General features: G+C 42.1%; 2 protein-coding genes and 1 long non-coding RNA gene across 3 annotated transcripts in view; 1 reads left to right on the top strand and 2 right to left on the bottom strand.

Moving 5' to 3' along the window:
- Positions 1-43360: 43360 nt before the first annotated feature.
- LOC144930538 (uncharacterized) lies at positions 43361-192331 on the bottom strand. The gene is made up of 3 exons (XR_013635745.1): positions 192249-192331; positions 116477-116609; positions 43361-43434 (listed from the first exon to the last, which is right to left on the bottom strand). It is a non-coding gene; the product is annotated as an uncharacterized LOC144930538 (long non-coding RNA).
- LOC144930575 (uncharacterized) lies at positions 54041-92261 on the top strand. The gene is made up of 3 exons (XM_078852997.1): positions 54041-54510; positions 55093-55198; positions 92141-92261. The coding sequence occupies exons 1-3, from the start codon at positions 54105-54107 to the stop codon at positions 92259-92261; spliced, it is 633 nt and encodes a 210-aa protein (XP_078709123.1). The 5' UTR covers positions 54041-54104.
- Positions 192332-247165: 54834 nt separating the features above from the next.
- CTXN3 (cortexin 3) overlaps positions 247166-251461 on the bottom strand; it is a 16129-nt gene continuing 11833 nt past the window's right edge. The window contains exon 2 of the mRNA XM_073346227.1: positions 247166-247527. Within this exon, the coding sequence (XP_073202328.1) occupies positions 247186-247479 (294 nt within the window). The 5' untranslated portion in view covers positions 247480-247527 and the 3' untranslated portion in view covers positions 247166-247185. The remainder of the gene's footprint in view (positions 247528-251461) is intronic.

The raw sequence follows: 251461 nt of genomic DNA, 5'->3' as shown, positions 1-251461 counted from the left end.
GGGCCCGGCTCCGCTTCTCCTTCCCGGGGCGGGGGCGCCGCCTGTCTCGGAGGCTCCTCCTGCACCGTCCCGCCGGCCGCGTTGCGGCAGCAGGAGACAGCCCGTTCTGGGGCGGATGCTAGCGCCGCGACGGCTGCATCCGCCGCCGCCGCCTCGGAGGGAGGAGGGAGGCACAGGCTGCGATCGTGCGGCCCAAGCAGCCTCATCCAGCCCCGCCCGGTGGCGCCTGGTGCCGGTCCCGGCCCGCCCCCGGCCTAGCCTCCCGCTCGCCTGCTCCCCCGGTTTGAAAGTTATCAGCCCGCCGGCTGTGAATGTGCAGGCTGCGGCGCGGTGGGAGATCTCGCGAGAAGAGGCAGAGGCGAAGCTCTTGGGGTGACGGGGAGGTATGGGCTACCCGAGGCGGGCGGGCGGGCGGCGGCTGCAGACCGCTTAAAGTAGGAAGTGTCGGGGGTAGGTCAGGGGGATGCTAAGCAGCAGGAACCTGGGGGTTTGCGGTAATTACAGCCGTTTTCCATGTCCACGGCACCCTTCTTCTGTCTGTGGTGCGGGACGAGTCCTCCCCGACGGGAGTGCTTCCACCCACTTCAGCGGGGCAGTGTGGGGGGCTGAGAGCCCAGGCTCTCACCTCCCTGCACAGCTCCCTGCTCAGTGGTGCTGGAACACTTTTTATAGGGGGGTTGCTAAAAGGCAGCTAACCAAACATAAAGCAGTGGTGCCTGAACTTTTTACCTCACACACCCCCACCCCTTCTCTGTCCCCCCAAGACCTGGGTCTGGGAGCAGGGCCGTGGCTCGGGGCGGGGGAGACACGGACAGAGATAAGGGGGCTGGCAGCTGGAACCCCAGGTCGGGGGGGGGGGGGGAGGTGGTCAGTGGTTGGGACTCTGGGCACAGGCTGGGGATACTGCAGCACCCCCTGTATGCCTATGTCCCCACTAAGAGCTCAGCTACCCCCTGGGCTCTCAGCTCTGTGCTTCTGGGAGCTGGGCTACTGCTCAGGCTCCCCACTGTCACTCAGGCTCAGAGCTGGGCTGCCCCCCCATCCTCCAAGGCTCTTGGCTTCCTGCTTATAAATTGTCTGCCCTCTATAACACTGAGAGAGAGAGATGCACAGCTGTTTGCTCCCCCAGGTATTAATTACTTTGTGTTAATTAATAAGCACTTTTATTAAGTATAAAAAGTAGGATTTAAGTGGTTCCACGTAATAACAGACAGGACAAAGTAAGTTTTTTTTCTGAAGCAGAATAAAACAAAACATGCTAGTCTAAGCCTAATACAATAGGAAACTGAATGTACACCCTCAGAGATGTCCCAATAAGCTTCTTTCACAAACTAGACTCCTTCCTAGTCTGGGACAAATGCTTTTCAGCCCAATGTTGTAGTTTATGATCTGGGTCCAGCAATCACTCACACCCCTGTAGTTACTATCCTTTGTTCCAGTTTCTTTCAGGCATCTCTTTGGGGTGGAGAGGCCATCTCTTGAGCCATCTGAAGACAAAATGGAGGGGATTTCAGGGCCTTATGTTCTCTCTCTTGGGCAGAAACCCCTTTGTTCTTCTGTGCAAAATCACAGCAACAAGATGGTGTAGCCACCTAGCAAGTCACATGTCCATGAATGATTCAGCTTTTTGGAGGCTGCCATTGTTTACCATTGCCATTGGAGGCTGCCATTTGGAGGACGCCATTGTTTACGTGTTAGTTTGAACATTCCCAGGAAAGCTCAGATGTGGATTGGCATCTCCCAAAGTCCATTGTCAGTTAAGTGTTTCTTGATTGGGCAGTTACTCAGAATAGTCCTTTCTCAAGAAGCTGCCAAATGCTTCACTGATGTTACTTAGAATCAAACACATTGAGATACAAGTACATAGCCAATATTCAAAACTTCAAATACAAAAATGATACACACATACAGACATCATCATCATAACCAGCAAATTACAACCTTTCCATAAACACCTTACTTGACCTCCTTTGTACAAGATTTGGTGCAGCTATAGGACCTTGGTTGCAATAATGATCTATACAGTCACAGTTCATGTCAGTAACGTCACAGAAGGGATGAAACAGGACCAACTGGCAACACCTTCTATACTCAGACTTGGAGGGGAGACAACAGGATGTCCCACCACCACAGTCACTAACTACCACTTACGCAGTGGAGGAGAGACAGAGGGGTAAATTAATTTTTTTCTACTTCTGTATTATCAAAAAATAAAACTAGATAATGAAGGTTTTCATTATTTTTATTTTCCTTTACAAACTCTCACTAATGCAAATTTGAAATCTAGTGGCTTCTTTGGGTTGAAGATACCGGTTGTCATTGATACATAGTTTTGCTGAATTTAAATGTCAATACCGTAACCTTAAACGTCACCTGGAAACTCACAGCCAGCCAGTGCAGAGCATGGAACACAGGTTGAATAGGCTCACATTCAGATACTCCATTTATCAAACAGGCTGCCACATGTTTCATCAGCTTTGGTTTCTGGATGGTTGTAAGGTGCAATCCCCAAGTAGAGTGCACTGCTATTATATTATTATAAAAAAGAATTCCCAGTAGAGGATACCCTGTAATCTCTGTCATATAGGACAACATTCAAACACAGTAGATATTTTTTGCAAGTTGGCAAAAAATGATTTAGGTGCTTCAATACTACAGTGATGAGAGCTGTTTAAAAACCTGAATGCATAGATGGTCTTTTTTTCTGTTTGTATTTGGGTTGATAGACCCAAAAGAAAGAGGTGTGAATTATGACAATAGCCACACAAAAAAAATCTTAGTTGTTTTTAAAATGTCAGTCTAACACCTGTTTAGGACACTTTCTTGATAACTGATCATGGCAAAATGTACTATTCCTACATCTGAAAACTATTTTCAAGATAGGACTGATTGCAGCTTCTCACAGGCAGTCTGAACTGAGTAATTTGAAGAAGAGGGTAGGAAATAACATCTTTGGCCAGTTCTGAAGCTCCTGGAAAATGGCTTGACACAACATTCAATCTGTGACATTGTAAATGCAAAATGTTCTTTAAAGGGCAATGAGAAATAGGACTGCTACTGTTTATTTTATTCAGTTTTTCAAGATGTATAACTTGTTGCTATTATTTTAAAATAATAATAATAAAAGGCCCAGACGCAGCAATGAGTTGTGCATGAATGAAAATGTCTGCCTATATGTAATTCATTGAAAAATCAAGGCCTTCATTTCCAGAGTATGATAGTCCAAACCTCCTACCCAATTATGAGGAGAAAGCCTGAGAGACAACAATGGATTCAAAAGATGGGGATACTGGTCTTTTCTTAATTCCTGTCCATCAGAGGACTTTGCTGGAGGTGAATCTAAACATAGTTTGAGTTTAGTCCACAAAGCTTGTCTGTAGTCCATAAACATATTTTAGGCTTAATCCACATAGCTTGGTTTACATCACATATCTTCGGCTTCGTCTATAAATTTGTTGATGGTCTCCAGTACTTCTTGAAAGGAACAGATAATAAAAGACAGAATGCAGAAGATTTCTTCCAAAATCCATGGGGTGAACATAACAGAGTAATTGAGCTGAAAAATATAGTAAGCTATGGTGAAATTCTGACTTTGTTCAATGGATAAGAGTTTGAGAAACACAGTGGATGATGCAGAGAACAATGTCAGTATAAAGAATCTCAGGCTAGGTCTGGGAGAAACCACAGGAGCAGTGTCTAGTTTTTTTCTCAGCAATGTTGACTTAAGTTGTTCAAGCCAATAGCATGACATTCCCTTTTAGTAGCAAGGATCTCATTCACACATACACACACAAAATCCCTGCACCATGCATATTGTATAAACAGGCATAAATATCACATGATCACCTCCAAATAACTTAAGGCATTTGTAAGCTATTTCAATTTGGAAATTATGATTATCACTAGCTTAATGCCTATTTCTGGTTTTAAAAAGCAAATGTTTTCATGTATATATAAAAAGGGGGTAACCCTTCAAGTCATATTATAGTCATGATACAGAACTGTTCATGAACCCTGCAATATATTAATTCATCATTAATCAATTTTTCATGTGTTAGAAATCAAACAGTTTTCATAGTACTTATTTAATAAGCTACTACAAATAAATATTACCATACATCATTTTTCATTTACAGTATTTTTATAGTAGCTTAATTCTTTCTAAAGCACTTAATACACTTTATACACTGCATGGAATATACAGCAAGGATTTAATTATGGATGAAATGCAGCTACCTCTTGGGGTGAATTCAGCAGTTATGTAACAGTGCACACAGAAACACTGCACAATAATTCAGAGAAGAAAGTGGTATATCCAGTTGAAATAGTTAATTAAATGTTTCCTAATACTGTTCCACTTACATTATTACTATAATGTACTGCAGGTATCGCTGGTGAACAAAGCATAATATAACACCCTAACATCTCAATGAAATCAAAATGGCATAATGCATGATTAAAGTTTAGAAAAGATTATTATTTTATCACAGTATTACATATAAAATATTTCTTCAAAGTGTGACACAGTGCTAAACATTTGTAGTGGTGTCACTTCAAATCCTGTCAAAGATTATAAAAACAGAACTAGTGAAAAATCCAACTTTGGTTGGAAAGTTGGAAAAGAAAGGAATGAACCAAAAATATGCACACATGGAAAAATAATAGGACATGATTGGATTCTTATTACCAGACATATTTTGTTTTACCGTTGGCAAGAATCAGAAATACACTCAAAGTTAAAGTGGCTCTCATTATTAGCAGAAGACATGAAGAAGGAAATGAGGTTTCACATGCCAGACTATAAACTAATGAGCATGTAGAGGGAAATATGTGGTTTCTATGTTTGAAGTAGTTCAAAGATGCAGAAACTGCCTTCAGGAATGGCTATCTCTGTTACTGGACTAAATGTCAAGGTTTAATACCAATATCCATTATTTGAGGCATGTAACTAAATGAGCAGCTAAGTTTCTTAAGCATTTTTTATTTAAAAAGTTATAATATTCAAGGAAATAATATTCCACTTTCTTTATTATAATTAAACCGTAAGATCTAATACATAAATATATCCAGTTACATTATTTTATATGGTCCTGATCCTCCATCCCTGCATCAGTTTTATGTTGGTGTGACTCCATTCACCACAATGGAGTCACACCAGTGTAAGACTGGTGTAACAAAATGGAGACTGAGGCCCATATATATTTCAGCCACATCTGATATCCTGAACTTGAGGATGTTGAGTATGGAGCACAGGTGTTTATCCCTGCATTCACCCCTTCTCCTCTCCCTTCCATTCCACTACAAAGGTAGGCACACATAGTATTCTGCTACTGTGTTCTTTATTTTGTACTTTACATCTGTTGCAGACGTCTGTCCAAATGAATGCATTCAAAAATACTTTATTTCTCTTCCCAGATTACTGGATGAATTCCTGAGCAATTATCACATAGTCATGTGGCAACTTACCTGTATTTGTATTAAACTAATCCTAGCCACCAGAAAAAATATTAATTATAGCACCACACTTCTGAAAGATTGCCAGACAAATCCCATGATTAAGGCCCTCTGGACTGAAAAACTTTGGGAAAGCTGTATTACCAGCCAGCTGTAAAGGTACAGCAATTTATTTCAGGGTACTTGCTTGTTCTCTATAAGCTTTCTGATGTATCCTTGTATACATTCAGGCTTCCATTACCCCAGCTTGTACTCTTCTACATATACTCTGTTTTAGCCATTTTTTGCAAGCAGGCTGCTTTCAGGGGTGCCATTAAAAAGAATCTAGATATTATCAAAATTCATCTTCTATGTTTCAATGTTATCCTTTAAGGGAGATTAGCAATGTCCTCTCCCAGGAATTTCTTTTGATAATACTATAATAGCAGTACAATCTACTTAGGGGCTTTACGTGACATCCGTCAGGAAACCAAAGCTGATGCAAGATGTGGCTGCATGTTTGGTAAATGGAGTATCTGACTGGGAGCATATTCAACCTGTGTTCCATGCTCTGCACTGGCTGGCTGAGAGTTTCCACGTGAAAAGGTTCTGGTTTCTTTATAGTCAAACTGACTTAGCACCCAAAAGACCATCTCTCTCCCCCTACTATACCACCACAGTTGAGATCGACAAAGGTCTCCATGTATAATGTGGAGCCCCATGGTATAAAAGGCAGGGGGCTGCTGGCAGGGCACTGACTCAAGGGCCCTACAGCTATGAAATTTGTGCCCCTCCCTTGGTCTGCAATAGGATTCCTGCAAGGTTCAGAATTTTTCCCAGGCATTTGAAAATAGGGGGTGAACTGTTCAAATTAAGTTAAACACAAGGGACAAGCAACACACACTGCTTTTATTAGTCACTAAAATACATGGAATTTTGGATTTATTTTTTTTTGAGGACGCCCTGCACGTGATTTCTTTGGGGATGGAGGACCCTGGGTGTTGTGGGACTTGGGCAGTTGTATTGTGGGGGGGGGGGGCGGCGAGGGAGTGTCAAGATTCTGAGATTCCATTCAGGGAGTCTAGACCCCTTGCACACCATTGAATACAGGTCCACAGGGATGCTATGCCCCAGCATGGATAAATGTGGGGGAGGACGGACATGAAGCAGGACTGGTGAAGCTTTGCACAACTCTGGCAGCACAAAATAGTTGTAAAGCTTCCTGCAGCAAAGAATCTCTGGGTAATGTAGAAGAGTCACCATACTCTCCTACGCCACCATGCCTTCCAGCAGCTGATATAGAGGGCATGGCCAATGAAAAGGGGGTATGGTCAGGACTCTTTTACAGCCCAGTGAATTCCAGCTGCAGGAACTATTCCTTTGGATGAAATGAAATGTGAACAATTTCATCATAAAAGGAAAAAATAACATTACAAGCAATTGAAAGCAGAATTATAATGCAAATCTATACCTACACTGATCTCAGCCCCACAAAGCAAGGACAATGAGCTTTTACTTTACATAATAATGAGTGAGAGAAAACAGCTTGAGTTGAAATTCTTGTGTGTAATTATAGATGGACATTTTAAAACATACAATAGCCTCACAGTTTTCAGTTTTACACTTGTGTTCCTCCCACAGACTTACCCTGGACATTACTAACACCAAAGGCAATCAAATCCATTATAATCTTATAAGTAGTAGAAGCTGAAGGTATAAGTTTGTACTAATGCATTTGTTTCTCCTTGCTTGCAGTCCTTATCTTGGGAATACAGATTGTATTACCAGTATTAATTGTACGTCTTTTGTGTGACTTCTCAAGATAAGTTGGCAGGATAAGATGCTATGTAAATTATTGAATCCTTGAACAATGCTAAGTATTATAGTTGAGCTTTTTATTTAACGAGTTCTTGAAGGATGTTAGTGCTTAGGTAGTGACTCACCTGTATCTTTTCAAATAATTGGACACTACGCTACTGAAATCACTGGCAAATCATTCCAAACTAGAGAAGCCCAGTAACATCCACTGCATAAGGTATGCAGCCATTTTCCTTCCATTCATGAAAAGTTTCATTGAACTTTTCTAGGATAAATTCAGGATTATCAGAGGGACCTAACAAAGCTAGGTGAACGGTCAACATGATGGCAGATGAAATTCAGAGTTCACAAATGCATATTGTAAGGAATAATTTGAACTACACATACACATTACTGCATTCTAAGTTAACTGTCACCACTCAAGAAAAAAGACCTGACTGTTCACTGAGCACAGCTTAATGAAAACCTCTGCTCAATGTGCAGCAATGGTTAAAAGAGAAAACACATGTAGGGTGCATAAGGAATGGGATAGGAAATAATACTGAAAATATTATAATGGCATTAAATTAAGGAACCCTTACCTGGAATTCTACACTGAGTTCTGGTTACCCTGCCTCAAAAGGAAATATCAGAAGTAGAGAAGGGTTTCAAGTAATAGGTGACTAAAATAAATAGAGGCATGTAAAGGAGAGGTTGAGAAGATTGCGGTTCTTTAATTTAGAGGAGAGAAATCAGAGAGGACATAAAAGGTATAAACAAAATAATGAAGGGATGGAGAAGATAAAATGGGCAACTCCTATTTATCCTTTCTCATAATATAAGAATGGGGCATTTGATGGAATTGAAAGGCAGAAAATTTAAAATTGATAAAAGAAAACGTTTTTCACATCATGCATAATTAACCTGTGGATCTTATTACCATAAGATCAAGCAAAAAAGTATTAGACATTTAAATGGAAAATGAAAATGTCAAGAGTTACATTACATGAAAATGTCAAGAGTTACATTAGGGATATAAACCTTTATGCTTCAGGATATAAACCAATTTCTAAGTGACATGGATTAGGAAAAAGAAAAGGAGTACTTGTGGCACCTTAGAGACTAACCAATTTATTAGAGCATAAGCTTTCGTGAGCTACAGCTCACTTCATCAGATGCATATCGTGGAAACTGCAGCAGACTTTATATATACACAGAGAATATGAAACAATACCTCCTCCCACCCCACTGTCCTGCTGGTAATAGCTTATCTAAAGTGATCATCAGGTGGGCCATTTCCAGCACAAATCCAGGTTTTCTCACCCTCCACCCCCCCACACAAATTCACTCTCCTGCTGGTGATAGCCCATCCAAAGTGACAACTCTTTACACAATGTGCATGACAATCAAGTTGGGCTATTTCCTGCACAAATCCAGGTTTTCTCACATCCCCCCCACCCCCATACACACACAAACTCACTCTCCTGCTGGTAATAGCTCATCCAAACTGACCACTCTTCAAGTTTAAATCCAAGTTAAACCAGAACATCTGGGGGGGAGGTAGGAAAAAACAAGAGGAAACAGGCTACCTTGCATAATGACTTAGCCACTCCCAGTCTCTATTTAAGCCTAAATTAATAGTATCCAATTTGCAAATGAATTCCAATTCAGCAGTTTCTCGCTGGAGTCTGGATTTGAAGTTTTTTTGTTTTAAGATAGCGACCTTCATGTCTGTGATTGTGTGACCAGAGAGATTGAAGTGTTCTCCGACTGGTTTATGAATGTTATAATTCTTGACAGCAATGCCCCTCTGCCATGTACATTGGTCAAACTGGACAGTCTCTACGTAAAAGAATAAATGGACACAAATCAGAGGTCTAAATTTTTCCCCTTGTTGAAAGCTGGGTAGATAATTGACTAAATATACGCCAACTTGCTCTTTATTCCCATTGACCTTTCTTTCATCTATTAGCTGCTTCATGTGAGTCATAGTTCAAGGATACCTTCACAACATATACTGTAAACAGTTTGTTTAGACCACTAGGTAGAAAATTACTATAACTGCAACTCTTCTTTATCTCATATATCAAGCCATAAAGCTTAGGTTTTATCCAGTTTCACAAATAGACACTTCAATTGTGTCTGAAAAACCATATGGCAAACGTATCCTCCTCACTTTGCTGTCTATTGTTATCATCCATCTGTGCCAAAAGGAATAAATATTATAGGCACTCCTTAATTTTCTTAGACATAGGCTGGAAGGAAATGTGTAAGAAATACTTCCCTACAGCTGTCTCTGGACATCCTCCGATTGTTAATCCTGGTTATCTTTCTCAGCTAACACATCAAAATTAGCAAACCTAAGAACTTTTCTTTTTCCACAGCAAAGCATTTTCTTGCTGCTCTCTCTTTGGATGTCAACAGCGTCTGCCAACAAGAATAGGTTTCCTCTTGTCTCTGTGTAGATATCTCCAGGAAGAGTATCTGAAGTTTTGTTTGTTTGTTTTTTGCATTGGAAATGACAATTGATTTTAACTTTTTTGGCACTATTAATTGACACTATAATGACAAATGTTACAATGTCATTCTTTGCCTAGCTGTCTGTCGCACATTAAAAGGATGCAGCCTTCTTTTTACAACCAAGTTTACCACCATTCCATTTCATTGTTATGGTCCTTCATTTGCATGATAAATTCTGAATCCCAAACTGTGATAATAAGAAGGTTATTTATTCTAAAACAGTTAACAAGTTACATTTCCTGCATTCTTATTTTGATTGTGTCTGTCATTTTAGGCCTTTATTCTAGAATGTTCCTGCAACTTGGGTCTTGACAGATTGAAAGGTAGTGATTCTCACAATATGATCATCAATATTGCTCTGTATAATGCTCTTTATTGTCCTACTCGGAGTTGGGTGAAATCTTGTGGATAGTGGGCATAACTTCATTCACCATAGATATGGAAAAAACAATTAATCTCCTTTATGGAATACATAGCTAAAATTATAGGAGCCACTATCCAAAATTCAGGCAACATGATGAAATCTGAATTATGTGCGTGAAGGGGTTTCACTAAGGAGTAGGTATTGTTGGATAATCTGCGTGTATGAGTGGAACAGAAGCAGCAGAAACACCAGAGAAGTTGAGAAAGAAGGGAACAAAAAGCTTAGGATAGAGAAGGAATCTAGTATGATCTTGAGAAAAAAGCTAAGGGAGAGAGCTTTTAGGTAAAGAGCTGGCTGGAAAGAGGCTTGGAACTGTGAGCAAAGAAACAATTCTTACTCTGCCAGGGAAACAGGACTTTATGTACATTCTTTGTAAATAAACTGGATTGTATCATAGAAATACCTGACTCCATCGTCATTTTTTCCTCCTAATGGAAACAACCCATAGGACCTCAAATTTTGGATAACTGCTAATGTCAAAGGTGTAACAGTATTAAAATAAATTGGTACGTAAGAGATGGTGTATTCAAATCTAGGCCCAATTCAGCAAAACGTTTACATATATGCTTAACTCCACCCCTATCTCACATGTGCTTAACTTTAAACACATTCATAAAACCCATTGGAGTCTAGCAAATGCTTAAGTGCTTTGCTGAATGGGGGTGGATTGATGAACAGGGGCCCTGGTGAGCACTGTATTTTACAATTTGGTACACTTCTTAATGTGGTGCAAAGGAGGAAGGTATTAAATGAGCAGGTATAGGTTAAGTGTTATACTATATAAAAGACATTTTAGAAGTTATCAGACAATGCTTTCATTGTTTCATTGAGGTTAAATTTTTAAGTAAATATGCATTAAATTCAACCAGGAAGTTGCAATCAGCAGGGATATACAAGCTGACATTCCCTAGATTTTTATGTCCAGGGGGTGGGCTCAGAATGCTCCAGTGTTGATGACTCAACAGTGGAATTCACTTCTCCTCTTGCTCTGACACAGCCCAAGTTTGTTAACCTTCAGGTACATTACAAAACTGATTTTTTCTACTCAGGTTGTTCCTGAATGGATAGTTTGAGAAGTGGATCTAAGGGAATCTTAAACTTGGATTTTTTTAACCATTAGTTATATTGATTCAATGAACACACACATGTGATTTTTATAGTTATTTATTTTATAATGTCCAAGAAAGACATATTATGACATTTTTATAAATTGAAAAATAAATCAATAGACATTTTACTATGTTACTGGACGATTTAATTTAATACTTGAATTGCATTTCATTGATGGAGTTCTGCTACTGATAACACACTGCTTTAGGCTATAGTTGGTTTGTACTATGCTTTTATTGTTTAAATATTATAAAGCTTATTTTAAAAGAACAGGAGTTCAGGGCTCCATGAAACTGCATCCCCAGTTTCTACATACAATTACCATGATTGCCTAGACAGTCAGAAATTATAATCAAGGTCCTTCATTTTTGGTTTTTATTTTGTTTAAGACTTCCTGGGAATCTATCAGTGTTTATTAAAAATTTAAAAATGGTAAAAATTGGTGCAAAAATTAACATAACAGTTTTCTGGGAACATTGGTAAAAGTTGAATTCTAATGACAGCTACTGCATATGATTACACCATGGTGACTTAAATATATGAACACCTATCCAAGATTGCTTTTTCATTAAAATATCATTTTGAGAATATTGCAGCAAGCAAAAAATAAAAATAGAAATTTAAAAACGGCATATTAGCTAAGAGATTGATTCACCATTTTTTCTCAGTTTGCAAATTGTTTATATTTAGGTATAATATTGATATGCCAATGACTGTGTTACAAGATAACAGGTGTTTTCTTTTCTTACAATATCACATGAGTTAATGCATTTGTTAACCATTTTTGGAAGGTAACACATCACTCCGCTCTTTCTTTGGCACTTTGTCAATAAGTTGATGAGGTGACAAGTCTGGTATTTGTCAACTATGTACTAAATTAGTGGTCTTATCAATTCATGAAAGGTTACACTGTCATCTTCACAAATGGAACAAGAGCATAGGCAGTATTAAATGTGTAATGAATATTAAAAGAAATTGCTACAAGCATGACCCCATAATGGGGTTGTCTGAAACCTGACCTGACTCATGCTGTGTGAAATTCACAACATTTGTTTCCACAAATACTTTTGTTTCAGAATATTAACATTTTTGATAGTTTTTCACCTTTTTTCAATCCAGTTATTGCTTCATTCAGGTCTATGATGACTTCTTTGTTTTGTTTTTAATACAATAGTCACCTTTCCTCCAAAATTGGGTCCATATTCACTAGGAAATGGGGCAAATTTTGTTTGAAATATGTACTGTGATGACATTTCCATTAAAAATGATTGTTGAATTTCTAATTAAATTTAATAAAATCTTTCAAGCTGTTTTGCATTTTAATAATGCAAAATTTTACAAATATTTTAACATCTTTAATCTATACCTTTGTGAACAAAGTGACCTTCCTAATGAACAAAGAAAGTCTTTTTATGTATCAAAGCTCATTTAAGTTAGCTTTTGCTTGTAAACCCAAATATGATTTGTTGAGAGTTCTACAGTACAAACCATGCTTTATCTTCGATGCTTGTGCAATATGCACAGGAAGGAAAGCTTAGGGCCAATGGCAGAAAGTTAAGAAGTCCATGAAGAAAATTCATGGTTCAAAGGGTTTTTTTGGAGTTTTGCAGCTGCTGTTTATATAATAGCCAGCTGTACCAAAATTCACATTTTTATCTGGCAAATGTCAGATTGTACATTAAACATTTCATACACCATTGGGAACACTGTCTTGATATCATCACCTGCATTTTAACTTGGAGATGGGTCAAAGTTGTGGGCTATTTTTATTAATCAAGCCGTGCTCTAGATATTAGGAAGAGAACAGTATAAAGAGAAGAAAATGCCTCAGACTGCTGATTTTTCTATCGTTCCATCTTTAATCTCATTTAGTTTTAACCAATATTGCAATTTGTCAGGGTGCTGCTTTAATCATCTTGTGGATGTAAATTGATCAATGCTAAATTCCCTAATTAATTTATCAAGTAAGACCTAGATGTGATTGTTTTATCTATTGCTGATCTTTTTTCTCCAGCTCTACATATGAAATATTACAACTATTCAAATGTTCTTCAGATATATAGACTTACTTGTTAGTAGACATTCTTGTATCTCATTCTGAATCTGAATAGCACATTTACATAAGTCTACAGCTTTGCGTACATCTTGTGTTCATAAGACTTGTCTCTAAACTTGAATAAACTTTTTTCACACCAACAAGTTTGCAGATACCCATTGCAACGTTCACCTAAATATAGCAAACAAAACACATACAGGTACTGAATAGACAATACTGTTAAAAAGGGGAAAGAAAGCACAAGTACTTTTGCATTAAAAATCTCCCTATGAAATATGAACTTTAAGGGCCTTTTTTTGGAAGGGAGAGAGTTATTGATTTTCTCTCCTCTAAACTGTTTCCCCCTTAAAGACACCACAGCAGAGTGACCATCCTGCCAGTCACAGATGGCTGGAGTCAATATAAAGGACAATTTGAATGTTTGGTTTTTATGACTAACAGACTGGAACACTGAAAGAAAATGAGGATTTCTTAGCTAAATATTATTAGAAATGACTCATTTCTTAATTATATATATATTGTAATATTGATTTGGGCAGTACTGTACTGGAAAACTACCACAGTGTATGCCATTGGTATACTTCTTTGCAGAAAGTTATAACCAGTTTGGTAAGTAGCAGTCAGTCTTGTGTTGCCTTTTGAACTTCACTCAGGAAGCTGTGTTTGGTATTTCTATCTACACTAAGAAAAAGTTAAATTGTCCTACACCTCAAAAGATCACAAAAGATTCTGGAGTACTTAAATCAAGTGATGTGAATAGTATTAACCTTTACAGCACTGAGTGTTAGGGCCAGGCCATGGGTGGCCTGTGGGCATGGAATTAACCTCTCGGTATTGGTGCCAAAGATCAGAGATCACTCTGTGGCCAGACTAGGTCAAAACCACAAAGTCAGAGTCCATTACCAAACTGACAGAATGAGGCCAGAATTGGGGTCAGGCCTGTCCAGGATCTTTCACCGATGGTCTTAAGCTGGAGACAGTAAACCAGGATCAGAGTCACCAGAGTTGAGTCTAGATTAAGAACTGGGAGTCTGCGATCAAGGCGAGTCTCAGTGAATAGTAGCAACCAGGGTCTAAAGAAAAAGTACACCAGAGGTGTGCATTGCTCAAACAACCCCCAGCAATGGCTTCCTGGTTTATATGGGGACTGCCAGCCAATCAAGGAATCACAGAAAGCTGTCACTCATGCCTACTAGGATGGGACTTCTTGGAGGGTTCAGCCTCCCAGTTCCTCTTGGTGGCAACTGAACCCTGGTTGTGATAAGGAAGCAGTGCTTCCCTTGAACCCCACAGACTTTGGTTCTAGACCCATGGGCTCTTTCACTGAGGACAAATAGACCCCTGCTTTTGACTGAGGAACAGATTCAGAGACAACTCTTCTAGTCCCTCTTTCCTCCTCTCCCTGTCAGGATGAACCCTGCTTCCACCCCTCCTCTTACTTTCTCCCCCTCCTTCTTCTTAAATCAACAGAAGCCATTTTTTCCTTTTTGCCCACACACTAAGCCACTTGCACAAACACACTTCAAGCAGGCAGAGAGCAGTATTCTCTGCACACATACTTCTCTGCACCAATCTGCTGCTGGTTCCATGGTGATTCTTCCTTAACTATGGACTCATCTCATGATGTAACCTGCTTCCCAGCTTCAGGATCCTGCCTGAGGAAGTGGTCTGAAATCTGTAACTAGGAATGTGACATGGACATGGACATGTCTGTACTGCATCCTGGAGAAGGAGTAGAAGCTTGTGGGGTCCAAGCAGCAGGTGGCACATCAGGTCACAACAGACTCCAATCGAGAATCCTGATCTGATCCTACCTCCCCATACTAATAGCTTAGATACCCTTCTTCCTGCATAGAGCCCTCTCCCACTCTATTAGCTGCAATTATAACTACCCTATCCCAAGGAGGTAAAATACCTGGATTAGCCAAACTAGTTAAAAGCTAACTCAAAGAGTACTTTAGTTTTATTGCTCCTCTTTCTTTCAAGAAGCTGCACCAGTTTACTAAAGTCTTTGTCTACTATCACTCTCTTAATTATCTGTGTGCCCTCTAATAAAGGAGCTCAGCATTACTATACTGGGATGTGGAGACCATCAGAGAGGGGAGGTTTGGAGCAGCCCATACTTCCCTGCATGTTAGAATAGAGAGGTGATTTAGACAGGGGTCCACCACAAAAATGGGAGTTTTGATACTGACTTCAGTGGGACCAGGATTTCACCCTTATTCTTTCCCTTTCTTGAGGAAATGCACCAGAGTTACTCTGGCTCTAAACTTGCATGGACTGTATAAACCCTAGAAAGGCAAAATGGTCAGAAGAGCTCTGGAAATGGAGAGCTCTTTTGAATAAGTATTCTCCATCCTCCTCACTCCCACATTGTATACTCCACAAGTCCTCATGGCAAAGTTTTGCTTTTAGTGTTTGTTCTGCCTTTTCATGTCTAGCTAATCATTCACTCAGACAGGTCAGGTGTTGTCTGAGCTTATCTATCCCCAAAAGTGATAGGTGCGTTTTGCTGGATCAGGCCCTATATTCTTATCAAGCTCACAGATATGTGCGTAATACGTTTTTACAGATTTTTTATATCTGTACTTATGAACCAGGAGTTTTTCCCTTGTAAATATTTGCCTCTGCACTTAACAAACACTTTTCAAGGACATTCTTGAAACGAAGGATAAAACACCTCAAGAGGCTATTTCCTGGTTAAACAATAAAAAAGACAGTGTTTTCCAATACCACTAGCTTCCAAATACTATCACCTTTTGTATTGTGTTTCTTAATTTTGTCATGGCAACACAGCATCTCTTAAAGAGTCATCCAATAGCACAAGTTATCATCACAGTTCTTGAAGTAACTGATCCTTTTGTTGCCTCCACTTAGGTCTCAGGCCTCTTGCCATCATCTTGCTTGGGCAGAGTCTTACATCGCTCTTTCTAGACACGGGAATTTAGGCTGCAATTCCTCTTGCAATTCACTGTAATCACATTAGCAAATCTGACTTTAGTTTAGCACCTACAGTCCTGTTTTCCCAGAAGCAATGACAAGGGTAGCCAGTGACCAACTAGCCATCAAAAACACAAAGTATTATTTATTCAGAACAAAAGCATTTCAGAGAAAGCATATCTTAAAAACAATCAACAGCTTACATGCAGGTTTAGCTTTTTAGGCAATCATCCATGTTCCACATGGAGATCCTGATAGGAACAAGTACTTCAGATCCTGTCCACAGAGTTTGTCCCCTTGGTCAATTCTTGGATCAATTGGGAGTGATGTTAGTCTAGATCCACAAAAGTACTGAGGCACCTAACTCTGGGGTTGAAGTGTCTAAGTCCCTGTATTAGGCTCCACTGTGATCCACAAAACTCCTTCCTAACTCTGTAGATATCTAGATTCACTCAGTGCCTAAGTCTCTAGGGTACAAGTTCCTTAGGCACCTATGTTTCTGCCTCTGGGTATGCGCACTGTTTCCTCCCTCTAGGCATCCAGATGGCTATCTCCCATCTAAGCCCCAAAGTGATCCAGGAACCAGGGGAAAAATAGATGTTCACTAACCTATCTTGTGTGCAGGGTCCAATCTGGTAAGCATGCTTAGAAGCTGCCTACCAGATTGGGTCCCATTCAAAAATATCTCTGCTGGAGGAGGAGAAGGTAGTGGAGCTGATGTCTACCTTGTCCACTGGTTTGAGCACTCACCTGAGACATGGTAAACTCAGGTTCAAGTTGCCCCTTTTACTGACAGAAAAAAGATTTAGACAGGAATCTCCCACCTCTCAGGAGAGTGTTTTAACCATCGAGCTATGTGATATTCTGAGCAAGGGCTCCCTGACTCTGTCCTGTTGAAGCAGTTCCCGTTACAAGGTGGGCACCACTTCCTCCTCCTCTGGCCACTTTGTGTGGAATGAGGCAGGCACCAGGACTTAGGCACTTAACCCCCAGGCAATGACTTAGGTGTTAAGGGTATATTTACAGTGCAGAAAAGACCCTTGGCAGCAAGCCTCAGAATCCGGGTCAACTGACTTGGGTTTGCAGAACTTACACTACAGGACTAAAACTAGTGTGTAGAGATGCAGGTTTGGGATGGAGCTGCACTCCTAGACCCCCACCCCCTTGGTTTTCAGACCCTGGGCTCCAGGCTGAGCCTGAACCTCTACACTGGTATTTTTAGCCCCATAAAAATAAAAATTGGTTTGTGTTCTTAGACATCTTGTTTTTGCAGTGTAGATATTTCCACAGCCATCTGACTCCAGAAGAGGGGCTCCCTACTCTGGATTGCTATCAGAGAAAGGTGCCTATCTCCACAAGATGAGTGGGGCTTAGAGACACTCCCCCCTCCTGTGTCTATGGTATTTCCCACTGATTAGTTAAAGTGGTTTCCCATTTGGCATGTTGGCTTTAGTGGATTGTGTTCTTAGCACCTATCTCTCCCCATTCATCGTAGAGGAGCCTAGGCACCTATCTCAGGCTTTGTGGATCCCAGGCTTGTTCCTGTGATTTTCTAGGCACCTAAAAGTTAGGCATTGTGATGCACAGCATTGCAACACCTAAGTCCCTTTATGTCAGGGTGGCCACTTTTAGTTTCTTAAATCAGTGCAAACTAGTCTATCCAATTTCACCCTCAGTGGGTGGGGAGAGGCTCCTCCAGACTTGTTAGCTGCTGAGGGATTTGTAGTGACCTTAATCCCTGCAGGAAACCTCTGTAACTCCCCAAGGAGCCAGAATACAATTCCTACATTTATAAAGTTGATACAATAGTCTTTGAATATTCCATGTGTCCATAATATCTGTCACAGTTATATCATGTATTTTTCTTATTTTCTTACATATTCAATTTATATTTTCTATTGGAAGCAGGGGTAGTCCCCACTCTGCTCTGAACAAAATGTACACACACTAGGCTAGACCCTCAGTTGTGCCCCCCATCAGATGCAGGCGGTATGGAGTGGGCATAGCAGGGTAGCAGAAAGAACTGCTACAGTTTGTGTAACTTAGAGGAGCCCTTAGGCATTAAGTGTTCCAATGACTAGAGCCATCTTACCCATAACCCACACCTTCCTTAGCTGCAATGAGTTGGGTGAACTTGTAGGAGTAAAATAAAAGCTGACCCAAACTTTCATCCAGAACCCTTTTTGAAATGCAAAATACTTTGGTTAATCCTTTCAAACTCATTGTTTCAGTTTTCATGACTGCCCATTCAGGTTCTGAATCAGAACTTGGCTACTCTTTTTTGACTCACCAGAAACAGGAATTTGTAGAAATCTTGCAAGAAACCCTGTTATAATATTTACAGCCTACTCTTTCAATCTTAAGAAGTTATGGTAATTCAGATAAGCATCTGTTGATTTCCACTGCGAAAAAAACCCTTTGATATACCACTATCACTAATTCAAGCTTCTTTTCATTCTAAATGACCATTTCCTCAATAAAATCCCAATTCAGCTTCTTAGTTATGCCCAGAGCACTCTACAGTTAGTGTCAGGGAGCTTTCCAGGATTGGCACATGTTAATGTGAACCCTCTCTTTCCTTTTGCAAGTTGGAAAAAATCCCTTTAATGATGCTCCTGGAACACACAAATGGAGAAACAAGTTCCAAGGTAAGTACCAAAGTGGGATTTACATATGATACGGTGTTGGATTATCAATGAGCCAGTGAAACAGCTTGATTTTTTTTTAACTGTAACAAAAATGAAAATTGTAGTTTCCAAGTCCCAAATTCTACCCTCAGCTGCTTCAGCATAACTATCAGTAGCATCAATGGACTTGAGTATATTTATGTAATGGCAGAAAGTTTCACCAAGAAAAGACAAGAAATTCACATTTTAAAAACTTTTTTAGGTTGGGTAAGAATTATTTCAAAATATTTATGAAGCACTGTATAACAGTGAAGTCCAGGAGAAGAGTAGAATACAACACTCGTCTAGAATGGCAACCAGAATAGTCAGGATTTAGCATGTTTCTTTCACACTCAGAAGAGGCTTGACAAAAAATATTAGTATTCCAAATATGCCAACGGAGTGAGCCAATTTCATGGATTCAGAGTGTATAAGGCCAGAAGGAGCCACTGTGATCATCTAGTCTGACCTCTTGTATAACACAGGCCATACAACTTTTCTAAATTAATTCCTATTTGAACTAGATCACATCCTTTAGAAAAATATCCAATCTTAATTTAAAAATTGCCAGTGGCAGTGCAGTTAGACTTGCAGATCAAAAGAGCCAGGTTTAATATCATACATATTAGAGATGGTAAACAGGACAGGGTTTTGATATTACCCAAGATAGGCATCCATAAATACAAGTCAGAGCCTAAAATACTCCTTTGGTGTAGCCGTCGGCAATTCAGAACTGTAATTATCATAAATAGCCAGCGGATGTCATTTGCTTTGTAAGCCAATACAGCTGAAGGCATATGTCTCTGGCACTGAAACACTTTGATTATTAGCACATTGGGGACAGGATTTTCTTACAGCTAGGAATACATTTCTAGGAATGTACAGGAATTAGATAAAAACCCAATTATATTATTGAAAATTGGAGCTCTGCACCTAATTTCCCCATGCACCATATGGAACATTTACTCTTTAGCTGTAGTGCAATATTTGTGAGTGCTTAGCAACGTTAGTAAGCTACTTGAAAATGATTGTTAAAGTCAAAGAGGCGCACACGGCTTGAGTTCTATTACAAACTTGGATGGAGGATCTAATTCCTGCTCCCACTAGCTGTCAATGCTATTGACTCCAATGGAAGCAGAATGAGTCCCCGAAGCGCTGTAGAATAAGGCATTTAAAAATAAGTAGTCAGTGCTAAAATGATCTATTAATAAAACTATTACAGCGAAATAAGACACACATTTCCTTCTACAAGATGCAGTTTCAATTCAGGGGTGTTAAAATTCAGTGTTAAACCAAGAAACCCGATTCAGCAAAGCACTTAAACACATGCTTAAGTACCACTGAAATTAAACATGTGCTTAAGAGCTTTGCTGAATCAACATCTAAATGGCTAAATACTGCAATACCTGTTTTCACAACTACCAATACGGATGCCATGCTCTCCTTCCCACACATACTTATACCTGTAAATAAACACCTCTAAATTTGCTGTCTTGAATTTGTACCCTCTGGGTTTTCGGTTCTATTTGGTTTATTTTCCATGTGTAAGGAATAGGACAAACCATCACAAATGCAGAAGAAGCTAGTTACAAATAGCTCTTTCAGGCAGAACTTTCAGTATTTTAAACTTCTGCTGGTTTCTGAACCATGAGTTAGTTTAACCCTATTGCTATGACTCAAATGTGAACAACTAGTTTATATATCCTTTCTTTCTATACTGAGGGCATTCTTATATAACCATCTTTAACAGTAGAATTCATATCACACTCTACAAGAAAATCCTTATCTTAAATAGCTTCATGAGTTTGTAGATTCTACAGGGGAGGAATACATTTTCTGCGCCCAATTTCTTATATAAAGCTGTAGCCTGTCTGGACTTTATTAGACATGATGTTTGGAGCTTCTCTTTTAAATAGATGATATAGCTCTCTTAACATATGTTATCATACTGTGACAACATTACTAAATTATACCTTTATTACCAGACACTGAAGACAAATTATGAAAATTGTGGAGAATCTTACAGATCCTTGTGAAGGGTGCTTTATATGCTGTACAATGATTTCCTAACAAACTGTTACTTAACTTTTGCTTCTTTTCTAACAGTGTAGACACTGTGTGATCGCACAGTGAAAAAATCTGCAAGTGTGAGCACTGAAAGCCGCTGCTGGAAAAACAAATGGAAATCATAATGAGTGCTGGAATCATCACTCAGAAACAGAACAATTCTGGGAGAAGGTAAAAGAACCTACGTTAGCTTTGGGTCTAGGATGTTATGTCCAGAGCAATACTGGGGGCATTAGCCACCCAAAGCAGGTCAGATAGTGATAGAGCCTGAGAGACAGGAACACATGCTTGGCATCCTTTTATTTTTGCTTAACGGGAAAGTCACCTAGAACTGAAGCGCATAGGAGCCACACACTGTCAGAAGTATTAGCAAGCACTCAGCAAGGTTGATTGATCAGGAATGAGAAAACTTTTAGTTCCTGTTGAGGGAGCTATCTCAGAAAGGTCAATTAGATGTGTCTGGACTTAATCCAGATGACATGGATCTATAGGGACACTTTAATACCATGGGGTTCTGTGCACTTTCAAACAGCTGCTTTGATTCACCCTACATGTGACCAGGTAGAATGATCCCACACTTTAGAGTCTGTTGGTCTCATTCTCCATCATATTTATAACAGTTTTTCACAGGTGTGGTTCCACTTATTTCAACAGGGTGGAAAATCAGGCCCAGTTTTATATATTTGTAAAGTGCTTTAGGATCCTCTAAGATTAAAGGTGCAATGTAAATATAAGATAGATAAGCATGGTGATTCTGAGCAGTACCTACTGGTTGCTCAATTTGTTGCCTGTGCTGTCCCAGCACTGAAATGATTTATCTGAGAATGCTTTGCAATAAATTCAGGATGAAAGCACTATAAAAAAATCACATTTTATGCTAAACATGTAATAATTTATATAACTATTAAACAGCAAAGTTCTTATTGCTAAAGTACAATAATGTAGCTTTTTTAATTGTATCAATTATTTTGATAAAATGTTATCATGACTTCACAATTATCAGCCACTATTTTATAGTGCCATCAAAATTTGCAATAGAATTATTTAGATTGTAAGCTGTTACACAGGGACTTTCTACTACTACTGTATATGTACAGGGCTCTGTTCTTGTCTGATCTTTAGGCACTTTAATAAACATTATGATGATTGTGATTATTAATAATAAGATGCTGAAAATGGGATGGCATGCAAATTATAATAGAAATTACACATTCCATTTTCAACCACAAACACTAAACTACTTTAGTTTGAACCATATTACTAGAATATAGAAAAGAGATTAATTTAATTTAACCTATTAGAAAGAGCTGTTTTAATGTTTGTGGCTAAGATTTTCCAAATAGGAGCCTAAAGCAAGGATCCTAAATCCATATTTAAACACCTAAATTAGTGGCCTGCTTTTCCTCAGTGGGAATTGTGGAGTACTTGGCACTTCTGAAAATCATCTTAAGGAGCAGTGCATTGCTGTGCTGTCCCCAGTCAGCTTGGGAAGAAGACTGAGAGTCAGGGACTTGCTTGCCCACTATTCCAAAGAGGGAGTAAAATGTGCTCTATCTATACCTGGAGCAACCAATGCTCTCTGATGTATTGCACAGTTATGCTGCTGAACATGTTATCAAGGTTCTTCCCTTTCCCGACCCCTGCCAACCACCTGTGAGGAGGAGGAGAAGCAGCAGATAACTCCATCATTTGTGGAGCTTCCTTCTCCTCTTGCTGCCCATGATATGAGTCTATGTGAGAGCCTTGTACCCCCTTATACCTTTTTGCTGCTGCACTAGCAAGGCCATGATTTGGCCCTTAGGCTTTTGCACTGACCAGCTGGATGCTGTTTTCTTTCAACATGGATAAGGAATTAAGTCTTTCAAATCGGCATGTATGAGAGAAAGACTACTGAACTATGGTGGCATATAGAGTCACAGACTGCTTTTGATCCATACATAGAGCTCCCATTGACATCTTTGGGAGTTCCCAGTGTGCAGCAAGGGAGATATATGGCCAACATTTATCAAGGAACAAGGTGGTGATGATAAAGTGAAGTACTTTGTAATTATGATAGTTACAGTTATATGGCAGAATGGTATTTCTAGGAACCAGGGGGGGAAAAGAAGTTAGAACAGGGGACTGCGATGGGAATGAGGACTCCTGGGCTCAATTCCCATATCTGCCACTGTCTGACCTTGAGCAAATCACTTGTGCCAAAACTTTCAAAAGTGTCCACTAACCTAGCAAGCCCATTTTGAGACACCTAGGCTCTTGTTATAAGATGGGAAAAATTCACAACTCTCATCCACTTCAAGAAGAGTTTCACGACTCTGCACCTCTGCGAGTCAGATGCCAGGCATCTTAAGCAGAGCACCTAAAAGTTCAGTCACCCAAATTTAATGTACACTTTTGACAATGTTAGCATCATCATCTCTATACCTCAGTACATGTGTCTGCAAAATGCTCCTGATACTTCAGAGAGATGTTATGAAGCTTAATTAGTGTTTGTTAAACACTTTGCACTTGTCTGATTTTCTTCTAAAGATCTACAAAGTATGTTATCATAAGCATATTTGGAAAGTGGTGCTTAGCAAAGACGTTTTTTACAGAGATGTTTTGAAACACAGCACAAGTTACCCATTTATACAGGTTTCAGAGTAACAGCCGTGCTCAGGCATTGGCACCCTGACAGCAGGATTGTCTGGCTATGTAGACTCCCTCCTCAGGCCCTATGCTACCAGCACTCCCAGCTACCTTCAAGACACCACTGACTTCCTGAGGAAACTACAATCCATTGGTAATCTTAATCGCAAGAACTCCCCTTGGGTGGAAGGTTGGAGGACTGCTTCTGCCAGAATCCATGTTAGGGTTGGGGTTAATTCTGTATGCATCCGATGAAGGGAGCTGTAGCTCACAAAAGCTTATGCTCAAATAAATTGGTTAGTCTCTAAGGTGCCACAAGTACTCCTTTTCCATTTACACAGTAATTCTAGTGTTAATTGCTTGGTAACTTGATATTACTATAACATAAGATATTGATATTTATAAATCAGGTCAGCTTGTATTTACTGGAGTTAATTTTATGAATCTGAGCCTATTCGTTTTAAGTTTCATTTGTATAACTTCACTTGTCAGTGGATTTTATTTTATAAGATTAAAATTTAAAACTTGTGCTTTTGATGTGTGTACAAGAATTTATGACATCCCTGAAGACTGACGCTCAGCTTGTACATAGAATAAATAAGTTAGAGTCACAAGTTTAAGGCCAGAAGGACTATCAAATCATCTATTCTGACCTCCTGTATATCACAGGCCAATAACCACCACATAATCACCCCTGTACCAAGCCCAACAACCAGAATTAGACCAAAATATTACAGCCTACAGCAGTGTTTCCCAAACTTTTTTGGCCATGGAACACTTTTAGCCTATTATGGAACACTTATAATATTATTTTGTAGTGGTCTGGTTTTCAAATAAAAAATTGCATTATTTATGCTCAAATATATTTTATTTATAAAACCAAGCAAAAATACAAATTTAAAATAACTTGAACTAACAATTTCTAACTGGAAAGTGCGTATGAAGTAGTACAAAAATCAAGTGCAAGAGTCAAAATTTAAAACAGTGTTCTACTTTTAAAAAACTGTTTTTATATATACACAAACACCAAATTAGATTTTTACTATGAAAATCTATTTTTATAAACAGAAATACAAATTTCGATTTAATGGGATTGGTGTTTCTGCATTTTTCTATCACAAATTTGCTTAATATTAGGAATAATGCTGGAAAGTTGAATCCTCATGTGAGGCGCAGCATCAAGTCTATTCCTATATTTGGTTTTTGTTGCAGTATAATATGAAAATCCCATCTCACACAAATAAGTTGTAGCAAAAGAAAGGAGCACTCAAACTACACGTTTAGCCACATTAGGGTACTTTTCTATTAGGCTGCTCCAAAAATTATTCAGCAGAAGATCCTTAAACTTTTGTTTCCAATCAGAATCAGAAATTAAGTCAATTAGGCTTTCATAATCGTGTGCAGTAAAGCCTACTGGTTTGGCTGTAATTACAAATGGATTTTGAACCCAAGCATTATCATCAGTAGTTGTAGGAAAATATTCTAATAAAGAGGCCTGCAAGTCACATAAGTGCTGTAAAATGGTGCTGGAAACTTCTTCATGGACTGTAGAATTTATTTCAGTCAGAAATTCATGTAGTGTAGGGAAGCAGTCCAAGTTATTCCGTTCTACAGAAGATGCCCAGAATTCCAGTTTCCTTTTTAATGACGAAATTTTATCATTGTAGTAAAAATGGTCACAATCTTTCCTTGCAGCAACAGATTAATTTCATTTAATTTTGCAAAAATATCTGCAAGATACGCAAGTCTCATTAGCCACAAGGAATTTGTCAGACAGTCATTAAATTTTCATTCTGAATTATCTGAAGTGAAGAATACCAGTAGTTCACTACGAAGCTCAAAAAGCCTCACAAGCACTTTTCCTCTGGATAGCCACCTCACTTCGTATGTAAAAGAAGTGTTTTGTGCTGACTACCCATTTCCTTGCACAAAATTTTAAATAACCTGGATTGAAGTGGTCGAGATTTGACAAAATTGATAATTTGTACTGCTTCATTGAGCACAATTTTCAGATATGCTGGTATTTTTTTAACTGCAAGTGCTTGTCTGTGTAGAACACAATGGCTCTTAGTGCTTTCTGGTGCCACACTTATGATTCGCGTTACAGCTCCCTTAATCTTCCCAATCATTGCCTGAGCACCATCAGTACATACATCAATACATTTTCCCCAACTAGTTTCATGCTTTCTGATCAAATTGTTGATGCAGTTGAATATTTCTTCTCCAGTCGTGTAGCTTTGCAGAGATTCTCATAAGAGCAGGTCCTCTTCAATAATATTATTAAATCTATATCTATATGTATAGTAGCACAGCAAGTCCTGAAATGTCAGTGGACTCATCTAGCTGCCATGAATACTCATGGCAAATTTTCAGTCGGCAAACTAGCTCTTTTTCTATGTCATCGGCAAGATCTTTAATACGGCATGCAACAGTATTATTTGACAACTGTACAGCATCAATTTTTTTACCAGACTGCTCGCTCAACATGCACATTACAATATCTTTCGCACAAGGCTTGATAAGCATTTCTCCAATACTGTGAGCTTCTCTGGCAAGCGCTATATGGTAACTTACTAGATAAGATGCCTCTGTTGCACTTTCATTTTTTGTTTTAGCAATTTTAATCATTGAAAGTTTACAATTTCCAAGTGAGTCACGCTGCCTCTTGAAAAAACTTATATCTTTGTCTTTGTATTCAGCATGCTTGGTTTCCAAATGCCTATGAAGTTTAGCAGGAGCCAATGAACTATTTTCTAGTATTTTGTTGCACATGATGCACTGCGCATCAGGAACATCTTTATTTCCAACACACGTAAAACCGAAAGACAAATAACTTTCATCATACTTTCGTTTTGGTCTTTTAACACCTGCTTCTTCTTGTTTTTTGATATACTTCGGTGGAAATTCTTTCACCTTGGATAACGCACTAGTACTAACAGATTTTTCAGCAACAAAAGACTGCAATTGTTGATTCTCACTTTGAAGTGTCAGAATATTTTGCTCATTTATTTCGGCCACAGTTGGAGTACCAGAAGAACTTGCTTTTCCTTTCAAAGTTCCTTCTTTAAGCCACAAATCCATGGTGATTAGGTTTAGTAATAATATTTAGAAATACTGATTTTTGTCAAATTTTGTTTGTCACAAATATTTATATTGTTTCGAGTGAAGCTAGTTTAGTTGTGCTTATTGCACACACGGTAAAGACCCACTGGTTTGAACGTGTTGAGTGAATATGTTATATTCAATATGGCGTAAAGAGAATGGTGTGTGCATATCGCTGCAGTTCGCGCAGCCTCAAGCAGAAGGGGTACTACGTCACTAACTGAAACGTGCCCGAAAGGGGTAGACGTCAACATGCTTGCGTGCCACGTTTTCTTTACACCATGATATTCACGGAACACCTATTCACATTGTGTGGAACACCAGTGTTCCGTGGAACACAGTTTGGGAAACGCTGGCCTACACGAAACTAGACTATTATGTGCCACAGGCAGAGAACAAGGGAAGCCAAGATGCACCAATTCCTGAGGCCTTTGCAACGTCAGGGAATTAATTTAGTGAGATATACTCTGATGATCCTAGCAAGTGATCAGCACCCCATGCTGCAGCGTTAGGTGAAAAAAAAACCCATGTCTCTGTCCAGCTGGTTTTGGGGAAAATTCCATCTCAACTAAATATGGTGATCAGTTAGACCCCAAGCATGTGAGCAAGACTCACCAGCCAAGCATCTTAGAAAGAGAATTCTCACTACTACCTGGGGTGACCAGACAGCAAATGTAAAAAATTGGGACAGGGGGAGCCTATATAAGAAAAAGACCCCCAAATTGGGACTCTACCTATAAAATCGGGACATCTAGTCATCCTACTAGCACCTCAGAGCACCACTCCACCCTGTCCAGTGTCCAACCATAAGCATCACTGATACTTCAGAGGCAGAAGACAAAAAAACCTCCAGAATACACAATTCCCTTCCCAACGCCTACAGGAGACCAACTGAAGCCCTAAAATATGAGATTTTAGGAACACAAGCCATGAATCAGAAGGTTGTGTCTTTTGCTTTTTACCCAGCAACAAGAACATGAAGAAACCATGCAGGCACAGCTGGGTTCCAAATACCAATATTTACTAACTATACACAAACATGCAGGGCCTACCTATTTACATAGTGCCGCTCTGACTAGTTTCTGCACTCTTCTAAAATACACAGTGCCTTGAGCACCACTCATAAAATAGGACTCACAAACTATTTAAAGGTAAATAACTATTCCTATAGACTACAATGTATATCTCAGTCAGTTGCAGTGGAAGATCACCCACAGTTTGGCAATTTTAAAAAGTATGGAGTTCTCCAAAGTTGAAACACCTATTCACACTTTTGGGTGTGTAAATAAAGAAATAATAATCTGGACTATGCTTGCAAAAAGCCACAATTATATATTTATAATTACAATATATATATTTGCGTGCTCATAATGGATATTTGCATAAAAAAATAGGTAAGTGCATACTCAAGAAGCTATTTTTTATCTCTGAGCAGGCATAACTTAAGTGCCTATTGTTTTAAAACATTGGGCTTTCTGTAATCTAACAGAAGTCTGGGTTAAGATTGTTAGGAATTCAATCTACAGAACAATTCTCTCAACTGTTGTTGGGCTTGAAGGGATTTTTCTATGCTACTAGAGATTGACCAAGACCAAGATCAAGCCTCCTGTATATCATGAGTACCACTACAGCCTTCCAGGAACCAAAAATGTAGATTACTTTTGGTATCCACACCAATATATTCACATCAAATTGAGGGGGTTGGTGGGGGTGTGGAGGTGTCAGACTATGTGGCTAAAATCAAGTGAGTGCCAGGAGCTGGGAGTACTGGTGCCACGCATAAAGACCTCAGACCATTCTGTGATGGGTTGGATCACAGAAAACCCCTTGGGAACTGCGAAGTGATATGCTGGGACTACCTCTAAGCTGTTTTCTGTGCCAACTTGGGACCCCAGAACCTTGCCTGCTTGAGCCAGACATGCTAGCCTGCTAAAAACCCAGACCCAGGTCTGAACAATGTTCCCCAAAAGCTGCAGGCTTAACTGAAAACAGCTTAAGAAGTGTTCCTGTCTCCAACACTCAGATGCCCAGCTCTCAATGGAGTCCAAACCCCAAATAAATCTGTTTTAGCCTGTATAAAGCTTATAAAGGGTAAACTCATAAATTGTTCGCCCTTTATAACACTGATAGAGAGATATGCACAGCTGTTTGCCCCCACCCGCCAGGTATTAATAAATACTCTGGGTTAATTAATAAGTAAAGAGTGATTTTATTAACTACAAAAAGTAGGATTTAAGTGATTCCAAGTAATAACAGACAGAACAAAGTAAATTACCAGACAAAATAAAATAAAACATGTTGCACAGGCAGAGCGGCACCAACATTCCTCAAATGGGTGATCTGTGCGAAGTTGCTGTGATCACTCACGCCTTCCTCCTTCTGATGTGCCCTGACGCCATGGTGAGGAACATCGCGGACAGCACTCTGCAGGATGCCATCAAGAAGTGAATTGCCAGGATCCCCTCCAACCAAGATGTCGCCACCTACCTGAGTGGCTCGCTGGAAGGTGAATTTGGAAGAGACAGGGGAGACTTTGCTTCACTCTGGACTCGTGCCTGCAATGCTAAGCAACAACTGGAGAAGCATATTGGCTGGGAGTCCTGGTGCCACAGGTGAAGAATAGAGATCACACTATCATCACTCTGAGAGCTAGAACCATGCTGGAGAGGACCCTGAAGGATGACATCCGCTGCCAATAGGTGGAAAACCTGAAACGGAAGCTGGACCAGGGCAAGGCATTCGAAGTGCAAGTGGGACGCCAGCAACCATTTCTTCCTGGGGGCAGTTTCACCCGATTTTCTGACTGGAGGTTCATCCACAGGGCCCAGTTCAACTGTATCCCACTGAACAGAGCTGTCCGCCATGGGAATCGGGACAAGCGATGCAGGAAGTGCAGCTACTCCAACGAAACGCTACCCCACGTCCTGTGTAGCTGCAAACCCCATTTGAGAGCTTGGCAGCTGCAACACAATGCCATCCAAGATCACCTGGCCAGAGCCATCCAGCCATCCATTGGGAAAGTTGCCGTAAACGCTGTCATCCCCAGAACCGAGAGCCAACTGTGTCTGGACATCATCATCACGAACAAGGACCGGCAGAAGATCATCCTGGTGGACGTAACAGTCCCGTTCAAGGACAGGACCCTGGCCTTCCATGATGCCCGAACTTGAAAGGTAGAGATATATGCCCCTCTGGCTGAAAGCTAAGGGTTACCATGTCCAGACACACAAACTGATTGTTGGAACCTTAGGTGCATGGGACCCCAGTAACGAGCGAGTGCTGAGAGAATGCAGAATCGGTCAACGGTACGCTCGGCTGATGCAGCAACTCATGGTGTCAGAGGGACATCTACACAGAACACATCACTGGACATTGGCAATACCAGGAGGGATGAGCTGGAGTGCCAATGAGAAGTGCAGTCAAGAAAGTAACTCAAATACTTTCCTCACAGATTGTATTTTCTAAATGGACAACCAACCTAATTCTCAATTACTGAGGAACAATCTCCACTCAATGATATATTTTGCTTTCCACAACCAAATCTCCGTACAACTTTTCATGAGTGATGTACCTGAGTATTTGGATTCTAGTATCTAAACACTATTGTTAAATCTATTCACCTAAATGTGGGTTATTCCTGATTATGTACTCTATGTATCATATGAATTTTAAAAACAAACTTTGTATTTGTGGATAATCTAAGCATTATACCCAGATGTACAGACACTCTTTTCTCAATCTGAGTATTATATAATTTTTTTAACGTTAGCTTTAATAAAAATTTTAAATCTGTTCTTATCAGTTTAATTACTGAGGCAGAAACTGCACCTTCTAGAAGACTCAACTTGCTATCCTGAGGAAGACTACAGCTTTGAAGATGGATTCTACTGCCTCTGCTTTGGAGACTCCAGGACAGACTGAGAAGACGATCACTCCCTTGCCAATTCCAAAGAAACATTCAACAGCTGCTCGGACCGCTGCTGCTCCATGGAGTGCCCATCTGGGAACACCCTCAGAAGAACACGCTCTAAGAAGACCCTCAGCACTTCCAGGACATTGCAGATGAGCAGCATCAATGGGAAAGCAGCGCCTCCTTGAAAAAAACTTGTGGAGACACTACTGCAGGGAGATCTTGCACCTCAAGGATGGCCTTCCAGGACATCACAGCCTGGAGAAACATCATCATCTCACCTGCTTCTCAGGAGAAGGATGCTATAAGGAGAACTTCTCCCACTTCCTTCACTGCCCAGGATCCTAATGCTGGTCATTGTTCTGCTGTGCTGAAAGGTACCCCAACCGGTGAAAACAGCCTCTCCTCAGAGACCAGCCTCTCCTCAGAAACCACCCAGTGGGACCTCAACACCTCACTAGATACCTGCCCAGCTGAACCTCTCCATACTACTCTCCCAGATCAAGAAGAACCATCTAGCGAGTCCACTGATACAAGTGAAGCCCATCCAACAGAGGGAGAAGAAAGGGAGAATAATTGCATCTATCTCCAGTATCCCATCTCTACGGACACACTCCTCTGCCCCTTCTGCTATCTGATCCAAGGATACATTAGTGGTCTCAGCAGAGACCTCAAGAAAATCCATAGCAAGCAAATCGCCTTCCAGTGTGTCCTCTGCGACCTGCCTTTTGAGACACAGAAGAAATGTAAGTTACATCAAGTCACGTGCAAAGGACATCTCACATCAGAAGAGTCAAACTCTACCAGTCTATGTTGCCGACACCCCATCTCTGCTCTGAATGCAGAAACATACCATATGCTCCAGCTCCGGCTTCTGACTGCCCACATACTTCGGCTACTGCATCCCAGCCAACTCCCCCCCAGAGCCAGAGCATGAAAAGGTGGTCCAACTATCTACTGAGAGAAGGACAACCCCTGTCCTGGGGACCACCAAGCAAGATACTACCACTGAAAGAGTAAGTGCTGCCTCAAAAATCCCTAAATTGGACCCCGCCAAGAGTAGGATTGGCGCTTCCTTGCAGCTTACGCAAGGCAATGCCATCTCCAAATGGCTTAGTGCTTTCTCACAGAACGTCCAGCACGATGCCGTTATCGGAAGGGTCAGCGCTTCCGCACATGTAACTTCACCGGACCCTGTCCTCGGGAGAGCTAGCATCACCGCACAGGCTACCCAGTGAGACCCAGCCAGTGGAGGAGCTATCTCCGCTGCTAGGACCACGCAAGGGGACCTCACCCCTAGGCGGACACTGCATCAAAACCCCCCCCAGAGCAAACTCACCCACAGAAGGATCAGCATCACTCCAGAAACTCCCAAGCAAGATTGCAGCCCTAAAAGGGCCAGTACAGCTGCTTCCAAAACTGTCCTTCCTAAAAGGGCAAGGGCTGACCTAAAATCTGTAAGGGAAGACACTGCCCTCATTCCAGAGATCACACCTCAAGATCCGACCAAACGGAGTACTCAACACAGGGAGGAAAACAGGCAACAGGCTAATCCCACAGCAATTTTCCAGCCTGAGTCCAGGGCCATCCTTAGGCATACGCGGCTGCGTAGGGCACCCAAAAATTTGAGGTACCACTGGGACAGCAGGTAAGAGCAAGTCGGCTCCCATACACCCAGCATGCGCTGCAGTCTCCTTAGGCAGAGGCCATATTCACAGAGCCGAATGCGCCAGTGCCATGCATTCTGTGTGAGGGAAAGGATACGGGGGTCTCTGCAGGGAACTGTGACTCTCCGCCGCTATGAGGTGGGCCAGGTGGTTCAGTATTGTTTGCTGCCTCGTCCCTCCCTACCTGCCCTGGGCTGCGATCCCGGGCTGCTACAGTGTTTGCTGCATACAAAGCCCAGTGTATGTCAGCAATGGGAAGGAGGGGTGTTCTTCTGGAGGGTCTGTGGGTGGGGGTGGTGGCTGTGCCCCAAGTCAGGCATGGGGCACCAGTTTAATAGTACTGCTTAGAGCCCCATAAATCCTAAGGATGGCCCTGCCTGAGCCTGTGGAGATTGAGCAGCCAGAGGAGCACCAGCCGTTGGGAAGGGCTGCCACAACATGGCAAGCCGTTTGGATAGAGAAGTTGGCAAGGACAGCCTCCTTCGATGACTCTGACCTCCTTGAAGACAGACTCACTAAAGACTTGTCTGCAGAAAGCATATCTGAGGGAAGGGAACTCAGGAGAACACACCGATTGCTCACAGAACTCCTGCATGGAGACATAACACCCACCACCACCACAGGAGAGAGGCCAGGAAAAGGAACATCAGTCGCCACTATGACCCAGCAGCAGCATCAGATCCAGAAGCTCTACCGGTCAAACTGCCCTAAGGCTATGAGAGATCCTCAATGGGCCCTCATCTTACTTCGCAATCCCCTCAGAGATACTATTCTCATACTTCAAGGGTGTATTTGACCTTGTAGCTCAAAACGACGTGCAGCGTCCAGAGTGCCTTCATCCTTTACCTCGGGTTGACTGTGCAGGGGCCCTGGAACAAGACTTTACATTGTTATACCAATAAAATAAAAACCAGCAGGATCTTATTTTCCAGTCCCTGGAAAAATCATGGAGCAGGTCCTCAAGGAATCAATTCTGAAGCACTTAGAGGAGTGGAAAGTGATCAGGAACAGTCAGCATGGATTCACCAAGGGCAAGTCATGCCTGACTAATCTAATTGCCTTCTATGATGAGATAACTGGTTCTGTGGATGAAGGGAAAGCAGTGGACGTGGTGTTCCTTGACTTTAGCAAAGCTTTTGACACGGTCTCCCACAGTATTCTTGCCAGCAAGTTAAAGAAGTATGGGCTAGATGAATGGACTATAAGGTGGATAGAAAGCTGGCTAGATTGTCAGGCTCAACGGGTAGTGATCAAATGGCTCCATGTCTATTTGGCAGCCAGTATCAAGTGGAGTGCCCCAAGGGTTGGTCCTGGGGCCGGTTTTGTTCAATATCTTCATAAGTGATCTGGAGGATGGTATGGATTGCACCCTCAGCAAGTTTGCAGATGACACTAAACTGGGAGGAGAGGTAGATACACTGGAGGGGAGGGATAGGATACAGAGGGACCTAGACAAATTGGAGGATTGGGCCAAAAGAAATCTGATGAGGTTCAACAAGGACAAGTGCAGAGTCCTGCACTTAGGACGGAAGAATCCAGTGCACCGCTACAGACTAGGGACCGAATGGTGAGGCAGCAGTTCTGCAGAAAAGGACCTAGGGGTGACAGTGGACGAGAAGCTGGATATGAGTCAACAGTGTGCCCTTGTTGCCAAGAAGGCCAATGGCATTTTGAGATGTATAAGTAGGGGCATTGCCAGCGGATAGAGGGACGTGATTGTTCCCCTCTATTCGACACTGGTGAGGCCTCATCTGGAGTACTGTGTCCAGTTTTGGGCCCCACACTACAAGAAGGATGTGGAAAAATTGGAAAGAGTCCAGCGGAGGGCAACAAAAATGATTAGGGGACTGGAACACATGATTTATGAGGAGAGGCTGAGGGAACTGGGGATGTTTAGTCTACGGAAGAGAAGAATGAGGGGGGATTTGATAGCTGCTTTCAACTACCTGAAAGGGGGTTCCAAAGAGGATGGCTCTAGACTGTTCTCAGTGGTTGCAGATGACAGAACAAGGAGTAATGGTCTCAAGTTGCAGTGGGGAAGATTTAAGTTGGACATTAGGAAAAACTTTTTCACTAGGAGGGTGGTGAAACACTGGAATGCGTTACCTAGGGAGGTGGTGGAATCTCCTTCCTTAGAAGTTTTTAAGGTCAGGCTTGACAGAGCCCTGGCTGGGATGATTTAATTGGGGATTGGTCCTGCTTTGAGCAGGGGGTTGGACTAGACGACCTCCTGAGGTCCCTTCCAACGCTGATATTCTATGATTCTATGAAAGGTGAAAAGGCAAAATGCCACATTTATTGTGAATACAGAAAGACTCATAGTAAGCAGTTAGTTATAGCTATAACATTCCATTCAATTTCATATTTATTCACATATTCATTCATACAAACACACACACACAGGTTCTGCAAGGTTGTTATCATAGTTACCAGCCTTAGAGTTGCTCATGCCAAGCCACTGGCCAGGTGGCCTGGACATGAGAAGGGAGCAGGGCCTTGTCAGATGCTCATCTGATGCTCCTGGAAGTTGGTTTGCAGAATCAGACCCCAAAGTTCTCAGTTTCTAGAGTCCATTTTTATAGGAGTTTCTTCCTATGCCAGTCTATGGGAATTGCTTCATCATGCTGTTGCTGAATCAATCAGCAGATAGCACATTCCTGACGGCTCCGTGCTGCCAGGTGTTATCTTGTTCTTTGGTTCTCCCATCGTTGAGGCTGTTGGGTGGATTCCAGTCTGCCCTCCGGGGGTCCTCTGGTTATTTCCACTTGATGCCTTCTTCAGCCGATGGACACTGGATTCTTAGGCTGGCACCTCCCTGATCATTCAGTTATTATCCACACCAAGCATCCACCCACATACATCCTCTATCTCTATTTTAATCACAATTGTTAACAAAGCGAGATGAATACAACAAAAGGGCGGGGAGTCTCTGGGTGCTGTTTCTGTTGTTACAGAGTATTGTTTTGAGTCTCTCTCTGCGTGAGTAGTTGTTGTTACAAAGAATTGCTTTGAGAACAGACTCTGTCTTAGAATGTACTAACACAATTTGCAGCTTGCAAGTTTCACACACAGAGGGAGAGAAACAGTACCAAAAACTAAGAGACCTCTTAATTAGTAATACCCTGGAATTTAAACTATGGGGAATCAAACTCATTGTGATTTTAATACAGAACTTCTTTAATATGATCCAACAACATTATGGGAAGTAGAGACCAGACTTACAAAGACGAAAAACACAGCCCCAGAAAAAGATGGCATTTACTATGACATCCTGAAAAAACAGCTGCCTGGTATTAACTGCACTTTTCAACAAATGCAAACAGTTCCACTGTACTCCCAGCTCCTGGAAGAAGTCTATGATGGTGCTCATCTACAAGAAGGGCCAGCAAGACGACCCCTGCAACTGGAGATCCATCTCTCTCTGCTCCATCATGTACAAACTGTATGCCAGCTGCCTCGCGGCTAGGATCACAGACTGGTCGGTGAATGGAGGAGCCATCAGCTCCACCCAGAAAGGCTTCATGTCATGAGAAGGCTGATCTGAACACAACTTTGTCCTTCAGACTGACATCCACATGGCCAGGAGGACACGGAGGCAATGTGCCAAAGCATGGCTTGACCTGGCTAATGCTTTTGGATCGATGCCCCACCAGCACATTTTTGCCACGCTGCGAGAGTTTGGGATGTCTGAAAACTTTCTCCAACTGATCCGGGAACTTTATGAAGGCTGCACCACCACCACCCACTCCATGGAAGGAGAGACACCTGAAATTCCTATCCATAGTGGTGTGAAGCAAGGTTGTCCCCTCAGTCCCATCATTTTCAACTTAGCCATGGAGCCCCTCATTTGAGCAATCTCCAGCAGTCTTGGCTTTTTTGACCTGTATGGCAACGGCGTGAATATCCTGGCCTACACAGATGATCTGGTCCTAATCGCAGCCACCCCGAGTGTTCCCAACAAATGCTCGACATCACCAGCCAGGCTGCCAACTGGATGGGACTCCGCTTCAAAGCTGGGAAGTTCGCATCCCTGCATATCAATGGCAGTAGAAGGGACTCAGTCCAGGTGACGTCTTTTCAGATCCAGAGTGAAGCTATGATCTTCCTCGAGGACAGGCAAGCGTATCAACATATCAGCATGCCCCCGGGTTTCTGCATCCAGCAGACACCTGAGGATACCATCACAGAGATCCTACGAGATGTGGCCAGGATCGACTCCTCCCTCCTGGCACCGTGGGAGAAGATCAATGCCTTGAACACCTTCCTGATCTCCCATATCTCATTTGTCCTGAGGGAATCTGCCATGGTGAAGGTTCCTCTGAACAAGGCAGACAACACCATCCGGCAGCTGGTGAAGAAGTGGTTGTTTCTTCCCCAGAGGGCCAGCAATGAACTGGTATACATCTTGCATAGGCAGGGCAGCAGAAGAGAAGCGATGAGAAACACAGTAAGGAAAGTAAATGAAATACTTCCCTGATAGACTGTATTTTCTAAATGGACAACCTACCCTAATTCTCAATTATTGAGGGACAATCTCCACTCATTGATCTATTTTGCTTTCCACAGCCAAATCTCTGTACAATTTCTCATGAGTGATGTACCCGAATACTTGGATGCTAATATCTAAACTATTCTTAAATGTATTCACCTAAATTTGGGTTATTGCTGATTATGTACTCTATATATCATATGATTTTTAAAAACAAACTCTGGATTTGTGGATAATCTAAGCACTATATCCGGATGTACAGACACTCTTTTCTCAACCTATGTATTACATAATTTTTTTTAACGTTAGCTTTAATAAAATTTTTAACTTTTAGAAAGATTCCTGATCTATGCCTCTGTCTAGGAAAAGGAAGGCCCTTTTCAAATGAGTGTGAAGCCAGGGTGATACATTTTATTTAAGTTATTATCACAGGTAATATGAAATGATGCACTCCAGAACAGGAAAACTATAGTAGGCTTCAGTGGGGGTATAGGAAAATCAGCATCACCTAATAATAGCACTACCAAACTAAAGCAATGGCTCTATCAAAGACTTTCCGAGAATACTTCAGAGGATTGGAGGGCAATTAAATCTGAAAAATTGTTTTCTCTGCTCAGCTGCTGGCCCACATTTGCTGACTTGCAGCAAGGTGTTGGACAGAGCCATGATTCAACACCCTCTTTCCTCTTTGCTCTATCTGTGTTTGCTGGGCGACAGTTTGTTATGAGATTTTTAGTATATTTGCTCATGGTTTGACTTTTACAGATTTTTCCCATTCTTGGCTACCATTTTTAAGCAGGTCATATGGCATAGTTCACTCAGCTGCTCTGAATAGCTTGCTATGAACTTCTGTCTTGCTTGGAACAATGGTCTACACAGCCTATCATGGGAGGACAGTGCTGGAAGAGGGGTGCAGAGAGGGCTGACAAACCTTGCAGTGTCCAGAGGGACCAAAGAGGGGTTGGGAAGCAGCCACTTGTGCTGTGGTGGCAGAGCTGGAGGGGAAAGTGACCTCTGCCATCGTGTGATGAGTCATCTCTTCATTTCACAACCAAAATGGTAGTGTTCATAAAAATTCAGAAAGCTTTTTCCTCAGCTTCTGAGAATACTAAACCAGCCATTGGCTGGTAAAGGTAACAAAAAGCAATATGCATTGGGAAGAATTCTTCTTTTCTCCCTCCTTCTGCATCTTCTCAGTTGAAATTCCAGAGTCAGAGACTTGTTGCAGAGGTTTTGGGATCCTGACAAAGCCTCCAGGTTCCTAGTCCCCATCTCTGGCTTGCACAAGGCCACTGAGGCAGTATTCTTCTCCCTTCCTGCTAGTTTTAGATTAATAGATATTTAGGTCAGAAGGGACCATTATGATCATCTAGTCTGACCTCCTGCACAACGCAGGCCACAGAATTTCACCCACCACTCCTACAAAAAAAACCTCACACCTATATCTGTGCAATTGAAGTCCTCAAATCGTAGTTTAAAGACTTCAAGGAGCAGAGAATCCTCCAGCAAGTGACCCGTGCCCCATGCTACTAGCCCCTTGCTAGTTCTTCAGCAACCTGGTGCCAGGTACCTTGGTGCTGTCCAAAGTATCTTGGTTCTGTCCAAAAGAATCCACCTATCTGTGCTGGAGCAGATATTGGCACCGTGGTTCTTTTTATGGGCATCTACAACCCATTCATTTCCTCCCAGAACTGATTTTCCAAATGAATGATAGCCTGTTCGGCAAAACATTTGGACACCTCATTTAAAAGTACAGAGTTCAGCTGGGACTGCATCACCTCTTTGCTTCAGATATGCACAGCTGCCCAGATGTCTGCCAAGACGCAGCTGGCAGCATGCTCATACAATAGCTTCTTCTGAGACATGCTGCAAAAGTGGTTTTGCTAACGATCATAAAGAAATGGATACCAGTGAGAAATAGCACACTACGAGATCTCTGCTACTTGTACAAGTAAAGAGCTTAAGAAAAGTGTGACCTTCTTGGGCCAGAAGAGCATAAAACCTGTCCCCTAAGCAGTGTGTATTTGTGCTCTGGTATGAAGAGCACTGTGGGGACAGTACTAATTGCACTACCTGCGCTATTATGCAAGCACTTGTCGTCTGCAATGGTGCTGTCATGCTGGAGGTAAATGATGTGGTGGTTAACCTAGGTTGGTGTAAGTGCCGTCCAAATGGTGGAGTGAACACCTGTGCAATATTGGGACCCATATTGTCTATAACACTTGGTGTATTTCAGACTAGAGCTGTTTGCAAATTTTTTGACAATTTTTTTTAAATCAGAAAGATTTCTCAGGTCCAGGATGGAATTTTGAGAAAGACACCCTGGAATAGCCAATAACCCCATTGTTATGGCACTCACCTGGGAGGTGGGAGATCCAGGTTAAGTCTCTATTCCAATTCAGGCAGAGTAAGGACATGACCCTGGGCCTCACACATTTCAAGGGAGTGCCTTAACCACTGGAGTGGATCCAGCTCTGTTTTTTCATCCATTTCAAAAGGCCTAGTTTTTCTTTGCATAAAACAAATTCATTTCAGATAATCACCTAAATGTTTAGGTGTTTATATATTTTCAATCTGCAATGTTAGGTTGAAAATCTAATTCTGAGCATCTTTAAATCATGGTTATTGTAAGACCCCAGTACTTAAAGCCAGCAGCAGCTTTCATTTCTAGTCTCTCTCCTTATCAGCATCTCTTTGCAGATGACATAAGTATAAAGAAGAGAACAGCTGTATTTTTAAGAGAGGGAAAAGATGGTTTTGTGGCTAAACTACAGGGAGATATAGGTTTGACTCCATCATGGACTTCGTATTTTACCTTTGACAAGTCACTCAGCATGTCTCTGCCTTATCTGTAAAATGGGGATAATAATATTTCTCTTGGGAGGCTTAATTAATACATATTTTGAAAATACTTGGAAATTCTTGGATGGAAGATACTGCAGAAGTGTCAAGTGTTATATTACAAAGCAGTTTTTCAACAAACTAATGTAATTTACTGATCATAGCTGAGTTTTAAGCTCTTTCCATCCTCCCTCAACTTCAATTCTTAGCCTTCAAACTCAGTTCTGCTTTGACTTGAGATTATGCATGCAGAGGAGCACACTAATGCCATTATTACATAATACTTCAGAAATGCTCATATCTCTCAACAAAGATACAGCTCATTCACACACCTTATGCAAACAATTGCTACACAGGTGAGAACATGTACTGCTATGTTTGAAAAGGCTGTTTGGATGAAGTCGTCATGGCCCTTCCCAGGCCAATACAATCAAACCCTCCCCCCCATAAACTGTTTTCTTCTGTTCCTCGGGTTGGCAAGATGCTGCTACTTCACTGCTTGTGGGAAAGATCTGCACAATGAAAAACAATACCTTGTTCATGTTCAAGGTTGTGTTGACCCCTATTGCATACACCAGTTGCAGCAGATATTATGACTGATTAATAGTTTCTAAATAGCTAATCCAAATGATGTAGATTATGAGAATCTAGATTTGAATTAATATGTAATCTTGTAAATCTTTGCACACCCCACCATCTTCATCACAATCTGCATCTGGTTGCAAGAAAAATATCCCAGAGATCTTTCTTTTTGGATTACCACCCATGCAAAGAGAACAGACAAATTTGTTTTCACAAACCTTCACACATGGAAAGATTTAATTTTTATATTTAATTACAGCCTGACAAGCACTATTCTGCAGGAAAGAGCAAAGGTGACCAAAACTGTTCGTTTATCAGTGGCAGGGCAACAACAAAGATTGGGGGGGAGGGATATCTCAGTGGTTTGAGCATTGGCCTGCTAAACCCAGGGTTGTGAGTTCAATCCTTGAGGCGGCCATTTAGGGATCTGGGGCAAAAATTGGGGATTGGTCCTCCTTTGAGCAGGGGGTTGGACTAGATGATCTCCTGAGGTCCCTTCCAACCCTGATATTCTATGGCACTTATGAAAATGAGCTCAGATCTGGATTCCTTGTGCTTAATACATACTAAAGAATCAGAAAATGTCTTTGTCAGAATGTTGCCAAATTCATAGTTACATGGAAGGCTTCTACCTGCAGCACAAGAGACTCGACCTCGTAATAATTTAAAATTAAGACAATTTCCTTAGATGTCTATATTGTAAAACAGAAGAGATATTCCAATGAAAGAGTGAGAAACAAATATAACAGCTGAAATACTGGAAGCATTTCTCTATTCCTCTACTGTTCTCTGCTCCTTCTCCATTTCCAGCACCGGTACTTTTCCTGTAACGCTGCTCATTGGCAGCACAGCTTTGGAGTGTTTTGGCATGGAGTAGTCTGTTTATTCTCCCTGGAGACTGTACATAGATCATAAGTCCTTGCTAGCATTCTTAACCCTTAAATGTAACTCACAGTGTTCACTTTCTGAGTTACTATGCCACAGCAGCTGCAGTGCTGGAACGTGGGGAGAAGGAAAACATTTTCAAGTTGTCATGTGGGGAGTCATACACTTTTCTAATCCCATAATTCTTTCATGGGATTTGCACACACAGCTCTAAATCATCCCCAGTACTTTAAAAATGTTCAGTTTAGTGGACATCAATGTCATCATCGCTATTTACAAAAGAAGCAGGCCACTGCCCTCACTTCTATTAAGGAATGCCTTGTTCAGCTCAGATTAGTGACAGCTGCCACAAGTTTCCTTAAATCCAGATTTCTGTTGTTTCTCTGTGTTTGCTTCTTGGGAGAGTTGGTGTCTACTTCATATTTTATTCTGCTACGGTATGTAATGAACTGGCTCACCCCCTCAATATTACAGCATGATGCAATCTAAATGCTGATGATTTTATGGTAAGTGCTAGATTATAGATTTTTTGGAAGTGGTTTAACTATACTAACTACTGTACTAATGACGTTTCTCACTTTTACAACACTTTCCTTGTCTAGATGTCAAAGCACTTTTTAAAGATGAGTAAGCATTATTATTCCTATTTTACAGGAGAGACTTGCCCAAAATAACACATCATTCATAACACATATGGGAAGAAAACTCATGTGTCATGTTTCCTTGTTACACACTCAGTCCACTAGATCAAGATACCCCTTTATGCAGGAACCATTCATGGATGATACAGTAATGCTGAAATGTTACTTGGAGTTTATCTGCAATTTTAGAATGTCTGGCATTTATTTTTGACTGAGTATATTTTTCTTGTATAAAATAGGACATTGACTTTTTTTGCTTACAATTCCTCTTTTTGTCTCCTTTTCTTTTACCCTAATACTGCTTTTACACTACTGATGGCTTAAGGCAGGTGCTTAAAAGATGAAACAAAGAGTAGGAATAAATGGTCAGTTTTCACAACTGAGAGAGGTAAATAGTGGGGCCCCCAGTACTAGGACCAGTGCTGTTCAACATAGTCATAAATTATCTTGAAAAAGGGGTACACAGTGAGGTGGCAAAGTTTTCAGAAAATAAAAAATTATTCAAGATAGTTAAGACCAAAACAGACTGTGAAGAGTTACAAAACTGGGTGACTGGGCAACAAAATGGCAGATGAAATTCAGTGTTGATAAATGCAAAATAATGCACATTGAAAAACATAATCCCAGCTATACATACAAAATGATGAGGTCTAAATTAGCTGTTGCCATTCAAGAAAGAGATCTTGAGTCACTGTGGATAGTTCTCTGAAAACATCCGCTCACTATGCAGCGGCAGTCAAAAAAGCTAATAGAATGTTGGAAACCATTAGGAAAGGGATAGATAATAGGACAGTAAATATCATAATGCCACTATTTAAATCCATTGTATGCCCACACTATGAGTACTGTGTGCAGTTCTGCTCACCCCATCTCAAAAAAGATATATTAGAATTGGAAAAAGTACAGAGAAGGGCAACAAAAATTATTAGGGGTATGGAACAGGTTCCATATGAGAGTTTAAAAAAGACTGACTTTTCAGTTTGGAAAAGAGATGACTAAGAGGGGATATGATAGAAGTCTATAAGATCATGAATGCTGTGGAGAAAGTGAATAAGAAAGTGTTATTTACTCCTTCGCATAACGCAAGAACCAGGGGTCACCCAACGAAATTAACAGGCACCAGGCTTAAAATAAACAAAAGGAAGTACTTCTTCACACAGTGTGGAACTTGTTGCCAGGAGATGTTTTGAAGGCCAAAACTATTACTGTGTTCAGAAAATAATTAGATACGTACATGGAGGATAGGTCGAGCCAAGATGGTCAGGGATGCAATCTCATGCTCTGGATGTTCTTAAGCCTTTGGCTGCCAGAAGCTGGGACTGTTCTTTTCATTCTGCATCTGGCATTGGCCACTGTTCGAAGACAGGATACTAGGTTAGAAGGACCACTGATCTGAACCAGTATGGCTGTTCTTATGTTCTCTGGAGATGTGTTTGATTGTATTCAGTTTATTAGAGACACGTTTTGCAATTCTGTGTGAAAATCCAATAAATATACAGTAATTAAAAAGGAGATTATGAGATTCTAGAAACCCATTTGCCAGCCTGTTAATGAAAGGACACTTTACATACTTAAATATTTGCCAATATAATCTCTAAAAGGTTGTGGCAGTTCTTAAGCTCATCTACTGCGATGTTCCATTGTCAGTTAGATCCAGCGTCACCCCGCTTATTCAGAACCTGAAATACAGAACGTGGAACTTGGTACATAGTGCTGACAATAAAGAAACAGCTTTTGTTACTAATCTGACAAACATTTTACCAAGCCCTGGATTCGTGGCTTAAACACATTATTTCCGCTAGTTACCAGTGAAACCACTTTTAAACTCCGATAATTTTGATGATAGACTGCATTGTGTAATTGACAGCAGTTGGAAATCCTTCAAGTTTTCTTCAATGAGAGATTACTACTTAGTGCTTATATAGAGCTTTACATTTTAAAACACTGTACAAGCTAATTATCCCTGAAAACACCACTTCTGAGGATATTTTTCACATTTTGCACAGGAGGACACTGAGCTACAGATAGGTTAATCACCTTTCCCTGGTCCCACTGAAGTCAATGGAGGACAGAGTTTTAAACTACTTGCCCAGAGTCATACAGCAAATACGTGGCAGAGCCACATGAGTGCTTGGCTGGCTCCCAGTCCCATGCTCAGTCAGCTAGGCCATCTTCCCTCTCTCACTTACATTGCAGTATGTGATTCAACTATAGATTTATTTTGCCTTCTGCTTTTAAATGGAATGAATGTAACATTCATGAAAGTGAGTCAGGCACTGTATAGGATTCCCCACTCAGTTACACTAGTGCATCCAGGCTCAGGAATTACATACAGTTTTGGGAATCACTGACAGGAAGCTGCCAAGCATCCCCAATTGTATCTGAGCAGTTGATCTGTGATGTACATAGCTAGCGACTAATATGAGATCATTAAACTCTTGTTCACAGCAGATTAAAATTATAGTTTGAACTCAAGTCTACTGAGATATGATGTTCGTGTATTAGGTAACAAAACTCTGGGCTTTCTATAAATTTCTTGATGTCTACATCAATACCAGGCCATTTTATAAAACAACTTCTATTGTGGCTGTACAAACATTAATTTAACACTAAAATAGGCAAAATTACAGGGATTAGTTGATAAGAATGTTATATGAAGTTTAACTAATTTGGCAATCCAGCATTTTTCTCTATATCTGGAGTATACTGGGCCACTTACATACTGTAAATTATGTGACTACTACATATTTTAAGGCTTGTAGGCTAATAATGTTGCAAGGCTGATATGAGAAAACCTGGATGTTATATATTATTTACCTTGCATAATTAGGCTCTGGATGACAAAGAATACCTTTTAGGTAAATGAATAAAAGGTGGAGGTTATAATACATGTATATTCCATAAGAGATGATCTTTTTCAGGTTGTGTGTGGGAGATTCTGGCTATTATCCAGGATGACTCAGCTGTTGTATGGCTTTTGTGAGTCAGTGACAACTTAAGTGACGTAAATATAAATTACAATCATAACAAGCAAATACTTCTCTTGAGACTTCTACTGTTCCTTGTGACCCTTGCTGTTACTTTGCCCTAAATTATACAAATGTTCTGAAGACAATACCTTTTATTCTATTATTATTTAAGTAACTTACATTAGGACTCTCTTTCGGTTAGTGTGTCTCATGTATTGATGCAGCAACAATGATTTAACTGATCAGCTGCTTCCCTTTTCACATTGTTTTGCAGAAAATTGTCTCCAGATTAACAATAACCATAGTAAAGATGTGACTATATCTCATCACCCTATTCACCATGAGTCCAATTTTCAGCCATCAGTACCTACAATATAAAATGAGGTTCCTTGAATTAAAATTTAGAAGTGGGATTTTTAAAAAGCTGCTAACATAGTTCGATGCCCAACTCCCACTTCAAAGTCCCATAAGTGTTTTTGAAAATCCTATCCTAGGTACCTAAGACTGAAAATTGGGACCCTTAATGATAATAAGCTCCAAGGGTTAAATTGGACCACTTAAATAGTCCATCAAAGGGACTGTCTATACTATCAACACTACCTTTAATAACCCAGTACTCCCCAGCTGATAAGAAAATAGTTTGATCTTGTTTGAGTAGATGGTAAAAACCTCTGTTAAAACCCATACCATGCTGCAGAAGTATATTGCCCCTCTGATTTATAACAAACAGCTGGAGTTAAGATACATTTTAAAGCACAGAAATCAACCTCAGCCTTCTTCCCTCTATTATCAAGGATGGACCCTTTGTTTCAAAGTGGGACTTTTTCTGGAATATTCCATAGGCTAGAAGGAAACGGTAGGTTGTACTTGGAATTTATGCCTTGGAATTTTCCCGTTTCTTTTCCAGTTTCTCCTCCTTTGATTTATAAGATCAAAAAGCAAACTAATATTTTGCAGGTTTCAGCGTAACAGCCGTGTTAGTCTGTATTCGCAAAAAGAAAAGGAGTACTTGTGGCACCTTAGAGACTAACCAATTTATTTGAGCATAAGCTTTCATGAGCTACAGCTCTAAGGTGCCACAAGTACTCCTTTTCTTTAGCTCACGAAAGCTTATGCTCAAATAAATTGGTTAGTCTCTAAGGTGCCACAAGTACTCCTTTTCTTTTTGCTAATATTTTGCAGTAAGCACAGCAATTAAGTTAATGGCCTGATACTTTGTTTTCAGTTCTGATATACTTCACAGGCAGTGGCATATGCATGGTAATGTAGCTTGTCCTTTGACAGACTGCCGAGGTGGTACGTCAACACGCAGGTGTATGTGATATGCCTTTCACTTCACTGATATGCTGTGACAGAATTTTTGGTGTCTTCACCACGGTGAGTCGACTGCTGCTGCTCCCCCGTCCACTCTGCTTGTGCCTCTCGCGGCGCTGGAGTACAGGAGTCGACGGGAGAGCGCTTAGGGGTCGATTTATCGCGTCTAGACTAGACGTGATAAATCAATCCCCGCCAGATTGACTGCTGCCCGCTGATCTGGTGGGTAGTGAAGACATACCCTTACTTTTCAGCACAGCTCTTATCTGTTTCTCCCTACAACCTATATTTAAAAAAATAAAAACAAAACAGCCTGTCATACTGCAGTCTCAGTTTTGCACCCCAGTTAAGTACAGCTTCAATGTCCAAGGTCAGACTTAGACTCAGTTAAGAATCAGGGCCAATGAGTGTGACCTTCTTGCCTTTTCTGTAGTCAACCTTACTAAAAGGCCAGCTTCTCCTTGAAGGATTATATATTTATTCTAAGGGAATAGCTTCCTGGACATATTTTGCTCTGCCATATGCACTCTGTTGTGTTCCCTGTAATAAATATTTAGAAAGCTGATATTTAGAAAGTTGATATGGTAGAATAGCGAAGCCATTTATTCTCATCCAAGAAGTTACTCAACAAGACAAATTCTCTTCAAATGTGACGTGTTCATGAATTAATTAATGCATTTCAAGAGTCTTCTGTGTTAGAAATGTGCCTTGTTCTTTACAACCTGTGACCAAACACTTTCAACCTGACCAGATGATTTGCTCTGTTGACCTAGGGCAGGTTTAACTCAGTGCACAAGCACTAAAAAAAAATGTTCTTTTAATAACTTCCTTTGTAGGGGGTCAGAAGGAATCTAACATTTTCTCTTTTAAGTCAAGAACATCTTAATTTCAAAAGGACAATGTCATCTCTCTGTGTGGACTCTGTGCTCCTGGAAGGTGAAAAAGTCACAATAAAGCATGAAGCAGCAGACTTTTGTAAACCATGTAGTGTATTTGTTTTGGTGCCCTCATTTTGCGGGAAATACATGTAATCAGGTTTATTTTTTCCTGAAATGGACTCCAAGCCAGAGAGAGACCTGGGGAGCTGCAGTTAGTTTCTATATCTTTATAATTTTATAAGCGTGCACAGATTTTTCTGGACCATTTGGAATGAGGAAAATAGCTGCCATCTTGAGGCTGAGCTGCCGTAGTTATGTGGAACTAACTATTGAAGCATTGGTTTATTCATGGAAATTGTTGATCCACTTTAGGGAAGATGTTAACACAGGTGACATATCACTAGTTCATACCTTGATGTGTGTGAGATGAATTGGCCCAAAAGTACATGTATCTCTACTATAAGACTATATTGACATCATAAGTTATAACAGCCCTTAATATGACCATGTTAGATATCTGCAGAGATATTGTGTCTGTTACTTTAGAGAAATATCTTAAAATGTTCCTTTTTAATTCAACACATGATGTACAGCTCTAGTAGATCCAAATGCAGATGCACCAGACAGCAGCACAAAAGGAGCAGATGTGGAGTAGAATGGCAGGGTAAATGTAAAGTTTTTAGGCAGCAATATTGAATGTTTGGAGTGAAATCAGTTCTTGATTTCCCCATGACTGCTCCCTGTGAATGGCTGTTGGTCGTTTGGAAGGACCAGCATTGTTCTCACCTCACACTAGTTAGCCCTGCGGTCGTCTAGCTGCATAAGTCTTCTTCCTTCAGGCAAGTACTATCTCCCTCACAACTTCCATAGCAATGCTCCTTACAGGAAACAGCAAGATGTTTCTCTGTGACAGCAGCAGCAGAGAGGAAGATGTTTTTGCAACCAGTCAGAAAAGGAGTAGAGACCCCACAATAAAAGTAAAATAAAATCCTTTAAAAATAAATCAATGAGCTCTCACTCTCTCTCTCTCTCATTGTGACTCTCAATTATGAAAAATTAGTACAGCCACTTTCTAAAAATTAGCGAAAGAGGCAGTCTAAGTGTAACCAGAGTACCTTCTTAATCATTATAATTATTATTAAATAGATGTATCACAAAAGAACCTAGAGGCACTAATCAAGATCCGGGCTTCATTGTACAACCATATAGTAAAAGACAGCCCTTGCTTACAAGAGCTTACAATCTAAATAGACAAGACAGATGAAAGGTAGGAGAAAGGAATTATAATTTCCATTTTAGAGATGGGGAACAGGAGGCAGAGAAAGATTAAGTGACTTGGGTCTGGGTCGCACAGGAAATCTACCGCAAAGCTAGGAACTGAATGCAGATCTTATGAGTCTTGGTTCAGTTCCTTAGCAAGGCTATTTTTCTTTTTGATTATTATTTATAACAGATAAGGGATCATCTTTCTGTTCTGTTTGTACAATGCCTAGCACAATGGGGCCCTAGTCCATGACTGGAGTTCTTAGCTCATCTTAATTAATTAGCCTCTTAGAGTTGGTATGGCAACTTCCACCTTTTCATGTTCTCTGTATGTATATATATCTTCTTATTATATGTTCCATTCTATGTATCTGATGAAGTAGGCTGTAGCCCACGAAAGCTTATGCTCAAATAAATTTGTTAGTCTCTAAGGTGCCACAAATACTCCAGTTCTTTTTATGGATACAGACTAACAGGGCTGCTACTCTGAAACCTGTACAAATAATGATAATAATGACATAATAGACTCAGACCTGGACACCTTTCTTTACATGAGTAGTCCTTACTCACCTGCAAAAGTCAAGGGCACTGTTTGCATGCATAAGCACTACTCACACGGAAACAAGTATTTCAGGACTGATACAGACCCCTATATCAGTCATAAAAATATAACAAGAGATAACAAATCAAGGGAGAACAGAAGTGTCCAAGATAAGAGAAGCATGAGGATTATAAAAGTAAGATTGGCACCTTAGAGACTAACCAATTTATTTGAGCATGAGCTTTCGTGAGCTACAGCTCACTTCATCAGATGATGAACATCTGATGAAGTGAGCTGTAGCTCACGAAAGCTCATGCTCAAATAAATTGGTTAGTCTCTAAGGTGCCACAAGTACTCCTTTTCTTTTTGCGAATACAGACTAACACGGCTGTTCCTCTGAAAAAAGTAAGATTGAGATAAGATTGCATATGTAAAATCTCAGGGTTTAAAAGAACTTTAAGGTAGAAGAGTAAAAAAAAGTAGCTAGTGAACTCCATCTCTTCATTCTAGAATTAAAAATGATGTAGAAGGAAGATAGATATGCACTGAATTAACAACCTGACTGCCAAATTTCAGACAGATGTGAATTCAGATGGCAAAGTAACCTCTGAGGAATAAGAGTTATAACAACAACTGACCCTTAAAATGAAAGCTGTACCCATAGTTCTCAGCCTAGTAGTCTGAAAGTTCTGGCGATAAGCACTTCTTTTTGTGATTAAACTCTGAAATATATCTGTAAATAAAGTGACTTCCCTTTTTTTTTGTTTTGATTTTAAAATTAAAGCTAACTTTTCTGGGCCTATTGCTGCAGTGGCCACCATGCTGAAGACAACATAATGTTATTTTAATATTAGCTGTAGAATATTTGAATTAAAATAGCAAACATTACACAAATACTAGTGCTCTGATTCAATTCAAAGACACATGAGACTTTTGATATTCATGAATTCACATATTTTAGAAATAGGTCTGCATGATTTGGTTGAATATGGGCATTCTAGCTCAAATATCCTATATCAACATCATTTGCCAATCCATAGGCAGTCATTTATTTGCTTGTTATAATCCAATAATGAAAAAGTTAACAAATAATGAGACTGGTTTGTGAATGTTGCCCAAAACCTAAAGATGCCAAAATGTACATTAATCAAATATTACTTTTAATACTTGCTAATATATATATTACATGATTACATACTATGTTTTACCACAGGAGCTTTGCCTCATTCTATGAACAGGGAATGAATCAAGGATGTGTAGTCACTGAAACTACTGTCATGCAGAAGTTCAAAGGTGTGTAGTGAATGAAGCAGGGAAATACACAAAGAAAAATGATGGTCTCAGGGTTAAGGCAGTTGAAAGCCACCCTGCCTCATTGGATCTTATCCCTGCCTCGGCCACAGAGTTCCTATGTGATGCTGGGCAAGTCAGTGTAAACAAACTGTTTACAGGTGGCTGCTATAGGTTCCTCATTTTCTGGGTGCCCAACTTGGGTCTGATTTGATTAAGGTCTGAGCACTCAGCTGCAAGTGAGGGCACTGGAAGCTGTGCTTTGAATGTATAATGTGCTATAAAATGCAAAATACTTTGAAAAATCAAGTCCTAGGCTTCTCAAATTAGGCACCCAAAATGCTTTAACCTCTGCCTCAGTTCCCGATATGTAAAATGGGGATAATAATAGCACCTCACCTCATGAGGTGTTGTGAAGATAAATTCATTAATGCTTGTAAAGAACTAAAGGCCAAACTTTTAAAGGTATTTAGGCATGTAAAGATGTAGATAGGTGCCCAGTGGGATTTTCAAAATCAGTGTGAAATCAAAGTTAGGCAGCTAGGAGCTTTTGAAAATCCCACTGGGCACCTATCTGCATCTTTACGTGCCTAAATAACTTTAAAACTCTGTCCCCAGGGCACTACAATGACAGTGCCACAGAAAAAGCCCATGGAGAAATGAGTAATTCTGTATTCAGTGCAGGGTTTGGATGGTGTGCAGTAAATAGTGCACAAGCCACACATTAAATGATAAGGATAAAAATATTAAATAGCAACCCATTGAATGAATACCTTTCATCCTGTGCACTGAATGAGGCAAGGGTCTGGGGGGGTAGGGGGCGGGGAGGGTGCAGGGAAGAAGAGCATGTGATCAGATAATTAGAGACTATATCGTAATGCACAAGCACTAAGGGGTTGAATTAAAATTGCACAGGCTATATTCATTCTGGCATTTCTTAACTTTTGAGTGGTTGACTCTGAAACTGAAACATTCATTTAATGTACTTTTTAAGCATGTGTGTGTATGCTTTAAAATATGTTTCAAAATTGTTACGTTACATGTATATATATATTATTTTAGTTTTTGAAAAAAGATCCGTAAAATATGAATAGAAAAATAGAACACAGAATATTTATCATGAAGTTAATTTTTTGTTTGCTAATTTGCCTATCCTCTGAAATCATCTAATGCAAGAAGTGTGAAATTTTAAGCATACAATCATCCTGATTTAGTTTAAGAGAAGAACTGTTACTTATATATGTGTGTTTCAGAGTAGCAGCCTGTATTTGCAAAAAGAAAAGGAGAACTTGTGGCACCTTAGAGACTAACAAATTTATTTGAGCATAAGCTTTCGTGAGCTACAGCTCACTTCATCGGATGCATTCAGTGTGTGATCCAGTTACTGACTTTGGGTTTAGGGACAGCATCATATAAAATCTTAAACAAAAGGTGAAAGTACAGTGTTGACCTATATCACAAAAAGCCTTATTTAGGCATGATCATGTTTGTGTTTTTGGTATAAAGGCATGCATTGTTCTTTACAGTGGCCTTTAGAAAGGCCTTTGAGCTGACTGCTTTTACTGCTGATGTTTGCACACCCAGGCTACAATGAAAATGAGTTATTGGTGCACAAGGGAAGGAGGCCTTCTGCAAATACAAACCTTAGGATTAATGTGCTCTACCCTTTCTGAGCATCCGTCAAACTACTCATAAATACTCAGACTAAACTTACTTCCTGGTCAACCAGCTTCTTCCCCTCTTCTCCTTCCCACCCCCAAGAATATTATATGCAAGAAAACAATTCATTTTTCAAACAGCTTGCTGTGTTAAGGGTAGGGTTTTAGGACTGTGAGTGTGGGTGCGTCCTCTGGGCCTGATGGGCCTTATCTATACTAGGAAAAAAAGTCTTTTTCCATTGAGCTTTGGTTTAACTTGAGTGAAACTCCATCTTAACATCAGTACAGACAGGCTGTAATTTGCGCTGCTAAAATTGAGCTAAAGGTGTTATAAACTGTGTCTACTTTGATTATCATACACATTGTAAGGAGAGTGGTCATGTTAGATAAGCTATTACCAGCAGGAGAGTGAGTTTGTGGGGGGGGATGGGGGGAAGAAAACCTGGATTTGTGCTGGAAATGGCCCAACTTGATTATCATACACATTGTAAGGAGAGTGATCACTTTAGATAAGCTATTACCAGCAGGAGAGTGGGGTGGGAGGAGGTATTTTTTCATGCTTTGTGTGTATATAATAAGATCTTCTACACTTTCCACAGTATGCATCAGATGAAGTGAGCTGTAGCTCACAAAAGCTTATGCTCAAATAAATTGGTTAGTCTCTAAGGTGACACAAGTACTCCTTTTCTTTTTGCGAATACAGACTAACACAGCTATTACTCTGAAATGTGTCTACATAGGTGTTAAGTGGGGTTTGCAAGAGAGTTAAGCTAGCTCAGGTGAGGTAACTCAACTGAATTCTCTGACACACCTTTTTTCCTAATGAAGACAAGGCCTTAAAACTGCTGTCTGCTTCTTAGGGTTTGTCTACATGGGGAAATTGACTGGCATTATAGTGGAACAATTATTCTGTTGTAGTTATACTGGCATAACTCTCCCGTGTGGATACGCTATTCCAGAATGAAGTAGAACAATTGCTCTGCTTTTGAAGCTAGACAAGCTCTTAACCTACAATATCCCTGCTGCCCACACAGAAAGAAATGCAAACCTACCTCCCCTCCCAAAAAAACAAACACAACAATTTTCTTGTTCACTTTGTTCATTTGTAAGCAGTAAATCACATTTACAAAGATATCTTCGGATTTCATCTTCCCCCACAGGATGTTCCTGACCAGGAACCAGAGTGTTGCCTTCTTGACCTTATTATTATCATAGTGCCCAGGAGCCCTTTGTGTTAGGAGCTGTACAAACAACAAAAAGACAGTCCCTCCCTCCAAAGTGCTTATAATCTAAGTAGAAACAGCATGAGAGTTCACTAGAGGTAAAACTCAGACACTAATGAGATGGCAGCAAACAAGAACCTAGATGGACATCAGTCTCAATACCGACACATGAGACTGTTAAGTCATGCCAAGAGAAAATAGATGCTGAAGATATTTGGACCCTATATTTTCCAGAACTGTGAAAATACTTTATTTAAAATATCTACATCCAAACAATGTCTCCACTATCAGTATTTTTGTCCCTCCGAGGCCATCCTAGCTTAGTGAATGGGAGAAATAAGAGGTAAGTAATTACAAGTTTTGCTGGTTCTTAAGCTTGCTTATGCTTTACTTGGGCTTGGTCTACACAAGCAACTTATGTCAGTGTAACTGCATTGTTCAGGGGTGCGGATTTTCCATACCCCTGAGTGATGCAGTTATACTGACCGAAGTCCTGGTGCAGACAGTGCTATGTCAACGGGAGAGCTTCTCCCATCAACATAGCTAAAACCTCTTGGGGAGGTTTAATACCTGTAATGATGAGAGAATCCCTCCCATCAGTGTAGGTAGCATCTTCAGTGAAGTATTACAGCTTGGTGCAGCTCTGCCACTGCAGCATTTCAAATGTAGACAAGCCCTTAGCCCTGGTCTACACTAGGACTTTAGGTCGAATTTAGCAGCATTAAATCGATGTAAACCTGCACCTGTCCACACGATGAAGCCCTTTATTTCGACTGAAAGGGCTCTTAAAATCGATTTCCTTACTCCACCCCTGACAAGTGGATTAGCACTTAAATCGACCTTGCCGGCTCGAATTTGGGGTACTGTGGACACAATTTGATGGTATTGGCCTCCGGGAGCTATCCCAGAGTGCTCCACTGTGACCGCTCTGGACAGCACTCTCAACTCAGATGCACTGGCCAGGTAGACAGGAAAAGAACCGCGAACTTTTGAATCTCATTTCCTGTTTGGCCAGCGTGGCAAGCTGCAGGTGACCATGCAGAGCTCATCAGCACAGGTGACCATGATGGAGTCCCAGAATCGCAAAAGAGCTCCAGCATGGACCGAACGGGAGGTACGGGATCTGATCACTGTTTGGGGAGAGGAATCCGTGCTATCAGAACTCCGTTCCAGTTTTCGAAATGCCAAAACCTTTGTCAAAATCTCCCAGGGCATGAAGGACAGAGGCCATAACAGGGACCAGAAGCAGTGCCGCGTGAAACTGAAGGAGCTGAGGCAAGCCTACCAGAAAACCAGAGAGGCGAACGGCCGCTCCGGGTCAGAGCCCCAAACATGCCGCTTCTATGATGAGCTGCATGCCATTTTAGGGGGTTCAGCCACTACTACCCCAGCCGTGTTGTTTGACTCCTTCAATGGAGATGGAGGCAATATGGAAGCAGGTTTTGGGGACGAAGAAGATGATGATGATGATGAGGTTGTAGATAGCTCACAGCAAGCAAGCAGAGAAACCGGTTTTCCCGACAGCCAGGAACTGTTTCTCACCCTGGACCTGGAGCCAGTACCCCCCGAACCCACCCAAGGCTGCCTCCTGGACCCAGCAGGCGGAGAAGGGACCTCTGGTGAGTGTACCTTTTAAAAATACTATACATGGTTTAAAAGCAAGCATGTGAAAGGATTACTTTGCCCTGGCATTCGCGGTTCTCCTAGATGTACTCCTAAAGCCTTTGCAAAAGGTTTCTGGGGAGGGCAGCCTTATTGCGTCCTTCATGGTAGGACACTTTACCACTCCAGGCCAGTAACACGTACTAGGGAATCATTGTAGAACAAAGCATTGCAGTGTATGTTTGTTGGCATTCAAACAACATCCGTTCTTTATCTCTCTGTGTTATCCTCAGGAGAGTGAGATATAATTCATGGTCACCTGGTTGAAATAGAGTGCTTTTCTTCAGGGGACACTCAGAGGAGCCCATTCCTGCTGGGCTGTTTGCCTGTGGCTAAACAGAAATGTTCCCCGCTGTTAGCCACAGGGAGGGGGGAAGGTTGAGGGGGTAGCCACGCGGTGGGGGGAGGCAAAATGCGACCTTGTAATGAAAGCATATGTGCTATGTATGTAATGTTAACAGCAAGGTTTACCCTGAAAGAGTGTAGCCACTGTTTTATAAAATGTGTCTTTTTAAATACCCTTTTTTTTTCTCCACCAGCTGCATGTGTTTCAATGATCACAAGATCTTCTCCTTCCCAGAGGCTAGTGAAGCTTAGAAAGAAAAAAAAACGCACTTGCAATGAAATGTTCTCCGAGCTCATGCTGTCCTCCCACACTGACAGAGCACAGACGAATGCGTGGAGGCAAATAATGTCAGAGTGCAGAAAAGCACAAAATGACCGGGAGGAGAGGTGGCGGGCTGAAGAGAGTAAGTGGCGGGCTGAAGAGAGTAAGTGGCGGGCTGAAGAGAGGGCTGAAGCTCAAATGTGGCGGCAGCGTGATGAGAGGAGGCAGGATTCAATGCTGAGGCTGCTGCAGGACCAAACCAGTATGCTCCAGTGCATGGTTGAGCTGCAGCAAAGGCAGCTGGAGCACAGACTGCCACTGCAGCCCCTGTGTAACCAACCGCCCTCCTCCCCAAGTTCCATAGCCTCCACACCCAGACGCCCAAGGATGCGGTGTGGGGGCCTCCGGCCAACCAGCCACTCCACCACAGAGGATTGCCCAAAAAAAAGAAGGCTGTCATTCAATAAATTTTAAAGTTGTAAATTTTTAAAGTGCTTTGCTTAAAGTGCTGTGTGGCATTTTCCTTCCCTCCTCCACCACCCCTCCTGGGCTACCTTGGTAGTCATCCCCCTATTTGTGTAGTGAATGAATAAAGAATGCATGAATGTGAAGCAACAATGACTTTATTGCCTCTGCAAGCGGTGATTGAAGGGAGGAGGGGCGGGTGGTTAGCTTACAGGGAAGTAGAGTGAACCAAAGGGCGGGGGGGGGGTTCATCAAGGAGAAACAAACAGAACTTTCACACCGTAGCCTGGCCAGTCATGAAACTGGTTTTCAAAGCTTCTCTGATGCGTACCGTGCCCTCCTGTGCTCTTCTAACCGCCCTGGTGTCTGGCTGCACGTAACCAGCAGCCAGGCGATTTGCCTCAATCTCCGACCCCGCCATAAACGTCTCCCCCTTACTCTCACAGATATTGTGGAGCACACAGCAAGCAGTAATAACAGTGGGAATATTGGTTTCGCTGAGGTCTGAGCGAGTCAGTAAACTGCACCAGCGCGCCTTTAAACGTCCAAATGCACATTCTACCACCATTCTGCACTTGCTCAGCCTGTAGTTGAACAGCTCCTGACTACTGTCCAGGCTGCCTGTGTACGGCTTCATGAGCCATGGCATTAAGGGGTAGGCTGGGTCCCCAAGGATACATATAGGCATTTCAACATCCCCAACAGTTATTTTCTGGTCTGGGAATAAAGTCCCTTCCTGCAGCTTTTGAAACAGACCAGAGTTCCTGAAGATGCAAGCGTCATGTACCTTTCCCGGCCATCCCACGTTGATGTTGGTGAAACGTCCCTTGTGATCCACCAGAGCTTGCAGCACTATCGAAAAGTACCCCTTGCGGTTTATGTACTCGGCGGCTTGGTGCTCCGGTGCCAAGATAGGGATATGGGTTCCGTCTTTGGCCCCACCACAGTTAGGGAATCCCATTGCAGCAAAGCCATCCACTATGACCTGCACATTTCCCAGGGTCACTACCCTTGATATCAGCAGATCTTTGATTGCGTGGACTACTTGCATCACAGCAGCCCCCACAGTAGATTTGCCCACTCCAAATTGATTCCCAACTGACCAGTAGCTGTCTGGCGTTGCAAGCTTCCACAGGACTATCGCCACTCGCTTCTCAACTGCGAGGGCTGCTCTCACTTTGGTATTCATGCGCCTCAGGGCAGGGGAAAGCAAGTCACAAAGTTCCATGAAAGTGCCCTTACGCATGCGAAAGTTTCGCAGCCACTGGGAATTGTCCCAGACCTGCAACACTATGCGGTCCCACCAGTCTGTGCTTGTTTCCCAAGCCCAGAATCGGCGTTTCACAGCATGAACCTGCCCCATTAGCACCATGATGCATGCATTGGCAGGGCCCATGCTTTCAGAGAAATCTGTGTCCATGTCCTGATCACTCACGTGACCACGCTGACGTCGCCTCCTCGTCCGGTATCGCTTTGCCAGGTTCTGGTGCTGCATATACTGCTGGATAATGCGTGTGGTGTTTAATGTGCTCCTAATTGCCAAAGTGAGCTGAGCGGCCTCCAAGCTTGCCTTGGTATGGGGTCCGCACAGAAAAAAGGCGCAGAATGATTGTCTGCTGTTGCTCTGACGAAGGGAGGGGCTTCTGACGACACAGCTTACAGGGTTGGCTTCAGGGAGCTAAAATCAACAAAGGGGGTGTCTTTACATGAAGGAGTATTTCAGGCAGGACTTCACGGAGGGTTCCAATAAGAAATGGTGCACCGAAGTTATTGTTCTTATTGGAACAAGGAGGTTAGCCTGGCCTCAGGTTGATACATGGCTAGATTTACCTCACTGCACCTTCTCTGTGAGTGACTGCAGTGTGATCTAGAGGAATGAGTCCCCTAGACAGGGGAGGAGGCAAATGAGTACAAAACAAATCTGGTCTATTTCTTGTTTTGATCCACTCCATCTATCTTTTACATCTTTGGCTGGCAGCAGACGGTGCAGAAGGACTGCATGCTATCCACATCTCATGGCTGCTCGGCAGAAGATGGTACAATATGACTGCTAGCAATCCTCATCTCTTGCCTGCCCGGCTGAAGATGGTACAGTACGACTGCTAACAATCCATATCGCCTGCCTGCTCAGCATAAGATGGTTCAATAGGACTGACTGCAGGACTAAAGAGAATGACCTGGTCAAGTCACTCCAAATTTAGTCCCTGGGCCGATGTCTGCCCAGGCGCTCCCAGCCGACGTGGCCAGGAGCACCTCGGACACGACGAGGACGACTACCAGTCATACTGCACCGTCTGCTGCCAGAAGGCAATGGGTTGCTGATACTGTGTAGCAAAGCCGTACCGCATCTGCCAGCACCCGGGAGTCATAGGGTGACGGTTACCTGAGCGGGCTCCATGCTTGCCGTGTATGGCGTCTGCACAGGTAACTCAGGAAAAAAGGCGCAAAACGATTGTCTGCCCTTGCTTTCACGGAGGGAGGGAGGGAACGGGGGCCTGACGATACGTACCCAGAACCACCTGCGACAATGTTTTAGCCCCATCAGAGTGCTCCATCGTGACTGCTCTGGACAGCACTCTCAGATGCACAATTGTTTGCCGTTGATCTGATGCAGGGAGGGGCGACTGAGGACACGGCTTACAGGGTTGGCTTCAGGGAGCTAAAATCAACAAAGGGGGTGTTTATACATGAAGGAGTATTTCAGGCAGGACTTCACGGAGGGTTCCAATAAGAAATGGTGCACCGAAGTTATTGTTCTTATTGGAACAAGAAGGTTAGCCTGGCCTCTGATTGATACATGGCTAGATTTACCTCGCTGCACCTTCTCTGTGAGTGACTGCAGTGTGACCTAGAAGAATGAGTCCCCTAGACCGGGGAGGGGGAGAAGCAAATGAATACAGAACAAATCTGGTCTATTTCTTGTTTTGATCCACTCCATCTATCTTTTACATCTTTGGCTGGCAGCAGACGGTGCAGAAGGACTGCATGCCATCCACATCTCATGGCTGCTCGGCAGAAGATGGTACAGTACGACTGCTAGCCATCCTCATCTCTTGCCTGCCCGGCAGAAGATGGTACAGTACGACTGCTAGCAATCCGTATCGCCTGCCTGCTCACCATAAGACGATTCAATAGGACTGACTGCAGGACTAAAGAGAGTGACCTGGTCCAGTCACTCCAAATTTAGTCCCTGCGCCCATGTTTGTCCAGGCGCTCCCAGCCGACGTGGCCAGGAGCACCTCGGACATGACGATGACGGCTACCAGTCGTACTGTACCGTCTGCTGCCACAAGGCAAGGGGTTGCTGCTACTGTGTAGCAATGCCGTACCGCATCTGCCAGCACCCAGGAGACATAGGGTGACGGTTACCTGAGTGGGCTCCATGCTTGCCGTGGTATGGCGTCTGCACAGGTAACTCAGGAAAAAAGGCGCAAAACGATTGTCTGCCCTTGCTTTCACGGAGGGAGGGAGGGAATGGGGGCCTGACGATATGTATCCAGAACCACCTGTGACAATGTTTTAGCCCCATCAGGCATTGGGATCTCAACCCAGAATTCCAATGGGCAGCGGACACTGCGGGAACTGTGGGATAGCTATCCACAGTGCAACGCTCCGGAAGTCGACTCTAGCCTCGGTACTGTGGAAGCGCTCCGCCGAGTTAATGCACTTAGAGCATTTTCTGTGGGGACACACACACTCGAATATATAAAACCGATTTCTAAAAAACCGACTTCTATAAATTCGACCTTATGCCGTAGTGTAGACATACCCTAAGTGTCTGAGTTGTTGTTCTCTCCCCCTCCCCCGTTTTTCTGCATTTTATTTAGTGAGGCTAACTGCAGAAACAAGTAATTGTTATCAGTAGAAATACAGTCGCTGTATGTATCTGTATATGAAAAGCTGCTGTGGCTGCACTCAGCGTTCCTACTGGTGCAGAATCCAGTGCTATTGATGTTTTCACACCAGAGACAGAGCAAATTGTTTATTCACGTTCCATTCAGTGTCTGGTCCTCCAGGAATCTTTACTCCATTTAGGAAAGCTAAACAGACCTCTTGTGTCCCCTGCCTTTCCCTTCAGTGCTGAGTATAAGAAAGGATTGCTTGCTACACAAGCAAGAGCGATGTAAAGAATTTATATTACTTGTCCCTCCCACTGACAAATTCCCTGTTTCTTTGTCTGTCCGAAACTGAAAAAACTGGGACAACGGGTAAGATGCCTGGAAGATGACTGTTTTTTTCTGAGATTTTTTGACTCATTTTCCATCTTCCTGTGAGCAATTTTTTCAAAGAATTTGAAGTATTCATCCCACTAACTGATTGATATTGTTGAAGGGAAATCATGGAGTGCAATGGCTCAGAGCCAAAATTGATTCATACCCAGAAAACCATTTGGAATTACAAGTATTCTACTCCACTCATTTCCAAAACCAACATGATAATATGGTCCTGGAAAAATGATACGCTAAATAAACCTTTCAACTATATATCAAGATAGGTATTCTCCCTCTTCTTGTTTGGCTCACTGTCAATGCAAATTACAGAGAATAAAAGAAGTGTCTGATTTCTAAGGTTTAAGTAAGGTCATGGGAGCATTTAAGAACATCTATGAAGTGATTATCCGTGTGACTCAGTGGTTACACATATTTTTACTGATATGTGCCTAATTGTTTTTACAAGGAGAGGTTTAGAACTTAATGATATTAAATACATGCTGAAGCTTAATATGACTGTGTAAATTGCAAAGGTAAAAACAGTTTTCAAAATCTCTGAAGAGCATAATGCAGGAGTATTATTTAAATCTCTCTGCAGCAGATTGCACATGTGCTGGCAATATTTCTTATTTACAGGAACTCCTGATCATGCTGGCAGAGGTATGCGATCATAATGGATTTCAGGAGGCTACATCTGACAAGCAGTTTCCAAAAATAGATAGTAAATAAAATACATAATAATTAAGACTTTGCAGTTACATAGAACTTTTTTATTCATGTAGCTCAAACTTGAAAGAAAAGTGGGTAAATGTTATTAGCTCCATATCACAGATAGAGAAAGAGGTGACGTGAGGATGGGGATGGGGGCTTTGTGCTTCTGTGATCCTAAGCTAGCAGAAATGCCTCTAGGGGGCTTTTGCAGTTGCTATATATTAGAAGCTGAGGCCGCTTTAACTTATATTGTGAGCTTCACTGGCCCTGGGATGTTCCAGGATGGGGCATGGAATGCAGAAAAATGGCATAAATCCACCTGTGCCACCCTTTTGGGTAGTGTGCTAAAGCTCAGTGACACCTAAGGATCTGGGCTTTGGTTTTGAAGCTACATTTAAAATACACAAGAAATACTTTCTAACATAAATATCTTTGGGAGCATCTTTCTGTTCTTATTAGGAAATTTCAACAGAAATGACACACAAAATTCACACACAAAATTAGCCAAGTAAATTCTATAATAAAGGTGAGAAGAGTAATTATATATGCCACATACTTCCTGCTGATGTTACACTGGAAACTGTATGCTGATGTTTGACAGCCGTTCAATCCAGAATGAGTCTAATAAATTCAGAGACTGACATTACTTAGATAAATCACAGGCACAGACTGCCTGCAATAATGTCATTAGTTTTAGAAAATATATCTCTACAACAAGGCAAAAAATTAGCAATTGCACACACTTAAATTATTCCGATAGCCACCAGTTCATTCCAATTATTAATATCCCGTTAAATTGACATGAAAGAATTAAAGGAATTACTGTGAATTTACATCAGTGTAATAATGGAGATCAGAGATTGGTCCATAGACAAGACTGAAGTATCTGTGTACCAGGCTGAGATACCACTTTTTGGCATGATGCACCTGAATTAATATAAGCCTATACTTTGTCTGCCACAAACATAATTTAGTTTCACTGATATGCAGCAGCTGTCAGTTTCAAAAAACAGGCTTAGTACAGCCACAATCATAACAAAACATGACCTTGGCTTACATACAGTAGCCATGGTAGCAACAAAAAGGACACTTCCCACAATGAGTTAGGGGGAGGGCTTTTCTCTCAGTTTCCCATGATTAGGTGACTCAGTTATATAGCAAGTCTGAGAGAAAGTGTCCTGCAATCAAATAAGGTTACTCTGAGACAAGCAGTTTTGTGATGGGATGAGAGGAACTTTGCTTGTCTCATATCTCTAGGGAAGGTCCTTAGCTTAGAAGTTACGATTAAAGCCACTTTTAGCATCAGGAAATTGCATCACTTCATTCATTTACCAAAACAGCAGGGTAGTCTGATTAGCTGAAATTTTTTCTATATTTCCTGTGGGTCAGAGCAGGGGATTGGGAGTCAGGTCTCCTGGGTTTTGTTCTCAGTTCTGCCACTGACTTGCTATGTGGTCTTGGAAAAGTCTTTCTGTCCCTTTATACTTTTCTCATGTGTAAAACAGAGATAATGCTACTTACTTCCCTCCCACAGATGTTGTGAGGCTTAATTAATTTTCCTCGTAAAATGTTTAGAGATGCCTTTCTGGGGTTACCTCTAGAGGGTGCAATAAATGGCTCCCTTTTCCAGTTTAAATTACTTGGCTCTTTTGTATACTCTTGGGAGATCCAGAAAGCACGCGGGAATGAGAAACAAAACCAGGATGTGATCAAACAATTTGACTGCCCTCTCACTGGGTGAGAAGGGATATACATGAAGAAAAAAAATAGTGACCTCTGAGGGAGTGTATATACAGTGGCACACACTACTTCACAGCAGTCCCTTAAAGCCCAAGTAGGTGAAGAAACATGGACTGAATTCCACCCTCTCCCCCAAACCTACAGTCAGGCCACAGTACAGCAGTCTTCACAGGCTAAGCCCTGGTCTACACTAGGACCTTAGGTCGAATTTAGCAGCGTTAAATCGATGTAAACCTGCACCCGTCCACACGATGAAGCCCTGTTTTTCGACTTAAAGGGCTCTTAAAATCGATTTCCTTACTCCACCCCTGACAAGTGGATTAGCGCTTAAATCGGCCTTCCTGGGTCGAATTTGGGATACTGTGGACACAATTCAGCAGTATTGGCCTCTGAGAGCTATCCCAGAGTGCTCCATTGTGACCGCTCTGGACAGCAGTCTCAACTCAGATGCACTGGCCAGGTAGACAGGAAAAGCAATGCAGTACCACGTCTGCCAGCACCCAGGAGACATATGGTGACGGTTACCTGAGCGGGCTCCATGCTTGCAGTGGTATGGCGTCTGCACAGGTAACTCAAGAAAAAAGGCGCGAAACAATTGTCTGCTGCTGCTTTCACAGAGGGAGGGAGGGAACGGGGGCCTGACGATATGTACCCAGAACCACCCGTGACAATGTTTTAGCCCCATCAGGCATTGGGATCTCAACCCAGAATTCCAATGGGCAGCGGACACTGCGGGAACTGTGGGATAGCTACCCACAGTGCAACACTCCGGAAGTCGACGCTTGCCTCGGTACTGTGGAAGCACTCCGCCGAGTTAATGCACTTAAAGCATTTTCTGTGGGGACACACACACTTGAATATATAAAAACGATTTCTAAAAAAACGACTTCTATAAATTCGACCTAATTTCGTAGTGTAGACATTCCCTAAGAATAACAGTCACTGCTCGTCCATACAAGGTGTTTGGTCACTGGATCTGTGTAGTTATGAAGCTCCTGGCGCCACCTCCAAATCGGCACAGAGCTTCGTTTAGCAGCACACGGCGCAGAAATCCCCCGGCCTACCTATTTTCATGTGATTCAGGCTTATGTTTAGGCTCAGCTCGGCAGTCAGCTTGAAGCAGCTCCAACAACAGGCGGCATGTTCTGCTTACAGTTTGGCCCGAGAGAGTCACAACCCTATCCTTGCAACTAGAGCTGGATGAATAATGGGTTTTTTGATTAACTGGCAATTCCAAAACAATGGGAAAAAATTGTGTTGGGTTGAACTGAAAATGAAAGAATTTTTAAGTTAAATCAAAAAGTCAGAAACAATATTATTTAGGATCCAGTAAAGTAGTGTTTGATTTTGACCATTTTTAAATTGTTTTTGATTTTTAAAAAATAAAATTAAAGGAAATTTTGAATGAAAAGTCATTACAACCCAGAAGTGAAATGTTTCCTTTTTAAAAAATATCAAAATGAAACTTTTTTTTTTTAACCAAAACATTTTGGCAAAATCAACATGAATTTGCAAAACATTTTGGTGTCATGGAGTATACACTGCTGAAAAAAGTTTAAGTCAAAAATTTTCACCCAGCACTACTTAGAGCCCACTTAAAAGTCTATTCAGTTACAGAACTAATCATCAGGGCCATAGCTAATGAGGAATTTCAAGATCAACTGGTCTGTATTCCTTCATTGCATCTTTTTTTGGAGCGATGATCCTGCTAGCAATTCCCCCTCTCATTGGAGGAGCAAGGGAGTTGCTAGCTGGAAGTGAGGAGATGAACCTTTGGCTGATTTCTGTCTACCGAGGCTGTTACACTCCCCGCACGTAATCTGACTCCAAGGACGTCAGAAGTCACTGACTTGGGACCCTTTAAACATCCCTTAGATATTAAGTATCAGAGGAGTAACTGTGTTAGTCTGGATCTGTAAAAGGAGGTGCTGTTGTCATTTTATATTTTTTTCTCGTGTTAGTCTATAAGGTGCCACAGGACTCTTACGTATTAAGTGTCCAGTTAAGAGCAGCCCCTTTTAGCTCTGACCTAGTTGCTATGTAAACAAGGACCTTCCAGTAATTCATTCTAACACGGCAAGCAATCAGGGACATTGTGTGACAGTGTGGAGGAGGCCCTCTGTGATGATAATTTCTGTCTGTGAGATATTCCCCGAAGGGTGACTTGGTGGTACCAGGTCACTGTGGTGATTTGTGCAAATATTTTCAGGTACATCTACTGATCAGGGCTTATGGACTCTTTCAGGCAATATGCTTTTCCTTCACTAGCAGTTCTGCAGAGTCAAAGCAAACAGCACATTCATCAGCTAAAGGTCAAAGCATTTGGCCCCATTCCTTATAGGAAAAGGCACAATGGTTATGTATTAATTGTCATCACTTGCGGGTGGGAGGTTTCCTGCGAATGGAAGCTACATGGAATTTTCTATGTTTTGGTGACTGCAGGAAAAAAGCTCAAAAACATGAATCCTGAAGGCCAAAAACCAGAAGGCAAATAAAAAGAATATATATATATATATATATATATATATATATATAGTTTTTTAAATAGCATCATTTCAAAACCAATCATCTGACTTTTTAGCTTCTGACTCATGATTTTTGACTGCTTGGAGCTGGCAATAGTGGGTACTGCAAAGCAAGAGGAGCTGATAGTAACACATGGGGACTTTTTGGTCTCAGCCCTAGCTTGAAATCCAACCTAGACTAGTAGTGGCCAAAAGTTAATACTACCAGTTATCCAGATCACACGTGCATTTATTGGCTCCTTTGTCCGCAGTCACTGAAGACGGGACATATGCCGTATATGTATGCAGAATGAACTACCTGACCTCAAGGAATTAAAAAATAAATAGACACACTCTTCTTATGCCATAGTCACTAGACTCCTCTTCTGGCCCTTTCCCTTGGCGGCTGTAGAGGACCATGCTCTTCTGCACTGTGAATCCAGTGACTGTCATAAGTAATTACATTAACTTGAAAAAAATTAAAAGAGTTGTCGTTCTCTCCCCTAGCACTAGTAAGCGTTAACATATCCTACTGCATTCTGACATAAACAAATGAGATCACTGTTTCATCTTGTTACAACGAAAATGTTTTATTTTCTCTATCTGTTTAATGAGAGAAAAATAAAAGCAAAGTGATTTAATTGTGAACAAGCATGTAGCATTCTAATTTGTTTGACTTGGAGTGCATTAAGCTTCATGGTGGCCATGCTCGGATGGAGCAAGAAGAAGTTCAGACTCTGCTTAACTTGCTTGTTGTTTCAGCAGTGTATACAAATTTCAATTTCCAGCTAAGTCACACATCTGTGCTAGCTTGCTATTTGACTGGAAAGTTAAATTCACGTACCATCATCAGGTGAAGGCACAATGCCCAAGACCTAAACCCTTGATAGGTCACCTACAGAAAGAAATTTTGCTCTCATTTAACACATAGTAATGAGTCAACCGCTGATCTACACTTGGAAGAAAATATTGTGACAATATCAAGTGTGACTAAATGTTTTCTCTTATGGGTTCTTTAGCTTTGTTTGCCAAGTGTCACTTTCAAAACAGGGATCTTGCCAATAAAGTATGTAGGCTGAAGGGATTATTTTAATCTACGCTTTTCTTTCATAGGAAGTAGCCTTTGTTTGCCATAGGTTCTAAAGGGTATCATGAGTTTACCATTACTTGCTCGTATATCCTCTATGAGCTGGATCCAACGTCCACTGAAGTAAAAGGAAAGAGCCTGTAAATTGACTTCAGTGGTCAGGGCCGGATTAACTCCCTTGTGGGCCCAGGGCTATTAGATTTTGTGGGACCCCTGTATACAAGTCTTTTCCCTGGGAGGGAGTTTGGTGCAGGAGGGGGCTAGGGCAGGGGATTGGGGTGGAGGAGAGGGTGCGAGGTGCAGGGTCCGGCCAGGAGGCGCTTACCACAGGTGGCTCCCAGCTAGTGGCACTGGCCTCACGCTGCTGCTGGAAGCGGCTGGCTGCTAGCACATCTCTGCAGCCCCTGAGGGGAAGGGGACAGCGTGTCTCCGTGCGCTGCCTGCGCCCACAAGTGCCGCCCCCATAACTCCCATTGGCAGGGAACTAGCCAACGGGAGCTGCAGAGACGGTGCTGGGGGCGAGGGCAATGCACAGAGCTGCCTCTCCCCTCTCCCTCACTCCCCGCTAGGGGCCACAGAGACGTGCTAGCAGCCGGTTGCTTCCGGGAGCAGAGTGGGGCCATGGCATGCAGGCAGCCTGCCTGAGCACCCCGCTGCACCGCGGGACTTTTAGAGACCCAGAGTTGGATATCGCTGCCTGTGATTTATTTCTGCGGGGCCCCCCTTGAGCCAAGGCCCTAGGCTGCAGCCTCTAAAGTCCCTGCCTTAATCCGGCCCTGTCAGTGGGCACTGCATCAAGCCCCAGTTCCTTTAATAAAAATAATTATTTTAAACTGAATTGCTAATACCCAGCTCTTAGTGCTTTTCACCAGTATCTCTCAAAGCACTTTACAAAGTCAGCATCGTTCTCCTCATTTTTCAAATGGGAAAAATGAGGCACAGAAAGGGGAGGTAACTTGCCCAAGGTCACCCAGCACGCTACCAAAACTGGGCTGACTATAGCTGAGCACTTTCACACTTAGTGCATGTAATACACATCTAGAAGCCTAGCTGACCTGACTGCCTATCTTTTGCACAAGGCCAAACCAACCTTAAGCAATAGCCAAATGTCCTGTCCGAAAAGAGTCAGTGAAGAGATAAGGCCTTCCAGGGACTACACCAACCCAGCAGGGAGCAAGGGGGTGGAGGTGGGTGGAAGTTCTTAGCCTCTCTTTCAAATGGACCTACCAGCCTCAGTAAAAATGAGGCCATGCGATTGCTGTATATTCCTCAGGAAATGGATTTCAGGGCACTGAAGCACTACAGGGAGGGGTGTCAATGTAAAACCCTGGGGCAGACAGAAGGAAGGTGTTTGTAAGGGAGCATTCTGTCAGGTTGTCCTTTTCTGTATAAAGAACATTGGATCTGACCTAGGTCCATCCTGCCCAACAGCCTGATCCCAGCAGTAGCCAGCACCAGCTGCTTCAGAAGGAAGGTGCAGGCAGCTCTGAGCTAAGCTCCAGTCAGGGAGAGTCTTTAGCTCAGTCTCTGCAGTCAGAGGCTGGTTCATCCCCTGAGGCAGGACAGGTTAGAGCCCTTCAAACACCACAGGAGCTTTTAAAATATTAAGTTTAATTGGACAGCCTTGTTATCCATCTCAATGTCTAATCCCTCTTAACTCCAGTAAAGTATTTGTCCTCAGTGATATCTTGTAGCAGCAAGTTCCACAGGCCACTTGTGAATTGTGTGAAAAAGCATTTCCTCTGCACAGTTTTAAATATGCTCCCTGTCTTGCTTGTGTCTCATGAGACAGGGAGAATAGCAGCACCCGGCCCACCATTGCATACTTTTTCTTGGGCCCTCTCCTCACTAAGGGAACCTTCACAGAAATGTGGCAGTTCCTAACCAGGCAGGAGAGCTGTTCCTCTGAGGAATGCAGTGCCATCTGGCATGCTCCAAGAGGCGGCATGCACTGACCTGTGATGAAGTGTAATGTACTAGCTCAGAGGAAGAAGTGATGTGTAGAGTGAACACCTTGGTGGGTGGGTCTCTGCCTGCAGCCTCACTGGATAGTAATAGCTTTAATTTGTGCAAGAAACCTCAGCTGAGGTACAGAGTTTATTTGTGGTATTGGAAGTAAACAGGCAATATTTGAGACAGCGCTCCTTGGAGCATTCTTCCTGGGGGCTGTGTATGGGAGGGACAGCCTGACTGAGAGTTAAAGGTGATCTGTAAAAGGGAAAGAAATACTGGGCTTCTGTCCCTTTTTACTTCTTTCCAACAGAGAGAGACTGGAAGGGGATAAAAATAAAGAATTATTGCTCATTTCTTACATTAGAAATTCAGTTCGTCTCCCCTGAAGGACTATGGTAACTGGAGAACTAGTGACGTGACAAGAGATTGAAAGCCAAGCCATTGTTATGGTACAATAGTCCAGCCCAACATGACACAAGAAGTTTGTGGTACTGCCAGGAATATAATAAATTCTCCTGGGTTCCAGTCCAGTGCCCCAGCCCCAAGAGAACGCCTTGTTCCTCTTACAACTCCCTTCCCCTCTCACTATCCATCTGGTGACTGAGTGAAGCAAGGGGCCTAGAGAAAAAGCAGTATGTGCTCATGTAATTTAAAGACTACCATCGTGTATGCATACAAGGAAGCAGAGTTAAGATTGTAGAGGCACCCTTAATACAGGCATTTCCTAACTTATGAGTGCTTGACTCTGCAACCTGAACAGTTAAAACCATTACACTCAATAAACAGTGTTACCCATAAATCCCACTAATCTGAATTTCGTATTTTACACAGGTCAGAGTGGAGAACTGGGAAACTATTCACTTTGTTTTTCTTTGTGTGTGTTGTTTCTTACAGTTGACCTATGGTCATGATGTTTATTTCTTTAAAAGGAACCAAAATATAGCAAAGTTAGTTCAAGGTCATCAGCACCCTAATATAAACATCTCCTTCCGACGACATAATCTTCACAAAAGAGAAATTTATTTATTCACTGCTTAGTAAAAGCTTAATCATTTACTTTCTCTACAGTCTTTCCATATATCTGCCACGCTTTAATACTTGATAATTCCTTCTAATACTCTCATTTTTCAGTTCTGATAACAGCTTAAGTTTCTGGGAGTTGTAATTTTTAATTTCATGCTCCCTTGCTTGTGTGTTTTAGCTGTTTTTCCCACTACACACCCGAAGTGTATTGTTTACTGACCTGCCTCTTTGAGAAATGAAGCTTATTATTTTTAATGCACCTGAAACATTCATCCATGCAACTCTAATTTATTTCCTGGTTCACTGTTCATTCTCATCCACTTGTATCCAAAGTGGAATAAAACTGAAGTGAGGAAACATCCTGGTAATAAGCCAAGTGCTGCAGGAAAGCAAGGTACCCCTCACCCCTACAGAATCTATTCCTAGTTATATTGCTCTAATTAAAGACCAAATGCAAAAACTCCTTTGTGTTTGTGCAGTGTTTTCACCTCTGATTTGCTTTCCTCCAGTGCTGAAACTAATTATTAGCAAGTCTGCACATACTGGGTGACCTCATCTCGCAATGTAAGTCTCTGAAGCAACAACAATATAAAAATGGAACTAAGTGATAAAGGCTGGTGTTAAATCAGCAGAATTATTTGTCCTAAATATATAGAGAGAGGCACCAAGAGCACATATCAACTGTTAATGTAAATGAAATAAAGAGTGGTTCCAGTACTTTTATACCTGTACAGCACTGTATATGTGTTTTTTAAATAGTGTACTGTGACAGGGTCAGGCCAGATGGGGACAGGAGAGTAATAGAAGGCAGATATATTAGCCCCAGGCTAACTAGGTCCCTTTTCCCTGGGTAAGGTAACAGGGAAGGTTTCAGAACAATCAGGAACCTTCTGGAGACAATTAAGACAGGCTGATTAGAACACCTGCAGCCAATCAAGAAGCTGCTAGAATCAATTAAGGCAGGCTAATCAGGGCACCTAAGTTTTAAAAAGGAGCTCACTTCAGTTTGTGGTGTGTGTGTGTGAGGAGCTGGGAGCAAGAGGCACTAGGAGCTGAGAGTGAGAATGCATACTGTTGGAGGGCTGAGGAGTACAAGCATCACCAGACACCAGGAGGAAGGTCCTATGGTGAGGATAAAGAAGGTGTTGGGAGGAGGCCATGGGGAAGTAGCCCAGGGAGTTGTAGCTGTCGCACAGCTGTTCCAGGAGGCACTCTAGACAGCTGCATACCACACGGCCCTGGGCTGGAACCTGGAGTAGAGGGCGGGCCTGGGTTCCTCCCAAACCTCCCCACTCCTGGTCAGACACAGGAGGAGTTGTCCTGGACTGTGGGTTCATGAAAATGGCCAAACTGAGGACTGCTGTGAAGCTCCAAGGCGAGCAAATCCGCCAATAAGCGCAAGACCCACCACGGTAGAGGAGGAACTTTGTCACAATACGTTTGATTAAACATTTAGCTTATCCTGTTAAATTTTTCTCAGACTTTACAAAATGACACTAGTTTCCATCTCAAGAGCAATAAGTTTCCTCTTCTTACACAGAATCTTGTAACCTGATTTTATAATACTGTGAGAAATTTCATAGTAAAGTACAAGATTTAATTTTTTTAAAAGCAAGGTGTTTCTACCAGGCCTTATCCTTTAAGGTGCTGAGCGCCTGAGAAGAGTTCATGTCCTTTAGCTCCAAATGAAGAATGATACTTCGGGGTACTTCGCCCCTTGCAGGACCAAACCATCGAGTGTATTGCACCATTTACATGGGATACTGATTGATGAATACCGCAGTATGAGTACAGCTTTGGATCAGTATTATGAACTCTTTGAATAAATGACGTGCTTCTCTGTGTTATTGGCTAACTCTATACTCAGGGCCAGCTCTAGGTTTTTCTGCTGCCCCAAGCAAAACATTTTCTGGCTGCCCCCCCCCCTTTTTTTTTTTTTAGCTTTTACACGTTTGCACTTCGCAATGTTTTTGTTTTGTTTTGTTTTTTGACTGTTTAAAATTTAAAAAAATGAAAACAGAGAATTTGTAGTTAGTGAAATAAAACAATTTCCTACGAGTGTGCTCATTTACTCACCGGGCCAGCCATGGAGTGAGCTGTGAGCTGTGTCTGCCTGGGCAGAGCTAGGGCTGCCCCTGTGCCGGAGGCCTTGGCATAGGCAGGACGTCAGTGCCGACCCTAGGGCTCACGTGGGCTGCGCGGGTCAGACCAAGTCATGCTGCTGGCGGGGTGCCCAGCCTGGCTGTCGCTGCCGAGTAATCAGAAGGGCCTGGAGCTGCGTGCGAGGCACCGAACAGCTCTGCCTCCTGTCTCTCCTTCCCCGCGAACCCGCCCGGGGACTTGGCGCTGCCCTCTGGAGCTGGGTGTCGCAGCCCTGTGCTGGCAGGAGCAAGCAGCAGGCATGGGGTGGGGGAGGCTGCCTGGTCCCTCCAGCCAGGGCACAATCACCTTCGCTCCCCCGGCACCAATCCCAGTCTTGCTATGACGTGGGGCCATGGGCAAGGCTGCTACAGCCATTTCAGACTGGGATTGGCGCCGGGGGAGCGGTGGTGATTGTGCCCTGGCTGGAGGGACTGGGAAGCACCACCCCCCCCAACGCCCGCTGCTTCCTCCTGCCAGCATGCGGGCGTGCTCGCGGGGAAGGAGGCGAGACTGGCTCTAGGCACCAGCAAAGCAAGCATGTGCTTGGGATGGCCGGAACGCCGCCCCTGGAAATGTGTCGCCCCAAGCACATGCTTGCTTTGCTGGTGCCTAGAGCCGGTCCTGTCTATACTTATAGAAACCTTTCTGTTATGCACTATTGGAGTGTTTAGTATGTGAGTAGATGATCTAACCAGCCCTTACCCTGTTTCCGATCCAGAAACCCATTTAAAGAAAAGGGTAGGAGAAAGGAGTAAACGTATGAGAAAAGTTTCTGATTCAAAGCCTGTTGAAGTGCTTTGCTTGATCAACGTGTAGGTGATGACTGGCCATCTCTTGATAATTCAGTATTTTTTATAGTTTGAGATGACAGACTTAGGTTTTGTACAAATGTACACAAACAGCATCTATCCCTGATGACTGCTCAACCTTGCCATTATTAGTCAGCTGATTTCCTGGAGTTGTTGTGGCAGAAGTGGGTTTTCAGGAGAAATTTGAGTGCACGTTAGGAGAGCTGGGGGCTGTGACTGACTTGCTGTGCAACCTTGGGCAAGTCATGCAACCCCTACGAACCACATCTGCAAAATGGAAATATGACTACTGTGCTATCTTTGTAAAGCACTTAGGGTTCCTGGGATGAACACTATTATTTGCAGGATATGAGAACCAGATTTGATGTGGAGTATCCTACTAGACCATATGCTCATTTCGGAGGACAAACACTTACATGTCCCAAGAAAACCAACAAATGTTTCTTTTATTTAAAGAAAAACAGGACTGAAGTTGAGGAGAATTTAGATGCTTCAAATATATACAGATTGTAAGAAAGAAAGACTTTATACCTAACAGGAGGGCTGCGGAGATTATTTAGTTAAAGGACCTGATCCTACACCAACTGAAGTCCACTGGAGTAGGACTTTGGTCCCAATGTCTGCAATGCTTTGAAAAGGTATGTAAAGCAGGGATAGGAGAAGCATGGGCCAAATCCTGACTGCCAGACACTTTTAAATGGACCATGAAATCTTTTTACTTATCATTATTTTTGAATTATTTTCTCTAGAGTCTGGACCTTGACTATATTTGACCACGAAATTTGGACCTTGACCAAAAATAGTTGATTGCCCCGATGTAAGTGTTACTGCTACTTAGTTGTACTGAAATTTTCCTTTTCTGGAGCACTCTTTTGAAGAGTATTAACTCTGACTCTGTTTATTTTTCTGCTGGTATGTTTTTAGACCAGTTAAGATTGATTTGCTCAAAGGCTTTTTGTTCACAATGGGCCCGATCCTGGTGCCTTCCTATGTCAGAACTTCAGTGAAATTGATGGAAGTTCTGACTGAATAAGGCAGGCAGGATTCAGTTGTTCATTAGTAAGAGCATGTGCATGTAACTTTGCATATAAGCTGTGGTATTCTAATTAAAACTTTGACAGGGGCTTTGAAGATGCTCCAACTGTACCCTGCTGGAGGGGGGTGGGCGGGAAGGGGGAAAGCATTAACTTGCTGGCTCTGCCCTTGCTTTTGGTTTATGGTAATTACTTTATTATACTCTGGCATGAATATCTGACATATCATCTGTGAGTCACAAAATACAGTAACTTGCTGTTTTACAAGACTTTAAAAGTCATTCGAATGGTCAGCCAGAGACTACAGATTGCACCCAATGGCAGTGACACTGCAAGGTAGTGAGCAGCCTCAACTCCCCTAGAAGACAGTAGGAGTTGCGGACGCTCAGCACCTCACTGGAGTGTTCAGCATCTTACAGGATTGAGCCCCATGTGAATGGCGCCCCGTTAATGGTCTGATTCCCTCTGTGTTTTCTGATGTAGCCTTGTACATGCACAATAATATGAGGGCCTTGGCAAATACTCACTGTGCTGACATAACTCTTCATGTTGCTGTAGTCAAGCAGGGAATATGTTACAGCTCACCAATTAGTGGCTGGAGGTGAATTCATGTGTTATTATGAACGGCAGCTGATACAGATTCTTCTATGGTTCAAATGGTAGACCTGGTGTCCTTGTAAGCAGGGGGTCTTGCTTCAAGTCTTAGGAAGAATGGATTTGTCCTCTGTGCAGAAATGAATTACCTTCATGGACTACATTATATGAGTGTGGCCTTGTATCTTAATATGTTCTAGGTTGTGCTATTAAGGCACAAGCCTGCGCTAATGGCATTGTACCATATTAGAGGATCAACTCCTCCCAGAGCTCCTCAGCATGTAGGGAGAGTGCTCTTTTAGCGAGGTTTGGCATACATTCTTCTCTGTGGCTGGCCAGCTCTGTGGGTTGATGGGAATGGTATTATGGCCACTGCTGTGCTCTGTTTGGCATGGCTTGCTTGCCCAGGAAACAGTGCTTGTGCTCCAGGAAAGTGCTTGGACTAAAACTGTGACTACACCACATACAGCTTTCCACACCCCTTCAGCATTCTCACGATCCTCTTATGAATTTGAGCAAAGGGCAACCACAATATGGTCCTAAATTGGTAACCATTTCTCTTTGTACAATTTCTTTTTCCTCATCCAATTATTTTCATCATCTTGTCTGTCCAAGGTGGAGCATTAATGGATCTTTCCATTTCCTTTTTGACTCAGCCCCAGCTGTGAAAGAGTAAGGACCTTGCTTTTTCCCATGGATTGCTGTCTTAACGTCCATGGGGAATTTTTCTTGTTTAACTGTGACTATCCCACAGTGGCTTGTCTAGATTGTTTGCCTTTTTTATTGCTGTAAACTTTACTAAACATTAATAAAATTTATGCCAGAAAGAAACTTGAGAGGACATAAAAAGAAAGGGCCCACACTTATTTATTGATTAACAATAGTCCCGCAGACTTCTGAAGTAACCTGCTAGCACTCCCTGATTAGAATTCCCACAGTGCCTGACATTTTTTTCTTTCAAAATGCAGCTGCTTAGTTACAGGCCTGTAATATTTTTCCTCTTTATTTTGCAGCTTTTTCTCTGGCATTCTTTCACTGCTTAACTGAGCCTGCCTGCCTCCCTCACCCATAGTTTACAACATGGAGTGAACTTTCTTTGTCACGGAATCTATCCAGTTTCTCAGCAGCCTTTATCTTGACATTATGGGCATTTGGTACTTCTGTTAAATACTTTTGAGGGATTTTAGCAACCAAAATAGATTAGGACTTAAGTTGTGCTACCAGCTGCTGTATCTTTATTTCACTGTGCTCTAAAGCTTGTTCCAGTTGCTTTATCTTTTCATGCTACAGTGAAATTTGAGTAGGCAATTCCAGAATCAAACAAAGCTGACAGACTCCCTCTCCCACTGGTGTGAGATCACTAAAGAGCTCCTCTGTAGAGCCCTCTTCCAAAATAAGCAGAAAAGAAAAAAGAGAGGGTCTTATCAATTTTAATTTGACTTGGCATAGCTGAGAAGTTTCCTTTATATCAAATCACCACATTTCTCACATTCTTAAAAAAGGTGAAAAATGGGTTAGTTACAGCTGGCTCTGACAGTTGCAGAATCTTTCTGGCACGCTGCTGCAGTTAAACTTACACCAAACTATTTCTACTGAAGTTTATTTGAATTATTTACCACTGAATGTTTTGGCAGTGAGTACGTGAAGACATCATTACCATTATTGCATGCTGCTAACCCCCAAAATGATGCTGAAAGGAAGGCATTTGTAATTGAGCTTGAACAATCCCTAATGTGTACAGTAGAATGAAATTTGATCATTCTAGGATTTGTCAATTTCTCTAATGGACATAAAGGGGGAGATCTGCAAAGGCATGTGTGGGAGAGAGGCACCTTTTCATAAAGAATATCAATAAATTATACTTGATAAATACATTAATATATAGTTAAATATAATGGTTTGAGCTACTGTATTATTAATGATTACATTAATATAATGTATGTAAAAAGTGAGAGATTTTTGGTTTTGGGCTTGTGTGTGTGTGTAAAATATCTTAAATGGATATTCCAGGAGAATAATATTCTATTTATAGTTTGGCAAGCAAAGTGTATAGCCATCCATTTGTGGCAGCGCTTGTATGTGGACTTCCAGTTGAGTCAGATCAATGCATGTCATTAATGCGCACACACATTATGTTTCTTTTTCAAAAGGGTTTCTGGTTTTGAAAGACCATCATGTATTTTGGTCAGAGTTAAGGCTGTGATACTGTGATGAAATATAGATTTATTTGTACTTGGTAAGATTAATGGCCAACATTTTCAAACTTGGGTGCCTGAAGTTAAGCTTTTAAGTAAATGTGTCTTGATTTTCAAAGATCTTGAGAACCTCCCGTTCTCACAGACTACAGTGGGATTTGTAGATACTCAGCAAGTCCGAAAAGAATAACTTAGGCCTTTACTTAGGTGCCTTGATATGGATCTGAAAGCCTAACTTTGAACGTTTTGGCACCGTCCTTATCTTATGTGGGAAATTTAAAACCGATTAACTCCTTGACTATTCATTTCCTTGTGCTTAAGTTCATAAGTGATACGATAGGCAAGTACACCATCATCGCCAAGGGACAGATTTTAAAGGTATTTAGGCACCTAAATTAATGGCAGTTAGGCATCTAGCTGCTTTTGTAAATGCCACTAGGTGCCTATCTGCATCCTTAGCTGTCTAAATACCTTTAAAAATCTAGCCGTTAGAGAACATAGCTAGTTTTTTAAACAAAGTGTTGTGATTTCAGAATTTCTGAAGTTTGTATTTACTTATTTTTTTTTAAAACAACCTTCTGGGAGTGTGTGTTGGGGGCTAGGGGGAGAATAGGTAAATGAAGAAACATTTTCTAGCCCTTTACGGCAGCTTTGCACTGGTATCTGGGTACACAGAAGGTGTAAGGTTGGTGGAACTGGATAGTGCCATGGTAGCACCTTTTACAGCCCATAACTCCCATTGACATCAATGGGAACAGGACTGGGCCCAAAACTGTCACCAAAAATTGTTAATACTTTGTCCTAATCATAGGTTTTCCCCAATCTCCAAGTATAATGGGCACAGAAATATTCAAGGAAATGTAAATATATGCAAAATATGAAGGGATAGTAATCAGCTATCTTAAGCAAGATGGAGTCAAAGAAATATAAGATTTTTTTTTTAAATGATCTATAACTCAGCAGTTTGTTTCTGCAAAGTCTGAAGAAAATTCCTTTGCCTTCAGAGTAAGTCCGGTAAGTTTCAGGCTAAGTTAATTTTCTAAACCAAAATGATAGAAGAGCAAATATAGGGAAGCTGGCTGCAACCTAAACTATGAAGAGGTAAGAATATTATGGAGGTGGGCATACTGTGGACACCTCTGGCACCAATACTGTACTTGTATAGATACAGCCTTCCTAGCTGTGAGGAACTTTAATGGCAGAGTATGACAGTCACGGATTGTACAATATGAAAAGGGGGGAAATCTTTTAATGACCTAAAGGAAAGTAACTCATCAGCTGTTGCAGTTTAATAGTTTCTGGGCCCTTGATCTTTTCCCTGTTTTTGAAGCCAATTAGTAAATAATTTGTATGGCTATTTATTTTTGTATTGAAGTTGTACCTAGGAACCCCAGTCCTGGACCAGGACCTCATTGTGGTAGGTGCTGAACAGACACAGAACAAAAAGGCAGTCCCTGCCCCAAAGAGCTGGCAACTGAAGTGAACAGAATAAATGGAACTCTCCCTGATGATGTGATTGAATCAATGGTTAACTCCACAACAGCATCCCAGAAACATTGTTTATCCTCTAAGCAGTACTGGTCTAGGTGTCTCTGACGGTGGTTGGGGAGACAGGAGGAAGGAATCCTCCCAATGAGCCATGGATTAATATTTCTAAAATACTCCTCCACTATAACAACAATCTATTTCTGCTGCCAGTCTACACCTCTTCTCTGCACCTTGCCCTGGACTCTGCCTTGCAGGGAGCCTTGCAAAACTAGTAGTTAGTGACTCAAAGGCTCACACATCCCTGCACAGCCCAACCAGTCTAGTTTGTCTTGTGCAGTGTAGAAGCACACCAATACTGTTGAAAGGGACAGCTCTGCAGCTGCAAATACATGGGCTAGATTTGCATTAAATAATCATGTAACTTCCTATAACATATTGTACTTCTGCAGAAAAACAATGGACTTGAAACATGACCCTTGCACGTCTGTTATTGGTGAGACTGTTGTGTATGATGTTTCATAATGCTACTGAGGATATTAGGCAAGGTCTTGTTTAATCTTTCATCACAGCTTTCTTGATAAGAGAGAGATCAGCACATGCAGTGGTCATTCTCATTTCTTGTAGCAAACCTCCTGCCCAACCCCACAGTACTTCCATACCAAATTTATAATGAGCACGTGAAAATTTCAGTACTACAGGCTGCCTGAAATAAATTACTCAAATACACATCTCACCTTCTTAAAATGAGATTAGCCCTTGAGGCTCAGTCTTCCTGCTGTTTTCTTTTGAAAAAGTTACTTATTTCCATGGTGCAAAATTACTGGTTTCAGAGGCATTAAGCTTTTCTGCAGATCACATTGTGAGCCCCATAACTATATGCTATTTGCTAGGTGATTACACTGAAATGTATTGGTGTGCATTACTCAAAGGTATACTTAATACTTTCCATAGTACTGCCTTATAAAAGCAACACAGTCTGCTCCAAAAATTTCAAGGGCCTCAATAGGGCCTTTATCTGTGTGAGCACTTTTATATAAACCTTATGAACACTATCTACAAATGCAAACCCCATTTGTCCAAATGGGGACATGCATTTGTGCAGGCGTTAGTGTGTGTACAGGTATTTGCATACTCTAAGTTGCAAATGGAAGCCACTGTATGAAATCACGTGGTGAGGGTGCACCCCAGAAGGCTGTATGGAAATATGTTTATCAATGTATATATGACATAACTGGAATATGTTTTAGGCTACATATGCCATTTAACATATCTCTGTAAAGGTTATGATCTACTGTATCTATTCATCCTATTTGTATGCATTGTCATTATCGTATTTGAAATTCTGAATATTGGCTGTATACTTTTTTGATTTTAAATAACCTTAAAAAGGCATTTGGTCAGCTTCTTTAAAAAGGAGTTTGCAAGTTAAGTGCCCAATCAAGAAGCACTTATCGCACAATGGATCTTGGAAGGCTCCAATCCACATAAGAAGCATACATGAGGACGTTCAAGGTAACGTGGACAATGGCTGCTGCCTGTAAAAACTGAGTCATGCATAGACATGTGACTTGCCCATGTGACTCCAAAACTCCATCTTGGAGCTGGACTTTGCATAGGAGAGAGGAGGGGGTATCCACCCACAAGAGAAAGTCTATTTAAACCCCTGGGAGGCCCCTCCATTTTGTCTTCAGCAGGCTAGAGATATAGCCTCTCCACTCCCAAAGATACCTGAAAGAAACTGGAACAAAGGACAGTAACTACAGAGGGTGTGAGTGATTGCTGGACCCAGACTAGAAGGAGACTAGTCTGTAAAAGGAAGCTTACTGGAATTCCTCTGAGGGTGAGGTTTTTATCTGTATTCAGTTTTCTTACTGTATTAGACATAGACTTGCGTGTTCTATTTTATTTTGCTTGGTAATTCACTTTGTTCTGCCTGTTACTACTTGGAATCACTTAAATCCTACTTTCTGTATTTAATAAAACCACTTTTTACTTATTAATTAACCCAGAGTATGTATTAATACTGGGGGTGGAGGGCAAAAGACTGTGCATATCTCTCAGTGTTATAGAGGGTGAACAATTTATGAGTTTACCTTGTATAAGCTTTACACAGGGTAAAACGGACCCCACTGGGAGTTGGGCATCTGAGTGTTAAAGACAGGAACACTTCTTAAGCTGCTTTCAGTTTAAGCCTGCAGCTGTTAGGGGATGTAGGTCAGACCTGGGTCTGGCTCTGCAGCAGGCTAGTGGGTCTGGCTCAAACCAGGCAGGGCACTGAAGTCCCAAGCTAGGAAGGCAGGGAAAGCAGGGGCAGAAGTAGTCTTGGCACATCAGTTGGCAGCCCCAAGGGGGTTTTGTGATCCAACCTGTCACACACGCCCTGCATTTCTACTTGAATCTTCAGTCACAGTCTGTTGCTTAATCAGTTAATTTCTATAAATGAAGCTTCTAATTACTAAAAAAAAAAAATCCTGATCACATCTTACAAAATATTTGAGTTTTATAAACTATTCAATGTCTCAATAGACATACCACATACTGCAACATCAGGGGTATCTGAAGGAATGCGGCAGGGCCACATTGTCTAGAAATCCAACCGATTTTAATGTAGCCAGAGTTCTAACAGAGCAACGGCTGACTCCCGCAGAGCTGTAAGCAAGCAGCACCAGCCACCAAAATAACACTTTTTGTTTCAGTCCTTTCCCCCCCAGCCTCTCTCAAACCACACCTGCCTGCAATCCAGCTAATGGCCTACTACAATACCTTTTTAATACAGTATTTATACTTAGTACTTTATCATACTGGTATTGAAATATCCCCATAGCATATTTTCCCCTTAGCCAATTATCCTTATATATAAATTATTTCTTGTCCTTTTACGCCTTCATGCGAACTGCCTCAATATTCTACTCTACATCGGGAAAAAACTCTCCAAAACAAAGATGGATCAATAAGCACAGATCTGAACCAGCTTTGAAAAAGTGTTGACTTCATCTTGTGTAGCCATGTGAAATGAAAACTGCAACAGAATGTGAAATGTTTTCTAATGTCTACATCTAATTAGAAAGCGTAGATCTTTAATATATATTAAGTGTCTTATAGACAATAAAATGCTTAATTAACAATGCAACAAGAAGGAATTATCTTGACATTCTGTCAATGTTGCTTGAGACACATCATATTCAGTACAGCATATAGGTGTGTGAGTGATACATTATGACCTGGAGGCCATGAAACCAGGAGTCTAGTGGACCGTCAAAGAGAAACGATTCCAGAGAAGTCCAGGTGAGAAAACCACACTAACAGCAGCCTAAAGAGTTAAATTCCAAGAGCTGCAGCATTTCAGCAGATTACAGCTCCTGTTACAGAAAGGCAGGAAGGCAGGCATCCATATTCCAGTACATCCAGGACTTTAAAGACCCTGGGTTCATTCCAGTTTTAGGATGGTGACTAGACTAGAATCACACTAGTGCAAAGCTGGAAAAAAAAGAGTGGTGAATCAGCCCTTTGGCTATGCTACAACTTCAACTGTGTCAAAGGACCCAGTCAACTCCGTACACAGCTACAACATGGTTCCACTACTAATGTGGATGGGATATTAACTGTTTCCCTGAACTCTGCTAAAGCCTTGGACACATCCAAGTCTTTAGCAGAGGTCAGGAGAATATCCCTGGTTCGATCCCATCTGCATTACAAAGTGGAACAATGTTGTATCCAGGTAGGATTTAACATGCTTTGGGGAAACAGTTAAAATACACCATTTCATAAACACTCCAGAATAAAAATCATTTTTAGGGGGAGATATCACTGATATAACTGGTCACCATACTATGGTTGAAATTGTCGTGTATATGAGGCCAAAAATTGACACTACCACCTTGAATTGCACCTATATGTCACAAGCATTGGGCATATGTGCTCAGAACAGCTCTTCCCATTATAAGGCAAACTACTACATTCTGCACTTGATGTAGTTTCATGCTATTTTCAAGGGTGGCCCCAAGTAAATGTGTGCATATCAGGCCATTTTAAGATTAGAGCACAACAATGTAAAACTCTCCTGGTTCAGAATTCTTTTTGCAAAGTTCTAGAGCTAAACTCCATTAATTTTAAATAATGTAATTTCACTTACATATTGTGCACTTGTATATTAGTATATTTCATTAGCACCACAGCACTCTTGTTTAAGGCATAACAAAGCTTACTGTTCATAATAAGGACTTCCTTTTGACATGACTCACACCCTTGGAAGCTCCTTTGAATTGAGTGGTGTTGCATGGGGTATAAATTTAGGAAATTTGGGCCCAATTCTCTCCTTTGTTGTGGCCCATTTATACCACTCAGGTGGCAGAGAGGGGCTGAAAGATTATGTAAGTGACACTGGGGGAAGACATTCTACATAAGAGGCAGCCGCGTAGCCCGGTGGAGGGAACAGGGGGAGCGATAAAAAAAAAAGGCCCCACCCACTGCGGCGCTTTTACTCACCCTGCGGCGCTCTGGCAGCAGGCCCTCACTCACTCTAGGCGTCTTCGGCACTGAAGGTCCTGCCGCCGAAGACCTGGAGCGAGTGAAGTTCCTGCCGCTGAGGTGCCGCCGAAGACCCGGAAAGGTCTGCCAGGTGATTGAAAGCACGGCAGCAAGTGGCGCCTTTTTTTTTGGATGACTCCCCTTGTTCCCTCAACAGGGGAAAATGTAAAAGGCGCCAAGACATTGACAAGGCACCACTTGTGCTTAGTGGGGGAGCAGCTGCTGGCCCACTCCCCCCCTAACTACGTCACTGATAAGAGGGGATTCCCAGTCAGTGTACAGCAGCCACTGTAGCCAGAGACTGAAGCTGTGGTTCTAACTTATGCCAGGGGTTGGGCAGGTACCTTACTGCCCTGAGAATAACTCCATTAATATTTACATCCTATTACATATTTCACTACATGATACATTGTCACAGTTATTCTATACAAATGGTAATACACAGAATCATTAAATAAAGAAGTACAAAATACTCCTATATTAAAATAACCTGGATACAAATCACACAAAACACCCACAAAAGCATGCAAGTTCTTAATTAAGAGATTCTCAGAACCTTTAATACACCTTGTAGCAAGTAATATTGCAGCATAATACTATATGTAAACTCCTCCACTAGCCAGAGATCACTGATAAAAAGAGGCAATCCCTGTGCACAATGACAGTGTAACTTTCAAAAATGACTTTGACAGGACACCTACACTACCTTGTATTTATAACAACACTAGGGCCAGATCCCATTCCCATTGAAGTCAATGTGAGCTTTTCCATTAAGTCCAATAGAGCTGGATTTGGACCCACGTGTATTATACGTTGGCTGAACTGTTCAATTTACATCTCTTCTAGATTACAGGCTCCTCAGGCCAGGAACTATGTCTACTTTTATAACTATACAGCACTAAGGACGGTCAGTGCTCAGTTAATAATTTATAGCACCACCACCAATTTAAGGATGTTGGACCATATTCCCAGGGATAACTGAAGCAGATGGAATTACATTGGAGTTGAATTTGGACTCTTCATCAGCCTTAAATCCTTGCTATTATGGCTTTGAGTTCCAACCTTACTTGTGTCCCAATGTAATTTTTTGTAGATATTAATTAAAAAGGCTTGACCCAGCTCACAAAATGACTGATGAGCAATCTGAAGTAGGATGAAGCAACATGCTTATAGGACCAGATCTTCAGCTGCTTGATTCTTGGCCCAGCCCTGAGGTTGGTTACAGCAGCCTAAGGGTTACTCTAACAGATACCAGCTCACAACAGTTTCCAAGGGACCATCTGATATGTTATAGCCATACCTTCTCCTCTCCCTTGTCCTCTGGGGACTCCTCCACAAGGGCTAGGGAAGATGAACCAGTAGCACCACAGGAATAGAGTGGGCTTAAATTTTGGCCTAAAGTTTCTCATTTTAATTCACCTTCACACTCAGTTAAAAGGTTTACTTAATACACAAAGAACCCCATTTGCTATATATAAGCCCCATGGCCTGAAGCTCTAGAGGATAAGGAGCTCTTTATTCCCATATATTGGTGAACCAGTGAAGAATGGCCACAGAGCTGCTTCATCTGCATACCCAGAATTCCAGATGGACAGAATTTCAGATGGGAAGGAACTCTCTGCCCCAATCTATTGGTCAATGGGAGATGGTACTGCTACAGCAAGAGTTTCCTTTATATAAGTTTTCTACTCAGCATCCCTCCAGTGACACTCTGGGAACCACCATAACAGTCCACAAACTCAAAATGGGGTAGCTGAACTAAATAGAGGAGGAAATTATAATATTTGGACCCAGAAGTGAAGGAGATACACAGAGGGGAAGCTGATTGAAACACAGTTATCTGCTGTTGCCAGAACAATAAAGTCACTACAAACAGGAACAAATGGAAGCGAGGCTTTACACTGAGTACAGATGCTCAACCATTTAAAAGGGGCAGAACATCACATTCCACCATCTTACTTTAAAATACTTCCAAATATATATGCACATTAGGGCTTACATGGCTAATATAAGGTTTCAGAGTAACAGCCGTGTTAGTCTGTATTCGCAAAAAGAAAAGGAGTACTTGTGGCACTTTAGAGACTAACCAATTTATTCGAGCATAAGCTTTCGTGAGCTATGGCTCACTTCATCGGATGCATACTGTGGAAAATAAAGAAGATGTTTTTATGGTCTGTGTATATAAAAACATCTTCTGTATTTTCCATAGTATGCATCCGATGAAGTGAGCTGTAGCTCACAAAAGCTTATGCTCGAATAAATTGGTTAGTCTCTAAGTGCCACAAGTACTCCTTTTCTTATGGAAAATATAAAACCACTATACAACCTAACTAAAAGTTTCAGGTGACTTTCAAGTTTTAATTATTATGCCATGGAATAGCAACTCACTAGCTAAACAATTTATAAGTTCTGGTGCACCATTGGTTTTGCACTCTCAAGAGAACGTGGTGATGGTGCGTAAGCATTGTCCTGTACAATGGGAACAGTCAGTGATAAGGAATCAACTGGATCAGATAGCAAAATTTCTCCCAACAAGTCATTGAAAGTAAGAGTTCTGACAGGAGGGGATTTGACTGGAGGAACAGAAAATCCCACTGAAACATCCCCAGATTCTGGTACTTGTCAAGGCTGCAACTAGTTCATATGTCATTTACAGAAAGTACCATCAGATAATGATAAATCTCATGGTGTTGAGCATAGCTTGGGATTTGGCTACATGTTAGGCAACATCAGGACAGAGCAGGTCCAAACATGTACACAAAGTTTGCTTTGATAAGAAGAGTTTCAGCTGACTCCTAGACAGTAACAAGCGCTGTGCTCCTGTAGATAAGCAAGAAATTGTCCAAGTTCTGCTGATGATTCAAAACAGATTTGTTAGCCTTTAAGGCATATTTAATTGTCTGTAGAAAGCATTCCACTGGTCCATTTGTAGCAGGATGATATGGAGCAGATCATATTTTACTTAATTCCATTTGAAGCTAGGAACCTCTGAAATTCTTTGATAGACCAAACTGGCTAAACAAGATATGAAGATGTCCAATGGTCTTGGTAAGCTAGAATGGAAGTCATTCTGAAAACTTCTGGCCATTTTGAATGGGCATGCATGATGAACAAAAACTGCCTGGTCCTCTCCTGAGCCTCCACCACTGGACCCAGCAAAAGTAGAAGGGGCCTCACCAGAGTACACTGAGCTCTGCTGCTGTCCTCTTCAGCGTCAACAACGAGCCTTCTGCATTGACTCCACATTCAATACAAAATTTCATGAGTGAAATCTTGGCCTCATTAAAGTTAAGAACATAAGAATGGCCCTACTGGGTCAGATCAAGGTCCATCTAGCCTAGTATCCTGCCTACCGACAGTGGCCAGTGCCAGCTGCCCAGAGGGAATGAACAGAACAAGTGATCCATCTCCTGTCGCTCATTCCCAGCTTCTGGCAAACAGAGACTAGGGACACCATTCCTGCCCATCCTGGCTAATAGCCATTGATGGACTTATCCTCCATGAATTTATCTAATTCTTTTTTGAACCTTGTTATGGTCTTTGCCTTCACAACTTCCCTTGGCAAAGAGTTCCACTGAGTGACTGTGTGTTGTGTGAAGAAATACTTCCTTTTATTTGTTTTAAACCTGCTGCCTATTAATTTAATTTGGTGACCCCTAGTTCTTGTGTTATGAGAAGTAGCAAACAACACTTCCTTATCTACTTTTTCTACATCAGTCATGATTTTATAGACCTCAATCATATCTCCCCTTAGCCATCTCTTTTCCAAGCTGGAAAGTCCCAGTCTTATTAATCTCTCCTCATACGGAAGCCGTTCTGTACACCTAATCATTTGTGTTGCCCTTTTGTGAACCTTTTCCAATTAATGGGAGTTTTGTCCTATATGCCCCTTTCTGTCTTTCACTCTCTCTGAGCCTGATCTGGTGAGTAGCTTAGTGTTTTCAATTTCTACTTTCTTCAGTGAGAGTAGAAGCCACTCAGCACTTTGCAGGATCAGGCCATAGATATAGATGTATAGCCAATGTATATGTACATAGGGTACAACACACATCGGTTTCCTATACTGCAATTAAGAAAACCAAAATATTGCAATGTCAAGCAACACAAAATATACACATCTCTCTTAACAACAGGAGCAGTCCTTACACCAGGACTGTACTTGATAAGGGCCAAATTTCAGAAGTGTTAAGCGCTCACAAATCCCAGTTAAAAAAAAAAAGACTGAAGAAATTCAGGTGCTAAGCACTTTTCAGTGTTTACCCTACTGTCCCAGTCCAGTTCCCTGGAAGTCAGTGAAAGAGATGCCTAGAGGCTTCAATACGAGTTAGAGCAGGCCCCAAGAGAGCACATAGTGATTGTTATCTCATCTTAATAAGTTTTCAGGACAGCCTGAGGTATATACAGTCAGTTATCAGTTATTAAATAATAACCATGGAAGCTAGATTTGGTCAATGGCTTCAAGTCACATACTTTTTATTCCTAAGGAAAAGGCAAGAAATTGTAGGATTATGCAGTTCCTACAAATCAAAACTAAAATGATGGCTGCTTCACCTATAAACCAACCTACTGGTCATACAAGTCTGCCTTCCACCAAGTACCTCAACCAGCATCCAGAAAGCAGATCAGATACAACATACTGGATCACCAGTATCATGTAAAGTAAATTTCCCTCAAAGTAAAAAATGAAATCATGCACCATACATCCTAAAATTCTCCTTGCTTTACATACGCCAGAAGTGTAACATAACTAATGATCCACTAAAGCAAAGACTCATGGCACTTAAATGTCAGAGAGGCATAGAGACAAAACCACCACGAAAGGAACACAATAGACCTTTCTGAGAGAGTCAAAATAATATAACCTATAACTTCATGGAGGGAAAAAAAGAGTTACAGGGTGAAACTGTGTAAGAATTTAATAAACTGTAACCAGTCCACTCAAGTAGTCCTCCAGAACTGCGAGCAACTCAAATACTTCTATACCAGGTCTCAGCATCAGAGAAATCCTTCCCTTTTTCTGGATCCTCCCTCTCAGGGTTCTCAGATACTATAACTGTGGCCGTAAGTTTTTCTGATTAATCTAGTTACTAACAAATATAAGAGTGTGCTCCAAAGCAAGCTCTCAGCCATGCTGATATTGGAATGCATAATCTAAATCCAACTCCTGTGGTTGCCCACAAACTCACTCTGCAGTCAGGAAATAAAGAAATTCTGGACTTGCCAAATGTAATAACTCCTTTCTGCCTTGCAGCCTTATTCCTTGTTCTAAGTCAACTGAAGGTTTTGAGAACTGTCCAGCTTGTAGGCATTTCAGCTTACTTCCTCTGGAGAAGCTGCAGGCAGATTCCAGTTTAATAGATCTATTGTTATTCCCTATCCCTGGGGGTCTCAGCAGCTTTTAAAAGATAATATTTTAACATTTATATGGCAACTTTCATCCCAATGTACTTTTAAAACCTACAAACAGCACCATTGAAATGCAGTTACTTTTGGGGTCAGCAGCTATACCCAACACAACAGCAGCGGAGGGAAAATTTTGGCATGGGTACTAGGACAAATCCCTTCTCTTATGATAAATGCCATGATATCTTTAATATCCAAGCTGAGCAAACTGAACCTTGGTTTTTAAGGTTTTGCCTGAAGGCCCTATACACACTGAAAATGGGTGGAATGTATTAGGCTAGATCCTGGGCTGCCTTACTGTTCCCATGCCAATAAAGCTGCCTTAAAGCTGGTACATACAGCCATCAAACCCCAGAATAACTGGGTGGAGTAGAGCTGCCATAATGGCTCCTACACCATCACTTCTTCCTGTGGCCAGGAAAGTGGACATAGCCAGGGTGTCCCTACCCCCAGGAAGCCATGGTTGCTGTATAGGCCCCTTGGAGCTATAGACAGCTGGTGCAACTTAGAATGCCTTTGGACAGCTTTAAATTATGTTTAGGGCATTGGACTGGGGCCAGGGAAATGCAAAGAAGAACTGAAGCCACCTTCATGTACCCTCCAACTGCCACCCCCCATCTCCATCCAAAGCAATACCAAATGCTTCTCAGATGCAACTCAAGATCTGAGTCATTTTACCTATCTCAGATGGATGAACAACTGAGTCAGTCCTGTTGGAATTTGAACCTAAGACCCCTGGCTGTCCAGATAATACAAACCAGGGCTAGCCTGAGGTCATATGGGATCCTGGATGACCTTTAAAACCATCCACAAAAGTGGAAAACTCCACCACTGTAAATCCTACCTCAATTTTAGGGGCCTCTGGGAAATAAAAGCCCAGCTCCATACTGTAGGGATTCTCAGCACCCTAGGAAGTTGATCCTCTGATTATTTTCCATGTCATCTAATTGGTAGCTATGCCTTCTCTGATCAGCTCACAAAACTACAGGATCTTATTTCTCAAGCCTAACTCGGTCATTTCTGATTCATGAACAAAACTGTCCCTTCAAAAAGTTTTGGTGTCTGAATGATCTCTTGGTTGCTGTACATAATTAATTCCTTTACTCCTTACAGATTTTCCTTCAGCTGAAGGGCCTTTAAGGGAAGCTCTATGAGGAGCATGGAATGGTGTGAGCCAGTCTTACACAGCACATAAAACAATTTTATCTCACTTAAACATTTACTGTATGCAGTGTTGGTCCCAGGATATTAGAGAGACAAGGTGGGTGAGGTAGTATCTTTTATTGGTGAGAGAGACATGCTTTCAAGCTTACACAGAGCTGAAGAAGAGCTCTGTATAAGCTTGAAAAACTTCTCTCACAAACAGAAATTAGTTCAATAAAATATATTACCTCACCCACCTTGTCTCTCAACTATTTACTTTAGCCCCACTTTTCTTTTTCACCCTTTGCTTCTGGTATAGAGCTTCATGCTGAGAGGATTTTTCTCTGAAGAAGAACCCAAAATTCCAGGTGGTAGGGAACTCTCCAGTTTCCTCTAAATGGTTATGTTTTCCCAATAGGATCTCTTAAGGAACTCCCCTAAAAGATATCTGTGAGAAGGAACACATATGCATGGGAGAGGGAGAGGAAAAAGTGGTAAGAACCATAGTAAAAGAGTGTAGCTGAAACATACCGGCACAATGGGGGAGAAGGGAATAGAGCCTCCAGTTCTCTTTATGTGGTTTATGTAAGGGCTGGGAAGTATTGTGGTCCTTGTGCTCAAGCCAGTGCAGATATTGCTCCCTAATTACTTCCAGGGACATATGATGCTCCAAAGTGGAAAGGGAGTATTAGAAAGTCAGTGAAGCAAAGGCTCTGCCCCCACACCATCCCTACACCAGCCAGGAAAGCTGGCCATACAGGTCGGGCCGGGGAGAGGATGCTGCACCCATTAGAGAAGTGCAAAGGTTTGTGCCCATCGCCATGCATTGGTGAGCTCTGGCAGGCATTCTGCCCTTCTGGGGCAATGCATTTCTGCACTGCCCCCCCCGCCCCCAGAAACAGGGCTGTGTGTACAGGCACATTGTAATCTAAGTGGAGGGGTTTGCATGAGTGCTATCAACAATGGAGACTGTGGTGGAGAAATCACAAGTGTTTTGTTATCACTCTGTCATCTAGCCCTTCTGATAGACGCCTCACTGCAGGAAAACAAATTTTCTAGTGTAGATCAAACCAAGGTGATTTGAGAGCTTACAGTACAAGATGAAGTACTCACCTAGAAAAAGACTTATAGAAACTGGACAGGTAGAGAAGGAGACACTATGTGAGAGAATTAATAGGCTAAATATTCAGAACACTGTGCACAAATTATAACACAATATGTGTACATGAATGCATGCCCACTTTGCACATGTAATTACTATGATTGTGTATGCATCAATGACCAGTTACACATTAACTGGCTATTTGCATTCAAAATGAGCACAAAATCGTGATAATTACATGCCAAAATTAGACCTACAAATGTGCATGAAGTGCACACACATAGTCTTGAAAATGTCTCATCATGTACAGACACTAGTGTCTGTACAGTTAAGGTCAAAGCTAGCTCCAATTCTGTTAGATAACAAATTTTTTCTCTGGACAAAGTTCTAGGTTATTAGGTGTGCGATACTATATATCTTATCTTCTAAAGTCAAAATAATAAGAAAAAAAACCCCAATGCAATCAGATAAACAATTCAGGCTGAGTGCTGTGCATTGTACCAGCAAGCTCCAAGAAGCTTCTGCCTTAAAAAGGCATCTAGAGTGCTCCTGGTGGAGCAATATGGTACTGCATGGCCCCCAGCCCAGGACAAAAATTAATCCCTGGGGGTTTAAATCAGAATAGGAGAATATGTTGAGGCAAACAGTTTTGAGGTCACAGAAAGTTATTGTAACAGTTACTGTCTTTGTTAGATTGCTCACACACAGTACTGCACCAAAATAGTAGGGCATATGATTGTCTTCTCACACCAGTTTTACATTGATATAACTCCTCTGACTCCTGATTTACCCAAATATAAGTAAGAGGAAAATCAGCCTCCAAGCATCTTTCTACAGTGTATGATCTCAAGAAAATGGACACTTTGGCATGGGGAATTGTACATGAACCATTTTTTGAGAAAAGAGGATGTTTTATGCACAACTACAGTACCCATAAATTGTTCCCATCTGCTAAGTTAATTTAAGTAGGATCCTTATATTCTTTTAAATCAAGCTTATAATAAACTAAATCACCACAGCATATGTAAAAGGAAAATCCCATGTCACTGATGTTCCACAGTAAGAATCCCATTGACTTAACAGGCTGTAGATCAGACCCCTACTTAATTTCTTAGAGCCTGATTTACTGTTTGTCTCTCATGCAAGCCACTACTTTAATCAACCACAAGTGCGTGTTCCCAAAGGGCTATAGTTTGGCAGAGTACAGTCCTTCTGTCTATGGGGTCATGTAAAATGTTGAGCCTTGGATGTACTAGTAATAATGAAATACACCTCTCTGACCTCTACTATATGAGCCAACTCCACAGCAGTGACATAGTCATGGAAATAATGTGGAGGTATTCCTTGTAATATTTCAGTGTTCTAACTTACCATTTGGTCAGTTCTTGGTGGCAGTTTAGGGCCAGATTCTGCCATCCCTACTCATACTTATTTTCAGTGGGACTACACACAGGATAAACAACTATTCAGTGAGAGTACTGGGACAAAAATTGGCCATTAATGGTTATTCTAGTTTATATCAGAAGTACATAAGCTGTACCCCAGTGGTTCTCAAACTATTGTACTGGTGACTCCTTTCACACAGTAAGCCTCTGAGTGCAACCCCTCTTATAAATTAAAAACACTTGTTTATATATTTTACACCATTATAAATGCTGGAGGCAAAGCGGGGTCTGGAATGGAGGCTGACCGCTCGTGACCCCCAGTGTAACAACCTTGTGACCCCCTGAGGGGTCCCGACCCCCAGTTTGAGAACCCCTGCTCTACCCTGAAGGTTTCCATTTATTATCATCTCTAATTGCTCCACAATAAACTTAATTAAAACATTATTAGCTAGATTCTAAGTATGTTTTTAAGCCAGTTGGCAGCACTCAGTTGGCCTGTGCTGGGGGCCAGTGCATCTTCTGAGTTAGAGCAGTTTCCCGGACCCACTTATGAGATTCTGTACAACCCAAAATCCCAGAAATACTGAGAGCTATGAGTGTGTCCCTGCATCTCCTAATCTGATTTTATATAGGATTTAGACTGCCCCTGTATTGGGTGAATTTTCCCCAACTCACTGAGGCCCCTTTATGGTCCTTGTATACTGCCAGAATGACATGCAGGGGCCAGAACCCACCACTTCAGAGTGTGCTCTGCAGTCCTTAGCCTTGCAAAAGTCCTATTGATACCTTGAAGTCTAAGTGCTCATCTACACTATGGGGTTAGGTCAAATTTTGCCGCATTAGGTTGATTTTAAAATGAATGCATCTATACAACCAACCCCATTCCATCAATCTAAAGGGCTCTTAAAATTGACTTCTGTACTCCTCCCCGGCGAGGGGAGTAGCGCTAAAATTGACCTTGCTGGGTTGAATTTGGGGTAGTGCAGACACAATTTGATGGTATTGGCCTCCGGGAGCTATCCCAGAGTGCTCCAATGTGACCGCTCTGGACAGCACTTTGAACTCTGATGCACTAGCCAGGTACACAGGAAAAGCCCTGGGAAATTTTGAATTTCATTTCCTGTTTGGTCAGCGTGGCGAGCTCAGCAGCGCAAGTGATCATGCAGTCCCCCCAGAATCGCAAACGAGCTCCAGCATGGACGGAAAGGGAGACACTGGATCTGATTGCTGTATGGGGAGAAGGATCTGTGCAGGCCAAACTCCGATCAAAAAGAAGAAATGCTAATATATATGCCAAAATCACAAAGGGCATTGTGCAGAGAGGCTACAACAGGGACACACAGCAGTGCCGCATGAAAGTTAAGGAGCTCAGGCAAGCCTACCAAAAGACAAAGGAGGCAAACGGTTGCTCCAGGTCAGAGCCCCATATATGCCGCTTCTATGATCAGCTATATGGCATTCTAGGGGGGAACTCTACCACTACTCCACCACTGTCCATGGACACCTGAAAGGGGGAGTCTCATGTAACAGGGAGGAGAATTTTGTGGATGAGGAAGAGGAGGAGGAAGAAGAGGAGAATGTGTAGAAGGCAAGTGGTGAATTCGTTCTCCCCAGCAGCCAGGACCTTTTCATCACCCTGGAGCCAATACCCTCCCAAGGCGGGATCCCCGGCCCTGAAGCCGGAGAAGGCAGCTCTGGTGAGTGCACGTTTGTAACTACAGTACAGGGTTTAAAAGCAATAGTGTTTAATGTTTGATTTGCCCTGAAGAATTGGGATGCATTCGTGGCCAGTACAGCTACTGGAAAAGTCTGTTAATGTGTCTGGGGATGGAGCGGGAATCCTCCAGGGACATCTCCATGAAGCTCTCCTGGAGGAACTCTGAAAGCCTTTGCAGAAGGTTTCTGGGGAGGACTGCCTTATTTTGTCCTCCATGGTAGGACGCTTTACCACATCAAGCCAGTAGCAAGTAGTCTGGAATCATTGCAGCACAAAGTATGGCAGCAAATGGTCCTGGGTTCTGGTCTCATTCAAGCAACATTCGGTCTATATCTTTCTGTGTTAGCCTCAGGAGAGTGATATCATTCACGGTCACCTGGCTGAAATAGGGGAATTTTTGTAAGGGAACAGTAAAAGGACCCCGTTCATGCTGGGTTATTTGCACTTGGCTAAAAGGGATCATCCCAGAGAATAGCCACGCGGTGGGCTGGGGGGAGGTGCGTGCTGCACATCTACCCAAAAACCGTAGCCCCTCCTTTTAAATGTGAAGTCCAACTGGCATTGCTTGCTATGGGAAAAGATGGCAATGCAGTTTGAAACCATTCCCACATGTTATGAGGGCGTAAGAAGCCAACCTTGCGTACCAAAAGGCTTACAATGGCTGCCTGGAAACTGAATTCTGTTGCCCAGTTGTGTGTGATGTGTCACCATACTGGCAGGTGCTCAATATAAAAGGCAAAATGCGACCTTTTAGTAAAGCACATGTGCTATCTGCTGTGAATTGCTTGATTCACTGTGAAAGAGTCTCCCTTTTGTTCTCAGAAATGTATCATCTTAAATTTTACTGTCCCTTTTTAGCTCCCTTGAGGTGCAAATGTTTCTATGCTCCCCCATCATCTCTGTCCCTGAGGTTATCGCAAATTAGAAGGTGAAAAAAAACGCACTTGCGATGACGTTTTCTGAGCTCATGCAGTCCTCCTGCACTGATAGGGCACAGATTAATACATGAAGGCATTCAGTGACAGAGGCCAGGAAAGCATTAAGTGAGAGCGAAGAGCAGAGACAGGAGGAGATGCTGAGGCTAATGGGTGAGCAAACGGACATGATGAAGCATCTGTTGGAACTGCAGGAAAGCCAACAAAAGCACAGCCCCCTGCTGCATCCATTGTATACCTGCCTGCCCTCCTCCCCAAGTTTCATATCCTCCTCACCCAGACGCCCAAGAACATGGAGGGGGGGGCGGGGGGGACGACCTAGCCACTCCAATCCAGAGGATGGCCCAAGCAAGAGAAGGCTGTCATTCAAACAGTTTTGATTTGTAGTGTGGCTACAATAAGCAATGTGGCCTTGTCCTTCCCTCCTCCCGCACTCCACCCCACCCAGGCTACCTTGTCAGTTCTCACTTTTAAAAAAAATTCATAAAGAAAGAATACATGGTTTCAAAACAATCATTACTTTATTTCCTTTGCCAGCTGTGATCGAAAGGGGGAGGGTGGTTGGCTTACAGGGAATTAAAATCAACGAAGTCGGTGGGTTTGCAGCAAGGAGAAACATGCACAACTGTCACACTGTAGCCTGGCCAGTTGTGAAACTGGTTTTCAAAGCCTCTCTGATGCGCAGCGTGCCTAGCTGTGCTCTTCCAATCACCCTGCTGTCTGGCACCAGGCGATTTGCCTCAACCTCCCACCCCGCCATAAACGTCTCCCTCCTACTCTCACAGATATTATGGAGCACACAGCAAGCAGCAGGAACAATGGGAATGTTGGTTGCACTGAGGTCTAACCTAGTCAGCAAACAGCACCAGTGAGCTTTTAAACATCCAAAGGCACATTCTACCACCATTCTGCACTTGCTCAGCCTATAGTTGAACTGCTCCTTAGTACTGTCCAGGCTGCCTGTGTATGGCTTCATGAGCCATGGGAGCAAGGGGTAGGCTGGGTCCCCAAGGATAACTATTGGCATTTCAACATCCCCAACGGTAATTTTCTGGTCTGGGAAGTAAGTCCCTTCTTGCAGCTGCTCGAACAGCCCAGAGTTCCTAAAGATGCGAGCGTCATGCACCTTTCCCGGCCATCCCACGTTGATGTCGGTGAAACATCCCTGGTGATCCACCAGTGCTTGCAGCACCATTGAGAAATACCCCTTGCGCTTTAAGTACGGGTTGGCAAGGTGGTCCAGTGCCAAGATAGGGATATGCATTCCATCTATCGCCCCACCACAGTTAGGGAACCCCATTGCAGAAAAACCATCCAGTATGACGTGCACATTTCCCAGAATCACTACCCTTGATAGCAGAACGTCAGTGATTGCACTGGCTACTTGGATCACAGCAGTCCCCGCAGTAGACTTGACCACTCCAAATCGATTCCCGACTGACCGGTAGCAGTCAGGCATTGCAAGCTTCCACAGGGCTATCGCCACTCGCTTCTCAACTGTCAGGGCAGTTCTCATCTTGATATTCCTGCACTTCAGGGTGGGGGAAAACAACTCACAAAGTTCAAGGAAAATGGCCTTACACATGCAAAAGTTTCACGGCCACTGTGAATCATCCCATACCTGCAACACTATGCAGTCCCACCAGCCTGTGCTTGTTTGCCGGGCTCAGAATTGGTGTTCCACTGCATCAGCCAGCCCCATTGCCACCATGATGTCCCAATTGCCACAGCCGTGCTTTCAGGAACGTCTGTGTCCATGTCCTCATCACAATTGTCCTCGTGCTGGAGTCTCTTAGCCCAGTTCTGCACATACTCCAGGAACATGCATGAGGTGTTTATGATTCTCACAACAGTAACAGTGAGCTGAGCGGGCTCCATGCTTGCCATGGTAAGGTGTCTGTACAAGTAACCCAGGAAAAAAGGTGTGAAATGATTGTCTGCCGTTGCTTTCACGGAGGGAGGGAGAGGCGACTGATGACATGTACCCAAAACCACCCGCAACAATTTTTTGCCCCAACAGGCATTGGGAGCTTAACCCAGAATTCCAATGGGCAGCGGAGACTGCGGAAACTGTGGGATAGCTACCCACAGTGCACCACTCCGTAAGTCAATGCTAGCCATGGTATTGAAGACACACTCCGCTGATTTAATGTGCTTAGTGGGGACATACACAATCAACTGTATAAAATCGATTTCTAAAAATTGACTTCTATAAAAATCAACCTAATTTCATAGTATAGACATAACCCTTATCAAAGTCTTAGGGTTTGTTTCTAAAAGACTGCAGGATCAGGACCTTAATGGAGAATACAGAATGAACAACACACACAGTGGAAATTCTTCAAGAGCAGCTGTTGCTGCATAGGAGAAGTTTGAAAAAACCCTATTTTGTTCTGAAACAATTCTGCTTCTGTATTGTATATTTCCTCTGTTTTTCTTCTCATTATCTATTACTACAGATATTTTTATGAAAACTGAATCTTTGCTTAAGGGTTCATCTGCCCTTTCTACTTATTACCCTCCAACATCCTAATCTTTTGTTCGTGACATCGCTGTAGGGCTGCTGTGGAAATTATTATGCTGCCAAAAAGCAGAGGACTATGACTACAGGTAGAGAACAAACAGAAGATCTCTTGAGAAACAAAGATCCTTTTTTCATCCAAATATTTTCATTAATAATGAACGAAGGAATGAAAATACATGATATTTTTCTAAGGAGTGGCTGCTCTTTTAACCAGGCATTTGGCAAGAGGAAGTGTGAAAGGGCCCTGTCACTCTGAGAAAAAGGTTTTTAAACAAGGCTTGGCAGTTTGCTCTTATGATCAGTTTGCACTTCTTGATCATTTTTATTCTTTGCAGTCTGCAAGCACCAGTTTCAGGAAGAGTCACAGATTGCCATTTACTGCACATGCTTTCTAAAAGCCCTCCAAAAGGCTGTGTCATACCCCGATATGCCTAGAAACAGTAGTGCCAATCCCAAACATTCAAAAATCATGAGTTTTTTAAAAAAGCAACACGTTCTGCAATATTTTGATTTGACTTCTTGTTTTTGAGCTTTTACAGTACATTTGGGTCATGTTTTCAAACTTTTCTCCACAGTATCTAGCTCCATGAGGGCTAGATGCTAATTTTATTTTTTAATTAAAAGTTGAGAATCTCACCTAATCACTTGACTCCAGGAACTGCAGCTTTTAAGGAAAACCCAAATATGAGACTCATGATAAGAGCTGGTAACACTAGTAAATAAATATAGTTTTTCAGATAATTACAGGTCAGATTAGGTAAATTACAAAACCAGCCAACTTTGGAGACAGAGCAGAGTCAGACCAGTCCAGGGGGAGTAACTGGAGGGAATGAGGGATAATTGCTCTCCAAATACCTGAACACATATGTTAAATGTGCAGGCTGCATCCTCTCAGCTCTTCTAGCTGGTGCAGAAGACATGGTCCCACCTTCTCCTTTGGAGAGGATTGCACCCTTGCTGGTTCAAAAGGGAACAGTTCCTTTGCTCCACTGAATGTCAGAATTGAGATATACCCAGGGCCGGCTCCAGGCATCAGCTTTGCAAGCAGGTGCTTGGGGCAGCATTCAGATCAGGGCAGCAGTCCGTGTCCCACGGTGGCAATTCAGCGGCAGCTCCACCGCTCTTCCCGCCGCTGCAGCTTTTGGCAGCAGCTCCACTGCTCTTCTGGGCGCGGCGGCAATTTGGCAGCAGCTCTGCTGCTATTGTGGCGGCGGCAATTCAGCGGCGACTGCTTGGGGCAGCAAAATTGGTAGAGCTGCCCCTGGATACACCTCACCCTTATCGGAAGTCCAGGAACAGGAAGGGTGGGGGACAGAGAGGGTATCTTGCACCCTCCCCCCAGTACATTTGTGCCAGAGACAATCAGGGAGGGTAAATACTGAAACAGTGTTCTAACAGAGTATCTCTAGCAAACAGGTTAAAGAGAACTTCATAAGCATGGTTTGAGGATGAGTGAGAAACATTTTAACTTTCATATCACGATCAGGTTCTAATCACAAAAGTGTTGTATACTACTTACCTGTGTGCATTACCTAGCTAACAAAGAGGAGCTTTGCTCTGAACAATTGCTCTGCAAAAATAAGCTTGTTTATTGTCTTTCATTGCTCCATCTCACATATGCTCAGTTTATAAGTAAAGATTTGTTGTTTCTGGCAAAATATTGAAAAGCAAAATATTTCAATTCTGAAATGCTGCCATGATGTCTTGTGGGACTTGGAGTTCAAATGCCACATGCTTCAATTCTCCTCTTAAGACTGGGCTTACTGGTTGGACTACATCTTCCACGATGCAACACGGTCTTCCCTGTTGGTGATGGGAGGTGGTTCACCATATCAGTCAGATGGTCACAGTGCATCATGGGAGATGAAGTCCAGCTGGGAAGTGTGGCACATTAAGAAGAATGGGAGTCTGAGTTACCTGAATTACAACTTCTGTGAGGCACTGTGGTAGCATTTCAGAACCAGAAATTTTTTCAGTTTGAAATTGGAATTTTCCTTGGTATCCAGACAATTCTTCCAAAAAAAAATAAAATAAAATAAAAAATTGAAAATCCAATTTGCTGTTGAGAAACAGTTACAATTGAAATATTTCAACCAGCTCTACTAAACGTTTTTGGCCCTAAGGTAAATAGAAATGAATCACTACACATAAGTTTAGAAAGAAGCTGCCATTTTAAAAAAGTTTTCATAGTAGCACACACACTTCAAGTTATAAAGGCAGAAGACAATGCTGGTATTCTAGGTTTTCAGAAGAACAACTCACAGTTTGTAAATTTTTACTGGAAATATAGCACAAAAAATTCGTTTTCATCATGTTTTTGTGGTATTTTCTCAGATAAATTTTCTTTCTACTAGTGTATGACACCTCAAAAAAAACCCAAAAACAAAAATTAATTTCTCTAATAGAGGGACAGATCTAGGAAAAGGAGAAAATTGTTTGATGATGCTCATTACATTCAGGGGGATTGATCAAGTAATATTATGCTCTGCAGGGTAGAGGATGGTGGTGTTAAGTAATGTTGAATTGTTATATTCTTTGAAGGTTTTTCCTCCAACTTATTTGGAAACCTTCTATTATTCACATGAATATGGTATCCAGTCACTAATAAACCTGTGCATGCATTACTGACACTTTTGATAAAAATCTGCAAGTAGAGACAAATAATGCATTAAGTATTCTCCCTGGAATGCAGACTGCTGGTTCTAAAAACAGAACACAACAAAGGTTATTTTAGATTAATGGGATGTTTGCTTGACTTCTACAGTATTTTGCAAAATGAAAAAAGATAAAAACTACTTAAATTCTAGTAGATTATGATAGGACCAAGGAGCCTCAATCACAGGTTAGGATCACACTGCTCTAGGCTCTGTATTAACAAGTAAAATAGACAGTCACGGCCCCACATGCTTACAATCTAGGATTGTGACAAGACCAAACAGGCACATAAAGAACAAATGGGGTCATACTGGGTGGGAGACAAGATAAAAGGAAAGATGGGCAATTATTTTTCTATCTCTAGTACATGAGAAACACTGTACTTCTTATTTACCACACATAGCATGAAGAGGGAACACAATCAACATAGTACAGAAAAATAATATCCTGTGTAATAGACGGGCTGGTTACTGACCAAGTTATCTGAATCAAAATCATCCATAAACTGTGTCAATACACTGCTGAAAACTGTCGCCACAAGCTGGCTATTTTTTGAAGCAGAACTAAAGACTATTCACAGCTGGCTATACTCTATTACAGAAATGCAGATTAAGCCATGTTTGAAAGCATTATGAATAATACATTATTTTAAAAGTACAAAGTGAATATTGTAATCAGCTGTCAAAATTCAAGAAGCAATTTTCAATCTATGGGCCAGATTATTCCTAGCAGTTGCAAGGGATTTCAATTTTTGGAGTGGGGAGAGGCTGTGCTGGAGGAGGGCCTTCATCTCCTGCTGTAGTGGTGATAGGGAGGGCAGTTTTAAATTCTGTCTGTTGCTCCACAGAAAGCATTGAAACTGCATCTGCCTGCAGATTGGAGGATGGATTCCATTCACTCCAACCCTCACATAGTTTCATGCACCCATTAACTCAGGCTTTGTACAGAGAAAGGAGGAGGGAGTGTGAATGGTGGTGGCTGAATTTCACCCTTCACAATGTTGCACAGATCCAAAGACAAATAAATACCTGCCAATTGCAGTAAGTCTCTATTCCATTCATAAGCCTTTGGGCTAGATAAGAATTTCAAATCTAAACACTCCCCAACAGCTCTCATCTGTAGTTAATGGCAGTGTCCTATATTTGGCATCTTTAGTGACTAAATAAAGCCTTGAATGTTAGCAATATGGGAGCTCTAACAGTACTGCTTCACTCTTATCATTCATATCTAGTAAATATTTATTCACCTCATAATTAGGAGATCCTGCAGTTCTTCCTAAGGGAAAAACTGCCCTTCTACTAAATTTAATGGAAATTGTTCTTACTCAGGTAGAACAGAATTCGCCCCATACGTCCACCCTCTTTTTGTTGTTGTCGTTGTTGATGTAAATTTTGGAAAATCTCCTACAGTGTGTTCTGAAATGTAGTAGTGGCATAATTTGTCCTGTAATCATGCAATTTTAGGAAAGTGAATCAGGATTCCGGTTCTAAAATTCTACACATCTTTGTATTGTTCCTAAGATTAAAAGCTGAAGGCCCTTAATCCATAGTGTAGTTAGTCCCTGCGGTGAAGGTAACTATGCCACAATATGCCTCCAGGTATCTGGGGAAATAACAACAAGAAGAAAAACAACAACATTGTTTCTGAGTTAAACATTCTCTTTTCTGTGTACAGATATTCATTTTCTTTCTCCAAGCTAAAACTTTATATAGCTTTTCAAAAAACATATTTTGCGATGGCTTTGATGGATATGCTTATCTAAATAACCAGTGCCTGACTGCAGTTTTACACACAAGTATTATATTCTGTAAAATCACCAATATCTCATGTAGAAAGAAAAGGAAGAGTACTTGTGGCACCTTAGAGACTAATAAATTTATTTGAGCATAAGCTTTTGTGAGCTACAGCTCACTTCATCAGATGCATCTCATGTGTTATTGACCAGTCAATAGTCAGTTGTAACAATAATGTCCTTCAGAACTTTACCCTGGGCTCTAAACTTTGCCAGATGGTTCATTACGCAATTGGTATAAGATCTAAATACTAGCTAATATTGTTTAGATATAGTCTGGAGCCTTCAGTGTAAACAATTAGGACACAACCTTTACAAAGACTAAGGATTATTGTCTGAATTCACAAAAAAACATGACAGACCACTTCTTGGAACACTGTAGAATCAGGGGAAAAACAATTTACCAGACACCACTGAAGGGCATTTGGTTTCATCACCTTTATCTCCTTTTTCTCCCTAAATAGATAGTATGCAAAATTTCACCACATACAATTATGGTATCAAGAGTGATGGCTTAAAAATGAGCCATACACCTAATACAACATTTCTGGTTTTCACTGCCAAGCATGATGAATGTTCAGAGAGTGAAATTTCATAAATGGGGATGGATCAATACTGGAAGAAAGCATTCTCACAGGGTGAGTCTATGTAAACAGATTACAAAGAGGGCTTCACACACACAGTTTGAGGAAGGGTGGGAAGAACTTTTTTTAACCTTCACATTGTGATCAATTAGTTCAAGACCCAAGAATGCAGGCTTTTTACAGCGTTTCCCCCTATTATGTTTTCTGTAAATCACTGGAGATTAAAATGTCCCCTTATTTCTCTCCTTTTCTTTTTGAAAGAAAGTTGATGTTCTTTAGAAAACAACCAATTGTTCTTTCACAAGTTCCCATGCCAAGTTTAGAAATCACAGCAATGATGTGAAGCAAAGTCATTTCATCCCACCTTTTATTTTTCAAAAACATGAAACAAGAAATATCGACATTGTGCATGGAGGGCGAATGAAATTCACCCCTGTGCAGAGAATCAGCCCAAGGCCTACACACTCACTGAGATCTCACCTCAAATTCTGAAGTTACCCTTACTCACTTTTTATTCCTTACTCAGGGAAAGCTCATCAACTCCCATTCTGTTCTAAGAACTGAGTAAAGACTTTCTGGAGAAGGATCATCTCTGTGTTATGAGCTTGTGTACAGTGTCTAGTACAATGGAGCCATGATCCATGATGAATCCTGGTCACATGCCATCTGAGTTACATTGCGCATACGCTAAGACAACCATAAATGACTGGGGCCCCAAGGAGCCATCATAATGCAAAACAACAACACACAGAACACAGACCAATTTTTCCTCAGCGCCTACGACATTTTTACAATGTTCTCTTTATTTTGGTAGCTGGGTTTCTCTTTCCCTCTGCCTTCCTTGGGAAAAAGATGGTGCTTACAACCTGTACTGTAGGCCCCTCTCCTCAGATGGTCTCCATCAACCCAGACAGCAAGACCCCCTGATTTTGGTCTTCCATTTTGTAGCTCACAGAACTGCTTCTAAGCATCTGGTCCATAGGGCTCTCTCCAAATTATGGTTAGACTCAGCTAGCAAAAACTTTTAGCATGGTTACAGTATGGACAGGTCTTTTTTTTTTTTTTTGGCTAGAGATTAGCTTGAAGTGTAGGTTGGTTAGCAGGTCTTGGGGAAAAACAAATTCCTACCCACCATGATCAAGGGGACTATTTTAGCAACAGCGTAGCCATTTGCAGAGTTTCAACCACAGCGTGGCAGAGCATAACTCCCAACTACACATGTCTAGAAGTGTCTGTTTACTAGTCATTGCTATTTGACTTCTTCATCCATGTATACAAAGCAATCCTCGGGGGTGTTTGGGTAAGCAGTCCCTAAGTCTTTAGTGTTATGAGAACTTTCTCCTAACAAAAACTATTTTAACTGATAAAGTTTGCTACTTTTCTGATGTGCAATCATGAGTGGGATATCACAGGTGCTGCATATTTGCAATACCTCCGGAGTCTCGCAGATGAGCTGAGAGGCAGAAGGTTTTCTGAAAGATGTTTAACTATTTACGTTCATGTCAGCAAAAAGTCAAGTATTTTCTTATCACTTTCTAGGGGAATCTGAGATGCCTTAGGATTTAGGACTTTTTTATTATTATTTGAATAAAAAGAGGGCTCAAAGAAAGACATATTGTCGATATGGTTGAGGACAATGTTTTTGTGAATTAAAGTGAAAACTTGATTAAAGATGTGTCTCTTTGGATTGTTTATGCTCTTTGGAAAAAGCAAGTTATCTCCAAGTCATCATGTCACCTGAGACTCCTTCTTTCTATAAAGATTTTCACCAACTGCCATCATGCCTGATGGTTAGGGCAGAGCTGGTCGGACCACATCCTCCCTGGGTGCTGCTGAGCTCAGTCAACAACCCACTCATAATCCTAGCAGATATTTCTGCTTCTTAAGGCCAAGGTAGCCTTTCCAGATCTCATATTTAAAACAAAGCAAACCAAACCAAACATACACAATTTGGAGCAAAACATTTATTTAGTGATAACAACTTAGGCACTTCATTCATTCCCAGGAATAAATCTGCCTTTCATTTTCTTATAAGATAATGTTTTCCCAAAACTGTGGATTTGAAATTCCCCACATATTTCTGAAATGCAGGGACAAAAGGACTGGATTCAAGACAACATCCCTCTTCAGGAAAGCATGTAAGCACATACTTAAGTCCCACTGAAGTTAATGAGAGAGAGAGAGAGAGAGCCACATTCTTAAGTGCTTTCATGAATCAGAGCCAGAATGGCTGTCTTACAATAGGTAGTCAACACTTCACCCCCTCCCTCTCCTGGGATTTGGCTTTAACAACAATACAAGAGTTCAGTTCAAACTTTTCCATAGGCCTGAATGCCCTCAGGGTTCTTATCTCAGGACTGCTCAGATTGCATAATTCCTCTCTGTCACCTAGACACTGGCACCTCCCTTACATTTGGGTGGGGAAAGAAGCCCCCTGGCTCAGTCAGACAGCAGAACCCCCTTAATTCTTTTCCTCGGAATCAACATGTGCAAACAGGGCAGTGATTCAGACAAAAATTGCAAGCTTATTCCAGAATCAAAGTCAATTATGAGTTCTGAACATGAATTGGAAGCTTGTTCTATAATTGTGGGTAGGGAGAACATCTGTCCTGTACTATCTGTATTTTAGGGCATCCTTACTTGCGCCAGTATCTTGAGATCTGTATCCAGCAAGAAGCCATTAAGTAGTGGCTGATCAGTGTTTTCAATGACCAAACATGCTGTGGCTCAAACACTGATACTGTGGATTTTGTTCCACAAATAAATCACCTTTGCTTGTGTTTATTGGAATATATATGGAAGGGCAGGCCATAACCATGGAGACTAGATTCCAAATGCCATAGTTCCAAATTTTTCCAATTTATGTGGAGGACAAGTCAATAAATCATCAGGTTGTGGCCTTACAGAGCAATTAGTAACACACAAAGAAAGTAACCTAAAGAGATTCTGGACAAATATTCTATGAAACTTACAGGTAATAAACAGTACTTTAAAAGCAGTGTGAAATTTTTCCGGCAATCAGTGAAAAGATTTCAGTACTAGAGTAACATTCAAACAGCACAGGGTCCTCATGGACACTGATACCACATTCTTAGCAAATTAAGGTGTCTTACAGCATGTATACCTTTTAAAGAAACATTGTTAAGTATTGGACTCACATTGGCTCCTGATATTTCATCCAAACCTTAACTATAGCTCTGCCACTGCACTACTGAAATTGTCAGTGTTCAATTTTTCTTTAGATAATTATCTATTTTATAGTTATCTCAGCTAATCCATATATTACTAGTTTCCATGTGGACAAACCAGGTAGAGCCATGCTAGCCAATTTTAATAGGTTTCAGAGTAGCAGCCGTGTTAGTCTGTATTCACAAAAAGAAAAGGAGTACTTGTGGCACCTTAGAGACTAACAAATTTAGTTGAGCATAAGCTTTCGTGAGCTACAGCTCACTTCATCACATCATCACTGAATGCATCCGATGAAGTGAGCCGTAGCTCACGAAAGCTTATGCTCAACTAAATTTGTTAGTCTCTAAGGTGCCACAAGTACTCCTTTTCATAATTTTAATAGCACTTCTTGCAGTATCATACCTCAGATCCATGCAAATTATATAGGTGAAAGCAAGCCCTTCACATCTCTTGTAAATTAGCTTTGGGCTGCATTGCACTGAAACTGAAATCTCCAACAATTTCATATTCTTAAGAAATGTGTAAGACTAGCTTATTTTGCATAGCTTTGCTCTGTATGCATATGCAGTACATATGCATAGATAGACCTGTAAATATTGTACATTTACAGTTAAAAGAGGATATCTGGAGGTAAACCCAATCTCCTCCCCACTCTATACTTGGAAAAATTACTAACATTATCCCAATATGTGCTACTTCTCTCATTTGTAAGAAACTGTAACCATCAATCACAGACTGATTACTAGCCAGGTCTTAATGTCTCCTTTTTTATTAGTCAGTTTAAATAAGTACTTTATGCCTGTCTTTTCTCAGGTTCTCTTTTCAAAGAAGAGGTATTAAACAGTATATTAAGTACAATGGGAAAGAACTAAAATAAAATCAGGTGAGTATGGGTTCATGAGGATAAATATTTTTAGGAATAAAAAGCCTATTACAAAGTCCCGCCCAAATGGCATTTTATCCTAAACAAAAGTCTGCATCGAAGGTAAGACTTTCTCTGCAGCTCCAGATTTTCTATTGATATAGATACAGCATTGTATTAATGCTCCTCTGGATTCTAAAATTTTGATATATAATTATTTCATTCCAGTTTTTATATCATACCCTGTAGATATTCAATGAATGCAAAGACAGCCTATGTATAAAATAATATAGTCTTAATCACAATGTTTAAGAGTGAATGCACATAGCTCCCACTCACTTCACTAGCTCTATGACTGCACATCTCTCAGCTAAATTTAGCCCACAGATTTTACTATAAGATCATTGCAGGAAACAAAGGGCCCTCCCATGTTAAAAGCCACAGGAAGGGACTTTTTGCAAAAGAATCTCCAGGAGAATTCCCTCAGAGAGATTAACGTACATCATCGGATCTTGGGATTGGAGTGTTTCTCCTCCTCCTCCTCACCATGAAAAAGCCACCTTCTAAATCTGGTTGATCCTCAGCATCCATGATAGGTGATGGCTATGCAGCTTCAATATAGCCTCATTACCACAGAAGCTCCTGAGGATTCCAAAGGGCTACGCAAAATAAGTTAATGCATCCTGGAACCATATTTCAAGGTAATGTCTGTGGGGTTAGAGAGTGGGGACAAAGTGAACACATTTCCCAGCCCTGGCCTGTTCCCTCACTCATCTCCAAGTCCTTCTCCAGAACTGATTCCGGTCTATGCAGAGAGAGTTCATGTGGTTGAGGGAGGAGAGGAGAGGGTGCCATGGAGGCACTTAAGCCACCTTATGCAGTGAGCGGGGTGATGCATGGAGGAGAGACAGATCTGATCCCGAAGTTCCTTAGTCCCTTTCAACAAAAATCTATGAGAATTTTTAGACCCTCCCCGGTGAGTCTAGGCCTTGTTTTAAATAGATCATTTAGGGTTCTAAAATGTCTCTGAAGAAGAGTTCCTTACAGAAACTCCCTTGTTTCTTGATCATTGGCACAGAATAAAATTGACAAACACAATTGAGCCTTTTAGTTAGTTTCCTGTTGTGCCAGTTTTATACTCTAGGCTTGCCTCCCAATCATTTGTTTATTTTGTGGCAAACTAATTAAATAGCAAATAAAAACCACACTTTTTTTTTTAAGTTACCTTGATCTCAGACTGGGGTCCTGGTCTGATCCAATTAGTTAAGATATTCACATTGAGTCTCCTTCAGGAGCCTCCCTTGTGTTGTTTAGAATATATGCCAATTTTGAATTCATCTAAATAATGTGCAGTCGGAATAGCAGAAGAATGAGAACAAGTTCAGAAGGGTGCAGTTAAGTTTAAAAAAACCTGTCCATCCTCGTTTACTAGCTTCAGCGGGGTCTGGAAGTTGAAATACTGAAATACCCCGGGGAATGTATTTTTCTTCTGACACAGCTGAGACTAGGAAATCCTGGAAATCTCATGAGACTCTACTCCTGTGAGATTTCCAACTCAGCTTCCAAGCCAGACACATCTGAATCCCTACGCTACTTCTCCAGCCCAGATCCTGGACCGGTAGAGTTCTGCCCAGCACCAATTTTCAGATTATTTTTCAGCAGCTGGAACTGAAACCAGCTAAGACTATTTCCCAACACTGCTGGAGTTCTTTAAATGGAAGATTTTAAACACTCATTGTCCCTTCCTTTAGGCCTAGTGGGCACGGGGACTTTAAAATGCTGTTTCCCCAGATTCCTGAAATGTGATTTCACTAGAAAATACATAGAGTATTTAAAGTGAAGAGCAAGTTTGTAAAAGGGGAAGGCTAGTGGCTCCCCTCAAGGCAGTCAGAGCTGTCATTCAAACCTAATCAGAGAAAGCTCTTGCCACCCTACTCCTCTAAGTGCTGTAATATCTGATGACGATCCCACTAGTTTTCTATCTGCAGGTAATTGATGGTCATGTCCTCAAGTTTCATGCTTTGACCTTTCTTCAGGTCTTCACCCCCGTGAGCTATCCAGCACTGCTTGCTGCTGATAGGTCAGAAATAGCAATCTATTTGAGGTGGATTCACTAATCTTTTACCATGCTGAATTCTTCTTTTCCAGCTCTTATTTTTGAAAATTTGTTATAGGAACATTCTAGACAAACTTAATTCAGGTCCTTGGCTAATAAGTCCACAGTATACTCAGGAGCAGGGGGTGCAATGGGCTGGAATGGCCATGTAGCAATCACAGCTGGGGCACAGGAAAGCCACATTACTTGCATCTGCACCATCATAGAAAATTCAGGCACTGCAGGGAGAGAACTGTTTCTCACGTCTGTCCCACAACTTAAGTTATAGCCCAAAAGAAGTATTCCCTTCCTTTAAGCGAGCAACACAACAGCAACAGCATAGTGTGTACCAGTTTTAAGACCATCTTTCTCCATCATTACATTTTTGGAGGGTGTGAATTTTTAAGCATCCCACACACTTACAGCATAGCAGCTTACCATACAATGGGAAATTGAAGTCTGATATTTTCCCCTCAGCTGACAACCTCAAACCTTCCTCCCCCTTTGGGCTTCTCTAGGAAGCTTGAAAAACAAAAAACAAGCCCTCAGATAATGAATAATTTTCAGATTAGAACACGTATCAGGAAAATACTATTTCTCTTACTTTAAAGTGAATCCAGACAGCAATTAGCTCAACATCTCAATAACTGTTCTCCCTGACACCTACTTGGGCTCTGTCTTCCTCTCTGAGGCAGTGGTTTACAACCTATGGTCCGCAGACCTGTAGGGGTCGGCAGACTATGTCTAATGGGTCTGCAAAAGATTGTCATCACCATAGAACAGTGGTTGTAAACCTGTGGGCTGCAGACCTATGGGAGTCCGCAGATTATGTTTAAGATTTCCAAAGGGGTCCGCACCTCCATTTGAAATTTTTTTCTTCAAAATGAAAAAGGGTTGAAAACCGCTGCTCTAGGGCATTCAGCATCACTTACACAGCTGAGTTGACTTCAGTCACTGTCATGGCCTCACTGAAAGTCCTGAGAAATCCCCAAAAGTCTCAGTCTTCGGCCAGATGTCTGAAGCTAACTAGATATGATTGAAAGCAGTCATGTCATAGGAACATAAACTGGATTATTCTATCATTTCTTTAATTCAGTTCAGCAATGAGACCGATACACCAACATTAAACCTTAATGAATCCCATCTTGAGACTCATACATCAGACTGAAAATTCCCGTTGCCTCGGTTATCTCGTTCGTCCCCAGCCTAGTTCATGGGTCCTGCCCTTTGCTGCTGGTGGCAGTGCAGTGCAAATGAAAAATCCCAATTTCTAACATTCAAGGCCTTGTCAACAGTGTGGATTTTCTGAAATTTTCCCATTGTTGCTCAAGAACTAGCATGGCTCCATCAGTGCTAAAGATGGTCGTAGTGCTAGTGCAGACTGGATGACCGTGTATTTACCACCTGCCTTCCTACCCTGCTCAGAGTGGGTCCAAACAAGTGGTAAAAATGCAGATGGTTGGTCTATATCTACAATGTTATTGCAAATCTCCAGCCTAAGCAAGGCCTTAGAGATCAGGAGTACTTCTCCATTCCCCAACATATGGCCCTGTGTGTGTTAGAAGTGACGAAGTGAAAATGAAAAAGGAGCGGGCAAGAGAAAACAGAGCAGTAGGCTATTAAACCGCTCCTTGTCTGAGCAGGGGTCAAAAATATAGCTCAAAAGCAGGCGAGAGGGACATACACAATGGCTTATCTTTGTCAGATGTTGGATCCATTAACTCTGATGAGTCAGTAAAATCCACTAAATCTTACTCAGAGCTGGGGAACAGACTTGCAAGAAACTCAGGAGTGCTGCGCTATTCTATTAAGTCTATAAATGCAAGGTTTATATTCCGGGCTCATATGGCCTCATCCATGCCCCATTGTAGACAACTGAAAGATTCCCATTGACTTCAGTGGTCTTTGGATCAGCTTCCCAAACTGCAGGAAAAAAACGCTGACATAGAATCATGGAAATGTAGGGCTGGACGGGACCTTGAGAAGTGTTTAAGTCCAGCCCCCCTGCACCGAGGCAGGACCAAGTAAACCTAGACCACCCTTGACAGGTATTTGCCCAACCTGTTCTTAAAATTCTCCCTTGGAAGTCTACTCCAGCGCTTAACTGTTCTAATACATAGAAAGATTTTCCCAGCATATTTTCTGAAAGTGCATAGAGGATTTATCACTTATTGGTTAGACTGGGAATCTTCACTCCTATGTGTTATTCTTGGCTCTGCCACTTGGCCTTCAATATTGTTGACCTCTGATGAGACAAGCCACCTAACATTTACTAGTTTGTCATATATCTGTTCTCAGTCAATCTCAAACCAGGATTTTCTTCTTGTGAATACAGGTGAGTTGCATCATACGCACATTTAACTTATACAAATTCAACTATACACACTCAGCAAAAAAAAAAAAAAAAGAAAAACAACAAGATACCTGTAAGTAGTGTGGACGTATGCCCCAGAGTGAGCGTGAGATGGGAGACGTGAATCTGCTGTTCCCTCAGTCGGTCTCAGTTCCCGCGTGCCTCTCATAGTGTGAGCATCTCGCCGCGCTGAGTGTGATTCTAGTGTTTAAAAATACTGTACGTATTTTTCGTACAACATGGGCCCTAAACGCAAGCCAACTACCTCATCTGGTGCTCAACTGAAGAAACAGAGATCTGTTCCAACACTGTAGGAAAAACTGGCTGTGTTGGACTTATTGAGAGACGGCAGGTCAGTCTCCAACATGGCACATAAATATGGCAGCAACGAATCTAGCATCCATGCCATCAAGATTCGAGAGAGAAAAATTCGTCAAGCCGTGGCATCAAGTGCTCCAATAACTGCTAAGGTGACGAGCCAGGTGTGTGATAAGACTTTAGTGAAGACTGAAAAGGCATTAAACTTATGGCTGGAAGACATGAACCATAAACGTGTGCCTATCGATGGCAACACGTTGCAAGAAAAGACTCGTAGCCTCCATGCGCTGTTCAAACCTCCTGCTGAAGGGGGACAGCCTTCTCATGAGAAGGAATTCAAAGCCAGCCAAGGTTGGCTTAACAGTTTTAGGAACCGCTTCAACCTCAAAAACGTGCAGACTACTGGTGAAGCTGCATCTGCCAATGAAGAGGCAGCAAAAGCCTACCCTGAACAATTAAAGAAAATCATAGAAGAAAAGGGCTATCTTCTGGAATAAGTTTTTAATGCTGATGAGACTGGGCTCTTCTGGGAAAAAATGCTCAACCTCACTTACACTTCGAAATTAGAAAGACAAGCCCCTGGCTTCAAAGCAGCTAAAGACCGTGTGACTGTGTTGTTTTTGTGGCAATGTGGCTGGGCGTTTAATAAAGCTGGGCTTGCTCTACAAGGCTGCAAATCCCCATGCCCTAAAAGGCAAGAACAAAAATCTCCTGCCTGTGTTCTGGCAATCAAATAAAAAGGTTTGGGTGATGGCAGCATTATTTCTGGATTGGTCTCACAAGTGTTTCATTCCAGAGGGCAAGTGGTACCTTGAAGAGAAAGGACTTGACTTTAAAGTGTTGCTGATCATAGACAATACTCCTGGCCACCCTGCGGCACTCCGGTTTGCGCATAATGATGCTGAAGTCATCTTTCTCCCCCCCTAATACCACCTCCATCCTCCAACCTCTCGACCAAGGCGTGATTCACTGTTCAAGGCTACGTACATGAGGCTTACGTTCTCACGGATACGTAGTGCAATGGTTGCTTATCCCAATCTTAATGTGATAGAGTGTTGGAAGTCCTTCAACATTGCTGATTGCATCACTTATATTAAACAGACAATGGATACAATCAAGCCTGAAACAGTCAACGCATGTTGGCGAAACCTATGGAAAGAATGTGTGAATGATTTTAAGGGTTTCCCTGACCATTGAAAAAGAAGTGAAATGCATTGTTCAGGTGGCTAGGCAAGTGGATGGTGATGGCTTCATTGACACTCTTGGGGAAGAAACTGAAGAATTGAGAGCCATAGAGAAACAGTGACTAACGAAGAGTTAGAGGAACTGATAAAATCGTCTACAGAAGACGAAGATGACGACGGCGAACAGGAAGAGCCAGCAAGTTGGAATCTTCATAAATTTCCTGAAGTGTTCCAAGCAGCGAAACACTTGAATGATTTAATTTCTGAATACAATCCCTCTATGGAACGAAGCATCAAAATCATACGTACGGACGATTTGAGACCGTATCAAGAAATGTTTGAGCAGCTCAAGAGACAACAGTGACAGTTGCTGATCACCATGTTTTTCAAGGAAAAACAACCAGCAGCAGATGAGCCTACACAATCACCTTCTCGAGCTGAACCAGAGCCAACCACTTCGTCTATGACTCGCTCTCTGTCACCCAAGCTCTCCATCACCTCTGTCTCCTGGATCGATATCAAGCCCTGATGACCCCCTGTAATTACCCCCGTAATTAAAAATACAGTACTGTAAAATTATATTTTTCATATGTACTCTTTATTATATACTGTGCATTACTGTATACATTATACATATTACTGTACAGGATTGTATACACAAAACCATGTACAACATACTGTACTTTATGGGTGATTTAAGGGACTTTCAAGGGTAATTTTGACTATATGCGATTTTTGCCTTACACACTGACTTTAGAACCTAACCCCCATGTAAGATGCGACTCCACTGAAACAACAATTCTGTTAATAACATGTCATTCTCTAATGCTTGTGGCATGATAATTTCTTGTATAGTAAAAGTGCTTAGAATTGTATTTTGTCACTTCTTTTAAGGGAAAAGGCTGTTGTAGAACAATCTGCAGAAAAGGAGAGTGAGAAACATGTATGAGCCAGAGGGCAAATGGCTTTTGCTGAATTCCACAAGAATCACTGTGGTTTTAGAAACCATAATACACTCATTTATTCTAGTAATGGAGCCAGAGACAGCCTCCCACACACATTTCCATACTTGGGTGATGTTTAGATTCAGATTAGAACCTGGATCTAAATTTCTGGGCCAAATGATGATCTGCCTCTGTACAGGTGCACAAGGATTATGGCGAGGGCTCCTCTCACTTCTGTGTGACTCAAGGGCAGATCACATTAGCAGTTGCTGTAAGCAGAAACTGCTTGGACCTTGCTCTCCCTGGGAAGCAAATCATGCAGGGCCAAAGTATTGGGGAAGCAGTCTGCACTATCCTGGGGCACAATCTCTCCTATTGCCCTCTCAGGAGCAGCGGGGCTCAGCACTTCCCCTACACAGAACTTTGTGCAAATTACACAATTTAGCCTCCTCTGATTTGAGCCCATCTCTAGTTTTCACCCTAACTGTATACTTAGCTCTAAATCCTCTCTTAATAGCTAGAGAGGGAGAGAGAGAGAGAGAGAGAGAGAGGGGAAACCTGTAGGGGGCTTACAGCCACAAGTCTCAGATATTCCTCAGAATAGTTCAACTGATATAACGTTAGCAGCAGGTTACTGAAAGAGATTTACCATGAGCTCATAAGCTCTTTAATCATCCATAGAATTTGGGTAAAGACTTCAGATTTGAATCCACATTTCTCTCCCACTCTGCATTTTACCACATAATCCTGTCAGAACATCTAACATAATAATAACTGTTTCACTGTATATAGAAAGTGGACTCTGTTGGCAGTAGATGTGAATTATGGTGTTGTTGGACTATTCTATATAATATGCTGTTACAAAGGTCATATATTGCACTTGAGCCACATACAGAATTCCCATTGACATAAATAGGATATGTCACAGTCTAGCACAGTCTATTTTTACTTGAATGGTTTATTGTGTGTGTGTGCAAAACATTGGATCTGGAAAATGAAAGATAATAAAATTAGATTAAAAGCCTAAGGAGTTTCTAATCATTAACACAATTTTACTGTGTTATTGATAAGAGATTATAAAGTAACCCCTACTTCCTGAAAATAGCATTGTCCATAAAAATAATAATATTTGAGGGTATTTGTTTGGTGCTCGTCTATTCCTACAGCTCATTCCCCAATTGAGATCATATTACTTTGTGACATCACAATGTGTTATCATGGAAAGGATTATGATATCACAAAAAGGATTATTACTTTAAATAAGGAAAAAAGTAGAAAGAACAGATCTACTCCTAAGTACCAAAGACCTTCTTATGTAACAATTTCTAACAACACAAGAAGCAGAAGAGAAACACAGAAGTTGCATGATCCATAACCAGAATTATCTTCAAAAATTTTCATGAGATGTGAATGGGTTTTTATGTTCCCAGTATCAACTCAGTGGGCCTGATTCTGCTCTGAGTTGAACCAGAGCAACTATTTTAGTCAATAGCTTTACACCAATGTAAATCTGGTATGAGATCAGAATCCTATCTCAGTTGCTTTTTTGATTGGTGATGGTGGGTTTCTGTTTTTGTTTTAAGGATTTTATAATTCTGCTCTGCAAGTTCATTCCAGGCTGAAGTGCAGTTTGAGTCCGTTAGCAAACCTCATTCAAAAGTTACAAACAAAACAAAATCAAAACCAAAAACCAAAACAAACAGTTTGTCTCCTTTTGAAAGTTATTGAAGTGCCTGGGGTGAGGCATTGACCAAGGTTCTCTCTTGGACCCATTGTTATCTAAGCCCTTACATCATGTGTTTTTTTTATTTTCTCTTGTTTTCAAAAGTAGTGTTGAAAACTAAATGAAGTTAACACAGAGACCCACTGTGTTTAAGTAACTTTAAGATTGTGACACACACCACCAACAGGAAGGATGATGAAAGCTGTTTATTACTTTCTCTGGAACCTGCTCCCAATGAGCTTCAGTACTACAGTGGTATCAGAACAGTAAGTGATTACAAACACCTTATGTGCTCTACCACCTCATCTACTGCAAACCAAATAAACCCTGCACTTCAGTCAATGCATTGTACACCTACAATTACATGTTTTAAATAGCCTTTAGGTGAGCACATCCAACATGAATTTTGACACAGTCTGCAAACCAAAGACTGCTATTATAAAGTTCTGACTATTGTACACAATGAAATTTGCTCTGTTGGGCAGCATATTGTAACACAGGAGTACCTCAAACTTGTTATGATGTGTTTTCATCATCCCCATGTGGAGGAGGCTAAAAACTGTAATAACCATGTTACTGAATGCTGCTAAAGCCACGTAAAGACCAGGGGCATAGTTCATCAGTGGCATAACCAGGCACAACTCCTTGGCCTTCAGTGAAGCTGCCCCAACTCGCATAATGGTGAATTCACCCAGGATTTTGTATTGTTCCTTAAAGTGCTTATAACAGGGTTTGGATTGATCTACACTGGCAAGATTAAGCACAAATCTATTACAGTCCACAGCCCAAACATGGAAACGTGTACTGCAGAGTGGTCATAAATGAAAGTTGGGCACATCCTGTAGAATGCAATTAATGTTATGGAGCATTGCAAACACCTGGAAGATATTAAGGTGATAAGTAACATTCAGCATGGATTTGTCAAGAACAAATCATGTCAAACTAACCTAATAGCTTTCTCTGACAGAGCAACAAGCATTGTGGATAGGGGGGAAGTGGTAGATGTGGTATATCTTGACTTTAATAAGTCTTTTGATACTGTCTCGCATGACCTTTTCATAAACAAACTAGGGAAATACAAACTAGATGGAGCTACGATAAGGTAGGTGCAAAACTGGTTGGAAAACCATTCCCAGAGAGTAGTTATCAGTGGTTCACAGTCATTCTGGAAGGGCATAACGAGTGGGATCCCATAGGAATCAGTTCAATATCATCATCACTGATTTAGATAATGTCATATAGAGTACACTTACAAAGTTTGTGGACAATACCAAGCTGGGAGGGGTTGCAAGTGCTTTGGAGGATATATGATTAAAATTCAAAATGATCTAGATAAACTGGAGAAATGGTTTGAAATAAATAGGATGAAATTCAATAAGGACAAATGCAAAGTACTCCACTAAGGAAGGAACAATCAGTTGCATACATACAAAATCAGAAATGTCTGCCTAGGAAGGAATACTGTGGAAAGGGATCTGGGGGTCATGGTGGACCACAAGCTAAATATGAGTCAACAGTGTAACACTATTGTAAAAAGAGCAAACGTCATTCTGAGATGTATTAGCAGGAGTCTTGTAAGCAAGACACCAGAAGTAATTCTTCCGCTCTACTCCACGCAGATTAGGCCTCAACTGGAGTACTGTGTCCAGTTCTAGGTGCCACATTTCAGGAAAGATGTGGAAAAACTGAAGAAAGTCCAGAGAAGAAGAACAAAAATGATTAAAGATATAAAAAACATGACCTGTGAGGGAAGATTGGGAAAAAAAAAAGGCTTTATTTAGTCTGGAGAAGAGAAGACTGAGAGGGGACAAGATAACAGTTTTCAAGTACATAAAAGATTGTTACAAGGAGGAGGGAGAAAAATAGCTCTTGTTAACCTCTGACGATAGGACAAGAAGTGATGGGCTTAAGTTGCCGCAAGGGGAGCTTAGCTTGGACATTAGGAAAAACTTCCTGCCAGGGTAATTAAACAGTGGAATAAATTGCCTAGCGAGGTTATAGAATCTCCATCATTGCCGATTTTTAAGAGCAGGTTAGACAAACACCTGTCAGAGATGGTCTAGATAATACTTAGTCCTACCATGAGTGCAGGGAACTGGACTAGACCACCTCTCAAGGTCCCTTCCAGGTCTATGACTCTTGATCCTATGCTCTTTTTGAGGTTTGTCAATGAATGTTCACCTCCCATTTCTATAAGTTAGGAGCACTGAGGAACAAATGCATTTCACTTCACTCTTTTCAGACTGAAGGATTTTCTAGGAGACACCTGTTTTCATTTAAAACATATGAGAGAGCTGCCCTTGACTTGCAGACTGTGTTAGCAACACCCAGACACAGTGACTAGCCCTTCAGCAGCTGTCACTGCTTGAATGGAGTTTTAACCATTTAATAGGGAATGATGCCCACTTTATTTAGCAAACCTTGTCAAACTGTTCAAACTGCTCTGATAAGCCTGAGTTCTTTCTACTCACCACCAGCACCACTTTGTCCATAACCAGCCTATTTCCAACTCAGTGACTAACTCCCTCAACACTGGCTTTTGTACCTTACAAGGCCTATCATCCCACTTTACTTCTCTGTGTTATACTCCACTCCCTGTTGTGCCAGCTCATCTGCTCTTGGGCACTACTCCATTCCCTCCACGGGTCAGTCTGTCCATTTCACTCCTGCATTTTCCTCCAGGCATAGCCAAATCTCAGGGTTCAGTTTCTACCCTAGCAACCTCACAACGCATTGTGTCATAATACAATGATCACTTTTCCTACCTAGAAACATTTGTGGCTTCTAGCCACACCTGCTGGAGGGGTTGATTAAGGACAGAGTACAGTTTAACTAGGAGTTTCTTTGCTATAGCTGGTTTATTGCATTCTTAACATGACTTAAGCCTAGATTGCCAGGTGTTAATGTTACTATGGTTATACTGACCTCTAGGGGTTTAACTTTCCATCACAGAGAGTCTTTATCTTCTCCTTTAATTCCAGATCAGTGATGGAAGCTTCCTGTTTAGCTTGTGCCAAGTCAACCCATAGCTTTTCACTTCTCTAGCATCTCTCAGTTTCTGTAAACACAAGAAAAAACATGGCATTAAAACAGACACCTGAGGAAAGAAAAAGTACACACCTGGCTGGTATTAGAATTGTGTTGAGTTCACTTTGCAAATAGCATCAACTTAGATGCAGGGGCACCTTCAGGAGGCTGAAGAAAGCCCTGTGTAAAACATGCAGACTCTTTGAGGTCTGTCATTTATAAAAAATGGAGAAAATACGGTAACAATTATATTGGGTATAAATGCTTATATTATGAGTCACGTTCTTCTAGTTTCATTCATAGGACTAGTCCCTCTGAAGTCAGTTATAGCCCCTAAATTGTTTTTCAAAGATTTTCTTTCCCAAAATGGGTAATAGACAAAGCAATTGTCAGGGCTCAGGCATTTACAAGCATTTTTCCTTAGCAATTCATATTTTTTCAGAGATGGTGAGTTGCATGCAAAAACCTGGCAAAAACCTCAAATAAAAGTTTGGTTGCTTTAAGCAATGTCAGTGTTGTAAAAAAACAACAACAACAAAAAACCCCACAAAACACCCAACAACATATTTTTGTGCTCTCAAATATGAAACAACTGTTCAAAAAAAATTACACTGTTGCATTCCATAGTCTTGATTTGGGAATTTTGGTGTACTGGAAACAAACTTTAATCTAATTACACAAGCTATTGAGCACATGCAACAAATGATTTCAACAAAAGCTTCCAACATTTTTTTTATTGTGGGGCACTGGCATAACTAGTAGAACAACGTATTCCATTAATTAAAACATCAAAACATATGAAGAAGAAGATAGATATTTCTCTATCAGATTTCTATTTTCTGCCCCTCAGCTGCATCAGCACTAGATTATTTTCTCTCTCATATTTAAAAAAAAAAAGTTTGCTCAAACTTTCCAAAAAGTTTACTTTCAAGCAGAGACCAAGGTGAAAGTTTTGAAAAGTTATGAGAGCCTGAAAACCATCATTCTAATGGAAATACTCAGACAATGACTGTCGCTATAATTATTGCTGTCACTAGCCCCCCAGCTACAATCATAACAACACAGTCTATCAGGGTCAAAAACATACTGTCTAAATTTGGAAATATATGCTGGCTTCAAGCCCTAAATGGAACTCCCCCATTACTGCTTTTGCTGCATCTGGAATTGCCAGATAATCAGGAAATCCGTGGGTGGGGAGTGGGAAATCCTATATTTCTAATCTGATTTGATAAGGAATTCCACTGTGGAAAATCATAAAAAGTGCCTTCCATGGATAGGTACAACAAAGAAAATAAACAACAGATTTAAAGTGACAATGAATTGTTGAAAGAAAAGGAGGACTTGTGGCACCTTAGAGACTAACAAATTTATTTGAGCATAAGCTTTCATGAGCTACAGCTCACTTCATCGGATGCATGCAGTAGAAAGTACAGTGGGGAGATTTTATATACACAGAGAACATGAAACAATGGGTGTTACCATACACACTGTAAGGAGAGTGATCAGGTAAGGTGAGCTATTACCAGCGCCGGGGGGGGGGGGTAGGGGGGAGTGGCAATTCTTCAACAAAAAAAACTTCAAAAACAGACTCTAACAAGACTGCTGAATTGGAATTAATTTGCAAACTGGACACAATTAACTTAGGCTTGAATAAAGACAGGGAGTGGATGTGTCATTACACAAAGTAAAACTATTTCCCCATGTTTATTCCCCCACCCCACTGTTCCTCACACGTTCTTGTCAACTGCTGGAAATGGCCCACCTTGATTATCACCACGAAAGGTTTTTTTGTTTGTTTGTTTTGTTTTTGTCGTCCCCCTCCCCCCTTCCCCTGGTAATAGCTCACCTTACCTGATCACTCTTGTTACAGTGTGTATGGTAACACCCATTGTTTCATGTTCTCTGTGTATATAAAATCTCCCCACTGTATTTTCTACTGCATGCATCCAATGTGAGCTGTAGCTCATGAAAGCTCATGCTCAAATAAATTTGTTAGTCTCTAAAAGGTGCCACAAGTCCTCCTTTGCTTTTTGCGGATACAGACTAACATGGCTGCTACTCTGAAACCAATGAATTGTTGAGTTGTATCTGGAGCTTCTGCCTCTTTGCTCTTATATCACAACCTTGCTGCATTATCTTCTTTGATTAGGTTTCTTTTTGTGGCTTAACAAATGTGCAACTCAGTTCAGTTCTGTATTTTGTCTTATCACCACACTGTAAACAAGCTACTACTTTTTAGATTTTTGTTCCTTTTAATTATTATTTAAACATATAAAAAAGTAAAAATAAGAACACTGGTGGTGCTTCAGCACATTTTGTCTTATTGCAAAATTCTCCTCTTAAATACCCCAGTATTTATCAGGAGTAAATCTATTGAGGTAAATGGATTTACACCAGTGTAAAATTGGTGTAAGAGGAGAATCAGGACCATGGTTATAGAATTAAAATTGAACACGAACTTGGCCATTCTAACCATCAACATAAAATACACAAGAGACCCATTCTGTGCAATTTGGCTGCTTTGAAATATGGAGATAACTTGAACTGAATGGGCAATCAGCAATAGACTCAGGTATGAAACTGGAATTATCTGCACCTCTGACATTTGCAGAGAAGGTAATACAGCCTGGGGCCTCCCGCTTCCTATGTGGTACCCAACTCACAGAGAGCTGTCTGAGTTCCCAGAAAAGGGACAAATGTGCCATAAGGAAGTGAGTGACCTCCACATGGGGTTGGGGAAATCCATGTGCAGAAGGTCCCTGTAGTCGGCCAGCTCTCAGCCTGGGCTCAGCCATCATCTCTTTATGTCCCTTACCCTTAAGTTCTCGCTGAACCCCTACTCCTGGGCAAACTCACTGCTCCCTGCAGGAATTGGGCTCATTCCCAGGCTCCTTTCTGAGTCTAATCACCACCTGTGGCCAGTTCACCTCTTTAAGCTCCCCTTCTCCAAGCAGAGTATGCTCTGCAGATGTGCCTAATTGGCACTGCCTGAGTGTAGGGATGCTGGTTAGGTTTGCTGTCAGTGGGATGGTCGTATGTCCTGTCACAGTCCCGTGTGTATAATATGAGCGACACAGAGCCCTAGCTTCTCTTGGTTTGTGTCACAAGCCACAATAAACACAGCAATAAACAATTGGGGCTTAGTCCTACAGGAGTTCCATATGTTAGAGAGCTAACAGGATCAGGTCCTATATATTAAAAAAAAAAAAAATCTTAAAAAGCCTTTCCTCATCAAAAAGGCTGAAAAAGTAGAGAGCAGCACAAATGCAGTTCATTTAGAATTCACTTAATTTTTTTAAACTCTTGTCTATAAACATAGGGGGATTTTAGCCAGTAGCTCTAAACATATCCTGTTGCTAGGTGCAGTCTAAAACCAAATCCCAGAGCTGCCTCAGCTCATATTAGAGTTAGCAGTACACTGACACAGCTTAATGAGCAGCCAGGAAGCTGTTCTCCACTTCAGTTCCATTTTCCCTAAGGCAGACAGCTACCTGAAATGCTATATGAAGCAATTTTGTAGTTTCGAGCCTCACCTTTATAAGCATGTTATAAGTTGCCCAAAAAACCCAAAAACTTAAGTGAGTGATAAGATGAAAGAAAACAAAAGATTTGAATTCACATAATGTACCTATTATAGCTGGTTGTGAATTTTCTGACAAAACAGAGTTTCCGCAGAATATGCCAATTCTTTGAACCTGAAATGTTTCACAGAAACAGCTTAAGTTCGACAAACTTTTCTCAAATCACAGGTGAGGAGGATGGCAGAACCCTTTCTAGTTTCCTGGCAGGCTCTTAAGGATGCCAGAGTTTCTAGGGTCCGTCACACTGGGGCCACCCTGCCACATGGATTGCCCTGGGGTCAGGGACCCCAGGGCTTGCAGACACCCAGGTCATCTGGATTCCTGAGTTGCACAACTCCGGAGTGGAAGCACTGGCAGCTGCAGAGTTAAATTGAATGAATAGCTATGGTGAAACTGAAAAGGATCATGTCAATTTCAGTCTGCAGCTGCTGAGATCCAGCAGAGCATATATACAATAGTTTCAGAAACACTGTGTGTCAGTGTTTCCAAGAGGAAAATTTCATGGCATTTTTGGTTCACAAGAAATTTAAGAAATAATTGATTTTGGTCCAAATCAGAACAAAACCAAATTTCAAAGTATAGAGATTTCCTGTGAACTGGAAACCCTGAGTTTTGACCAGCTTCAGTGGCAATAATGAAAAATACTTTATAAAGCACTCTGCATCGCAAGCTCTTATACTATAACATGATAAACTACTACATTCTGTTTTCAAATACACAATAAATAATCACATTCTTACATTTATACAAATGTAAGAATGATTTATTTACTAACTGTGTAGCCCTTTCAATCCCAGAGTGCTTTACAATCTATACATGATTGCTTCATCCAGATGGCAACTGCCCGAGAGCCCAGTTCTGCCCAGAGCTCTGCAGGATCCCCTTGCAAGAATCAGGGCTGCTGTTACAGCTCATAGCGATGTGATAAAGCAACTCAGATCAGACATGGAATTTGTCCAGGACATTGAGTTTGAGATCTTTACTTTATGAAGAGCACCATGGAATCTCTAACAACCACACCTGGCCAGGAACTTTATAAAGCAAAATTTAGCACTGTGATGCCTCCTTGCACAATACAGGGACTACGTTTCAGTACTGATTCAAAAGGGTCTGTTCTACTTATGTATCTTTATTAGGACAATCTCCATGGTATCAGATAGCGCCACCTATTTTACAGCATCACCGATGTATAGATTGTGTCTATGCTAACCATCCAATCTAAAATTGCCATCCATTGTGACTAGTGGCAAAGGTCCACAAATGTTAGCAATGGTGGAAATGTTAATATAGACAAGAAGTTCGTGGTTACCAGCATTTTAGCCATCATGTCCTTTATAATTCACACACACAATCCTTCCCCCCCTTTCAAAAAAAGAAGGGGTTTCCTCATATTTCTTAGCGAAGATCTAATAAATAGAGGAGTCTTTAGAGTGAGCTCTCAGATTACTATGAGGTTTTTTGTTTGCAAAATATACCTCAGTATATTGACCATGAATAACAAACTAAATGATGTCAAAATAAAAATGAACAAATTTTGTGATGTATTAGCCTCTTTTAAAAAGTTTGTTTGTCACTAGTGTTGCTAATTCACAAAACCAACTAATTCACATTGGGTCTCTTGGTCAGTAGCATTAGCAAGGTTATTCTGTAGAAGCTAAGCATGTGTTTACTGTTTTCTTTTACCTTACAGGGACAAAAAGATATGGTATCATATAAAGTTATCTTTCCAAACAGTGCATGTTCCACTCATAAATAAATGCCTGATTCATGGCCAGACTGCAATAAGCTTACTCACACTGAGTAAAACCTTATTCCTTGCACCGTTCTAACCATTTCAAGGGGCCTACTAGAAGAGGAAGGCACTACTCAGTGAGAGTTTGAGTATCTCCAGTCTGTCCCTACATAGCGTGTTATGCAGCCTCATTCCTATTGATTTCACCCCTATTTCAATGGAAATTCAGGGTGCTCAGAAGATTGGGCCCCAAATGACTTATGGTTAGGCTCCATGTCTGTCACAGAGATTGAGGAAGTCAGATTCTTCAGTGGCTGATGTGGCTGACCCTGGGGCCCTAGAGCCAGCTGCACTGGCCGCTGCTTGGGAAGTTCCAGGCAACTGGCCCGGGGGGCAGCCAGAGCAGCCGCTGCTCAGTGGCCACTGATAGCTGGACCCCCATCCCATCCCCCATCAGCTGCCCCCCTGGTCCTCACAGAGCAGTGCCCACCCCCTCAGTGCCCCCGTCCCCAGCTAAGATTTAGTAGAGGTATATAGTACAAGTCATGGACACGTTACGGGCCATGAATTTTTGTTTATTGCCCATGACCTGTTCATGACTTTCACTAAAAATGCCCATGACTAAATCGTAGTCCTACCTGTGGTTCATTCCTTTACTATAAGGGCAATACACAATTAGAATGTTTAAATGTACGTATTGGAATCTTTGTGAATAAAAACACTTGAATCGGCTGTTTGTGAGAAATCACTACCTTTCACAAGTAAACAAATGGCAACTTGTATTGTGGCTATTTTCAACTCATGTTGTATAAATATTGATAACAGTTTGATTTTGTCATTTCACTTGCTTTGCTTTATTACACCATGGGTATGCCTATGATCACAGAGGAGCCAGTTCATCTCTAGATTGACTATGGAATCAGTGGAATTACAATATGAAAGCATATGGCCCAGGAAATTCTATATTTGCATGGCCAATATGCTATCTCAGATTATGCTCTCACAAGTCAAAAAGAGCCAATCTAATCATTACTTGGATGGAAGATCTACAACCTCCCCTCCCAGTACTAGCAATGTTGATAATGGTGATTAAATAGAGAATATCCTTTCCTCTAAGGAAGTACTGAACCAATGTCCTACCACAACACTAGGTGCCTTCAATGAGACATAAATCTGAGATCCTGACCATTACTACAACAAGGTCCTGGTCTACAGTTGGGATTCCTAAGTAAATAATAATAATAATTAGAAGTGACTGAAGATTCCATGGCACTTTTTATAAAAATAGAAGGGTTAGTTCCAACATCCTAGCCACGTTTCAGTTTAGTTAATATATAGTTTGCTTACCCAAATTCCCCATGCAGATTCACTTAGATAGGGTAGTCCTTCCTTCTGCTTCTAAACTGTTAAACAATTGCTATGTTCCACACCAGATGCAACTGCATCTAAGTGGCAGGTGAGAATTCTCTTGTATCTATTTGGCAAGATTCTCAGTTCTAAGAGCAGGATCTCACTCATTTTAAAAGCACTTTGAGTACCTTTGGTTTGAAAGGTCTGAAAGATTTGAATAAATTTTTCCATATCATTTCATATTAGCTTGATAATAACTCTGTATTTGCACTACATAATGAAATTACATAATAAAAGCAAAGATGCAACAGTCATGCATAGTGTTCTTTATATTACATGGGGCAAATCCTATACTCAGTGCACAGATGAATTAAATGGGCCATGGACAGGGTAAGTCTGTGGTGGTCACAGGTGGAAGGAATCTTCCTCCTCAAGCTACAAAGTAGCACTACTACTCTGTAGTCACTGTTGCAGCTTCAGGGCTGCAACACGTTTCATGTCTTTTGAACTCCTGCTGCTATGACCCATCTACCACGCTCAGACCAGACCCACCAGCCATGCCCCAGCTCCTTCAACATCCCCAACATACTTCAATGGAGGGACCACCCGGGGAGCTATGCGCCAGAGGATGCAACAGGTGTGTATATATTGTGCAAACTGCCCATATTCCTCTCACCGTGCAGCAGAACTGCCAGCCGCCCTGCAAATGGATGTTTAGACAAGATTAGCCACATATAGATTCAGGTGAGCTATTAAACACAGTCATGCTTCCAAACCTGATCAGTTACCCCCATAAAATGACTGTAGTACTTCTTTCATATACCATCATATACCAAATCAAAGCACTGTGATCAACAGCAATCTAAAATAGAGTCATAAACTGCTTTTATTCACCCCAATATTATGTGATTCACCTTTATAACTTGCTGCCACTTGCACTTAACCTTTGATTTTGCTACTGGAATATTCTCTGCAACATTAGCCAAAATAAACAATTCAAGTACAGCACAATCTTTCCCATATCAGTTTACATTTTCACTCATTGAAACACATACTCCCTTTACTTTTACACAGGCCATTTCCTGTTTCCTCTTGCTGGACAAGAGAGAGCTAATGCACCTTGGTGAGCTTGCCATGTTCTATTAAATTAATACAATTATCTTCATTATCAGATTCCTTCCCCCATTAAAAAAAAAGTTGGAGTCTGGTCTGTAATGAAAGGGCAGATTTTTAAAAAATGAGATGTTTCTTGCATTCCCATAAACTGTGCCTCCGATTCCATCTATCCACACACATGGGGAAAGGAGGACGAAAAACCTACACTTTCATCTCCAGAAAACTCAGGCCTTAGGTACTACTAGTATTAACCTCATGAGGTATGTCATGTTTGAGCCCAAGCCCCATTTCCATCCACACCTGCTAGACGAATGGGTCAGAGCCCAAATCTCACTGTGACTCAGAACCAAGTCCTGCCATTTTGCAGTGTGGATGCAGGTCAAGCTGCAGATCTGAGTCCAGTAGCGGATTAGCCACTGGGTCAATGTGGCCATGTGCCCAGGGGCCCCAGCCAATTGGGGGACCCTGGAAAAATGGGCACCCTCACATGCTCCGCCCACCCGGTGCTCCTGCCAGGGATTGGGGTCAGGGCGCGGAGGCTTGAGCATGAGCACTGAGAGGGTGGAGTGAGGCAAGCACCTGCACCCCGATCCTGCTCCCCGGCAGGAGTGCTAGAGGGGTCTGCAGGTAGAAGGGGTAGGGAAGGGTCCCCAACTTGCTCTGGCCCAGGGCCCCACAAAACTAATCTGCCTCTGCCTTTGTCAGAAGGTCTATATGTAGTGCAGCACCAGCATGGACATGTTAGCATGGCTAAGAGATGTGGCTCAAGCATGGACTTGGAGCCACAGAGTCCAGAAGCTTGGGTCCCACAGACCTGGGCTTAGTTTGCAGTGCAGACTCTCTGCAGGCCTGCCATTGAGGGACAAACACCACACACTTACATAAGACTAGTACATGACAAACTAAGCATATTCATGTGGCACTGTCAATATGCCAGTGCCACTCAGACACAGAAAATGAGGCCTAAAACCAACCTCCTAGTCTCCCTCACCCTAAACACAGCAACTGACACTTACAAAACGCATAGTGAATCTGGACTAGCACAAAATTTCACACAAGATTGGACCATTTTCAAAAAGTGGAAATGAATATGAAAACCTCAATTTTAAAAGTTTTTGGATTTCATTTTCAATTTTTCATACATCATGTTATATATGTTGTATATGTTGAACCCAAATGATGAACCCAAGCCCAGTTTGCTAGAGACTGGATGTATCAAATCTTTATTGATGTTTCTGTGTTGCATTAACACCACATCAGTTCAGTGTTAACAAGAAGCTTCTTATTAAGGATGTGGGAGAGAGTTGAGGCTCTGTCTTTCTCCAAGCTACAAAACGAGAATTAAATCATTTTTGTCATGGTATCTGTGAAGGAATCAGATGGCTTCTTTTTTCCCTTTTGCTTCCAAAGAGGTTTTTTCTGTGAACATAGCTTATTGAATAGTACGTGAGCATTGTAACAGGGCTTGTCCTTGTAAAATATCTGTGAAACTAGAGAACCTTCCTCCTTCCCCATTTCCTCCCCCAAGTAAACAGGAGCACAGCTTAGGAGGAGTGGATGGCTCAGAAAATCGGTAGTGGAACATAGAGCTTTCCACCCCCAAAGCCCCCAAACTGCAACTGCACATGGACAGGGACCCTACTGGGCTTTTTGTTAAAACAAAACAAGGCGGAGTGGTGGAATGCTGAAAAAGTAAGAGAAAAAAAGGAAAATTATTGCTCTCTCATTTTAAAGGTGCTTCAGTGCTATTAAATGCCTCTAGTAATGCACATTTAACTGACTGGGGGCCTTAACTAAGGGGTTCTTTAAATAAAGTATCCCTAATTTAAATGTCAGAGAAAAAACCCTACCTATATATATGTACAAAAATATGAAATAGTTGTAACTTTAAACCAACTTAACTGACTTTATTCAAACTTGAATAATTTTCCTCCCTCTCCAAGAGCTATGCAGCATGATGGAATTAACATTTACAGCTCTGTCCATTTTTTAAAATGTAAGGGCAAACCTTTCAAGTGAAATATGTGAAATTGGTATATTTTTTTCATGCACACAAATACCTGAACAAGTTTTGCTGAAACTAGAGTAGTCACTAACTTGTGAATTATGTTTATGCATACAAATGAGTAGCTGGATTTTTTTTTTTTTTGTATTGTTCATTCCTGAGTGGTTTAGGTCCACTTAAAGATACACTATCAGGTATTTTAATCCTAAAAGATATATGAAGACTTTTCTAATTTACACAGCACAGCAATGTGTACTAGAGGAGAATCATAGAATATCAGGGTTGGAAGGGACCCCAGAAGGTCATCTACTCCAACCCCCTGCTCGAAGCAGGACCAATTCCCAGTTAAATCATCCCAGCCAGGGCTTTGTCAAGCCTGACCTTAAAAACCTCTAAGGAAGGAGATTCTACCACCTCCCTAGGTAACGCATTCCAGTGTTTCACCACCCTCATAGTGAAAAAGTTTTTCCTAATATCCAATCTAAACCTCCCCCCCTGCAACTTGAGACCATTACTCCTCATTCTGTCATCTGCTACCATTGAGAACAGTCTAGAGCCATCCTCTTTGGAACCCCCTTTCAGGTAGTTGAAAGCAGCTATCAAATCCCCCCTCATTCTTCTCTTCTGCAGACTAAACAATCCCAGCTCCCTCAGCCTCTCCTCATAAGTCATGTGTTCTAGACCCCTAATCATTTTTGTTGCCCTTCGCTGGACTCTCTCCAATTTATCCACATCCTTCTTGAAGTGTGGGGCCCAAAACTGGACACACTACTCCAGATGAGGCCTCACCAATGTCGAATAGAGGGGAACGATCACGTCCCTCGATCTGCTCGCTATACCCCTACTTATACATTCCAAAATGCCATTGGCCTTCTTAGCAACAAGGGCACACTGCTGACTCATAGCCAGCTTCTCATCCACTGTCACCCCTACGTCCTTTTCCGCAGAACTGCTGCCTAGCCATTCGGCCCCTAGTCTGTAGCAGTGCATTGGATTCTTCCGTCCTAAGTGCAGGACCCTGCACTTATCCTTATTGAACCTCATCAGATTTCTTTTGGCCCAATCCTCCAATTTGTCTAGGTCCTTCTGTATCCTATCCCTCCCCTCCAGCGTATCTACCATTCCTCCTAGTTTAGTATCATCCGCAAATTTGCTGAGAGTGCAATCCACACCATCCTCCAGATCATTTATGAAGATATTGAACAAAACCGGCCCCAGGACCGACCCCTAGGGCACTCCACTTGACACCGGCTGCCAACTAGACATGGAGCCATTGATCACTACCCATTGAGCCCGACAATCTAGCCAGCTTTCTATCCACCTTATAGTGCATTCATCCAGCCCATACTTCCTTAACTTGCTGACAAGAATACTGTGGGAGACCGTGTCAAAAGCTTTGCTAAAGTCAAGAAACAATACATCCACTGCTTTCCCTTCATCCACAGAACCAGTAATCTCATCATAAAAGGCGATTAGATTAGTCAGGCATGACCTTCCCTTGGTGAATCCATGCTGGCTGTTCCTGATCACTTTCCTCTCATGCAAGTACTTCAGGATTGATTCTTTGAGGACCTGCTCCATGATTTTTCCAGGGACTGAGGTGAGGCTGACTGGCCTGTAGTTCCCAGGATCCTCCTTCTTCCCTAGGAGGAGGATTTCTAAAGCACAGCAACCTGTTGCTCACAAACTGGCCAACGTACACCTTGTTACAGCAAACTAGAAGTTCCCCAGTGTGCATTAACACTACATTAATGTGGTCTCTAGAGAACTTTCAGTTTGCACCAACAGGGTCTAGATGGGCCAGTTAGTGCCAAATATGTTGGTGTGCTTTAGAAATCACAACCCTCTCATGACCGTGGCCATGCCCTGTAGACAAGTTGTACGAAAAGGTTTGATAGAACCCAATATTAACAGAATTGCCTTTATGACATTTTTAAAGGGTCAACGAGAACAGCTTTTGTCTGGATACCTATGGTATGGTACTAGCATAAAAGACAAGAAAGTAGATCTAATTATTTGCTGATAATCTATTTTAATTTTTTTAGCTGAAAAGAAAAAAAAAAGCTGTAACCAAGAGCAAAAATAGTGAAAAGTATATTTGATTCTGAAATTTGTCAATAATCTAAAGTTACCTTAGTGACATAGGAAATATATTTTTATTATTTTAATCTGTCTGTGACTCTTTATTAGTAGAAATGAAAAACAAACCAAGTAACAGATTATACACTATATTTTACTATTATGCATAATACAGGCTGCATATTATTCTTGCCTTATTTCTGTAAATAGTCCACTGATTTCAGTTACACTGCTCATGTGAGTAAGGTAACCAAGATTTAGTCTTGGCATGAAGCAGAATTGTATATTTTTGCATACATAACTTGATTCAAGAGAATTTGCATGTATATTATATTTTTAAATATTTAATATTTATATTTATAATATTTATAAACAAACAAATATTTGGCACTAGAAGAAATATTTAAATAAGGATCAAAGTGACTAAAATCTTTTCCGGATGGCCTCATTTGACTCATTCCAAATGTAATGCCCCAGTTATATGTTTTCCCTTGTAAGCCTTCTGAAAAAATGGCTGAATGCAAATGTCTGTAGAAGAATACAGAAAAGAAAGGGATCATGTCTTTTTATTTTACCCTGAGGAGTGTTAAATGGTGGCGCCATCCTGGCAAGTCCTGAACCCTTTTCTCTCTTTCCCATCGTTATTTTGCATTTTGTGGCACCTGCTGACGCAGTCAGCTGCCAGAATCACTCCTGGCACCACGCTGCACAAAACAACAAAGAAATCAAATGCATGAGAATGTTGGCTTGTCTGATACACTGAATACACAAAGAACAACAATACTGTCTGCACCATGCCAATAGCTAAAGCATCTCACTGAAGCATGGCAATTTCTCTCTCTCTCTCTCTCTCTCTCTCTCTCTCTCTCTCTCTAATTTAACGGTGAGCTACAAAGGGGATAGGGAAGGGCGCATATATGTCCTTTCCTACACCTTTGTAATATATAAATCAAAGATTTTTCCCTTACTCCTCCAATCGACGGTATTCTGGGGTTTTTTCCACAATAGTAATATTAAGTCATAGCTTTCATTTCTAATATATGTAGATAGTAAGCTTTTCAGAGCAGGGACCCACAGTTACTACAATGATGAGTAAGGCTAAGATTTTGTCATGAATGTTTTTAGTAAAAGTCACATACAGGTCACGGGCAATAAAGAAAAATTCACAGAAGCCTGTGATCTGTCCCTGACTTTTATTAAAAATATCCATGATATTACCCACGATAAAATGGGGAAGTGCTGGGCTGCTGCAGGGTGGCTGGGAGCTTCAGGGCCTCTGCCACCCATGGGGGCTCAGAGTTTCAGGTTGCCTCCTTCGCCCACAACAGCAGCCGGGGAGCTGCAGGGTACCTCTGCTGTCCATGGCGGCTTGGAGCTTGGGGGCCTGCTGCCTCTGGCGCTGGGGATGCCACTGCGGGAGGTGGCGGGACCCTGCAGCTCCCAGCCACCGGGGCTGAAGTCACGGATTCCGTGACTTCCGCAACCTCCATGTCAAAAATCATAGCCTTAATGAGGAGCGCGGTATAAGAACCTATTCAGACCAGATATCTGTTTGTACGGCAAATAGCAGAATGGGGCTCTCATCCATGACTGGGGCCTCTAGGCACTACCATAATAGAAATAATTAATAACAGTTTTCGTTTCTACTGGGAAACTCTTTGGAAGCCTGTAGAACTAGCATGAGACAGGGATATCCCGTTATGGTGTGAACCTCAGCAGATGTTTTCCCAGTAGAGAGAGACAATGTGAAGTCTGTGTTAAAATCTTGTGTGTTTTGTATTAAAATCAATGTAATGGAGTTTCTGTCCAAAACACAGTCAAAATAAAGATAGTCTCTGGGTGAAAAGAAAAGGAGTACTTGTGGCACCTTAGAGACTAACCAATTTATTTGAGCATAAGCTTTCGTGAACTACAGATCACTTGCAGAGAACCTGCCTTAAGTCCTTGTGCATTGTCTAAGCCCTGCTTAAACATTTAATGGCCTATGAACAAAGTTTAATAAGTACCACCAGAATTGCCGAGAGAGAAGACGGTACTTTTTATTAAGTGCAGGAGTAGTTAGCTAACTTTTGAAAGCCCTGCTTCCTACTGGGTCATGTACAGTGGTTTCGTACAGGTATTAACAGTCACTCCCATATAAGTGACATGATAGTTATCCTTAGAACAAGACCATCTGCACTGGGTGAATTTCAGCTCCTGGGAGAGATGAGAAACCTGAAGCTCCAGTTTCAATCTACTGAGATGTCACGGTCCCACTCTAGTTCTTTGGTTCTCCAGCAAAAACAGGAGGATCTGGTATTTCTGAAGTGAAAACACTTTTAAAGCACAACACTATTGAAGCCACCTTTACACACCATACAAAAATATAGCAAATACCTAATTTTTCTGACAATGGCTGTTCATCTTGCTTTGCATTTTAGAAGGGAAGACAAATAATAACGTGCATGAGCAAGCATATAATGGGTGGTTACAGAAATGCAAGTGGACCCCTAAAATCCAGGGTATGGCTCTGCCATGAAAAATGCATGGTATATAAATATGTTAGTTTTGATCCATAAGGCCCTGACTCAGTGTGTGCATAACTTAAACAGATTCATAGTCCCATTGAAGTCAATGACATTAGGTATCCTGACTGAATCAGGGCCTAAAGGGTTTTGACCCTGGATATTTGAAAGACCATCTCTCTTATCATGCAATATGGCAGTTATGACCCTCCGAGGTGCTTGAGCTAATAGTCCCAAATAATTTTAATTGGAAAGGGCTGGCCTACAGGGTGTTCTTGGCAAAGGAACCCAGCTCTAGAATTCTCTTTCCATCTCAGCTCAGCAGAGTCCAGATTGAATCAGAACATTTTGCAAGACCCACCTGTTTGTACAGCCCCTCCCCTGTTGGAGGAGAGGGGAGAATGACATGGAGACTAGATCCTGGGAGTGAATATGCTGTTTTATGAGTTCTGGTTTTTAGATCCAACAACAAAAGCACTCATATAAACAAAATTCAGGCGATTTTAGCACCTACTTATACTCTTTGCTGAATAATAGGAAAAATATTTTTTAATGTAAAGAAGCTCCTTGTTACGTGGTTTGTGATGCGAGAGGTAACTGGTTTAAACAGCCTGGAGGGGCCAGTGGAGAACAAAATAATCACAAATCGGGACTAGTCTAAAAAGCGTTTCATGTTTTTCCACCTCATACATGCAGTGTGAAAGCTTATTGCCATGAATAGTCTCCGGAGAAAAAAAATGGTTTAATATCATTCCAGGCCATTTATTGTTTGGGGGGGGAAGGAAAGGAAGAGAGTATGGTGGCAAAGGAATGGTGTTTTATAAGTAAAACAATCCCTGTAGGATTACCCACATCCTGAAGGGCTGCAGAAGAGCCCCAAAGCCTTTTCACAAGAGAATAAAGGAGTAAAGGCAGTTTCACATGGTGACCTTTCCCTTGCTTGTCAGCGGTTGGCAATTGGAAAAGCTGACAGGACACATCATGCAACACTTCCTCCAGGGAATTAAAAAAAAAACCCACAACAACTGTGACCAAAGGCTCCATGTACCATAAATAAATATTTAGATAGTTACTCTGCAGAATGTTAGGCCCACATGGTAGGACAAGGCCTCCAGCGTTTAGGTGGCAGAGCTGCACTGAATTTGGTGGCAAACTGGCAAATTGTGTGGGAATGTAAAGGAAATTCAAAATTATTTGCTAATCTTTGTAGCTCCTAAGGCAGGGGAGGGAGGCAGGCAATACCAGAAGGAGCAGGGGCACTGTCTTGATGGCTGACTGCCTTCTACTGCTGCAGAAGTTGCTGTGGAATAACAGCTCTAAACTTGTTTTCGGTGCTTATTTTCAGGGTTCTAATATCATAGAATATCAGGGTTGGAAGGGACCTCAGGAGGTCATCTAGTCCTACCCCCTGCTCAAAGCAGGACCAATCCGCAACTAAAGCATGACAGCCAGGGCTTTGTCAAGCCTGACCATAAAAATATTTAAGGAAGCAGATTCCACCACCTCCCTAGGTAATGCATTCCAGTGTTTCACCGCCCTCCTAGTGAAAAAGATTTTTCTAATATCCAACCAAAACCTCCCCCACTGCAACTTGAGACCATTACTCCTTGTTCTGTCATCAGCTACCACTGAGAACAGTCTAGATCCATCTTCTTTGGAACCCCCTTTCAGGTAGTCAAAAACAGCTATCGAATCCCCCCTCATTCTTCTCTTCCGCAGACTAAACAATCCCAGTTCCCTCAGCCTCTCCTCCTAAGACATGTGTTCCAGTCCCCTAATCAGTTTTGTTGCCCTCTGCTGGACGTTTTCCAATTTTTCCACATGCTTCTGATAGTGTGGGGCCCAAAACTGGACATGGTACTCCAGATGAGGCCTCACCAATGTTGAATAGAGGGCAACGATCACGTCCCTCGATCTGCTGGCAATGCCCCTACATATACATCCCAAAATGCAACTGGCCTTCTTGGCAACAAGGGCACACTGTTGACTCATATCCAGCTTCTCGTCCACTGTAACCTCTAGGTCCTTTTCCACAGAACTGCTGCCGAGCCATTTGGTCCCTAGTCTGTAGCAGTGCATGGGGTTCTTCCGTCCTAAGTGCAGGACTCTGCACTTGTCCTTGTTGAACCTCATCAGATTTCTTTTGGCCCAATCCTCTCATTTGTCTAGGGCCCTCTGTATCCTATCCCTACCCTCCAACGTATCTACCTCTCCTCCCAGTTATGTGTCATCGGCAAACTTGCTGAGGGTGCAATCCACACCATCCTCCAGATCATTTATGAAGATATTGGACAAAACCAGACCGAGGACCGACCCTTAGGGCTCTCCACTTGATCCCAGCTGCCAACTAGTCATGGAGCCATGAATCACTACCCATTGAGCCCAACAATCTAGCCAGCTTTCTATCCACCTTATAGTCCATTCATCCAGCCCATACTTCTTTAACTTGCTGACAAGAATACTGTGGGAGACCGTGTCAAAAGCTTTGCTAAAGTCAAGGAACAACACTTCCTTTCCCCTCATCCACAGAGCCAGTTATCTCGTCATAGAAGGCAATTAGATTAGTCAGGCATGACTTGCCCTTGGTGAATCCATGCTGACTGTTCCTGATCACTTTCCTCTCCTCTAAGTGCTTCAGAATTGATTCCTTGAAGACCTGCTCCATGATTTTTCCAGGGACTGAGGTGAGGCTGACTGGCCTGTAGTTCCCAGGATCCTCCTCCTTCCCTTTTTTAAAGATGGGCACTACATTAGCCTTTTTCCAGTCATCCGGGACTTCCCCGGATCGCCATGAGTTTTCAAAGATAATGGCCAATGGCTCTGCAATCACATCCGCCAACTCCTTTAGCACTCTCGGATGCAGCGCATCCGGCCCCATGGACTTGTGCTTGTCCAGCTTTTCTAAATAGTCCCGAACCACTTCTTTCTCCACAGAGGCCTGGTCACCTCCTCCCCATGCTGTGCTGCCCAGTGCAGTAGTCTGGGAGCTGACCTTGTTCGTGAAGACAGAGGCAAAAAAAGCACTGAGTACATTAGCTTTTTCCACATCCTCTGTCACTAGGTTGCCTCTCTCATTCAGTAAGGGGTGCACACTTTCCTTGACTTTCTTCTTGTTGCCAACATACCTGAAGAAACCCTTCTTGTTACTCTTAACATCTCTTGCTAGCTGCAACTCCAAGTGTTATTTGGCCTTCCTGAGTTCACTCCTGCATCCCCAAGCAATATTTTTATATTCTTCTCTGGTCATTTGTCCAGTCTTCCACTTCTTGTAAGCTTCTTTTTTGTGTTCAAGATCAGCAAGGATTTCACTGTTAAGCCAAGCTGGTCGCCTGCCATATTTACTATTCTTTCTACACATCGGGATGGTTTGTCCCTGTAACCTCAATAAAGATTTTTTAAAATATAGCCAGCTCTCCTGGACTCCTTTCCCCCTCATGTTATTCTCCCAGGGGATCCTGCCCATCAGTTCCCTGAGGGAGTCAAAGTCTGCTTTTCTGAAGTCCAGGGTCTGTATTCTGCTGCTCTCCTTTCTTCCCTGTGTCAGGATCCTGAACTCAACCATCTCATGGTCACTGCCTCCCAAGTTCCCATCCACTTTAGCTTCCCCTACTAATTCTTCCCAGTTTGTGAACAGCAGGTCAAGAAGAGCTATATATATATTCAGAAGAATAAGAGGAAAGATGTTCCAGTAGTTAGGCCACTAACCTGGGAATCAGAAGACTTGGGTTTAAATCTGCTCTGCCACAGACTTCCTGTGTGACTCAGATTCCAAGGCCAGAAGGGACCCTTGTGATCTGTCAAATGGGGATAACTGTGCTTCCCTACATCATAGAGGGAATATTAGAATTAACATATAAAAGATTGCGAGCTGCCCAGATATTTCAGTAATGGGGACTGTGACAGATATAGCCACCCCACATAGTAGCTTTGGAGTCCATTGTTTTAAATGAATGGTTTATGTATGACTGTGTTCTATTCCTTAGGGAAGGACTAACTAAGAACAGTGGGTGATTGTAGCAGTCTGTACCATTATGTTCACAACTTTCACAGAATTATGAAACATTTTGTACAAAGTTTGCCTTGTGAGGTATCATTTGAAAACTCAATCTGCTGAACATTATTGGCCTTGTAAAATGTGTGTACCAACATTGTATGTAAAGTTATAAGATTTTACTGTAATATGTTCCAGAGTTAGAAAGGCAGGCCCAAACGAGTTTTCAGAGACAAAGGCATCCCCGCCAGCCCTTAATAGATTGTCACCTGCTTAAGTGTCCATTCTCTGGCAGGGGGAAGGCGCGAACAAGAATTTTACATTTCATCACAGGATGGTTCAAACCTCAGGTCCACAAGAGATAGTTTGTCACCATGACACAGCAAGGATGTTTCTAACACAAGAAATTGAATAATAAAGAGGGGAGAAAAATGCTTGACCTCAGGCTCCTTCATCTCTGCTCATGACATCAACAATCCTTGAAGAACTGACCTTGTGGGTGGTGGGAGGGTGTTCTGACTGAAGCAAACCAGTATAAACTACTGTAAAATTAGGGTGAGAAACCTTTTGCTTTTAAGTTCACTTAGCTTGTTAAGTTAAGCATTTAGTTTGTATTTTATCTTTCTATTTTCTTTGTAACCAACCCTGACCTTTATGTGTCATTACTCGTAGCCACTTAAAATCTCTTTCTGTAGTTAATAAACTTGTTTCATTGTTTTATCTAACCAGTGTGTTTGGATTAAAGTGTGTGGGAAACTCCATTTGGGATAACAAAGCTGGTGCATATCATTTTCCATTGATGAAATGATTGACTTTATATGAGCTTGCATTGTTGATCAAGGGGCTGGTAATACAAGGCACACATTTCTCGGGAAATGTCTGGGACTAGAGAGTCTGCTGGTGTTCTTCTGCAGAGTGGTTCATGAGTGACTAACTAGTGGTACTCAGTGCTGTGTAGCTGGGAGCAAATCTCATGCTGGAGGCTGTGTGTTACTGGCCAGGAGTGGCTGTTCACCTGTAAAGCAGTGTAAAAGGCACCCAAGGTTGGCGAATTGAGGAGACAACTATTCAGCAGTCCATATGGTCACAGGGATGATTAAAACAAATCACCCAGGCTGTAAACACTCCCCACCCCTAGAGGTATCACCTCCTGGGAAGGCTCGCATATACTAGTTCAAACTGGATTCTCCAATGCTCAACAAAGAAAGGATTGCTGGATAAATAGCCTGAGTTTAAATTGACTCAAGGACTTTCTGATTCAGCAGATAGACAGGACCTTGTGTCCACAAGGAATAGGGGAACAATCCTCGCAGAGGGTTGGAAGGATTCAACCTATTAAAGGAAGTTTAGACTTGAAATTAGATGAAGGTTTCTAACCATCAGAGGAGCGAAGTTCTGGAACAGCCTTCCAAGGGAAGCAGTGGGGGCAAAAGCCATATCTGGCTTCAAGACTAAGCTTGATAAGTTTATGGAAGGGATGATATGATGGGATAGCCTAATTTTGGCAATTATTATACTATTACTACTATTATACTATAATTATTATACTACTGTTAGTGGTAGATATGCCCAATGGCCTGTGATCTGAGTTACTACAGAGAATTCTTTCGTGGGCGTCTGGCTGATGAGTCTTGCCCACATGCTCAGGGTTTAGCTGATCGCCATATTTGGGGTCAGGAAGGAATTTTCCTCCAGGGCAGACTGGCAGAGGCCCTAGAGATTTTTCGCCTTCCTCTGCAGCATGGGGCACGGGTCACTTACTGGAGGATTCTCTGCACCTTGAAGTCTTTAAACCACGATTTGTGGACTTCAATAGCTCAGACATCGGTTAGGGGTTTGTTACAGGAGTGGGTGGGTGGATTCTGTTGCCTGCGTTGTGCAAGAGGTCAGACTAGACGATCATAATGGTCCCTTCTGACTTTAAAGTGCATGATTCTATGACTGGTACATGACCTCTGGTAAGTGTATAGGAATTTCTATTGATGTTTTTATATGTTTTCTCTGTAATGCTTGTACCTTAAGAATAAATGAAGCCCACAGTAGCATTTGACTTCAGAAAGGGGAACTACACAAAAATGAGGAAGCTAATTAAAGATAAATTAAAATGTACAGTCACAAAAGTGACATGCCTGCAAGCTGCATGAAAACTTTTTTAAAAAAATCATAATAAATCTCAAATTAAATGTATAATCCCAAATTTAAAATAAAAACATAGTAAAAACCAAAAAAAGTGTCACTTTGGCTAAACAAAGTAAAAGAAGAGGCTAGAGGCAAAAAGGCATCCTGTAAATTTGGAAGTTAAATCCTACTGAGAAAATATAGAAAGGAGCATAAACTCTGGTAAGTCAAGTGTAAAAGTATAATTAGGAAGGTCAAAAAAGAATTTGAAGAGAAACTAGCCAAAGACTCAAAACATTTAGCTGTTAGTTTTTAAGTACATCAGCAGCAGGAAACCTGCCAGATAATCAGTGGGACCACTGGATGATTGAGTGCTAAAGGAGCACTCAGGGAAGACAAAGCCATTGAGGAGATGCAAAATGAATCCCATGCATCAGTCTTCACTGCAGAGGATCCCACACATGAGCCATTCCATTAGGTGACAAATCCAAGGAACTGTCTCAGATTGAGGAGTCAATAGAGGAGGTTTACGAACAAACTGATTAATTAAACAGTAATAAGTCACCAGGACCAGATGTTATTCACCCAAGTGTTCAGAAGGAACTCAAATATGAAATTTCAGAGCTCCTAACTGTGGTATGTAACCTATCAACTTCTGTACCAAATGACTAGAGGATAGTTAATGTGACACCAATTTTTTTAAAAGGCTCCAGAGGCAATCCTAGAAATGACAGGCTTGTGAGTCTAACTTCAGTACCAGGCAAAATTGGTTGAAACAATAGTAAAGAACAAAATTATTGGGTGCATAGATGAACACCGTTGGTTGGGGAAGCATCAACATGGCTTTTGTAAAGGGAAATGATGCTTAATCAATCTATTAGAATTCTTTAAGGGGGTCAACAAGCATGTGGACAAGGGTGATTCAGTGCATATAGGGTACTTGGACTTCAGAAAGTCTTTGACAAGGTCCCTCACCAAAGGCTCTTAAGCAAAGTAAGCTGTCATGGGATAAGAGGGAAGGTCCTCTCATGGATTGGTAACTGGTTAAAAGATAGGAAACAAAGAGAATGAATAAATGGTCAGTTTTCTGAATGGACAGTAGTGTCCCCCAGGGGTCTGTTCTGGGACCAGTGGTGTTCAACATATTCATAAATGATCAGGGGAAAGAGGTAAAACAGTGAGGTGGCAACATTTGCAGAAGATACAAAACTACTCAAGATAGTTAAGTCCAAAGCAGACTGTAAAGCATTACAAAGGGATCTCACAAAACTGGGTGACTGGACAACAAAATGGCAGATGAAATTCAATATTGATAAATGCAAAATAATGCACATTGGAAAATATAATCTCAACTATATGTACAAAATGACGGGATCTAAAATTAGAAAGATCTTGGAGTCATTGTGGATAGTTCTCTGAAAACATTTGCTCAAGATGCATTGGCAGTCAAAGAAGCTAACAGAGCATTAGGAACCACAAGGAAAGGGATAGATACTAAGACATTAAATATCATAATGCCACTATATCAAGCCGAAGTACATCCACACCTTGAATACTGCGTGCAGTTCTGGTCACGCCATCTCAAAAAAAGATATATTAGAACTGGAAAAAGTACAGAGAAGGGCAACAAAAATGATTAAAGGTATGGACCAGTTTGCATATGAGGAGAGATTAAAAACAGTGGGATTTGTCAGCTTGGAAAAGAGTCAACTAAGGGGAGATATGACAAAGGCCTATAAAATCATGAATGGTGAGGAGAAAGTGAATAAGGAAGTGTTATTTACCCTTTCACATAACATAAGAACCAAGGGTCACCCAATGAAATTAACAGGCAACACGTTTTAAACAAACAAAAGGAGGTACTACTTCACACAATGCACAGTCAGCCTGTAGAACTCGTGGCCAGGGGATGTTGTGAAGGCCAAAACTATAAACAGGGTTCAAAAAAAGAATTAGGTAAGTTCATGGAGGATAGGTCCATCAATGGCTATTAGTCAAAATGGTCAGAGATGCAATCCCATGCTCTAGGTGTCCCTAGACTCAGATTGCCAGAAGCTGGGAGTGGATGACAGGGGATGGGTCACTTGAGGATTCCCCATTCTGTTCATTTTCTCTGGGGCACCTGGCATTGGCCACTGCTGGAAGACAGGGTACTGAGCTAGATGAACCATTGATGTGACCCAGTATTGCCATTCTTATGTTCTCAGAAAGAGCTATGTGGTAACTTATAACTGTGGGCAATACATTGGTCATAGCCTCTGGAGGGAAAGCAAAGCACAGGTGCTGGCCTTTTAGGCACACTGGCTTGCTGGGAATATCACAAAGTAGATCAGGAAGCTGTGCAGACTTTAAAACTCCTGCTCAGGAGTGAGTGAAATGTATCTCCACCAAGGAGAGGCAACAACTGGGAACTAAAAACCTTTAAGTGGATGCCCTTGAGGGACCATGGAGGGTGGAACAGGTGCAGGTACCCTGAAACTGTGATAGGGAGTAGGTACCTCATTATGTGAGGTAAGAAATGTAGCATATTTAGGCTCAGTTTTTAAGAGCTTATTTATGAAAGACACTTTTTCAAGACAGCCTAGGGCCACAGCTATGATTGGTGTTAGCAACCAGAGTAGCTGTTATTTCCTTTAACTTTGGTGGCATTATCACAAGTTATTTTCCATCAGAAGTCAAAAGAGCACCTGTCTAACCTCAAACAGCTTTGGACCCTTTTAAGGATGAGTGGCCTAACATGAAAGTCAGCTGGCTTCTCCACCAGGGCATTTAGTTAAAAAGGTTGCTGATTCTTAAGACACAGGTGGAGTTTGACTTTCCCTTTATGAGGAACAGTTAGTCCTTTCATCAGCAATTTCACAATTTACAGGGATAGCATTCTTTGTGCAGCTTGGGGTTACCTCCTTAAGGACTTAACTGAAACATTGCTAAAGGGTTGAACAAGGTCAAAGAAGGCTGCTGCTAGGAGAGAAGAGACACCAGCATGCATGAGGTACCTACAACATGTCTGGGATTATCTACGTTTTGCCACAGGGGCAAAAGGATTTCTGAAATGTTCTGCAAAAGAATATATAAATTATAAAAATATCACTAATAAAAGCTATATCAACTAATATAAATAAGTAAAAGCAAACAAAAATGTACAGTATCAAAAAGGGCAGTTTTTGTTCAGTGGTCAGAGAGTGCCCTTAGAGATATGCTTCTTTCCATGGTAAGGAGAAAATTTCTACAGCACTACAGTATGTCATTTTCACAAGACTGCACTTATTTATTTTTAAAGCAAGCATTGTGCTTCACATCACGGATAATCAGGATGTGTCAGACGTTAGTCTGCAATAGCTGATCAAGTCTTCTTTGGATGGTGGAACAGGCAAGATGGATCAGATATTGAAAAAAGTTTCTTAGTAATTAAATAAAAATATATTAGCTATTTCCAGATCTGTCTTGTCCCAAGCCTTATTACAATTTGCATGTAACCAGGCATAAGGAGGACTAATCATAGGATTTCCAGTCATTTTAAATAGACTTGATGGATTTGAGGAGAAAAATGTTGTATTATAGAGCAATCCAGAAAAGCGATAAAAATGCCCATTTGGAGGCGATTAAGACATTTAGAGAGAAATCCACCCATATGTTGTTGCTCATCGTTAGAAAGCAATATAATTTTTGTATACATTTAGTACTGCATCTGAATAATTCTCTCATACTGAAGATTCACTGACACTAACCAGAGTAGCATTTCAATCTTCTGGAATTTTAATTGCCAAACGGATATTCAAAGCTTGGTAGGAGGTCACATTTTTCATCCATTGGTGACCAGCAAGAGAAAGAATGGAATTGGGTTACAAATGATTTACAATCAGTTTATTCTAGCATCTCCAACTATGCTTTGTGAGATTTCAGTTTCTATAAAACAAATGCTGTCTGCAAGTTGGACTATCCTGTTCAAAATAACCTGTGACTAGTCTCAACATTTTGTGTCCAGATGTCCTTTTCTCAGCTGATAGTACGAGGACACCACATTAGCTAGTTAAAGGCACTGATCATCCCTTCCCTCCTCATGTACTGTTGAATCTAAGTTTGTTTACATACATCCAAAGGAAGAAACTTTTCCCAGAACAGGTGAACAAAGTACCAGTTATTTCAGTATTGAAATGGAGTTGGATACAGGATTTCAACTTGCAAATTCTTTGCAAATATGTACGGAAGAGAGGACCTTGTCAAAGAGCTTTTTATCATAGGAGTACATCTTTAATTATAAAAGACACTCTAAGTTCAGGAACATCTGGCACCCTGTCAGCTGGAGTGGGAAACTGATACCTGCTGGAAAGGTCAGGCCACTGGCAAGGTTTATTGTATTGTTTTGTACATTTCTGTTTTAATGAAGGATTTTGATCAATGTCTGTATGACTGCATCCAACATGAGGAGTAACGTCAGTGTTAATGATACTTTACAGCACAACAAGTTCTTCCATTAGACTTGCCCAGTTCTTTTACAGTGATTAAATATTTGAGAGGTTCTTTCCATTTTAAGTCATAGGTTTTTAAAAATCACAGGGCTCAAAGGATTCCAGGTAATCCATCATCAGAATGAGAAAAACAAGCTAAGCCACTGTCACCATGACCAGCACACTCAGTGAATGCCATCAAGAACTCTCTTGGACAGAAACACAGATATTTGAAAGCTATAACGTAAAATGTCTTTGTTCTTGTGTCATATATAGATAGGGTTTAGTGTGCCATACGTTTCTGAAGAAGTGGGAGGATTTCAAGTTTTATCAAAGCAAAGCTTTAACAATGGTCTTGGTTTAGCAGACCAATCCTGTTGATCATTAATCTTGTTAAGTAGGTAGGAAGTACTCATCACTGTGACCTGTATTTAGCGATAGTTTTTGATTATTATTGATCTTTAGAGTTGCATAAATGTGGTGACTAATTGTCAGGAAATGCTGCCACTAAACTCTTTTTTCTTGCCCATCAACCTGATCATGTCCCTCTCCCTTTTTGAATCCCCTCACCAGCTCCCCATCCACTCCCACATCATCTGTAAGCGTCTCACCGCCTATAAGCTCTACAGAATTCTCTCTCCCCTCATTCATCCTTACACATCAAGTTTTGCATTCTCCTTGTTCCCTGCACTGTGCCAACATTTGCAGCTTTGCCCAGCCATTTTTGTCAGCTTCTCATACCATCCCCTGTGCCTTCTTCCATATAGCCCCAGTAAGCATGTAAACATGGAAAAACTTCCCTGAGTTCTTCCACAACTCCCCCTACTCCATCCACATTTAAATCCCTCTCAGATAGCCATTCTTGTTGTGCTGCTGACAGCAATTTGAGTTGATGCATAGGTACATAAATTGCCTATTGTTCCCTTTCCCTTAACTTCTGTCTAATTGTCTAGCTGTCCTTAGATTGCGAGCTTCTCAGAGGAGGGATCATCCTTCTCGAGTGATCCTTCTGCTTAAGTGCATAGTCGGTGCTACAAAAATAATAAATAATAATTCACGACAATGACAGAGTGTGAGCTTAATGTCAGATGACAAAAAAAGAACCTTTATTCCAATTAACTCCTGATGTATCTGAAAATAAATATGCTTAATCTCTAATAGCAGGACAGTACCCACCAGGCTGAGGCTTAAAACTGCCAATGTCTGGATGATTCAGTGGAACTGTTATTGAGATATAGAGCCTCTCCCCTTTGGTCCAAGATGGCAGAGGTCAGAAGTAATTACTAAGGACCTACCCGTCAAGACACTTAAGCACGTGCAGAACTTTAAGAATGTAAATAATCCAATTCACTTTAACGTGACAACTTGCATTCTTCAAGAAATGTACATACAAAAGCACTTTGCTAGAATGGGAAAGATGGTTGGTTATTTGTCATAGGTTAAAAAAGGGGGAAGTCATGGATTTGTAATAACCATGGCAAAGTCATAATTTTAGTTAAAAAGTGGGAAAGCTGTGACAGGGTATTTTAATTAAATTTTATGTCATGCGAAATTATGAGAACAAACAATTTTATGGTAAAGTAAAATTTGACAATCCATTTAATGTTCAATATTATAAAACCATTAAAAAATCCTGGTAACTCCCCCATACTATGCTAAACAAGACAAATACCAGATAATCAAATTAGTAAAAGTTAATGGAGGAGTCTTGCCTGAGTTTCAGGCTGGCAGGGGAAGAAAAGGCCAAGTCAGTCTCCCTTCCCTCCGCCCCCCGTCCCAGAAATCACAGCAGTGGCAAACCCACAGTTTAAGTAATAATCATGGGATGGGACTTGATGAAATGAGTTGGTGGCCTGAGTCCCCTCTGTCAAAACAAGTGTGACAAAAACAACTTTCCGTTCCCAATATCTAAATTTCAAAATGAGGTTTAAGCCTTAAAAACCTAGTGTCTAGACTCTAAAGATTTTTGAGCTGGGGCTGGTTCACCTTCCAGCTCCACTCAAGTTAGCCACAAGACTCCTATTGACTTCAAAGCCAGCTGGATTAGATCCCCTGGCCAGCTGCAATCTTACCAGGCTGTTTGCTGATGATGTCACACCACTGACTCATCAGCATGCTGCGAGTTAAGAATTTCCAGTTCTGGCTGTTGGCTTGCAATAAAGGTCCTGCAAGTGGCCACTGAGCATCCTAGCAGGGAGGAATGTGATAGAAAAAGTAATATTGGAGCTAGGACTATTGGGGGAGAAATAGAGGCTCATTTAGCCTAACCAGGCACGCAAGGCTATAGGCATGGTCTAAGAACCTGAACAGAACCCAGGCCCATCCACCAGGGAGCTGTAGCTACTATTTAAACTCCACTTCTGATTAAGTATTGTTAATCACAAATTACTGAAGACCCTAAACAGAGTAGTAGTCCATTAGGACCAGCCCTGTAGATGCACATTTACTCATCTGGGTTACAGAGTAGCAGCCGTGTTAGTCTGTATCCGCAAAAAGAACAGGAGTACTTGTGGCACCTTAGAGATTAACAAATTTATTTGAGCATAAGCTTTTGTGGGCTACAGCCCACTTCATTGGATGCATGCAGTGGAAATACAGTAGGACGATTTTATATACACAGAGAACATGAAACATGAAATGGGTGTTATCATATACACTATAACGAGAGTGATCACTTAAGGTGAGCTAAGAATAAATGGACACAAATCAGACGTCAAGAATTATAACATTCAAAAACCAGTCAGAGAACACTTCAGTCTCTCTGGTCACTCAATTACAGACCTAAAAGTTGCAATATTACAACAAAAGAACTTCAAAAACAGACTCCAATGAGGGACTGCTGAACTGGAATTAATTTACAAACTGGACACCATTAAATTAGGCTTGAATAAAGATTTGGGGGGAGGGATAGCTCAGTGGTTTGAGCTTTGGCCTGCTAAACCCAGGGTTGTGAGTTCAATCCTTGAGGGGGCCATTTAGGGATATGGGGCAAAAATTGGGGATTGGTCCTGCTTTGAGCAGGGGGTTGGACTAGATGACCTCCTGAGGTCCCTTCCAACCCTATGATTCTATGATTCTACTGGGAGTGGATGTGTCATTACACAAAGTAAAACTATTTCCCCATGTTTATTCTCTCCCCCACCCCCCACTGCTCCTCACACATTCTTGTGAACTGCTGGAAATGGCCTATCTTGATTATCGCTACAAAAGGTTGTTTTTTCCCCTCTCCTGCTTGTAATAGCTCACCTTAACTGATCACTCTCATTACAGTGTGTATGGTAACACCCATTGTTTCATGTTCTCTGTGTATATAAAATTGTCCTACTGTATTTTCCACTGCATGCATCTGATGAAGTGGGCTGTAGCCCACGAAAGCTTATGCTCAAATAAATTTGTTAGTCTCTAAGGTGCCACAAGTACTCCTGTTTCATTTGGGTTAGACATTCAGTTTAACTTTTCTACCTTCTCTTTGGAGCAATCACCAACTGCTACGTACAATTTATGAACCTTTATTAAAATAAAAACTGCTATTTAAAATAATCTGTATTTTTATATCCAGGGCTCAGATTAATGAGAGGGGTTTTTAGCTACAACTACACACACCACAGAACTGCTGCCTGAATTGCTTCAATTGATTTTCAGTCTGAGTTTAACAGAAACCGGAGTTCAGATGGGCTGTTTATACTTAGGAACTTTTCAAATACAACTAAACCGAGCCACACTACTATGCTGACTGCTCCTAAGCACACACCAACTCATTATAAGACCTTCACTCCTTGAGGGCCAGAGTGTGTCTAGCCCAAGCACAAGAGTTAAAATCACCCCTGTGCAGAGAACCAACAAAAGTCCTATGCACAGTCCATACTCACAGGAGGCTGTAAACGGTTCACAGGCCTTGTGCTAAGCTCGCTGTTCAGGGATGAGTTTCACTCCCAAGAATAGGTGTAGGGGGTCCAATAAGTCTCTCTTCCCCCTCACCCGCAACCCTTGCATTCACTGCCCAGGACCAAGCCACAGTTGCAGCGTCTGCATTCTCACAACTGTATATACTGTGCCTTGATAAAGGTCTCTTGGGACCCACACCACTCTTCCTTCCACCGGTGAAGCTGGCTGGCCACAGATAGGCATGCATTCTGCATCCCGATAAGAGGCCTCAGGGAGTAGGTTTTCACAGTAGTGTTAATCCAGGCTCTTAGTCAAGTGTTGAGCTCTAGGCCTCTTCCCATCCGCACACAAAAACCTCTCACCCAAGTTAAATACCTGGGTTAGAGCCCTCATTCTGCTTTCTCTTGGGATCATGGGTGGCGAGTTCTATAGGCCTGTGGTGCCCGGGCACCAGGAATATTCCTGGCCTGGTGGCCCGGCTCCAGCACTGATTCCCACCTGCCCCCCTGCGTGCTCCCCGCCCTGTCTGCCACCCCATGGCGATTTAAAACAGCACAGCGGGGCTGAGTGGCTTCTGCGCACTCACTCCATGTGGCTGCCGGCACATCCTTGCAATCTGTGGTGGGTGGGTGGGGCTGTGCCGCTACGCACTGCCCCCACCCCGAACACCCCTGTGGCCAATGGGAAGCTGCGGGGGCGGTGCCTGGGGACAGCAGCACGTGGAGACCCCGCCCCACCCTCAGCCTGCCCCGCCTAGGAGCCGCTGCTGGAGGGGGTGCCCCAGGTAAGCACAAACCCCCCCCCATCCACTTCCAGAGTCTGCACCCACACCCCATCCCCATACACCCCCTCCGGCCCCCAAATTTCCTCCTGCACCCCCACACCCTCTCACCCCAAAACTCCCTCCCAGAGCTTGCACCCCCACCCGCTCCTGCACCCCCTACCCCAGCCCAGAGCCTGCACCCAGCACGTAAACTCCCTCCCAGAGCCCGACCCCTCACACGCCCTGTACCCAAACTCCCTTGAGCCTGACCTCTCACCCCTTCTGCACCCAAACTCCCTCTCAAAGCCTGCACCCCTCCTGCACCCCAATCCCCTGACCCAGCCCAGAGCCACTACCCAAACTCCCTCCCAGCCTGCACCCCAGACTGCCTCCCCCACCCAAATTCCCTCACAGAGCCTTAGGCAGGTCGGGGTGGGGGGCGAGTTCTGGGCACCACCAAAATTTCTACAAACCTGCCGCCCCTGCTTTGGATGGTAACCCATCCACTTTGCAGTGAAGACACAGGCTAAGTCACTCAAGTTCTGATAGTCCCCCGATGCCTTCCCAAAATTCCCCCGACTGTGCTCTGGAGGACAAAATTTCTCTCACAATTCACTGGGAAAGAATCACATTGCCCCTCAGCTTACTGCTGCACAAAGAACCATGGAATATGCTTCCAGCGCTCCTAGTGACACACACAGGAGAACACAGCACTAGTAAGAACACAGTGACTGGGGTATGGCTTTGCAGTGTGGCTCTCGCACTCAGACTAGACTAATCCAGACGGCAATCACTCAGGTTAATTTTGCAGCGAAGACATATGCAGAGAGACATGAACTCGCTGGGTTGCCATTCTTCTGACATTGGAAGTGCAGCTTTCTCAAACAGGTACTGAGATACAGGTGTATGTAAATCAGAGGATTTAGATGACCGTTTCAGAACAGCACACCGGTATCTTCCAGCAACTTACAGCCAGCTTAACCACTGACTGAGGGACAAAGCAGACATATGGAACTTCCTTCCTTGTTATGACATCATAACTTTTAGTATAATGAAAACCCATGGTATACAGTCCCACATATAACAACAAATAGGATTTTGTAAGTAAACTATAACAAGTGTGAGAAAGTGAAAGGTGAAACCCAAGGATTGAAGTGAGACACTACCACTAAGGGTATATCTACAAAGCAAAAGCTGTGCACAGACTAGCCTACCTGAGCTAGCTTGAATCCAGCTAGCACAGGTAACAGCAGAGAAGACTTCAAAGCAGGCTAATGAGCCAAGTACTGTCTTCACTGGTGTTGTTCCCATGCTAGCTGGATTCAAGCTAGCTCCTGTCTCTACTAGGATCTTACAGTGAGACAACTAACCTGTATTAACTAACTCCCATCTCCTTTTTTGTCAGTGAAGACAGAGCCACAATTGAAAATAAATTCTTTAAGCTTCCCTGTCAGTTTGTGAACTTCTTTCTGCTTCAGCTCACCTCCACAAGGTATAAATCAGGGTAGAATTCTACCCTATGTGTTTTATACTCAAGAACACATTTGTCAAAAGAAATCAGCAGGGTTGCATGTAGTGTCAGTCAGGACAGAATCTAGCCTCTTGTGTGGTATACCTATTGTGGTTTCTTGTTTTCTCCCTAACAGCCTGGGGAAGTCGGAAGGTGTTATTACATGCAGCACTACAGATGTTTGATTAAATCATTCACTGAGTGCTTCTTCTGCATGATTTACATCCTGGCAGAGCAATGACACCAGCACATCACTGTACCAATCAAATGAATCCAAAACAAAAGTGAATCATTTGCCTAGAGAAAGCAGCAAACCACCAGAAACAAACATGGATAAGAAAGGAGCATGGCCTATCAGGCCAAGGGAAAACCAAGACATTACTCATGTTTATTCCACATGAGAAACAGCTCTTCGTGGTGATCAGTGAATTGAAAATATACCCTGCTTGGCCTCTCCCAATGTAGCCCAAGGACAGGAATAGATTGACATAGCCAGGCTGCAAATATTAACAGCCAAATTCCAGGCATGGGTAAGAAAGTAGTAGGAGCACAGCAAAGGAAAGTGTTTCTGTTACTGTATGAACTCCAATCCCTCAAGAGACGGTAGCTAAATCAATGGAATAATTCTTCTGTTGAGCTATTGGTGTCTCCAGTGCAGGTTAGGTAGACCTAACTACATCACACAGTGTGCAAAAGTTTTCACATCTCTGAGAAATGTTGCTAGGTTGAACTAAGTTCTAGATGTAGCCCAGGCCTTATAGTCCATTTACCAGCGAGTCCTCCAGTGTTTCTCTTGCGGTCTTCCTGGTACATTGTAGTATATATGTTCAGTATTATCCAAGTGGAGGCTTTTGTGCACAACCAAGTCTGGTTACAGGATGCAGTCACTGACTACTTCATTTGTTTCATTTCTCAGAAAACAGTATTCCATTAGTTTTCCTTCTGTCCTAAGTGCTCTTAAAATGAAGCAGCCAGAGAGTAGATGGGAAAGGAAGGAGGCATCAAGCCTTCTCATACAAAGCAGGGCTTTTGGAGAGTCACTCATCATCTTTGGCTACCGTCTTGTAACCATTTTCTGATCCAATCAGGATGACAGCTGAAGCTATTTGGAATAGCAAGAGTGCACATGTCCACTGCTGCTGTTATAAGGTTCAGCTTCTGAAATTATTATTATTTATATTACCATCATAGCACCTAAGAGCACACTGTGAGAGGTGCGGTACAAATAGAGAACAAAAAGACAGTCCCTGCCCTCCAAAAACGTAATTAGGTTATAGCTGCAGATCTACAGACTACAGGACAGGGATTAATGCTGGGGTTTGGCTTGACCCAAATTGACACTGATCTGGGAAAAGTCTCTAGCTGTATTTCTTCCTTGCAGCCTTACATTCAATACACACAAAACCAGACAAACATACACAAACAATAAGTAGAGTCATCCCAGGCTTCTTTCTATTCAATAGAACTCCAATTGCTCTTTCCTCGCAGAGGAGCATTTTGTTGTTGGTGGTGGTGGTGGTTTAAAAAGAAAGTGCTCAATAGGCTCAGCTGGGGATACTTCTGTGAGCTACATCTAAATTCTGATGGGGAATTAATTACTGAAGCCCAGATCCACAAAAGGATTTGGATGCCTATCCAAAATTTAGGCACCACTGAGATCCATAATGGAACAATGTCAACAGGTGGCTTTTCCACAGTTTCTTATCAGAATATTCCATAGCCCAGTGGTTAGTGTGCAAGTGCTGTTCAAATCCCTTCTCTTCACCAGGCAGATGGGGAAATTGAACCACAGTCTTCCACATCTTGGGTGAGTGCTCTAACAACAGGGCTAAAAATTTATGAGTGTGGCACCTCCTCCTCCAGTGTTTTTGCAGAAACTGGCTTAGGCACCTAACTTCAGGAGAGGGTTCCTAGCTGTAGAACCCAGGCAGACATAGGTGCTTTCCTCCAGCCTGAATTTAGGTGCCTAACTCCTGAAAGGACAAGGCTTAGGACACACCCCTTTTGTCAGCATCTGCTGTAGATTAATTTACGTAGGGAGCTGCCTAGCTTGCTGGTTTTTGTGGATCCCATTCTTGGGCATCTTTCTCCCCGCATTCGTTGCATAAGGAGCCTGGGCATCTAACTCAGGCTTTGTGGATTCAGTGATTTTCTAGTCACCTAAAAGGTGGACATTGCAGTGCTGAGCATTGCTATGTCTATATCCCCTTGTGGCCATGGACTGAAACCCCAAGCCATTTTCTGTCTTGTGCGGGGAGGGAGAAATGGGTCCCCTCCAAAAGACACCAGTGAGGTGGGAGCATCTAGGATTCATGGTTCCCACCAGGGGGTGTGAAAAAGACTTGTACTCCCCATAAGGCTTCAGATTGCTTAAGATAGCTGGGTCCCTTAAAGAGCAAAAAGTCTGGCAGTAGTGTTTATGCAGGGTACCAGTGGGAGAAAACATTAGAGACCTGTCATGCATACATGCACTGCGGATACCAAAAAACTGTTGATAATGACTCTGTGGTTTTTGAATTTGAAGTGCACATTAACAATATCACATAATGCCTCCTGAATTAGTGGCTAAGACCTGCCTTCCTTCCCACTGAGACTGTTAGACTTTCTAAAGAAGCATTGGAGTGGTACATAACCTTTGCCGCAGAAGGGTTTGGACTGACAGCTTGCCAGGAACTTGAGAGCTGCATGTGATTTGCACATGTATTGTAGATTTTTCAAGTGCTGTGAGTGTACACAGATCTTTACAAAATATATAGAAAAAAGGAAATATGTTATAAGGATCAATTGGAAGACTGACACTGCTTCTCTAAAAAGAAAATCTGGAAATCCTGTTTTATTGATGTGGCAAGGTGGAAAGGGAAATAGGAATGTAAGGCAACTATGTTTTCTTGATTTATTTAGATTGATTTAGAAAGTTTCTCTTCATAATTATAAGTGGGCTTGGCAGAATGGGATTTTTTGTGATTTTGACAGATATTGATGTTTATTTTTAAGCATTCTTCAGCTATTTAAAATTTCAGATGTACATAATTATGGATTTTAAGGGTTTTTATTTTCAGTCAATTTAAGTTTTCACAGTTGTTGGAAATTATGGAGGACTCAGACAATAATTACTTAATGACAAACATTGAGATTCAAAAAGTTAAAGCTTTATAATTGTTAAAACAAATTGTCAACATGACATGTCAAAACATATGAAGTAAATATTCTTAAATCAAACTCTAAGTTATCAAGAAGAATTTTTCTTACATTGCCTGTCTGTAAATTTCAATTATCATCAATGGAAATATTTTCTTATCAGTTTGTGTATATGGCAAAAATCAACATTTACTGACAAAAGTCTAATCTTTGCAAACCTAAATATAAGCACTTCCAGGGAGACTTGCAAAAAAGGCAACTCTTAACCCTAAATTGCTGTAATTGCAGAAATTTATAGAAATCCAATACATTTCTATAATAAATTTGAGGTGCATTTAGGCCTCATCTTTTAATTCAGCTGAGAATGACCCTGCCAACAACCTGAATCTTGTCAGTTTTAAAGTTTCTGAACTACTTGTCATATAAATCACTAAGCTTCATGAACGGATATGATCAAAACTTGGAATTTCTTTCCTGCAGGTAATTCTGATATTTTTTGACATTTGTCTTTGTCCAGAATCAGGACAAAGTCAAAATATAAAAATTTTTCATGGAATAGCAAGTTCCAAAAAATTTCAATTTGGAAATAGTGAAATGGTTTGTTTCAACATTTTCTATCAAAACAAAATATCTAGACATTCCTGAATGGAGACATTTCATTTCAGTTTGCTGAACTGACTCAAAATGTTTCATTTCAAGTTGATTAAAAAAAACAACCACCTATGTTATCCTAAGCTATTGCAATGCCTCATGGGAGCTATAGTTCATTTTGCTCATGCTCCCATTCTACTCCATGGGCTGGGTCCCTTGGCTAGACTATGTCTTGCATGATCCCCATGGTCAGAGACTCCCATGGTGCACTGCAATGGATCAACCAGAGAGGAGACCACAGTGTATCATGGGAGATGGAATCCAACAGGCCTGGGGATTTTCCTACATAAAGTTTTGATTTTTGGGAGGGGGATGGGGGGGGGGGACAAAAAACATTTTCTGTCTAAAAACCTTTTGATAGGAAATTTCTGAGCAGTTCTATTCTGTCCAACCCTGAAAAGCCCCTCACACTTCTACTTCTTGAGCATTTGTAGAAAAGCTGCAAAGTGTGAAAGATCATTTGACTCTAGCTGCCCTTTAAAGACCTTCATTGTTGCTTTTTTTTTTTTTTTTTAAAAACAGGTTTCCTCATCTTTATTGAAATATTTTTTTCTCAATTTGTGGCACGTGTCCTGATCAGTTTCTTAAGACTCTGGCTGCAGGGTGGGGAAGGGCAAGGTTGTGGGGTCCCAGCTCCCCACCCCAAAATCATAATAAATAAGACTGGCGTCTGCAGTTTGGGGGTCCAAAAGTGAAGCTGATTTGGTGTCATGTGGGGGAGATGCCCTTAACCTGAGGGGTGTGGGTAGATGGGACCCCACACCGCCAGCCCTCTGCACGAGGGGGGCAGGGCAATTTGGGAAGGAGAGGAGAGGAATTTTCCCAGAAGCTGGAGATTCAGGCTGTTCAGGTGTGATTTATTATCTTTCAGAAATGCAAGGCCAGAGCGGCTTGTAATTTGATAAGCATATCAACAAGTCACTCCTTCTGAGTGATCTCTTCCAGAAGTGGAACAACCTCCATGAAAAACTTCCTGCCGATAAGCCTCAGACTAGTACACTTATGATTGAGAGTCTGAGTTAAATGAATGGAGACAATTCATCTGCCTTTCAGGGGAAAGATGGGGTGTGGTTTCATAGTCTGTCTTTACTGCTATTCAGACTGTGAGGAATTCTTATTTTGATTCGAGCCTTATTTTGATTGGGTGCAGCTTGCAAAAATTCTGTAATTAATAGGTGCCTATTTGTAAGAGAGAGCAATCATGCTGAGGCCTCTCCCACCCCTTTGGTTCAATTTTAGGTCCCAATCCTACAAGAACTTATGTCATGCTTAACCTTACACACTGTGAATAGGGAAACTATAGTCAATGAAACTACTTGCAGCGCCTATGTAGCCCACTCATGGGGATCCACTGATCACCAAGAGTGGCAAAGACCCCTTTTTCCTTCCTTCTCACTGAAGGATCCTAGCACCAATAGGTCCCAGGGTTCTTTGCACTCAGTGCCTCCACCTAGTGGCTGGGTGCATAAACTAATAGATAACCCCTACTTTCTCTGGGACATTACAATTTATAAGTACAAGAAGTCAAGGATCATTAGATAAAGCCAAACATGGTTTTATTCCAAGGGCAGGATAGGGGTAAATTCAAAGAAGAGAAAGGGAATAAGTACAGAACTCAGATACTTGATTAACCAACCAAATCTCACAGCAATTAGCACTAAATGCTTATAAATGACATAAACCAACAAGAATGTCCACAAAGTCTCCTTACAGGCCTTAGGTCGGTGATAGTGTGGCAGGGCAGCTGAGTTTGGGGCTCAGTCTCTCCTTTGTGGGCTCCAAGTCAGTCTCTATTTCTCTACCTAAGAGAGACAAACATGGCATTTCCTCCCCTTCTAAGACAAATAGCAACTCTGAGGCTGCTTATCTTTGGGATGCTTTAACAACTCTCTACAGCCAGCTCTCTCCACAAACCTGTCACTGCCCAGGGTCAACTCACATTTACAAGTAATCCCAGGCTCTCCAAGGTCTGTCGTTGTTCACACAGGCACATCTCAGGCTCTGGGACAGGAACTCCTCATCCTTCCAAACATGGGTTTGTCTGGGAGCAGGGCACATTCCAGGGCAATCCCACCCAGGCACAGGCACTCCTGGGCCTGCAGTTGGCTGTCCAGCTTGTCAAGCAGACCCCAAGCCTCCATGGGCTCTTTGTCTCCTTTTCAAGCACGTGAGGAAGGAGCCTCAGATTCAGTTTCTGTCTCTGGGCTGCTCTTTGTGGGAACTGCTTCTGCCAAGTCCCCAGACTGGCAACACGTTACACATAAAATTAAGTGTTTGGAGGATCAAGGTCTTAGGCAAATTTTAAAAACAAACAAAAGCCCCAAACTCCCCCCTCCCCCACATGATATAAAAACACAAGTTCCATTGACAGTCAATTGGATTTGTGCTCCTGTGTCATATAGGTGCTTTTGAAAATCCCACCCTCAAAACATTCAGGGTTTTGTATTTGACACTTATATTATCATGGTATTATACTGATAAATTACCATCCAATTTCAATATTTTACACAGATTGATGTTTTTCATTTAAAATAATTATGGATATTATAGAATGGTTGTAGTATACAGATAGGCAATCACATTGATACTGAAAACATCTTTCAGGTTATTAAGCATGAAAGCAATAACGATTGGTCTGCCTTTCTAGAATGATTGGGCTAGTATCTCTCGCAGTATTTATATTAAATATTATCTAACAAAAGATGCATTATAATATTTGAAAAAAACTACAGATAAAAGTAGTTTAAATATAACTTTGTTATTCCATTTCTCTAAAATCAGAACATAAAACTAGGGAAACAATACATAGTATTAAGTTTATTGTAAATAATAAAAATGTATCATCGCTACATAGTAAAGCCAAGAATACAATTTTTAAAAAATAGTATAGGGCCAGTTTATGTTCTTAGTGGTGCAAGTTAATGCTCTGTCAGTCTGGTTATTGCCAAAGCTCAGAGGCTGTGTATGGTAGCAGCATGAGAGAGTTCGATCAGAATTTTCATATGTGAGTGTCTCAAGTTAGGCACCTAAAAAGCTATATTTAGGCATTTAAGTGGTGTAATTTTAAAAGGTATCAAGCACATGCAACTCTTGTTCACGGAAAACACTGAAATCAACCAGTGTAATTGAGAGCTGAACCAGCCCTAAAGGTGGGATCTGCAAGAGTGCTTCAGACTGACCTAACCCTGATCCCACTGAAGTCAGTGAGAATTTTACCACTCTCCCCACCCTTCCTAGGGAGGACTTTGCAGGAAACTCTGCAGGCTGAAACTTACAGTGTTTCCTCTCTGCTGCCCAAGAGCAGCCCATGCAGGGGATGATAAGTCCCTAAATTATAAAACAAACCCATGAAATATATTTTAAAAATGACTTACATGAATTGAGCCCTTTTCAGACCGTCAGAAAATTTCTGTTAACATTGCAGTACCCTGACAGACAACCCATGCAATAAGACAATAGGGTAACTATGCTGAAAAGTGCCAGGCACAGAGACAAAGGGGGAACAAGGAGCTCCAGAAGGTCATCTGAAATGCCCACAGGATGCAAAAATATAACAGGAGGCCATAGAACAGGGAAAATGTGGTGCTGGGGAGTGTTGGCATAGTGTGGACATGCAAAAGTGGTTTAATTACAGCGGTCACTGTACATTAGCATAACTTGCATCAATAAAACTCTGTAGTGTAGACAAGGTCTAAGTATATTACATCAACACTATTATCTTTATCAACCAAATTTGTAATCTCATAAAAAAAGATATCAAGTTACATGGGATTTATTTTTATAAACCCATATTGATTTGCATTAACATTACCCTCATTTAAGTCTTTATCAATCCAGTCCCATGTCAGCTGCTCTGCTATTTTGACTGGGATAGAGCCCGGCTGATAGGTCTATCATTATCCAGATCATCATGTTTACCCTTTTTTCTTCCAGTCTTCTGAAACTTTTCCAGTGATCTGAGATTTACTCAAAAAAAAAAAAAAACAACATTAATGGTCCAGTGAGCTCCTCAGCCAGCTCTTTTAAAACTCTTGGATGCAAGTTATCTGGACCTGCTGATTTGTCTAGTTTTAGTAGCTTTTGTTTAACATCCTCAAGAGATAGTAGTGGAATGGAAAGTTATCACCATATGATGAGGCTATAGCATCTGTTCCCCCCCCCCAACTCAGAACAGAAATATTTATTGAATACTTCTGACTTTTCTACATTATTATTAATTATTATTCTACCATTTCCATCTAGTAATGGACCAATACCATTTTCAGGATTCTGTTTATTCCTAACATTTTTTTTAAAAAAACCTCATTATCCTTAATTCTTAACTTCTTATTCGCTTTCACTTCCCCTCCAAACCAAGTTGGTTTACCCAGCATGACCTTCTTCCTCAATTGTGGGATTGTAACTTTTTGGGCATCGAGTAAGATTTTCTGCATGATTCCCAATTATAATTCACATTTTTCTCGTTCTTCCTCACCGCTGATTTGGTTCATATTTTTGTTTTCAGCGTTGTGAAATTAACCCTATTAAAGCACTAAGTATATATTACTGGTCTGGACTTTGCTTGCACATTATTAATGTGATCAAGTCATGACTACTTATACCTAAGCTTCTAGTTTTGTGATCAATTCCTCTTTATCTGGTAGGATAAAGTCTAATAAAAAATTTCCCCATGTTAGTTGTAACACTTTTTGAGTTAGGAAATTGTCATCTACGATGTTTAGAAAGATGTTTTAGTACTGGCAGCATGACACCTCCAGTAAATGTCACTCAAATGGATGCCCCCCATGATCACATTTTCCCCCTATACATTATGGATAAGTGTGTAAGGAGGCGGTCACCCTGTGTCCTATTGTGGTTCGGTGGTCTGTAGCAGACACCAACTAATACCCCACCTTGTGCTTTATCTGTTAGGACATTGATCCCATAAGCATTCAAGATTACTTTCTTCTCAGTTATCAGGGACTCAAACAGATTACACCATTTTTGACATAGAGTGCCTGACCCCTCCTCCCCTTTTGCCCTCTTGATCGTACCTACGTAGGTTATAACTATTGACTTAAACATTCCGGTTGTACAAATCATCCCACCAAGTTTCAGAAACATCAACTAGATCAAATTTATGCTCAAACGAGGAATTCCAATTTCTCTTCTTTGTTACTCAGGGTCCTAGCATTAGTGTACACACAATGTCAAAATTTCTTGTCTTCATGTCCTTTGGTTCCTTGATTAGTTTTGCTCTCAACATCTTGGTTTTGTGCTGAGCACTCATATCTTTATGGCTCACATCTTTTTACCCTCCCCTTTTGCTATTAGTTTAAACCACTCCTGACTACTTCTAGGTTGAATTCCAGTAGGTCTCAGTGAAATAAGTGGCAGAATTCCAGTAGGGTCAAGCCATTAATGGGGAATTTCTCTGTCCTTTTCTCTTCTTGCATAATAAATATTAACTAAGTAAAACTAATTTACATTTAATGAGGGAATCTCCATTATTCCTACTTCCCTCAACATTTGAGCCATGCCAGTGACTTAATTACAGTTACTACAACCATGGTGCAGTTTCTGGGATTTGATCTGATTGATATTAGCAGGGCACTTGAGAAGGGAATCAAAATAATAATTGATACTATGCTCATTCTTCTGATTCTGAGAAACGCTGCATTGTTGTGGAAATATTGGGTTCTAAACGTTAGTTAAAAAAAGAAAAAAGCAGCAAGGTTTTGGCAGTGGAATATCCATACAGAAGTCTGACCAGCAGAGAATGTCTTAATTTGGTTACTGGTACATTTTTTTCCTAATAGTTATTTTGTTACAGGGTCCACTCACCGCTGTGGTGCTTCCTTGTGAGTGCGTCTGGGGATTCATTCTTTCCATATCCAACACAGCCTTCTGCCACTCTCACTGCACACCCTGCTGCCACTCTCTCTCTCTCTGTGTCTCAGGGTGCTTTGTCTTCATGGCTTGGCCGTCCAGCCAGGTCACTGTGTGTTTTCCCCCTTCCCAGATATCAAAGTCTCTGCCTCCAAGATGGCAGTCTTCCGTTCACTTCCCAAACTGTGCCACTTCCCCAGTGGCTGAGAGGGGAACCTGGACCCACCCTATACTCCAGGTTCCTCTAATCAACAGCCAAGGTTTGCACCATCTTAAACCTTGCTGCCTTTTCCCCTGAGCCTTTTCCTACACGCTCTCCACCTAGTCTCCCTTCTTCCTCTCTCTACTGTCCAGAGGGTAGCTACAGGTTCCTACACTGCAGCCCTCTTCCACTGCCAGCTTCCTAGCTACATCCTAGCTCTGCTTTTTCCTTTCTAACTGGGTTCTATTATTATTCAGAGGTTACTTAGGCAGCTATTTCCCCTCAGCTGTGGCCTATCTGGTTAATTGGCCTTTCCTCAGTCTCATTAACCCCCTTCTAGCCTGGTGTAGAATGAACAACCCACCACATATTGAAAGGAAGAAAAAGCGGATTTCATTTAGGACAAAGTTTTTTCATGTTTCCTTTTATGGAATTAAAAGGTAAAACTATCTTTTTTAAAATGACATCTAAAGCATCCAATCAATAGAATCCTACACTATTACATTTCAGCAAGAGTGCGCTAATTAAGGGGGGTAAGTACTGCTTAAATGAGGTAATTGCTTATTGGGACAACAGCAAGGAGGGGAAAAGGGGGCAAAAGATGTTACTGCATCTGTAAGGAGAGAAATGATAGATAATACTTTTAGCTGTCCCAAATCCTCAAACACCACTATTGCCTACTCATAAAAACAAACAGACAAAAGAATCCTACAGCCTTGGAAGCATTCACATTGATTCCTGCTCAGCTACTGTCAGACTGAACCAGGAGATGTAGTCCTGAGAGGAAGCTGCAGGGCAAGTAATGCTTAAGTGCAGGGCCGTCCCTACCCGTATGCAAAGTACGCAACTGCGTAGGGAACCAGGAAATCTGGGGCACCAAATTTCCTGGTTCCCTATGCAGCTGAGTGCTGCTCCAGCCCCTGCTCTGCCTCATCCCCATGCCGCCCCCCTGCGCTCCACCCCAGCCCCACCTCTTCCCACCCCTGCTCCGCCCCAGCCCTGCCCCCACTCCACCCCTACTCCACCCTCACTCCAGCCAGCCCTTCCCCTGAGGACTGCAGCAGGGGTCAGGTTCCCTGCACTCACCGGTGGCAGTAAGTAGAGCAACCCAGCCCGCTCCGCTCCTCTCCTCTCCCCTGGCTTACAGCCACGCCACCAACGAGTGCTGCGGGCCGGTTCCTTCCTTCCCCACAAGACTGGGAGCCAGGGTAGCAGAGCAGGCTCGGGCCAGGTCACTCCACTTCCCGCAGGAGGTGGCCAACCCCCCGCCCCTGCAGAGGCCTGGGACCAGCTTCCCCCTCTGGAGGCTCCATAGGGCACCAAAATGGCTAGGGACAGCCCTGCTTAAGTGGTTTCTTTTCCTTGTGCTCTCCAAGGTGATAAAGCTCTGATCAAAAAGTTATTCAAACAAAATAAAAAGGGAGAAAAAGGGTGGAAGGGCAGTATAGCCTAATTTCTAGTTTAAGTAGAGGTGTTCCCAAACCAAAACTGATTGCAAACTTACCCAGACTTTGAGAAAGTTTGAATGTGGATCTGGACTTTATGGCTATGGCTCATCATTAGCTTAAAGCTACAAAGCTTAAACCAACAAAGCAGGAAAACATGAAGTATATATAGGCTAGCATTTTATTAAGCAAGCTGAAGCGAAATTGAAATGGTCAGAATAAACAAGATCAGCACTGCTGATAGAAACTCAACAATTTGGAGATTTGTTCAAACCAGGTATGCACACGTGCATGCGCACACAAACATGCAAACGCAAATCTTTTCAATGCAACACCTGGTTTAGAAAACCAACCCATCAAATGTTTTATTTGATCATGTAAATGTTTGTGTAAAGATTCAAGCATAGATGTGAAAAATTTAATGAGCAGAAGTGACTGTATAATGCGGGTAATTATGTTTTCAGGTATTTCAAAGTTTGGGGTACAAACAGGGACATTTATATATTCATAAACTTTAAGACCAGAAAGGGCCATTGTGATAGTTTATCCTGATCTCCTGCATTACACAGGTCATATGATTTCCCTGTATAAATTCCTGCTTCAGTTTCAATGACTGTGCTTGTACTAGATCATATCTTTTTAAAAAATTCAATCTTGATTTAAAAATTGCCAGTGACAGAGGATCCATTGTAACCCCTGGTAAGTTGTTCCAATGGTTAAATTTTCTTCAGTGTTAAAAATGTGTACCTTATTTCTAGTCTCAATTCATCTAGCTTCAACTTCTAGGCATAGGATTTTGTCTGCTATATTGAAGAGCCATTTATTGTCAAATTTGTGTTCCCCATATAAGTTCTTATAGACTGATCAAGTCACCCCTTAACCCTCCTTTTGATAAGCTAAATAGATTGAGCTCCTTAAGTCGTTGACTATAAGGCACGTTTTCTAATCCTTTACTCATTCTCACGGTTCTTCTCGGAATCCTCTTCAATTTATCAACATCCTTCTTGATGTGTGGACACTAGAACTTGCTTTTTTTTTTTTTTTATTATTGGAATACCAAGTGCTGAGTAGAGATAATATAACCTCTATAGTTCTACTTGAGATTCCCCCAATTTACACATCCAAGGTTAGCATTTTAGCTCTTTTGGCCCCAGCATGACACTGGGAGCTCACTTTCAGTTGATTATCCTCCATGATCCGCAAGTGTTTTTCGAATTACTGCTTCTCAGGATAGAGCTTCATCCTGTAAGTATGGCCTGAATTCTTTGTTCCTCCATGCATGACATTACATTTGGGTGGATTGTTTGACTGTATCCAGTTTACCAAGTGATCTAGATCATTTTGTGTCAGTGACCTGTCCTCTTTATTATTCATCATTTCCCCAATCTTTGTGTTCTGTGCAAATTTTATCATGTTTAGTGAGTTAGTGTAATCCAGTGGATAAAACAATGACCAAGAGTCAAGGCAGTCTGGATCCTATTCACAGTTCTGCCAGTCTTCGTGTGACAAGACTGCCTCTCTGTACCACTTGTTCACAATGTCTAAAATGGGGATATAGCATTTTACATGTGGATAGGTAGCACTTAGATCTATGGTGAAAGATGATATATTATTGCTAAGCTTAGAAATATTTCTATTGTGCGATGAACTATTGCTTGCAGCAGTGTAGCAATACTAGGTGCTACCATAATACAAATAAATTATGGCCTACCACTAAACATATTTCAGATGTTAGCTCATAATCAAATCATCAGCAGGAGTAGTAGCATGCAGTATAATTATTGTAAACACTGTATTTTATTACTTGTATGTTTTGAAACCTACCTCTGGCTGATTATGTATGCTGGTGGGAAAAGGACCCCATCTATAGTCTTATGAAAAAACTCCAACTTCTTCTTGACCTTTGTTCTTCCTTTTTCTACTCTGCATGTTATGAAATATCACACTGCTTCCTCTGCAAGTATTTTAAATGCAGTATCAGGCAGAACAGTCTTTCTTAACTGCTGACCACCAAAGCTTCAAATCTGAAAGGTTTTAAAACAATAAGACTGGGGAGTTCTGACTGTGTGTTTCTCCTTGCTTTTCAGTTTGAGAGACCATAATGGATTACTTGGGGGCAAGATGCATGCCTAGTGTTATGCAAGATTAGAACGACAAGCAAGGATGCTAGGAGAAAATGGGAGTATAAATGAATGTCCTCGGAGACAATAGAGTAAGTACTTAATAGGCCAGATTCTGCTCTCAGTTACATCAATCAGGGCAGGTTCTACAGTTTTTGCCGCCTCAAGCAGTGAAAAAAACTGCCGCCGCGGATGGCAAAAGTGAGAAGCTACCGCCGATTTGCCGCTGTGGCCGGCGGGACAGAGGAGCTGCCGCCAAATTGCCACCCCTTTCTAACTGCCGCCCCAGGTACCTGCGTGGAACGCTGGTGCCTGAAGCCGGCCCTGACAACAATGTAAATCTGGAGTTAGCCCACTGATTTCATTGGAGTTATTCCACATTTATACTGGTGTAACAGAGTCTCTATTAGCCCCCATAGTTAGTGGGAACTCTAGACCTGCACAAATTGAATGTGCGTCTGTAGACGGGAAGAACAATTAGTTTTTCCAACTAATCTATGCCAGTTATGGAGAAAAATGGAGGGTCTATGAAACAATGTCTCCAATCTACCAAAAGTGCATATTTTACAGACTTTCCACTTTCTGCTGAAATACAGCCTATTCCCATATCATATTGAAATTGCATTAGTTCAAAACTAGAGGTAATTCACAGGCCAAGGGCTTAATGGCAAGTGCACAATGTAAGGAGGTTTTGCTAAAAACACTAAAAATAATTAAATAAAAGAAGGCAGAGAGGAAGGTTTAAGTGCCTCTGGAGCAGAGGTGGAAAAAATACAGCCTGCAGGCTGGATCCGGCCCGTCTAACGTTTCTGTCCAGCCTGCCATGACTAACATTTCTGTACTTGTGATCTCCGGGCTGCTAAAAGTCCCAAGGCTCAGCGGGTCGCTCAGGCAGGTTGCCTGCCTGCCGTGGCCCCACACCACTCCCGGGAGTGGCTGACTGCTGCTGGCATGTCTCTGTATCGCCATGCTTGTGGCATCTATTGCACCAGTGTGGCAACAGCTGCTTGGGTGAGAGAGCAGGAAAGGCTCTGCACAGACATCTCTAACTTCAAAGTGCAAGTTGTTCAGCCAACTCATTCAACCCAACCAACTTACCGGAGTCCTGTGGTGATGAGGAATTGGTGACAGGACAAAGTCACAACTTTGCACTCACACAGTTTTAAGGTGATGGTCGTTCTCCATAGACTAGGGCAGATATGGAGCTTGTATCCTTCTGAAGTGATGGAGCAGCCTTTTTAGGTACAGCGCTTCTCTCCCCAGGCCAGGAAAAGGGGACTAAAAATCCTAAACACAGCCTTCCCTTTCCGTACCTGTTAGGCTGCCACTCCTGGCTGCTTATCCAACTCAGCAGTCAAAATAAAACAAAACAAACTGGCATTTGGGTCATGGAATGTCAGAACTCTTCTTGACAATGACCAAAGACCAGAATGAAGAATATCCCTATTGCCAAAACACTGAAGAGGTGTGACAGACATCACTGTCCTCAGTGAAACCAGACTCACTGATGAGTCCCACTCTTGAAGAGGTGGGAGTAAGCAATGCCTACTACTAGATTGGCAAGTCTAAGGATGAGCCAAGACATTCGAGGTTTGATTTTACCATATGATCTGACATTGTCTGCAAGCTTGATTCGCTCCACAAGGAAGTCAATGACTGACTTATGGTGCACCACATGAACTTGTCCAGAGACCAGTATGCCACCAGTATCCGTGCCTGTGCGCCAACAATGACTCATACAGGGAGGTTAAGGAGATATTTTACGAAGATCTCATCAGGGTCATCAGAGGGATGCCACCCCACAACAAACTCTTTGTCCTTAGAGGCTAATGCTCACATGGGAGCTGACTCTGACTCATGGAACAGGGTGCTAGACCATCATGGCATTGGAAGGACAAACTCCAAAGGCCAGCTACTTCTCTCCAACTGTGCCACATTCTATTTCGCTGTTACCAACACCATCTTCCAACAGGCTAATTAAATATAAGACAATGTGAATAAATCCCACTTTGAAATGGGTAGCACATTCTGGATTATGTAACTGTAAGGTTTAGAGCAATTAAGAATGTGCACATCAGCTGCTCTGAGAGGAGCTGAATGCTGGTTAGACCATCTGCTTGTAAGCAGCATCAAATCACTACACTTCTGACCAAAGCTCCCAGAAGACACCTCAAGCCACTAAAGAAGATCAATGTGGCTCCCTGAAAGACCCCAGAAAACAAGAGAAGTTGGAACCAGAGGTCCTAGGAAACTCCACAGATGTTGATGACAGAGAATATGGCATCGAAGGTTCTTGGCTTTGTAAGGTGGAAATATCAAGATGGTTCAATGAAAATTACCCTAAAATAGACTGGCTACTGGAGAATATGCATAACACATACAAGTACAATATCTTGGACAAGAAATCAGCATTGAAAAAGGCCAGGTACAATCAGGCCAAACATACACTATAAACCCAATGAAGGATAATGAACTACTGGTGGGTGCAGAAGGTTGCAGAACAGCAGGAAGTGGCTGACAAATATGATGCAAAAAGCCTTCTATGAAGGTCTCCATGCAGTGTATGGCCCAAAAATCCAGTGGTACAGTCCCCTGTCCTCACAGCAGCTGCTCACAAAGGCGATATTCTCTCACTGGGCAGAGCACTTTGATAGTGGATTGACAGTTCAGGAGAATATGTCCAACAAAGCCACTGACTCACTCCCGCAGCACTTTGTCCTGGGGGAGCTGTCCATGGCCCCTTCTTTAGATGAGGTTATTAAGGCCATCAAGCAGCTGTCCACTGGCAAGTCTCCAGGCCCTGACAACATTCCACCACAAGTGTACAAATGTGGACATGGAAACTCACCAGCCTTTTCAAAACTTTATGGGAACAGGGTACTGTGCCTCAGGAGTATAATGCTTTCATAGTCCAGCTATATCAAAATTATGGAACCATATCTAGCCGTGACAACCATTGCAGGATCTCACTGCTGTCTACAGCAGGGAAGATCCTTGCATGGGCTGTCCTCAAGAGGACTTGGTGTATCCAGAATCACAGTGTGGCTTTCATGCTGGCCATGGCATAATGGATTTGATTTTTGCAGCCCAACAAATACAAAAGGAGGCTTGTGAACAGAACAAAGATCTGTACATGATGGTTGTTTACCTGACCAAGGCCTTTGACATGGTAAATCGCAAGGGCCTATGGAAACCGCCTTCATAAATTTGTCCAGAGAAGATGATTGTTCTCATCTGCTCATTTCATGATGGCATGATGGCCAGCGTGACAGAGTGTGGTGACTCATCAGAACCTTTCCCTGTCAACAACAGGACCAAACAAAGATGAGTAATGGCTCCATTCCTCTATGCCTTTGTCTTCTTGGCCATTCTCTTGTTCACATTTCTGGACTTTTGGCAGAAGCATACACATCTGGTTTACATTGCATGGGGTCTACTTAGCCTACAACAACTCAGGGCCTGCACAAAGGTAATTAAACAGCTATTAAGAGATTTCCTGTTAGCTGATGACTATACCCTCATTGCACACATGCTCAAAGACATTCAGCTTATCCTGGATCACTTTGCCTGCGCCTCAAAATGCTTCAGTTACAATCAGCCTGAAAAAGACTGAGGTCAGGTACCAGCCAGCACAAGACCACCAGTACCACCAGCACCATTATCACAATTGACAACATACCCCACAACAGAGTCAGGAAATTCTGCCACCTGGGTAACATACTTTCCAGAAATGCCAGGTTGAATGATGAAATTATTCAGCACCTGGCAAAGGCCAGCTTGGCATTTGTCAGACTCATAGATATTAAGGTCAGAAGGGACCATTATGATCATCTAGTCTGGCCTCCTCTCACCCACCCACATCTGCAATAAACCTCTCACCTATGTCTGAGCTATTGAAGTCCTCAAATCATGGTTTAAAGACTTCAAGGTGTAGAGAATCCTCCAGCAAGTGACCCGTGCCCCATGCTACAGAGGAAGGCGAAAAGCCCCCAGGGCCTTTGCCAATCTGCCCTGGAGGAAATTTTCTTCCCGACCCCAAATATGGTGATCAGCTGAACCCTGAGCATGTGGGCAAGATTCACCAGCCAGATACCCAGGAAAGAATTCTCTGTAGTAACTCAGATCCCATCCCATTACAGGCCATTGGGCCTATTTACCATGAATAGTTAAAGATTAATTAATTGCTAAAATCATGTTATTCCATCATACCATCTCCTCCATAAACTTATCAAGTTTAATCTTGAAGCCAGATAGGTCTTTTGCTCCCACTGCTTCCCTTGGAAGGCTATTCCAGAACTTCACTCCTCTGATGGTTAGAAACCTTAGTCTAATTTCAAGTCTAAACTTCCCGATGACCAGTTTATATTCATTTGTTCTTGTGTCCACATTGGTACTGAGCTTAAATAATTCCTCTCCCTCCCTGGTATTTATCCCTCTGATATATTTACAGAGAGCAATCATATCTCCCCTCAACCTTCTTTTGGTTAGGCTAAACAAGCCAAGCTCCTTGAGTCTCCTTTCGTAAGACAGGTTTTCCATTCCTCGGATCATCCTAGTAGCCCTTCTCTGTACCTGTTCCAGTTTGAATTCATCCTCCTTAAACATGGGAGACCAGAACTGCACACAGTATTCCAGGTGAGGTCTCACCACTGCCTTGTATAACAGTACTAAAAGCTCCTTATCTCTACTGGAAATACCTCGCCTGATGCATCCCAAGACCGCATTAGCTTTTTTCACGGCCATATCACATTGGCGGCTCATAGCCATCCTGTGATCAACCAATACTTCGAGGTCCTTCTCCTCCTCCGTTACTTCTAATTGATGCGTCCCCAGCTTATAACTAAAATTCTTGTTATTAATCCCTAAATGCATGACCGTACACTTCTCACTATTAAATTTCATTCTATTATTATTACTCCAGCTTACAAGGTCATCCAGATCCTCCTCTATGATATCCCCGTCTCTCTCTAAATTGGCAATACCTGCCCAGCTTTGTATCATCCGCAAACTTTATTAGTACACTCCCACTTTTTGTGCTCTGGTCAGTAATAAAAAGATTAAATAAGATTGGTCCCAAAACCATATTGATCCCCATCTTTTCCAATTTAACTAATAATTCCCCAAGTGGAACCGTAAAAAATGCCTTACTGAAATAGAGGTAAATTAGATCCACTGAGTTTCCTTTGTCTAAAAAATCTGTTACTTTCTCAAAGAAGGAGATCAGGTTGGTTTGGCATGATCTACCTTTTGTAAAACCATGTTGTATTTTGTCCCATTTACCATTGACCTCAATGTCCTTAACTACTTTTTCCTTCAAAATTTTTTCCAAGACCTTGCATACTACAGATGTCAAACTAACAGGCCTGTACCCAGATCACGTTTTCCCCCCCTTTCTTAAAAACAGGAACTATGTTAGCAATTCTCCAGTCATACAGTACAACCCCTGAGTTTACAGATTCATTAAAAAAATCTTGCTAATTGGCTTGCAATTTCATGTGCCAATTCCTTTAATATTCTTGGATGAAGATTATCTGGGCTCCCCGATTTAGTCCCATTAAGCTGTTCAAGTTTCGCTTCAGCCCCAGATATGATAATATCTACCTCCATATCCTCATTCCCATTTGTCATGCTACCATTATCCTGAAGATCCTCATTCGCCTTATTAAAGACTGAAGCAAAGTATTTGTTTAGATATTGGGCCATGCCTAGATTATCCTTCACCTCAACTCCATCTTCAGTGTTTAGTGGTCCCACTTCTTTCTTTGTTTTCTTCTTATTTATATGGCTATAGAACCTTTTACTATTGGTTTTAATTTCCCTTTCCAACTCTACTTGACTTTTAGCCTGTCTCACTTTATCCCTACATGTTCTAACCTCAATAAGGTAGCTTTCCTTGCTGATCCTTCCCATCTTCCACTCCCTGTATGCTTTCTGCTTTTTCTTAATCACCTCTCTGAGAAACTTGCTCATCCAGCTTGGTCTACAACTCCTGCCTATGAATTTTTTCCCCTTTCTTGGGATGAAGGCTTCCGATAGCTTCTGCAGCTTTGACTTGAAGTAATCCCAGGACTCCTCTGCTTTTAGATCCATAAGTGCTTCAGTCCAATCCACTTCCCTAACTAATTTCCTTAATTTTTGAAAGTCATAGAATCATAGAATATCAGGGTTGGAAGGAACCTCAGAAGGTCATCTAGTCCAACCCCCTGCTCAAAGCAGGACCAATCCCCAACTAAAGCATCCCAGCCAGGGCTTTGTCAAGCCTGACCTTAAAAACTTCTAAGGAAGGAGATTCCACTACCTCCCTAGGTAACGCATTCTAGTGTTTCACCATCCTCCTAGTGAGTTTTTTCTAATATCCAACCTAAACCTCCCCCACTGCAACTTGAGACCATTACTCGTTCTGTCATCTGCTACCACTGAGAACAGTCTAGATCCATCCTCTTTGGAACCCCCTTTCAGGTACTTGAAAGCAGCTATCAAATCGCTCCTCATTCTTCTCTTCCACAGACTAAACAATCCCAGTTCCCTCAGCCTCTGATCCTAAGTCATGTGTTCCAGATCCCTAATCATTTTTGTTGCCCTCTGCTGGACATTTTCCAATTTTTCACATCCTTCTTGTAGTGTGGGGCCCAAAACTGGACACAGTACTCCAGAGGAGGCCTCACCAATGTTGAATAGAGGGGAATGATCACGTCCCTCAATCTGCTGGCAATGACCCTACATATACATCGCAAAATGCCATTGGCCTTCTTGGCAAAAACAGCACACTGTTGACTCATATCCAGCTTCTCGTCCACTGTAACCCCGAGGTCATTTTCTGTAGAACTGCTGTCTAGCCATTTGTTCCTGGGTCTGTAGCGGTGCATTGGATTCTTCCGTCCTAAGTGCAGGACTCTGCACTTGTCCTTGTTGAACCTCATCAGATTTCTTTTGGCCCAATGCTCTCATTTGTCTAGGGCCTTCTGTATCCTATCCCTACCCTCCAGCATATCTACCTTTCCTCCCAGTTATGTGTCATCGGCAAACTTGCTGAGGGTGCAATCCACACCATCCTCCAGATCATTAATGAAGATATTGAACAAAACCGGACCGAGGACCGACCCTTGGGGCACTCCACTTGATACCGGCTGCCAACTAGTCATGGAGCCATGGATCACTACCCATTGAGCCCAACAAACTAGCCAGCTTTCTATCCACCTTATAGTCCATTCATCCAGCCCATACTTCTTTAACTTGCTGGCAAGAATACTGTGGGAGACAGTGTTAAAAGCTTTGCTAAAGTCAAGGAACAACATGTCCACCGCTTTCCCCTCAATCACAGAGCCAGTTATCTCGTCATAGAAGGCAATTAGATTAGTCAGGCATGACTTGCCCTTGGTGAATCCATGCTGACTGTTCCTGATCACTTTCCTCTCCTTTAAGTGCTTCAGAATTGATTCCTTGAGGACCTGCTCCATGATTTTTCCAGAGACTGAGGTGAGGCTGACTGGCCTGTAGTTTCCAGGATCCTCCTTCTTCTCTTTTTTAAAGATGGGCACTATATTAGCCTTTTTCCAGTCGTCCGGGACCTCACCCGATCGCCATGAGTTTTCAAAGATAATGGCCAATGACTCTGCAATCACATCCGCCAACTCCTTTAGCACTCTCGGATGCAGTGCATCCGGCCCCAAGGACTTTTGCTCGTCCAGCTTTTCTAAATAGTCCCGAACCACTTCTTTCTCCACAGAGGGCTGGTCACCTCCTCCCCATGCTGTGCTGCCCAGTGCAGTAGTCTGGGAGCTGACCTTGTTCGTGAAGACAGCGGCAAAAAACACACTGAGTACATTAGTTTTTTCCACATCCTCTGTCACTAGGTTGCCTCCCTCATTCAGTAAGGGGCCCACACTTTCCTTGTCTTTCTTCTTGTTGCGAACATACCTGAAGAAACCCTTCTTGTTACCCTTAACATCTCTTGCTAGCTACAACTCCAGGTGTGATTTGGCCTTCCTGATTTCACTCCTGCATGCCCGAGTAATATTTTTATACTCTTTCCTGGTCATTTGTCCAATCTTCCACTTCTTGTAAGCTTCATTTTTGTGTTTAAGATCAGCAAGGATTTCAGTGTTAAGCCAAGCTGGTCGCCTGCCATATTTACTATTTTTTCTACACATGATTTGTTCCTGTAACCTCAATAAGGATTCTGTAAAATACAGCCAGCTCTCCTGGACTCCTTTCCCCCTCATGTTATTCTCCCAGGGGTCCTGCCCATCAGTTCCCTGAGGTTGTCTAAGTCTGCTTTTCTGAAGTCCAGGGTCCGTATTCTGCTGCTCTCCTTTCTTTCTTGTGTCAAGATCCTGAACTTGACCATCTCATGGTCACTGCCTCCCAGGTTCCCATCCACTTCTGCTTTCCCTACTAATTCTTCCCGGTTTGTGAACAGCAGGTCAAGAAGAGCTCTGCCCCTAGTTGGTTCCTCCAGCACTTGCACCAGGAAATTGTCCCCTACACTTTCCAAAAATGTGCTGGATTGTCTGTGTACTGCTGTATTGCTCTCTCAGCAGATATCAGGGTGATTGAAGTCTCCCATGAGAACCAGGGCCTGCGATCTACTAACTTCCGTTAGTTGCCGGAAGAAAGCCTCGTCCATCTCATCCCCCCGGTCCGGTGGTCTATAGCAGACTCCCACCACGACATCACGCTTGTTGCTCATGCTTCTAAACTTAATCCAGAGACTCTCTCAGGTTTTTCTGCAGTTTCATACCGGAGCTCTGAGCAGTCATACTACTCTCTTATATACAATGCAACTCCCCCACCTTTTCTGCCCTGCCTGTCTTTTCTGAACAGTTTATATCCATCCATGACAGTACTCCAGTCATGTGAGTTATCCCACCAATTGAATTGAATTGTTATTCCAATCACATCGTAATTCCTTGACTGTGCCAGGACTTCCAGTTCTCCCTCCTTGTTTCCCAGGCTTCTTGCATTTGTGTATAGGCACTTGAGATAACTTGCTGTTTGTTCTGCTTTCTTAGTATGAGGCAGAAGCCCTCCCCTCTTGCACTCTCCTGCTCATGCTTCCTCCCGGTATCCCATGTTCCCACTTAACTCAGGGCTTTGGTTTCCTTTCCCCGGTGAACCTAGTTTAAAGCCCTCCTCACTAGGTGAGCCAGCCTGCTTGCGAAGATGCTCTTCCCTCTCTTTGTTAGGTGGAGCCTGTCTCTCTGCCTAGCACTCCTCCTTCTTGGAACACCATCTCATGGTCAAAGAATCCAAAGCCCTGTCTCCGACACCACCTGTGTAGCCATTCGTTGACTTCCACGATTCGACGGTCTCTGCCCAGGCCTTTTCCTTCCACAGGGAGGGTGGATGAGAACACCACTTGTGCCTCAAATACCTTTATCCTTCTTCCCAGAGCCACGTAATCTGCAGTGATCCACTCAAGGTCATTCTTGGCAGTATCATTGGTGTCCACGTGGAGAAGCAGGAAGGGGTAGCGATCCGAGGGCTTGATGAGTCTCGGCAGTCTCTCCGTCACATCGTGAATCCTAGTTCCTGGCAAGCAGCAGACTCCTCGGTTTTCCTGGTCAGGGCGGCAGATAGATGACTCAGTCCCCCTGAGGAGAGAGTCCCTCACTACCACCACCCAGCTCCTTCTCTTTTGGAATCAAAAACCTTAGTCAGCCCTTTTGAAATAAAAAACCCTAGGCGCAGATTTATTTTTGTTTGTCCTTCCGTTCAGTTTGAACTGAATTAGCTCATGATCACTTGAACCAAGGTTGTCCCCTACAACCATTTCTTCTATGAGGTCCTCACCACTCACCAAAACCAAATCTAAAATGGCATCCCCTCTAGTCCGTTCAGCAACTACTTGATGAAGGAATCCATCAACTATCGCATCTAGGAAATCTGAGCCCTATTATTATTACTAGCACTTGTCCTCCAGTCTATATCTGGGAAGTTAAAGTCTCCCATGATCACGCAGTTTCCATTAGTATTTACTTCATTAAAAAATTAAAGAGGGCTCTATCCATATCCAAATTAGATCCCGGCGGTCTATAGCACACCCCAAGTACTATCACAGGGGAGGCTCTAGTAGTTTTCTTCCCAAATGTGATTTTTGCCCAGACGGACTCTGTCTTATCCATTCCATCGCTTCTTATTTCTTTACATTCTACCTCATTATTGATATACAGTGCTACCCCACCAACTTTGCCTTTATTTCTGTCTTTCCTAAACGGCACATACCCTTCAATACCTGTACTCCAGTCATGACGACTATTCCACCATGTTTCTGTTACCCCTAGAATATCTGGTTTCACTTCCTGCACCAGTAGCTCTCGTTCCTCCATTTTGTTACCTAGGCTCCTCACATTGGTGTACAAACATCTTAATTTTTGCTGTTTGGCCTCGCTCACATTCTTTACCCGATTAGGCACGGACATTCTACAGCCAGTTTGACCTATTAGACTGGTATCCACACTGCCCTTCCCATTCTCCTACCCACGGCTGTATCCTTTCTAACTTTGTTTTCTTCCCTCTCAATGCTAAAATCTGGCACGGAGATTACCTGGACATCTCCCAACCATCTCCCCCAAATTCCTAGTTTAAAGTTCTCTTAATCAGTTTTGCCAGCCTCCATCCTAGAAGTCTATTTCCTTCCCTACTCAGATGAAGTCCATCCCAAGAGAACTGTCCTCTGTCCAGGAATGCCTCCCAGTGACCATACATCCCAAAGACCTCTTTATAGCACCACTGCCTGAGCCATCTGTTGATCATCATAATCTTGTCACACCTTTGTTGCCCTTCTCTAGTAACAGGCAGAATCCCACTGAAGATCACCTGAGCCTCAATTTCCTTGAGCATCTTCCCCAGCCTCGCATAGTCTCCCTTGATATGTTCCATCGAGAATCTACTAGTTCATTTGTTCCCACATGAAGGACAATCAGTGGATTTTTTCCCGCTCCCTTTAGGATTCTCTTGAGCCTCGGGTCCACATCCCGTATCTTAGCACCCGGCAGACAGCACACCCTTCTATTCTCTGGATCAGCTCTGATTACTGGCCTGTCTATTCTTCTCAGTAAGGAGTCCCCAATCACGTAGAAATGCCTTTTCCTGGTGACGGTGCGATTCTCTGGTCTATCCCCTGTTCCCTCTGGCTGCAAGTTCTTTCCATTCCTACTCTCCCTTGTAAGCCTCGTCAACCCATCCTGTATCCTCCTGGGGCTCATATTTGGTGTAATCTCCATTGACTCTTCTCCGTTTCCTATAGGACTAGCCGCTTTTCTCCTCTTCCTTGCCCTTCCACCTTCAGTGACCACCTGCTGAGCCCCTTCTTCATTTTCCAACTCTGCAAACCTGTTCTTGAGCTCTATTTCTCCTTCACTAGCCTGTCTTTTCCTCTGCCTGGTTCTCTTAGCCACATGCTTCCACTGTCCATTTTCTTCACCCAGAAGTCTCCCCTCAGAATTCTTCAGTCCTGCTTCCATCTGCAAGTCTGAGCTTTTCCCTTCAGCTGCCTCATGTCTGTGCTCCATAGTCTGCTCGAACCCCCTTCTAAACTCATCCAGACTTTCCACCTGCATCTCCAATCCTCGGATCTTTTCCTCCATCAGCTCTATCAGGCGGCATTTCATACAGACAAAACTCTTACCAGGTACCCCCTCCAGGATCATGTACATACCGCAGCTTCCACATCCAGTCATCTTTATTGTGTCTTCCACTACATGGGTCACTCCCACTGCTGCCTCTGTATCTGTCATAGCCTTCCCACCTACATCCTGTTACTCTGGGAAACACAAACCACACCCAAACACCACCACCCACAGCAAAAACAAACCCCAAACAAGCACCACAATACAAACTCCCCTTTCAAACTCCCACTGAAACTCCCGTTTACAGCTTTGTGTGCTGGCTCCTGTGACACTGCCTGACTGCTGGCTACCTGTAGAGGACCCCTAGTCAGAGAAGCCCCACCCCCTAATCAGCACAGAGCCCCTACAAGCCTCTACACATACAAATATTACAAATACAAAAACCAAATACAAATATCTTCTCCTCCAACAGAACTCCCACTCAAACTCCCGTTTTCAGCTCTGTTTGCTGGCTCTGGAGGGAGAGCAGAGTCTGCCTCAGAACCAAGATAAAAATCTCTCTTGCTGTTTTATTCACCTCACTACTCTATGGCTGTGAAACACAGATGCTGTACTGATGCCACATCAAACAGCTGGAGAGCTTCCACCTTCACTGCCTAAGATCCATCTGCAACATCAGGACAGGATCCCCAACACCAAAGTCCTTGAAAGGTGCCAAATCCCTGGTATCAAGAGCATGCTCATCAGGGCTCATCTTCACTGCATCAGACAGGTAGTCCTCTTGGAGGCTTCCTGTATACTGAAAGTTATGCTCTACATCCAAGTGAGCATGGGAACCCATCCTCAATATAAAGATGTATTGTCAGATATAAAGGCAACTCAAAATATGCAAGATAGACATTAAAACGTGGAAACTCGTTGCACTGGACAGACCCAGATGGAGACGTCTGTGCCATGAGACACTGACCATTTTTGAGGAGTGGCGTGAGGTCATTGCAGGAGAAGGGACCCAGTTGTAAGACCAGTGCCTCAAACCCTCCCTGCAACAAAGATTACTCTTGCAAGACATGCAACTGCATTTCCAAATCCAGGATCAGACTCACTTCCCAGGTGAGAAGCCATAAAAATAAAAACCCAGAACTCAAGTCAGCTGAACACTCATCCATCATATTAACAGGAGATTCCAATAATGAATATGTTGAACTGCACTGGTCCCAGTACAGGTCCTTGGGGGACTCCACTGTTGACCTCTCTTCATTGTGAAAACTGACCATTTAGTCCTACCTTTTGTTTCCTATCTGTTAATCAATTATTGATCCCTGAGAGGAACTTCCCCCTTAGCTCATGGCTATTTAGTTTCCTTAAGACCTTTAGTCAAGACTCTTCTCAAAGCTTACTGAAAATCCAAATATACTATATTGACTGGATCACCCATATAGACATGCTTGCTGACACACTCAAAGAATTCTAATAGATTGACAAGGCATGACTTCCCTTTACAAAAGCCATGTTGACGCTTTCATAACAGATCGTGTTCAGCTACGTGTCTGATCATTCTGTTCTTTACTATAGTTTTTACCAATTTGCCCAGTACTGAAGTTAGGCTCATCAGCTTGTAATTGCTAGTGTTGCCTCTGGAGGCCTTTTTAAAAAAAAGCATTGGTATTGCATTAACTTCCATCCAGTCATCTGGGACAGAGGCTTGTTTCAACAATAGCTTATATAATACAGCTGGTAGCTCTGCAATTTCATATTTGAGTTCTAAAACCTTTTGTATTGACATATCAGTGTGGGATTTGTCACCCCCATCAGAGCTATTCTTTTTGGGTATCTGCCCCACATTCTCTGCAGTGAAGACTGATGCAAAGAATTTACTTAGGTTCTCTGCAATGGCCTTGCCTTTCTTGAGTGCCCCCTTAGCACCTTTGTCGTCTAGTTGCCCCACTGCCTGTTTGGCAGGCTTCCTGGTTTTGGTGTACTTAAGCAATTTACTGATAATTTTTGCATCTTCAGCAAGTTGCTTCTCAAATTCTTTATTGGCCTGCCTTGTTATACTTTTACAATTAACCTGGCAGCGTTCTTGCCCCTTTCAATTATCCTCACTAGGATTTGACGTCCAAATTGTAGAGGATGCTTTCTTTGCCTCTAATGGCCTCCATTGCTCTGCTTTTTAGCCATGATGGCATTCTGTTGATCCTCTTAATGTCTTTTCTGATTTGGGGTATACATTTAGTCTGAGCTTTTATTATGATGTTTTTAAATAGTCCCAGTGCTAATTGCAGGCGTTTAATCCTTGTGACCGCTCCTTTTAGTTTCCATCTCACAAGCACTCTCATTTTTGTGTAGTTCCCCTTTTTAAAGTTGCATATTACCAGGGTGGATTTTTTTTATACACTTCCCCCCACTACACAGATGCTAAATTTAATTACATTACCGTCATTATTACTTAGTGGTTCAGCTATAGTTACCTCTTGGATTAGTTCCTGTGCTCTCTGTAGGATTAAATCAAGAATTGCCTCTCACTTAGTCAGCTCCAGGACTAGTTATTTCAAGAATCAGTCATTAATAGTGTCTAGACATTTTATCTCTGCATCATGCCTTGAGGGGACATTTACCCAGTCAATATGGGCATTGTGGAAATCACTCCTTATTGATTGAGCTTTCTGTTTTTGTAGCCTCTCTAACCTCTCTTAGCATTTCACAATCACTGTCACCATCCTGGTCAGGTAGTCTGTAATATATTCCTACTGCTATACTCTTATTATTCAAGGATGGAATTTCAAATAGACAGAGATTCTATAGTGCAGTTTGTTTCATTTAAGTTTTTTTACCTTATTTGACTCTATGCTTTCTTTTTATATACAGTGTCACTCCTCCACTAGCTCTGTCATCCCTCTATAATTTATACGCAGTATAGCTGTGTCTGCTTGGATTACCCTCATTCCACCAAGTTTCCATGATGCCTGTTATGTCAAAATCCTCATTTAAGGCTCGGCATTCTAGTTCACCCATCTTCGTATTTAGACTTCTAACATTGGTATATTTTGTCAATATTCAGTTGTTTGTCTTCATGTATTATATCTAAATGGGACTCTTTCATCTGACTGCTCCTCACTAGCTCTGACCTCTTTCCTCTCATTTTTAGAAGAATATAGAGGTTTTTTTCTTTAATAAATTCATTCCTAAGGTCTGTGTCTGCCTGAACCGTGTTCTCCTCGGCACTTGTCATCTGTCCCCCAGCCCTGAATTTAAAAAAAAAAAAAAAATCCTTTATAGCTTTTCTAATTTTACCTGCCAGCAGCCTGGTCCCCCTTTGGTTTAGGTGCAGTCCATCCTCCTGTATAGGCAACTTCTTCCCCAAAAGGTTCCTAATAAATCTACATCTCTTCTCCCTATACCATCGTCTCCTTCATGCATTAATACCTGACAGTTCTGCCTATCTTACTGGCCCCACACATGGAACTGGAAGCATTTCAGAGAGTGCTATCATGAAGGTCCTGGACTTTAATTTCTTACCTAGCAACCTACATTTGGCCCCCAGGACTTCTTTCCTACCTTTTCTTGTGTCATTGGCTCCTACATATATCATGACCACTGACAGCTTCCCAGCTCTACCTATCAGGCTATCTAGATGTTTCATGAGGTTTGCTACCTTTGCACCTAACAGGAAATTCACCCTGCGGTTTTCCTGGTCGTCACAAACCCAACTATCTATATTTCTAATAATTGAATCCCTGCCTACTATTACCTGTTTCTTGATAATAACCGGGGTCCTTGCCCCCGGGAAGGATATCCTAAGTGCGAGAGGATAACATGACATCATCTGGAAGGTGGGTCCCAGCTATGGGATCATTTCCCTCTTCTCCAACTTGATGCTTTCTGGCTATGAGACTTTCATTCTCCTTAACAGCACTAGGGCTGTCAGACAGGAGGTGGTATCGCTCTACTGTGTCCCTGAAAGTCTCTTCTCTGTACCTCCATCTCCCACTGCTCATCCAGTTAAGTCTCTCTGGCTGGGGTACTCTGTCTCTGAGGGCCATGAGTTGCTTGTACCACCTGTCCATGAGGCAGGTAATCATGCACAAACATATCCTCTCTCTTTTATTTATTTATATATATATGTACACACATACACACACACACGTACACTCTGGTTGCGCACTTCTAGAGGTGCCCCTACTTAGTGGATGTACATTTTCCTGTACCTCTTTCCTAAGTCTCCTATAGTCACTACTAACAACTATCCAGTGGGTTTTCTTCTCCCTGGAGCTGGACAAGCAATGTCTTTTTGCTCACAGTAAGGAGCATGTTTACTTTTTCTTTTACATTACTGGGCAAAAAGCAGCTCATGACTCATTCCAATACAGCAAGCAGTGACACAAATCTTCAGCAAATTTACTCAATTTTGTATTTAGTTTGTTTTCTTAAATTTAAAAGTCAAAAGTGTTCACTGGTCACTTTGTCATGAGCCCAAAGACTGAATGTCATCTTATAACAAAAGATCCAGTAGTTACCTTGATAAAAAGCGAGCTGGCTCTGAGCTCTATCATCTTTCCCAAGCTTGACTAAACTACAGGATTTTTACGAAAAATAAACCAACCCCAAAACTTCCCAGTAAATTACTGATTTGTTACTGAAGGATACCTCATAAACTTTAGATCAAGGTCTAAATATTTGTTTGCCCGGACAACTCTTTCTTCAAGAATCTATATTCCATGAAAGACATGAAAGACTCATGATCATTGCACTATATATAGTATAGCATCTTTCACTTTACAAGCTAGTTTATTAAACTTCACAATATCCCCCTGAAGTATGTGGGCATTATCCCAATTTAAAGATGGGTTAAATAACTTCCTGGAGCTGCACAATGAATCCCTGGCACAGCTGGGATAAGAATTTACAGGTCCTGACACTCCTACCCCTTCTCAAACCACACAGAATCACAAACATTGGGTGTAAAACAGATTGAAAATATTAAATCAGACTAGAAGAGAGAAAAAAAAAAAGATCAGAAAGAGACTTTATGGCAACACTGGTGACTGGCTGATTTTTAATCTGCAACCAGAGCCAGAAATCAACTTCTTTTAGTGAATTAGTTTATCAAACTGACAGATTGATCCATTGTGATACGTCTTGACTGTTAGTTGAGGTGGCAGCTCAACTGACCCTTGTGGAGTAATTAGCTGAGGATAAATTAATCTGTTCTCAAATCTGCCCCACCCATCTTTCAAAAGTTCTGAGCCTTGCTTTTCAGAATGTATTTTGTACAGTTTGATTTGGTTTTCCTTGGAGCTTGAACAAATGGTTGCATGTCCTTCTACTGGTGAGATTACTTTACAATTAATAAATAAAAAAGGAATAGTTAACTAAATATTCCTGAGTGAAAGTGCTGAGTGCTTTGGACGCATGTCAAACTCACTTCATTAATGCCAGATCTTTAGAATCTTTGTGTGAATGTTCAGCAGGAAACATCATTTAATTAATTTAAGGAGACCAAATATTTATTTTTTTGCAATACTAACCTTAAAGAACTACTTGTACCTCAGGCAAAAGGAATTTGGCACAAATCTCTTTATTTTGTTTTAGTTAATATAAAAAGGGGTGTGTGTGAGATGTATTCACATTTTTTTTAATTGGTTTTCTTGGTTCTCCCAATATATACCAAAACATAACTGGTCTTTGGCATGTACTGTTTTTTCAAATGTTCCAACACATGATGAAAGTTGGAGGCAACTTGATGCTAGTTGCCTCCAGCTATTCCTCTAACCAGGATACTCAGCCATATAGCTCTGACTTTGTTCTTTCAGAGCATGCAAGCTAAAAAAATATATTAAAGAACGTTTTAAAATTATGCAAAGCATTAAAAAAAGCTAGACTGGAAAATTTCTCAAAAATCCTTATATTCACATAAAAACATATTGGATGCGCTGCCCATTATGCAAAACCAGAAGTGAAGTATCCTGTGCAAAGAACAAAAAAACAGTGTTCCCATTTCTGTTTTCTGACACTTATTGAAGTTTTGGTTCTACTTTTGGAGGTTAAAAGTTAACTTGATATTTTTCTGTATTCCATTCCACTAGGCTTCCTTTAGGCCTGATTTAAAGGCAGTTTGTCTTTACACACTCACAGTTTTGCAGACACAAATAATTAAGGTCAAAATTAAAGGAGTAATTCTTGACATTTTGGGGTTTAGCTATCTGCTTGCATCCACACAAAAGATAGTCATCCATCTGAGAGATGTTAATTATGGCAGTAATTACTAAGAGGAAAGACAGATTGTAAAAATGTAATTCTTTATCTCCTCCCCAAATAACCTGTCAGCTAAGAAGGGCTGAACACAGCTGCCTCTGCTCATCAACAGTTATCCTGGTTGAGACAGAAGTGGATTGCTAAGGAGTAACACAAGTGGTCAGTTTCTCTGGCTATGTTTACACTAGAAATTACTTCCCTATAATTTACATTGCTCAGGGATGTGAATAATCCACACTCATGAGTGATGTAAGTTACACCAACCTAAATGCCGGTATGGACAGGGCTATGTCGGTGGGAGAGCTTCTCCTGCCGACATACCATCTCTCATGGAGGAAGGAGTTAAGCCAACATGCATGCTCTCTCCCAGTGGCTTAGACCATCTTCACCAGAAGCGCTATAGCAGTTCAGCTGCACCACTGTACCTGCTGTAGTATAGACATCTCCTCTGTTGGTCTATTTACATCAGTACAAAAGGAATGCGATGTGGGTGTGAATGGCTACCAAGAAGAATGGTATTACTGTATTTTACAGCCACTTTGCGCTGGGGTAAATGGCCTCACAAGGTATCAGGCAACAGATAATCCCCAAATTTTCTCTACCACTGTAGTCAAAGTGCTGTTCAGTGTTCCCAGCTCCTGTTGCTCTGCAAACCTGGATTTTAGGGATAGCTTTCTCTTTATTATTTTTCATTTACAACATGCCTGTTTCAATAATAATACAGCTGATTGGCAACCAACAGGGGGTGAGCTGTTTGTGGAGGTGATTGGAGTGTGGATAGTGCAATATCGTGAAACAGTGAAACTCAGGAGTTTCGCTTTGTGGGGTTCATGCCAACTTTTCTTATTTGTTATGGCTTGTGGGTCTTCACAAGCCCTGAGTTTTGGATTCAAATTTTTAATTGGATGAAAATAAATAATTTGCATTTGTAATCCACAAGTGAGTGTGTTTTCCCAGTTCTTCTCCATGCCTGCTCCATCTAGAGCATGAATCACTTACAGCCACCACCTAGAGAACATTGGCTGTTCAGCTCAATCTGTAGCAGTTTGTGCTTTTAGCTATAGAGGTCTTTGGCTTAATCCCCGGTGACGGCAGTGATCACACACTCATTTACGTGACAGTCAGAAGTTCCACAGGCATTGCTAACTGTTTGGAAACTATGGTATCAAACCAGCTGAAAGTAACCACTGAGGTGAGCCACCAGGACTTTTCCCATTTTGTTTCTTTTTGATTTTCTAGGGGTTATATTTTCTCATTTGAAAGGTCTAGCTGTATATTCTTTCCCCTGTTCCTATCCAAGATCTCAGCTAGGCTGTATAAGTAGTTGATTTTACTGTAAAATTATTTCTAAATATTTTTTCTGCAATGAGTTTCCACTTCCCTGAACAATGTACACACATCAGGCCAGTAGCGTTGGATTTAAGCATCCAGTACAGTACCTGTAAGGTTTAATTGTTTTGCAATATCCTTGGGGTGAGGGTTAGGACTTCCAGTATAGCGACTTCCGCTAGTGCTATTTCTACTCAACACTTGCTTGAAATTCTTTACATTTTATTAAAGACTCTGCTTGGTCTTTCCTTGAGGGGGCTGGAACCAGGTGGTAAGGCTGCCATCATAGGGGTGTTGTAGACTGTTTCTCATGTGTTGAAGTATATTCTGACATCCTGGTGTACTTTTGATTGATGCTACCCAGGGACACTGAACACTACAAGGGCAGAAAAGGCAGCATGCTCCTTTGACTCAGGTGAACCAGAAAAACCTGCAGAGCATGTGCTTTTTCCTTTTTATATGGGGATTTGAGATTAACCAACAGCAACAGGTTGGGTTTTTGGTAAAACCTTAAAATTAGAGGGGAGGGGGAGGAAGAGCAAAGAACAACGCTCTGTTTCTTAGACTGCAGAGGTTGTTGATCCAAACTACTGAACTCCCACATTAGAGCACAGATTCACTCAGTGAAGATGCAGATGTAAAGCATCTGGTAATGGGGGGCAGTTTAGTATAAGGCTTCCCAGATAAAATCAGCCATACAAAAACTGTATAGAAGTTTAAGTATGCTTGTGTAAAGGCAAGCGGAATACAAAAAAAGGCACACAGCACTTAGGGCTTGTCTGCACAGTAGGTTAGTGTGCACCAGAGGGGTATAAATTCTAGTGCACACTAGTATATCATGCACTAACTAGTCTGTGCAGAGCCTGCTGGTGCACACTAAAAATGTCTGTACTGCATGTTAATGTAGGCCCATTTCAAACAATGCTATATTAACACACACTAGGGATCCTTTGTAGTATGTGCCAGCAGGGTCCACACAGGCCCATTAATGCATGACATGCTAGAATTTACACCTCTCTGTTGCACACTGGTGTACCATGTAGACACACCCCATATAGTGAATTCACATGAACCATTTAAAAAAAAAAAAGTGCATCGGGAAAAACCTTCCCAAATATCCTAATCGTAAAGCTACAACTATTGGTCAAGAACTCTCTCAAGTCCAGATTTATATATAAAATCCCATTGTGCCTTTACATGGTCTCTTTTTACCCTTCCTGTGTAAAGAGACTATAGGAAAAGCAACCTTTATAGAAGACTTATACAGCAACTCTTACTGGTCTCTTAGATAGATCTTAACCTAATGGTCAGAGCAGCTTTTAAAAATGTAATAACCTCAGAGGGACATCCTTGGGGAAGGAACCTTATAAGATCCTAACGCTCTCCCTGCCACAACAATCATTTTAAGAGTGCTGTGATCTCATGGGAGAAAGTGTATGGTGTTACTATCGTCACAAACTAGCCACAGTTTTGGATTTAATTAACCTGTGGGGGCCCTTGAATTGAAAACAAAACTTGGCAAACTCCAAGGGGCTGGGAGGCCTGTCCCAAGAAGTAAAGAAAGTGGCTCTTGCAAAATAGCATGATAGGACTTCTTGGCTCCTGTGATGCTAAGTCAACAAGGCATAGGAAGGCCACACTTTTCAGCAACAAACCTTGGACTTTAGTTTTAGGGTAGCTGAGCATGCTCAGAGTAAGGTGAATTAGTGTGATGCGTATGTAGCTCTCTTGCTGAGCCTCCAGAAGGACCCAGCTCATGAAGTACAACACAGACACTGTGTAACAAATTCTAAAATGTCAATGGTTCAAATAGCTTTTATCCCTTTATGTGCATTTCATAAGCAATTTTTGGATGTTTCTTTCAGCTATTGACAGACAACTGTGGCCTGCATTATCCCCAGAGTTAGAAACAAAATAAAAGGCTGCAGGCAAGTCTTGGAGAGATTACACCACAGAGAAGGAGCAGCCTTTGAGACAGGCAAAAGCCTTCACTGAACCACAAAATGTCCACTTGTGCTAATCTCTTCCAGGGTTCATTTGGACTAACAAGTATCCAGAGATGCTGGTTGTGTAACTGATGTAAGAACTTTAAAAATGTGCCCTACCCATATGTAGGGCAGATCCCTCCAGACATGGAGGTATGTGGAGCTTGTCAAACTGGTTTTGTCCCCTTCTCTAATCTATAGAAAGAGCAATGCAATTCCTTGCTCTTCTTAACCTCCACCCTCAACCTTCACCTCATCAACACTCCCTTTCTTCAAAGAACTTTTAGTTTCTTAAATATACATTTTAAAGTAATCAAAGCCAAAGAACAGTTTAAGCAAAAGATGCCATACCATGCAGTGTCTCCATTAAATTGTACTGATGGTTGAATACAGACTACATTTAATTGGGTAGCACACAGAGCTACATTCTTCTGGAAGGAAATTATCCATACCCTCTCAAATTTCAGTAGTTACAAAAAAAGGCTTCCAGCCCTTGAATCACATCCTACAAAGACACACTAAAATGTTTAATCACGCTAAGTAGATGTCCCATTCGGTAAACCTAAATGGCATTCTCTTGCATAACGTCAGTAAAGCTGAATCCAGGAATGAAATGCTCCCCAAATTAACTGATTGTCTATATATACAGAAGCGCTACTCTGCCAACATTCTGGCTGAGTGAGCCAACATTTCTGTTCTTATTTCACGAAATAGAAATTCTCTCATCTGCCGGTTCTGCTGCTCAAGGGCCAGGGCAAACTATTGACAGTTCCAAGAATGTGGGTTTCCCCTCTCCTGTCAAAAATTCCAGTCCCACTGCTGATTATCCCACGTTTCCATCACAATGCAGTCCCACTAACGCATATTTGTGGTCCTGGTCCAGAACCACCTTTTCTACGCATGGGAGATCTTCCAAGATCTTCCAGCATCTCCTCATTGTCCCAGTCTTTTGTTGTGCTTTTGCTTATAAGTCACTGCATCTCCCTTCTCCAGATCAAAAGTAGCCTTTGAAACATCTGCTACCATTGGGCACCACCATTTGCTGGCAGCAACTTCTGCGAAAAAGAAACTGCCTCTCTAAAAAGAAGCCATTATCAGTTATTAGGGAAAGCAGGATCCTTATCTTCTGCAAGTAATAGCAAGGCATGACACCAGCCTGGGTCTTGTCCAGGATGAATTTCCCAGGCCTAGGTCATTTTTTCTCAATCCCAGAGTGGGCAGACATTCTGATAATGCAAGCATAGAGCTACACAGTGAGTTGTGGCGCTATGAATCTCAGGATATGCACCTAGATAGCTGTACTGCATATCACACCAGCTGTGGCCCCAGCACAGACATGGGGATTGACAGCAACATGTGGCCTTGCTGCAGTAGGTTAGGCTACCCCACACTGATTAAACCATGATTGCTTAATTCATGGTTAGCATTCAAAGAAGACATGGCCTAAAGCACTTGGGATCGTCAGATGAAAGACACTATGAAATTCCGAGTCTACCCCTCTAACCCTCAAAATCATTGGGAGAAAAGGAAGAAAACATACTTTATTTTGCATTGAGGTTACAACTATATTCATTTGCACTGTTTATACCACCTAGGTCAGACACCACAAACCAAGCTTGATTTAAGGCTAAGCAAAGCAATCATTTATTTAAATTGCCAGCAGACTCAAACATCCTGCCTAAAACAACAACAAAAACTGACTTGTCCGATTTGCATCAATCTATTTACACCAACATGCTGCTCTAAACACAACACTGCTGCTCCACTTTTCAGTTCCCGATTCTTCCCCACCCAGTCAACACAGCAGCAGAGAAAGGTCGGATGTCTTGTTAGAAAACAATTCATCTGTGGTGATATCAAATGTGAATGGCCTCAGATTAACATAGCTGTTTTATAGTAATTTCCAGTTACTAAAGTTGGCTATATAAGGAAGTTCTACGCAGGGCCGGCTCTACAGTTTTTGCCGCCCCAAGCAGTGAAAAAAACTGCCGCCGCAGATGGCAAAAGGGAGAAGCTGCCGCCAATTTGCCGCTGTGGCCGGCGGGACAGAGTAGCTGCCGCCAAATTGCCACCGTGCCTGGAAGAACTGCCACCACAAGCTCCTCCATGGAACGCTGGTGCCTGGAGCAGGCCCTGGTTCTACATAAGAATTACTTTAAGTGATCCTGCACTGGGATGGGCTAGAGGATCTAACAGGACTTTTCCATGCCTAATACCTATGATATTGTGATCGGCTGGTGCAAACATAACTTTAGAAAGCATTCAGGTAAAATTAATTGTATTTTAACACCTTTGGCTCCACATACGTGCTAGTGTTTATGCACTTTCATGACAACTAAGAATACCTTTCTTCAAACAAGCTTATTCTCATTAGATCCCCTGTTCTATTTAACCACTAAAACATAATAGGCAGTGCATTTTTGGGCAATTATTGCATGCCTCGGATGATGTTTAACCACCCAGCAAGTACAATAATCCCCTAGAAATGCACTAGTTGAAATATTGTATCGCTATTATAGAACTGAGATCACAAAAACGTAAAGGAAAACAGTCTGAATGAGCATTGACCTAAAAAGGACGCCATCAATAGCCAATCAGAAATCTTCACTTGAGTACAGTTTTCTGAAGCCATTACATAAATTTATAAAACGGCCTATGTGTTTTCAACACTCTGACTGGTCAGAGCTAGTTCAGCAGATTCAAGGCCCAGCAAGGTGGTGTGCATATGGGAGGGGGGCAAGAGCGTGGTGCATGGGAAGTGTCTTATTCTCCATTACCGGAGCTGGTTGAAGAAGACATGGGCACAATGTAGCTCTATGTGCCATTTGCTCAACTCTAGTTCCAACTTTGTGGAACTGAAACCATTTTTTCAATACTAAGTGAGTTTCATACTCTTCAATAAGGGCTATGTCCATGCCAACTTTCAAGCTTCCTTTGTTTTTTCTCATCACCCTATTTTAAAAAAGGGTGGGCTAGAAATTCAGCCAAGGAAAGGATTAGATTTACTCTGCCATAACGTGAAACAAATGGCTGATGAGATTTTGTTCAAGTTTTCCTAATATACTCATCTTAAAGTGGAGACCAAGCATGGAAAACTTCAGCAAAGGAAATGTTTTGTAACGTTAAGAGCATATAAAAACAAGCAGGGGGAGGAAAGGAATGATAATGAAGAGTTTTGCAACCTGAACAATGTGTTCAGCGGTTTCTATCAGCATAATAATAGGAAAGTTGTTTAAACTTTTTCAGTGGAGATTTAATTGTTGAAAAATGCCCATTTTCTAATCTTATTCGCTGTTTTCACTATTTTATGCGAGTCCTAATGGTTTATATAGCAGGCTTTACCATTCGAATGGTACAGAACTAGAGACTTTTCTGTTTGCAGAGTGGTTTGCGAAACATTGTAGGAGGGAGACAAACCTAATTGGGAGCTGTCCAGAAAGTAAATTTTGGTGTTTTTAGAAGCCAGCCATAATTAGTTAGTTGCACAAGTCTCAGATATCCCTTCTAAGAGGACCGTTCCATTTGTGCCAATATGTATGATGGTCTATTATGTTTAGGTGTCAAGTCACCACTAGTCATGATTGTAATCTGTGCCTAAGTGGTAAGAGCAGGCTGTGGATGTGTGAGAGAAAAAGCAACACATTGTTATAATAGTGTAACATGGGTCTGAATTTGGAGGCAAATCACAGGGGATATCTGCCTTTCAGGTAGAAAAGAGGCAGAACTTGAGGGGAATGAATATAAAAGGGATTTGTTTGAGGCCTCTGGGGTTCTCATATTTCATCTAATTAGCAGAGTTTTTGCTGGCTAGTGTCACCACACAGCATTTTACCCAGCCCTGTTCTGGACCAACCAGTTCTGGAAAGGACTGAGAACTATATTACACTGTAGTGAAAAGCCCAGACCTTGAAAGTAGTTATCTTTCCTTCCCTCTCTTTCAGAGTTGGGGCCCAATCCTTGCATGCCATTTACTTCCCAAGGAACAGTATCACAAGGACCTCTCTCCCCTTCATCCTTCAGTTTCACTCTTTCAAATATCTCTATCAGCTTGTTCTATCTCCAGTGAAAAGAACAAGACACCTATATAGAAAAAAATGAGACTTTGCCAATAATTTATAATGTTGGAAAATAAACATTTGAGTGCAACTCCTGTGAACTTCTGCTGATTTTGCAATCTGATTACAACCCTGCAGATATTCATAATGGGGACCAAATCTTGCTTGCCTTACTCAAACACTGCCAGAAAGCCCCGTTTTCACATACACAGGGCAAACTTGGGAATAACTCTGAAATCAGTGGGCCAGTGTAAATAAGATAAGAATCTGACCCAGTGGAATTATACTGCTGTAAAACAGAGGAGAATCAGGCCTTTTGATTTCAGTGGGGCTTCTCATGTGAGAAAAAAGAACAGGATTTGACCCTGAGAATCTTGTGACACAACGTTCCAGGAAAAAGCCTTTGTTTGCACACACTGTGGCTCTTTTATTTATTAATATGTGCACCCAACAATGCCTATTGTCTCTTTTCATATTAGAGGGTTGTCACATGAGCAGTTCAAGTGACACCAAGGATTGCAAGGCGAAGACAAGTGGTTCTCTGGCTCCAACGAGAAATGCTGTTTATTTTAATACATTAATACTCAACAAATGTCTTTTCAGATTAAATCACCCACATATTTTTAATTAAAAACCACCCAAACAACTATGTTTAACAAAAAGTTAGTTTTCCCACCTAAACAAAGGAGTGGTTTGTTATTAAGATGCAGGAGGCAACATCTCCTTCTAACATGGCAATTAACTGAGTTATCTGATTAGTTGAGATTCTGATTATAGGTGCTCTCTTTCTACCCCATACTTGCAACTTGTAGGGGGAAAATAAAAATATTTAAGTGGAACTTTGCTTTGCTGTTTTTAAAAATCTCTTCCTTCTTGTACTTCTTCCTGGCATCATTTAGTCTCTCCTGAAAGAAACAACATGCTAAACTTTTGACGAGCTCTAGCATAATTTAGTTTTATCAAAAGGCTGTTCACTTATTTGTCATATCAACCTATAACAATCCTTTCTTTGTATTCTGACAAATGCTGATTTCTCCCCATGGACTAGATGAATCAATTTTGCATAACCACATGTATTATTCTATTCAGGAGAGACTGGACACTTGGAAGTGATATCAGGGTAACTTGAAATTAATACAGCTAAACTTTCAGCTTGTTTTATAACAAGCAGTAACCTGACCCCTACACATTTTATAATGGAATAAATAAAGAAGGAGTAGATGGGAGACAGAAATCCAAGGAAATGATGACATCCGTTTTTATGTCACCAGGATGCCCACCTTCATGAAAACATACTACAGTGATGCCAAAGTGACTTTGGAGCCTAAGTCCCTTTTTCAAAAATGACTGACTTGGGTTCAGACACTTAAATACGTTTTCAACATCTAACTAATTGATGTCAATGGGAGTTAAGTGCCTAATCACTTTCAAAATATGGCCCATAGGAGCCTAAGCCCCACTGACTTCCAAGGAGACTTAGGATCCTAAGTGCCATTTTCAAAAGCAGGTTACTCACTTAGGGTATGTCTACACAGCAACTAGACACCTGTGGCTGGCCCATGTCAGCTGACTCAGGCTCGCAAGGCTATGTCATTGCTTTGTATACTTCTGGGCTTGGGCTGGAGCCCGGGCTCTAGGACTCTGTGAGGTGGGAGGTCCTGGAGCTCAGGCTCCAGCCCGAGCCCGGAAATCTACACAGCAGTGAAACAGCCTTGCTATCTGAGTTGCGCAAGCCGGAGTTGGCTGGCAGGGGCCAGCTGCAGGTTTTTCTACATACTCTTTGAGCTATTTAGGTGCTTACACACATTTAAAAATGGTCCATAGGCTCCTAAGTCACTTACATGCTTTTGAACATTTTACCCATATGCTTGTTTTAGTTTTTATAATATTGTATGATCTATGGCTCCAGAAAGGACTTTGAAACACCAAAGGAAATGTGTAGAATATTCTTTGTTAGTGGTCTGTGGCCCCTGCTCTACTTAGCCATGTCCCAAACACACACAGCTGTGCAGTATTAGTGAAATAGTGCTTTGGGGGCTCCCAGGAGATGGTCACACAGCACTGACTCCTCCCCGTCTGTGAGTTTTTGGAGCCTTCTGTTCTACATCACAGAGGGTTAAATGAAAGCAAGAGGGCATGGAAGGGCTCAAAACAACCACAGAAGGAGGAGGCTGGCACTCCGGGTCTACTTCTGCTTTCTGAAACCCCCCAGAAGCACCACTGCACCCATGGAGTTCTATGGGGCTATGCTGGGGTAGAGGAGGTGGCATAGAGCCAGGGAATTAGCTGCTCTAAGTAGGATGAGTGTCTAAATCAGCAGAATTACCACTAGAGAATGAACCAATAGTGAATGGTACTCCTGGCCTCTACTCTGTGCCTAACTTATAGGGGGATAGAGTGAATGCATGACAAGGAGACCCTGTCCAATGACAGCACAACTCCTGTATGAGCAGTTCAGGCACAGAGGCATTGGGAACTGAGCAGAAGAGGACTTTGAGGGACTGGTTTTCTATGCAGATGCTCCAAAACACATGTGGCCAGATTCCCAGCTTCTCAGCCCAGCATGCGCTGCAGAGGTTGGGGAAGGGAGGTGACAAGAAGATGGCTTTAAGCCAACTCTGCGTTCCCCAGATTCTTTGCAAGTTTGGTGCCTAAGGGTCCGATTCTGCTCCCATGGAAGTAAATACAGTTTGCTATTGACTAATCTGGAAGTCAGACCAGGTTCCAGAATTACTCATGTGCTATACGTTTGCAGGATCAACCCTTAGTATGCAGGTTTCAGAGTGGTAGCCGTGTTAGTCTGTATCAGCAGAAAGTCTCTAAAGTGCCATAAGTGCACTTATGATCTATGGCTCCAGAAAGGACTTTGAAACACCAAAGGAAATGTTTAGAATATTACTCCTTGTTCTAACAAATTTATCAGAGCATAAGCTTTCGTGGGCTACAGCTCACTTCATCAGATTCATGTAGTGGAAAATACAGTAGGAAGATATCTACATACACAGAGAACATAAAAAATGGGGGTTGCCATACCAACCCTAACGAGACAATCATATGGCAACCCCCAATTTTTCATGTTCTCTGTGTATATATATATATATTCCTACTGTATTTTCCACTACGTTCATCTGATGAAGTGAGCTGTAGCCCACGAAAGCTCAAATAAATTGGTTAGTCTCTAAGGTGCCACAAGTCCTCCTCGTTCTTCCTTCGTATGCAATTATTCTCATTAACTATGCACAGCAACAGAATGAAATTGCAAAAAATGTTCCTGCACTAGTCATAACTATACATTAAGGTCCTACACACCAGGAAAAAAAATCTGTTGAAATTAAGCATCTCCCTTAGGATTTTATCCTGCACCACTAAAGTCACTGTGATTTGTACCACTGACTTAATAGGTGCAGGATCAGGCCCCTTACAGTTAAGATTATTCCATCACCCTGTTAGGTAGGACCAGTTAGCTGACAAGGAAACACAGTGGCACCCAGTGGCCAAATGTTTTTTTTCTTAAATGTTCTCTTGACTTTTGTTCCCTTGCTTTGCGATCAAATTTCCATATATAGTTATGCTAAAGGTTGCAACATTAATATGATAAAACCCAACTTTAAAGGAAAAACAGTAAAATTAAGTGTTCTTTGTAAAAAAAAAAAAATCCCTGCTTGTAAAGTACTTTTGGTCTCTACTTGATTAATAGGCAGCTTTTTTTCAGCGGCTATTAGAGAGATTGCCAGTTCTAATGCAATGTTGAAAGTTAATTAAAATGAGAATATTGAAAGTACAGGTAGTGTTTTTTTCTTTTAGCGAAATAAGCTGAGCAAGTGGGGAGCCTGCTTCTATGCCAGTTGCCATTTCCATTCATTCAGCTTTGTGAACTTGGCAAATTTACAGACAGCAATTAAAAAAATACATACAACTCTGCACTTCTCGCTTGGCCCAAAGTTCTCACTGGCATGGATTTGAGCTCCAAGTAATTATTCAACCCAACTATATTAATTTGGTAACACATGAGAAATGTCTCACATAGTCCTTTCTTACTTCTGGAAAATGTATATCTTTCTGCATCAGGCGGCATGCAATGTTCTGGGGATATCCACTCCGGAGTCCTGAGCAAGGCACCAATCCTGCAGTGAGAATGAGATCCAGGCAGCAGATCCCTTGGAAGCCTGCTGATATTAATAGGACTTTGTAGAGATGCATAGGTGTCTGCAAAGGAGCTCATTGCAGGATCAGGGACAAGGATTTAGGAACAACCAGGAGAGGCTTCCTCATGAGAATCCTTCACAGGTTTCATACTGAACCCAATCAATGCTGGGACTGGACAGAACTTTGGATCTTTGCTGTATAGATACTCGTGTGGTGCAGACCTACTTATTAAAGTTTGTAGGCCGAAACTCTACAAGCATTTGTGCATGTGAGTAGCCACATTGAACTCAATGGTGTTATTCATGTATGTAAAGTTTCTTACCTGCGTAGCACAATAGGCGGGGGGGAGAGAGGGATGTCACAGTTATGTATCTTACTCTAGAGTCTCAGTGCTTTGATTTCAAGAGCTCTGGGATGTTTTTAAATAGGGAGCCATACCTCAATTTACCAAAGTAACTCCTCTTGATTTCCAAATAAGTCTGTTTTCAAAGAGGACATTTTTTAAAAAGTGCCAGAATTGCACTACTTACTCAAGCAACATTTGCTCTGGAATCAAAAAAGTAAACACCACGTTAGGATGCATGAGGAACAAGATAGGATTGAAGGAATGCCTCAGTCTTAGAGAGTTGCCTAGCTTTGCGTAGCACCATATGTTACCCTGTCACTGCTTAGGCCATAAACTGATGTTTATGATGTTCTGCAAATTGGTAAATATACCCATTAGTTAGCAATATTTTGCATAAAATGTCACGTGGAGCTACACAAAACTTGGTAGCTATGCTTGAGTAATCCTACAGCAGGGATATAATTCCCTATTACATTCCATACAAGGGCAGATTAGGGTTTGTGGGGCCCTGAGCCAGAGCAAGTGCTCCTGCACACACTCTTGCCGGGGAAATGGGGTCAGGGCCTGGGGGCTTACCCCACCCCGCATTCCTGCCAGGAAGTAACGCCAGGGCGTGCCTGCCTGCCTTGTGCTCCAGCTGTGGAGCGAGGGCTTGCAAACCCCCATGCCCCGACCCTGCTCCCTAGCAGGAGCACCAGGTGGCCGCAGCGAGTCAGGGTGCAGGGGTGCCCATTTTTCCAGGGCTCCCCAATGGGCCAGGGCTCCTGGGCCTAGGGCTCATTGGCTAATCCACCATTGATTCCATATGATGGCTAAAAAACCAAAAAACCCAAAAACCAAATCAGGGAGAATTATTCTCCATTAAACTCTGTACAACTTTTCAGGAAAATCAACACAATTTAAATGCAATACATATGTGCCTCAAGTATTACCCCACTACCATAGTGGTCACATGGTTCCATCCTGCACTCCCTTTCTAAAAGGTCTTTCAAAGAGCCTTTGAAGTAACCCTCCCCCACATCATAGCTACAGAGCCACATGGAGTTAAAGGAGGACTCTGGGTGGCGCTAGGAAGGCAAGCTGACAAGCAGCTCAGAAGCAGCACGAGGTGGCTACTATCCTTGCCTCTACTAGTTTCTGTGCTTCCTTTCCCTGCAACAAAGATGAGCACCGGATTATAGCTGGTCAAAGGGGGAACCCATTTCAGAGAGAAGGGAGTGGAAGAGAAACAAAAGAGCACGTGAGTGTGAAAGAGAGGAAGAGATCGATAGGGCGAGAGCTAAGAAAAGGGAGTACACTAAAGCAGTAGATCTCAAAGCCGGTCCACCGCTTGTTCAGGGAAAGCTAATGAGACAATTCAATTAACACTAGGATACCAAGGGAGGAAAAGTCACTTTTGTAGCCAATGACTTTTTGCAGTGAAACTCAGAAGTTTCATCACAAAAAGAAAACCACCTCCACAAGAGGTCTACAGCTCTTACCGGTGATGTGCAAGTGAAGACACATTCTTCCTGTTTACACAGCTTTTAGCCTCCTCAGGATATCCCACAGTGCCTAGGTGACCACTCTGGCCAGCTGCTCTGCTGCCAGGTAAACAGACATCCACCCCTCCCCTTGTAAAGCCCCAGGAACTTTGAAACTCCCCTTCCTGTTTTCTTGCAAGCGCTCACTTATCTGGCCAGGTGACAATGCCTGCTCTACAGAGCAAATGATTCCCTGCTTGGAGCAATGCTGACTTATCAGTGTTTGGGGAGAGGAGGCTGTGCAGGGACCCAGGATGCCCTGCAATCAGGCTCGCCCCGCCTTCCCACAAGACCTATTGTCAATATGGAGAGAGCTGCATTGTGGGATAGCCGCCCTCAGTGCACTGCTCTCATCGGTGACGGAAGTGCTGCAAATGTAAACACTCTCTGACGCTTGTGGAAGTAAGTGAGTACACAAACCAGCGCTTTTCTTTCACCGGTTCACTATCACTGGTTAAACTGACAGCACAAAAACTCTGCGAGTGTAGACATAGCCTAAGATTCTGGGACAACAGTTCCTCCATTTGCAAAAAGTGCTGTGAGATCTTTAACACCTAGAATTAGTTGGAACCTTAGTTTTAATGCCCCTTCCCATTGTGCTGGAGAATTAAATCAAATCAGTGCTGAGTCAAAGGAAAGAATTCTACCTACTAAATCACTGCAACACATCCTGGAGCACTTTGGTCTCTCATCCAAAGCCTGACCAGGTTCAATTCTACTTAGCTTGTGAGAACTAATGAGATCAAAGCCTGAGATGACTGACTATAAAGTACAGTTCAAAATAAAGCTTCTGAAATATTTCAAATGCATTAAAACCCACAAAGAATTAGCTGATCAGATATGGGAAGATATTGACACCTAGCATAGTATACTGCCAACACCCTGAAAAAAACTATTCAAGAACTATCCCTTATGCCTGACTCATGTAAGAGGACAATGTATGGGCAAGCATGATGTCATATGTGGAGACGGTTTTTGAATAAGTTACAGTATGAATATTGTTTTATGATCTGAGAAACCTGTGTGATCATGTTTTGTTCTTCTATTAGAAGTTTATTGTGTAATCTTTGCTTTTCTTAAATCTCTAGTATAAATACAAAGGTTGCATGAGAAGTATGACTCAGGAAATTAGGATAGACATTTGAGTTGAGATTTTCATAACTTGATAGAGGATTTAGACACCCAATACGAAGATACATTGAAAGGTTGAGATTTTCAAAGCTAAGTTTTAAGAGTCGATAAATGGCCTCAAATTCTTTAAAAAGAAGCTATATGAAAACTGTTGAAACGCAAACTCTGATGAACAAAACCTTAATGGACTCAATTCAGTCCCAGTGTAATAGTGTGCCCAAATTAAATCCAAGATCTAGACACCTACAAAGGTTGAAAAGTTTATATCAGGTAAATATCTAAATATCTGAATTTTGCAGATCTACCCATTTATAAACAAACTAGATTTGACATTGCAACCCATATTTATTTACTTTTTTACAAAACATATGACAAAGCTATCTGTCTGAGCTTTTCAGAGACAATGCTTTTGCTCAGGGGTCAGTAAATCTAATTACAAAGTCATCTGACAACTGCTACTCAGCTTCTCAAATATACAAAACTGAAGTTACAGAAAGCTTTAAGACTGATGAGTCCCGGGCACAAAATGCTCCATAACAAAACCTGTGACCACCTAGGAATTTCTCAGTTGTCATTGTGCTATGCACAGTAGCCTGCTGGAACTTCATGGCAGCAGCGGGAACAGCAGCAGGAACTCAGATCCTCCTCCTCCAAAGCACTTAATCTAGAATCATAGAATATCAGGGTTGGAAGGGACTTCAGGAGAGCATCTAGTCCAACCCCCTGCTCAAAGCAGGACCAATCCCCAACTAAATCATCCCAGCCAGGGCTTTGTCAAGCCTGACCTTAAAAACCTCAAAGGAAGGAGATTCCACCACTTCCCTAGGTAACCCATTCCAGTGCTTCATCACCCTCCTAGTGAAAAAGTTCTTCCTAATATCCAACCTAGATGTCCCCCACTGCAACTTGAGACCATTACTCCTTGTTCTGTCATCTGCTACCACTGAGAACAGTCTAGATCCATCCTCTCTGGAACCCCCTTTCAGGTACTTGAAAGCAGCTATCAAATCCCCCCTCATTCTTCTCTTCTGCAGACTAAATAATCCCAGTTCCCTCAGCCTCTCCTCATAAGTCATGTGCTCCAGCTCCTAATCATTTTTGTTGTCCTTCACTGGACTCTTTCCAATTTTTCCACATCCTTCTTGTAGTGTGGGGCTCAAAACTGGACAGTATTCCAGATGAGGCCTCTGTGACGAAGTGGGACTGTTCTTAATGTTTCCTCTGAATATTGTGGAGGTGCCTCAGTTTCCCCTATGCAGTTCTTAAGTATCTAGGTGGTGGGGTAAGGGTGTATAATCACGGCAGAGCCCTAGAGGGCATGTGTGTGCAGGGGTCTGGACACAGACAATGGCCGACACCCTGTTTCCTGGCAACTGATGGCCTGGGCCCTTCCCCCCTGCAAGGTGAGAGCTAAAGCCTTGGAGAACAAAGGAATCAGGTGACCTCCTGGCCCAGGAAAGGAACAAAGCCCAGAGGAGGAGGGGCTGGAGGGAGTTTCAGCTTGGGGCTGGCTGGGACATGGAGTGAAGTGCAGTCGTGGTTGTCTGGCTCACTGCCTCCCAGTAGACCCAGCTGAGGGGTCCAGTTCTCTGCACCTACAAGCTCTATGTTAGACCATGTTCCTGTGGTCTAATAAACCTTTGTTTTAATGGCTGGCTGAGAGTCACGTCTGACTGCGAAGTTGGGGTGCAGGACCCTCTGGCTTCCCCAGAAGCCCCGCCTGAGCGGACTCGCTGTGGGAAGCGCATGGAGGGGCAGAGGATGCTGAATGCTCCGAGGTCAGACCCAGGAAGGTGGAAGCTGTGTGAGCTGTGTGTCCTGAAGACAGGCTGCTCCCAGAGAGGAGATTTCCCCAGAGTCCTGACTGGCTTCATGGGGAGCAATTCCAGAGCATTGCCCAGGGACTCCGTGACAACCAGTACTCCAGATGAGGCCTCACCAATGCCGAATAGAGAGGAATGATCACATCCCTTGATCTGCTGGCAATGCTCCTACTTATACAGCCCAAAATGCTATTAGCCTTCTTGGCAACAAAAGCACACTGTTGACTCATATCCAGCTTCTCGTCCACTGTAATCCCTAGGTCCTATTCTGCAGAACTGCTGCCTAGCCACTTGGTCCCTATTCTGTAGCAGTGCATGTGAGTCCTCTGTCCTAAGTGCAGGACTCTGCACTTGTCCTTGTTGAACCTCATCAGATTTCTTTTGGCCCAATCCTCTGATTTGTCTAGGTCCCTCTGTATCCTATTCCTACTGTGACGGGTTGGATTGTAGAAACCCCCTTGGGAACTGCCACCTGATGTGCCTAGACTACCTCTGAGCCTGCTTGCCTGGCTCAAACCAGGCAAGGCACTGAATTCCAAAGCTGGCAGGGAAAACAGGCTCAGAAGTAGTCTAGGCACATCAGGTGGCAGTTCCCAAGCGGGTTTCTGTGATCCAACCCATCACACCTACCCTCCAGCGTATCGACCACTCCTCCCAGTTATGTGTCATCTGCAAACTGGCTGAGGGTGCAATCCACACCATCCTCCAGATCATTTATGAAGATATTGAACAAAACCGGCCCAGAACCAACCCTTGGGGTATTCCACTTGATACTGGCTGCCAACTAGACATGGAGCCATTGATCACTACCTGTTGAGCCCAGTGATCTAGCCAGCTTTCTATCCACCTTATAGTCCATTCATCAGCCCATACTTCTTTAACTTGCTGGCAAGAATACTGTGGAAGACCGTATCAAAAGCTTTGCTAAAGTCAAGGAATAATACATCCACTGCTTTCCCCTCATCCACAGAGCCAGTTATCTCATCATAGAAGGCAATTAGATTAGTCAGGCATGAGGAGATTCACCTTTAGCTGTTTGAAGTATGGGCCCTATGGAACAGAACTGAGCATTTCTAATTCAGTTCAGTTGAGTGGTGCATATACACACTAGTAATTTCACTATACTTCAAACTGTTATCATGGAGTCAATGTAATGAAGTGTGCAGACAGCCTGGATGTGGAATCTAAAGAGGAGTGGGAGTCAAAGATGGTCCACCCCAACATCCAGTAATGGGCCTGAGTGACACGAAAAGAGAAGTCAGGGATTTCAATCACGTTATACACACTTAAAGAATGGATTTATTCTCCATAAATTATTGGTTGGCGCTCTCCCCTTCAAGTCAACACAAATTTTGCCACTGAGCAAGATTACGGGATTAGCTTGCACAGCTGCAGAATGTATTAATGGTCACAAATTATCTAGCACTTTTCAAGTTCAGCCACAAATATTCAAGAGACTGAGTGCACTCTGCATAATTAGTACCTGATCCAATGCCCACTGAAGTTAACAGACTTCAATAGGCTTTGGATCAGGACTCTTTTGCAGACTGTTATTTTAGTGATCACACAGTGAAAGAAATGCACATATTTATTTCAGTGTTATACACACACACACAAACATCCACATGCTGTGTGTTAGGATGTGTAATTGTTTAACATAAACACAGCTACAGCACATGTTCCTTGCATGTTGAAATGTATATCTAGATATCACACATTGCAAAAAATAATCCCCAAAATGTGCAAAGCCAAGACCTGACTTCCCTCCTTACAAGTGCCTTTTGGGCCTGCAAAATAAACATAGGCACAAAGCTGAGCACTTGCACCTCTAACTGCTTAATTTTCATCCACAGTGAAGGAGAAGAAAAGCATCCTGACACTGGATGCATTAAATTGCAGTGGAAAATGAAGACAAGGATTGGAAACCCCATTGCACAGGACTGCTCAAAAATACTAGAAAATGCACTGTACAGAATAATCCTCATTAGCAGGGAGATGGAATGGATTATTTCATAGGTCTTGCACTGATTGTTGATCTGGCAGTACTAGCTGATTATTCTGATACCACCTGAACAAACATCAAATCCATCCTTATTTAAGGTTTTCCATGACCTGCATTATCTTGTTTGTGTTTCCAATATTGTTTTATGAACTACTTGATGGAACAAGGCTGAAATACAGACAAGGCAATGCTGTCCATGAAGAGCATTACATTTTATGTTGGAAAACTGCCAAAGTAGTCTTAAAATGAATAATTATATCAAGTTCCAACCATGAAAAAAATTCTTTATAAAAAAATATTATGAACTCAAGGTGGAGATAGGAGAGTTCTTTGACTAGCACTGAGCGGGGCGATTGGTTGATGGAGATATAGATGGTTCAGCTGCCATTGGAAGAATTATTTGAGAAGAATGCCTGTACTGTCAATTTGATGGATTCTTGTACTGTTGGACCACAAAGGGATATTTGATGAGTGGTACCTTCCAATTCACTGTGTCAATTACTCATGCACAGAAACTCTTTACTCACATTTCTAACGGCACAAAAAGAGATGGGGCAGTCACGGTCACGCTTCCAGCAGAGAAGTGATCTGACTCTCCCTGCTGACAGTCACCTCACCTGCCCTTGCCAACCTGATCCATTTCCAGAGGCACCATTTCTGGCACTCCAGTTCCCAGTTTCAGTCAGCTCTTCTCCCTTCCTGGAGCAGCAGCCCCAGGGCTGTTTCTCTGAGCCGTAACCCCTTGCTCCAGGGATTCATCACAGTAGCTAGTTCACTCCAGTCTGACTTTCTCTAGTGTGTCTCAGTCTATCCATAGGGACCAGCTAAGAGTTCTTGGCCCAACTCTAATCCAATACCTTATCAATGATCTGGTAGAAAATAAAAATAATTGCTGATAAAATTTGCAGATGAGAAAAAAATTGGTAGCATTGTCCCTAATGGAGATGACCACAAAAAGATGAGGATTGCCTGAGAAAGTGAACCCAGTAAAGCAACATGCATTTTGATATAACTAAATGCAAGGTAAATATTTAAGAACATAGAATGTAAGCCATGTTTACAGGGTAAGGGACTGTACCTGTAAAACTGAAAAGGACTTGGGGTCAAGGTAGATAACAAACGGAAGATAAATCCACAGGGCAATGCTGTCGCAAAAGGGGAAACACAGTGCTCATGTATATATGAACAAGAGAATATCAGATAGGAAGATGGAGGGAATATTGGTGAGACCACTAGTGGAACTCTGTGTCCAGTTCTGGTGTCCACACTTTGAAAATATATTGAAAAACTGGAAAGGAAGAAGAGCGATAATTCAAGGTCTGGAAAACCTACTTTATAGTGAGAGATTTAAGGAGTGTAATCTGTTTCGATTATTGAAGAGACGTTTATGAAGAAATTGACTAATCTGAATAATAAACAGCCATTAACACTTCAAAAAAACCCACTTTACTCCAAATAAATAATAAACTACATTTGCTGAACATAAAATATCACCCTGCCAGGTCAATTAAGACACTGTATGTTTCAAACTACATGCCTGAGCTATTTAGATTTTTGTGCACTGAACTGGGATTTTTAAAAATTAATTGATCCACCTCTTTGAAGTATCTGAGATATATTAGGTATCACACATTGCTGAAGGCTGAAAGATCAAATCCCATATTGCTTAAAGGAGGCACTCAGAATTCTCTCAACTGAACAATTCCCCTCTGTTGCCCTTATTAGTTTCTGCTAGTAATTACTGACTTAATTTTTAATTTATGAAAGAATGTTGACATAAAGTTCCTAGCAAATTGGACTGAAAATGAACAGCTAGGTAATTGGAGATAAAGGAGAGTTACATAAAAATGTGAAGCAGGAATATTAAGTGCATTTCCAGATCAGTTATACAAAGCATCTTTCACATTACATATAGGTCCAGATTCTCAGCTGGTATAAATCAGCATAGCTTTATTGAAACCATGGCTCTTTGTAGCAACTGAGGATCTGGCCAATCTTTTTAAAATCCATATTATACTTATTATTAAAGAATTCTGTAAAGTGTCAAATTCTGGCTCAGTGCGGAAGCACTGAAAGGATCTGTTTGAAGACATGCCATGCCTTAAAGTTTCTTCCTTGGTTGACGCAGCCAGGTACTACAATGATGGGCATGTTATGGATAGATGCTTAATTAAAAATAGAGATCTCTAGTTCCTCCTAGCAAAAGAGGTGGGTTGTCTGACCTGGACACCAGAGGAAAGCGACTATTCAATTGACAAACTTGTAAGGACTTCTCTCTACAACCAAACTAAAACAGATAGTATGGAAGCTGAACTTCAGTTACCCTGGGATGGACCCATCTCCTGTGTTTGCTGTGTTGGGCAATGGCATTCCCTCAAGCCTAAATAAAGGTATTTCAGGTGGACAGAGTGTTACTCCACCTTTGAGAAGCCACCAGGCTTGGACAGCTGTATAATACAGAAAACAGGTATTGCTTAACTGCTACCAAAAACAAAAGAATGCACTGCAGCTCAGGATGCAAGGGATCTGTGCAGTGGATTCAGGTAGGATAGAACACTTAGATCCAATTCTGCAAACACATATGTGCTTAACATTATGTATGTAAGTAGCTCCATTGGTTTTAATGCACACATATGCAGGAAGTTAAGCACATACATAGTCATTTGTAGGATCCATGTCTCTGTAAAGAGGCATGACAGCAATAATTGGTTTTCTGCTCCACTGTCAACATATGCCTGGATAGGGAACTTGGAACAGCCACAGGACTTTTAGGTTCTCAGTCACTATATGCATTAATAATTTATTTCTGTTGAAGCATACCACTTTAGAATTTCAAATAATGAGCATAATAGGCCTGATCTAAAGCCCATTAAGTCAATGGGTTGTCTTCTATTTATCATCATTTGGCTTTGGACCATGGCAATAAGATTTGTTGTTCACCTCCATTTTTCTTTACCCACCTTTTGTTATCTGTATATTATTTAGGGTTTGTATTTGATATTTTTCCCACATATATATGCTGTTTTTCAAAGAATTCAATAAGAAAGTTGCAAACTCTAAACAATATAATTTGAGGAAAATTTAATTTTGCTGTAATGGAAAGTCCACTAATAGCTGACGTCCAGAGCACTATAAACTGGAGCATAGTTTGAATTGTTGCTTGAGAAAATATCATTAGTGGCATTTTATAAATATTTCATGACTTTCTGGGATTATTTGTCTATGAAACCTTACGTTATTTTGGTAAATAAAACATAACCCTTGGGTTATTTGGCCAGGCTCTCTAGATATTTATATCTGGTTGTTGTAAAAGGATTTTTATTTTATTTTCCTGTTCATGTTTATTCATTCTGTAGTATTAATATGGACTTTGGTATGAAGAACAGTTACATATTATACTGAAGAGTATTTACTATTCCACAGTCTAATTTGACCTACTGAACTAATTATCATTTTGCTTCCTGCTTTTGAAGAGGAGGCTATTTAGGATTCTTAGTTTTAACCTTCATGGAACTATCCACATTTGACTCTATCTGAAATCCATGGAGGTTGGGGGTTGTCTGCACTTGACAGAAGAGGCATTCAGGGTTAGACTGTGCCTGTTAAGTAGATGAAACTCTGAAATGAATATATGTAAGTCTCCCCACCCCCTCCCCCATTACCAATTACCTGTCTTTGAATGCCAGATACATACACTTCAAAGCAACAAAACCAATAGTCTTGATGCTGGCCTATCCAGTACATTTAATGTCTCAACAGCAGCCAGGCAGTTCTCAATTTTGTATTTTTAAAAGGAGAGAGAGGCCTAAGCTGTAGAGTTTGGAATCAGATCTGATCTTCTAAATTCATGGGTATTTGAACCTGAGCTTACAGAAATCAGTCACAGTATTCTTCCCTAAAGTGGGATATTTAGATTTTTGATTTGGGGTTAGAAATCTCACTATTAAAAGTATGAATCAGAAGTAGCACTCTTAGTGTTCCAGGTAGAGAGAGAGAGTGAGCAAGAGGAGCTCACCTGAAGTGGTGTTTTATGTACCCCATTCTCATACATATATTATATACATATTTACATGCATTTCTAATATGGCCATCACCATGGAATCTAGATGCCATTTACATAAATTAATATTAAATTTACTCCAGAGTAGCATTTACATGAATAATCTCATTGAGCTTAATTGGCTGACTTGTCTGAATGAGCGCTGCTAAACAGACCCCAGAACTACTGAGTGGCCTGGATTATATAGAAGGTCAGACTAGATGATGATATGGGTCCCTTTTGGGCCTAGAATTTATGAAAAATAAATAATTACAGAATCTAGCCCAATATGAAGGTGAAAGTGTAGGATGGAAGGAAAGAGAGAATAGAAGGGAAGAATGGAAAAACAAGAGGCAGCAACTTTTAAGTTAGATATTTTGATATATTCATTTTCCCATATTTTGTTTTATTACTCTGACAGAAAAGGTGTGAGCTGAAAGGAGGAGAACTCTACGTTAGGCTTTGTGCTAGGGATAGATGTTTACTCCCTTCCTTCCCCATCCTCCAGGAAGTCCCTGACCCATGACTTGATCAGGGAATAAACATACAAAACTTCATTTTTCATTTTTGGGAAAAAATTAGAATCCCAGCATTTATTTTGCATTCTTGGTATTCTTGTGCATCAATTTTTGGTCACCTAAAAACATCCATTTCTCAGGTCCCCAAATATAGGATATACATACAATATTCACATTTTAGGTCTTTTAATGAATTCATTTTACTCTAGGAATAGAATAGATCTATTTTGCCATGCTTAAGCTATTAAAGTAGATTTTACTGCCCCTGGAGAAAATTCAGCGGCACACACAGTTTTAGAATACAGACAAAAAGGGAAAATTTTCACAAATTAATAATAACTTGAAAGGAAAGGTTAAAGGTGACCAAAAGCACAATAAAAGCAGAGAGGTTCTATTATTCTTTCTGTGCCAGAACTAAGATTGTTTTCACATTCAGTATTTGCACTTAAAATCCTGGTGCCCAGGAGCTAAAAGTGAAATGTGCCACATATTCTCCAGCATGCAGATAAAACAAGATGCCACCTTAATGACTTGCTACATTCCATTGTGCCTAGATAATGGAAGTGAGGATGATATTTCAACCATAGGTATGAATGTCTTGCTTTTATAGTCTTCTGTCAAATCATTAGTGCATGGAGCCAACCGTACTCCAACCCCTCTGACTGTACAGAATGGTGTAGAGCAAAACCACAGGAAATGCTGTGGTAGAGTTCCTGGATAGAGATGCTGTCACCGTACATAATTATTTTCCCTTCAACAGGAAGTTTGCATGCCAAAGAGCCATACAGGAAAATTGGGCCTAGCCAGGGACTGTAGGGGAAGAAGTCAGGGAACAACCATTCTGTGGAATGTTACTCCCATTGAGGATTAAAATCCCCATAAAAAACAAAAAAGATTTGGGTTTCTTAAAGCATCATTAGCTACCCACCTCTCACATACGAGTCACATAGGGCAACCTCTAACTTGGCCACACAGCTATTTCTTTTCAAAGGCAGTAGGCATAAACTTAGGGGTGGCTCAAAAGAAGGTTAGGACCAGGGTTTCTCAGGCATCCCTGTTCTCTGCTCCCTTTTCCTGTCCAATCTCCTATTTCCAGCTGCTTCCCCACTAGTCCTGAAGAGAATACAGCCCCAAAAGATCAAAACACAACAGAGGTTTTTAAACTAACTTATTTCCCTCTGCATATTATGTGGGAGAAGACAGGGGCTGGAATGATTAGAAGAATTAAGATCAGATTCTAAGCAATGAAAGGAACTAAATTATATGCATTATAAACAAAGTAATTGTGTGTGTGTTTACACTATCTGAACAGTTGATTCATCTTTTAAAAGAGAGACACCATGCAGAAAATTAAGGTCCAGATTCTCAGATGATATAGATTAACATAACTCTCTTCAAATCAACAGAACAGCCAGTTTATACCATCTGAGAGTCTTGCACTAAAAGTTCAGTAATAATAATTACTGTTTCTCTAAAAGTCAGAGTTCCCACAACCTCCAAAGGTGTGGTTATCACAGCTGTCCAATCTGACCTTTTCCCCATGAGAACAATTCATTTGCACAGACCATTTACAAGGCAGAATGTTACCTTATTTCAAACAAGAATATGTGGAATATATGCAGCATCTCTCCAAAGGAGAGCGCATTAATTTGTGAAACGAGAAAGAGGAGATGATGCTGTAGGAGAGACAGCTGGATACTAATGTCCTCCAATGTTTCAATTTACACATCTGGGGGTATCAAGACAAGAGACTTTTCAGAGGGTCCCAATGAGTGACACTAAACCAGGTTTCCATGAATTTTATCTCCTTCATAACAGCTGACTTAGGACAGCCCACTGGATCCGATTTGCCACTCACATTGTTGTAAATCAAGAGTTAGTCTACTGAAGACAATGGAGTTAAAGTAGTTTTACACAGTTATACATGAGAGGACTTATCTTCAGAAACTGAGCACCATTGCCACTGTTTGTCTGCACAGAACGAGCATCTTCACTTACTTTCATTCCTTAGAGAAAGTAACCACTGTGCCTGAAGAACAGCAAGTACCAGTTCATCCTTTCTAAATAATTCCCTTTGCTTACATGGCAGACTCCCTTTCTTTTTAAACCATCTGGCAAAATTGGTAAAAAGTATATTTAAACAGATCTTTGAACAAATCTTTGGCTAACATATGCAACATAGTGGTCAAAATTCCTCCCCACTGTAGTCTTATTGGATTAATAATTTCTCAAATATTAAATTTCAAGCCAAGGTGCCAGCAGTGGCCACTTTTAATTTGGTATCTGACCTCCCTAGGTCCGGCCTATAAAATTAAAAGTGTCCAACATACCTGCAATAACCAAAACTACAATGAGCAAATTTCAGATCAAGACCTCTTCTTTGAAGAATATGACTAGCTCTCTCACATTTGATACAAATTTGCAAAACCTGAAGTAATTCCTGTAGTCTCTGCCTAACACTGCAGAACTATTATTGGAGCAAGCAGAGTGGGACAAATTCCTCCCTGGTGTAACTCATACAGAAAGACCTAGACAAATTGGAGGATTGGGCCAAAAGGAATCTGATGAGGTTCAATAAGGATAAGTGCAGGGTCCTGCACTTAGGACGGAAGAACCCAATGCACAGCTACAGACTAGGGACCGAATGGCTAGGCAGCAGTTCTGCGGAAAAGGACCTAGGGGTGACAGTGGACGAGAAGCTGGATATGAGTCAGCAGTGTGCCCTTGTTGCCAAGAAGGCCAATGGCATTTTGGGATGTATAAGTAGGGGCATAGCGAGCAGATCGAGGGACGTGATCGTTCCCCTCTATTCGACATTGGTGAGGCCTCATCTGGAGTAGTGTGTCCAGTTTTGGGCCCCACACTTCAAGAAGGATGTGGATAAATTGGAGAGAGTCCAGCGAAGGGCAACAAAAATGATTAGGGGACTGGAACACATGAGTTATGAGGAGAGGCTGAGGGAGCTGGGATTGTTTAGCCTGCAGAAGAGAAGAATGAGGGGGGATTTGATAGCTGCTTTCAACTACCTGAAAGGGGGTTCCAAAGAGGATGGCTCTAGACTGTTCTCAATGGTAGCAGATGACAGAACGAGGAGTAATGGTCTCAAGTTGCAGTGGGGGAGGTTTAGATTGGATATTAGGAAAAACTTTTTCACTAAGAGGGTGGTGAAACACTGGAATGCGTTACCTAGGGAGGTGGTAGAATCTCCTTCCTTAGAGGTTTTTAAGGTCAGGCTTGACAAAGCTGGGATGATTTAACTGGGAATTGGTCCTGCTTTGAGCAGGGGGTTGGACTAGATGACCTTCTGGGGTCCCTTCCAACCCTGATATTCTATGATTCTATGATTCCACTGCTTCAGGCTTTGGAAGATTATACCCAATAAAGGTGAGAGACAAATTTTAAGAGACCATTGAAACTTCAAAGAAGTGGACTTCGCCTGAATTTTACAATAGATTGGCTAGTGGAGGAATATTGGATAATTTTTTTCTAAACTGTATAAACTGAACCTTGAGAGGTCATTACCAAATTAAAGGTGGCGACTGAAGACACATTGTGAATATTCAGATATTAAATTTCAACCCAAACTGTTTGCTCTTAAATGTTAACACACCTGTCTTGTATATGCAGTATTTTCAAAAGTTCAAATAAACTACCACTACTACTTTTAGGCAAGTATTTGAAAGAATATGTTGTAGGGAACATTCAGCAGAAGAAAAATGGATCTAGGCAAGCACCTGGTAATCTGCCTTCCCCAGAACTCCCTGCGTTTGAACCAACATGTCCTTAAAGAGTCAGGATTGAAGTTAGCACAAGTAACTAGAGAGCCACCCAGCTCTTGCACCAATAGGCAAATTCTAGAGAATTAACACCCTGTTACTATCCAGAATGTCAGGATCAAGGTGGCATTCTCCCCCATCCCCGCACACACACACACACACACCCCACATCTAAAAAGAGTTAAATTCCTCAGAGATATCCTCCCATGAACATTTTCTGTACTCTCCTTATACCTGATTCCATTGGAGCAAAGGGAGGAGACTGCATATGACTTTCAGAGCAGTGCACAGGTGTGATGATGTTGTACATGAGCAAAAAGTATTAATGCTTCAGCATACCCCTTCAATCCGCACTGGCAGATGGCGATAAGAAATGGAAAATTACAAATATGTGAATTTTAGAGAGCTATCAGTAATTTTACCTGGGAGAAAAATTAAGAATGTGATTTACAAACTGACACTACAGACACTCCCCGGGTTATACAAGACCCGACTTACGCAAATTCACACTTACGGAAAAATTCCATAAGCCAGAAATAGGATTTTCAAGTTGCAGAAATTTTTGCGTAACGTATGGGTATACATTTCCAACTTTCACAAAATTTGAGTTACGCAAGGCTTTCCAGAACGGAACAATTGCATAGGTCGGGGGACGTCTGTATCCTTAAAAGTGCTGCTTCAACTACGGCAAAAGATTTCGGGTTATGTTTAGAACTAGAGGTACATCCTGAATGTGACTGAGGAGGTACAGACACTCCCTTTCATATATTGAAATTACACAGGTAGAGGACCAGGTGAGCTGGATGGATGGAAGGAAGTAGGGACCCCAAAATTGAACTAGAGAGCATCTAAAGCTGAGCTTCCAGTGAGTCACCAGCAATTTCCCTAATGAATAATGCTTCAAAGCTCATCAGCTGGAATTCTCAGAAAGACTCTGGAAATCTAGTCCCAGTTGCAGAGGATAAAAGAGCTCACCTCCCATTTGGGCACCAAAGGAAGTGGCCAAATTTTCAAAAGAGCTCAGCCCACTGGAATCTGAGCTCTTTTGAAAACTTTGCTCTCATCACAATGTGAAATGTAAAAGAGGATTTGGATCACAAGCCGAACTCCAGTAAGCTAATTGGAATTCTGGATAAAGACTGTAAATGCGATGAGTAAGTTGGCGTCGTTTTTATTTGTGCTTGGGCTAGTTGGCTGCCAGAGACAATGGAAAGGACTAAGCATTGATTGGTGCATTAAGCTTTCCACCAACCTGGCCCTGAAATTTAACCACTGGCCAGGTGTCCCATAGTTAAGGTTAAAAAAAATTCATGCAGCATGTAAATAAGTAAGGCAACAGAAATTACTGCAGAGAGCTGTCAAAGTGCCTTTCATCAGCTACAGAATCACAAATAAACTTGAACAATAGTGTCTTTGATGTTTTGCTAAAGCCTGAAGAGAGACTGAGAAATGTGAACCAAGAAACTCACCCAGTCTCAACCAACTAATAATTAAAATCACACTTGTTTACCTCTCTACATTGGTTAACTTTGTGTTTCTTGCTCCCTATCCCCCACCCCCCCACATACACACACATTTTCTTCTAATAGCAGCTTGTTACAAAAGTCAGCATTTTAATTTATATGGACCTGATTCTGTTCCCATTGAGTTTGATGGGAGCAGAATCCAGGCCTAATTTTGGACTTGTAGTTTATATATAAAATCTTGCTATCTTTATTCAGTCAAGATTTGCCTAAGTTAGGACTGCAAGATTTGGCTTCCTGTTTATGTACTGTATTTGACAATGCTCAAGAGTTAAATTGAAATGATTAAGGAAGAATTCTATTTATACTCAGAACACAAAGACACCAGGAAAGTGTAAACTTCATTCCTTACCCTGGTTTTGCTCCTCTCTGGACTTCCCAGCTAACAATAACCAGCAGCAGAGTTGAAATAAAGTAAGAACTTACTTTTTCAAATATGGTTCCAAATAAGATAAAATATGACCATAGTCATAATATACATGAATTAGTTCCATAAACAAGAAATGGAACTTCCTCCCAAAGTCCGTTTATGGACTTTTAGAAGGAAATGAAAGAATGATGGAGTGCAAGTTGTACATATAGTTGACAAAGCTCCGTGGAATAGCTTTCCAGAAAGCTTGAGACAAGTGCATATTCTAGGACCGAAAGTTACATTTCTATTGTGTTGCTGTCAGTCACTTTCACCCAGCAAAGGTATGCAAACAACTCTAGAAACTCAGTAAAACGAACAAACAAAAATGCCTCCACCTTATTTAAAAAAAAAAAAAGTAGAAAAGAATAGTTTTTTTAAAAAAAAAGCCTGTCCAGCACCCAATTCCAACTGCTCAGCTTTTCAGAGTTGTTCACAGATAGTTGGATCTCATTTCAAGTATAAATCTGGAAGCAGCCTTTGCTGAGAGCTGAAGAAAAGTTTCTACCTCCTCTGGTCAGAGTTTACTGAAGGGCTCAGTACCTAGATTACAAGGGCACGTGTCCCGAGTGAAAGGTAAATCTAACTGTGTTTAACAGGTTTTTTCTACTGGGGCAGTATCATAAAAGATTTTGTCTAAGGGAAGGATAAGTGTACCCAAAAAGTTAGGATTATGGATAAAGAAAGAACTAACAGTTATGGCTCATCCTAAGGGTATTTTTGTTTTGTTTTCCAATAAAGGGTCACCCAGATGTTTTTTTTAAATATTTGTATTGTGTATAACCTGTTTCAAGTTATTTTCTATTCTATTCAAATATATTCTCTCTTAATCGCTCCAACTCTAACAGCTGAGAATAGTTCTCTGGACTGTGAAATGGCTGCAGTAACAGAAGGGGGAGAGCCAAACCTGACTGGCTTCCAAGCACACTACTAGGTATTCAAAGAGGGATCAAAGAGATGCCTTTTGTCCATGGAGATTTTAAAACTCCTAAAATAAGGGTCACTTGGGTGATAGCAAAATCATCTAATCAAAAGGTCCGACAGCTGATTGTTAGGAGAAGGAAGGCTTCACTTATCTTCACATCCAACTTTCCTAATATTGTGTTCTGAAATGAAGAGGGAGGTTATAAGTGACTGAAGAAAGGCTCATGAAGTCACACTTGCTTGGCAGTCCAAAAGATGTTCACGTACTGCATGTATAACTAACTCTGAGGACAGCTATAGTCTTTCTTGTAATTCTAAGGAAGGAAACACTGTCCACAGTGATTTGAAGGTGACTGGATAAGATTGAAAGGTCTTGATCTCAGTCACAGCAATTCAGTACATACAGATGACAATGTACTATGGGATTTATATAAAACATGATTATCTGTAATCCCTGAAGCAAAATAAAAAAGAGTAGAAGGGATTAATCAAAAATGTTGAAGGTTTGCTTTTTACTTACGGGCTTAAAATGATGCTTTTCCACAATTCCATGGGTAATTTACTTCTGTTCCCTGATTCTACATTGTACTATTGACAAATGGAGGAAAGGCTTGTCTTTTGCCAAGTGATATCTGTTTACAAAGTCCATACTTTTTTTCTTTTTATAACAAGTGTTTTATCTTTTTTCCTAAAAACAAGCAAACAGGCCACTAGCAATAAGCAACCCTTAAATAAGAGATACCTTTGTTGCACGGGAGGCAGTTAAATAAAGAGGCAAAATAGATAGATTTCAGCTTCCAATTTCCAAGGAGTTATTTTATATATTTACTTTAATGTTTAACTTGATTATACTGCCCTTTTAAGATCCAGAATTGTTCAGCTATAATATCACCTGAACTTAATCCAAAACTCTTTGGCATTACAGGGAGACTTTCTGCTGTGTTTGGTGAGTTTTGGGTCAGGACCACCTCAACTTGATGAACATTGTCATCTTTTTTGAGGGTGCGGGGGAAAGAAATGTTTCAGGCTATGAAATGTCTAATAGATTGTTCCACTATCACAATTGTGCAGAAGACGGAAAGTTTATTTGTTATGTTTTAATTATTTTTAAACATATGTGAAACAGCTAGGTACTTTGAAATATAATTTCATAAGTGCCCAGATGGTATTTATTCCCGATGGAGTGTTCATGCATTTTTTTTTGTTTAATAGAATCCCATTGTGTGAAAAAGGGCACATTGTCTGGAATGCTTACAGTTTTACATAACATAGGATGTGTGAGGCTGCCCTTCCCACCTCTCAAGTCTTCTGTACCTGGGAACAACAAAAAGACCCTCTATTGCAGCATAGTGATATTTTTTCTGGTCAGGCATTGTAGACAATAGATTGTTACAATGTACAATAGCGTGTTACAATGCTGCATTCAGGGGAACATGCTCTAACTGAAGGGAGGAGATGCTATTGTCATTTCATTGTGACCTTTTTAATCTCACCTCCTCATGCTCCCAGACTCATGCTTGTTTCCATGGTACTGATCTGATGTTACAGCTGGATCCTGTCCCCATTGTAATCACCAGGCCCATAGGTGGTTTCACATTGCAATGAAAAAAACAAAACAAAATAGGCACATGGCTTCTCCCATGTGAACACATCAGATTCTCTCTTAATTTGGTCTCTGTTTTAGAATCTTATGGGAGTTTCTTATCTCCTAGCAATCATTTGAGGCTAAACCGGCCTGACTGAGATTCTAGCAGCAGTAGGGTCTATTCTTACATTATGCAGCCAATGCAGGGGTCATTTTGAATTGATATTCACTGCTACAGCATTCTGCCACTTCTGATAAATTCTGAAGAAAATGAGTCTAAGTTTCCAGTAATAACAATTAAGTTTCTAGCCCCTGTAGTTGCACCAGTACTCTTTGAATGTGAACTGATGCCGTGTTTTAGAGCTATTCTTTCTCTCTGCAGACAATAGCTCTAAGAACCTTGAGAGCTGCAATGTAATTACTAGGCTACAGGGTTAACAGTCTACATGTCAATATTGTTTACTCTGTTACTGCTGATCAGACTAGTGGAAACATCTCTAATTACCTGGAAATCATGTACAGACTTGTGTGTTGTGGGTGCTGATTGAGATTACCTCCCTAGTGAGCCCTCTGGTGGGAAGGTTCCAGCTCAGGAGGTAGCTTTCAACTTGCCAAAGGTCTCAGCCTCTCTCAGTTATCCTGCCCTTTGAAACATGTGACAGTGATTAGAACTGGGGAGGGGAAACAAAATTTGTTCCATGGGAAGGTCCAATATTTCAACATTTATTTTCATCCCATAAGCACTGCAGCAGCTGAGCTACAGAGAGAGTGTGCTGTATCATGGAAGACCTAGTACAACAGGGAAGCAAGGCCTAGAGAGAGGAATAGGGGCTTGAGGGACCAGAACTACAACTCCCATGAAGGACTGCAGCCACTCAGGCAGACACAGATTGTCAAAAGATATTTTGTTTCGATTTTGCCAATGGAAAATTCTGCTAAAATTAATCTTCTCCCATGGAAAATTCTGATTTTCTGACAGGAAACATAAGTAATTAGAAGTGTTTAGACCAGCTTTAACAATGACCCAGATGAATACAAAGCATCACAGTACACATAGCAACAGAGGCAGAAGCTAGAGAAGAATGCTCAGCTTCACTGCTGTATCATTTCTTCCAGGACCACATGCAGCCTGTATGCAATTAACCATTTCATTGCCACATTTTCAGTTGGGTACTTGGACATAATCATGTGAGTTTCAACATCTTGACATTTCTTGCTGCCATCTGAAACAACAATACAGCATAATATGGGCTTTTCCAACTATTTCATGTTCAAAAACAAAAGCATAGCAGCCCTGGAACTGGACCGAGTCTTTGGAGATTACCCTATACCCACCGCTGGTCATAATTTCCAAGCCACAGAGCAAGAGTTTTCTATTCTAAGCCTCAAATCCGTGTATCATATAGCTAGATTACAGCTAAGGACTAGATTGTGAGATAATGATACGCTTGCGAGGGGACGGACTGACACTGTTGCACTGTCTCCAGGGCAGCCCAGAAGGGAGATTGTGACTCTGCTCCCCTGCTGCTCCAGGAAGAGAATAAATTGTACCAGATTTCTAGCTGGCACAATATACTCTGCCTGGCACTCTGGTGCAGCTATGCGTCTGGGCATACTTAATGGTAGAGGCAAGGCTCCACCACCCCATCATGTTCCAGCCTCCCAACTGCAACTCTGAAGAGCCTGCTTCTCTTCATGATGTGGGAAGCTGCGCCAGTGGATGCAGAGATTGTGGCAGGGCAGCAACCTCCCAAGCACCCCCTTGTAGACAGAGGGGACACTACAAGCATCCTGCATTTGTTTACCCTCTTCAGGGATCCTTAAATAAACTCCACCAGTTCAGAGTCCTTAAGACATTCCACTTCTGGGCCTAATTAATTTGTATAGAAACACTCAGTCCTGGGGGGCCTTTTCCTCCCTTGCCCCCCCCAAAGAGAACCTTCTCCCCCAGGCTACTCCCAAGCTTTCCTACCTGCAGTCCTTTTCCCTTAGTGTCTGACACACAGTTCTGGAGCTTCTCCCTTTTTCCAGGAGCTGAGCCCAGCCTTCCAGCTTCATTCTGGTTCTTCACTACATTTGGCAGGCTACCTCCAGCCCTACCTGGCTGGCATCATTTGGTTCCTGAAGTCTCAGGCTCTCCTGCAAATTTCTGCTTTCTGGAATACAACAGGAGCCTTCTAACTCTCTACAGCTTCATTCTGCCACAGCTTCCTCTAGTTGTTTCTTTTTTATGGCAAAGCAAACTTGATTTAATAGTCCATAGCTATAGTCCAACTATAATTCCTCAATACTTAGCAGTTTATATTCTCTTGCTCTGCCATGTCTCTTTCAGGTAATGTAACAATGTCTTTTTGGGTATGAATCTATCTGCTGCCCTGACCGGGAAAACCGAGAAGTCTGCTGCTTGCCAGGGGCTAAGATTCGCGATGTGACGGAGAGACTGCCGAGACTCATCAAGCCCTTGGATCACTACCCCTTCCTGCTTCTCCACGTGGGCACCAATGATACTGCCAAGAATGACCTTGAGCAGATCACTGCGGACTACGTGGCTCTGGGAAGAAGGATAACGGAGTTTGAGGCGCAAGTGGTGTTCTTGTCCATCCTCCCCGTGGAAGGAAAAGGCCGGGGTAGGGACCGTCGAATCGTGGAAGTCAACGAATGGCTACGCAGGTGGTGTTGGAGAGAAGGCTTTGGATTCTTTGACCATGGGATGGTGTTCCATGAAGGAGGAGTGCTGGGCAGAGACAGGCTCTATCTTACGAAGAGAGGGAAGAGCATCTTTGCGAGCAGGCTGGCTAACCTAGTGAGGAGGGCTTTAAACTAGGTTCACCGGGGGAAGGAGACCAAAGCCCTGAGGTAAGTGGGAAAGCGGGATACCGGGAGGAAGCACAGGCAGGAACGTCTGTGAGGGGAGGGCTCCTGCCTCATACTGAGAATGAGGGACGATCAGCAGGTTCTCTCAAGTGCTTATATACGAATGCACAAAGCCTTGGAAACAAGCAGGGAGAACTGGAGGTCCTGGTGATGTCAAGGAATTATGACGTGATTGGAACAACAGAGACTTGGTGGGATAACTCACATGACTGGAGTACTGTCATGGATGGTTATAAACTGTTCAGGAAGGACAGGCAGGGCAGAAAAGTTGGGGGAGTAGCACTGTATGTAAGGGAGCAGTATGACTGCTCAGAGCTCCGGTACGAAACTGCAGAAAAACTTGAGCGTCTCTGGATTAAGTTTAGAAGTGTGAGCATCAAGAGTGAGGTAGTGGTGGGAGTCTGCTATAGACCACTGGACCAGGGGGATGAGGTGGAGGAGGCTTTCTTCTGGCAACTCGCAGAAGCTACTAGATCGCACGCCCTGGTTCTCATGGGTGACTTTAATTTTCCTGATATCTGCTGGGAGAGCAATACAGCAGTGCATAGACAATCCGGGAAGATTTTGGAAAGCGTAGGGGACAATTTCCTGGTGCAAGTGCTAGAGGAGCCAACTGGGGGGGAGCTTTTCTTGACCTGCTGCTTACAAACCGGGAAGAATTAGTGGGGAGAAGCAAAAGTGGATGGGAATCTGGGAGTCAGTGACCACGAGTTGGTTGAGTTCAGGATCCTGACACAGGGAAGAAAGGTAAGCAGCAGGATATGGACCCTGGACTTCAGGAAAGCAGACTTCGACTCCCTCAGGGAACGGATGGGTAGGATCCCCTGGGGGACTAACATGAAGGGGAAAGGAGTCCAGAAGAGCTGGCTGTATTTCAAGGAATCCCTGTTGAGGTTACAGGGATAAACCATCCCGATGTGTCGAAAGAATAGTAAATATGGCAGGCGATCAGCTTGGCTTAACGGTGAAACTCTAGCAGATCTTAAACATAAAAAAGAAGCTTACAAGAAGTGGAAGTTTGGACATATGACCCGGGAAGAGTATAAAAATATTGCTCGGGCATGTAGGAATGAAATCAGGAGGGCCAAATCACACCTGGAGCTGCATCTAGCAAGAGATGTCAAGAGTAACAAGAAGGGTTTCTTCAGGTATGTTGGCAACAAGAAGGAAGCCAAAGAAAGCGTGGGCACCTTACTGAATGAGGGAGGCAACCTAGTGACAGAGGATGTGGAAAAAGCTAATGTACTCAATGCTTTTTTTGCCTCTTTCTTCACTAACAAGGTCAGGTCCCAGACTGCTGCGCTGGGCATCACAGCATGGGGAATGGATGGCCAGCCCTCTGTGGAGAAAGAGGTGGTTAGGGACTATTTAGAAAAGCTGGACGTGCACAAGTCCATGGGGCCGGGCAAGTTGCATCTGAGAGTGCTAAAGGAATTGGCGGCTGTGATTGCAGAGCCATTGGCCATTATCTTTGAAAACTCGTGGCAAACCAGGGAAGTCCCAGATGACTGGAAAAAGGCTAATGTAGTGCCAATCTTTAAAAAAGGGAAGGAGGAGGATCCTGGGAACTACAGGCCAGTCAGCCTCACCTCAGTCCCCAGAAAAATCATGGAGCAGGTCCTCAAAGAATCAATCCTGAAGCACTTACATGAGAGGAAAGTGATCAGGAACAGTCAGCATGGATTCACCAAGGGAAGGTCAATAGCTGGAAATGGCCCACCTGATGATCACTTTAGATAAGCTATTACCAGCAGGACAGTGGGGTGGGAGGAGGTATTTTTTCATATTCTCTGTGTATAAATAAAGTCTGCTGCAGTTTCCACGGCATGCATCCGATGAAGTGAGCTGTAGCTCACGAAAGCTCATGCTCAAATAAATTGGTTAGTCTCTAAGGTGCCACAAGTACTCCTTTTCTTATAGCCAAAGTTGATGTTTTGGGATATGTACGTCCCTTTGTGGTGTTTTGCGCTAGTATTCTATTTACAGAATAAAAATTGCAGATGGCTTTCACACAACATAGTACACTTTAAACACAGATAAAAATATCATCACATTCAGACAGCTGCAGCGGCACAGGAGCCAGAAACCAGAGCTGTACACAGGGGAGTTTGGGAGTTCTGTTGGAGGAGAAGGTATTTGTAGGACTTAGGTGGGAAGGCCGCGACAGATACAGAGGCAGCAGTGGTAGTGACCCAAGCAGTGGAAGACACAATGAAGGTGACTGGATGTAGAAGTTGCGGCATCTACATGATCCTGGACCGGGTACCCGAAAAGAATTTCGTCTGCATGAAGTGCCGCCTGATAGAGCTGATGGAAGAAAAAAATCCAAGGTTTGGAGATGCAGGTGGAAACTCTGGTTGAGTTTAGAAGGGGGTTCGAGTGGATGATGGAGGAAAGACATGAGGAGGCTGAAGGGAAAAGCTCAGACTTGCAGATGGAAGCAGGACCAAAGAACTCTGAGGGGAGACTGCTGGGTGAGGAAAGTGGACAGTGGAAGCATGTGACTAAGAGAACCAGGCAGAGGAAAAAAGACAGGCTAGTGAAGGAGAAACAGAGCTCAGGAACAGGTTTGCAGAGTTGGAAAATGAAAAAGGAGTACATCAGGTGGTCACTGAAGGTGAGAGGGCAAGGAAGAAAAGAAGAAGAGCAGCTAGTCCTATAGGAAGAGGGGAAGAGTCAATGAAGATAACACCAAATATGAGCCCCAGGAGGATACAGGATGGGTTGCAGAGGATTGCAAGGGACAGCAGGAATCGAGAGGACTTGCAGCCAGAGGGAACAGGGGCTAGACCGGAGAATCGCACTATCACCAGGAAAAGGCAGGTCTACGTGATTGGGGACTCCTTACTGAGAAGAATAGACAGGCCTGTAACCAGAGCTGATCCAGAGAACAGAAGGGTGTGCTGTCTACCGGGTGCTAAGATATGGGATGTGGACCTGAGGCTCAAGAGTATCCTAACGGGAGCAGGAAAGAATCCACTGATTGTCCTTCATGTGGGAACAAATGATACGGCTAGATTCTCGCTGGATCATATCAAGGGAGACTATGCCAGGCTGGGGAAGACGCTTAAGGAAATCGAGGCTCAGGTGATCTTCAGTGGGATTCTGCCTGTTACTAGAGAAGGGCAACAAAGGTGTGACAAGATGATGATGATCAACAGATGGGTCAGGCAGCAGTGCTATAAGGAGGGCTTTGGGATGTATGGCCACTGGGAGGCATTCATGGACAGAGGACAGTTCTCTCGGGATGGACTTCATCTGAATAGGGAAGGAAATAGACTTCTAGGATGGAGGCTGGCAAAACTGATTAAGAGAGCTTTAAACTAGGAATTTGGGGGAGATGGTTGGGAGATGTCCAAGTAATCTTCATGCCGGATTTTAACATTGAGGGGGAAGAAAACGAAGTAAGAAAGGATACAGCCGTGGGTAGGAGAATGGACATAAGGAGGAAGAGTAGTGTAGATACCAGTCTAATAGGTGATACTGGTGGTAGAATGTCTGCACCTAATCGGGTAAAGAATGTGAGCAAAGCCAAAAACAGCAAAAATTAAGATGTTTGTACACCAACGCGAGGAGCCTAGGTAACAAAATGGAGGAACAAGAGCTACTGGTGCAGGAAGTGAAACCGGATATTCTAGGGATACAGAAACATGGTGGAATAGTCGTCATGACTGGACTACGGGTATTGAAGGGTATGTGCTGTTTAGGAAAGACCAAAATTAAGGTAAAGGTGGTGGAGCAGCATTGTATATCAATGATGAGGTAGACTGTAAAGAAATAAGAAGCGATGGAATGGATAAGACAGAGTCTGTCTGGGCAAAAATCACATTTGGGAAGAAAGCTACTAGAGCCTCCCCTGGGATAGTGCTTGGGGTGTGCTATAGACCGCCGGGATCCAATTTGGATATGGATAGAGCCCTCTTTAATGAAAGTAAATACTAATGGAAACTGCATGATCATGGGAGACTTTAACTTCCCAGATATAGACTGGAGGACGAGTGCTAGTAATAATAATAAGGCTCAGATTTTCCTGGATGCGATAGCTGATCGATTCCTTCAACAAGTAGTTGCTGAGCCGACAAGAGGGAATGCAATTTTAGATTTGCTTTTGGTGAGTAGTGAGGACCTCACAGAAGAAATGGTTGTAGGGGACAACCTTGGTTTGAGTGATCATGAACTAATTCAGTTCAAACTAAATGGAAGGATAAACAAAAACAGATTGTGACTAGGGTTTTTGATTTCAAAAGGGCTAACTTAAAAAAAATTAAAGGTAATTAGTTAGGGAAGTGGATTGGACTGAAGAACTTGTGGATTAAAGGCGGAGGAGGCCTGGAATTACTTCAAGTCAAGGTTGCAGAAACTATCAGAAGCCTGCATCCCAAGAAAAGGGGGTGGGGGGGAACAAAACAAAACAAACAAAAAACCTCATAAGCAGGAGTTATAGACCAAGCTGGATGAGCAAGCATGTCAGAGAGGTGATTAAAGAAAAAGCAGAAAGCCTACAAGGAGTGTAAGATGGGAGGGATCAGCAAGGAAAGCTACCTTATTGAGGTCAGAACATGTAGGGATAAAGTGAGACAGGCTAAAAGTCATGTAGAATTGGACCTTGCAAAGGAAATTAAAACCAATAGTAAAAAGGTTCGATAGCCATATAAAGAAGAAGAAAACAAAGAAAGAAGAAGTGGGACTGCTAAACACGGAGGATGGAGTGGAGGTTAAGGATAATGTAGGCTTGGCCCAATATCTAAACAAATACTTTATCCTCATTAAAGACTGAGGCAAATGAGGGTCTTAGGATAATGGTAAGATGACAAATGGGAATGAGGATATGGAGGTAGATATTACCACGTCCAAGGCAGAAGCCAAACTCGAACAGCTTAATAGGACTAAATTGGGGGGGCCCAGACAATCTTCCTTTAATATTCTTGGATGAACTGGCACATGAAATTGCAAGCTCAGTCGCAAGAATTTTTAATAAATCTGTAAACTCAGGGGTTGTAGCGTATGACTGGAGAATTGCTAACATAGTTCCTATTTTTAAGAAAGGGGGGGGGGAAGTGATCTGGGTACGGCCTGTTGGTTTGGCATATGTAGTATGCAAGGTCTTGGAAAAAATTTTGAAGGAAAAAGTAGTTAAGGACATTGAGGTCAACTGTAATTGGGACAAAATACAACATGGTTTTACAAAAGGTAGATTGTGCCAAACCAACCTGATCTCCTCTTTGAGAAGGTAACAGAATTTTTAGACAAAGGAAATGCAGTGGATCTAATTTACCTCAATTTCAGTAAGGCATTTGTTACAGTTCCACATGGGGAATTATTAGCTAAATTTGAAAAAATATAGGGATCAATATGAAAATTGAAAGGTGGGTAAGGAACTGGTTAAAGGGGAGACTACAACAGTCATACTGAAAGGTGAACTATCAGGCTGGAAGGAGGTTATTAGTGGAGTTTCTCAGGGATTGGTTTTGGGACCAATCTTATTTAATGTTTTTATTACTGACCTTGGCGAAAAAGTGGGAATGTGCTAATAAAGTTTGTGGATGACACGAAGCTGGGCAGTATTGCCAATACAGAGAGGGACCAGGATATCATACAGGAAGATCTGGATGACCTTGTAAACTGGAGTAATAGTAATAGGATGAAATTTAATAGTGCAAAGTGTAAGGTCATGCATTTAGGGATTAACAACAAGAATTTTAGTTATAAGCTGGGGACGCATCAATTAGAAGTAACAGAGGAGGAGAAGGACCTCGGAGTATTGGCTGATCACAGGATGGCTATGAGCTGCCAATGTGATATGGCCGTGAAAAAAGCTAATGCGGTCTTGGGATGCATCAGGCGAGGTATTTCCAGTAGCTGTATAACGGTACTAACACCTCTTTATAAGACACTGGTGAGACCTCACCTGAAATATTGTGTGCAGTTCTGGTCTCCCATGTTTAAGAAGGATGAATTCAGACTGGAACAGGTACAGAGAAGGGCTACTAGGATGAGCCAACGAATGGAAAACCTGTCTTACAAAAGGAGACTCAAGGAGCGTGGCTTGTTTAGCCTAACCAAAAAGAAGGTTGAGGAGAGATAGGATTGTTCTCCATAAATATATCAGAGGGATAAATACCGGAGAGGGAGAGGAATTATTTAAGTTCAGCACCATTGTGGACACAAGAACAAATGGATATAAACTGGCCATCAGGAAGTTTAGACTTGAAATGAGACGAAGGTTTCAAATCATCAGAGGAGTGAAGTTCTGGAATAGCCTTCCAAGAGGAGCAGTGGAGGCAAAAGACATATCTGGCTTCAAGACTAAGCTTGATAAGTTTATGGAGGGGATGATATGATATGAGAGCCTAATTTTGGCAATTAATTGATCTTTGACTATTAGCAGTAAATATGCCCAATGGCCTGTGATGGGATGCTAGAGAGGGTGGGATCTGAGTCACTACAGAGAATTCTTTCCTGGGTGTCTGGCTGGTGAGTCTTGCCCACATGCTCAGGGTTTCGCCGATCGCCATATTTGGGGTCAGGAAGGAATTTTTCTCCAGGGCAGATTGGCAGAGGCCCTGAGGTTTTTTTGCCTTCCTCTGCACTGTGGGGCACGGGTAACTTGCTGGAGGATTATCTGCACCTTGAAGTCTTTAAGCCACAATTTGAGGACTTCAATAGCTCAGACATAGGTCAGGGGTTTGTTACAGGAGTGGGTGGGTGAGATTCTGTGGCCTGCGTTGTGCAGGAGGTCAGACTAAGGTCAGAAGGGACCATTATGATAGTCTAAAGCAGGGGTCAGCAACCTTTTAGAAGTGGTGTGCCGAGTCTTCATTTTTTCACTTTAATTTAAGGTTTCATGTGCCAATAATACATTTTAACATTTTTTAGAAGATCTCTCTATAAGTCTATATATTCTATAACTAAACTATTGTATGTAAATAAGGTTTTCAAAATGTTTAAGAAGCTTAATTTAAAATTAAATTAAAATGCTGATCTTACACCGCCGGCCCGCTCAGCATGCTGCTGGCCTGGGGTTCCGTTCACCTAGGCCAGCAGCAGGCTGAGGGGGGCCTGCGGCTGGGACCCCAGCTGGCAAAGGGGCCAGCAGCCAGAGCCCCAGACCGGCAGTGGGCTGAGTTGCTCAGCCCACTGCTGGTCTAGGGTTCTGTCCGCTGGCTCCTGCCAGCCAGGGTCCCGGCTGCTGGCCCTGCTCAGCCCACTGCCAGTCTGGGGTCCCGGCCCTGTCCACATTTGCTAGAACCAGGGAGATGTACCTACTCTTTCTCTTCCTCTCTCTGCACTGAGATGAGGGTGGGAGTGCGCTGAGAACAGGGCTAGGGGTGAAGGAGCAGGCTGGGAATGTGGGGGGGGGGGGTGCAAGAGCTCCTGTTCGGTGCGCAGGGTGGGGGTGGGGAACGGCTCACGGCAGGGGGCTGGAAGGGATATGCTGATTCCACCCCCTTCCTAAGGGCTGTCAGCTGATCGGCCGCAGGGAGGGAAAGAAGGAGGGGCAGGAACCCAGCACGCTGGGGGGAAGGGAGGGAGGGGGAAGCTTGCCTGACCTGCAAGGAGAGAGCGGTGGGCAGAGAAGAGCAGGCCGGGCTGGATTTTTTATGGCACGCTGCTGGGGTTCCTGGCAGACAGCAGCATGCCATTAAAAATTGGCTCGCGTGCTGTCTTTGGCACACGTGCCATAGGTTGCCAACCGCTCATCTAAAGTCTATGATTTTCACATTACTAACTGATCCAACATATGGACTAAAATTGGCACATCATTAATGTGAGTGTATGTTAAATAAAATTACTTGAAACAATATTTTGAGAACCTTTCCCCAGATTAATATGTAAGAAACAATGTGGAGATTAGTTTTGGATCCCCAGTCACACACTGAACGATTCCTCAAAGATAGTAACCCAACAAATATATCCAAATTTAGCCCCTTGTCCTGCAAAAGAGCTCCATTCCATTATTTCCATGGGGCTCCATCCATATGGGTCCAGGTCCAGGAGTGGAGCCTCATTAAGGATATTGCAGAAACCAATCCCATTAGACCCATAGAGGTGGTTAGGGACTATTTAGAAAAGCTGGACGTGCACAAGTCCATGGGGCCGGACGAGTTGCATCCGAGAGTGCTGAAGGAATTGGCAGCTGTGATTGCAGAGCCATTGGCCATTATCTTTGAAAACTCGTGGCAAACCAGGGAAGTCCCGGATGACTGGAAAAAGGCTAATGTAGTGCCAATCTTTAAAAATGGGAAGAAGGAGGATCCTGGGAACTACAGGCCAGTCAGCCTCACCTCAGTCCCTGGAAAAATCATGGAGCAGGTCCTCAAAGAATCAATCCTGAAGCACTTGCATGAGAGGAAAGTGATCAGGAACAGCCAGCATGGATTCACCAAATGAAGGTCATGCCTGACTAATCTAATCGCCTTTTATGATGAGATTACTGGTTCTGTGGATGAAGGGAAAGCAGTGGATGTATTGTTTCTTGACTTTAGCAAAGCTTTTGACACGGTCTCCCACAGTATTCTTGTCAGCAAGTTAAGGAAGTATGGGCTGGATGAATGCACTATAAGGTGGGTAGAAAGCTGGCTAGATTGTCGGGCTCAATGGGTAGTGATCAATGGCTCCATGTCTAGTTGGCAGCCGGTATCAAGTGGAGTGCCCCAAGGGTCGGTCCTGGGGCCGGTTTTGTTCAATATCTTCATAAATGATCTGGAGGATGGTGTGGATTGCATTCTCAGCAAATTTGCGGATGATACTAAACTGGGAGGAGTGGTAGATACGCTGGAGGGGAGGGATAGGATACAGAAGGACCTAGACAAATTGGAGGATTGGGCCAAAAGAAATCTGATGATGTTCAATAAGGATAAGTGCAGGGTCCTGCACTTAGGACGAAAGAACCCAATGCACAGCTACAGACTAGGGACCGAATGGCTAGGGGTGACAGTGGACGAGAAGCTGGATATGAGTCAGCAGTGTGCCCTTGTTGCCAAGAAGGCCAATGGCATTTTGGGATGTATAAGTAGGGGCATAGCGAGCAGATCGAGGGACGTGATCGTTCCCCTCTATTTGACATTGGTGAGGCCTCATCTGGAGTAGTGTGTCCAGTTTTGGGCCCCACACTACAAGAAGGATGTGGATAAATTGGAGAGAGTCCAGCGAAGGGCAACAAAAATGATTAGGGGTCTGGAACACATGAGTTATGAGGAGAGGCTGAGGGAGCTGGGATTGTTTAGCCTGCAGAAGAGAAGAATGAGGGGGGATTTGATAGCTGCTTTCAACTACCTGAAAGGGGGTTCCAAAGAGGATGGCTCTAGACTGTTCTCAATGGTAGCAGATGACAGAACGAGGAGTAATGGTCTCAAGTTGCAGTGGGGGAGGTTTAGATTGGATATTAGGAAAAACTTTTTCACTAAGGGGGTGGTGAAACACTGGAATGCGTTACCTAGGGAGGTGGTGGAATCTCCTTCCTTAGAGGTTTTTAAGGTCAGGCTTGACAAAGCCCTGGCTGGGATGATTTAACTGGGAATTGGTCCTGCTTCGAGCAGGGGGTTGGACTAGATGACCTTCTGGGGTCCCTTCCAACCCTGATATTCTATGATTCTAGACCTGTTATTGACGTTAACAGGGTTCCTCACCGAGCAAGCAACATGGGGAAAAAAGCTTCAGGATTTTAGTCTGGCTACCGAGTAACCTCCAATCTGAGGTCACAGTGCAATGAGAGGGGAGAAGAACTCTTTTTTCCATTACCACTTGTACATATTGAACAATGGTGTTTGAGGGGATATAGAAAGTACTGATGATGGAGAAGCTGTCTTGTGGGCTTAAGAAAAGGGCCCAGAAAACTATCCTCTTGTGTAGCTTCCATTGTATAGGTATGCCTGTCTCGTTTGAGGTAGTTAATCATCTTCCCAAAATGGACACCATGTAAATTAGACATTTCTTGTTATAATACATATGGATGAGAAAACAAGTGCAATTATAAATCAGGCCTAATAAATATACACCTTTATCTGAAACTGCTTCTTGTAGTAAAAGCAGACACTTCATGAAAGCAGCTGAAGGACTCTCAGTGTGGGCTGTGTGCCAATACTATATAGCTTTGAGGTAACATTTCTTTCTTTTAATATACAACTCTAGGGACCAAAGGCAGCTCTGGTGTATGCAGGCACTACTCCACTGAAATCACTGGAGTAGCATCAACTTAAAGCAGGGTTGAATTTGACATTGCTTGCTTTGTTTGGCACTACCCTGTCAAAGCTGTAACAATAATTGGATAACAATGATTGCTCATCTGACAGGATACATTCAAAGAAATAGGAAGTAACCTTTGTACTGCTAAAATGATCAATGGCTTATAAAAAAACCCAACACATTAAATCTACTGATTGGGGCCCATTCAGTTCTTGGCTGGCAAAGTGAAACTAGTGCACATGTCTGTCTTTAAATTAGACACCTAGGAGAGTATGTATTGTGAGTGGCATTGCTGGTGTTGATGTAGAATAAGCCAAGTGCAGTACTGGGTGGCTGGCAGATGGAGGATGGAGTATGTTTTGCATAAAGTGCCCAAACATCAAGGGTCACCCAGAAACTGTTCTTCATTGTGAAGATTTCTTATGCATTCAGTCCTTGCATGGCTGTGCAAGAGCAGCATCACTTTTAGTGGGCCAGTTACAGAGACTAAAAAAAGGAATGCTAATGAATGCAAAACACTGTCCTGCTGGTCCCCCTCATGGAAAACTGGTACATACACCTCAGTGAATTCAGATGGCAGCATAGGTATTATTCCTCCAAAAACTGCCACCCTCAAAGGAAGTCTGGTTTGTCATTCTATTATACACTTTTAAAGGCTATCCAATGACAAGTGTTCCAAGTAGCTTGATACAAATCCAGGTGGTTGAGCTGGTGTAGACACTCCCAGTTATCTGCAGGACAGTGTTATGCAAGTGTTAAACCAGGTGGTGAAAGTGTGTCGGGGGGAACTTTAATTTACACACCGAGTTCAGACACCTTTACAACTCCTTATGCGCTGCAGACGTGCCACTGCCAGAAAAAGATGGATCAATTTGTATAATCCCAGAGTCTTTTACAGTATGCCTGCCGTGACCAACTACCTGACAAAAAATTATTTAGATCACAGTTGAGCTAGCAATTAATTGCATCAATTTACACTTGTATGACTCAATTATTTTGCCTTTGTCTAACTCATTACACCAACCTTTACCCAAGTGATTATTGAGCCAATATGGTTTTTCAGATCACTGTGGTGCGGCTGTAAGAATTTTGGGCCTGTCCTCAGTCTATAAACTCCAGCGATTGGTAAACATGCTTTGCCTAAATCTGAACATTAAGCATCTAACAATTTGAGTCCAGTTCTAAAATCACCAGCTTTGCGTTTTACTAAGTGGAGACTGAAAAAACAAAAGAGTGGGGGAGAGAGAAATTCTAAAAGAATGACTAAATAAATGCAGCATATATACTGTATACAAGGCGCCCACTTGTGGCAGTCCAGGGCTTAAGGATGGTATTCTAATCTCATAGCCAGACTTTCCTTTAAAATGTGTTGGTTTATTTTCCACCCACATTGAATCAATCCTGAGGGGAAATGAAAACCATGAGCTCACAGAAAATGAATATTTACAATAGTTCTGTGGGCTCAAAAGTAGTCTGTGAGGTTCACCAACCTTAAACAGAATTCAATTTTATATGGAAACCTGTTTTGCTACTGTATGCTCCCAGACGAAGTGCTTTTCTCTCATACCTCTAAGCAGTCTTCCCCTCAAGCACTTGAGAGGAACTAAGAGCTAGATCAAGCTGCTACCATCCTTGATGAAAAGGGTGTGCTGAGGTGCACCATTTTAATGGCAAAACCAACAAGGAATACTTGTGGCACCTTAGAGACTAACAAATTTATTTGTGTATAAGCTTTTGTGGGCTAAAACCCACTTTATCAGATGCATGGAGTGGAAAGTACAGTAGGCAGAATATATATACACACACAGTACATGAAAAGATGGAAGTTGCCTTACCAGTCAGAAAACACTTCAATCTCCCTGGACACTCAGACTTAAAAGTGACCATTCAACAAAAAAAAAAATTTCAAAAACCAGACTCCAATGAGAAACCACAGAACTGGAATTAATTTGCAAACTGGACACCATCAAATTAGGCCTGACTAAAAACTGAGTGGATGGGTCACTACAAAAACTAAGTTTCCCCATGCCAATTTCCCCCCTACAGTTACTCACACCTTCTTGTTAACTGTTTGAAATGGGCCACCCTGATTACCATTACAAAAGTGATTTCTCCCCCTGTTGGTAATAGCTCACTTCCACTTTACTTGAATTGTCTCATTAGAGCTGACCCTCCACTTGGTAAGGCAACTCCCATCTTTTCATGTACTGTGTATATATATTCTGCCTACTGTATTTTCTACTCCATGCATCTGATGAAGTGGGTTTTAGCCCACGAAAGCTTATGCACAAATAAATGTGTTAGTCTCCAAGGTGCCACAAGTATTCCTTGTTGGTTTTGCTGATACAGATTAACAGCTACCACTCAAACCTGTCACCACTTTAATGGCAGTTTCTTGTGCTTGAGTCAGGCTCTGTGGGCTTGGTTTATCACTTCACTGTGGCCCCATTAGGCCAGTAGCATAAAGGGACTATAAAGTTGGAAGAACCCAAGACTGGGGAAGTCTCATGGCACAGAAGGAGCCCCTGCATGGTATCAAGCCAGTATAATTACTACATGCCCATGCTCTGTCAGCCCCAAGTCTAGGGGATTTAGCTGGTGAAGAATATGCTCTGGCTATTTCTGACCAGCACAGTGGTCCCTTTGGGACCTAGGCAGCCAGGCATAAGTAAGGTCTAATTGCTAGTTCAGGTACAATTTAAAGTCTTAAATTATTTCCAGACCTGGCAGGGAACAGTCTATATATCCTTAAATGTGGAAGACATTGCAGAAGAGGAACACTTGATCCTGTATTTTACAAGTCCTGAGAAGCAAATTTACTCTCTAGTAAAGAGAAGAGCTGGAGTCAGTTGTGAAATGGTGCATCACAGCATGGCATCAGTTTTGGCTAAAACAAAGAGAAGGGCTCTGCTTGAAAGTAGATGGGGAGATATGAGAAAGCTGTTGCAGCTGCCTGACCTGGAATCTCTTATGGATGGATAGTTAGTATTGCATTGGCACCAGTCCTTCAATTTACCGATCTCATATATTCATCCTGGTGTCAGAATTGGTTGCAGTCAGCACTTAATTTTAAAATACAAGATTGAGGGAGGGGAAAGTATACACCACTCATTTTCCAGCCAAATCTCTGGGAGTGTACATATATAAACTATTCTGAATTGGAAAAGATGTAAAACTGCCCAAAACCAGTATGTTAAAGAGTAAAATAACTTCTCTGCCAAGGGAAAAAGAAGTTTAAAGAGATATGGCTGTGCTTTTATTTCCCAATACTTAAATACATTTCTAGAGTTTCACTTTAGGTGTTAAGGGCCTGTGTCCTGAAAAACCTGCTGGTACATTTCAGCCCCAGTTTTACATTTCTTGACTTTAGTGGAATTCGTCTAAAACCCCAAGTATGTATATTTATGTACTGTAGATGGGAAACAATTAGATATTGACTGAAAAATTCCAGATAAATCAGCATTTTTTCTAGTTTAAAAAAAAAATTAAATCGCAACCAAACCCATTCATGAAATAGGGTTAGTTTTGACAGATCTCCCAACTCAAAATGTTAAAAAAAAAAAAAAATGTTGAAGACTTTTTTAGATGAAGAATTCTGATATTTGGTTCAAAATGACCGTTTACAAATTTAGTTTAATTTCAACTGACTCAAACGGAAAGTTCAGTTTGTGACCATTTGAGATTTTTGTCCCAATTCATGAGGATAAAAATGTTCAAACTCTTACAAAATATGGGGGGGGGGGGGGGAAAAACTGTTCCCCTACCAGTTCTAACATACATAAACTGATATTAACAAGATCAGATTTAATAATTTTAAAAGCATTAATAGCAATAGAATTGTTTCCTTTATTTGCTGTTTAAGATCACTGTAAACATTCAAAAGAACTGAATTCTTTGTAGCTTTACAAAAAAAAATGCATGAAAGAGTTACTAGACATGCACAGTAGATACGTTTTTTAAATGTCCAGTATCAAAAAGTTTAATACCTGCAGGCCATATACTACAATAAGAACTCACTCAAGTATATGTAAATTACTTGTATTAGTCTAAATTAATAGCATTTGTGAGAAGTCAGTCAATACATTATTGTATTTTTGCCATTCAAAGATACAAGTCAAACCAATGTTCTTGCAGTTTTGAAAAATAGCTGATATTCCCTTGTTCATACTGTGACTGAGTCAACTTACAGCACAATTTTTTTGAAGCTATTTATAAACTACAAAAATGAATTTTGAAAGGTCCCACTTGTTCAACTTCCAATTGGTCATTCTACTCTCTCAAGCTAACCAGAACCAATCCTACTTTAATTTTATGCATCTCTCATACAAACTACATCCCAAAATAGTTCTTAGAATTATAGGATATACAGCACCACTATTCCTTCAGTCTAACCCCAGGTGCTCCTGAATGTTTCTTACACATTACAGTTAAAAAAATTTACTTCTGTTCTAAAGCTGCAGAATGGAGAGATTGTCTTTGGTCTGCCCTGCATGATCTGGTCCCCTACAGCAGGAAGGATCAAAATGTCTCGATAATTAAGTATAGCAGAAATTGCTTGACATGAGATCCCTGGTCCTGAAACTATGTGTTTACTGCGTCTGTTTGATTATGTGCAGGTGATAACTGATGGTTACATTTGGAAAGGACACTTCGTGGCCAAAAAAAGGAGTACTTGTGGCACCTTAGACACTAACCAATTTATTTGAGCATAAGCTTTTGTGAGCTACAGCTCACTTCATCAGATATAAAAAGTGGCCAAAATTGTAGTGCAGTGAACTGGAGATTAGAAGTGGCTCATACATGCATGAAGTGAGTTGCATGAACAGGTTTTATGAAGATATTTAATTTGACTGTCAAAGTACAACTTTATGCTTGATCTTCCCTGGCTATCTGAAAGACAGGAGTAAAGGCTAATGGATTATATGGCTCCATTGCCTAGTGAGTAATACTATAGATTTACAATACAATAGGAATATAAATCCTGATTATCCTCTTCCTTACAATTTGTAGACTCAGTCAAACTCAGTGCTGCTGAAAAGGAAGGGAGCTATAAAATAACGTTTTTTCTCTCCAACTCCTGGACCAGCAAAGAGCTGAAACAACCTCCTGGTGTGACTCTGGGTTTGTCTACATTGGAGCTAGAAGTTGTACTTTCCCACTCAAGTAGACACACTTTTGCTAGCTTTGATAGTTCACTAAAAATAGAAGCAAGAGAAGGGGCTAGCTGCCCTCAATATGATCTTGTCTCAGTACCTAAGTATGTATTTCAGGTGGCTAGCCCTCCTACCACTACAGCTACACTTCTGTTTACAGCATGCTAGCTCAGAGTTAGAGCCAGACATGCCAAACCCACGGAAAAAAATTGGGCTTGTTTTTGGTTTAAGGTTTGCTGGTTGGCTAGTATCTTGTTGGGCTTGTAGCTTTTTTTTGGGGGGGGGGGGGAAGAATCGGCTCCCAGCAAGCAGGGGCAAGGGCAGGGCTGGCCCACAACATTTTGTCACCTGAGGCGGGGAGCTCAAATGATGCCCCATGCCCCCTCACTGGGGCCAAAACTTGGAAGGGTCTCAGTTCTGCCTTCTTCTAGTGCTCTGCTACCTACCCCAATAAAGGAGAACTAACAACTTAATATGCCTTGTTCAGAAATTTTAAACAACACTGAACTTTTCTTGTTTGCATAGTAAACACTGGCATATTTATTTGTTTGAATAATCAAAGTGGTGCTTTCCCTGCCTTCTTGGTTCAAAGATTTGAACTGCTTCCTGAAGGTCCACAGTCTGGGCCAGCTCATGCTCTATTGAGATGGCTGCAAGGCTGACCAGCCTCTCCTGTGTCATTGTGGAGTGTACAGGTATTTTTATTAACTTCAGCTTGGAGAAGCTGCATTCTCCACTGGCAACTGTTACAGGAAGTGTTAGAAGTATGCGCAGAGCAACAAAAGCATTTGGAAAGAGGGTGGTCATCTTATTTATGCACATATATTCCAGAACAGCCTTTGGAGTTGATCCTGCTGAAATGCATCTTGAAAGGGCTTTCAGTTCATCACCTAAATCACTCACATCAATATTGCACGTCATCATGTGTCACTGTCTCTAGTGCCCTGTATTGCTGGTGTAGGTCTTCAAGTACAGTGAGGAGTTTTGGAATATCATACAACATCCCAAATGTACTGCTGTGTTCCTTGAGCTGCATGAAACGTTCAACTGACTGTATTACACAATCTAGCACCTGATTAAAGAATTCAACTTTGAATTGTTGTTTGGGGTCTCTTATGGGATTATCCCAGGCCTCATAATCAAAAGGTCTTCTTTGGTGACTCTTGTATTCTTGAATGGGTGGGAAAATAGCTTCAGTGTGAAGTTCCTCTGCCAACTTCTGTGCACTCTTCAGAAGGTTTTGAAATCCCTCATCTGACCAGTAAGACTCTAGGTATGACTTTGCTTTGTCCAGTTGTTCCATTGGTCCAGATATATCAAGGTCAACACCTTGGAGTCTCTTGCTTACAACATTTATTTCAAACAGTATGTCATGCCACAACACTAAGCCACACAGAAATTGGAAGTTATGTATGTTTCTGGTTATTCCATTTCCCTCTGCCACTGTTCTCCAATGAACAGTTCCTGTCATAGCATTATCCTCCATAATGGTAACTATGGCATCATCTATCCTCCCAATTTGGTGGTTGATAGGCTTTATTGCCTCCACTCGATTTTCCCATCGTGTGGCACTCAGTGGTTTCAGTGTCAGAGAGGATGTTTCTAGCTGTTGCTTCAAAATTTGCCATCAATGAGTTGATACAGAGAAAAAAAAATGTATATATACACACAGATGCTTTGAATTACATTTAAAAATTCAGCAGCCTCACTAGAAGCTGATGCTGCATCACTGACCACAAAGTTCAATGAATGAGAACTGCATGGGACAAAAAAAAGCTCGAGGGTTTAACTCTCAGATCTGTGTCTGCACTCCTCTGTTCTTTCCTCTCATGTTGGCACCATTATTGTAGCCCTGACCTCTCATGTTACCTATTGCAATTCCCCTTCCAGCTTTCTGAGCAGCACATTTGTCATACCAGCTCCTGTAGTATCAATGTCAACAAATTCTAGAAAATGCTCTGAAAGTCACCATTGCAGGGACAGTTTCACTAGGTTCTGAAGTTGTTACAAAATGCACCATTAAAGTCATTTGTTCCGTATGGCTGATGTCATGTGTGCAGTCCAGCATAACAGAGTAATATCTTGCTGACTTCAGATCAGCCACAATCTTCTGTTTGACTTTTGTTGCCAGTAACTGTAGGATCTCATTTTGAATTGTTTTTCAAAGGTAGTGGTGTGTGTACATTTCTTGTGTGGTGACTCTCCCTAGATGCTCCTGGAGTACAGCATCAAACTCAGCCATCAGCCCCACAATTTTAAGGAAGTTTCCATTGGTTGGCACATACAGCTGATCTGAAGTGCCATGCAGTGCTAGGTTTTGGGTAGCAAGCATTCTCACAATGGCAATGAACCTTTTCAGAACATTTTGCTGGTAAAGAGACTCTGATGCAATCTTCTCTTGATGCTGATCATCTATGGTGCTCTATAACCTTAGTCTCATCTCAAGCTCTTTCCACCTATGGAATGCTCTTTGGTGATTTGCTTCCTTCTCAGGGCATGCCAGATTTTTCCAGTCCTTTGTTCCTGTAGAACCCAATGTGGCTGGAACATTAGACTGGCAGAGTTTGCAACAAACACAGTATGCAGCATTTTGGGTTTTTGAGTACATAAATCATGGCCTCTCTACTTTGTCACCACTGGGGATTTCACGCCAGTAATGTGTTGGATGGAAACTTCTATTTTCATTGTCTTTGGGGAACATGAAGTTTTCCACTTGCTGTGGCCCATGTAGTACAAGGAAGTCCCTCAGACTACTGCTCAAGTGGGTCCACAGTCCTGGATCATCTAGACTTAAGGAACTAAACTCAGCAGCAGCTGTTCAGCTGTTTCTTGCACCTCTACCACACTCTTCTCTGATCATGCACATTCATGAAGAAAAGTGTAGGTTACATCCATTTGAGATGGAGATATGGATGCTGCAGTAGCTGCCAGGTCACCTGCACTCTGACTAACTGGGGAAAATCAGGGATCTCCTCACCACTCACATCCTCACTGGGACCAGAAGGCTCACCGTGAACATTTGTGTCTATGTATCTCAGGAGAGCTCCTTCCTGCTTAGATAGAAAAGCTTCCTTTGATTTCTTTCTTTTTATGAATGCTTCCCCAGAGGGGCGTTTTCTTCTTTCACTCATGACTGCTGTTCTGTGCCAGCTATAGTAGCTCTCAACACTCAATTGAAGGGACAAATAAGCAGGCTGGTAGCAGGGCCTGAGTGAGCCATCAGCATCTTAAGGGCCTAACTGGCTCCTACTACTTAAGTTGACTGCCTGTTCTCCTCAAAAAGAAAAGGAGTACTTGTGGCACCTTAGACTAACAAATTTGAGTATAAGCTTTTGTGAGCTACAGCTCACTTCATCGGATGCATGAGCTGTAGCTCACAAAAGCTTATGCTCAAATAAATTTGTTAGTCTAAGGTGCCACAAGTACTCCTTTTCATTTTGCGAATACAGACTAACACGGCTGCTTCTCTGAAACCTGTTCTCCTCAAGTGGGTTCAGGGAAGCAGCAGGAAACAGGAAGCTTCCTGAGAAGCTGGTACTAATCAGTCCAGCCTCCTGGGGGTGCTAGAGAGGTACATAAGAGGCTCCTCCTCTCTCTCTGCAGCTCCTGCTGCTTTCTGTTATTCCCTCTCACCTTTTCTCCTGCCTGCCAGTTATGTCTCTTGTGCCCTCCTTCCTCCAGCACAGCACTCCACCACCTCTGTGCATCTAGATGCCAGAGAATACATATGCACCAGCATCAGACAGACAATTTTCTACACTCTGGGTCCTAGAGGCACCCCCTGCCCCCCTCACCCCCCACACACAGTCGCCTCAGTTTGCCTATGGTAAGGCCAGCCCTGGGCAAGGGCAGGGAGAGATTATCTTGATTTTTGGTTTATTGTGAAAATTGGGGTTCTTATGTACCGCATGAAAGTTGGCAACTGTGGTTAGAACTGGCATGTTTACTCAAGCTGAAAAGTACATCTTCCAGCTCCTTAGAGCAGTTGCAGGGCTGCTCTAGGTTATGCCTCCTGTACATCCAGCAGCTGCAGTGGCCAATAATTGGTCAGACTACTGTGCACTCCTCCCTGCCCCCTCTGATCTTCTTATGCTTCCTGCATTAATGGGTGGCATAGAACCAGCTACGTTGTTTTTATGCAACCTGAGGATTCCATTGTGGCAGGAAAAATGCTCAAATGACCTTTCAGGGCAGCTTTCTCCCTGGTCATCACTGACTTGGCTGTGAGAATAGAGACTTATAATTTGGTAGCACTTTACACAGTGTAAGTGACTACACAATGTGCAAAGCAGCCAGGAATCTGGCCCAAGAGGTCTGTATCAATGGGTTTGTATTATATTGGTACCACACTCTGGCAGTTTCTTGATTTATGAAGGGCATAAGTTTTTGGTATATGATGTAATCTACATAGTTTATGCGGCTTTTAAAATTTTAACATTCAATTTTAGGAATTGTTTCCCCCTCTCACACACAGCGCTGTCAATGAGATGAAGCACAGAAAACACCTTGGAAAAGTAGCTTCTTGACCTACTATTGGAAATCTAGACACATTTTTCCATAATAATGCTTAGCAGTTCCCAACACCCTCCCCCCTTAATTTTGATATAGTTGCCCAACTCATTGTGCTAGGGCAACACTTTAGGTTTTCCCAGCTTTCATCAGTAGACACACAGGAATATTGCACACAACAGCAGCAAACAAAAGTGTGCACAGACAAAAACAGAGCAGTGGCTCTGTAAAAATGATCCATTTCACAATATAAAACAAAGAATAACCTTGGCGTGGCTTTTCAGAACAGGCGGGTCTAGCAGAAACAGGCAAAGTACCTACTTCTAGAAGTTCCCGCTGAGGTCTTTTAGACCTAAGCATTTTCAGACTCATAATTCCCAACATGTGCAGCTCTATTATTGGTACCACTTCTGCAGGGCCGGCTCTAGCATTTTTTGCCCTCCCTGCTTTTTTTCGTGCCCCCTCGCTCGCCCCCGGCTCCGCCTCAACTCCGCCCCTTCCCCAAATCCCCGGCCCCGCCTCCTCCCCCGGACGTGCCGAATTCTCCCCCCCCACTCCCCACTGCTTCCTGCGGCTCCCCCCATCCCCCGCCCTAGCTCACCTCAGCTCCGCCTATTCCACTCCGCCACTCCTCTTCTCCCCGCTCCCTCTCAGGCGGAGGAGAAGCAGCGCGTTCAGGGGAGCAGGCGGGGTGGAGGAGAGCGGGGGTAGTGGAACCGCTCCCCGCCCCAGTTCGCCTCCGCTCCACCCCCGCCGCTTCCCCCGAGCGCGCCGCCGCTGGCCTCCTCCTCCCTCCCAGGCTTGCAGTGCCAAACAGCTGTTTGGCGCACGGCAAGCCTGGGAGGGAGGGAGGGAGGAGAAGCGGAGCGGCGGTGGCGCGCTCAGGGGAGCAGGTGGAGGCGAGCTGGAGCACATTTCTAGGGGTGGCATGGCCGGCGCCGGAATGCCGCCCCTAGAAATGTGGCGCCCCAAGCACCTGCTCCTTTTGCTGGTGCCTAGAGCCGGCCCTGCACTCATGAATCTGTAGTAAACAAAGTTCAGGTCTCCATGCTTATTTTGAGACCTGTCTCCAGTGCAGCCTGCAGGGCTGCTACTAACCAATGGGAATTACAAATTTGAAAAGTCCTGGTGCAGACACAGCTCTAAGGCCTGATCCAGATTTCACTCAGGTCTTGTCTCTGCTGGGAGGTCCGTCCCCCCCCCTAAAACTTTTGGTTTTTTTAATTTAAAATTCTATCTGTGAGAATCAGGAGTAACTACATGAAGTCACTAGAAACAGATTCTACATCTGATATGTGTATCCATATTAACAGTTAATAAATGACCTAAGTAGAGTTACTGTAGAAGCCCAAGGCCCATCAACAAGCCACCTTCTTTAAGTGGCTTTTGATTTGGGGCTCTCAAAATTGTTTTCTTTTGCTGTATTTACAGAATAAGACTGACTCTTCAGAGGTGACATTTTCATTCCTGTGGAAGGTTTGCAGTTTCCAATACTGCTTTTCTAGAGAGACAATGACCAAGATTTTCAGGACTAACTAGTGATTGGGGTGCCTAAATTGGGGCACTTTAAGGGGACCGATTTTCAGAGGGCAGGTGTAGAGCACATCCTGAAAAGTTGGGCCCATTTAAGGTACTCAAGTTGGAGGCACACATGCACACCCCTGTCCCCAAAAAGGAAGCAGCCAGACCCTAAATAAATAAAATTAAATAAATATATAAAAAAATCACTAATCACAAATCTTGGCTGATGGTAGTAATTAGACATCAAGGTGGGATAAGTACTTTAGACATACGTATATCATAAGAATTAAAAACAGACTGCAAGAGGCAGCACTGAGTATAGGGGATGGGATAACATGAAAAAATAACATAGAATTTTAGATCCCATCTAGAGTAGGAAAAATTGTCACTAACCTGTACACCAAAAATAATTCTGTTTCCTAACATATCCACTAGGATGCATACGTATGTATTGCATCACTTTTTTCTCTCCAAATAGTTGGATGGCATAGTTGATGGGAGTTAATAACTGCTTAGAGTTCATTTTTTTCTTTGCAGGAAATGGATGAATTATGTCTTCACTGCAAAAAGGGTGTGGGGTTTTTTTTGCATCAAGATGCTATGCAGGGTAAAAAACACTCTACTGGAGAGAACGCACTGCCATTTTTTACCTTGATGTGGCTATATCGAGGTAAACCCCAGATTGGGGGCAAGGGAGGGTATGGAGTTGTTTTAAACTAGATATATGGAGGTAAAAACTACTTATGTTGTTTTTTTTTTTAAAAAGGAGATAGCTAATTCAAGACAGCTATCTCAATATAAAGCAGCTTTATTTGTTTTTGTAATGAAGACATAGCCTGAGTTGCTTGCAGTAACACTATCATGTTTATTTGTATGTAACAAGTAATTATTTACTGAATTGACATTGATTTTTATTTTTTAGCATTTTATTGCTTTAAATACTCAATTGCAAGAAATTATTAGTTTACACTTTATTTTTCTCTGTTTAAATGTTCAGAGTTGCAGGAACGTATTGGAAGCTCAGGCAATATTTAATGGAATTAGACATTGATATTCAAAAAGTTAGAACTTTATAACCATTAGAAGTCAAATTATCAACATCATGTCAAAAGATACAAAGTAAATATCTTTAAAAATCAAACTCTAATAAGTTCTCAAGTAGTGTTTCTTACTTGGCTATCTATAAATTTCAATTTTTGGTAGAAATATTTTCTCAGTCGTGTGTGATTTACATTTACAGATAAAAGTCTAATTCTTCCAAGCCTATGTATAGCCAAGTGACTGTTATCCAATAAGTATTTACCATTTACGTTTTTTAAAATGAAACTTTCAACTAACAAGTCCATTTTTCCCCATATGTAAGCCAGCCTGTTGTGTTAGCATTAGCCATTTTCTGAGTGTCTAGAATATTTTGCAGCCCTGGAGACAGTGCATTATTTCATCCATTTGTATCTCGTTTTATTATAGCATGTGTGTCACCAACACACTATAAAACTTTTAGGGAAAGCCATTGTGTTTAGTACAACTACAACTAAGAGTAAACTAATTGCCACCGTCCTCAAAAATGCTGGAAGAATATATTAGAGCCTCACTGGTGCAATTGAGCCAGTGATGTACTAATGGGAATGTTTTTCCTTAAATTCCTTAATGGAGACATGTCCTGAATCATGATGCCAATAATCAAAGCCATTAGGACATTGCATCTGTGCTTTCAAAAACAATTTTAATTAAGATCTAGTTTACTATTTCTTCACTACTGCTTGTTGAAGGTATGGTGAGTGAGGTAATATCTTTTATTGGTCCAAGTTCTGCTGGTGAGAGAAAGAAGCTTTCGAGCCATACAGAGCTGGTTCTCTCAACAACAGAAGATGGTCCAATAAGAGGTATTACCTCATCCACCTTGTGTCTCTACTATCCTGGGACCAACATGGCTACAACTACACTGTATACACATTAAAGGTATGTTCTGTTGCTTCTGCTACTAGGACAATTTGTCCTACATGATCACACATGGAAATGACAAGTGGTGAAGTGGTAAAAAAAATAAGAGAAGTGAGTAAATTAACCTAAACTAAACTCCATCATCTCCAAATAAGAAATGGGAGAACTCCATTTATCCTTCACTACTCTACTGGAAGTGACCCCTCTCTGGGAAGAGAAAGCTTGGAACAAGGAGAGAGAGAGAGAGTAGAGTTGGGAACAGCAAAAAAAAAAAAAAAAAAACACAACACATGAACTAGAGAGAAGAAACAAGGAAGAGAGGAGATCTGAAAGGGAAGGAAGAATAGAGAATTTATAACCAAGTTTCAAGTAAGGAAAGTAGAATTACATGATAAACAAAGTCCCATCTGAGACATAGAAATCCCAGTGATGAGAGAAGAGCCATATGATTTTGCATTGGTCTTGTTCCCCACATGCCCACCTGCTCCAGTTATCAAATGCATGTCATTTTCCTGTGTATCAGGATAGGCATTACTTAGAAATCCATGAGAAGGGAAAGGAACATTAGTATTACTTTATTTACAGCTATTATCAGAACTGGTTAAGTTGTACATAGGTGTAATCTCTTGCATCTGTCAAAGTCATTTCAATGATGTGGGAGTGTGGGGTCATAGATCATGTTTCTTCACAGCACTGGGCAATTTTCTAATCTTCGTTGCTGAGGTTTTTCCTCCAGCATTAAAAAAAATCCCTATGATTAACTACAAAAAAAAAGCCATTCTTGTACTATAAATAATAGTTATAATGCTTACTATATGATTCAAGTCTCCTAACTGGAAGTTATTTTCAGTCATGTTGGGGGGAGAAGAGAGAGACTTGAAGCATGTCATGGTATTAAAGAACTTATTAAAGTTCAACATCCAAGGGGTTTTCTATCTAAAAAGTGGCTGATAAACAAAAAGATATCACATGTATTAAACATCAGTTGTAAGCTTGCAGCTCTTTGATGCAACAGAATGGGATTAGAAATTTGGGGCCTGATTCTCAGTTTCCCTGTTGTAAATTTGGAATAATGCCCTTGAAGTCAGGAGCATCACACTGGTGTTAACTCAGTGTGAGGTCAGAATCAGATTTTTGGAAAGCATCAGATTCATAAATGTACTCCCTTTTATGTGGCTATGATAAATGACTGGCATAAAAATAGGTAGCTTTCTGATTAAAACTGGAAGTAAATCCAGTCAAAATGAAAATGGTTATAATTTTCACATATCTAGCATACTGTTTACTGGGCCAGGTCCTTGGCTCCAATCCATCCTACTTATGCCACTCCAGCAGCATTGTGTAGGGGAAGTTATAGCTATGTTGGCTCTATGCCACTTAACTCTGTCCCTATTGCTCCCCATCCAGGATAAGCAGCATTCCAGGAACATGGTGTGGGACAGCAGCTGAAGCACCTTGCATTCCAGCATTTTTGGAGCAGCAGAAAACACTCCTGGAGTGTTGCAGATTGCATAGGATATAGCCCCATAAGTAGGGCCCCATCGTTTTTCATGGCCATGAAAAACATGTCACGGATGGTGAAATCTGGTCTTTTGGGTGCTTTTACCCTATACCATACAGATTTCACAGGAGAGACTAGTGTTTCTCAAATTGAGGGGCCTGACCCAAAAGGTAGTTGGAGGGGGAGGGCTGTCACAAGGTTATTTTTGGGGGTGGGGAGGGTGGATCAAGGTATTGCCACCCTTACTTCTGCGCTGCCTTCAGATCTGGGCAGCTGAAGAGCTGTGACTGTTAGCCAGGCACCCAGCTCGGCAGGCTGTGCCCTGCCAGCAGCAGCGCAGAAGTCAGCGTGGCAATACCATGCCACCCTTACTTCTGCGCTGCTGGGAGCCCAGCTCTGAAGGCAGAGCCACCGCCAGCAGCAGCCCAGAAGTAAGTGTAACCGTACCGTGACCACCCCCTATAACAACCTTGCAACTCCCCCACAATTCTTTTATGGGTCAGGACCCCCAAAATTACAACACCATAAAATTTCAAATTATAATAGTAAATTTCATGATTTCAGCTATTTAAAAAATCTTATGACCATGACATTGACCAAAATGGACTCTGAACTTGGTAGGGCCCTACCCATAAGGCTGCTCAGATTTATACTGAGGGCAAAAGTGATCACCAAAATTGGGCAGAAAGCCACTTTTTCCCTGACCCTTCCCTTTGGGTTCTATCTATCTTAGCTGGAACCCTTCATGTAACCAGTCTTCTCTTCGTAATTTTTCCTTTCTTTGGCCAGGCAGTCTAAAACAATAGAGCTTTCTACCACCTTGAGAACATAGTACCTGAGCAGAGACTTAACACCCAGTCATCAATGTCATTTTTATATGCACAGCACCTGATACCAATGATATTAGGGAGACCTGGTGGGGGAGAATATCTTAAAGGACCAACTTCTTTTGGAATTGACACTGCTACAACCACATTATATTAAGCAGGATAAGAATTTAAGCCACTGTAGATAAAGTTAGTATGAGCTAACAAAATGTCACTGAAAACTATACCCCACGCTGTGCATGCCTTTTCTTAGTGAAGGCACTGATGACTAGGTAATATACATTAGCATAAGGATTAAGAAATTAAGAACTCAAAAGTTAGAAAGCTTCCAAAGTTAAGGTTTCTCCTGTAGACATGTTGTACACCTTTGGACCTAATCTTTACCCATCTACTGTCACAATAGAAGGCCCTGCCTACAGCAGAATTCATATGGTCCTGCTACATGGTAGGTCTGAAAAGTGATTTTAATAAACATACAAGTATCACTTTTCACAGCAGATGTACTCAGTCCTGGCAAGACAAATTAAGCCCCGGATGGGGGGTTGGGGGAGGCAGCAGGGACCAGGCTCCAGCCTGCTGGTGCTTCCCTGAAGTCCCATGGCCAGGGCACAGGGCCTGGGGATGGAGCCTGAAGCCATGTGGCTGGAGCCTGGACTTGCCCCTGCGCAGCTGGAGCCTGGGAATGGAGCCCAAAGCCCCATGTCCAGAGCCTGCCACCCCAGGGCTGAAGCCCAAAGCCTGAGCCCCACCACCCCTGCGAAGGTGGGAAAATCACAGGCTGCCTGCTTTTCCAGCATTGTGCCCCAGGTGTCTCCAGAGGGGGACAGGGCCCAACCCCTGCTGGTGGTCCCAGCAACCAACACCAAGGTGCTACTTTACCCCCTCAATCACAGTCCAGAAGGCCATGGCTACAAGAAAAGCCCCTGGTGGCCACATTTGAGAAATGCTGACTTAAGTAGTAGAGTTTAGGGCACCAGTGGGACTAGTGCATCTGCCACAATAGGCAGAATGAACTGGCCATTTCCCAATGCAAAGTACAGCTGCAGGACCAATTTGGAATACTGTAGCCTCCCAGTTGAAACAAAGATCAAGGGGCACCTCTGCTATTACTCCATGGTCCAGGAGCATTGTCTAGTGATCTCAGCCTAGGTCAGAGAGCCAAACTCTGAAGTTCCAATCTTGGCTCTGCCACTAACTGTATGCTGGCTCTGCCTTGGGAGTGTTACTTAACATCTCTACCTCAGCTTCCCCTTCTGCAACACAGGGGTAATAGTACTGACCTCTCAGGGCTGCTGTGAAGAATGAGAACCTAGTGTCTGAAGAGTCCTCTGTGTAGTGTAAAGTGCTTTTATTATGACACACAAAGGGAGTAGGCTTCACTTAGATTCTGCAGGCTCATATCGATGCTGCAGAAATGGCACAGAATCTATAAAAACCTGCTTCAGAAATAATTTCTGAAGTGCCACAGAACTCCAAGAGCACTGATCACAGGAGGCACAGAATGGGAAGTAAAACAACTTTATTTTCAAATATGAAAGTAGAACTCACTGTACTAGCAAGAGTAAAAGCTTGCTTTGAGTTATAAACTGAACAAATTTGATGTGGAAGCCACTGAGAACAAACATGGATCACCAAGAAAGGCCTCATTTTTAAACACACCTTGTCATGCAAGACTGTAATTAAACATATCAAGCAACTTTTTTGAGTGAGTTTTTCCTTCAAATGACAAAGATTTTCTTCAATAGGATAAACTAGAGATTTGGGCCCAGCCCACATTGTGAAGAGATACAGAGCTCCCTGTCCTGTGATTACATTAACATGCAGGCCCTCCCTTTTAAGTCTCAATATTTCATTTAAGGAGTCAGTGACCCTACATGCTTATGGGAGGTGAGACATGTGTCCATGCGTGATAGAGCAGCCCCTTCTTGAGCACTTTCCTGCTGTACTGCATCTCTCTGGGCAGAGACCAATTGAGGTGCCCATGTTTTCCACAAAATGTAATAAGGCGACCTGGCCTAGGGTAGCCTCCTGCATCAGAGCACTGTATGACAGATGCATCTGCCTCAGTTTCCCCTCAGTCCAGCCATAAAAATAATACAGTTCCTCTCATTGTCCAATTCAAAGTCCCACCTCTGGGCATGGCTTAGTCATGTACACATAAAAGTCCATAGAAACCTCATGGTAAAGCAAGTGTCCCCAGTTCTGCTGTAAAACAGAGATACAGCAGTTCTCTCTGGGGACCTCACTTCCAGCTCATCCACCTGAGAGGGGAATAGAGACCAGCAGCACTCAGTTCCTAGTGCCTTTCTGCCTTTGGTCCAGGGCCCCACTCTCCTGAAAGCAACCAGCATCATGACTCTTCAACCCAAAACACAGTCCAGTGCCTGAGCTCTGTCAGATATATCTATACTGCAGCTGGGAGCAAGCCTCCCAGCCTAGGTGGACAGACTCATGCCTAGCTTGGCTGTAGCTAACACACTAAAATAGCAATATGTATGTCATGGTTCCAGCAGCAACTCAGGCTAGCCATCCAAGCTCAGACCAGGGGATTAGGCAGGCTTGAGAGCCTGAACTACAGCCCAAGCTGCAACATCTACACTGCTATTTTTATCACAATAGTTTGAGCCCCACTAGGACAAGTCTGGCTACCTGGGCTTAGAGCAGTGGTTCTTAACCTAGGGAGCACGCACCCCCAGAGGGTGCATGATGCCCTTTCTGCGGATGCAAGACATGCCAGATTTTTTTAGAAGGTAAATCATCGAAAACACAAACTAAACACACGCATGTAAGTACAACGACTTTGTTTCATCAAACCTATGCATTTATTATTATACATTTTTTAATGATTTCTGTAATATACAAACAAAAAATATATCTAGGTTTAAAGAACTGACCTACTGCAACAATTTTTGATAAAGGGGTGCGAGAACATATTTTGAGAACCAAAGGGGTACAGGCTGCAGTAAAGGTTAAGAACCACTGGCTTAGAGACTCACCCCCAGATGCAGTGTCAACATAGCCTTTCAGCCTCCCAGCTCTGGTTCAGGAAAGTCAGCAGTCTAGTCCCTCCCTAGTCTCTCAATCAATTCCTTGCTGTTTACATGGAGGTCCTGCAGAGCTTCCCACTCTCTGCAACTGCCTTGACTCTCCCAGGTAGTTCTCACCTGCTCTGTTCCACTCCTTTGCACGGGTGCTGTGCTGTGCCTCGCCCATCCCCTTTCCTTGCACCCTCCTGTGTCAGACTGCTTTCAGACTCTTCCAGTCTCCCTACTATAGCCCAGGTGCCTTCTTTTAAACTCAGTTTAAGCCCTTCTGTTAAGCAGCTAATCAGTCACAGGTGCACTGGACCCTGCTTCATACTAAAGGGGCTAATCACCCCATGACACCAAGATTGCCTACTTGGAATGGAATATGGCTCTTCCTTTGCAAAAGTCTATTCTAATTGCCCCATGTAAAGGAAAGCTGGCCTGCCTGGCTGTTCAGTCAGGGCCTAAGATTTTTGAAAGCAACCCTCCCCAGACTTTCTGCTTGGGAAACAAAACCACTAAATAGTACTGTTCTCAATGCTACATCTTCCATGGGCTGTGCGTGACTCCTCCATTGGGGGAGGCTTTGTGCACCCAGCCTGTGGCCCCAATCCTAGTCCTACCCCCATTCAGCCTCCTCCCCAAGAAGCCTCACCCATACTCCACCCCCAGCCCCTCTCAGCTCCCTTCCCCCACCTGCCAGCTGGCCAACCGACCGCTCATGCACCTCTTTGCCCCTCCCCTGGTGCCCCACCTACCCCTCACACCTCTTTGTCCTCTCCCACAGTCACCCTGCCCGTGCTTCTTTGCCTCCTCCCCGGTCTGCTGCTCACACCTCTTTGCCTCCTCCCCAGTCCCTCCCCCACCTGCCACTCATGCTTCTTCGCCCTCTCCCCCAGTTCTCCCCTCTGCCCACTGCTCATGCCTCTTCGCTCCCTCCCGCCCGCCACCTGCCCACCTGCTGGCCACTTGCACCTCTTCAACATAGTTACCGTTGCTCATGGAGGTGGTTTTATTATGTCAATGGAAGAACTCTCTCCCACCAGCATAGAGCATCTACATGAATGATCTTACAGCAGTACTGTTGTAACCTTGCAAGTGTACACATGGTTTTAGGGCAGGGATTGGCAACCTTTGGCATGCAGCCCGTCAGGGAAATCCGCTGGTGGGCCGGGATGGTTTGTTTACCTGCAGCGTCTGCAGGTTCGGCCGATCACAGCTCCCAGTGGCCGCAGCTCGCCATTCCAGGCCAATGGGGGCTGTGGGAAGTGGCGGCCAGCACATCCCTCGGCCCACACCGCTTCCTTCATCCCCCATTGGCCTGGAACAGCGAACTGCGGCCAGTGGGAGCTGTGATCAGCCAAACCTGCGGACGCAGCAGGTAAACAAACCGTCCTGGCCCGCCAGCAGATTTCCCTGATGGGCCACGTGCCAAAGGTTGCCGATCCCTGCCTTAGGGTATGTCTTCACTGCAATTAAACACCTGTGGCTGGTCTGTGCCAGCTGACTCAGGTTAGCAGGGCTCAGGCCAGGGAGCTGTTTAATTGTGGTATAGATATTCAGGCACAAGCTGGAGCCTGGGCTCTGGGACCCTGTGAGGGGGGAGGGTCTCATAGCTCAGGCTCCAGCCTGAGCCCGAGCCCATGTTTCTACACTGCAGTTAAACAGGTCCTTAGCCCAACTCAGCCGGCACGGGCCACTCGAGGGTTTTTAATTGCCGTGTAGACATACCCTTAAACAACATTTATATAAGTCACAGTCCAAAAACTCATACTTAGCCTACTAACTAAACTCATTAACAATGTGCCCTCTAAGGCAGTTTACACTGTAGTTTGGACTTGGACTTGGACTTGTAGTCTCTCTTGAAATATCAATGCTACCAGGGCATGCGCAGGAATCTAAATTTGACCCCTTTTGGAGGGATACGTTCTGTACCCCTGTGAAGGCCCGTGGCTGGAGGAGCTGTCAGCTTCTACCGCTGCCCTGGGGCCAGAAGAGCTCGCTCTTCTCCCTCCCCGGACAAAGCCCCAGGGCTGGGAGAAGCTCTTGCTGCCCCCATTCCCCGGGGCTGGAGGAGTCCGGTGCCCACAATGATTACGGGGAAGCCCATGCCCCTGCTTGCCCCTCTTGTGCATGCCCCTGAATGCCACTGTTGTCTTGAGATGGTAACGTCATTTGTTCTGCCAGTTTAATGTCCTGGGGTTTGGTTATCATGACCTGTGGTGGTTGTTGCCTTTCTGAGACCTTCTCAGGCAAAATGGCAAACTTAGTGTCCCTTACTTCCCTTCCTTCTGGAAGGTGTAGAAGGTATTGCCTATTCTTCCTCAGTATATGTCTGTCTGGGGTGACAACTTCGTAAGACTACAGACAGGGCCAGATTACGACATTCTGAGGCCCTAAATTATGTCAAGTGTAAGAGGCCCCATACCATAAAAAAATGAATTTCTTATTTTCACAGAAAGCACACTGAATATATAAACACAAAAGCTTTATGTTTGCATATATACAAAGGTGAAGTTGTAAAAATAGAACAATAATCTTCATTTTCAGCAGCCCTCTCTGTAATAATGACATCATGATAGAAATAAATTTTAGACAAATTCTTTGAACTAATTGCATATGTAAGTAAAGTAGAAATAATACAATATAAAAAATACAAAATAAACAATTAATTGTTGGGATTTTTCTTTTGCTATACTATAAAAATACAATGTATTATGCATACAGTATGTGATTTATAAGTCTATATTAGAATTTTTACATAGCATACGACCTATAATAAAATATTATCTTTCATGCACCAAACCCAGTGAGGAGAAAATCCCAGACTTCTTCTAGGCAGACATCTCTCTTTGCAGTCGTTTGTCTATCCTCTGTCTCCCCCAGGACCACTGATTAATCTGAAGTAAACACTTGGGACACACAGAGTGACAACAAGCTACATGCATGAAAGAGAAAGAAAGCATTTACCAGAAAAAAGTCTGGTAATCTCTAGACAGGCATTGAGAAAGTGCCTGAATATATAGGCAAACAAATATAATGAATATTATAGGCTTTAATAGCCGATAAATCATAGCTGCACATAGTTTGAAATAACTTGCTCACCAAAGTACTCAGAATATTTTGATATATATGTATATCTTTCTTCACTGCTCTCAAAATCCTCTATTTATCCTTTCGTCAGCAGTCTCTGATATTTACTGTGAAGGTTCCTGAAACTGACAAAGGAAAGCCAACACAAATTTATCCTCCTCAAGATCCACTTGACCCAAGTCCATAAGACGATCACCTGCAAACTCAATCATGTGCAGCATGGATAGCGCATGAAGCAGAAAATGGCGTGCGCACTAAATACACTATCGTACATATGTACAGGTCAAAAGAAGAAAGAACACACTAATATACGAGTATGAGCTTGGCAGGATTGCTTCATGACATTGCAGTCTCCGACCTCACATTTTCCCGATTTTGTCGGCAGTGAGATTATTTATTTATTTAAATAAGTTATGAAGGCATGGTCAGAATTTTACCAGAAGCAGCTGGCCAATAAAATGCTGCCTTAGGAGACTGATAGCAGATTTACATGTAGAAATACTAATTTTACAAGTGCAATTATCGTTATTTTTTTCTCAGCCCTGTCCTGCTGCCTGTCAATAATGAACAATTAGTGAAGGGTAAGAGTAGGTAAGGGTATTTGTGTAGCCTGATGTGTATATTTTTGTCATATTTGAACAAAAATGTATATATTTAGAGAGAATCTTCTTTTTCCCATATCTCCTTTATTTATCAACCGATTTCGATAAAATTTGAAATGGAGTCAGTTTTTTCTTTTTTAGAGGCCCCCTCATATTGCATGGCCCTAAGCTGTAGTTTAGCTACCTTATACTTTATACCTTAATCTGGCACTGACTGCAGGACAACCTCATGTGACACCACAGCTCTTTGCAACCACTGATTTCCACTGCATCATGTTCATGAAGTGGTGCGTTATCCGATATCTATTGTTATGTTTCTGGCACACCACACTGATATGTGTTGTGCACAGTAGTAACATTGTATTGAATGCTGGGTAGTTATGCTAAATTCTATTACTTGTGATTTGTGTTATGTTTTTTTCCAGAATGATGTTAACATCCCATAATAGTTTGCAACATTTGCAACAGTTTGGCACAGCCAAATACAAAACCTATCAGAAGCAACATGTATGAATGGTATTTCCTGGTACCACTAGGGAATGCTGTCATGACCTACTGATACCTGGAACGTGGTAGTCAAAGCAAAGATAAAGAAGGTACAGGATTGTATCAAAAAACAAGTATAGACTGGTGGATGACTTATCAAGTGCTCTCTAACTTATAAACAGGTTTAATTTGTACTACAAATATAGCTAGACTTAGGTACCTAGTTTCAAATCAGATCTCCTGTATAAGATGAATGCCATCCTGTGCAACTGATTGCTTCCTAGAAAGAATGGTATGGATGGCTCATTTTCATGTTGCAGTGCTTTGTCTTTAAACTGATTAAACTTGGCTATTTGGTCTCTCAAATATTTTAAATATAAAACTGTAAATGTAGTCAAACAATTGGCTACACTTTAGTCAAAAGGTGGCCTTTTTTGTTTAAGCTGGCCAGCATTCATGGTGCTACAACACTCATCTCTAGACTCATCTTCAGTATACCCTCTGCCTGGGGAAAGTGCTAGGGAGGAAACTGTAGTCTAGGAAGTGTTGGGAGTATTGATATGTTAGTACTCATTAGTTAACCTTAACTCTAACCTTCCCTAGATCCTATTTTCCTGCTCCCAGTAACTCTCCCTTTGTTATATTGTTACTTTGGGATAGTGTCATTCCTTTGCTGTGGTTTGGGTTGATGTACTTCATTGTTTCTTGTGTAGCGGGTAACCGGGTCTATACTCTGTGCCAGCTGTGGTAGCATTATTCATTTTCCTAAGGGACAGCAGCCCTTGTGTCTCATGCAAATTGAGGGGTCACCTTGGTTGGAGGTACCAGGCTTCACAATAAAGGACCCTCTCTGCCCTCTGGAGCTGGCAATAGCAATTGGGAATTATCTGCATGAACTCCAGCTACATTCTATGTGTTATGTATAGCTGTACTGAAGGGCGGAGGAATAAACCAGAGCAGCTTGGAAGAGCTGTGACTGTGACATGAGGAAATCTGGTATGAGTCTCCCCCCCCCTACATTTATTTTAAAAGCCAGTGGGGCGTTAAAAGTTTATTTAATTGCCACATACAACTCATAAAAAAACATTCCTACCCAACCTGTAAATCTACTGATGCTTGTAAAAAAGCTACTTTCAAACAATAAGGCTTTCTTCAGCAACTACAAATCAAACTTATTCGGAGTCATAAGATACCATCTATGTTATATATTGTTCCAATATGTTTTGAACCACAGTTATAGCTTTATTTTTCCCCCTCCATTAGGAGAATCACCAGTCTACCTTCAAATGTTTAACTCACTTTGATGTTTATTTAAAAACAAATTAATATTTTGTGCAGTCATGCAAGGCTTTTATAATGTCTGAGAAAATTGGGGGAAAATAAATCTACATTCCAGTTTTTTTTAAAAAAAACAAACTCCTCTAAATAATATTTCTGAGTTGTCAGTCTAAGCCAGGGCATAATCAAACTGGCCTTTCTCTATCCCATCAAGTCCATCAGCCCAGGTGGAGGTGGGCATACTCCTGTAGGGGTCTAGGAGAATTCGGAAGCATCGGACAATGAGAATGCCTAAGAAAATAAATAATAAGATCACAAAGACAAATGTGGTTTTCTGCTCCAGGGTCAAGCTAGCGTCTCGTGGAACATTCCCAGGAGGCAACAAAGTAGAAGTGATTGGCTCTCCTTCCATTGTCCAGGGAAGCTGAAAGAAGTAATCCCACAGTTTCCTTATTTTCATCATCAATTTGCTGAGGCCATGGTAGAAGTCACTTAGATGCACTTGTGTTATCTGCAGGGGAAGGGGAAAAAAATTTTAGCTATGAAAGCACCTTATTTTTGTGTGTGGTCTCATCTGAACACAGAGGGCATATGGGAAAGAACCCTATGGTTGTTTCCATTCCTCTATTATTGTTTTCTGAACATGTTTATTTGTTTCATAATATGAAAGGCCTAATATTACTGTTAAATAGCATGAACAGACATCTTGGCTATAAGATGGCCAAGTACTGGGCCTAAATGTGATTGGAGTAGCTTCCTGATCATGTACCATTTGGATTGATATAGAATTTTCCCTATCTTCAAGGGGAAGTGTCAGGGTGCCAATCACACTGCTCAGAGAACACTGCTAAAAGGTAAGCTACCGAAAGAACAGGTCTGAAGCAGACTGTGTCTCATTCCACCTGGGAGAAGAGTGTCATTACTGTGCCAGCAGTTCTGGAGGAGGAGGGTCAGAAAATAATATAATTTTTAACACCTTTCATCCATAATGATCCCAAAGGTACCCAGATGACACAAACAGGGATCTTTTACATACAACTGAAATGCAGACACCTCTGAGCTGGATGCTGGCAGCCATTCTGTTCCCATAGCACAACATGGCATTTATAAAAGACAGGGAAAATAGCTTCTTCATTTGAAACAAGAGGAATTTTAGGGAGGCAGTTCAGTCTCAAATGTAGCCCAACATATTAGTTAATGACCTTACCTCATGCTGAAATTCAATCTGTGATCTTTTAGTAAATACAGTGAGTCAGGAGCTAGGTTTCATATTTCACAGCATGCCGTAGTGCCGTGTAGTGTCATCAGGTCAGTACTGACTCAGGGCCAGATCATGCCATCCTTACATATGGCCCCAGTGAAATCAATGAGTAAAGTGAAGTATATTCAAATGGGTGCCTAAATGTGGCTATAAGAATGTCCCCTACCAAAATCATCGCCAGCACTGCCTACAGTACTTACATTTCTCTTAGTCTCACCTCAGGCATTGGCAAGGCCTTAACATATCTAGATTATAAAATCCATATAAGGTATGATGGCTACAGGTTATCCCTGCTTGTCCCCAATTTAGCACTATAGGCTACAATCGGTGCACTTCATGCAAATGGTAAGAAAAGAGACTGTTTTTAAACAAAATCAAACCTGGACTAGGAGGAAGGACACAAAATTGTGGAAACAAGCAAAACTTTTATGTTGCCATTTAAATCCATTGAGAATTAGCTGTCATTTACAATGGAGACTTGGTCAGTAATGACTTACAAGCACATGTCAATAAAAATAATTACCACTAAATGTGGTATTGAGAAAGCAGTTATATAATTACACATGAAGCATAATTTTAAAACCACATATACTTCAGATAAAACAATGGAAGAGGTAATAAAAGAACAAATGTCACAGCTGTACAATTATTAATGCCCGATCCAATGTATAACTGAAATGACAGAACGATATAAATTTAATTTGTTGTTAATTTCATATCTTTGAAAGTATATTTCCAGCTACCAGCTGATGAAAAATTCATGAGCCTCGCTAATAAAAAGAGCTGTAACCTTAGGCTCAAGCAGTTTAATAAAAGTGTCAGATCTTAGATGATACATGGAGGAAGAAATGTAACTAAAGTCCAATGATAAATCTTGTTATAAAAACACAGAAATTGAGACACAGGATTATAACATTTTGAAAATGATGCTATAATGAAGGTTGAAGACAAATGACTGCTACAAAAAAACCCTTCATTTTAGTCACCAAAGCCCTGAGTTAGCAAAGCACTTCAGTGCATGCTTAAGTCTCATAGACTACAATGACTTAAGAATGTGCTTTAAGTTAACCACAATATTAAATTCTTTGTTGAATTGGAGCTTGAAAGTCTCTCCTAAAACTACATTTTGGAGATACATTTTGTCATGCTTGCTTTCAGCACAGATTTGAGTAATTTAGGAAAGGGTTGGAAACATACATTCAATAATGTGCAATCATCTAAAAATGGGCTAAGGATTTTGGGGTCGGTGAGAAATGGGAAATTTTCACCTGTCAAGAAAGTTCAGATTTTTACTGTACTTGAAAAACCTCATTTTAAACTTAGCAGGTATATATTGCTCAGTAAAACACAAATGCTTTGTATTCTTTGAAGAAACCTGATTTCAAAATCATTTGATGAATTATTAAAGATTGTGTGCTAATTACTTTCTTTAAGGATTGAACAGGCACCAAAAATGGGGTGTGTGGTGAATGACTGCAGATGCAGAGATGGGTTGGGTAATCATTCTCATAGCCATAACTGGTTTCAGTTGATTTTATGTATCAACAGAGGTGTGAAGCATGCTTTGGACTCGGCAGCCATTCAGCCCCAGACTGCTCATTATCATGCTATAACTACATGCACCAACAACGGGTCTCGCCTTAAGTTCATACTGGAGTTCACTGGAGCACAATGGGGCTCTGATCCTAACTGTGGCCACTGCAATATAAAAGTTAAATCCAACAACAAAATGTTGCTAAAATGAAAGCAAAGTGCTTATCTTTCACATCATTTACAAAACTCACCTTTCTGAAAGCAAGGAAACAACTACATAAGGACCTCAGAGATCTTACACTGCCCATAGCGCAAACAAACATGTAGGGACAGACTCTCAGCTCCCAGTCCAGCTCCTTTGCACCATTCCTGAGCAACTGTGAGTTCCCTTTGTGTAGGAATCCCTGGGTCTCAAGGAGATTGCTAAGTGATTCTAGCAGCTTCCTACAGCACTCTGACAGTGTGACTCCATTGGAGCTGTGTACCAGGGACTCCTCATGGCAACATTGCCCCCAGTATAGAGGGCTACAGGGAAATGCTAATACAACCTCAAGTTGTATTATCTTCTCTGGGAAACACCTGTGCATCCATCCCATCCACAACCTACCCTCTTCTCCTCCAGCCTGCATCCCCTTTCCCAGTATAGATCCTAGATTCCTGGGGAGATCTTTGGGGGGCCTGGGAGATGGAAGGTATCGTGCCACAGAAGTACCCAAGCAACTTTTCCACATAGTTCTGAGGAGTTCTGTGCCTAAAGGGTCCCTTTCATGTTCAGATTTTGGGCGGGGAGTGGCATCTTACACTGCAAGCTTCTTCGAGCAGACTGTCTTTCTACTTGTTTGTACAGCACATAGCACAACAGGCCTTGATCCCCACTGGGATATGATACAAATGATATTATCATCTCCATTTTAGAGATTGAGAAATGGAAGTAGAGAGTGATTAAGTGACTTTCCAAAGGGCCCAAAGGAAGCAGAGGAGCAAAGTCAGTGATTGGAGCCAGATTTCCACTTTTCCGTTAGCCACAAGACCATCCTTCCACCCCTCATTACTTTTCACCTTCTTGTCTATGCAGTGGTTTATGCAACATTGATGCTAATGGTGTAAAACTCAAATAATGATATTGCATAAGTATACATTGATCCAGAGAGGAATACATTATAGGCATCACAGAAAGTTATGACTGTAGTGGCAGCTGTCAGATGATCAAAACAAGAGTAGGACTGTGGTGATCTGAATATGTTTCTTATTGTTGATTTTAAAAGCCAGCCAGAGCTAGGCCAGGTTATTACCTGGATTAGAGATCCCCAAGGGAAAAAATATTATAAACAGAGGTTTGTCTAAGCACCAGGCAGCTGTATATGACTTAAGTAGAATTAAGACTGATTGAGCAAACCGATTAGCCTTTAACTCAATAAGTAGCTTTTAGAGGTAAAGGCATTCAAGTTCAATTTCTTGTTGAAATGATTTCCTCACCGATATGAATAATCCTTCATTTAATGAGTACACAATTGAATACCTTTCTGTCCACATCCGGCTCTGTTGTTACCATTCATTTTTGCTAACATGCACATAACCATTAGCTCGTTTTATTATAGTTCTGGCTGAGATGGCACTTTCAATCTAAGACACTTGGTTATAGTAGCTATAC

Source organism: Lepidochelys kempii, chromosome 5 (assembly GCF_965140285.1).
Source record: "Lepidochelys kempii isolate rLepKem1 chromosome 5, rLepKem1.hap1, whole genome shotgun sequence".
In the NCBI taxonomy this organism is placed as follows: domain Eukaryota; kingdom Metazoa; phylum Chordata; order Testudines; family Cheloniidae; genus Lepidochelys; species Lepidochelys kempii.
Note: the sequence above shows the minus strand (reverse complement) of the source record. Positions and strands in the feature narration are given on the sequence as shown.

Excerpts from the sequence above, each read along its gene's own strand:
- LOC144930575 (XM_078852997.1), top strand. The coding sequence starts at position 54,105 with ATGAAGGACAGAGGCCATAACAGGGACCAGAAGCAGTGCCGCGTGAAA. Across the intron at positions 54,511-55,092 it reads AGGCGGAGAAGGGACCTCTG|CTGCATGTGTTTCAATGATC; the intron begins GTGAGTGTACCT and ends TTTCTCCACCAG. Across the intron at positions 55,199-92,140 it reads ATGTTCTCCGAGCTCATGCT|GGGGGAACTCTACCACTACT; the intron begins GTCCTCCCACAC and ends ATGGCATTCTAG.